Source organism: Python bivittatus, unplaced genomic scaffold (assembly GCF_059951505.1).
Source record: "Python bivittatus isolate LINGU-HERP-01145 unplaced genomic scaffold, Pbiv_v1 ctg000210_np1212, whole genome shotgun sequence".
In the NCBI taxonomy this organism is placed as follows: Eukaryota; Metazoa; Chordata; class Lepidosauria; order Squamata; family Pythonidae; genus Python; species Python bivittatus.
This window is the reverse complement of record NW_028277053.1, coordinates 19,914,092-20,201,094: the sequence shown is the minus strand read 5'-3', so window position 1 is coordinate 20,201,094 and position 287,003 is coordinate 19,914,092. Positions and strand designations below refer to the sequence as shown.

Here is a 287,003-nt window from a genome sequence, read left to right as displayed (position 1 = left end):
CACCAAATATAGGTATATCGGGCCCAAGGATGTTGAGACAATCATCAAACCACCGTATATGTCCAGAGGGCGGAGCTGGCGTCGCAGCGATACGGCGGGCGATCCTGGGCTCCCAGGATCGCAGCTGATATCTCCTCCCCTGGACGGTCCCGACGGACCTAAGCCGTCCCGAAGAGATGGCGATCGTAAAGGGCGCGTCCCGCGGATCTCAGGGACGCCGCAAGTTCCAGATTGATCCCGGGAGAAGCTCTTGAAGCCGGCGGAGGAGAGCCAGCCAAAAATGGCTGCGAAAGCCGGGACAGCTCCAAAGGAAGAAGGAAGAGAGGGGTGTCAACTGGGTGAGATGGACTTTTATTATTCAACTATTCTTAGAGAACACCTTAAGAAACTTAAAGAGATTTTTAAAAGTGAAGAAAAATGGATTAAGCGGCGAGATTGAACCTTATAAAAAAAGAAGGGGGAAAAAAAAAATTTCTTTTCAACTTTCCCTTTTTAGTGGAATTGACAAGATGTTTTTCTTTTAAAAAAATATATTTTTAACTGGATTGGCTTTTTCTTTTTAATATTCAATAATTCTTTATTTTAAGCCTTTTTTTTGACTAAGATTTCTTTATTGTTATAAGAAATTTATACTTTTTGATTTTGAAATGGGGAAAGTGGAGTTAAGAGAAAGTAAATGAAAGAAAGTTGCACTGCCATCTAGAGGCGCGACTTAGTGCTTTTTTCCTTCCATTGTGACGCATGCTCAAGGACTTTGTGCTTTCTAATAAGATAGTGGGATGTGCATGTTTATACAGGTGCCATCCGTAACTATAAACAAGAAAGTGGAGTTGAAAGCGATTTTGAAAATATCAAGATGGAAAGTTTGAGCTAGTCACAAGAGCCTTGATTAGTGGCAGTAGCTCTTTTTTCTGCTAGAAGCTCTGCTTTGCTCTTCATTCCCCCCTCCCAGTTGGATTTTTTTTTTAAAGAGACTTAGTCTCTCCCCTCCTCTCCTTTTTTTTTTCTTTTTTCTTTTCTTTTTCTCCTTTTGCTTCTTTTTTTCTCTTATTTTTGGCAAGAACAAAGATAAAGAATCCTTTAACTCAATGAAGGTTTATCAAGACAATAGACTATACGAGAAACACAATGTAGAAAAAGATCTTTAAACTATCGAGGATGACTATAAAAAACTGGAAGAAGAGCTGCAGAAATTCCCGCAAAAAAAAAAAAGAAAAAAGATATTAAAGCTAAAATGGACTTAATTAAACATAAAACGGGATCAATGGAAAAGGAAGAAATAGTACAAGAAATCAGAAGCATTAAACAGAATTATTGTGAGGCCTATAAACTGAGAATTAAAAGGGTTAGTCAACTGATAAATGAAGAGGGACAGACTTGTTCTTGGCACTGAGGGTGAGAAAAAGATTATACAAGATTATAATGGAAAATCGTATTAAGAGAATGCACAAAAAGAAGAAGTAAAACAACATTGAAAGAAACTACTTCAGATGTTTAAAGAAAAAACGAGGGGAATACAACAATGATGGAACTGACAGAAGCTTTAAAAAGCAGAATGTTTGAAAGGACATTTATTATTGCTTTCTCTTATCCAATAACATAGAAAAAGGAATAAACAGCTAGATATTTTGGGATATTGAATGAAAAGGGTGAACTCAAAATTATGCAAGCGCTGGAATAAAGTATAAATCTGAGATGTATAGTTAAAAATTGTATTTGATTGTAAACGTCTTAAGAGATTAGACTAAAATTTATACATGGTTGAATATAGTAACATATAGATTTTAAACTAGAGACATTTTTGTTGAAACATGTAGTGAAGAATCTGGTTAGAACTGTAACCTGGTTAGAACCGTAACTGATACTGTAACTGATACTGGTTAGAACTGTAACTTTTAAGAATTTGAAAAATTTAAAAGTACTTATGCAGGAGGAAGTTATTGAAAATTATGGAATGTGCAGAGATGAGTTAAATTGAGATTTGATATTAGAGTAAGAAGATAAGTAATTTTATATGACACAGGATTTGTTTTTATTAATGATTAGATGAGAAAATATAGTAATGTAATGGATTAGGAAATTTTATAATAGAAATTTGATATTAACTATTATATATATACACATATAATCGATAGATGAAAATGTATTACTAATCCTATTGAAAGTTAAAATTTTTTGTCATAAATGATTCTATAGATTAGCTATGAATGATTAATAATTGTTTATTGATAAGTATACAAGTATATTTTGAATAGATGATATGAGAATTAAAGATTATGAAAGGGGCACCAACGAGTTGGTAACTGGTTGACACATGGTATAAAATGGAAGATACTTTTTTTATGCCTTTTTATGTTTTTGTTTGTTCATGTATGTTTTGTGTTTGTTGTAAAAATAAAAAAACATTTATAAAAAAAAAAAAAAAAACCACCGTATATGGGTATATAGGGCCAAAGTGCGTGGAGAGCTTCATCAAACCACCATATATGGGTATATAGGGACAAAGGGTGGGAAGAGCATCACCAAAGCACCAAATATGGGCATGTAGGGCCAAATGGTTGGGAGAGCATCATCAAATCACCATATATGGGTATAAAGGGCCAAGGTGTGTGGCGTGCATCGTCAAAGCATCATATATGGGTATATAGGGCCAAACGGTGGGGAGAGCATCATCAAAGCACCATATATGGGTATATAGGGCCAAAGGGTGGGGAGAGCATCATGAAAGCACCATATGTGGGTACAAAGGTCCAAGGTGTGTGGAGTGAATCATCAAAGAACCATATATGGGTATACAGGGCCAAAGGGTGGGGAGAGCATCATGAAAGCACCATATATGGGTATTCAGGGCCAAGGTGTGTGGAGTGCATCATCAAAGAACCATATATGGGTATACAGGGCCAAAGGGTGGGGAGAGCATCATGAAAGCACCATATATGGGTATACAGGGCCAAAGGGTGGGGACAGCATCATCAAAGCACCATATACGGATATATAGGTCCAAGGTGTTTGGAGAGCATCATCAAAGCACCATATATGGGTATATAGGGCCAAAGTGGGTGGAGAGCTTCATCAAACCACCATATATGGGTATATAGGGACAAAGGGTGGGGAGAACATCACCAAAGCAGCATATATGGGCATGTAGGGCCAAAGGGTGGGGAGAGCATCATCAAACCATCATATATCGGTATAAAGGGCCAAGGTGTGTGGCGTGCATCGTCAAAGCACCATATATGGGTATATAGGGCCAAAGGGTGGGGAGAGCATCATCAAGGCACCATATACGGATATATAGGTCCAAGGTGTTTGGAGAGCATCATCAAAGCACCATATATGGGTATATAGGGCCAAGGTGTGTGGAGAGCATCATCAAAGCACCATATATGGGTATATAGGGACAAAGGGTGGGGAGAGCATCATCAAAGCACCATATATGGGCATGTAGGGCCAAAGGGTGGGGAGAGCATCATCAAACCACCATATATGGGTATAAAGGGCCAAGGTGTGTGGCGTGCATCATCAAAGCACCATATATGGGTATGTAGGGCCAAAGGGTGGGGAGAGCATCATCAAAGCACCATATATGGGTATATAGGGCCAAGGTGTGGAGAGCATCATCAAAGCACCATATATGGGTATATAGGGCCAAAGGGTGGGGAGAGCATCATCAAAGCACCATATATGGGTATAAAGGGCCAAGGTGTGTGGAGAGCATCATCAAAGCACCATATATGGGTATGAAGGGCCAAAGGGTGGGGAGAGCATCATCAAAGCACCATATATGGGTATTTAGGGCCAAAGGGTGGGGAGAGCATCATCAAAGCACCATATATGGGTATGTAGGGCCAAAGGGTGGGGAGAGCATCATCAAAGCACCATATATGGGTATATAGGGCCAAAGGGTGTGGAGACCATCATCAAACCACCATATATGGGTATATAGGGCCAAAGGGTGTTGACAGCATCATCAAACCACCATATATGGGTATATAGGGCCAAAAGAGGGGAGAGCATCATCAAAGCACCATATATGGGTATATAGGGCCAAAGGGTGGGGAGAGCATCATCAAAGCACCATATATGGGTATATAGGGCCAAAGGGTGTGGAGAGCATCATCAAAGCACCATATATGGGTATATAGGGCCAAAGTGGGTGGAGAGCATCATCAAACCACCATATATGGGTATATAGGGCCAAAGGGTGGGGAGAGCATCATCAAAGCACCATATATGGGCATGTAGGGCCAAAGGGTGGGGAGAGCATCATCAAAGCACCATATATGGGTATATAGGGCCAAGGTGTGTGGAGAGCATCATCAAAGCACCATATATGGGTATATAGGGCCAAGGTGTGTGGAGAGCATCATCAAAGCACCATATATGGGTATATAGGGCCAAAGGGTGGGGAGAGCATCATCAAAGCACCATATATGGGTATGTAGGGCCAAAGGGTGGGGAGAGCATCATCAAAGCACCATATATGGGTATATAGGGCCAAGGTGTGTGGAGAGCATCATCAAAGCACCATATATGGGTATATAGGGCCAAAGGGTGGGGAGAGCATCATCAAACCACCATATATGGGTGTATAGGGCAAAGGGTGTGGAGAGCATCATCAAAGCACCATATATGGGCATATACGGCCAAAGGGTGGGGAGAGCATCATCAAAGCACCATATATGGGTATATAGGGCCAAAGGGTGTGGAGAGCATCATCAAAGCACCATATATGGGTATATAGGGCCAAAGGGTGGGGAGAGCATCATCAAAGCAACATATATGGGTATATAGGGACAAAGGGTGGGGAGAGCATCGTCAAAGCACTATATATATGTGGATATAGGCCAAATGGTGTGGAGAGCATCATCAAAGAACCCTATATCGGTATTAAGGGCCAAAGGTGGGGAGAGCATCATCAAAGCACCATATATGGGTATATAGGGCCAAAGGGTGGTGAGAGCATCATCAAAGCACCATATATGGGTATATAGGGCCAAGGTGTATGTAGAGCATCATCAAAGCACCATATATGGGTATGTAGGGCCAAAGGGTGTGGAGAGCATCATCAAAGCACCATATATGGGTATGTAGGGCCAAAGGGTGTTGAGAGCATCATCAAAGCACCATATATGGGTATATAGGGCCAAAGGGTGGGGAGAGCATCATCAAAGCACCATATATGGGTATGTAGGGCCAAAGGGTGGGGAGAGCATCATCAAAGCACCATATATGGGCATGTAGGGCCAAAGGGTGGGGAGAGCATCATCAAAGCACCATATATGGGTATATAGGGCCAAGGTGTGTGGAGAGCATCATCAAAGCACCATATATGGGTATATAGGGCCAAAGGGTGGGGAGAGCATCATCAAAGCACCATATATGGGTATATAGGGCCAAGGTGTGTGGAGAGCATCATCAAAGCACCATATATGGGTATATAGGGCCAAAGGGTGGGGAGAGCATCATCAAAGCACCATATATGGGTATATAGGGCCAAAGGGTGGGGAGAGCATCATCAAAGCACCATATATGGGTATATAGGGCCAAAGGGTGGGGAGAGCATCATCAAAGCACCATATATGGGTATATAGGGCCAAAGGGTGGGGAGAGCATCATCAAAGCACCATATATGGGTATATAGGGCCAAGGTGTGTGGAGAGCATCATCAAAGCACCATATATGGGTATGTAGGGCCAAAGGGTGGGGAGAGCATCATCAAAGCACCATATATGGGTATATAGGGCCAAGGTGTGGAGAGCATCATCAAAGCACCATATATGGGTATATAGGGCCAAAGGGTGGGGAGAGCATCATCAAAGCACCATATATGGGTATATAGGGCCAAAGGGTGGGGAGAGCATCATCAAAGCACCATATATGGGTATGTAGGGCCAAAGGGTGGGGAGAGCATCATCAAAGCACCATATATGGGTATATAGGGCCAAAGGGTGGGGAGAGCATCATCAAAGCACCATATATGGGTATATAGGGCCAAAGGGTGGGGAGAGCATCATCAAAGCACCATATATGGGTATATAGGGCCAAAGTGGGTGGAGAGCATCATCAAAGCACCATATATGGGTATATAGGGCCAAAGGGTGGGGAGAGCATCATCAAAGCACCATATATGGGCATGTAGGGCCAAAGGGTGGGGAGAGCATCATCAAAGCACCATATATGGGTATATAGGGCCAAAGGGTGGGGAGAGCATCATCAAAGCACCATATATGGGTATATAGGGCCAAAGGGTGTGGAGAGCATCATCAAAGCACCATATATGGGTATATAGGGCCAAAGGGTGTGGAGAGCATCATCAAAGCACCATATATGGGTATGTAGGGCCAAAGGGTGGGGAGAGCATCATCAAAGCACCATATATGGGTATATAGGGCCAAGGTGTGTGGAGAGCATCATCAAAGCACCATATATGGGTATATAGGGCCAAAGGGTGGGGAGAGCATCATCAAAGCACCATATATGGGTATATAGGGCCAAAGGGTGGGGAGAGCATCATCAAAGCACCATATATGGGTATATAGGGCCAAGGTGTGTGGAGAGCATCATCAAAGCACCATATATGGGTATATAGGGCCAAAGGGTGGGAGAGCATCATCAAAGCACCATATATGGGTATATAGGGCCAAAGGGTGGGGAGAGCATCATCAAAGCACCATATATGGGTATATAGGGCCAAGGTGTGCGGAGAGCATCATCAAAGCACCATATATGGGTATATAGGGCCAAAGTGTGTGGAGAGCATCATCAAAGCACCATATATGGGTATATAGGGCCAAAGGGTGGGGAGAGCATCATCAAAGCACCATATATGGGTATGTAGGGCCAAAGGGTGGGGAGAGCATCATCAAAGCACCATATATGGGTATATAGGGCCAAGGTGTGTGGAGAGCATCATCAAAGCACCATATATGGGTATATAGGGCCAAAGGGTGGGGAGAGCATCATCAAAGCACCATATATGGGTATGTAGGGCCAAAGGGTGGGGAGAGCATCATCAAAGCACCATATATGGGTATATAGGGCCAAGGTGTGTGGAGAGCATCATCAAAGCACCATATATGGGTATACAGGGCCAAAGGGTGGGGAGAGCATCATCAAAGCACCATATATGGGTATATAGGGCCAAAGGGTGGGGAGAGCATCATCAAAGCACCATATATGGGTATATAGGGCCAAGGTGTGTGGAGAGCATCATCAAAGCACCATATATGGGTATATAGGGCCAAAGGGTGGGGAGAGCATCATCAAAGCACCATATATGGGTATATAGGGCCAAAGGGTGGGGAGAGCATCATCAAAGCACCATATATGGGTATATAGGGCCAAAGGTGTGGAGAGCATCATCAAAGCACCATATATGGGTATATAGGGCCAAAGTGGTTGGAGAGCATCATCAAAGCACCATATATGGGTATATAGGGCCAAAGGGTGGGGAGAGCATCATCAAAGCACCATATATGGGTATGTAGGGCCAAAGGGTGGGGAGAGCATCATCAAAGCACCATATATGGGTATATAGGGCCAAGGTGTGTGGAGAGCATCATCAAAGCACCATATATGGGTATATAGGGCCAAAGGGTGGGGAGAGCATCATCAAAGCACCATATATGGGTATATAGGGCCAAAGGGTGTGGAGAGCATCATCAAAGCACCATATATGGGTATATAGGGCCAAAGGGTGGGGAGAGCATCATCAAAGCACCATATATGGGCATGTAGGGCCAAAGGGTGGGGAGAGCATCATCAAAGCACCATATATGGGTATATAGGGCCAAGGTGTTTGGAGAGCATCATCAAAGCACCATATATGGGTATATAGGGCCAAAGGGTGGGGAGAGCATCATCAAAGCACCATATATGGGTATATAGGGCCAAGGTGTGTGGAGAGCATCATCAAAGCACCATATATGGGTATATAGGGCCAAAGGGTGGGGAGAGCATCATCAAAGCACCATATATGGGTATATAGGGCCAAAGGGTGGGGAGAGCATCATCAAAGCACCATATATGGGCATGTAGGGCCAAAGGGTGGGGAGAGCATCATCAAAGCACCATATATGGGTATGTAGGGCCAAAGGGTGGGGAGAGCATCATCAAAGCACCATATATGGGTATATAGGGCCAAAGGGTGGGGAGAGCATCATCAAAGCACCATATATGGGTATATAGGGCCAAAGGGTGGGGAGAGCATCATCAAAGCACCATATATGGGCATATAGGGCCAAAGGGTGGGGAGAGCATCATCAAAGCACCATATATGGGTATATAGGGCCAAGGTGTGTGGAGAGCATCATCAAAGCACCATATATGGGTATATAGGGCCAAAGGGTGGGGAGAGCATCATCAAAGCACCATATATGGGTATATAGGGCCAAAGGGTGTGGAGAGCATCATCAAAGCACCATATATGGGTATATAGGGCCAAAGGGTGGGGAGAGCATCATCAAAGCACCATATATGGGTATATAGGGCCAAAGGGTGGGGAGAGCATCATCAAAGCACCATATATGGGTATATAGGGCCAAGGTGTATGTAGAGCATCATCAAAGCACCATATATGGGTATATAGGGCCAAAGGGTGGGGAGAGCATCATCAAAGCACCATATATGGGTATATAGGGCCAAGGTGTGTGGAGAGCATCATCAAAGCACCATATATGGGTATGTAGGGCCAAAGGGTGGGGAGAGCATCATCAAAGCACCATATATGGGTATATAGGGCCAAAGGGTGTGGAGAGCATCATCAAAGCACCATATATGGGTATATAGGGCCAAAGGGTGGGGAGAGCATCATCAAAGCACCATATATGGGTATATAGGGCCAAAGGGTGGGGAGAGCATCATCAAAGCACCATATATGGGCATGTAGGGCCAAAGGGTGGGGAGAGCATCATCAAAGCACCATATATGGGTATTTAGGGCCAAAGGGTGTGGAGAGCATCATCAAAGCACCATATATGGGTATATAGGTCCAAAGGGTGTTGAGATCATCATCAAAGCACCATATATGGGTATATAGGGCCAAAGTGGGTGGAGAGCATCATCAAACCACCATATATGGGTATATAGGGCCAAAGGGTGGGGAGAGCATCATCAAAGCACCATATATGGGCATGTAGGGCCAAAGGGTGGGGAGAGCATCATCAAAGCACCATATATGGGTATATAGGGCCAAAGGGTGGGGAGAGCATCATCAAACCACCATATATGGGTATATAGGGCCAAAGGGTGTGGAGAGCATCATCAAACCACCATATATGGGTATATAGGGCCAAAGGGTGGGGAGAGCATCATCAAAGCACCATATATGGGCATGTAGGGCCAAAGGGTGGGGAGAGCATCATCAAAGCACCATATATGGGTATAAAGGGCCAAGGTGTGTGGAGAGCATCATCAAAGCACCATATATGGGTATATAGGGCCAAAGGGTGGGGAGAGCATCATCAAAGCACCATATATGGGTATATAGGGCCAAAGGGTGGGGAGAGCATCATCAAAGCACCATATATGGGTATATAGGTCCAAGGTGTGTGGAGAGCATCATCAAAGCACCATATATGGGTATATAGGGCCAAAGGGTGGGGAGAGCATCATCAAAGCACCATATATGGGTATATAGGGCCAAAGGGTGGGGAGAGCATCATCAAAGCACCATATATGGGTATGTAGGGCCAAAGGGTGGGGAGAGCATCATCAAAGCACCATATATGGGTATATAGGGCCAAGGTGTGTGGAGAGCATCATCAAAGCACCATATATGGGTATATAGGGCCAAAGGGTGGGGAGAGCATCATCAAAGCACCATATATGGGTATGTAGGGCCAAAGGGTGGGGAGAGCATCATCAAAGCACCATATATGGGTATATAGGGCCAAAGGGTGAGAGCATCATCAAAGCACCATATATGGGTATGTAGGGCCAAAGGGTGGGGAGAGCATCATCAAAGCACCATATACGGATATATAGGTCCAAGGTGTTTGTTGAGCATCATCAAAGCACCATATATGGGTATATAGGGCCAAAGGGTGGGGAGAGCTTCATCAGAGCACCATATATGGATATAAAGGGCCAAGGTGTGTGGAGAGCATCATCAAAGCACCATATATCGGCATGAAGGGCCAAAGGGTGGGAACAGCATCATCAAAGCACCATAGATGGGCCTTTAGGGCCAAAGGGTGGGGACAGCATCATCAAAGCACCATATATGGGCATGTAGGGCCAAAGGGTGGGGAGAGCATCATCAAAGCACCATATATGGGTATAAACAGCCAAGGTGTGTGGCCTGCATCGTCAAAGCACCATATATGGGTATATAGGGCCAAAGGGTGGGGAGAGCATCATCAAGGCACCATATATGGCTATATAGGGCCAAAGTGGGTGAAGAGCTTCATCAAACCACCATATATAGGTATATAGGGACAAAGGGTGGGGAGAGCATCATCAAAGCACCATATATGGGCATGTAGGGCCAAAGGGTGGGGAGAGCATCATCAAAGCACCATATATGGGTATAAAGGGCCAAGGTGTGTGGCGTGCATCATCAAAGCACCATATATGGGTATATAGGGCCAAAGGGTCGGGAGAGCATCATCAAAGCACCATATATGGGTATATAGGGCCAAAGTGTGTGGAGAGCATCATCAAAGCACCATATATGGGTATATAGGGCCAAAGGGTGGGGAGAGCATCATCAAAGCACCATATATGGGTATTTAGGGCCAAAGGGTGGGGAGAGCATCATCAAAGCACCATATATGGATATATAGGGCCAAGGTGTTTGGAGAGCATCATCAAAGCACCATATATGGGTATATAGGGCCAAAGGGTGTGGAGAGCTTCATCAGAGCACCATATATGGATATAAAGGGCCAAGGTGTGTGGAGAGCATCATCAAAGCACCATATATGGGTATGTAGGGCCAAAGGGTGGGGAGAGCATCATCAAAGCACCATATATGGGTATATAGGTCCAAGGTGTTTGGAGAGCATCATCAAAGCACCATATATGGGCATATAGGGCCAAAGGGTGGGGACAGCATCATCAAAGCACCATATATGGGCCTATAGGGCCAAAGGGTGGGGACAGCATCATCAAAGCACCATATATGGGCATGTAGGGCCAAAGGGTGGGGAGAGCATCATCAAAGCACCATATATGGGTATATAGGGCCAAAGGGTGTGGAGAGCATCATCAAAGCACCATATATGGGTATATCGGGCCCAAGGATGTTGAGAGAATCATCAAAGCACCATATATGGGTATATAGGGCCAAAGTGGGTGGAGAGCTTCATCAAACCACCATATATGGGTATATAGGGACAAAGGGTGGGGAGAGCATCATCAAAGCACCATATATGGGCATGTAGGGCCAAAGGGTGGGGAGAGCATTGTCAAAGCACCAAATATAGGTATATCGGGCCCAGGGATGTTGAGACAATCATCAAACCACCGTATATGGGTATATAGGGCCAAAGTGCGTGGAGAGCGTCATAAAACCACCATATATGGGTATATAGGGACAAAGAGTCGGAAGAGCATCATCAAAGCACCATATATGGGCATGTAGGGCCAAAGGGTGGGGAGAGCATCATCAAAGCACCATATATGGGTATAAAGGGCCAAGGTGTGTGGAGAGCATCATCAAAGCACCATATATGGGTATATAGGGCCAAAGGGTGGGGAGAGCATCATCAAAGCACCATATATGGGTATATAGGGCCAAAGGGTGGGGAGAGCATCATCAAAGCACCATATACGGATATATAGGTCCAAGGTGTTTGGAGAGCATCATCAAAGCACCATATATGGGTATATAGGGCCAAAGTGGGTGGAGAGCTTCATCAAACCACCATATATGGGTATATAGGGACAAAGGGTGGGGAGAGCATCATCAAAGCACCATATATGGGCATGTAGGGCCAAAGGGTGGGGAGAGCATCATCAAAGCACCATATATGGGTATAAAGGGCCAAGGTGTGTGGAGAGCATCATCAAAGCACCATATATGGGTATATAGGGCCAAAGGGTGGGGAGAGCATCATCAAAGCACCATATATGGGTATAAAGGGCCAAAGGGTGTGGAGAGCATCATCAAAGCACCATATATGGCTATATAGGGCCAAAGGGTGTGGAGAGCATCATCAAAGCACCATATATGGGCATGTAGGGCCAAAGGGTGGGGAGAGCATTATCAAAGCACCATATACGGATATATAGGTCCAAGGTGTTTGTTGAGCATCATCAAAGCACCATATATGGGTATATAGGGCCAAAGGGTGGGGAGAGCATCATCAAAGCACCATATATGGATATATAGGGCCAAGGTGTGTGGAGAGCATCATCAAAGCACCATATATCGGCATGAAGGGCCAAAGGGTGGGGACAGCATCATCAAAGCACCATAGATGGGCCTTTAGGGCCAAAGGGTGGGGAGAGCATCATCAAAGCACCATATATGGGCATGTAGGGCCAAAGGGTGGGGAGAGCATCATCAAAGCACCATATATGGGTATATAGGGCCAAGGTGTGTGGCGTGCATCATCAAAGCACCATATATGGGTATATAGGGCCAAAGGGTGGGGAGAGCATCATCAAAGCACCATATATGGGTATATAGGGCCAAAGTGGGTGGAGAGCTTCATCAAACCACCATATATGGGTATATAGGGACAAAGGGTGGGGAGAGCATCACCAAAGCACCATATATGGGCATGTAGGGCCAAAGGGTGGGGAGAGCATCATCAAAGCACCATATATGGGTATATAGGGCCAAAGGGTGGGGAGAGCATCATCAAAGCACCATATATGGGTATAAAGGGCCAAGGTGTGTGGAGAGCATCATCAAAGCACCATATATGGGTATATAGGGCCAAAGGGTGGGGAGAGCATCATCAAAGCACCATATATGGGTATATAGGGCCAAAGGGTGGGGAGAGCATCATCAAAGCACCATATATGGGTATGTAGGGCCAAGGTGTGTGAAGAGCATCATCAAAGCACCATATATGGGTATATAGGGCCAAAGGGTGGGGAGAGCATCATCAAAGCACCATATAAGGCCATGAAGGGCCAAAGGGTGGGGAGAGCATCATCAAAGCACCATATATGGGTATAAAGGGCCAAGGTGTGTGGCGTGCATCATCAAAGCACCATATATGGGTATATAGGGCCAAAGGGTGGGGAGAGCATCATCAAAGCACCATATATGGGTATATAGGGCCAAAGGGTGGGGAGAGCATCATCAAAGCACCATATATGGGTATATAGGGCCAAAGGGTGTGGAGAGCATCATCAAAGCACCATATATGGGTATATAGGGCCAAAGGGTGTGGAGAGCATCATCAAAGCACCATATATGGGTATATAGGGCCAAAGGGTGGGGAGAGCATCATCAAAGCACCATATATGGGTATATAGGGCCAAGGGGGTGGAGAGCATCATCAAAGCACCATATATGGGTATATAGGGCCAAAGGGTGGGGAGAGCATCATCAAAGCACCATATATGGGTATATAGGGCCAAAGGGTGTGGAGAGCATCATCAAAGCACCATATATGGGTATGTAGGGCCAAAGGGTGGGGAGAGCATCATCAAAGCACCATATATGGGTATATAGGGCCAAAGGGTGGGGAGAGCATCATCAAAGCACCATATATGGGTATATAGGGCCAAGGTGTGGGGAGAGCATCATCAAAGCACCATATATGGGTATTTAGGGCCAAACGGTGTGGAGAGCATCATCAAAGCACCATATATAGGTATATAGGGCCAAAGGGTGTTGAGAGCATCATCAAAGCACCATATATGGGTATATAGGGCCAAAGTGGGTGGAGAGCATCATCAAAGCACCATATATGGGTATATAGGGCCAAAGGGTGGGGAGAGCATCATCAAAGCACCATATATGGGCATGTAGGGCCAAAGGGTGGGGAGAGCATCATCAAAGCACCATATATGGGTATGTAGGGCCAAGGTGTGTGGAGAGCATCATCAAAGCACCATATATGGGTATATAGGGCCAAAGGGTGGGGAGAGCATCATCAAAGCACCATATATGGGTGTATAGGGCCAAAGGGTGGGGAGAGCATCATCAAAGCACCATATATGGGTATATAGGGCCAAGGTGTCTGGAGAGCATCATCAAAGCACCATATATGGGTATATAGGGCCAAAGGGTGGGGAGAGCATCATCAAAGCACCATATATGGGTATATAGGGCCAAAGGGTGGGGAGAGCATCATCAAAGCACCATATATGGGTATAAAGGGCCAAGGTGTGTGGAGAGCATCATCAAAGCACCATATATGGGTATATAGGGCCAAAGGGTGGGGAGAGCATCATCAAAGCACCATATATGGGTATATAGGGCCAAAGGGTGGGGAGAGCATCATCAAAGCACCATATATGGGTATGTAGGGCCAAGGTGTGTGAAGAGCATCATCAAAGCACCATATATGGGTATATAGGGCCAAAGGGTGGGGAGAGCATCATCAAAGCACCATATATGGGTATATAGGGCCAAAGGGTGGGGAGAGCATCATCAAAGCACCATATATGGGTATATAGGGCCAAAGGGTGGGGAGAGCATCATCAAAGCACCATATATGGGTATATAGGGCCAAAGGGTGTGGAGAGCATCATCAAAGCACCATATATGGGTATATAGGGCCAAAGGGTGGGGAGAGCATCATCAAAGCACCATATATGGGTATATAGGGCCAAGGTGGGGAGAGCATCATCAAAGCACCATATATGGGTATATAGGGCCAAAGGGTGGGGAGAGCATCATCAAAGCACCATATATGGGTATATAGGGCCAAAGGGTGGGGAGAGCATCATCAAAGCACCATATATGGGTATGTAGGGCCAAAGGGTGGGGAGAGCATCATCAAAGCACCATATATGGGTATGTAGGGCCAAAGGGTGGTGAGAGCATCATCAAAGCACCATATATGGGTATAAAGGGCCAAGGTGTGGAGAGCATCATCAAAGCACCATATATGGGTATGTAGGGCCAAAGGGTGGGGAGAGCATCATCAAAGCACCATATATGGGTATATAGGGCCAAAGGGTGTTGAGAGAATCATCAAAGCACCATATATGGGTATATAGGGCCAAGGTGGGTGGAGAGCATCATCAAAGCACCATATATGGGTATATAGGGCCAAAGGGTGGGGAGAGCATCATCAAAGCACCATATATGGGCATGTAGGGCCAAAGGGTGGGGAGAGCATCATCAAAGCACCATATATGGGTATATAGGGCCAAGGTGTGTGGAGAGCATCATCAAAGCACCATATATGGGTATGTAGGGCCAAAGGGTGGGGAGAGCATCATCAAAGCACCATATATGGGTGTATAGGGCCAAAGGGTGGGGAGAGCATCATCAAAGCACCATATATGGGTATAAAGGGCCAAGGTGTGTGGAGAGCATCATCAAAGCACCATATATGGGTATATAGGGCCAAAGGGTGGGGAGAGCATCATCAAAGCACCATATATGGGTATATAGGGCCAAAGGGTGGGGAGAGCATCATCAAAGCACCATATATGGGTATATAGGGCCAAGGTGTTTGGAGAGCATCATCAAAGCACCATATATGGGTATATAGGGCCAAAGGGTGGGGAGAGCATCATCAAAGCACCATATATGGGTATGTAGGGCCAAGGTGTGTGGAGAGCATCATCAAAGCACCATATATGGGTATATAGGGCCAAAGGGTGGGGAGAGCATCATCAAAGCACCATATATGTATATAAAGGGCCAAGGTGTGTGCCGTGCATCATCAAAGCACCATATATGGGGATATAGGGCCAAAGGGTGGGGAGAGCAACATCAAAGCACCATATATGGGTATGTAGGGCCAAAGGGTGGGGAGAGCATCATCAAAGCACCATATATGGGTATGTAGGGCCAAAGGGTGGGGAGAGCATCATCAAAGCACCATATATGGGTATATAGGGCCAAAGGGTGGGGAGAGCATCATCAAAGCACCATATATGGGTATGTAGGGCCAAAGGGTGGGGAGAGCATCATCAAAGCACCATATATGGGTATGTAGGGCCAAAGGGTGGGGAGAGCATCATCAAAGCACCATATATGGGTATATAGGGCCAAGGTGGGTGGAGAGCATCATCAAAGCACCATATATGGGTATGTAGGGCCAAAGGGTGGGGAGAGCATCATCAAAGCACCATATATGGGTATGTAGGGCCAAAGGGTGGGGAGAGCATCATCAAAGCACCATATATGGGTATGTAGGGCCAAAGGGTGGGGAGAGCATCATCAAAGCACCATATATGGGTATGTAGGGCCAAAGGGTGGGGAGAGCATCATCAAAGCACCATATATGGGTATGTAGGGCCAAGGTGTGGGGAGAGCATCATCAAAGCACCATATATGGGTATGTAGGGCCAAAGGGTGGGGAGAGCATCATCAAAGCACCATATATGGGTATGTAGGGCCAAGGTGGGGAGAGCATCATCAAAGCACCATATATGGGTATGTAGGGCCAAAGGGTGGGGAGAGCATCATCAAAGCACCATATATGGGTATGTAGGGCCAAGGTGTGTGGAGAGCATCATCAAAGCACCATATATGGGTATGTAGGGCCAAAGGGTGGGGAGAGCATCATCAAAGCACCATATATGGGTATGTAGGGCCAAAGGGTGGGGAGAGCATCATCAAAGCACCATATATGGGTATGTAGGGCCAAAGGGTGGGGAGAGCATCATCAAAGCACCATATATGGGTATGTAGGGCCAAAGGGTGGGGAGAGCATCATCAAAGCACCATATATGGGTATGTAGGGCCAAAGGGTGGGGAGAGCGTCATCAAAGCACCATATATGGGTATGTAGGGCCAAGGTGGGTGAAGAGCATCATCAAAGCACCATATATGGGTATGTAGGGCCAAAGGGTGGGGAGAGCATCATCAAAGCACCATATATGGGTATGTAGGGCCAAAGGGTGGGGAGAGCATCATCAAAGCACCATATATGGGTATGTAGGGCCAAAGGGTGGGTGGAGAGCATCATCAAAGCACCATATATGGGTATGTAGGGCCAAAGGGTGGGGAGAGCATCATCAAAGCACCATATATGGGTATGTAGGGCCAAAGGGTGGGGAGAGCATCATCAAAGCACCATATATGGGTATGTAGGGCCAAGGTGTGTGGAGAGCATCATCAAAGCACCATATATGGGTATGTAGGGCCAAAGGGTGGGGAGAGCATCATCAAAGCACCATATATGGGTATGTAGGGCCAAAGGGTGGGGAGAGCATCATCAAAGCACCATATATGGGTATGTAGGGCCAAGGTGTGTGGAGAGCATCATCAAAGCACCATATATGGGTATGTAGGGCCAAAGGGTGGGGAGAGCATCATCAAAGCACCATATATGGGTATGTAGGGCCAAAGGGTGGGGAGAGCATCATCAAAGCACCATATATGGGTATGTAGGGCCAAGGTGTGTGGAGAGCATCATCAAAGCACCATATATGGGTATGTAGGGCCAAAGGGTGGGGAGAGCATCATCAAAGCACCATATATGGGTATGTAGGGCCAAAGGGTGGGGAGAGCATCATCAAAGCACCATATATGGGTATGTAGGGCCAAAGGGTGGGGAGAGCATCATCAAAGCACCATATATGGGTATGTAGGGCCAAAGGGTGGGGAGAGCATCATCAAAGCACCATATATGGGTATGTAGGGCCAAAGGGTGGGGAGAGCATCATCAAAGCACCATATATGGGTATGTAGGGCCAAGGTGGGTGAAGAGCATCATCAAAGCACCATATATGGGTATGTAGGGCCAAAGGGTGGGGAGAGCATCATCAAAGCACCATATATGGGTATATAGGGCCAAGGGGTGGGGAGAGAATCATCAAAGCACCATATATGGGTATATAGGGCCAAGGTGTATGTAGAGCATCATCAATCACCATATATGGGTTCATAGGGCCAAGGGGTGGGGAGAGCATCATCAAAGCACCATATATGGGTATGTAGGGCCAAAGGGTGGGGAGAGCATCATCAAAGCACCATATATGGGTATGTAGGGCCAAAGGGTGGGGAGAGCATCATCAAAGCACCATATATGGGTATGTAGGGCCAAGGTGTGTGGAGAGCATCATCAAAGCACCATATATGGGTATGTAGGGCCAAAGGGTGGGGAGAGCATCATCAAAGCACCATATATGGGTATGTAGGGCCAAGGTGTATGTAGAGCATCATCAAAGCACCATATATGGGTATGTAGGGCCAAAGGGTGGGGAGAGCATCATCAAAGCACCATATATGGGTATGTAGGGCCAAGGTGTGGAGAGCATCATCAAAGCACCATATATGGGTATGTAGGGCCAAAGGGTGGGGAGAGGATCATCAAAGCACCATATATGGGTATGTAGGGCCAAAGGGTGGGGAGAGCATCATCAAAGCAACATATATCGGTATATGGGGCCAAAGGGTGGCGAGAGCATCTCCAAAGCACCATATATGGGTATGTAGAGCCAAAGGGTGGGGAGAGCATCATCAGAGCACCAAATATGGGTATGTAGGGCCATAGGATGGGGAGAGCATCAGCAAAGCACCATATATGGGTATGTAGGCCTAAAGGTTGGGGAGAGCATCATCAAAGCACCATATATGGTTATATAGGGCCAAGGTGTGAGGAGAGCATCATCAAAGCACCATATATGGGTATGTAGGGCCAAAGGGTGGGGAGAGCATCATCAAAGCACCATATATGGGTATGTAGGGCCAAAGGGTGTGGAGACCATCATCAAAGCACCATATATGTGTATGTATGGCCAAAGGTAGGGGAGAGCATCATCAAAGCACCATATATGGGTATGTAGGGCCAAAGGGTGGGGAGAGCATCATCAAAGCACCATATATGGGTATGTAGGGCAAAGGTGTATGTAGAGCATCATCAAAGCACCATATATGGGTATGTAGGGCCAAAGGGTGGGGAGAGCATCATCAAAGCACCATATATGGGTATGTAGGGCCAAAGGGTGGGGAGAGCATCATCAAAGCACCATATATGGGTATGTAGGGCCAAAGGGTGGGGAGAGCATCATCAAAGCACCATATATGGGTATGTAGGCCAAAGGGTGGGGAGAGCATCATCAAAGCACCATATATGGGTATGTAGGGCCAAAGTGTGGGGAGAGCATCATCAAAGCACCATATATGGGTATTTAGGGCCAAGGTGTTTGGAGAGCATCATCAAAGCACCATATATGGGTATGTAGGGCAAAGGTGTATGTAGAGCATCATCAAAGCACCATATATGGGTATGTAGGGCCAAAGGGTGGGGAGAGCATCATCAAAGCACCATATATGGGTATGTAGGGCCAAGGTGTATGTAGAGCATCATCAAAGCACCATATATGGGTATGTAGGGCCAAGGTGTATGTAGAGCATCATCAAAGCACCATATATGGGTATGTAGAGCCAAAGGGTGGGGAGAGCATCATCAGAGCACCAAATATGGGTATGTAGGGCCATAGGATGGGGAGAGCATCAGCAAAGCACCATATATGGGTATGTAGGCCAAAGGGTGGGGAGAGCATCATCAAAGCACCATATATGGGTATGTAGGGCCAAAGGGTGGGGAGAGCATCATCAAAGCACCATATATGGGTATGTAGGGCCAAGGTGTGTGGAGAGCATCATCAAAGCACCATATATGGGTATGTAGGGCCAAAGGGTGGGGAGAGCATCATCAAAGCACCATATATGGGTATGTAGGGCCAAAGGGTGGGGAGAGCATCATCAAAGCACCATATATGGGTCTGTAGGGCCAAGGTGTAGGTAGAGCATCATCAAAGCACCATATATGGGTATATAGGGCCAAAGGGTGGGGAGAGCATCATCAAAGCACCATATATGGGTATGTAGGGCCAAAGGGTGGGGAGAGCATCATCAAAGCACCATATATGGGTATGTAGGGCCAAGGTGTGTGGAGAGCATCATCAAAGCACCATATATGGGTATGTAGGGCCAAAGGGTGGGGAGAGCATCATCAAAGCACCATATATGGGTATGTAGGGCCAAAGGGTGGGGAGAGCATCATCAAAGCACCATATATGGGTATGTAGGGCCAAGGTGTATGTAGAGCATCATCAAAGCACCATATATGGGTATGTAGGGCCAAGGTGTATGTAGAGCATCATCAAAGCACCATATATGGGTATGTAGGGCTAAAGGGTGGGGAGAGCATCATCAAAGCACCATATATGGGTATATAGGGCCAAAGGGTGTGGAGAGCATCATCAAAGCACCATATATGGGTATGTAGGGCCAAAGGGTGGGGAGAGCATCATCAAAGCACCATATATGGGTATATAGGGCCAAAGTGTGGGGAGAGCATCATCAAAGCACCATATATGGGTATGTAGGGCCAAGGTGTGTGGCGTGCATCATCAAAGCACCATATATGGGTATATAGGGCCAAAGGGTGGGGAGAGCATCATCAAAGCACCATATGTGGGCATGTAGGGCCAAATGGTGGGGACAGCATCATCAAAGCACCATATATAGGTATAAAGGGCCAAGGTGGGTTGAGAGCACCATCAAACCACCATATATGTGTATATACGGCCAAAGGGTGGGGAGAGCATCATCAAAGCACCATATATGGGTATATAGGGCCAAAGGGTGGGGAGAGCATCATCAAAGCACGATATATGGGTATGTAGGGCCAAGGTGTGTGGCGAGCATCATCAAAGCACCATATATGGGTATATAGGGCCAAAGGGTGGGGAGAGCATCATCAAAGCACTATATATGGGTATGTAGGGCCAACGTGTGTGTAGAGCATCATCAAAGCACCATATATGGGTATATAGGGCCAAAGGGTGGGGAGAGCATCATCAAAGCACTATACATAGGTATAAAGGGCCAAGGTGTGTGGAGAGCATCATCAAAGCACCATGTATGTGTATATAGGGCCAAAGGGAGGGCAGAGCATCATCAAAGCACAATACATATGTATTTTGGGGCAAAGGCGGGGAGAGAATCATCAACCACCGTGGATGGGTATATCGGGCCAAAGGGTGGGGAGAGCATCACCTAAGCACCATATGTGGGTATATAGGGCCAAAGGGTGGGGAGAGCATCATCAAAGCACCATATATGCGTATATATGTCCAAGAGGTGGGGAGCGCATCATCAAAGCACCATATATGGATATATAGGGCCAAAGGGTGAGTAGAGCATCTTCAGAGCACTATATATTGGTATATTTGGCCAAGGTGTGTGGAGAGCATCCTGAAAGCACCATATATGGGTATATAGGGCCAAAGGGTGGGGAGAGCATCCTCAAAGCACCATATATGGGTATATAGGGCCAAAGGGTGGGGAGAGCATCATCAAAGCACCATATATGGGTATATAGGGCCAAAGGGTGTGGAGAGCATCATCGAAGCACCGTATATGGGTATATAGGGCCAAAGGGTGGGGAAAGAATCATCAAAGCACCATATATGGGCATATGCGGCCAAGGTGTGTGGAGAGCATCATCAAAGCACCATATATGGGTATATATGGCCAAAGGGTGGGAGAGAATCATCAACCACCGTATATGGGTATATTGGGCCAAAGGGTGGGGAGAGCATCACGAAAGTACCATATATGTGTATATAGGGCCAAGGTGTGTGGACAGCATCATCAAAGTGTTAGAACGTTGGGGCATCTAGACATTTTTATATATTAAGACATTTAGATGTTTAAACATTTATCTTTATATATTGCATAATATGAAATAAAAGCAGGCCTAGCAAAATGCCAATATTCCCTTTCCTGTATGTATGATTGACTGTACTTTAGATTATCAAAAGGTTGCATTCTTGAGGATGAGACCTTTAACACTTTTCAAAATCTCAAGGATGTGTTAATTGCTGATATGGTTTGCCTCTTCCTGACTGGAAAGGCGGCAACTCATGTAAGCAGATAAACTGTCTTGACCTGATAGTCTCTTCTTGTTCAGATGACCCCTCACAAAGAAAGATAAGCGGTCCTGACCTTGTTTCTCAGGGATGTAAATCAGGACAGCGCCTGGTGGACAATCAGAGTGATAAAGGGTAGTTTACATATGGCTGTTAACACTCAAGGTGATAGAAATTAGTTTACATACAGAAAGGAAGAACCTTATTCGGCATCAGAGAAAGGGGTCCTGGGTAAGGGGAGGAGTATGGATCAAGGCTTTGATTGGATCAGAAAGTCATGACATCTTAACATGGGTTTGAATGTAACAGAAGGTATATAAGGTACTGTGGGGAGGGGGCCTAGCGCGGTCGCCCACCTAACTGCCTGCTGTCATTGCTTCTGCACTTGGGTGAAGAATAAATCTCCTAACTTCATGCAATTTGTCAGTGTCTTTACTCCCGGCTCAGAAACGGACTTGGTAAGATAACTTTTTCTTCCAACATTTGGCGACCCAGATGGGACTGGGCTAACCTGATGGGCTGGGTCCCTGGAGGATAACACGCCCTGCCGGCACCGGGCCATTTGCCCAGAGGGTTTGTGACTTTCCTGCGGGATTGCCCTGAAGGTAGTAAAGGGAACTTTGGTTTTGTGCCAACCAATTGCATGAATTTAGGACAACGTCACAGTGGGTGAGTACCAAAAACATTTTTTTTCTTTCTATTAGCCCAGCGTTTGTGTGTAATTTGTTGTGCCTCAGTGTTCGGTTGTAAGAGCTTTGTGTGTTTCCCCAATTATTTCCCCGCTGTTGACCAGGGGTGTGTGTCTGTCTGCTCCAGCTGCACCTATCTGGAAAACCCAGGTAGAAAGCAAGGGGGGCTGACAAGATCCACGTGCCTCAACAGGCAGAGAGTGTGTGAGTGAGTGACCATAAGCCAAACCTGGGAATGTGTGTTTGATCCCTTTTATAAAACCCGACTGCAGACCAAGGCTGTGTGTCAAACTGGTTCAAGACGCCCCCGGGCCTCTGCTAGCTCTTGTTGAGTGATGACCAGAGCAACCCGATAGCAAGTGGGACCAGGGCGATCCGCGTGCCCGGGCAGGTTGTGCTTGCATAAGTAGCTGAGGCTACAGTTGTGCTTGAATGAGTGGCTGATACCATAACTGGGCGATTACCGCTTGTGTCCTAGAAATTGCAAAATTGATAAGTGATCAGGAGTTTGGAAGCGCGCAGAGGGTCGGTACTCTAATAGGGAGTCTCTGGGTGTTTAGACACACCTCAAATCCGACGGGCACCGGTGCCACGCTTAGGGACACGAGAGGGTATGGGGAATACTCAGTCGACAGTACCCCCATCTTCCCCTTTGGGAAGGTTGTTACAGGCTTGGGATAAGGGGATTTGCCCACCCAGCCAGGAATGAGGAAAAGACGTGCACGTGAACTATGTATGGAATGGACTCAATATCTGGATACAAGCGGTAATGCAATTTGGCCTCCCATGGGTACATTCCACTGTGACAAACTGAAGCTTCTTGAGCTCCAATTAAAATGGAATTGTCCAGAGCACTTGTCTTATTGGCACTGTTGGAATGAACTTGCCGATTTATCCCCTCTTGCCAGCGCTCCAGACTCCGTTTGCTCGGAACAAGGGCACGAAGGCACTTTGCCTTCCGGCAAAATGATGGCACCTCTGTTATTAAATCCAGTACCTCTACCTCCCACACCTGCTACAGATGGGCAACCGGCTATTGCTGGGCATATAGCATTTTTAAGATATCACACTCCTTTTTCACCAACGGACTTGGCGGTGTGGCGCTCTGACATTCCTTCCTTCCGAAAAGACCCATTGGCTGTCATAAGACGCTTAGAGGCAGTCATTCGAAGTCACAACCCTTCATGGGCTGATATGATGGAGCTCCTTAATATGTTATTGACCAGGGATGAGGTCTTGAAATTGTTTGAAAAATGTGTAGAAATTGGCCGTCGTCCTGTTCTACCGGTTCCCGGGGAAGTGGCACCACCACCCCGGGTCCCTTGGCCAACTCATGAGCCTACATGGGACTATAATAATGCTGCCCATTGGACTGAGTATAACAGGGCTAAGGAGAACCTCATTGAAGCCCTTCGGGAAATAGGGAAGAAGCCTTTGAAATGGTCTGAATTTAATAACACAATTTAGAGACTTGAAACCCCGGACGCTTTCTGGGTCCGTTTATCTGAGGCAGGGGTCACTCACGCCCATTTGGATCTTGAAAATGATAAAGACAATAGGCTTCTCCGCTCTGCTTTTGTTGAGCATGTCAGGTTCAGCTGGCACTGCACGCCTAGGAACTTGCCCAGCCGTGCTTTAGTCAATTTCACCACTCGAGCGCTAGCGCAGAAAGAGGAAATGCGAAACCGCAAGCTAATGAATGGTCCACCTGGCGCCACTTCACTAATCTGGAGCGGATGCGTTGTGTTAACGCCAGAGGGCCGCGGGCGCTATAGACAAAGGAGAGAGCCGTGGAATTGAGGAAGAGATCAGCGTGCGAGGGGATGCTCCCGGCTGGGCGCACGACAGAAGCCCCAACGACCATGCCATAGGCAACAACAATCAAAGAAACAAGAGAACTGGGCTGAACCTGCCATTCCAGTAGAAGGGGGGGATTACAGGGGCAATCTGCAATCTAATTTGTAATATGTAACCTAGCAACGGGGCCCGCGGGGGATTGAGACAACTATAAAGGAGTAATGTAAATGTACCAAGCCAGTCCTGGCTTTGCTTGTGACTGCTACGTTACGCATGAGTAAACCTCTTTTGTGAACCACACGTGTCACGGGAGTTTCTCTGTCGAATGGGGCAAACCTTACAGAGCAAGCGGCTGCTGACATTAAAAACCATTTCCAAACCATCGTTTCCAACTGGCAAAGTTTAGATGTTGCTGAGCTCCGTTGTATTGCCAATTTCGTTTTTGATCACCGTAAGCGAAAAGAGGAGGAGGAGAAAGATAAGCGGCGCCGTGATGAGCGCCGTGAAGACCTAAAAATGTTTGCTACTTTTCAGACGGATCATCGCAGCCGACCACAATATGTGAGGCTCAGGTCTGGGGTTCCACCAGCCCGTCCCCTCTGCTATTACTGTCAGAAGGAGGGGCATTTCTCCCGTGAATGCAGGACCCGCCAGGCGGATGCCCAGCGAATGGAGGATCGGCGGGGGAGAAGCGGGAACCCTTTTCTTCCCCAGCAACAACCCATACCATTTCCTCGTTCCCACACTCCGGCTCCACCTCCTCCTCTCCCTTCCCGACCTCGCTCATATCCTGTTATTCCTTCCACAGATTCTCTGGCGCAGTCCGGATTTTCTCCGCAATGACGGGATCTTGGGGACGCCCAAGAACCAAAGCCCTTGAGTGCACTCGCTTTACCTCTTCAGTCTGGACCTGGGGGGGAACCCTTTTTGTCTTTGACGGTGGATGGCCAACAGTATCACTGTTTGGTTGATACCGGGGCCACGGCATCCCTACTAACCCACCCTCCTTCTTCCTCCTCTGTTCTTTCTGATGTTTCTGACCATATTGTTGGGGTTGGGGGTAGGGTTATCCCCGTAAATGTTACCGATCCTCTAAAGGTTGAAGTGGGTCCCCTTACTATTGCACATGCTTTTACCATTTGTTCTGAATCTCCGGTTTCCCTTTTTGGTCGTGATTTACTCTGTAAGCTTGGAGCCACTATTAAATGCACTCCTAATGGGTTGATTTTGGATGTTCCCTTGACATATATGCATTGTCTTTTTTCCCTTTTTTCAGCAGCCTCAGACCCCCATACGGTGCCCCCGGACTTGTGCACCCTCCCGGATTCATTATGGGGCTGGGAATCCTCGGATGTTGGGTTCCTGAAAAGTGCGGCTCCTGTTGTCATTCAGACTAAATCTGGACCACCACCATGTCTGCCTCAATATAGTATTCCAACTGAAGCCATTGGACCCATTCAACTGCTTATTACCAGCTACCTTAGACAAGGGGTTTTGCGTCCTTGCACTTCCCCATGTAATACCCCCATTTTTCCTGTTCATAAACCTAAACTAGACTCTGCAGGGAACCCCGTTTATTGCTTTGTGCACGACCTTTGTGCTGTCAATTCATACGTTATTCCACGGGCACCAGTTGTCCCGAACCCCGCTACCATCATAACTATGATTCCTGCCACAGCCACGTGTTTTACTGTCATTGATTTGTGTGCTGCTTTCTTTTCCATTCCAGTGCACCCTGAGTCGCAATACCTTTTGCCTTCACCTGGAACTCCACTCAGTATACTTGGACTCGGCTACCCCAGGGATATACGGAGTCCCCTACCCTGTTTTCGCAAATTTTGAAAGCTGATTTAGCATCTATTGTTTTACCCTGCCGGTCCGTTCTTATCCAATATGTGGATGACTTACTGGTGGCATCGGACACGGTGGACTCTTGCCGTACAGATACTTATGCCCTCCTTGCGTCACTGGCAGACCATGGCCATAAGGCATCACCAACCAAACTTCAATATTTACAATCAGAAGTGAAATACTTGGGCTATGTCATTGCCCCTGGTTCTCGCAGATTGGCCAGTGAGTGTATCCAAGCTATTTTAAACATGAAACAGCCCGCAACTGAACGCCAGGTACGTGCTCTTCTTGGGGTGTTGGGGTTTTGTCGCCCCTGGATCCCTTCTTTTGGGGAACTGACCCGTCCTTTGATCCTCCTCACTGTGAAGGAAGCCCCCACATCCGTTATCTGGACTCCCGACCTGGACGCTTTATTGATCAAAATTAAGCGGACCCTTTCCTCTGCGCCAGCCCTGGGTCTTCCGGACTATTCTAAAACTTTTTTCCTTTTCGTCCATGAGAATTGTGGGGTTGCTTCTAGTGTACTTTCTCAACTTTTGGGCCCAGCACACCGTCCGGTCGCCTATTATTCAGTCCAGCTGGATCCTGTTGCCCGCGGGGCGGTTCCCTGTCTGTGCGCTGTGGCTGCAGCTGTTGAGTTGGTAAAGTGCTCACGTGACTTGGTTTTGGGTCACCCTCTCGTTTTAAAGGTACCGCATGAGGTCGCTGCAATCCTCTTGAAGTCTCAAACACAGGCTTTCACTCATCAGCGCCTTGCCCAATATGAGGCTGAACTTTTTACCTCTAACCGTATTTCTTTTGAAAGGTGCTCTACACTGAACCCTGCTACATTGTTACCTGAATCTGATGTTTCTTTACCCCTCCACGATTGCCTTCAGGTCATCCAGGACACTGAAAACCCCCAGTCTGACCTCACTGACCAGCCCCTCCCAAACCCTGACTGCGAATATTTCACCGATGGTTCCTCCTTCCTCCACGAGGGCATCCGTGTTTCTGGAGCAGCAGTGGTTTCGTTGTATGACATTATCTGGGCCTCTCTGCTTTCTCCCTCCCATAGTGCCCAGGCTGCAGAACCTATTGCCCTTACCGAGGCTTGTCGGGCTGCTTGCACCCTTCGTGTCACTGTTTATACAGATTCAAGATATGCATTTGGAGTCTGTCATGCCACAGGAGCCCTGTGGAAACAGCGGGGCTTCCTTACTTCTTCTGGCTCCCCCATTGCTCATGCTGCATTGGTGGCTTCGCTTTTGGAAGCCGTTATGCTCTCTAAAGCCCTCGCTGTGGTGCACTGCTCGGCACATCAACGAGACAACTCCCTGATCACCAAGGGAAATGCTTTCGCAGATGCTGCAGCTAAATGGGCCGCCCTGCAGCCTCTTCCCCTTTTTGTTGCAGCAACTGAGTTTCACCTTCAATCATCTGTTCCATACGATGATTTCGTTGAAAGGGGGGAGGTGGAACAGTGGCAGGCAAAATATGAAGCGACCTTTTCTGATGGGTTTTGGAGGGTGCCAGATGGCAGACCCTTAGCCCCCAGACGACTACTACGCCTCCTTTGCCAACAGGTCCACTCAAAGGGCCATTGTGGAACTCAGGCTATAGTGGACACTGTCAGAAGAGTATGGTACGCCCCAGGGGTGTACATGGACGCCGAAAAGGTAGCACGGGCATGTCTCACATGTCAAGCCAACAATGCCTCTTCCAGACAAAGGTTACACAAAGGAGGCAGACCCTGGGCTCAAAGACCCTTTGAGAATTTGCAGCTGGACATCCAGTTACCAAAAGCAAATGGTTTTGAATATGTTCTTGTTTGCAGAGATCAGCATACACACTGGGTTGAAGCCTTTCCCTGTCGGCGTGCGACTGCACTCGAAACCGCAAGACATCTCTTGAAAGATGTGGTACCTCGATATGGGATCCCCTCCATTTTGGATATGGATCGTGGCCAACATTTTGCAGTACACGTGATCACCCATATCTTGCAAGCTTTAGGCATCACACAGGACCTACATGTCCCTTATCATCCCCAATCTTCGGGGGGGGGGGGGGAACGGGCTAACAGGGAACTTAAATCACTGTTAGGTAAATTGTGTCAGGAAACGCATTTAAAGTGGCCCCAGGTATTGCCTATTGCTTTGTTCCATTTGCGAATGCGACCTCGTAAGGATGTGGGATTGTCTCCCTTTGAATTGCTTTTTGGCAGACCACCCGATGTCTCAAAGGGTTTGGATCTCCGCTCTCTCCATTTAGAGAGGGGGGACTCTACGCTGTTTTCTTATCTTATTTCTATGTGTAGGTTTCTCTGGTCTTTGTGGACACAGAGTGCCCTTCTCCAGACTTTACCGTTGGAGGAAACCCTTCATCCCTTTGAACCAGGCAATTGGGTGTGGATTCGTTCCTTTTCCAGGAAGACGCCACTGCAACCGAAGTGGGATGGTCCGTACCAGGTCCTTCTGACAACAGAAACAGCCGTCCGGATTGCGGAGCGAAACACCTGGATCCATTGGACTCATGTCAAACCAGCAGTTCGAGATCACAGCCCTTCACCTCCACCGCCAGTGCTGCCCATCCGACTTGTTTGGGATCCGGATTCGGACACTTGGGGCTTGAAGGCATGTCTCGGCTTGTAGCATTGTGGATTCTCCTACTTGGAAGCTTCAATCAAGGTTTCCTGGCTGTTTCCGTATCCCCTTTTCCTTTTACTACTACCTGGGCTCCTCCAAATTCTCAGCGCATTCTTAACTCTGAGAATACTTTCTTACAGCTATGTAAGCAACAAGTACTGTCACAATACCGATGGCTTCCTGGATCCACAGGTGACTGTATGAGTTTTAACGGAATGGGTGATTGGATGTTCATCAGTTCTAAGCTTTATTTCTCTATTCCATGGGACCAGCCTTGTTTTTACTTCCTATGGTCCACCCCACTGAATCTCACTTTTCAGACATTGATTGATGGCTTTTGGCGAACTATTCGCACCCGGAAACAGGCCACCTCATGGAACTTTCCTGAGGTGGGACGATTGCGTGGTGACTGTCTAATAGGTTTCAATTATAGTTTTTTCTATATTAATTTTATCCGTGCTCACTCTCTAGTGTTGGGAACTCCTTCCACTGTTATACTTTTGAGGAATCACCCCCACCAGATAATGGAAGCCCCCTTACGCCGTATTTATCATGTCACTATTAATGTTTCTGCCTACAATGTTTCTATTCATGAACCTGTTTGTCTCCCATGGGCTTTACCCATGTATACTTCTTGGTTTCGTGGTCGTTCCACTCGCTCAGTTTTGGACACAATAATGGGGGGAATTGGCACGGGTGCTGGGGTTATCAACTCTATAGACATGTTCCTTGGCATAGAAAGGGGGTGCGAATATAAGCATCCAATTGGATTTGGGCCCTGACTTCAAGGAAGCCGAACCCTAACCCTAACCCTAATTTAGGAAACCTGCCTGAGAATAGGGTTTTCCCATGCGTTGTGCCCATGACCCAAAATAAGTCAGAAAGTTTAGCTTCCCATGTTCCTTTGCATAGAAAGGGGATGCGAATATAAGCATCCAGTTGGATTTGGGCCCTGACTTCAAGGAAACCGAACCCTAACCCTAACCCTAATTTAGGAAACCAGCTTGAGAATAGGGATTTCCCATGCATTGTGCCCATGATCCAAAATAAGTCAGAAAATTTAGCTTCCCATGTTCCTTTGCTTAGAAAGGGGGTGCGAATATAAGCATCCAGTTGGATTTGGGCCCTGACTTCAAGGAAGCCAAACCCTAACCCTAACCCTAATTTAGGAGACCTGCCTGAGAATAGGGTTTTCCCATGTGCTACCCCTATCCCTCACCCTAACCCTAACCCTCATCCAAACCCTCACCTGAACCCAAACCCTAACCATTACCTGAGCACCCCCCCTTTTCCTTTCTGAGACAGCCAACCTCACTGAGGCTACCCCAGAGCGAGCACCAAAGGTGACCTCACTGAGCAGGACTGAGAGCGGCGCTGGTTTCCCACTCTTTCGAGGAATGTGGCCACCAATCAGCTTGCAAGCCCGGCCGAGTTTTTAAGCTTCCTCGCCTTCCTGGGGTGGAACGGGAATACTCAGCCAATCAGTGAGCCTGCGCGGCTTTCAGGTCAGCCAATCACTTTTGCTGCTCAGTGGGGCCCAGGCCATTGCCATGGAGACGGCGGCCGACCGAACAGTGCGCGGAAGGCTCTGTGTCTGTTCCTGGCAGGCTCCACCCGGGCAGCTGTGTGGGGAGGGGGCAGGCATTGGGCCGCTGTTTTCGGCGCCCCCTGCCACACATTTTAGCCGGCGCTTTCCTGACTCCGCACCTGCGGGGACAGATGGAACTCCTCCTGAGGCAGTCCGGACTATAAGTCCCATCAGCCTGTGGGGTGGGGATCACTTCTCCAAGGAACTCTCTCCCTGGCACCCGGGAAGGGGCAAGCCAAGGGAGGCAGGCGGGCGGGCACGCCCATCACAAGGAGGGCGGAAAGCTCGAGGACTCCACTTGGCCTGCAAGAACTCGTGGACGGTTTTCGCGGCTCCACCACTATTGATGGGCCGAACCAGCTTCTTCATCTTTGCATTGCCCCTACCTGTCGCTGCCTGCATGGACCAATTTTGCCCAAGGCACTTAGCCAGATGCCGTGAACTGGTTCTGCGTGTTGGGGATGCTGAATCTGTTGTTCCCCGCTTCATGGGCTGGAGTAAAGCTGCAACGGGGGAACTTTAGGCTCAGCTGGAGGCTCCATATTTACTGCTGGCCTTTCGTTTATTTACTTGTTTTATGTCTATTCTTAAGTTTCTAGTTCTTCTACCGCCAAGGCGGCTCGTAACAGTGAAAATACCAAATTTCACCAAAAATCTAAAGTTAAAAATCAGTCATGAAATTATCAGTAGAATAATCTAACAATCCAAGCCTTGCCTGGCCCCCCCAAAGTATTTTTATTGTGTCCCTAAACCCTGCAATAGGTGAAGCTTATCGCCCCAGATATCACATTTTAGAGCCTACAGAATGAAATGACACTCCTCCTCTCTCTCTCTCAGAGGATGTGGTGCAATGTAACACTGTTTTCTGATGAGGAAGGATGGTATAGCTTGTAATGAGTGCAAGATTCTTGCAACACACAGTTCATTAAGATCAGACAGAAACTTGAGTGGAATTCGTAGGTGTCATTTCAAAACTCAGGAGCAGAGCCTGAAAAAGGAAGGGCAAGGACAGCACCTGAAATTTCATATACTCCCCCAGAAGGAATAAAGGATGAGAGAAGAGGGAATTGAAACTCAATGCCCAACTGCAACAAACAAACTCTTCCTTTCATACCTACTGGCGGGTAGCATCAGTGTGACCTAAAGAGCAAATTCCTTTGCAGGTGGTCTTCAAGTGATCCGGGCAGAGTGCAGCCCCTCCAGCAGCAACTTCCTTAGCAGGAGGAGGTTTATGGCCCTACCTTGGCCCTGGCTCTGCAGCTCCAGCAATACCTGCTGCAACGGATTCGTGGGCCTCTTGTCCTCAGACCCCATACCGTCCCCCGATTGTCAGGGTTCTCCATATCACAAACCAAGAGTCCATGAGCGCCACTTCTGAGCTTGGCTTTTATTCTCCCACAAGCCCATGGTGTTGCTCCCGGCCCTGCCTGTGGTCTCGCTGCTCTTGATCCCACAGAATAGGAGGTCTGATACCTAGGTACCCCTACCTCTGTAGTGCATGTTCCCTTTTGTTGGGGGCATTCCCTTGTGGACAGTTATTTGGCCTATCCTTTCCTATAGCGCCGAGTCCTGGAGCTTTCCAGGAGCCTGATCCCCGGGTCCGATTCGTATTTTCAGCCAACTGTCTTAATTCTGGCACAACCTAAAGCAAGTCCCCAAAGATGAGCCCTCCATCTTCAGGCGCTCGCAATCCACAACTACTCTTCCAAGAGATTCATGAGGGTGTTGATTTACAATCTGAATTTCTAGGACCCTGAGCGGCATATAAGGCACCCGGGCATCCACTGAGTTAGAAAAGCTGGCAGTGGGCAGCTGACCCCTTGGCCCAGGCCCCGAGGGGGCTGTCCGTGAAGGCCATGGAAACCGGGAGCCCTCCTCTGAATCAGCTCACTGCTCTCAGGTGGGTCGCCGCTACTGGAGCACACCCGGGGTCCCTGAGGGGAGCTGAAGGGGCCTCTGCCGCTGGCTTTCAGGTGCTCGCTCAGCTGCAGCCGCCGCAGACCATGAGGCAGAGTGGCAGCCGCACACTGGGGGCCGCTTGGGGCGCGGGCTGCACTTTCCGCAGGCAGCGCAGCAGCGGGGAGCTCACCGTCCTTTGCTCTGCGGCCTGGACAAAAGGGCACGTGAGGAGCAGCCGCCCTACTGTGAAGAACCAGGCGGGAATGAGCGGCCAGCCATGCTGGCGAGGCAGTTCAGAGCAGAACCAAAGACGGCCTTCGTGAGCCACAGGGAGCAGGGGGCCAGCCATGCCGGGCGTGGGGGGCAGAGCAGCAGCGGGAACGGGGACTGCCGTGGAACTAAGGATAGCTTTGAAGGAGCGGCAGCCACATTAGCGGCTCTGAGCGGAAAGAGGCAGCGAAGTGGCGAAGCGGGCCACCCTTCCTGCTCTGGGTCCACCTGGAGAACGCAGAGGAGACTGCTGGGCCGGACTCAGCTGGGAAAGCTACAGGCAGCGAAGCGTCACCGTCACTTTGTCCTGGCTGCAGACTTCAGAGCGGCTTGCGGCTCTGCAGGCGCGACACTCCTCTTCCTTGCTTTGAGAGCACTGCGAGCACCCCGGAGGCTCCCGTTTTGGGGACCGAGACTCCTCTCGCTGCACCCTGCATTGGGAGAAGGATTTTGATGCAAGGCGATGGTTCAGACTGTGGGATGGGTTTTTCCTTTCAGCCTGTTTGTCTTCAGGCCACCTCGGTTTTCTATGCTTATTTCGGGTTTTTTTAATTGTTGTTGTTGTTGTTTATTTGTTAGTTGTAAATCACCCAGAGTTGTGCCTTTTAAAGTGTATAAACAAACAATCAAGTTGCTTTCCCCATATAGACATAGCAGTTCCTCACATTTTTTTCATCAGTCACTATGCCACTAAGAGAGGTTGGCTGGCTAGATGGCTTAGGGACTCTTTTATGCAACTGACCTACACTTTCAACCTTTACTCACAGTTTACACATCTGAAGATCTGAAGTTAGCTATAAAATTTTAAAAATTCAGTGACAATAGCAAAAAAATACACCCACCCACAGAGGCACCTCTAGCTCTACCATCAATCCTCAAAGGCCCTCTGGAAAAGCAGAAGGGATATTTCCATATCATATCTGGTGTTTATTGACAGAAGAGCAATCCCAAAAAGACTTACGGTATGGAGCAAAGTAAGACAGAATTTGAAGTACAATTGTGTATCAATGATGAACATGTAATTGCTAAAATGTATAAACTTTTGTTGAAATTTGAAACAGGAAGAACAGGTTAAAGAATGTATGATAAAGTGGGCTAAGAATTTTGCTTATAGCATACAAATGGATCAATAGGAAAATATGTGGTTAAAAGGTCAGAACTTTTACTTTTAGGATTGATGGATAAACAGAAAAGAACCATGGAAGATTATTTCAGTATATGATTACTGTGGCGAGATTATTATATGCACGAAGATGGAAAGATTTGACATTACCCACCATGGAGGAATGGTTGGTGAAACTGGCAGAACTTGCTGAGATGGACAAAGTGACTTCTTTGATTAGAGAAAGGCCATTATTGACATTCATCGATGACTGGAAACCTCTCATGGACTTTTCGTGCGAGAAAGAAAATGACTTAGTGATTTATGGTTTTGATGATTAGAAACAATAGGTTATAGAAAGAAGGGAATTATGATGAAATTGGAGGGTAGCTTGATTAGAATTGTATATATAACTGCAGAGAGGGATATCAGAAGCCATTTCTTTATATATGCTTTCTGGGCTTTTTAAATTTTCTTTTTGTTTTCTATATCCTTTTTTCTGGGTTTTTTTTCTTTCCTTCTTTTTTCTTTTTTTCTTTTTCACACTTACTTTGCTATGTATTTTTCTTTGGATTTATTTCTTATTATCTATGTAAAATATCTTAGTTGTTGTTGTTTAGTCGTTAAGTCGTGTCCGACTCTTCGTGACCCCATGAACCATATTGCGCCAGGCCTTCCTGTCCTTCACTGCCTCCCTGAGTTTGCTCAGTTTCATGCTCATTGCTTCAGTGATGCTATCTAACCATCTCATCCTCTGCCGTCCTTTTCTCCTTTTGCCTTCAATCTTTCCCAGCATCAGGGTCTTCTCCAAAGAGATCTCTCTTCGCATTAGGTGACCAAAATATCTGAGCTTGAGCTTCATTATCGATCCTTCCAATGAGCAGTCAGGGTTGATTTCCTTTAAGATTGACTGGTTTGACCTCCTAGCAGTCCAGGGGACTCTCAAGAGTCTTCTCCAGCACCACAGTTCAAAGGCATCAATTCTTCGGCGCTCGGCCTTTTTTATGGTCCAGCTCTCACAGCCATACATTACTACTGGAAAAACCATAGCTTTGACTATGCGGATCTTTGTCGGCAAGGTGACGTCTCTGCTTTTTAATATGCTATCTAGGCTTGCCATAGCTTTCCTCCCAAGGAGCAAGCGTCTTTTAATTTCATGGCTGCAGTCTCCGTCTGCGGTGATCTTGGAGCCCAAATAAATGAAGTCTGTTACTGCTTCCATTTCTACCCCTTCTATTTGCCAGGAATTGATGGGTCCAGATGCCATGATCTTAGTTTTTTTAATGTTGAGTTTCAAGCCAGCTTTCACACTCTCCTCTTTCACCCTCATCAAGAGGCCCTTTAGTTCTTCTTCACTTTCTGCCATTAGGGTGGTATCGTCCGCATATCTGAGGTTGTTGATGATTCTCCCTGCAATCTTAATTCCGGCTTGTGATTCTTCCAGCCTGGCATTTCTCATGATGTACTCTGCATATAGGTTAAATAAGCAGGGTCACAGTATACAGCCTTGTCGTACACCTTTCCCTATTTTGAACCAATCGGTTGTTCCATGACCGGTTCTAACTGTTGCTTCTTGGCCCGCATACAGATTTCTCAGGAGACAGGTAAGGTGGTCTGGTACTCCCATCTCTTTAAGAATTTGCCACAGTTTGTTGTGATCCACACAATCAAAGGCTTTTGCATAGTCAATGAAGCAGAAGTAGATATTTTTCTGGAACTCTCGTGCTTTCTCCATGATCCAGCGAATGTTGGCGATTTGATCTCTAGTTCCTCTGCCTCTTCGAAACCCAGCTTGTACATCTGGTAGTTCTCGGTTCATGTATTGCTGAAGCCTAGCTTGTAGGATTTTGAGCATAACCTTGCTAGCATGTGAAATGAGTGCAATTGTGCGATAGTTTGAGCATTCTTTGGCGTTGCCCTTCTTTGGAATTGGAACATAAACTGACCTTTTCCAATCCTGTGGCCACTGTTGCGTTTTCCAAACTTGCTGGCATATTGAGTGCAGCACTTTAACACCATCATCTTTTAGTATTTTAAATAACTCAGCTGGAATACTGTCATCTCCACTAGCTTTGTTGTTAGCAATGCTTCCTAAGGCCCACTTGACTTCACTCTCTAGGATGTCTGGCTCAAGGTCAGTGATCACACCAGCGTGGACATCAGGGACATTAAGATCTTTCTTGTATAGTTCTTCTGTGTATTCTTGCCACCTCTTCTTAATCTCTTCTGCTTCTGTTAGGTCCCTGCCTTTTTTGTCCTTTATCATGCCCATCTTTGCACTAAACGTTCCTTTCATATCTCCAATTTTCTTGAAGAGATCTCTAATCTTCCCCATTCTATTGTTTTCCTCGATTTCTTTGCATTGTTCATTTAAGAAGGCCTTCTTATCTCTCCTTGCTATTCTCTGGAAATCTGCATTCAGTTGCTTATATCTTTCCCTTTCACCCTTGCTTTTCGCATTCCTTCTTTCCACAGCTATTTGTAAAGCCTCATCAGACAGCCATTTTGCTTTCTTGCATTTCTTTTTCTTTGGGATGGTTTTAGTTGCTGCCTCCTGTACAATGTTACGGACCTCCGTCCATAGTTCTTCAGGCACTCTGTCTACCAAATCTAATCCTCTAAATCTATTCATCACCTTCACTGTGTACTCACAAGGAATATGATCTAAGTCATACCTGAGTGGTCTAGTGGTTTTCCCTACATTCTTCAATTTAAGCCTAAATTTTGCAGTAAGAAGCTCATGATCTGAGCCACAGTCAGCTCCTGGTCTTGTTTTTGCTGTCTGTATAGAGCTTCTCCATCTTTGGCTGCAAAGTATATAATCAATCTGGTTTCGGTATTGACCATCTGGTGATGTCCATGTGTAGAGTCGTCTCTTGTGTTGTTGGAAAAGAGTGTTTGCTATGACTAGCTTGTTCTCTTGACAGAACTCTATTAGCCTTTGCCCTGCTTCATTTTGTACTCCAAGGCCAAATTTGCCTGTTATTCCGATTACTCCTTGACTTCCTACTTTAGCATTCCAATCCCCTATGATGAAAAGGACATCTTTTTTTGGTGCTAGTTCTAGAAGGTGTTGTAGGTCTTCATAGAAGCGGTCAACTTCAGCTTCTTCAGCATCAGTGGTTGGGGCATAGACTTGGATGACTGTGATATTAAATGGTTTGCCTTGGATACGCACTGAGATCATTCTGTCGTTTTTGAGGTTGTACCCCATTACTGCCTTTCCCACTCTCTTATTCACTATGAGTGCAACTCCATTTCTTCTAAGGGTTTCTTGCCCACAGTAGTAGATATAATGGTCACCCGAATTAAATTCACCCATTCCCGTCCATTTCAGTTCGCTGATTCCCAAGATGTCGATGTTCAGTCTTGTCATCTCATGCTTGACCACATCCAGCTTGCCTTGGTTCATAGATCTTACATTCCAGGTACCTATACAATATTGTTCTTTGCAGCATCGGACCTTCTTTTCGCTTCCAGATACATCCACAGCTGAACGTCCTTTCGGCTTTGGCCCAGCCGCTTCACTCTTTCTGGAGCTACTTGGAATTGCCCTCCGCTCTTCCCCAGTAGCATATTGGACACCTTCCGACCTGAGGGGCTCATCTTCCGGCGTCATATCTTTTAGCCTTTTGACATTGTCCATGGGGTTTTCTTGGCAAGGATCCTGGAGTGGGTTGCCATTTCCTTCTCCAGTGGACCACATTTTGTCAGAACTCTCTGTCATGACCTGTCCGTCTTGGGTGGCCCTGCACGGTATAGCTCATGGCTTCACTGAGTTACGCAAGCCCCTTCGCCATGACAAGCCAGTGATCCATGAAGGGGAAAATATCTTAGTTACATTGTTTTTTTTAAAAGATAGAACAATCCCCCTGGAAACAGAAATGACATAGAAAGTCAAACCAGCAGTCCATCTGCAGACCACTACCCAAGCCCAATGCCTCTCACCCCATGACCTCCAAGGAAAAAACACTGACAAGAACCCATCCACACCTATAGCATGAATGAAGGGAATCTGTACAGAGAGTCTGAAGACTAAGTCCAAAGGTGCTTTGGGAAACAGCCAGGCCATGCAAGCGCCTGGGAGAGGAAACTACTCATGGGGATCTCGGTCCTCACACATCACTCACAGCACAATCTGCCACCGGGACCAGCATCCCACGTAAGTAGACAAGGCAACTTGTGGACTGTAGCACACCCCAGAAGACAGTGGCATGGTGGCACCCATGGAATGGCAACAGCCATGTGATGGGCCACAAGGGGCACGGAGCAGATCTCTGGCTCTTCTCCAGGTGCAATCTGCTGACAAGACTGCTGGGCCAGTGTGAGCCACTGGTAATAGTGGGTGATGATATCCCAAAGTGCCCAGGTGACTAGGTACTCCTGGATGGCAAGTGAGAAGGTGTTGACCTATGACAGGTCACCCAGTACCACTGTCCTGTTCTAGACTGAGCCATCATATACTGTAGTCACAAGTTCAGTGGTGGACTATGGTTGAAACAACTCTGTTCAAGAAGATGGATAGTGCTTGGCTGGAAGTCCCACACAAGCTTCAGGAGAAACAAAGGAAGATGAGTTCTTGCTGGTGGCCAGGGTGCAGCACTGGGGTGCCAACTGGAATGGAAACTGAGAATTCTGGGGCCCAGAGCCAGAAATCCACAGAGCCTAGTCCAGAGTCACAATTGTGAGAGGCAAGAGGCAGGGCTGGAAAGCCAGCAGCCAGTGGCACACAGGACCAGGAAAACAAGGCAAGGCAGCAGCTCAGTCTCTTCAGCCTAGGATTCAAATGCCAGAGTGTTACTTGAACAGCCTGAGTAGTAAGTATGGAGTCTGAGAGCAAAGCGAGGATACAGTGATACAGGTCCAACGGCGAAGAGTTGTTTCCAACAGACAGCAAGATCCTGGCACCTGCTCCTAAGTAGCTCCTGCTGTAGATGCAGTGAGACTGTTGTCCTTGCTCCTCGAGCAGTTAAGCTCACCACTCCTCTGTCTCAAAGTTGCCAGCATATTCTGCAGTATGAGCTGATCTTGGATGCAGAGCCTGAATTTCTTGCAGGAAATGGTCCACTGCAGAACCAAGGATTCAGGGTGTGGGAGGGGATGGCTGCAAGATCTGCAAATCTGATTAGTTGCAAATTTGTTAGATGTAGGAACTCTGCCTACCAGTTTTGTTGGAAGTTGATGTAACATCCCAAATAGTGCTTTAGGATACTATTGGTTTGCTCCGTCTGGCCATTTGCTGAGGGTAAGGGGTTGTCAACAGTTATACCTTGACAGCCAGGCTTTTGAACAAAGCCTGCTAGAACCAGAGAGTGAACTGGAAGCCATGATGTGAAATTAAATAGGTAATCCTGACAGGAGGACACCAAAAGTCTCTTGGGATTAGTGGCACCTGAAGGACTGTTGCTCCCTTCCCATTAGCTCCCTTCTTCCAACCTTCACTGCTTTCGGGGCAGTGACTTCATTTCCCCCAGCAATATCGTATAGTTAATCTGATAGGTTCTACAGTGCTACATCACCATCTGTCCACCTGATCCTGGAGCAGTATCATGTGATCCAAAACATAACCTGGCTAAATTGGCATGAGCTAACCAGCATCTTTCTAATCACGAAAAGTACAGGGTGGCTACAAAAGCAACAGGTCTGCTGGGCACCTCAGAGAACTGCTGCCACTGGAAAAACGCTGGCCAGTTCTGGGGCCAGTTCAGCTACTGCACACGTTTATGGAGTGTAAGGCAACAGAAGGGCTGCAGTGAGATATGGTAGGGCAACCTACAACCCCAAGACTGCACACATTGCCTGAACCCCTGTTTTGGCAGCTGCTGAAGCCCTTGCCCTGCATGGCTAGGTCTTATTCCCACCATTTCCACATAGGAAATGCATGAGAACGCTGTTTTTTAAAAGCTTAAAGTAGATTTAGCAGCTGCGCTTTAGAAAAACAATACAGTACAGAAAATCCCAACCCCACTGTGCGTATAAAGCCTTAGTTACCTCTCAGTTGGACTATTGCAACACGCTCTACATGGGACTGCCCTTGAAGACCATCCTAAAGTTACAGCTGGCCCAGAATGCAGTGCGCACACAATGTTGGGTGCCCCTCAGTTTGCCCACACCACTGTGGCACAAGCTGCACCAGTTCCTTCTTCCAAGTGCAATTCAAGGTACTAGTTATCACCTTTAAAGCCCTACATGGCATGGGGCCAGGTTATTTGCAGGACTGCCTCTCTGAGAGCATCTGCCCACCCCATCAGGTTGGATAGAATGGGCACGCTCCACATCCCTTCCCTGAAATACTGTCATCTATAGATGGCATTTTCCATGGCAGCCTACACTGTGGAACACTCTTCCCCTGGCGATCCGGCAGGGGCCCGCCCTTTTAGCCTTCTGGAAAGCCATAAAGACCTGGCTCTTCCCCCAGGCAGTGAGGTAGAGTAATGAGAGCCTGTGGGTGGTGCTGGGGCATCCCAGTAGAATGACTAAGGCATTGGGTTTTTAGTCTTTGTTTTTATGACTTTTATGGTTGTAAGCTGTCCAGAATTCTGCTCTAAGATGGGCAACCGTGCAAATATTTTAAGTGAATAATAAAACATCCCAATCCTTCTTCAGCACTGGTCTGTACTGTCCTTTGGCCCTCATTCCCCAAACTGTGGAGGAGGACAGTCCAGAGGCCAAATGTTACAAATCTTTGATGGGGAAGGTCCACATGTTAGGTTTTTTTAGATCACTGCATTTGATCCCCTTCCCTCGCTCCTCACCCCCAATCCTCTGGAGCACACAATTGGTTCAGCCTGAGATGCCTGCTGGTAACTCAGTTTGCATCTTGGGTTTGGATATGCAGGGAGAATAAGGTTCTACTTTAGAGGCTGTGGTAGATCCTGGACATGAGAGAAGAGGAAGCAGCACTGACACTAGGCTTTTAAGGAAACCTTTTCCCAGAAGAATTAGTTCAGATTCAGTGCCTCTTGCTTCAGTACTAAACAGCTATTTTCATGAAGGCAGAAGTACAAAGAAATTTGACCAATGGAGAGGCAATAATTTGTACAGACTGCAAGATGTAGTTATTAATAAAATGAGATTTTCTTCTCAGAAAGATCAGGATCACTACACCTAGCTTTAATATTTCCAAATACTCCACATAGTTTTAAAGGAATTATAAAAACATGATAGAGCATATAGGGATGTGATTGAACTTGAAAAACCTGGATCAGGACATTTGCTGGGGCTTATTTACAAATTGTTGATGAAGTATTATTCAGAAACTGAACAAATCAAAGATTGTATGGTAAAATAGATGCTGGGCTTAAACAAGACGTTTGATATGCAACAATAGGAATACCAATAGAAGAAAATTATTAAATTTCCAGTGAATATTGCACATAGAAAAAACTTGAATAAGCAGCAATTGTTAAAATAGATTCTTCATTCTCTAAAAATGACTGAAAACGCAATCACAAGGTTGTATCACTTTTGCATATTTGCAATGCCATAAAGCCCAAGAGTTTTTATAACCGAATGAAACAAATTCTAAAGGTCTCCTTCCAACCTGGTCTTTTTCTATCAGGGAGTTAACTTTTAGTGAACTCATATTCCCACAAAGGTATACCAAACTGGCTTTATGCTAACAGCAACACAGGATTCTATAATTTTCCCACTGGAAATTACATGTAATCCCTTCTGTAGAAGTATGAAAAATTCAATTGTGGAAATATACATCAATGTTGAAAACAGCCTCATATTTGAAAATCATATCTGATACAGCTTTCAGTTCAACATGGAAACCACCCTTGGATTATACTTCATGTATGAGCTGGCATCACATCTGCAGCCTGGATTTCTTATATAAGGTTCTAATGTTTATGTTTTTGTTTGATTTGCTGAACAAGGATAGTTTTTTTAAAAAAACTAGACAGAAATTATAACTTTTTATCTTTATTTATTTATTTATAAAATTTGTCATCGCCCATCTCATGAAATTACTCTTTACAGCAAAATAAAATTCATTAAAATGCAACACAAAAACAGTCCTAAAAATAAATAGGTTCCAAGAAGATGAAGAGTTGGCGAGTAATTCCAGGGAGCGTCATCAGGGGGCTAACCACCTCCAGGGACGGGCAGAGTCCATATCACCCCGCTGACAGAGCCAGGCCTTTAATCCTTTCTGGAAAGCCGGGAGGGTAGGGGCCTGCCACACCTCTGGGGGGAAAATATTCCAAAGGGCAGGGGCAATGGCAGAGAAGGCTCTCCTCCTGGGCCCCACCAGCCGGCATTCCATCACTGAAGGGCTCCGCAACATGCCCTCTCTGTCTGACCAGGTGGGGTAGGATGGGTTGAGGTAATGGGGATGAGACGGTCCCTTGGGTAACCTGGACCCGTGCCATGCAGAGCTTTAAAGGTAATAAACAACACCTTGAATTGGACCCAGAAGCAAACTGGCACCCAATGCAGCTCTTGAAACAAAGGTGTTACATGTGCCATCCTACGGGCACCTAATATCAGCCGCGCAACTCCATTTTGAACCAGCTGTAGCTTCCGGATACTCTTCAAGGGTAGCCCTGTGTGGAGCACATCGCAATAGCCTAACCGAGAGATGACCAGGGCGTGAGTGACTGACCAGGTCAGTTATTGTTCATACTATACTGACTGTCATTAATCACTGCAGATTAACTTGATTTTAATAATGATCTAAAGTTTCAAATTGATATGAGACTTAAATACGTGGGAATAAACTGTTACTTTGAAATGTTTATTTAATGTTATTTAATCTAATACTGCTTGTAGCTATTATTCACAGAGGTGCTGGTTTAAGTACATATTATTCCCTATTAGAAAAACCCAAAACACTGAAGTCACGGCTGATTTGAGTCCTATGCCAAATAATTGGCTGGGCGATCATCAGCACGCCCCGTAAGGCGCGACTGTGTTACAGATCAAGTCACCGCTCTTAACGGTGCATCTGACAGCTATCCATAGCCCAGGGGCGTCCTCTGAGGAGCGGGTGCAGCGCCCACATCATTTCAGAGGGCCGTCTCCCTCGGCCTGAGGGCCAGGAACGGACCAAGGGGAGCGCAGAGCGGGACTAACTCTTCGGCTGGGGGGCTCCCTAAGCCCCCGCCCCGCATCTGATGCCCCAAGCGCACAGCCAAGCCCCCCAGATAAGCACCCGCGGGCAGCGACGGCGGCGGCCGTTCCCCCCAGATGCAACAGAGACGACACCATGCCTGGCCGAAGAAGCCCGCGGAGGGACCCCACCGAGGAGGGGAAGGGCCCGCTCGACGGCGCCCCGGGTCTTCCTCCGCTCCCCCGGGGTGTTTCCACGCAGGGGGGCGCGGCGGGAAGGCCAGACAGCCCGGCCGAGGCAAGGACGTCTCCCGACACGCGCGACCCGGGCAGCCGGGACAGCCGCCGCGGGTCGGGCCCGGGCGCGGGAAGTCCTGGGAACCCGGGCGCGGCTCGAGGGCCGCCTGCGCCGGGGCTCCTTGAGCCACGGCGGGGTCCGCGAGGCCTCCGGAGGCCAAGCGGCCATCGGCCGAGCGGAAGCGCCGCTCACCTTGACCGCACCCGGGGCGGGGCGCGAGCAGACGCGGAGGGCGGCCTCCCCCTCGCGGCTGCCCTCCGCAAAGGCCCGGAGGGAGCCCGGCGCAGCGACCCCGCAGGCGAGGGACTTCTCCAGCCTGCGCCTAAGCTCCGCGGCCCCCGCGGCCATGGCAACCGCCGCGCTCCGCCCGCCAGAGGTCACGTGGGAGGGGCCGCCCTCTCCGCGCAGCCGCAGGGCCGCCGACTCCTCCCCCTCACGGGCCGCGGCATCCTGTCATCGCCGCCGGCGCGGGGCCTTCCGGGCGGTGGCCGAGCGCGACAGGCCGGGCCGAGAGGGGGCCTGGGCGAGGGCGGCCATGGGCCCCGGCGAGGGCGCGGCGGCGGCGGCGGCGGCGGCCCCCCCCGGGCGCGAGCAGCTGCTGCTGCTGTCGGGCGCGGCGCTGGCAGAGCGCTACCGGCGGATCTACACCGCGGCGGCGCTGAGCGAGCGCGAGCAGGCCGCGCACCTGGCCGGCAGGTACGCGGTGGGGGGTGGGCTGGGCGGGATGCCTGCGGGGAGCCCGGGGGCCTGGCAGCGGAGGGCCGGAGGAAGCGCGACCTGGCACCGCCGCCCCGCCTCGCCCCGCCTGGCGGCTCCGCGGGCCCCTTTGCGCCCGCGGCTGCCCTTGCGGAGAGGCGCCCTTGTGCCCGCGGGGACAGCGCGGCGCCGCCGGAGGGCCTTTTGGCGCCGGCGGGGACGCCTCCGGGGCGCCGCGGCGGAGGCCGCAGCGCTCCCCTGGCCGGGCTGCCTCCGTTCTCCGGGGCCGGAGCCCTCCCGGGAGGGGGGAGGCCTCCCTCTGCCCGGGGCGGCGTTCGCGGCCCCCTTCCGTGGGCAGCGGCGCCTTCGGGGCCCGGGCGCTTTGCTCGGCCCTCCCGTCGTGCGCGCACGGACACGCGCTCCGGGTCCGCCGGGATCCTGAGCGAAAAGAGGGGCGTCCGTCGAGGGGCAGCGCGTCGAGGCCTCCCCGGGCTCCCAGGCCCGCTGCGGGCCCTCCCGGTTCCCCCGCGAGAGTCACGCCTTCTGCCGCCTCGCCCGCGCGGCCCTGGGGCTGCCGGTCCCGCCCCGCCCCCGCGGCGCCCGCGTTCCCCCGGCGGGCTCGTAGCTTCCGTGGCTGCGGCGCTTACTGGCCACGTTTTGGGCGGCAGGTTGGCCAGCGCAGCGCGCGGGGCCTCCGAGGCGCGCTGGCTACTGCGGTCAGTCTCTGGGTCCTGCGGCGCGGCCGGACTCGGTCGCAGCTCCGTGGCTGACAGTCGTCAGCTTTCTTCTTCGAAGCCGACCGGGGCACAGAGGAGCGATCGGAAGGCCGTCGTGATGCTTCCCAGGAGCCCAGCATTCAAACTCTTAGTCGCCACGCCAAGCTTCCGATCTAAACTCGGGGGTCGCGCCGCGTTCTCCGTTTTCATAACGAGGCGCAGGAGGTATTGCTTTTCTGGCTAAGTGGCCTGCCCCCAAATCGCATTCTTTCAACCGTGTCGTCTTAATGGGAGTTCCAGTATGGCAAATCAATTAGGTTGTGAAACATAATGGGTGCCAAGCCATACAAAGTGAATGAATAAATAAATATCAACATAATCTAAAACTGCAAATCCACATGAAACTTATGTCCAAAGGATCAACATATTAATTGTTGGTCAGTCCAGAAGTACAGGTGCTTTCTTAACTTTCTTTAGAATCATTTTGCATTTATAAGCAATTATGTTTTATTATGTTTCAAAAGATGCGTAAAGTGTTTTTACTTTGTTGTTCAGTTGAAAAATTCTCCTAATGTGATTTATGTTGGGACCAGCAATATATTGTGGAGAATTAGCATATTTTAATTATTGTTACCACAGATGTTTAAACTGTTTTTGTGGCTGTTTGATTATGGACTCTTGTAAGCTATCATAAACCTCTGAGAGTCAGTGACGTATAAGGGCGACAAATAATAATATCATCCAGTGAAGGCTGCTTGAGGAGCGTATGTGGTTGCAAATTCTGTGAGATTTGCTGATCAAAGTAATTCAAACTCTGGCAGTTATGCAGCTTTTGTAATTATGTTAATGGAAGTCTTTTAAAAGGAGCTAAGCAGTTAGAGTATAAATATTCTTGGAGGTGAGTGTATTTTGTCTTCTGGAATCACAATGACCTCGCCCACATTGTTTCTGTAGAAAAAGGGAAGATCTCACTAAGACAGTGTTTTCACTCATAAGTGACACGGGGCTAAGTATTTTCTGCTCAGTTTTTGATTTCTTTCATTCAAAATTGATCTTCAGCCCCTCACAGCCAAGAAGACTTTATTCTCACCGTCTTGTTGAACAGATTTATTGAAAAGAAAAAGGGGGATCAGTACAGGATCTTGGAGACAGGGTACGTGCATCTTGGCACTGCCTTTATCCATGAATGTATTAAGGCAAGGTTTCTTTGATCCTCTTGAGGCCCCTTGCCACCCATTTCCCAGTTATAAAAGAAATATTCATGCAGATAGTCTGGTTCTGCGATATTTTGCCATTCTCTTCTCCTGGCTCTGAGAAGTCGATTACACTCATATCGACGGTATCAATTTCAAATGGATAGTTAAGATATATTTCTATGATAAGACCTTTCTTTACTGCAGTTCTAAGCGTAATTCATGTGAAGTAAGCCTCACTAAATTCAGTGATGTTTATTTCTAAGTAAAAATACTAGGGTTGCAGCACCTGCTCGAGGATCCATTTCTATCAGAATTAACTTTTTAAAAAGTAGGTTTTGTAAATATACATCTATATTACATAATAACATTTCACGGTCTAGTTTATGGCATGCCCATGTGGGTTTACACTTTATATCAATTTCTTCCAGAGGGACTGCTGTATTGCAGGAAAAAAAATCTTCCAGCATTCTAAAGTTGTAATGAATGAACGCAGGCATACAATGAATTTAAGAATCAATATCTGTTTAATAATTCAGACTTCAAACTATTTTGAATATTTTACTTCTTATCCACTTGAAAATGCTTCTGAAAGACTAGTTACACATATCTCAGTACAATGAATTATTATATGATTTCATGACTAAATATTGAATCTAAATGTTACTAGTCCTATATACTCCTCTGGGTTTTTATCAGTCCCCCCAGATATGTAACTTTGAAATTTATTGCTAAACAGTCTATCTGTGTGTCCTTCGGAAGGGATCTATTTAGTAAAATTTTGTAAAGTACGAGAATTTATAGAAGTGCTTTGTTTAAATATATATTAGAGCATTTTTAATGGTTTGCATCGTTGTGATTGCTACTTAGGACTAAATACTGTAATGTTAAATGTGTAGTTTGGCATCAAATGTATATACTTTTCCGCACATACAGTTAGAATCATATAAGGAAAGAAGGAAAGACAAATATTCTTTGTTTCATTTCTTGTCACCTTCTGTGTGTTGAGAACAAAGTCTGATTTTGGGATTGCTCCCTGCATAAATTAGCATGTAAAGATCTACTTTGCTTTGTACCTGCGAAAGAGACCAGAACTGGCTATTTACTCATTTTATTATATCCGTCTCCTGTCTTTCCTCCAAGAGCCTGCACAGGCTGTATCCATTGCTTTTCCCTTGTTACTGTCTCAGCATCTCCCTGATGAGAAGGATTAGGCCAAGAGTTCTGGTCACCCAGTCACCAGTTGAGCTCCGTGGCTGGCTGTGGATTTGAACAGAGGACTCTGGCCTTTACTCCCAGGAAGCGATCTTCAATATGGAAGAAGAAAGAAAAAGAACCATTGGTGGAGAAAATAAAGTTTTCCCAATAGACTTTAAATTGGAATGACAGACAGTTCTGAAGGAGATGCTGAAATGCTTATTTGTAATATAAATTGTGAAGATGGGGTGTGAACTCTCCCTTCTTCCCCATGTGACATTTTTTAAAAGTCTGGGCAACTAAAGATGGGAAATAAGCTTAAAGTATTTTAACTAGCAGAGCATGCTCTCCCTTCCCTTTGACTTTCAACAGTGTTCTGGTCCATGAGGCTTTGAAGAAGACCTCTGGCTTCTTCAGAAGTTGTCAGAAGAATGAAATTCACAGAAAAGACGGCACAGGAGTAAGACCTATTCCGGATGTGTTTCGGGGGTCTTAGCAGAAAGCATCACTGTAGCGCATCCTAAGTGTGACTTAGTCTCCCTGGCCTTCTGTGAGCTTTGCCCAACAGGGCATCTTCTGCCACCCTGGCAGGCACAGAAGCACCGCTTAGCTGCAGCTCTGCTCAGCTGTGGACTATGGACTCTCACCCAGCTAGCATCAGGCTGTTGAATATTATCTCTTGGAGGAGTTTGCAACCCTTCTGTTCAGACTTGGGGAAAAAAAGAGAACTTCAGCTGCCTACTGCTGCTGATGCACATTGGACGTCTTCTCCGAATCCTCTGAAGATGTGAAAAATCTGAAATGGCTTTTGTGTGATAGTGTGTGCAAACTGCACGTGGGCGTTGCAGCTGCTTAATATGGCCCCAATTTTTTAAAAAAATGTTAAAAGAAATACAGCTTTTGTGGAGAGCAGAGGCTTTTAATGGGCAACTGCATTACTCACAGAATTATCCAGAGCCCCCCTTTGCCCCCTTTTGTTCTTCCCAGAGGAAAGGGAATAGCTGCACCCTGCCCTGAGGTGGGTAACCCTGAGAGAAAACCATAATTCCCCTGCCATCAAGTCTTTAGAGGAAAAGGGACCAGTGATGCCCCATCTTGTCTCCTGGGTGCCTTCTCTAAGCTGGTGTGGGCAAGAAATAGCAGCAGCTGTTCTCACTAGCATCTTCATACTCCCCCGAAAGAAGTGACTATTCCTGCTGCATTACCCTAAGACAGGGTATTCAGTACGAGAACTATTAATACCTTTCCCTGCCCAAGTTGAATGTAATCCTTTTCCGTTTTTAAAATGAAAACTGAATAAATGCGTCAGGACCTCTAGCATCACTTATATTTCCAAGAATGCTGGTCGGCCTCATTGGAATTCTTTGAAAATAAAAAGCAAGTGGCTATAAAGAAGCTAAATTGGGTCTGGGTATCGTGAAAGTGGTTCCCTTCACCCAACATTATCTAGCAAAGGAAAAATCTCCTCCAGTTGGCATGCGCAATGCCTTGGTTACTCCATGCACTGCATTTCCCCCCCTTTTTTCTTTCTAATCATAGATTCACCAATTGGACTTCTTTTTTTTCCCCTCCTTGAAAAGAGCTGGGGGTATCGGCTGCCATCTAGTGGTCATGTGCATTTCCGTAGGTGAGATGCAGCCATTGGACAAGTGTTGGAAAGCTGGAGTTTGAAAAAGGGATTTAGTTGTGGGGATCAGCGTGGGAGCTATAAAGTCCCCTAAGAATATGCAATAAGGAAAGGATGAACCAGACAGAGCTTCTCTGAGAGCAGCAGCTACTGGGAGGGGAATGCTTCACCAGATAAGCTCCAGGACACTTTGCCCCTTCTTCTGACTTTGCAGACTTGGAGCTAGTTTTCTAGAGTGTGGGGATAAGTGAAAGCCAGCCTCTTTGGGAAGATGGACTGTTGGCCATGCCCAGTAAAGACATTGTTCCATCTTGGCCTGGGACTAGGCACAAATGTGATATTAACCGGGAGCTAAACCTGCCTTTCTGAGGATTGTTGGTGGAATTATAGAGCCAAACCCTGGTTTTCCCTGATTCTGCCTTTGTATAAATGGGTTCTCTTTGGGGAGACGAAAGCTGAATTCCATCTATTCAGGCCTCTCAGCGTGGGGTCAATTTAAGAGATGCTTTGCGGGCACAGTTGTGCCACACCAAGTAGGGGCTTGAAATTCATTCATAAAATACCTATACAAAGCCAATACCGTCTGTTAGGGCGTAAATAGAAAAAGGTTCAAAATGTTTTAGTGATGGTACATAATTCAGTATTGATGACACATCAATATTTTCCAAGATAAATAAATCATACAGTAATAAATATTGGAAATGCCATGAAGCAGGAGGAACATTTTACCACATGTGGTGGACGTGCAAGAAAACTCAAAAGTACTGGAAAGATATACATAGTACAGTGCAGAAAATTTTGGAAATTAAATTTGAAATAAAATCACAACTTTTTCAATTAGGTATAATCCCAGAAATATCATAATTTACTGAGATACACGCTCACAGCAGCGAGAATAAATTTTGCCCAACACTGAAAGAAAGGTACAATTTCGACGATATCTGATTGGGAACTTAAAGATTGGAGAATATGCAGCAGCGGCAAGGTTAATAGCATATATTCACAGCAGCCGTTTAACCAAATTCAGGAAAGAGTAGTGCCCATATATGCAATATATTATGCAGGATGCCAGATATAAACACTATGGTATGGATTCCAAGGGGACCTAAATGCTGATAAACACTGCAGTTGGTAGAGGCACAAAAGGGGGGAAGTTAGAAACCAAATAGCTTTTTAAAAAAATGTTTTTGTCTTTATTTTGTTTTGTCTCTTTTTTCTTTAATATTCACAAGCGATAAGTAACAATACACTGGAGACCTAAGTATTAAGCTTAAGACAGAAACCTTTATTGTATAACAAATAGTTTGATGTATTTTGCAGTTGTTTATTAATGCCACATTTAGCTTTGGTAAGTTTAAAGAACTTTATACTTATCAATATTGATATTTTAGAAATCATAATTAATACTGATATAAACATTTTCTTTATCTTTAAAGGTTCATCTAAACATTAGAGTGTAAATCATCTCTAGTCAATACTGTATAAATACCACTGTCCCCAATAATGTAATGTATTACTTATGTTTTATAATAATACAGTAAAACCATTTAAGGGGGGGGGAAAGAAATTCATTCATAACATCCTTGTGTATTATTTATTTCTTCTGTCCCTCCTCACAACCACTTCTGAAAGAAGAACTAGTCAGAAGCACTTTTAAGCCAGATGCAAAATGTCCTTCCTTGAACCAGAGTATTAGGGGAAGCAGGTCCATTCTCTTCTTTTCTCTTATGCCTGGGAATTCTTCCTTATTACGCAACTCCTTAGTTTAAGCAGTAGATGTTCATGGTCCAGAATGGCTTTGGAAAAAATATATTTCGCATACACACAATTTAACAAGATTGGCAATTAGTTAAAGGTGGCTGAAAGCTGATCTAGAGTGAATTTGCAGGGTGCTACAATTTCCCTAATTTTGCCCACTTCCTGCCTGTAGTGTTGAGTGTGTGTTTGTTTGTTTTTCTGGTCTTTGTTGCTATTCTTCATATCAGTAATATCACCCACGAGTTCTAACCATACCCACTCTCTCCTGGGTGCCTGAGTTTGTCTCAGATATTTCACATGCAGCTTGAAAGCTTCCCGTGTGGAGGTGCCCCACAGAATACAGAACTTTGAAGGTTTAGCAGAGAATCAGGCTGTGATCAGGGCAGAGCTTCCAGAAAGCTTTGACACCCCTAGCTGTGACTGTAGGATGTTTGTATGTAATGCAAACCAGTGTGGGTATTTTACATATATTCCTTGAAAAGACATCACAGAAAGACAGTGACGTGCTTCAAAAAGTTGGCAAGACCAAGATAAAACTTAAATATTGAGGTCTGTATTATGGTCAGTAATCAAATTTAAGTATAGTTTAATAATAGGAATTATGGAAGGAAGAAAAAAAATAGGATAAAAAGGAAGCATAGCAAATTACAGACAAAAAAGCAAATGATTTAAAAAAAAATGCAGAAGTAGATCCAGGATGTATAAAAATGCAGTTTTTTAACTGATAAATACAAGTTATTGCTATATAATAGCCTACTAAGATTCTAAAATGCTGACTTTATAATTGCTAAATTATAAATTATAGTTAAGAGATAATCCTAGATGGATATGCTAACATGTCAGGAAACCCATAAAAGTGGTTATGATTCTGCTTACGAGGTCTCAAGGATGGGAAGTTATGTGCTATACTTGTGGTACCATTCTCGTGTGAACATTTCTGGAAGATGTCGCTGATGTGTCTGCACAAAAGAGGGCAGATTAGTTCTTTGCACTATCCGAGCAGAAGAAGCATTAGAGGAGAACGTGCACACTTGTTTGGGCTTCCGTCAGCAAGCAGGGGACGGGTGTCCCTAGAGATGAGCGCCCTTAAAACAGCGCTCTGGGGGTGTGGACGGCAGCCTGTCGAAGCTTTCCTGCCGATGGGCAGAGACCTCTGAGAAAGAGGAGGCAGCTAGAAAAGGGCTGAGGCGGAATCTGGCCTTGATACTTTTGGGCTAGGAGAGAGGTTTTTCTGGAGGTCTCTGTGGAAGGTGCGTCACCCTGGCTCCGTGGGTTCGGTGATGCTGACACGCAGCTTTCGCTGTACGTGTGACTGTGGCTGTCTCGTCTCATGAAATGAAATGAAATGAAATGAAATGAAATGAAATGAAATGAAATGAAATGAAATGAAAGATGGCGCTTTCGTGTCCTTGGGCTTTCGCGGCGACCACCCTTGTCTGATGAGGGTGCCAGAAGGGGAGCCCTGAGATACTTAAGCCGCTCGATCTATTTTGCGCTGACGGCCATCGGTTTTCCAGAACGAGGATGTGACACAGCGTGCCCAGCGACACGGGTAACTTTGTTTTGGCACACCTGATGTTAAGGCGGTGATCTCTCTGGGAAGGGCCAGGGATGTAGAAGGAAGGAGTGCCTCCTATGACGCTGGATCAGGTTCCCTGCTTGGCTGTGGAGGAACTAGCATATCTGTGAATTGGCCCCTGCGTTTGGAGACGGAGAGCTTTAAATTACGTTTATCATGGCAGTGGACTCCGAAGGCCGTTAAATCCCATGTGTGCTCTGGTGTTGCTTTTCAGTTGAAGTAATGCGTATTTGCCTTTCTTTCCATAGGTGCAAAAAACTTTTGAGTAAGAAAAAGCTAAAACGGAAGCAGAAAAGTAAATTGAAAATGAGAACACGGAACAAGGTATGTTTTTTTCTGTTGTTTTCTGCTCGTATTTCAGGAAGGAATTAAAAAATGGGAAATATGGAGCTACTTAAATGAGTATAAGAAATTATATTAATCATGTGAAGAGATCCAAGATGTTTGCTACACTTCACATTAGAAATATTAAAATCCTAATCCAGCCGTTCCCAACTTTTTCCTTAATGTGAATCATTTGAGAGAGAGAGAGAGAGAGAGAGAGAGACGCTGAAATCTCATGAGATCCCTGAGCCTCTCAAGATTTTGCTGCTCCTCCCTCACAGAATCTTGAGATTTTTATCATTTTAAAAGCATGGGGTTTCTTGGCACCCAGACAAGGGACCCCCTGTAAGTATTCTTAGAGACTACCAGGGGGAGCTCCCATTGGTCTAACCTGCCAAGTGTTTCATCATGCCGTAGAATGTCTTGAGCCATCCGACTGCAGAGCAGGCTCATTCCGAGTGTTCTGGAACACAATTGATAGTTAAAGTGTATGAAGAAACAGGAGAGAAGGTGCTCTTTAAGTATTTGAGGCTTTTAAATAATCCATTGAAAGGAGTACTGTCACTTATTCTTAGAAAATAGTGAGGGTCCGAGCAGATAACCGCTGGAACAGGCTAGTATGACATTTACCAGGCTGCGAATGATGGTTGCTGCCTTCACATCAGGGAAAAATGCCCGCAAGTGATTTTTTTTAAAAAGTAATCATCTTTATGACATATCCGTAACTTTTTTCAGGGTGATTTTCCTTATATGCAGCACCTGGCCCCGGGAGACAGGAACCCCTTGCATTCTTGATTATTTTGCCCTTTGTAGAACAGTGGCCTGGGTGATGCACAGGTAGGAGAGAGTTGCTTGGCGCTTTCACTTCAGAGCTACTTGTGCTGGTGGTTTAATGGGGACTGGCGACATTCGGGGGGTATGGATAATAGTGTTAGCACTATTCTGCAATTGTACAATACTTCAAAGGTGTTTGTACTTACTGCTTGGTAGTTATTCTTACAGTAGCCTTGCAAAGTATGGCAGTCTTTAATTCTCAGATAGTAGAGGCTAAGAAGAGTAGTGAGGCCGAAAATCTCTCAGTGAGTTCATGGTAGAAGTGAAGCTTAATCTAAGGACTTCCTGATCTGCGCTTCATTTGCTTGGTTAGCATTTCTGTATTCCACAATATGAATGTAAAATAAGTTGAATGGACGTGCCAAGGAGCTGCAAATAATTGGCGCTCTTCACCTCAGAGTGTTCAGAATCTGCATCTACCTTTGCCTTTACTCTTACATATCATTGTGATGATTGCAGCAGGGACAGCTGAATTTAGAGCAGTACACGTGACCGTTTCGAAGAATGCACTGTGACAGTTCTGTGTTTCAGGGCAGCAGTGAAAGTGATGGGAGAGGAGAAATGCTGAGCTGCGCGAGCAGGTGGCCATCCTTTTGCTCTTAATTGAAAGCTACTCTAAGTTTTTTACACAAACCATTTTGGAGCCCTGCTTCTGCAGAGATTGCATTGCTTACCATGTGTTAGAGCTTAATATTTTTGCATCAGTTGATTTGTCAGTCATATACCTGCAGAAAAGCTAAATAAAGAAAAAAGTTGGCTTAATCATGACTTCTCTCAGGATCCCACCAAGAGCAATGCTGGATTTTAACAAATCCCTTTTGTGCTCAAAACTTTTGTACTTTAAGCACTGCTACTCTGGATTTTGAACATCATCCTGCTCATCTGTTTTTTTGCTTTTCCTTGAATTAAAAAGGAAATTTGACCCTAGTCTACCCCTTGTGTTAAAGCAGGGAGGAGAATAAGCTTTTGACAAATATCTCTGCAATGTAAAATAAAGGTTTCCTGTTGATTGCAAGAAAAATCTCTTCTGTTGTCAGAGTGAAAGCCTGGATAGTATGGTGTCCATACCAGATATCAAGCTTCACAGCAACCCTTCAGCTTTCAACGTGTACTGCAACGTGCGCCATTGTGTCTTGGAATGGCAGAAAAGAGAGACCTCTGTGGCTTTGGCGTCCAAACACACCGTGCAGAGTGGCGATTCAGACAGCGAGGAGGAGGAGGAAGTGAAAGAGCCCCCCATTAAGCTTCCAAAGGTCAGGGAACTGGGGCAGCTTCAAAGTGTCCTTGTCTTTGAAATGTTCTGAGCCTTCTTTGCTCAGAGAACTGTCTGCTTTCTGTTTTAGATCATAGAAGTTGGATTATGTGAAGTGTTTGAACTAATTAAAGAGACAAGGTTTTCTCACCCCTCTCTCTGCCTGAGAAGTTTGCAGGCTCTTCTCAATGTTCTTCAAGGGCAGCAACCAGAAGGCCTCCAGTCAGAACCTCCTGAAGTTCTAGGTAAGGTTTCCTACAATTGCTCAAGGTAAATAAAATAGAGGACGGACCAGTCAAACTATGCATAAAATTATCTCAGTTTGCTATTCCTGTTTGATGCTGGAGTTCCTAAAACATTGCCTTTGCTATTTTGAGAATTCTGTCAAATTCTTCTCAAGGATAAAGGCAGTTAACAGATACTTTATTTTAACACTGCTAATTATATGTGGTGTAGAAAATGCCCATGCTACTTCAGATATATGCCTCTAAAGATGATACCACTTTAAAAATTGATTGAATTTGCTGCATACATATCAGCTCAAAACAAAACAAACAACAGGAAATGTGACTTATAGATTTTAAACCAGCTAGGAGTTTTTTTAAAAAGTGTCTTTATAAAGAAAAACTGAGATCTATAATCATATCTAGAGGCTTGATTGACCTAATGCCTGAAGGACTCGGTGCTTTGGGTCAGTTTAGACTGCGGCAATTTTGAAGCGTTAGTATTTTACCTGACATTCCTGTCATCCTTATAAAGGGCATTGAAAGCTGCTTTTTCATTCATAGGGTTTATGCTTTCATCATAGCAATGTATTATTAGATGTGCTCTTAAAGGCTGTTTGGCTTTTGCAACCCTACATTATGTCCATTGCAGGGGAGATCTCAGGCAAGCCTGTTTTCCTTACATGTGGGATGTATGTTCCACCTCATATAAAGTTTTGCATTAGTTGCAGTTGCCACTTGATACTGCCAGAGGAGCAAGCAAGCAACAGAGGGTGGGGTAGGGGGCTCTGCTGTGAAGTGCTGGCTTATTTATTTATTTATTTATTTATATTTATTTTTTTATATATCACATTTCTATAGCCGCCCATCTCACGCAAAGCGACTCTGAGTAGCACTCAACAATTAAATAAAATAACAAATAGATAAAAACAATCATTATAAAAGATAAAAAAGTGACTATTAAAACATGACATCATCAAAAAGTTTTAAAACTTTACATTTTAAAATATACAAAACCCACGGAGAGAGAGAATATTAATCATGGTGGAGCCATCTAAGTCTTAGAGGTGAGGGGCAGAAATACCTCGTGCCTGTGGTTAGCAGTGGAGCACTGCATCTTTCTTAGGGAGTGTTTCTCCAGGTGGGGATGGAATGGCTGAAGAATAGCCCATGGTTGGAACCTCCCCAAATCTCCATGGATAGCTTAACCTTATATTTGCCAAAGGAGCCTCAGTCCTTCCTTCAGTTCACTGGTACTTGGCCAGTGTGCCAGGGGACAGCAGCGTTGCAATGTGTAAATAACTTTCCTTGCATCGGCTGCGTGTCTGCGTGCTCCGCCATCTCTACCATGAGTAAGTGACCTTTTGTTCTGTCTGCAGAGTCTCTGTTCCAGCTCCTGCTTGAAATCACCGTTCGGAGCGCCGGGATGAATGACAGCCCTGGCCAGTCGCTGACCGCCCTTTCCTGTGCTTGCCTCTTCAGTCTCGTAGCTGCCTGGGGAGAAACTGGACGGACGCTTCAGGCAGTCTCAGCTATCCTTACCAACAATGGGAGTCATGCGTGTCAGACCATCCAGGTCTTGCATTCCATCTCACTAACATGCACACATAGGTCCCTGGTGGCCTCTTGTGTGTTTTCCAAGTGTAAAAGTTCCGGTGGTGATCGTAGTGCCAAAGGTTGCATCAGAAATATTGAGAGGAAAAATCCCAGTGACATCTTTGGGTTTGCCATTTCCAGGAATTTGACTTCTTTCTAAATGGCTGACATCCTATTAGGAATAAAAAAGTCTACCTCAGTGCTTAAGAAATGTTAGCGTGCTAGTATTTCTGTGCTGAACTCTGTAAGCCTAAATCCATGGAAAAATATATCTAATCCTGTGGGCTTGAGGACAGCTCCTTTGTGACTGAGGAACATTTGAAAAGTGGTTTGGTGAAACTGGGAGAGAAAGGGGGTGAGGAACCCTTGGGCATGGTTTTGCCATTAAGGGGGCCTAAAGCAGCTGTTTGGATCTCAGGCTTAAATAAAATTAGACCTTAATATTTGCTTTCCTAATTAGTATCAGGAGCATGATGCTCTCTTTTCAGAGACCTAATTCTTGATCTTTGAAGAGCAGAAATAGGGAGAAATGCCACATTTGGCCTTGCTCTTTCCAGTGGTGTCCAAGAGGGGGATGGTGGGGGTGGGGGGTGTCCCCTGCAGATCCAGTTGAAGCCTACACTGACCTCCCATGCGCCTTCCTCTTTCAACCCCTCGGAAAGCAGAAAAGCCAGCCCTCCCATCTTTAAGCCCCTCCTGCTTAAAAACTGCAGTGGCTCTAAGAAAGGTTTCACACTGTAAAGAGGGTCCTGTTTCTTTCCCTTTGTTTATTTACTAGAATATGTTTATCTGCCCCTTAGCACATTCTGTTAAGGAGGCTTACAAAGGTTAGGCACCTCTGGAATAATATAGCGAGAGAAGAGAAGCCTGAAACAAACTAAATTAGAAGTTTAATTCCTTTTAAAATTATTTTGTTGCTTATAAAATACAGAAGGAAAAAAGGGAAACTGAAACATAACAGTAGCAAAATAAGTAGAGAAAAGAAAAGAATAGTTCAATTACATACATAACAAGATACATAGATCAAAAAATGACTCATTCTTTAAACTTTGACCACATGGAATAGTACTGGCCAGCATGAAACAAAGTGATGAGTCATCTCTCCGGGAATTTACATTAGGAGTTGCAGAACCTTTCCATCAAACAATTTCTTTAGTTGCTCTCCATAGCCTGATAAATCAAGAGTTCTTTATAGGTCATTACATTCCAAATTTTTGCTATACAAGTCAACATTTTATTAATGTATTTGAAGCTTATTTTTCTTTCAGCAGCAGGTTGATTAATATTAAGCTAGATGGGACAACCATAGAACAGGTCCCAAGCCTGTATGTTAGTGTCCTTAATTCCTGTTGATTGTCATTGATGCTAAATCTTACCAGCAAATCAGTCACGTGAACTGGGAAGAAATTTTTGGTATTCAGGTAGTCCTCGTTTAGCAACTGCCTCGGATAGCGACTGTTCACAAATACCGTGGTAATAAACGGTAGTAAAAAAATCATTTTCTGACCAATGTGTGCACTTATGCTCAAATTTCTGCACCTGACAACAGCGCACGCCAGAGAGTAACGCTGGCATTGCTGCACAAGAGAGCTTTATCTGAATGAGACGGCAGCAACCAGCAATCTTCGCAATGACTCTTTCTCACAGTCATGTGGTTTGCTTAGCGACCATTTTGCTGGAGTGGATTGCGGTTGCTAAATGAGGACTACCTGGAACATATTTAAGGATTTGAGCATGACTACATTTGCAAAAGAAAAAAAAAATCTAGAGTATCATCTAATACTAATTCTTGCCAAAGAAAAGGTTGTGACAGATAAATAACCATCTATAGCAGGTGGTTTTGACTGATGCAAGTTGCCATTTTCTTCTTGTATTAGCTGAGTAGCTTTACAGTGAGGTGTGCTGATTCTTGAATCGGAACCAAAATCTGTTGTTAGCTGTTGCTTCCTCCCTCCCTTGCTCCCTCCCAACCCCCCCCCCATGCCTGTAAATTTTAGGTTTGGTGGTTTAAAGTTTCTGATGATAAGTAATAGTTTTGGGTTGTTGTTTTTCTCCATTAGGTACCAGCTATCTTAAATTCCCTTCAGAGGAGCGTGCAGGCAGTTTTGGTAGGCAAAATACAAATCCAGGATTGGTTCAGCAGTGGGATTAAGAAAGCAGCCCTAATGCACAAATGGTCATTGAAGGACGTTTCGGTAGATGAAGACGACCCAACTCTGCTGCAGAGTGACGGCTACTTTTTGTATCTGTTATGCAAAGATGGACTGTACAAAGTTGGTTCTGGATACAGTGGAACAGTCAGGGTAACGTATCCTATGAGATAAAAACTTGCATAAAATATTTTAAAATGAACGATGATAGACGTTTATGAATAGAAAATCATATGGTGTGATAAAAGGCCACGGAAAGATTTCCAGTCAGTTTTTCTTGTAATTGTATTTTACTTTTTGGTTTAAAAAAGGCAATTTCAAGAATGTTATGATATTTTACTTCATTACAGGGCCATATATACAATTCCACATCTCGCATCAAAAACAGAAAAGAGAAGAAATCATGGCTGGGTTATGCTCAGGTAGGAAAAAGATTGAAAGCAAACCCTAAGAAATGTAATTCTGAATTGAATGAGCCTATTACTTTGGGTGAAATATTGTATCAATTCATTATAGCTCTAAAGGTGGAAATAGAAAGGAAGCGGCATTAACTGTACTTCTAGAAATGTAATTCTGACAAAATGAAGATCTCTAGTAGCAAACAAGGTTACAGTGTATTTGGGCTGCTCACAAAAATTATTTTCTAACATTGTTTCCTTTGAGAAAGAACAAGGATGATCTCTCTCTTAGTTTGCTTTTAACAGTCCCCAAGAGGTGGGTGTGGGGCAGCTGTCCTCCAGGAAGCCGTGTTGTCTTTCAGAGGCTTTCTTCCATAGAGAACCAGATGATTATCTGGTTGAAGTTTGGCCCTGCGGAGCAGTTTGTGTGGTTGCTGCTGTGCTGGCCTACCTGCTGCACAAAAACCTCCCTGCCTGACCTCCTAGTCTCTGGGTTGGCGGTGGAAGCCTCAGGGCTTGTGGTCTTGAAGGGTTTTAGTCTCCTCCCAGGGGCGTTGAGTCCGGGATGGCTCAGGAGCTCACATCCACAGGGTTGTCACCAAGCACGGAGACTGAAAGCCCAAACCACACTGCAGGTTACACACTAGCTGAGGTTTTCATCTTGGGGCAGTTGCAAAGTGATCTGGGTGTGGAGGACGTTGACAAATCGCTCTCTGATTGCTTGTTGGGTTATCGGTGCTGACCCCTCCCGTAAGAAGGTAGGTCTCCTTAGACCAGTCTTCCCAGGCAGCTAGTGAACCCTCCAGGTTCCAGAAGGAGCTTATTTCTTTTTTCCGGAGGATCTGATGGTTGGTTTGGCTGAAGCCTTGGGCATATGATGAGGGCCTTAGACCAAATTGCTCTCACTCTGTGTCAGTCCCAGAGAAGACCTTGGTTTTCTGAATAACTCAGGGAGATGAAATGCCAGAAGAGATGCCAAAGCACCGTTGGAGGAAATTGAAGCCAAACGCGAGCAAGAGCCCATGTTGGGTTAAGCACTCTTACCGCACCTGCTAATGACAGTCTGGTGGCCCTGTCGCCTGCTAACCTCTCCATCCGACATCATTATGGAGTGCTTGTTCTGTGTTGCTTTCAGCTATTTGAGATTCTTGAGGATTATTTTAAAGTTTATGCTGTTGTCTGCTAAATATGGCATGTGAGTGTGTTTGCCCTTCCCCTATTGGCAGAATGGGAAGCTCCATGAATGGCGAAAGGGCGTTCCATTTATCCCTGAGATTGCAATTCTGAAAGGTCCGTGTTGCGATCTGGTCTTTTTCAGGGCTATTTGTTGTACCGGGACATAAACAATCACAGCAGGACGGCCATAAGGATAAATCCTGAATCTTTGGAACAGGATGGAATAGTAACACTGCCAGGTATGCACAGGAGGGTACTGGATCTAATAAATCTCTTTATTCTAAAGGTTAACAAAAGACACAGCACCTTCCATTGAGTAGAAATTAATGAGTGACAGGATGTCCCTTCATCCGTGACTGATTGGATGTATCAGATCAGAGTATATCTTACATAAACACCAGTGCTTAAGAGTGATAAAGATACATTAATGGGCATATTCTAATAGCTGCCCCAATGCAGAAAGAAAGAAAATTGGCATGTTAGCTTTCTGTGGGTGAGGAGTTTTGATCAAAAGGTAAGTCTTGATTTCATCATCCTCTCCTGTGCCGGAGGCCATCGTGTTCTCTAGGAGTAGGAGCAGCTCCTGGAATACCAAACCACGCCTGAGCTACACCAGGGGAGGGAGAGCGAGTCCTTGGCCTTGGCAGAGCGGAGCAAGCCTCCACTTTATGGTCATGCTGTAGAAAGGCTCCGTTCATGGGCTCCGGAAGAGCGAAGCCACTGGGTGCCCTGCGGGGCGTTCGGCCGCGAGTTACTGCCTCTGCGTTGCCCAGCACTAATTCTTCCACAGGTCTTCGGTGCGTCTCCATCCCATGTGGGAGCACCTGCAGCCCTTTGCATGCAGATTTCCTTTCCTGATCTTTTCACGGATGTTTTCTTTAGTCTCACGGAGGCAGGGTTGAATCTCTTCAGGTTTAGCCGATAGCAAGCACTCGGTGGCAGGCTGGAAGCCGGTCATAGCTGAATAGGGCTTGAGAAATCCCGTGTATGGGTTGGTTGCTGAGGGAAGGTAGGAAGACCAATGAGCAGATGGACTCAGGCCTCCTCTGATAATAGGGGGTGTGAGAGAGCAGGGCAGGGTTACGGGAGCGCTTGGAGCGGTTTCGTCAGTAAAGCGGGCGCTTGGGCTGGGAAGGTGAGAGGGAAGGAACACAAAGCAGGGATTTCCTCTGCTTGTGCTGATGCTCAGGGTTGGGAAGGTTGTAAAAACCATGCACGTGAGGCAGCTTTCTTCAGGGCGCCTAAACCTCTGATTGGTAAAATGGGAGTCTTCTACCTAGATTTCGTGGCTAAGCTGCATCCTTACATCAAAAATGAGAGACTGCAAGGTTGCATGCCCCTCCAGAATCTCATTTGGAGGCTCCAGACCGTTTGCATATTGTTTGAATTTTGTGGGCACAGTTATCAGCTTGCAGACCTAGAAGAAGATGGGAGTGGGGCACCAAGCCTCTGGGGAGTGAGAGATTCATTCTCACTCCCAGCCACCGCTGGAAAGCAGAAGGAAATTTGTTGGCAAAATGGCCCAAATTCAGTGGTTTGAATTTCAGCTTAAAAACATGAACCTAAGAGTGGGATCGCAAGAACTCCGTGAAATAAAATGCTGCAGCTCCCATCCTTAAAAGCCCCCTCCTCCCCCACCCCCAGTGAAAAGCAGGACAGAAATCTTCAATCCTAGTCCCCTGGAGAGGTCAGTTTGTGACTGACTGGGAGGCTAAGTAGTCTCCCTGACTTGAGACTGTGGTCTGCCCCCTCTTTCTTAAGAGAAGGGGCCGCCCTCATCTGGACGCAGAAGGGTATGCTCTCTTCCCTTCCAGAAGCCAAGTGGCTCTTCTTCCAAGCTCACTCCCAGTTGTTGTCTGTATTGCCTTAAATCTCTCTTACAATCCCTGCACCTCTTCTAACGACCAGAACAGAGTTGATATTGGACACAACTCCATTCTTCAGCAGTTATTAGGGTTATATAAATATACTTTGGAATAGCACCTTGGAAGATGGTATTATTTATGTATGAATATGTTTTTATTGTATTTTTATTGTATTTTAATTAATATTTATTTTTTATTTTTACTGTAAACCACCCAGAGTCACTTCCTGGTGAGATGGGCAGTGACCAAATTTGAAATATAAATAAATTTTTAAAAAATACTTTTATGCTACTCGGTAGCAGTTCTTGTTCATACAATGTAATCATTCAGTAGTTTGCGGAAATCATTTAATAGTGCTGTACATGTATTTTATCTGCTGAAGTATCAGTTTGAAGTATAAGAATTTTTTTCTGTATATATAGTAAAACAGTTGTTGAGTTTCCCCAAGAGACAGTTGTTCTTACAGCAACAGAACAACACAGTTACTTCTGAAAGTCTTCAGTTTACTTTTTCCCAAAATTTTGAATCTAGCTATTTTTGTGGAGCATTGGAAGATGAAATATTTTATATGAAATGACATAGCAATTATTTTTTCTCCCCAGACTGTCAGATGGAAGGACAGCACATCCTTTTCACTGATGGAGAGTATATTAATCAGATAGCAGCTTCTAGAGATGTAAGTTTAGAATTTCCTCTGACTTTTAGTTTTGGGGTTAAAAGGATTGCCAGCAGATATGAAATATTCAGATGCTAGCCTCTAACTCTGCCTTTATTGTAGATATTCCTGGCATTTTGAAAAATATATTTCCAGATTATTTCATGCAGAACAGCATAATTTTAATGAGGTATTGCTAAGTCGCAGTAATTTACCTCAGGCAATCAGTCAGAGAAAAAGAGGCAGCGTTCGTTTCCTTGCCATCAAGATTTATTCAGTGTGGATTTTTTTTCATCAGCTGAAATCTTGTTAGCTTGATTGCCTGTGGAATATCAGAATTTTTAAAAAGTTATTATAGTTGGAAATTAGACTTAATTATTACAATGACGATGCTTACTAGTAATACAATAGTAATGATTTTAATCTGATTTTCAATTGTAGTGTAAGTTCCTTTAAAAGAGCTGCTGGTGCATGCGCCACCACATTAACAAACAGCAACTGATAAAATCAGCTCACCTTTGGCACACTTGGATTTAAACATTATGTTTGTGAACTTGAACACTGTTCCCTTTGTTCTCTTCTCCATTGCTTTGCCTTGTTTTGTGCCTAATAAGTGTTTCAGAAGTTTCCCTAACTGGAGCCAATTCTGGGGGATAGTTGGAGGAGGAGAATCAATCCAGGCTGATGGAAGAGGCTGTTCTGTCAGCAGTATCTCTGGTTTCAAATGCAATATGTCTGTGCTGATATTCAAACATTTTTCTCTAAAGCAGCTGAATGAACAGAATGGTTTTGGATTCTCTCTGCGTTCCTATATTCAAGGTGGCTAACAAAAACTAAAACACAGAATCCAAAAAATAAAGAAAAAGTGGTTAAGCAAATTGCACAGGGTAATAGAAAGCAAGTTAAAAAACTAGAATGCAGGAATAGATCTAGGTACAGAAAAGACCTGAAATTGCAAAGTTGCTTACAATTCTATATTACTATGTAGTAAGCTATTGACATATTAAAATTCTGATTCCATAACTGCTGAAATCTTAAATTGGTTAAGAAGTGTTGCTAGAGAGATGTGGTAAAATACAAGGATATACATAAAAATGATGTATACCCTTGTATTTTAGATTTACCTTGGAGGTCTCAACTGTGGGAAGTTGTGCTCTACAGTGATTGTGCAATTCTTGAGCCCACTGCAGTAGCTATTGCACAAACATTTGCAACCCTCTAGACGTCTTCCTTGACTTACCCACTAAAGATGGAGGGCAAGGTCACTGTTTTCTACAATTCCAAAATAGATTGGCGCAAGAGGAAAGTTAGTTCTTGTTACCAAAGAGAGTAAAAAAGGCAGTAGAGAAGAATATGCAGGTTGATTCAACTTCCACCCATGGCAGGGGCAGTGACATGGATTCCCATTATTCTGAAGCTGAAGAAGAGGGCCTAGCGGACTCTCAGCCTGATGCATCAGCAAGTGGTCATCCACCTGAAAATAAGAGTTCAGACTCAGGGCGGGTGGTTGTCGATTCAAAGAATGAGGAATCAGATCCCAAACCTGGGAAACTGCAATGGCCTAAAATGTGCTGTCCCCTATGGAGGGCTCAGCAGCGGAGACTGGCACATTCTTCTGGCCTCTCATTCGTGGTTTCTCTTAATTCTTGCTCTGCTAATGGACCGTTGGCTTATGACCCCTGAACATCTTTAGCCCCAAATTATCAGACTGCAGTGGGCTTGCTTTTCTTGACTGTGGCTAAGTCACAGCTACAAGTTGCAGGCAAGGGATATCTTTCTCTGCCTAATTCACAGCCCTGGTGTTATCTGTTAACTGATTTACAACCAAGCCAATGTGTTTCCATTGGAAATATCCTAATTATCTCCTGCTCCTTGTCAATTAATCTAGAGCAAACAGACATTCCTCCAAGAAGTGCCCTCACCCAGTGGCAGCGGACCAAGCAGCATTGGCTCCTCTTTTCCTTACTTCTGAAAACTCCTATCACTTTACAGATCTGCAGAATGGAAAACAAAATTGCAACATTTGTCACTAATATGGTTCTGATTTATCTAAGACAAAGTTTAGTGGGAAAGATGCTCCTCATACTGTTTCCCTCAGTTGCTGCAATTCTGTGTTTGTGGTTGGTATAGTGGAGAAAGACAGCTATATGGGGCAATGAGGCCCAAAGCAAGAAGGATATGCTGACCTGAAGGACTGCGCTGAACATGGTATTGTCTCCCACTGGAATGGTATGAAGAAAATTTGGCATTACTGTTTTTACAAGGAGCTTCATGTTGCCCCGTTCTCATTATGGAAGCTCCTTTGAAGCCCAAGGCCAACGGATTGCATAGAAGACAGATAACATTTGAGGCATTGACCATTCCAGCCACATAAGTAGCCATTCAGGTTACGCTGTTCCTGTACACTTCTGGTTATATTACTGCTATTGTAAAGGATAATGGAAATGGTGTCACATATACTTTGCCCATTTATGTGAGCTGTGTTCTTCCTCATGCCACCTGGCAGTTTGATTTGGTTGACCATGACCTCACAGGCAATCTCATGAAAATTCTGATGGAAAGAGGCTACAACTGAAGGGGAAACTGTATGTGATGTAAAGAAGAGTGTATGTGATGTTGTTTTGGACTTTGAGCAGGAGATTGGCACTGCTACTTTCTCCTTTACCCTCTCTTTGGAAGAAGCCGCAAATTGCCTGATGGTCAAATGATCACTATTGGAAACGAGAGGTTTAGGTCCTGAGGCTCTCTTTCAGCCATCCTTCTTAGAAACAGAGTCCTGTAGCATTCGTTCTGTCCCGAAGTGTGATATACTATCAAGGAGGATCCATATGTCAACAGAATATTGTATGATATCCTGGAATTACAGACAGAATATAGAAGAAGATCCCAGCACAATAAAGATCAAGATGATTGCCCCTCCTGAGCACAAATACTCTGTCTGGATGATTGGTGGGCCCATCCTTCCATCTCTCTCTACCTTCCAGCAGAATCACTTCAGCCCATCCATGTGTGGTATTTGCTGCATCAGTTTCTTCCCCAGTATAAATTTACCAGGGCAGATATATAAAGCTCATGGAAACCAAGACTGAAACATTCAGTAATTGGCTGTTGAAGACTTGGCGAAAGAGAGAGTTTGATTCTTCTTCTCAAGCCAATGGGTATTGTAGGAGAAAAACCCTCCCCTCTGCGTCTAACCTCTGAAAGCAGAAACTCCATGCATATGCCTTCTCCTTCAGGTTATGATGTCTAGGCAGATTCATACTGAAAGTGGGAGTCCTTAAAGCTGTAATGGTTAAATAGTAATTGGATAATAATAGACAACCAGTATGACTTTTTTCAACCAAGCCATTATACGGTTGTGGACATGGGTCCTAATTCACAACCAAGCTGTTGAAGTTTTCTCCAAGAGAAGTTTCTGGGTATTTTGTAATAAATTTTTGCAGTTCAGTGGTGTTTGTTCTTGTCCCTCCAGAGCTACTAGTAGGTTCATGGAAATGAAACACAAACAACATTAAACCTCCCTCCCCTCTCCATCAGGCAACAACTTCCAGAACGAAGCCCAGCATTGAAATACTTTTAACTGTAACTAATTTGTCTACAGCAGGAAGTTGGTAAGGAACATATGGGAAAACCATAGAAAAAGTTGTTGATAACCTCATCATGTCTCAGGATCTCTTTTCTGCTATAAGTTGGACAATGAAGAGAATAAGTAGAATTTTTCATCTTATTAACCAATAATCAATTGATTATTGGAAGAGCTTCAAGAAACTTGCTATCCTTGTTACTTTCCAGAACAGTGAGGTGTTAATAAATACTGAAAACAGCGGAAACAACATTTTTAACCAAAACAAAGAGTAAAAGGAGTACAATATTATTTTTCAGCACCCTTCAGTTTGGATGTTTTTTACCCAAATATTTAACCGGTTCTGTATATAACATTGATACAGTGCGCACGGTATTTATGAACTGCAATTATTCTGCCCCATGGGCTTTAGGCATTAAACTGCACTGACTGTGTTTAAATTAATTTGCAAATAACATGAAAATGATTCATTTGAGTAGTGTTGTTTTGTTTACTGTATTTACATGTTACTCAAAAGAATCCGTGTCTTGTCCTGCATACATTTTTTTAAGTGAGATGCCACGTGGAAAAAGCAGGAGTATTGATCTGCCTGTTATGTGTTGCAGGATGGCTTTGTAGTTCGAATATTTGCAACAAGTACGGAACCTGTATTACAGCAAGAACTTCAGCTAAAACTTGCCAGAAAATGCTTACATGCGTGTGGTATCTCACTGTTTGATCTGGAAAAAGATTTGCACATTATTAGTAAGGAAATCATTTTTCTATTTTTTGCTTGTTTGCAGAGCATCTCTGAAAATCAGACTACATGTAAGAAGGGAGCGAACCGTGACATGGGCTCAGTAGATAGAAAAGAAGGTTCATCAATTGTTCTCAAACAGAGTCTTGGGCAGAGCAGAATTGGGAACACTTGTGGGCAGGGTTGGTGGTCTTAGGCAGCCACCAGCCTGATGTCATGTGCCGAGGGTTGCCAGGAAGTAAAAATAAATAATCTGTCTCAAGCAGTGACCACTCGGAAGCTTCCAGAGTTCCAGAAGATTATAAAAATTGGAGCAGTGCATGCTTGTGCCCCTTGCACTAAACCTTATTTTCCTAAAATAGAAAATAAACCCTACAACTGCTTATTTTAAAGTACAACTGATTCAATCCATTTTGTCATGGGGCACGTGAAAAGAAAAAATGATGCAGTATAACAGTAAGCAGATCAATTAAAACAGTCCTGAAGTTTAACTTAACATTAATCCCTGTGTCTTAAATTTCATCCATTCTAGAAATGTTGTTTTTAATTACTGTAATCTTTTTAGATAGCCAGTTTGGTGTCACTGGGCCAAAAACCGGAAGACCATGAGTTCTAGCCCCATCTTAGGTACCGAACCAGCTGGGTTCTTTGGGACAATCACATTCTCTTTCTAAGTCTAGGAAGAAAGAAATGGCAAATCACTTCCAAAAAATGTTGCCAAAATACTGCATGGATGCCGGAGTCAAGATTGACTTGAAGCCCCCCCCCAAAAAAAAGTCTTTTAGATAACCAGAAAGGTTTCCATAAGGAGAGGCCTCTTGGGGTCAGCAGTCGCAAGGTACCCCGAATTGCAAAGGTTGATAACCTTTTTAGGCGTAGGGAAGATCTTGACATTTTGGGGGGCGGGGGGGAAATGGCTAACATTTTGCAAGATGATCAAATCTCATGAGATTTTCATGGTCTTATTCATAGGTTTTAAGAGATCAGATTTTCGTCGGTCTGTCTGTCTGTCTGTCTGTCTGTCTGTCTGTCTGTCTGTCTATCTATCTATCTATCTATCTATCTATCTATCTATCTATCTATCTATCTATCTATCTATCTATCTAGGCTGTAGAGGCCTGTGTTGTTAACACTCAATTTATAGCAAGTGGTTAGTTGATACATGGATTGTATGCAGCAAAGAGATAGCAAGGAGGCAGAAAGAAGTTCAGGTGCCACTTGTATCCCGAGGTCTTCCATGGTCTTAGAAAAACAGAGTCCTAGAATGCAGGGGTTGGAGGAGTCATTGGAGGTTAGCTAGTCCAGTCTCCTACCCAAGGGAGGAATGCAGTGTTAGAGGAGGTGGCCATCTACCCTCTATTCCAATAGTGAAAGGGAGGCGCTCTGAACCCTCTTGGCATTCAGGGATGTTTCCCTGTTCTGCAGCCAATACTCCGTGCCCCGTCTTCTTGGGCTTCCCTTGACCCTGGGGATTTGGGTCTGTGGAATCCCTCCTGGTAGTACACTAGGCTCGCGGAAATTGGCTGTCCCAACAACTAGTGTGGGTTGGGTGTCCTTAGTCAGGTACTTTCTGTGGCACCTGCTAAGCTTCCTACCATATTGTCTTTATTTCGTTGTAATTATATATTGTACACTTTTAATAAGAATGAAATAGAATGGGAAGCAAAAACACATCAAGAACAAAATTACACGGTCATTGATAGTACTGATTTTTCCACATTTTATCACCAATTAATTATTTTTACAACCATCTATTTTCCTGGTAGAATGTAAATGGTAGTCTTGTGAAATGGCATGCATAGTAAGGCGTGTAAATCATGATGCTCATAGATTCTTCAGACTTTCTGCTGTGGGTTAATTAGAATTTACCATAATGTTATGCTTGCAGTATTGACATCCTAAAATGCTATTGATAGAAATTTTACTTCTTTTCTCTTATTTTCAGTACGCTAAGCTTTCTAAATAATGCAATGTTCATAATTTATAATCCTATTACATACATATTTCTGCACTGGAATCTGCACTGAAATAATACAGCGTGTCAAGATTTATAACATTACAATGAAAGGGGGAAAAAAGGATTTACCATATAGGCTTTTGCATCTGGATGCTTCCTGCGTGGAATTGCATCTGAACTGGAGAATGAGATGGCTTGATTTAACTATTGATGTTTCTTGTCCCAGGTACAGGGTTTGACGAAGAGTCGGCCGTTCTTGGTGCAGGAAGAGAATTTGCACTAATGAAAACAGCTAGTGGCAAGGTACTGAAAATGCTTGTTTAGACAGCAAATTATATAGCCACAACAGACTGAGCATTATTGGAAAAGAAAGGTGTCCTTTGGAGTTTGCAGTAGTTTATTTGATATAAGATGCTTGTTTTTGGTGGCATATTAAAGGAACAAAAATAAGGGTGATGACAATATAATGGTGCCAGCACAAACATACGTTCCTTTCAGCATACCAGTTTGAATATTCCAATAGGATGTGATTTTTTTTTTTAAGATGTCTGTTCTTATAGTTTTTCTCAGATTATCTGTTTTATGAAATCTAGCTATCAAGGCTTCAGTCTGTAGAAGCTGGCCTGGGAAGGGACTTTTTCAGCAGTAAAGGTGCTTGGGGAAGGAAAGGGTTAAAAAGTCTTTCTGTCAGACGTCTGTCTATGGCTCTTTGTGGCCTGGCGCTGCATACTGCCGTCCCCTCAGATACAGTTTGTAAACGTGAACGCTTCAGAGAAAAACAAAATATTAGCAGACAATTAAGTGCATTGTATCACTCTGACTCCAATCTTCTTTATTTGCTTTCAATTTGTGAAGTTATTCCATACATGTAAAATTAGATCAAATAAAGAGAGAAGGATGAAGCAAAGTAGTGCAGAACCGTGGTTCTTATTATCTTCCCCAGGATGGGATTGCATGTTGATTCTGCCAACTTATTATTCCCAAGACTTCTTTCTCCAGCACTGTCCCACTGTGGGCTGGGACCAGCTATGGAGGTCTTGCTCATTGTCCCACCCATCGGGACAGCGTCTTTCAGCGCAGTGGCAAGAATTTTGGCCTCTGCACAGCTTAATTGTAAACCTCTGCAAAAGACATACTTAATCAGTGGAACCTCCAGGAGAACCAGAGCTGGTGTGCTGTGGTAGTTAAAGTGTTAGTCTAGGATTGGGGAGACCCAAGTTCAGATCCCCCCGAGCCACAGCAACTCCCTGGGTGACTTTGGACTCAGCCCAACCTACCTCACAAATTCGTTCTTTGGGGGGGGATGGGGGAAGGGATCCTATTAAATACTGCTTTCAGCTCCTGAAGGAAAAGTGAGATGTAGATCTAATGTACAAAATAAATAAAAATGGTGTTATGGTTATGAGAGGTTCTTTTTAATGGTTTATTGCTTATATCAAGTTGTTTTTAATAGAATATTGTTATTACTATCTAACCTGTTTTGGCTCAACTGGAAATGAAAGTGATTTAAGAATAAAATTGATGATGTAATTATACTAATTACAATAATGTAACTAAAAGTAAAGTCTTTTTTGAAAAACTGATCCGTCTCTCAGTATGTCAGTTTTGTTCTTTGGTCTTACCTCTCCTTGTCCCAACTCCTTCCCCAGATTTATTACACTGGCAAATACCAGAGTCTTGGAATCAAGCAAGGTGGTCCTTCAGCAGGGAAATGGGTGGAGTTGCCTATTACCAAATCTCCAAAGATTGTTCAGTTCTCAGTGGGGCATGATGGCTCCCATGCCTTACTTGTTGCAGAAGATGGAAGCGTATTTTTCACAGGCTCAGCTAGTAAAGGGGAAGATGGAGAATCAAGTATGTTTGAGAAACAATAATTGCAGTTGTAACGGTGGTTTGGTTTCTTTGCATTAATTACTGTCACAGATGCTACATATTTTAAATGAAAATGAAGCTAGCAGAAATGGAGTTCTAGCCCCTTATATTTTTTCATCTCAATAAAGGATGCTCCTAGACGCGTTATTTCTCCTGTGCATATTTTTTCTGTCAAAAAAACCTTTAATTTTAAAAAAATTGTACTTGGCTGAAATGGGCAAACAGTGGCGTAATCTTAGATTGTGCGAGCACTTGTTTATTTGAATATCGTACTAGTGATGAATGCACAAATGATGCATTCTGCAGTGGAGTTAATGCACAGGACTGCAGATCCCTTTTTTTTTTTGGTTTATGTAGATAGAGGGGTGGGCTTTGCATGGGTTCCTTTAGTTTAGAGCCTTTTGAATAGTCTTGCAGTTTAATTGGTTACTCCGATCAGATCTCCATTGCTTTGTGAATTGGAGCTTTGCTGTGTATCTAAAAAGGATCCATGTGGTCCATCGTCACAACCTTCATTCGTTTGATTTTGACCGTAAATTTACAGAAATACCAGTGAAGAAGGTGTAATAGATATTCAGTACTTAGTTTCTGTTTCTGTTTCATTCTTTGATAATGCCATTTAATAAATGTGTTTATTTTCCCAGTTTCATGATAAAACGTACATCCTGTAATGTTTACACTTTTCTTTTTAAGCCAAAAGCAGGCGGCAATCTAAACCATATAAGCCAAAAAAAATCATCAAAATGGAAGGAAAAATTGTAGTGTATACTGCGTGCAATAATGGAAGTAGTTCAGTCATTTCAAAAGATGGAGAACTGTACATGTTTGGGAAAGATGCTATTTACTCTGATAGTACAAGTAAGTTGAAATTTTAGCTGTTTTAAAGCAAGTAATATGGCTGACTTGGCAAAAAGTTTGCAATCTGTGACATTGGCTAGTGAAGCTAACTTTCAGAAGGCGGGAATGATGTTGTCGTACTGGATGCAGTTACATTTTACTCAATACCGTGTAAGCATTTGTACTATTGCTTTTTGCTTGCTTTAGTAACAGTTCCAAATACTTACAGATAGTTATTCTGTTAAAATAATCCAAAACTATCACAGTTACAGGTAGTCCTCACTTAACAACCATTTGTTTAGCGACTGAAGTTACAGTGGTGCTGAACAAAGGGATTTACAACCATTCCTTGCATTTACAACTGTCGCAATACCCCCATGGTCACATGATTGTGATCCGGGCACTTGGCAACCAGCTTGCACTTACAACAGTTGCAGTGTCCTGGGGTCATGTGATCACTATTTGTGACCTTTCCAGCAAGCAAAATCAGTGGGGAACCGTGTGATTTGCTTAAAGACTACGCGATTCACTTAATGGCCATGGTTATTCACTTAATGTGTGCTGCAAAGAAGGTTGTAAAATTGAGCACAACTCGCTTAACAACCTCCCCGCTTAACAACAAATTTTCTGGTCCCTATTGTGGTCGTTAAGCGAGGACTACCTGTAAAATGTTGCAAAACTTAATGTAGCTTTTAATATTAAAGCCTGTCATCTTTCTTCCTCCAATCTGAGATGTTGATAAACTTCATAGCTATATGTGGATTCTGTAAAATTAGGAAAAAAGTTTTTCACTATTCCAATATGTGTTCATTTTATAGGCTTAATAACAGACTTGAAAGGCCACTTTGCAACACAAGTAGCCATGGGCAAAGCTCACACTTGTGTGTTAATGAAGAATGGAGAGGTTTGGACCTTTGGGGTGAATAACAAAGGGCAGTGTGGACGAGATACTGGGTCCATGAGCCATGGGGGGAAAGGTCAGTGGTGCCTTCATTTCTCCTCTTTTCTGTCTTATGGCATTCATTGTTGTTAAGGACAGTGTCCATGTTGTTTTGCATTGCTTTGATTTCACTTTTTAATAGACTTCTAGTTAATGGATTTATTTCCTTTCCTGTAACATGCTCACACTTAGGAATGCCTCTGAGAATGTAATGTAGGGCCCTTCCTGAAGCTGCAGTGCCTAATTTCTGGCTTAGTGTGATGTGCAAATCACCCTGCGTGGCCCTGCTAAATCCAGGATAAGTCATATTATGACCTTGGGTTAGGCATGTATGAATTAGATAAGCTATATTTGTCCCAACTCGGGGTGAGATCTGATCAAGGTTTAATACAGCAAATTGGTAGAATAAGCCATATTTCCCAAGTTTTTACATAAAAGGAGATTGCTTTGATTGAAAATGAAATTTCAGATGCTGAGGCTTTGGGGGGCAGGGAGGAAATTATCGCCACATTTGATCTTTTCCTAGAAATGTCCAGTGAGCGTAAATGATCTGCAACATACGCTAACGTAAAATACGCTGTTTCTGCATGAGGGTCTTGATGGATGAAATCTAGTTAAGACTGTTTTCTCTTGGGGAGGTTTTGGAGTTGAGAACATGGCCACAGCCATGGATGAAGATTTAGAAGAGGAGCTGGACGAAAAAGATGAGAAGTCCATGATGTGCCTGCCAGGAATGCACAAGTGGAAGCTGGAGCAGTGCATGGTGTGCACCGTTTGCGGAGACTGCACGGGCTACGGGGCCAGCTGTGTGAGCAGCGGGCGGCCGGACAGGGTGCCGGGAGGGTAAGTGGAGGCGTCGTCCAGGCAGCTGAAGGAATGGGGGGGCTCCCCCTTTCTCACCCCCCCCCTTTTTGCTACTCGGGTTACTCGTCAGTCCCTTGAACAAATGTTTGGAACAGATATCTGCAAAATAGTTTCAGACTTTGGAGGAGCTAACTTATGAGTTAAACTTTCATTTTTATAATAGAGATGGAAGTTTACCCGGGCAAACTGTCATGTGCAGATGGATAAGGCAAGGTTGGGGGTCTTTCCCAAAGATGCACCCAGCAGCTTTATGGACCCTGCTTCAACTAACTGGGGGATGGATATTTTTAGATTAGGATGTAATTAATTCAAGCAACGATTAAAGTTCCAAGTGGCCAACTTGTAAGCTGTGCCGGGAACCTAAGTAAGAAATACATACTTGGACTCAAGTGCAGCACCAGTGTTCAATTCAGTGGTTTGCGGGTCCGTTCAGGAAGAAAGAGAGATAAGTTGGGCATCCAGGGACATGAAATAGGACTTCCAGGATGTCCTGGGGCAGGTGATTAACTCAGACCTGCTTTACAAAAACCATGCTGCAAGGGGAGGGGGTCCTCAGGCTATCCTCTGCCGTGCGCTCTGCCTTGGCGAGAGAAGGTCTAACTGACCCTGGGATGCGGCGAATGAGAGTTGGACCACTACAGAACAGATGCCATTGCCCAAGGGAGGGGGAAAGCTTGGCTGAATTACGCTGGGTATGCGTTGCCTCAGCAGGCTTTCGCGGATCCTGTTACACAATCAAGTTCATTTCAGACATCCTTGTGGTTCTTGTTTCCTGAGCTTGCTGGCCTTGGAGGGCTTCAGTGTCTTGGAAGAAGAGATGCTGGTTTTTTGTGGTGGTGATGGTTCTGGACTGGGCAGTTCATGGGAGATTGTCTGGCTGGGGAGAGGCAGTCCTCCGAATGGATGCCCGATGGAGCTTGGGTCCTTCCCAGAGGCCCCCCAAGCTGCTGCTTTCCTCTTCGCTTTGAGCTCCGGTGGTGCCCAGTGCAGCACACGGCCTCTGCGCACCTCGCAATAGAAACAAGTCGTTTTGCTTCCTGCAGGATCTGTGGCTGTGGCTCTGGGGAATCTGGCTGTGCTGTGTGTGGCTGTTGCAAAGCCTGCGCCAGAGAGCTGGACGGGCAGGAGGCCCGGCAGAGAGGGATCCTTGACGCCGTCAAAGAGATGATACCCCTGGACCTTCTGCTGGGTAAGCAAGCACAATTCCGAGCCAGGGTGCTTTCTAAAAACCTTCCAGCGGGCGACTGCGACTGAAAGCTCTGGTTGTTGAAAGAAGGTTGTCCTCAGGGAAAATGAAATCTTGCCATCCTACACCATTTTACCTCAGCAGTCAGCGTCGGGGGTCTCAAGGGTTAGCTTGGAATAAGATACTACTTTTGGGCTTTCGGGGGGGGGGTTTCTCCCCACTAAAATATAAAAATGTAATGCTCCAAAAATTCAGTCTGTCGTAAAAGTTCTCTGGAATACATTGGCTTCTCCTAGGTTACCTGTTTGATAATCTTCATTTCGCTCTTAGTAAGGCACCAGGGGAAGAAACAAAATGGGAAGCCCAAACTAATCAGTGCACTGGGGCCCCAAAACTCTGCCATCAGATTTGGCTATAAAATGGCTGAATTTCAGTGCTGCTTTCCCCCCCTCCAAACAAAGTACGGTATGGGGTAAGAGTAAAATGCCTCTAGGCGGCCGATTGCCCTACAACCTACTCTGAAATGCCCGTGCAGCTGGTAACTTTGGAGCGCTTTCTATTGGAGGAAGGTTAAGGGTGAAGAGGCGGATGGATGGATCCCCTCTACAGTGTGTTGTTCTAAATGTCTAAAATACTTTTTTTCTTCAAGTCATCATCATTTAAAATTTTTACTATAAAGAATTAATTCCTTCATTAAAATACACCCCTATTAGAATTAACATTTTGTAATGTACTGTATTTACTTTGCTCTGTGTACTTCAGTGCTCCATTTAATCTCATACAAGTTATTTTTGCTCTCCTGTTTTAGAAATTTGCTGGAAATAGAATGGCCCCAGACTAGTTTTGGAGTTGTGTTTAAAGGGATTGTAATGGTCTCCCTGTGTGGCAGGGAGAAGTACCTGCCTAAGTGAGATTTGGTCACCCATCTTTGTAGCAAATTTGACATCTTCACATTCTTATTGTTTCCATGCTTTCTCTTGGCCCCCTTGTTTATTAACAGAACAAGGCTTCCTTGCCTCCCTCCTTCTCTCCTCGGCCAGCTGCCAAATCCCTTTCCAAAGAGTAGGGTCCTTGCAGGTCAGCATGACGTGGAACTCAGGAAAGGGAAGCATCCCAGCCCCTTCAGACCTACGCCGTAGCCCACCCCTTTAATTGGAAGGGACTCTGCTTGCAATGGAGGGATCCCTGTGTGAGAGTAGCGGAGGGCTGTAGCGGTATGAACAGCGGTATGAACAGTGACCATTTTTCCTGTTTTTGATGCAGCTGTCCCTGTGCCCGGAGTTAACCTTGAAGAACATCTCCAGTTAAGACAAGAAGAAAAGAGGCAGCGTGTGAATAGAAGGCACAGACTGGAGGAAGGGAGAGGTTAGCCATCAGGGTTGTTTCCCTCCCCCTCCCCCTCCCCGCTGAGTAGACAAGTAAACCCTGTCAGCTTATCAGTGCTGAAAACCAGCTTAGGAGGACCTTTGCATTTCTCTTCTGCTTTGTGGGCTTCTCTGGAGAAGGCAGCCCAGGGAGACTTGCTTTTTTCCATCAGCACAAATATTTTAGTTCAAAAAAATCAAGTTTCTTGGCCTCATGGAGGAATTTGAAGTGTACTTTTCTTAAACATTTTTCTGTGCTTGTGAGAACAAAAAGGAAATAGTACAGGAAGTTATTTTTTGGAATATATTTTCTTCAGTGGTAGAGTTCTGTATAAAGAACATGATATGTGCATTTTAAATTAAATTCTATTGTGACTCATTCAAGAGTGTGTTAAGCACTTATAGTTCTTAGGGGGCATGGTGAATTTGAAAACAAATTGAAGAGTTACATTCGTAAAGAAGATTAGGTGATGATGTTTAGGTCACACAAGAAAGGAGAATTTAAAGAGTTTTGTTCCCATGACTCAGCCAATTTAGGCCATTGGCTTCCAAGATCTTATTCTGAGCAGCAGAATTAAGTTGTGTGGAAGAAATTCTCAATATGGTTGCTCTCAAGAAGCCTGTGCAGTACTACCCTGGTTCCAATTCTGAAAATGCTGAAGAGGGAGTCTCCTCGGAAACCCTCTTTCCGTTGAGTCCACCTCAGGAGAGTTGCAGGCCAGAGGAGACTGAGCAGAAAGAGTAGCTCTTGAACCCCCATGACTACTGCTTAATTAATGTCTTGTGCTGCTTTTGAATGGATGTTTATACTTACCTACCCATATCTACGGACAAACCAATCCTTTTTGGATTAAGCAGCATTAGGTAGAGCACAGAAAAGGAGAGTGAAACAAGAGCCAAAGAAATTTAAGGCATGAGAAAAAGAAAAAGAAAGGAAACACAGCTAAACCTACCACATACCAGTCCCATTTGCTGCTCCTCTCCGTCCTTTCCTAGCCTTTCAAACTGTCCTCCACACCCATCTCCTCCTTCGTACATGGCCCCCCACATTAGTTTTCTGTACTTCTTCCCTCGCTCCCACCCATCCGTTTATGTCTCCTAGCCATGATTGCTTTCCCCTGGATGGCATTCATTCAGTAGATGGCAGAATTTCCTCCACAGGAGGGAAACCCAAAGCTATCACCAACCTGCAGATTCTTCTTTCACACATACCCAAAGCAACCTAGAGGATGCCCTACATTTTAGTTCTTTCATTCATAATTAAACCCACACCTTCCCTTCTCTGCTGTACTTCACAAGAGCAGACCACCTGCATGCAGATCTACTACAGAATATCCTTCCCCTTTCTCTTAGTTTCCCAGGTATCCAGTGTACCTTTTTAAATTTCTTCATTAATTCATACATATTACTATTTCCTCCTAATCTTCCATGTATCCATAGATACTGACCTGTGGTTGCCCATCACAGCTTTGGTCAGTCAAAACATTCACATAATGCTTTCTAGTAATGCAGAAGGAGCTAGACTAGGTTCCTGATCTTAGGCACACTTGTGCCAGATGAGGCCATGGCAGCCAGGTTTGGCACATTTCGGCCATTATGCCATAAGTCCAGTGCCCAGCGATACCAGTATTACCCTATTCTATAAAGTATTTTGCAAGCCAGCATAGTGTTGCTTGCATCCCACCCACCCAGAGGTACAAGAAGAGTACTGACACACAGAATGCTCAGAATTGATTTATATGAATTTTACATTTTGTTTTTATTCTGTAAAGTCTAAAAAGGTGTCAACTATTATGGCAACTAAGTTGTTTGAGAAATAAAATGAGTAACCTGTTCAGATAGCAAAATGGATGATGTTCAATAATACTTTGAGTCAGTTTAAAGAACTGGAAGAGAAGAACCTGCTTTGAGGATTTTGTATTGATAGAAGAATATTCTTTAGTGCGTGTTCTACAGATCTGACATAACACGCACTTAATGTTTGAGTCCTTATATTTCTACCATGTAAGGATTGTTTCTGAAAATGGTGAAATGCGAGTTAGGTCTCTTACTTCATTACTCTAGATACACACGTCTTTTTGTTGAGGTTGTGACTCTTGCAGATTAGGAAGGGAATCATTTTGAGGAAAGGAATGACATTAAAACTTCCAATAGCAGATCTGCAAGTGCACGTTTTTTCCTGACTAGCCCTGTCTTGTTGGTACATTACCACTCATCTTTAAGGGCTCCTAGCATTTAAACAGTGCTAGTGTGTTTAACAGTGTTAGTGTGTCATTAAGCGCAGCGGCTTAATGACGCTGAAAGTTGCTTAAAGTTAAAGTTGAAAGTGTGTTTAACAGTGTTAGTGTGTCATTAAGCGCAGCGGCTTAATGACGCTGAAAGTTGCCGGCCAGAAATGGTCGACGCTTCAGCGGTTCGAGTCCAGGCTTCGCGCTAAACAGGGTGAGCTCCTGTTTCCTCCCCAGTTCCTGTCAACCCAACAGTTCGAAAACTTACGTGAGTAGATAAATGGGGACTCTCACTCCGGTGGGAGGAAAAATGCTGGCGGCGCCTTGCAAAAAAGGAGTTGGGAGCAGTTGCCGGTAAGCGCGAAAAACCGCGCGCGCCCGAAAAGGGCGCGAAGCAACGGAAACCCCGCCTCCTGCGCTTGTCAGCTGGGCTCTGCCCTAGGAAGGAGGCTCTGGCAAACCACTTCCGAAAAACAGTTGCCTTGAAAACTGCAAGGACTCGTCCAAGCAGTCACTGCAGGGTCAGCAATGACTGAGCGCAGACAAAAAAAAAAAAAGTGTGTTGATAGGTGATCAATAACCGAAGACACAAAGAATCCCTGATCTCACTATCTTAACTCTAGAATATTGGTATTTTCCTCTCTTTTTATAGTGTACAGTCTTCCCAGTGAAACTAATTAAAGTACAGCAACTCTTGATTGTTTCATAGTTTTATCATTCCTGCTCAGAATTTTGGAAATTTCCAGAATCTGAGTTTCAGGGTTAAATAGAAATTTGAGATAAGCAGCAGCAAAAAGACGGGAAAAAAGAGGAATTTGAATTGGGTAGTCTACCTGGGGTATGCTGGCTGGTAGGGTGTTGCCTCGTGAGCATCAGAACAAATGTAACATACAGGTAGTCCTTGACCTACAACATTCATTCAGCAACCATTCATAGTTATGACAGTGCTGAATGAATGGTGGTTACGACCAGTCCTCAGAGTTCTGGCCATCCCAGCACCCTCGCAGTCATGTGATTGCGATCTGGGTCCTTCGCAAGTGGTTCACACTTATGGCCAGTTGCAGCACTTGCTAATCTTAAATCCCTTTTCTCTTTTCTCGCACATGTGTAGCCTGAGCAAATATCTTAGTGTTCTCTGTTTTTAATACTGTTTCTAATCAAAATTCTTCGTATGTGTTTCTCCTAACTATTCTGATATTGCCAAGTCAGCTTTGGATATTTGCATATCAACTTCCTTTGTGCTGGTTAATGACCTCAATAAAGTTTTTCAGTTTCTGTCTTGAGAATCCCATTAAACTGAAACATGAGTCAGGCTAGCCTTTCCCTTGTAGTCAATGGGCTGCTTATTATTTCAGGGTGAAAGAAGGGTTAGGGAGAGTGATAGAGTCTGCAGAATAGATCTTCCAGTTGTGGACTTAAAGAAATTACGGGATTCATAGTAACTATTGGCCAAGCTGATGATAGCAGTTGGAAACAAGAACATTTGCTAACTGGCTTCTGAAATGCAGAGTATACAGTTCTCTTCACCATGCCAACAGGGCAATTATAAATTCAAACATAAAGCCATGCTTTAGTAAAAGAGGTTGTAACACAACAGGTATTAGTTATTAGCCAGTTATGATAAAAGAGGCAGTTCCTTTTAGTCGTCTTGCATGCTACATTTTATAAATCAGGCATTCTCTTCAACTGAGTATGAGGAAATGGTGCAGTCAGTGCAGATAGTAATGAGCTAGCTAGATCCATGGTTTGGACCTTCCTTAGTTGGGAAGAAGTGAAGAAATTGGCACACCAGACTTCTGCTTTGATGCTTGCAGTTTATTTAAGAAAATCTTGCTTTGCTTCACAATGAAATATAGGTTTAAAATGTATTTCAGAAGGATGTTGTAAGGAATTCCACATGAAAGTAGCATTAAAATATTAAATTGTTTCCCTCAGTTCCAATCAGAGGTGGAATCAGAACATTTTTAAAAGCAACGTGACTGCCCTCTGTTGGGCGACCTGGGCCATTCCAACGTTGTTGGCATGCATTCCTTATCACACCCATTCAGCCGGGCTAGTAATGAAGGAGGAAGGAGTCCATGGGACAGCAAGTTGCCTAACCCGGCGTTTACAGAGCTGCATTGCTTGGCAACAGTCATTCCAAGATGTTGTGTTTTCAGCTTCCTAAATGCAACTAACATGTTGGTTACAGATGCAAGAGTCAAATTTAGTTATGCCAAAGAATCATAAGAGTTCTTATGTTTCCTAGCTAGAAAAGTTATTAAATAACTTTAGTTAAAGCACAGAAATACATGGCTAGAGCAAGAGGTTTAGAAGAGAATTTCTCTGACAGCAAATTAGCATGACACTTTGGGGCTGGAAACAAGAATTTTTTTTTGCAATGGTTACACTTTAAAAAAAAACGTATATACTTCTGTTTAGGCCCTTGTGAAGCGTATATGAGCATAAGTTAAGTTCTACCTTGAGAAGAACTCTGTGTGGGTGGTACTCAGGAGATCTAGCTCGGTGGCCATCCATGGAATGACATGGCTGCAGATAACCCTTGAGCCAGTTCTCCATCCTTGCCTATTGTTATGTGCTCCAATATGTTGCTCTTGAGTATCTTCCTCTTTATATTGGGGTAGGCTATGAAGGATTAATTTTGACTTGTAAAATTAGATTTGTCCAATTGTGAGGTAATCTACAATGCAAAGAAATAACCGTAATTGATTTCATTTTTCTGAAAAGTTAATTGCCTCAAATTCTCACTTCATGCTATTTTACCTTTATTTGATCTTATTGGGTGTTTATATAGACAACCATTACAATCTGGACCTTCCACAGCACCAATTTTGTTGGGGCCGTAACATTACAAGTTTAAGATGTATGTATTCAGAAAGTCCACGATCTGTAATAACAAATGAATGCAATCTAGTAAATAATATTTGAGGCTAATGGTACAGTGGTACCTCTACTTACGAACTTAATCTGTTCCGTGACTCTGATCGCAAGTCGAGTTGCTCGCAAGTCGAGGTAAATTTTCCCATAAGGTTCAATGTAAATACGGTTTATCCGTTCCGCCCTCCGAATTTGGTCGCACCCCGAAGCAAATTTTCCCATAAGGTTCAATGTAATTACCGTTAATCCGTTCTGGCGTCCGCGGACCACGCATCAGGGCGGAAAAGTGCCTGCGTGCCGCGCGGGGGGGCAGCAAAACGCCCGCACGCCGGCGTCAGGGGCAGAAAAGCGCCCGCACGCCGCGCGTAGGGGCGGGGCGGCAAAACGCACGCGCACCGCGCGGCAGGACAGAAAAACGCCCGCAGACCACGTGTCAGGACGGAAAAATGATCGCGGACTACGTGTCAGGGCGGAAAAATGGCCGTACCTCGAGGCGGAGTTCACACATCAAGGTAAATTTTTGGGGCCGGAGCTGGTCGTATCTCGAAAATTTCTTAAGTAGGGGCATTCGTAAGTAGAGGTACCACTGTATACACATAGTCCTCGATTAACAACCCTAATTGGGACTGGTAACTCAGCCGCTAAGCAAAGTGGTTGCTAAGTGGGAAATCACTTGACTGTGATGTGCTTTCCAGCTGGAAAGAGACAAGACTAGTCAGTTTCACACCTTCAGCTTTTGTTTGCCTCCTAACCACTCCCAGCCCCAGGCTGCCAGTGCAATCTCATTGCTTTTGATGTGGAAAGAAGAAACAGCTTACTTTCTTCCAATCCTTTTCTTTTCAATCAGTCTGCTCTGCAAGGGGGAGAAAGGGAAAAACCACAAGTCAGGCGCAAGACAACGCATTACAACTGACTGTAATGACGATCTCATGACTGAGGAATCCTGCAAAGGTCATAAATGGGCTGTAAAGTTATTTTTTCAGCACTGTTGTAACTTTGGTTGCTGAACAAATGGTTGGTAAGCAAGGACTACCTGTACAGAATAGTAAGATAAGAAACAATAATCTATGGGGTATTTATCTTTCTGTCACTGAACTGAATATATTAAAGTTCCAAGAGTAATGGGGAAGATTTCAAGAAGTAATCCACCTTATTATTTATTTATCTATTTGCTTAATTTATTGCCACCTCAATCACCATAGCAACTCTAGGTGGCATACAGAAGTAAGAAATACTTTGAAACTGATGTAAACTTACCCAGTAATAAGCAAATTATAATCACCCGTGCCAGGGAAGCCGCAATACATAACATAAGCAAGGTCACAGATCCCTTTATCCCGCGTTCTATTGAAAAACGGAAGTCTTCAAGACTTTCCTGAAGAGCAACAAAGTTGAGGCTGTGCACACTTTGGGAGAAAGGCAGGAAAGTCTAATCCCCAGGGTCCCACAAAATGGCATTGCTTTGCTCTTGGGACCCAGAGCATTCCAGTCCTGCACTTCTGCCCAGATGGGCAGAAAAGGTTAGAGAAAGATAGTTTCAGAAGCATCCAGTGCTCGAGCCATTAAAGTCTTTAGAGGTGACAACCAGCATCCTGAATCGCATCTGGAAGCCAGCCGGAAACTGGTACAGCTTGCAAAGTAATCATCTAGGGCAGTTTGTTTAGAGCACATTGGATCACAGGCAGTCCTCACTTAACAGTGGTGATTGGGACTGAAACTTCCATAGCTAAGTGACCCAGTCGTAAAGCGTGATGTCACATGACATTGCCGCTTAGTGATGGAAATCCCAGCACTTTTGGTTGCCATCGTAAAGCTAATTCCGCAACATTGTTAAGCGGATATCACATGGTCGCCATTTGCAGCTTCTTGCCAGCTTCCCCACTGACTTTGCTTGTAAGAAGCCAGCAAAGAAGGTCATGAATGGCAATCACTGTGGCATCGTAAGTATGAGGACCGGTTATACGTATCCCTCATTCAGTGCCATTGTAAGTTCGAACAGTTGTTGAACAAGTGATCGTTAAGTGAGGACCACCTGTAGTCCAAACGAGATGACGACTGTGGCATGAGTTATTGTAAGAAGAGCGTCCCGATCCAGAAATGTGTGTAACTGGTGCACCAGTGTCTCTGTGCAAATGCTGTCTTGGCCATAGCTGCCACTTGTAATCATGCAAGAGCCACCTGTCCACGAAGATTCCCAAATTATTCACAAGGCCTGCCGGGGGTACTGCAGCCCCATCAAGACCACATCCACAGAGCCTCCTAGCCCTGGTTTAAAGATGCTCCACAAACCATTTGCAGAGACTTGTCCTCATGCCAGGGCCTGTATCTCATCAGCACACAGCTGAGGCAGCTCCAAAAGAGCTGTAGCTGCTCATTCTGAAACTACTGGGTTGGCTCTGGGTCTGTCTCAAGAACTCCCAGCCAGGTACCCTTTGGTGCCTGAAGAGGAGGAGAAAGAAGCAGATGGTGGTGGTGGTGGCAGTGGTGGTTCAAGGTGACGTGGTTAGTGGCAGTAATCTGCTTGCCCCCAGTGATCTAGCAAGTTTGCTGTGGGGCTGCCCCCTTCCATCTAGCCCCTGGACTAGAAGGCTGTTCTGCAGTGATGCTTGGGCTGCAGAGGATCGGGTGAGGGTTGGAGCATTTTTTCACCTTACTTAAATGGGTTGGTCTACCATTGACTGAGAAAGCATGAAGTCCTGAAATTGGCTAGCCAATCCAGCTTACTGGGTATAATAGGCTGTAGCCTGGGGGTGGGGCAGTGGGGAGATCCCTGCCCAGTGGCAGCTGCTCCTAGGGAAGCCCTGGTTCCTCACTCCCTCTCCTCTTGTTTTTAGGGGAGTGCAGAGCTCCCATATTGGTACCCCCAACAAACTCTAGTTTTTCAAGATCACTTATCCAGCTTCTGCCTCTCACCTGCACAAATCTGGACAATGGCTAGAGGACACCCAAGACATATAAAACCTTCTCTTTGTTGCCACCTAGTGGTTGATCCATTGACCTGTCAACCCTGTTGCAAGGAATTATTTTTAAAAGTTCAGTTGATGGTACAATGGGAAAGAAAAAAGAAAAAAAAATACAGTGCACAGAGTAACCAGAGCGTTGTGCACATCAATATGAGCAGTTTTTCATGCAGGGGAGGGTTGAGTTGGGCTGGGATTTCAGCCGACAGAACCCCCAATCATTGCTCTTCAGATGTTGCCTGTTGAAGGTGGGCAAACTGCAGCACAGCACGGGCTCATTGCACGTGGGCAGGAAGGGGCTCAGCCACATTCAGGGTCGCTGGGTTTCCTGCCACCCTTGGGGCCTGCACTGATGCAGCCAGCCTTGGTTCTACCTGTAATCAGGGCAGGTTTCCCTGCAAACCGTAAGGAAAATTCCAGTCACTTGGGACCCATTTTGCCTTAAGTGTAACCAGAACAATAAGTTGAAAGCTAACTTATTATATGTTGTAGTTACTAGTACAGCAGCTGGGAGGGAAACCCGCTGAGAATGCCTGCCAGAACAGAAAACTTCCTTGTATTCTGAGAAATGGAAAGACGTATTCCATGTTACCCAATATCCTAGACATTCCAATAAGTGAGTAAGAAACGCTGTAAATGAGAAGATATGCAAATCTTCGCATTTTTTTTTTTAATGTTAGAACATGTTAAATTTTGTGTATGTTCTGTGAGGAGCTCAATGGCAAAGAATGGAAAGAATACTTTGATGAAATTTGTCGCAGAGATGATAATGGAATATTGTTTAGGGTTATATCTGAAGCCAGATCCATTGACTTTCCCAGGATGTTTTGTTTCAATAATACTCAGGTTTTAACCCACCTATGTACCCTTTGAGAGAAAATTGTGATGTTTTGTGGAGTTATATATCTTATTTCTTCATTTTCATTTTTTACTTGTTCTGATACATCCTTTTTAAGAAAAATAGAAATAAATCAAAATATGAAATGCAAAAATAACATGGTCTGAAAAATAAATGGTGGTTTTTCACAATTATTTGTAATGATCCTCAGTCCACTTTGTAGTATACTCAGATTATTTTTGTCATTCTAATATTCATATTAAATTTTTACCCTGACAAATGTCTTTACTGTTTGGTTAAAACAACATGTTAAACAATATGGTGGTCTGCGTGATTTTGTCATGGCATTTAACTTAAATACTATTTACTTGAAGAGAAACCAGGAGCTTCTCTTATTTGTTTGCATCTAGAATTGTATACATATACATAATCAACATATAAATAACCTATTTTTAAAAATAAATTATTTATTTATTTATTATTTATATAAATAACAGTTTTAAGTTTTTAATTTCTTGGAATGGATGGTGGAAAAGTTCCTTGTTAACATATAAAAATCATATTCAGATTTCTGGTTTGTCATTGAAATCTGACCAATCTGAGATACAGTTAATTTTCAGGTTTAACAATAAATATATGTGATGGAATGGACTTATGAAGGCCAGGCTCAGGGAGATAAGCGTATTCTTAGCCCCCAGCAGGAGCGTGAGAAGTTCAAGAAAATGAGGCTGGCACCTCCCTTAGGAATTCACAGTGTTGTGGCTGGCTGGCTTGGGAACTAGGGTTCAGTCGGGGGAGATTTTCTGTCTGGAGGTTGTAGCTAATAAATGCAACAGAACTGTATTTGCACTGTCTCTTGGAGTTCTTTGGGCTGAACCTGACAATATATCTGAGTATTTCATTGCAAAATTCTACTAGTTGTGATACTATTATTTACCTCTTTTTACTCTGTGATTTGATGCTACTTAGTGTGAAGCTAATTGAGAGACAGAATGGGATATCCTTGTATCTTAAATTTGTAGATGGAAGTGGAGATAGGAGTGAGAAAGATGCCAGCAAAATAACCACCTATCCTCCGGGGACTGTCCACTTCGACTGTGATCTCCGAGCTGTACAAATTAGTTGTGGATTTCATCACTCAGGTACAGCCTTTCTGTCATCCATCCATCCATCCATCCCTCCCTCCCTCCCTCCCTCTCTCTCTCTCTCTCCCTCCCTCCCTCCCTCCCCCCCCTTTCTCTCTCTCTCTCTCTCTCTCTCTTCCCCGCCCCCCCGAGCTTTATTTTTTCTGTACTTTGTCAGAGAAGATTTTGAATCCTTGTGGGGATGGCACCCTTGCTCTGAGAGGAGTGTGCATGTGTTTGTGTCTGTATGTGTGTAAAAGGGTTCATTGCATACTGGGGTGTGCCTGTGCGTGTAGAGTCACTGGCTCTAGCAGCGTGGCTCGTCCAGACCAGGACTTGGGTAGCCGTTCCCCTGGGAGAAGTTTTTATCCTCCTCTTGAATGTGCTTGCATGTCAGGTGCCCCAGATCTGTCAAGACAGCTCTATGCACTGAGGAATTCGCAATGCCGAGCCTTGGAACCAGGGTACTAATCAATTGCCCATTTTGTTCCCTAGTTGTTCTAATGGAGAACGGTGATGTTTACACATTTGGATACGGGCAGCACGGGCAGCTGGGGCACGGAGATGTTAATTCTAGGTACGTCGGTCTTGGTCTTGCAGTATAAGTCTGAAAATTCTGACCAGGGGAAGGGGGCATGGATTTATTTTATTTGCAGAATAATTTTCTTGTGGTCCTAAAAATTAAAAGATAACCGAGCTTTTCTTCAAAGCTTCTAGAAGCAATGGAGTGAGATCAATACCATTTTTTAAATCATGTGATACTTTGGGTGAATGAATTTCACATAACATAATAGAGATATTAACAAATCGGTAATATGATCTGCCCTTCAGTATTTGGGGAGTTTAGAAACTGAAAGATGCCTGCTTCTTTTTTTAAAATAGTGAAGGGTTGATATAGTAAAGTGAATGATACTAGTCAGTGAACTGGCAAGTAGTAGCAATGGATATGTGCACAGGTCATCTTAAGAGTCATCTAGCTGGCATTGTGGTTCTGCGGTGTACGTGCCATGTTTGGGAAACATGGTGTATTAGTGCCCCTCTCCTAGTCCTGTCAGCCCTCTCAGCAGCGTTCACCACCTCAGCCATGGCATCCTACTTGACCACCTGTGAGGGCCGAGGATTGAAGGCACTGCTCTGCAACCGCTCTGCTTCTCCCTTAGTGGACAGTTTCAGTGGGGGCTTGTGGAGAAGAGAGGTCTGCCCAGCGGCCACTCACAGGTGGGGTGCCACAGGGTTTGTTCCTGTCTTCCCTGTATTTAACATCCGCATGAAGCTGCTGGGGAGGTAATCTGTTGGTTCAGGGTTTGGTATCGCCAGGGTGCTGATGACATCCAGCTTTACATTCCTGCCCTGGGCCAAGCTGTTGATGTTGTGGAAGTCTTACCCCAAAGTCTGGAGGCTGTGAGGGCCTGGATGGGATGAAACAGACTGAAGTTGGTATTTTTTTCTTTTATTTATATTGTATGTATAGGCATGCGTGTACAGGCACACACATACATACATATACATGCTGTGTTTTAACAGTTCAAATCTGCCATAGGAGTCATATTGAAATTGGTGCATATAAGTTTGATAAATCAATAAAAGTTTTGACAGTCCATAGTTACAGAATAGCAAATTAGGCAAAGAATCAGGAAGGGGAGATTCTTCATAACTGAGAAATGTAAGGAATATTTGGAGTAGCATTTCAGCTACTAAGTTGTGCAGTCCTGAGACTTGTGGTAGGAAAGTACTAGCAGAGCCTTACTACCAGTTTGATCTTGGAGTTTTACATGCCTTTAATTTCAGAGCCTGGTTCCCTTGAGCAGATTTAACCATCCGTAAAAAGGGGAAGGCTCCTTTGAACCAACCTGAGTCCAAGTGATTCCATGGATTTGTTCTTGGCCAGAGAGCAGAGGCGGCTTGCCCTTCCTTCCCTTCCTCCATTTCCCTTTTTGAAACCTCGTATTTCTAGTCATTCCCTATCCCAGCACTTACCAGGCCTGGTCCCACTTACCTTTCTGGAGGTCAGCCGAGGTCCACAGGGAGTTGCCATGGCTTACCTGAGCAGGTCAAGGAAAGCACTTAAACAATTCAAATAGTTAGTATTGACCATTAACTGTTTGAATAGATTAAATGCTTTCCTTGACCTCCTGACTATTCCCCACGGTCAGCAGGTCATCAGGTACACTAATCATGCCATTTCAGGTTCACTCACTGCTGTTGGGTTCTCTCTTGTGCAGTTGGTACCCAAGAATGGATGAGCTCACGGTTGCTTTTTTCTGACTTAGGGGATGTCCCACGCTAGTGCAAGCCCTGCCAGGACCCAGCACCCAGGTCACCGCAGGCAGCAACCACACAGCCGTTCTGCTGATGGATGGACAGGTCTTTACCTTTGGAAGTTTCTCCGTAAGCATTTTTCCTTAAAATGACTTTCCTTGTTTAATGCAGAATGTTCTCCATCACTTGAGAAACTCATTGATGTTGGGGTGGGACAATGTTAAATTTAAGGATGTTATCAATGGTTAAAACTGGAGGCGTTCAAGGCAAAATTTTTCAGTTAGAAATAAGTCCCCAGCCGACTGTTGACCAAATTCAGGTTCATTTCAAGATAGTCCTATCAGTCTTGGGCCTAACCCTTAGCAACTGGTTCATATAAATGCTAGTTACATTTGAATACCAATAATTAATACCGATAGGCTCTCGGGTTATTTCATATAGGTGGCTCATTGACATTCAGACCGCAGAAACTAAACCACAAACGGCTGATGGAGGTTTTTAATGAGACATTTGGTGACACAGCTGAGAATGTATGATTCTTCACTCGCTATTTGAGTTTCCTTTAATGCTTAATTTTCTACTGTTTTTCCATTTCTAATTTACCCCTTCAGAAAGGGCAGCTTGGTAGACCTATCCTGGATATTCCTTACTGGAACGCAAAGCCTGCCGCGGTGCCTAACGTTGGCTCTAAGTATGGACGCAAGGCTACCTGGGTTGGAGCAAGCGGGGACCAGACTTTTCTTCGGATTGACGAAGCTCTTATCAACTCTCACGTGCTTGCCACCTCGGAGATTTTTGCCAGCCAGCATATCATAGGCAAGAAGCTTTTTAGCTTCAGTTCAGGGGAACCATTAATCAACCGTTGTGGCTTCTTAGCTGATGCATTGACTTCCTCAAAGCAAGGGATGTACCCAAAAGGAGGGGATTTTTTTTCTCTCAAAAGGATTACTTGTCAATTGGGGGGCGGGGCGGGGGGAGGGTCAGGGATTCCTCGCATTCAGTGAAAATGTGTAAAGCAGCAGTAGCAGCAGCCATTGAAAGAGAGCGGGCGGGGGTGGGATGTACAAATGAATTGGGGGGGGGGACAGTGAGAGAAAGGAATCTCCTGTTCCTATCCCTTCGGGCATTATGGGGCACAGTCAGGCCACTGTGGTTGCCCTTGCTACGTTGTCTGGGGAGAGTCTCCAGCCATGGCTTGTCATGCAAATGGATTTTCCTGGAAAACGAGGGTTTCAGGAGGTGGGGAGCCTCCATCACAGAGGATTGCCCTGTATGTGTGGAGGGGAAGGAGAGAAGAGAAGAGGCATTAGCTCATTTTTATGAGGGATGCCTTGCTTTTTACAGGCACTAATTTTAATCAGGACAGCCAGTTTCATTTAGTGGTTAAGGCACCAGGCTAGAAATCAGGAGGTCCTGAGTTCTAGTGTTGCCTTGGGCACAAAGCCAGCTGGTCCCTCTCTCTCAGCCCCAGGAAGGAGGAAAGGACAATCCACTTCTGAAAAATGATGCCAAGAAAATTGCAGGGACTTGTCCAGGCAGTTGAACACACACACACACACACACACACACACACAAAGTAATCCATACTAATTAATTAGATCCATACTTATTTTTTGGGTTTGGCCTTTCCCTTTGTTGTGCTGTGGCCTGTGCCAGTGTGTGCATCCAGAATGAAAGTGAGACATAGGCACTGTTATTGGCAGTGGGGGCGTGGGAGGGAATCTCCTCTGATTTCCATGCAAATTGGCAGGCCAAGTTACCAAGAGGAGAATATAGGGATGTGTGTGTGTGTGTGTGTGTGTGTGTGTGTGTAACCTTTTTCCTTCTAATCATTTTTGGGTTGGGGGGAATCTTCTTAAATTCAGCTTAGGTGAATGCAGTGAATATGATTCTTAATATGATTTTGTCATTTAACAGACCAAATAATGGCCAAATATCTGACTTTTGCTTATGTTTTTCCTAGGCTTGATACCTGCATCCATATCAGAGCCCCCTCCATTTAAGTGTCTTTTGATAAATAAAGTTGATGGAAGTTGTAAAACATTTAATGATTCTGAACAGGAGGACCTTCAGGGGTTTGGCGTATGTCTAGATCCTGTTTATGATGTTATTTGGCGGTAAGTGTTGGTAATTGTAGAAATGAAACATAATACAGTGGTACCTCGGGTTACGAATTTAATCCGTTCCGTGACTCTGGTCGCAACCCGATTTGTTTGCAATCCGAAGCAAATTTTCCCATAAGGTTCAATGTAATTACCGTTAATCCGGTCTGGCGTCCGCGGACCACTCGTCAAGGGCGGAAAAATGGCCGCGGACCACGCGGCAGGGCAGAAAAACGGTTGAGGACCGCGCAGCAGGGTGGAAAAACAGCCGCGGACCACGTGGCATGGGCGGAAAAACGGCCGTGGACCACGCGGCAGGGCAGAAAAACGGCCGCGGACCGCGTGGCAGGGTGGAAAAACAGCCACGGACCACGTGGCACGGGCGGAAAATGGCCGCGGACCACGTGGCATGGGCGGAAAATGGCCGCGGACCACGTGTCACGGCGGAAAACGGCCGTGGATCCAGTTCGTACCCCGAGGCAGAGTTCGCAAACCAAGGTAAATTTTTGCGGCCGGAGCTGGTCGCAACCCGAAAAGTTCGTAAGCAGAGGCGTTTGTAACCCGAGGTACCACTGTACCGTACTACGGAATAGGAGAATAACTTTTCAACAGCCAGTTTAGTGAATATGGAAAGGGGCGAATGCATCCGGCCTTTCTTTTGAACAGCATTACTTAGCCAGCATTGTTAGGGAGAGAGGGTAAACATATTTGCTCCTAGTGTGTGTCCCTTGAAACGTTGCTTGCTTAAAGAAAAGTGAAGACAGATGAGCTCATAACATGTAACAAGAAAGGATAAGTGATAAAGGAGAAGGTGTGGAGAGGCACTGAGAATGAGAAAAGATAGAAAAAAATGGGGGGAAATCTTCCCTAAGGGGGAGATGAAGCCAGAATTGCAATTGTGGGTAGAAAGTTTGCTGTTTGAGATGATGTGAAAGTTAAGAGAAGGTAGTCTAGGTCAGAAGAGGTGGCATCTGTAATAAAATAACGTGGGAATCTAGAATTTTAGCTATTCTATTTGCCTTGTCCTGTTCATTTCCTAGAGTTCTGCTCCAGAATGTAGCAATATTTTCTCCCTAAAGCCAGAGTACGCACAAATTTAGGGCAGGGTCCTGCCTGCTGCCGTTTACACTGTTTGAGTAGGAGCTTGAGTTCAGTAGGGTTTATTCTCTGATACACACACTTCAAATGGCAGCCTTTGTACGGAGATGGGTTGCCCCTGGGGCTGGGGCCAGCTCAAGGTTACACTGACTGACAGTGCCACCTCCTGCCAATGTGGAGATTTGCATTTTTAGAATGTTTTGGAAGGAGGGGTGACATAGGTGCCCCCTCAGCCTTGGTGCCTGCCTGAGGTTGTACATTTTGAGTAGCTTCTGCTTCAGTAGAATTTGTGTTGTTAGAGAGATGAGATGCTTCTCTTCGTTCTTCATCCTCCCGTAATTTTCTGGAATAAAGGTCAGCGGCCTGTCCCTTGCAGTTATTAGAAGGTGAGGGGCATGACGTTTGCAACCTCTAGTCTGAAAATCAGTGCTTGGGTTGATTGGGCCACAGTAATAATGATAACAGCTTGAAATGTCTTGCACAGTTGAAACTTATTATTTTGATCAGGTTTCGACCAAATACAAGAGAATTGTGGAGTTACAACTCAGTTGTGGCTGATTCCAGACTTCCTTCTGCTCCGGACACACAGTCCCGCTGCAGCATTCTCAGCCCAGAACTGGCTCTTCCAACAGGGTCCAAAGCTCTTACCACAAGATCACACGCAGCTTTGCACATGCTCGGTATGAATGGTCCACCTCAAGTAGCTAGCAAAATAGCATACATTATTGCAAAAATAACTTCATTAACTTCAAGAATAAACCCTCATTTAGCAACAACAATTGGGATTGGCAACTTGGTCGCTAAGTGGAGAATCACGTGACCATGACTGTGCTTCTGATTTTACTTCAGCTATCCTTTTTCACCACTCCCCTGCCCTTTGGAATGCTCACCCATTAGCAAAAAGAGGACTGATGTTTGTATTTACATTTATTGGAGAGGAAGTGTTTACAAGAGAGTAAGCAGGCATGCAATGGGAAATACACATCAAAAGGAATGTGCTAGTGCCTGCTGTTTGCGTAGCACACTAATGCATTCCTTTCTATGTGTATGCCCCATTGTGTGCCTATTTACTCTCTTGTTATCCCTTCCTTTCCAATCTCTCCGCTCTGCAGCTTGGGGTGGGGAATGGGTCAGGCACAGGAGAGGTTGCCAAAAGAGATTGCTTGTTTAAGGAATCTCTCTGCTCTGTGGGGGGGGGGGGAATGGGTCATGTGCAGAACAACACATACTAACTGCAATGGCAAACACATAACTCAGAGAGAGGCACGGTGAAGGCACGTCTTGGTTGCAAAGTTATTTTTTTCAGCACCATTGTAACTTTGAATGGTCGCTGCACAAGGCAGTCAGTAAGTGAAGTCTACCTGTAGCTGATATTATTTTTCTTGATGCTATTATAGTGGAAGGCTTGGGACATTCAAGGGCTGTGCTGTCAGATATTAAGCAGTGTATCTTTTAAAAATAATCGATTATCTCTTTTAAAGATAAGTGAAATCAGCCTGCATGTTGATCTGGAGAAATTTTAATCCTACAGTTATAGCTGTACAGTTATATAGTACAAATAATTTGTAAAGCATTTTATATTCCTTTGGTGTTCTGTATAGAAAGCCAGATATATTACCTTATATGCCAGTATGCTCTCCAACTCCCGTTTAAATGATTATCATTTGTAACCTGTTAACAGTGGTCCATTTCAATGGATATGATCATCTTTGGAAATTATTTGGTTGTTACCAGTGAATTTTCCAAACTGTATTCGTCTTTTTCCTTTATTTTTAAAGGTTGTCTTGACACGTTGGCTGCCATGCAGGACTTAAAAATGGGTGTGATGAATACAGAAGAGGAGAGTCACGCTGTGATGAAAGTCTATGCCAAGGAAGACTATAGTATTGTCAACAGATTTGAAAGTAATCCCCTCCTCCTGGCTGCTGCTCCTCTCCCCTCAGCCCTTGCCCGCAGCACCTGCGGAGGGTTGCACAACAACCTGCTTTCCTGCTTTTCCAGGTCACGGAGGAGGGTGGGGTTACTCCGCCCACTCCGTGGAAGCCGTTCGCTTTTGTGCGGATACGGACCTCTTCCTGGGCGGCCTTGGCCTCTTTGGGGGCAGGGGAGAGTACACCGCTAAAATAAAGGTAAGGGAAGGAGCTTCGTTAAAATCGGAATTGGGAACATGGCACGACTTCGATCAAGCTGAAGAGGCAGTGCTTGAGATATCAGTATGGAACGAAGCTTGCTTTGGTGCAAGAATATATGCATGTGAAAATAATAAGAAACATGCAGGTACACCTTTGATTTTTCTCAGATGTTCCCCCTCTCTCCCCTCAAATGTATTCCCTACTATAAGTTACCATAAAGGTGGTCCTTACTGTACTTATAAAACAGGGCTAATGTCATCATGTAGTGTCACATACCTAAAATTGGGGGCACGTTGTTCGTTGGAAAGGTAATATGGAAATATAATTGAACCCATATAAACAACCAATTTTTTATTGGTATTTAAATCATTCTTTAATTTCTAAAATCATCAAACTGAGTTTTGGCAAGGCTGGGGTATTGATCTTCATCAGAAAGACATTGCACTGATGAAGATAAACTGAATATTTTGTCATTTACTTCATCTAACATTCTCAAAACTATGAATTCTGTATTGTTTAATAAATATTCCGGCTATACCTCCTCTCCATTCTGTTATGTACTAAAATGAATGTCTGGACTTGGGTTGGTCCTGCTGAGAACAGTTGCACAAGAATATTTGTCCTGAACTCAGATTAAAACTCTAGCAACCCCGAATTGGGCATGTTGACCTCAAACATGCCAAACAGGTTGTTTGATTTGAAATTTTGGAATGGGTACCTTTTGTTCCAAAGTTGGAACATACTCTCAGAAGGCATGCGTGTGTTTCAGGCTTAGAAGATGCAAGGGACCCTTTGGCTTACCTCCCAGCCATCTTCTGCCCGAGGCTGCCTTGGGCTGCTGAAGTGGTAGCCAGGGGCTTTAAATGCCAGCCCACCACCACTTGCTCAGTTTCTCTGAAGCTGCTTTCTTGGCACCTGCTGAACTTTGCACAAGAGTTTGCCCAAGAGAGAGGCTGGGGTGGAGGGTAAGAAGAGAACGACATCCCAGACCATCCAGAAAGTAAAACTCTTGAAGGCTTCTCTTTTTTAGCTGTTTGAATTGGGGCCAGATGGAGGTGACCATGAGACCGATGGGGACCTTCTGGCTGAAACAGATGTCCTGGCATATGATTGCGCTGCAAGGTGAGTAGGATTTTCCAGAAGTAATCACTTCTCTTAACCCAAGTTGTTATTCTCATTTTGAAAAGGAAGGGCATCTAGAATGCATCCAGTTTAGAATAAGGAGGACAATAAGCAAGGAGAACTAGCCCAACCATATCTCTCCATTAACAAATATTCTGAAACCTTGCATTGCTCTGGAGTGACTACTTTTATATGCTTATCATTTGATATAAGACTAATCACTGTTTTATGAACATCTAATTAAAATTAATTTAATTACAGTATGAGAAGTCTATTCTAGTAGTCTCCTTATATTTGAGAAACTTAAATATTGGGCTGGAAGAGACACAGTCAATGATGTTTTTGTTCCTTAAATAAAAAAACTTCTTAAGAAAATTATCAAACTGACATGTTTTAAAACTCTGAACCAAGTAAGGATTGGATGCTAAATTGAAACCTACCTTCCTTCCTTCCTTCCTTCCTTCCTTCCTTCCTTCCTTCCTTCCTTCCTTCCTTCCTTCCTTCCTTCCAAATAAATAAATAAATAAATAAATATTTTAATTACAATAGCAAAATTCTCTTATCTATATTATTCGTCTCTTTATCTGTAGACAAATCCGTAAAGCATCAACTTTTCACTCCTAGTGTCAGCAGAAAGTCCATTAAGGATTACCAGAAATAACGACTTACCTTATTTTAACTTTGATCAAATAAACCAACTTTATATACCTTCCCTTTACTTATAACAGCCTTAATCTTTAGTCCATTCAAATAATGCCATAGAATTTGATTTCTTTTCATTTCTTCTTTGTCCATCCTCACAACATTCTTCAAAGCTTTAACAAGCCTCTTTTGTAAATAAAATATAAAAGAATTATGCAGGTCACTTTCTTGGTTTATTATTTGTATTTTGATTTTTAAAACATCAACCAGGTTTCTTTTGTATGTCCAGTGAGATATCCTTTTCCATATCATTCTTGTAACCTGTCATTCGTAGAGCCATTTTCAATGTCATCTCTGTCTTGTTCCTCATCAGCCATTTCTTCCATAACATCTTTTGGATGCAGTCTATCCATAGAAGCAAGCATCGCTATTGAAATTGTTGATACTAACTTCTGATTCCATTTTTCAAAAGTGTCCTTCAGTATTTTCAAGGTTAAAATGTTTTGTACCATTTTATATATCCCAGTTAATTAGGTGTTAATCAGGCTTGTGTATTTTTCTCCTTTAATTAAAATCTTTAGTTCTCTCTAATGTCCAATTTTTTAAATTGCTTATCTTTATTTTGTCTTGCAAAAATCCAAGCAAATCTATTTCCCACAGGAAGGATTCTTTATAATTAATTCCAAAATCTTATTCCAAATGTATCTGGACCCTTAATCCATCTATAACTTTCTAGGATCAAAGTCCTATTTAGCCTTTTGCTGTTTATTTGAATTTTTTTTTTTAATGCTGAAACTTATGATTAAAATGTTCTTTCATTAAGGATTGAAAGAAAACTCACCTGGTGTTTTCAGATTTGTCAATCTGAAAGTCTCTAACAGCTTAAAAGTAGCTAAGCAATTTCTGAGTGCGATTAGAAAAGAAAGTTTGTGAATTTAGTGTCCTTCAAAAGGCGCAGACTGCGGTTACGAACAAGATGGCTATTTCTGTCATCTCCTAGTGCTCAAAACCCAGCAGGGACTGCTGATTGCAGTCTCCTCAAAGGAGCAACTCTTTGGAGTGCATGTGGCGATCTCCCATCCTCTCCTTGTCCAGAGAGGTTTCAAAGAGCCAGTCTATTCACCGGCTCTTCATTCTTCACTGCAGTCATTGGCTCCGCTTTTCATGGAGACATCTTCAGTCCGCCATTTCTTCCTCTGGAAGCTCCTAAATTGAAGCCTTCCACAAACAGAAGGCAGTATTTGTTGCTGTCCCTTCCTCTCTGTTCCTGTCAGCCCAACAAGGTAGACTAGACTAGAAACTAATGCCATGTAGGCCAAGACTACTTCTATTATAACAGGTATATAAACAGAACCTTGCAAGTTTGAATGTGCTTCCCCTCACCCCTCAGTTTATCTTTGTGTGAACAAGGGAGGGCTTGTCTGAGAGGTTTTCTCAAGTTATTTCTTTGGCCTGAGCTCAAGCCCCTCTTATCTGACCATTGCCTTTATAGGGGCTCTTCCTCCTGTCCATCAAGGCCATTCCCTCTGCCCTCTACAATTCCACAGGGGCTCCCAGCTCTCTGGAGAAGGTTTTTGGAGGGAATTTGCAACATTGCCTCCCCTCTCTTCTGCTCCTGGTGGAGCTGCCATCTAAAGATACTTCCTCCATAAACCAAGTGTGGAGACAAGCTATAAAAATAAATGATTGTTAAGTTCATTTCTAGAATAAAACTGAGTCCATTTTTGCTGTTCCCTGCTTTGGCATATTTTGTAAACCACCTAAAATTATACCCATAGGTCAAAAAATGGTGTTCCAGAAATCCTTAAAAACCTGTCTATTCCCCCAGGCCCTGGGGTAGGGTAACTGTTGGGCCCTTGTCAGGCATATTTTGTGTAATGTATGGAGTTTGTCTTTCCAGATAGACATGGTTTCTTTTTATCTACTCTTGGGTTTTTTTGTTTTTGGGGGGGGAATATAAGCTGCCCAGAGTCCTTAAATCTTTAAATCCTTGAACCTAACCAACCAATCTACAGCACAGAGCAATAGTCAAGTGAAGGTAAAATAAATAGATGCCTTGTAGCCCTTTGCTATCAGAGGTGAATTTTCCTTGGTCTTTTCTCAGGGAAAAGTATGCCATGATGTTTGATGAACCTGTTCTTCTGCAAGCCAGTTGGTGGTATGTAGCTTGGGCACGGGTTTCTGGCCCGAGCAGCGACTGTGGCTCCCACGGACAAGCCTCTATTACTACAGACGATGGGTAAATAAACAGCCTTTTCCTTCCCCTTGCCGCCTCTGACACAGAGGGAGCATCGCTGGCCTTGACACCTTTTTTCCTTTTGCAGGATTGTCTTCCAGTTTAAAAGTTCAAAGAAATCAAATAATGGTACAGACGTTAATGCAGGTCAGATCCCTCAACTGTTATACAGGTAATGCTATTTTTTTTTCTCTTTAAACAGACATACGAACCAGAGATTTAATGCAATATTCAACAAAATTAGTTGTACATCTTCATAACCCCAGTTTCTTATTTTAATTGGGGCATTATAGCTCTATAAATTGTTCCGCATAATGAACATATAAGAATTATTTAGCCAATATTGTTTTATATTTATGAATATTTAGATTCCTTTAAGCTTCCAGGGAAGGTCTACTTTTGTGGACGCTAATAGTCAACCCTAAATTAGGGCAGCTTCAACAACAGCAACAGCAACAGCAACAACAGCAGCAGCAGCAACAACAACAACAACAACAACAACAACTCCTCCTCCTCCTCCTCCTCCTCCTCCTCCTCCTCCTCCTCCTCCTCCTCCTCCTCCTCCTCCTCCTCCTCTCCCTGTCCTTTTAAGGCCATCGGGCTCTTTGAACAGATATATTTTCCTCTTACAACTTTTGAGGTACTTCTGAGGAGGAACAGCTGGCCAGGCATCCTTGTGTGCTTCGTGCTTCCAATAAATGCAGCTCTTGGAGCAGAAACAGTATCCTGCAGGAAGCGGCAAGGAGCCCAAGGGTTGTTTCCCTCCAGCCTGCTTGCACAACACCTAAAGGTTATGTCTTGCTTTTGCTTCCCTTCCAGGCTGCCAACATGTGATGGGAGTGCATCTAAAGGCAAACAGCAAACCAGTGAGCCAGTGCACATTTTAAAGCGATCATTTGCAAGAACTGTTTCCGTGGTGAGTATAAGTCTGTCTGTGTTTTAATTAGATTTAAAAAGTTGGCCGGTAAAAAGTAGTTCACTGCATATTTGAAATCTTCCACTGTACAAAGTAAAAAAAACAAGATATGCACATTGAACACTTGACTTTTTTAAAACCAGAAATGTGTATTCATTCTTAAGTTAACTTATTTATATAGATGGCATTTTATCCTTGCAGTGGCTGAAGAAACAGAGTAGGTGAACATGGAGCTTGTTATCCTTAATGTTGCATTTGCCTTTACTCATAATATCTAGAAGACAGGAGTTTTCTAGAGGTTGGCTTAGGGCACAGTTTCTACGGTGAGATTGTTCTGTGGCATTGATCCATTATGAAAATAGAAAGCAACTGCTTATTTCTCATCTTCCATTGCTGTGAGCTTCTGAGACAACTGGGCATTTCTCCCTCTTTCAAGGGTAGCCTTGTAACCCTCAGGATTAGGCAAGCCCATTTTTTTAAAGAAATGAGAGCTAAAGTTCTGGAAAGCTAAACTCTGCACTCAGTCTAATTTTCTACAGTTTTAGCAGTTCAGCAAGGAAAATCTCTGTGTCTGGAGGAGGAGGAGGAGGAGGAGGAGGTACCATCAGCACTACTGTTCCTTCATAGCCGGGTTAAATGCACTCTTGAATTTGTTATGTTTTTACTGAAGTCCAAAGTAAAAATATTTTCAGAGGGAGAAAAGGAAGAGACTTCCTGAGAGCCACGTTTTAGCATTTCCAAAGCATTGTGCAGCTCTTCTGTCCCACCCTCCCCTCCTAAACAGGTGTTTGTAGTGAGAGAAGGGGGAAAGAAGGTAAAGGAATTGCAAAGGGATGGCAGTTGTGCGTGAACACCTTTTAAGGTTTTGCTGCAGAACCATGTGATTCCCTGGAACGTTACTGTACATCCCCGCTCAGGGTCTCTTCTACCCAGTCTGAGAGCAGTGGCTGAACGCACATTCCTTGTTGAGCCCTGTTTGCTTTCTTATGATTGCCTTGGAGCAGGAGTGCTTCGAGTCGCTGCTGAGCATTCTTCACTGGAGCTGGACCACCTTAGTTTTAGGAGTAGAAGAACTTCGAGGACTGAAGGGGTTCCAGTACACGGCCACTCTTCTGGATTTAGAAAGGCTGCGATTCGTCGGCACTTGCTGCTTGAGGCTACTGCGTGTCTACACTTGTGAAATTTACCCTGTTTCAGGTGCGATGCTTCGTTTTACTATTTCAAGTGCACTTGCTCCCTAATGAAATAGGGCCCTCCTTTCAATAAAACTGATTTCGTGGTGGAGCTATTCTATTTCATCTCAGCGAGCCAAGAGGTGAACGAGGCTTCAAGCTGTGCGTACAGTCTCTTCTCTCCATTTGTAGCAGGGGCAAAGAAACCAGGAAATAGTCTGAGAAATAAATGTAGCTTCCTGTTTTGTCCTGCTTTGGAAAAAGCTAGGATGTTGAACCCAGCTTGGAAGTTGACTTAATGCATAGTCTTATTATGTATAGCTTCTTTTTTTGGGCAGAGTGGAAAGCTTTGATTAACAGAAGGTAATCGTCTCTTTTAGTCTGCCCAAACAGAAGGGTACATGGCCCAAAAGGCTCACTGTTACTTTAGTTTAGTTAGTGGGCCTTCAGGTGTATCCTTATTATCTGGACAAAATCATGCTTTTTTTTTCTGAGAGTCATCACTAAATGTCTTGACTGCATTCCTGGTATCAGTTTTATTACCACTCTTTGCAGCCACCACTAAAGCGGTTGTTGACGAAAGCAGCAGGCTGGCAGACTGCATTGGAAAGACAAGAACCCTGCTGAGAAAAATTTTGTCGGAGGGGGTCGATCACTGCATGATAAAGCTGGACAACGACCCTCAAGGCTACCTCACTCAGCCCCTGAGCCTCTTGGAAGCTGCCCTGCAGGAATGCCACAACACCTTCACAGCCTGCTTTCACTCCTTCTATCCCACCCCAGCCTTACAGTGGGCTTGCCTCTGTGATTTACTCAACTGCTTGGATCAGGTACTAAAAGTCTCTTCCCATGGCTTGGTTTTTGAGGTAGTTCTCTAAAAAGTTCTGCCCTTTTCCAGTACCACTGAATAACATTCTTCCATCAGGTTGGCCAAAAATACGCAGGCCTCTGTAGCCCAAGTCTTCTCTGTGTAGAACATGACATGGTTCTAAATCCCATTTGCCAATTGCTCCTTCATCCTTCAAAGGGCTGCGTTTCTGTTTTGCAGGGACCAAGTTCAGTAACTCTTAATGAGGCAGGAGGGGTAGAGAAGAGAGAGAATGAAGGATCCTCCTCCTCCAATTGCCCTTCTTTCCTCCTAGTGTTTCTTATTCATTGTTTCTCCCAACACTATTTGCATCTCAGCGCACCTTCAGTTTGCCTCTGCTCCCTCTTGTCTGCTCCCTCTTCTCACCACCCCCTCCTTGAAGACATTGCTTCCTCCATTCTGCCACCAAGCCTTCCCAAACTAGAGTTGACACAGCGCCCTGTGGGCAAGATATAACGGAGCAGAACCTCATCCTGGTTTCATCCGGAAGCCTATTGTTCTGCTTCAACCTGCTCTTTTTTCAGGACATTCAGGAAGCCAACTTCAAGACTTCAAGCAGCAGGCTTCTGGCCGCTGTGATGTCAGCATTGTGCCATACATCTGTGAAGCTCACCTCTATCTTCCCTATTGCTTACGATGGAGAAGCCTTGCTGTGTTCGGGAATAAAACAAGCCAGTACTGAGAATGATTCCGCGTTGGCCCATCGTTTTCCTCTTCTGGTGGCACACATGGAAAAACTAAGTCAGGTAAGTCTCTGCTCCAGAAATGCTTCTGCAGGACCAACACAAGTCACAGTAGATCCTCACAGTTACTAATAATGTTAGCTAAAGCTGTGTGGAGTGTTTTTACAAAGGGGGAAGGAGTGCAGAGAGAGGTTTAGCTTTAGCTGGTGTCCTCTCCCAAGAATAGTTAGGCCTTTGTTTTCATTAATTCAGAGCAGAACAGCAGTTGGCAAGGAGTGCTGTGTGTATATTAATGCTTTATATTTTTTTGCACAGATGCCACATGAGGTTCATATTAATTTTCCTCTGGAGGTTGACAGCTAACTTTCAGACCTGTTCATCTATGAACACAGTGGTTAGGGCAGGTGTTGGATTCTACAGAAGCTCTGATCACAAGGCCAAGCAGGGGAAATCAGAACAAACGTTCTGAAGGCACAGGATTGAGTTGGCTCTGTGCAGGGTGGGCTTCTGTGAGCTCCACCGTGAGTCCTTGATTTAATTAGGGACAGCCTGCCCTCAAATCAGAGCAGTCACTGAGATCAGGCTACAGCCAATCACATTGTGTGATCTTGGGTGTAGAGAAAGGTCCTTAATTTCACACATTAATTCATCTCATTGCTGCTCCTGCTTAGCTTCTTGCTGTTGTCCCAGCTTTCTCCTAGGCAGTGCAAAAAATCTGTCTCTGGTAAACCAGTACACTCTTGTGACTTTATTGGCAGGAGATTCCAGGATGAGATCTGAGCGATACGAAGATAAAGATCAGCTACTGCCATATCTATATGTCAGCTCCAGGATTTAAACCTGTGTGACCTCAAGGTGTACCATACCCTCAAAAGATGGTCATCCCCTCTTACTTAATATATGTAACCTGCCGTGATTATTACCACATTATTTTTGTGGGTATGAGCAGGGGGTGACAAAAAAGTCAAGATAGTAGCCATGACCATGCAGTTGAAATCCTGCCCCTTTGTTACATTCGTCATGCGTGTGATCCACCTGAATTGAGGCAGGACTTAAGTTCCATTGTTGTGGATGGCATCTTGACCTTTTTACACCCCCTGCCACCCCCCCCCCCATACCCCCAGTGAGCAAGTCATATGTGCCTGCATATTAAGGAGCTTCTGCTACTTGAGTCAGGATTTACGCGTGTCCTAGAACCTCATGGTTTGGAGTTTGACTTCTGAATACTAGTTAGTGCAAACACACATCAGTCCTGAATTGTGTTACATCATCAATCATTTTATGTGGACATCTTTGGTTTTATCTGTTCATTCTCTAGAGTGAAGAAAATATCTCTGGGATGACAAGTTTTCGTGAGGTCCTTGAGAAGATGCTGGTGATTGTAGTATTGCCAGTCAGAAATAGCCTCAGACGTGAAAATGAGCTGTTCTCCGCACACCTGGTTTCTAATACTTGTGGATTGCTTGCAAGTATTGTGAGTGAGCTCACAGCTTCTGCACTGGGGTCTGAGGTAATAAGGTTCACTAATTAACACATTTTTCTTTTTTATTACATTAAAAGGAAAAAAATCCATTGTCTGCCCTTCAACATTTCATGAAATTTATTGAGATAATGGCTACAAATGCACTTATAAGCATAATTCTAGCATATCATTTCTGTCATGGTCTGCTAAGATGACTTCAGGGAAACCATATATTTCCATATTAAATGCAGATACCATTTTCCTATGGTGATTTTACTTTTTATTTCTTTTTTTTATTCTGAAAATTGAGCACCTAATCTTTGGCTGCATTTTGCCAGTGATGTTCCAGGGCATTTGAAATTGAGGGATTATTAGTTTCTTAGTGACGTTTTTGCAGAGAAGGTTAATCAGACAGTTCACAGATCAACAGAGTGGAAAAATGCATGACTGCCCAACTTCCTTCATTGTTCTGTCAGAAGCACAGCCCTAAACAGAATCATTTGCCTCAAATCTCTTCTTAGTTTTGGCTTTCTTCTTTTCAGGCTGATGGACTCAGCTCACTGCATTCTGTCAAGTCAAGCCCAAACCGATTTACAAAAACAAGTCAGGGAAGGAGCTGGAATACTGGAAATGGGTCCCCTGATGCTATATGTTTCTCTGTGGACAAACCAGGAGTCATTGTTGTAGGGTTCTCGGTTTATGGAGGAGGTGGGATCCACGAATATGAACTAGAAGTACTAGTGGACGATGTACGTATTATGCACAGAAATAACAAATCCATGCTCTTCTGGGAAGACCTCATTCAGTACCAGGCTGATGTTGCCTTCACTGTTAAAATTGGCGTGAAATTATTTGAATTGTGGTGTCACTTTTATCCTTCCTTTTTCTCTGTTCATTAATCCAGCCCACTCTGATCTGCAGTATTTGGGGACCTGAACTGACATGAAATGGTGGACTTGGTTTAAATTGAATATGTATAACACCAGTCTCCTTTGTTGAACTTGAAGCCTGTATTTTCTCAAAAGGGAGGCAAGATTTCCTACCCTCCCCATATAAATGACCGAGTTTTGAGGCTTGAATAGTAAAGTGAGGTTAGAGTTAGGGTTAGGGTTAGGGTTAGGGTGAGGGACAGGGCTAGGGAGAGAGACAGGGCCAAGGTCAGGGAGAGAACAAGGGTTATGGTGAGGGACGGGGGCAGATCAGGATTAGCCGTCCTAGATTTACCCAAAGCACTCTTGTCTCATAGAACAAGTGGTGGTTGCAACTGGTCCTCAAAGTTATGGCTGTTGCAGCACCCCTGCAGTCATATGACTGCGATTCAGGCACTTTTAATTTTTTCAAATAATGAAATAACTTTTTTCTCTTTAAAGGAGCATTTAACCCTTTTGTATTCCACATTAGGCATTTAAAATCCATATTTAAGTTGTAAGCTTAGAAAAGTCTATGCTTATAACACCTAATGTTGTGGTCTGTTCCACATCTTGTGGAATGTTTGTTGCATGGTTCCCTCTTTTTGTTCCAGTTGCACTTTCTCTAACTCCTCTATACCTCCCCCTCTTCTGGGGGAGATGGGCAACATATAAATTTAATAATAAATAAATAAATAAAAATCTCTCACCTTTTAGACTAAGTTAAGTTGATATTTCTGTTGGTTAAAAGTTAAGATTCCCTTCCAGTTTATATCAACAAAATGCAATCTTCTTTTGTTTATCTCTCAAAAGAGTATATTCTTTTCTCTTGTGCAATATTTTAATAGGTATTTATTTCAGTAAAATTACTTCTGAATTATTTATCCTTAACTTAGTATTAAAATGTTATAGAACCTGATTTCTTGACTTCTTCCTGACAAAGTGTACAAGTATATCTCTTGGTACTTTTCTTAGTTTTGCATATCTTGCATTAATTCTGTACACTTTGTCCACTTCTGCATCCATATCATCTTCATCCCATTCCAAAAATTTTGTTAAGAATTCTACAACTTTTTCTCTAATGTCTTCACCAGGCTCCTCTGGAACTGTCCTCAATCTTACAAAATTCTCTCTCCCCTAATTCCAATAGGGCAACACTGTCTAAATCCTTTTCTATTTCTCTAGTTATTATTTCTGTCTTATTTTCCAAAATTTCTACTTTTTCTTTAATTTGTTTAACTTCTCCACTCATCTGTATTATAGATTCTTCCAATCTTTTATTCATCTTTTCTTCCATATCTGTAATCTTTCATCTTTTCTCTCTTCCAGAGTAACCAAGTCTCTTTTAACTGATGCAGTTACTGATGCTATAACATCCTTTTCTAACTCTTCAAACATCCTTTGTAAAGACTGATGTGATCCCTTTTTCTGTTATCTGTTGTCCTTGCGTAAACAATCCCCTCCTCCCTGTTTCTGTAGCCTTCACTGTCTTTCTAGTCATCACCATTTTTCCCCCCTTTTTCATTTGTGATCCAGAAAGGAGGAATAAAAAGTAAAAAAGTGGAGAGGGCTTTTTTTTAATGTGCGTAACTCTTTAGTGCCTTGGACTCCCTGCATCTATAATCACAAGATCTTTTCCAACTTCCTATTTTCTTTCTTTCTCTACTTATCTCTTTGTTTAACGCAGTCAACCAATCGTCCTCCTTAGCAAATGTAAACAATTCTCTTTCCCATGGAGGTATGTATAATTTATTTAATTAATTCCAAAGTACTTTGTTAATAAAAGCAATACTCCAACTTTAGCTGTCCCCTTCCTCCATTTTTAACTTTTGCACTCCAAATTCCTGGCAAGCTTTTTGCTTTAAATCCTTTAAAATCTTTATAGTTATTTCCTTTCTTTTCACTATAGTTCTTCCCATGGGCCAAAGATGTGCTCACCTGGGTTGCCTAGAGAGTCCATCTGCATCTTGCTGGCTTCCTCACGTGAACCAGCCCTCCGGAGCTCACAACTTTCTCCTTGTCCAGAGAAGCTCCATTAGCTTGGGCGCATGGCCCGGCTGCTAGTCTTGGCCTCAGGGTTGTCCCCGGTGTGTGTAGATGCGCTAGCCTGCCATGTTTCCACCCAGATGTTGTAGGGGTATATTTGTTGAGGAACAAAAATAGACTTGATGTGTTAGAGTCACCACCCTGGATCTTAAGGCTGGGAGTTCAGGCAGTTTATAGGATTTGGGTTGTGCTTTAAAACTTTGCTCTCTCTCATGTTCTTGGCTGGGAATCAGGGTCATCTTCCTTTCATATAAATACAATAAATCTATTTCATGCCTTTCTGTGTGTTTGGGTGTTTGGAGTGTGTGGGAAGGGAAGGAGGAAATTGTTAATCCCTAGGAGCATTCTTGAGCATGAAACTGAGCAAACTCAGGGAGGCAGTGAAGGACAGGAAGGCCTGGCGCAATATGGTTCATGGGGTCACGAAGAGTCGGGCACGACTTAACGACTGAACAACAAGGAGCATTCTTAGCACCTGCATTGCATTTACCATGTCACAGACTTGTAAGGAAGCTGTGATACTTTAAGCTAGTAAGAAGAAGGTATATGCTTGTAGGGTACATGTTCTGATTTTTATACTATTCTTTTGGATTATGATTATTAATGGTATAGCTGCATTAAAATGATTTTTTAAATTTAGAGTGATCATACAGGAGATTCGACTCATTCTCATAGATGGACATCTCTAGAATTAGTGAAAGGAACATATACCACAGATGATTCCCCAAGTGAGATTGCAGAAATTAAACTTGACAAAGTCGTTCCTCTGAAGGTAAATACAGCAAAATATGTGTCTGTAATATATTTAACTTTGAAAAACCCAAATCTCTTAAGACCACCACTTCTAATACCTAGCAAGTTAATTATCTTTACTTCTGACTACCCAAGATAGCAGTGGGAAACTTTATCCCCTTACGGCAGTACTGTTCTTTCTTTAAAGCTGTTTTTTCCAAGGGCTGCAGGGAATATGGCTGGGAACATAGTAATAAAATGGATACAGTGGGTCAAAATTAATGCCTCAAAATTAAAATCCTCTCTTTTACTTAGAGGATTATGCAAAATAGATGTGCTAAATGTCCCAGAAATTTGTGTACCTATTTTAAGTATTAAATAGTTTTAAACAAAAGGGATGGGGGCAGACAAATAATAGCGCTGAAAATTATCCCTTTGCTACCAAATTTTGGAATCATAACCCCAAGGGGCCTTGGGAATGCCAGGATGGGCCTGCTCCATGTTAAGATTTAGTAGCAGAAAACTCTGATATCATAGAAGGATTAGTATGCCTCATGGTCACTGGAATGACAACATTTTAGCAAGAATAATATTGTAATGACTAACATTTAAAATAGCCCCTTTTTATATTTTAAAAATATGAATGCTGTCCTTAAAACTCTGCTGAATAAAAATAAATGAAAAAGCTTACATTAGTTCCCTGTGGCATGATCTTTGAAGGAAAACGTGAAATACGCTGTCCGTTTGAGAAACTACGGGAGTCGCACAGCGAACGGGGATGGAGGCATGACCACTGTCCAGTGTCCGGATGGTGTGAGCTTTACCTTCAGTACTTGCAGTTTGAGCAGCAACGGCACAAATCAGACCCGGGGTCAAATTCCACAGATCCTTTATTACAGGTACAAATGACAGATGAGTTTCATTGGATGTTATCTTTAAGCGCAACAAAGATGAATGTGTTTAAATGAATGCAGTGTTGTGTTAGTGATTTCTGAAAAAAGTATTTACTTTATTTATCTGTTGGATTTTGAGGCCACCTGACTCCAAAAAGAGCATGGGTAGTGTACAGTATTTAAAATAATACATAGTAAGTGCTACCTGGCATGAAGATGTGAAGCAAAAAATCTAGCAAGAAGGGAGATACATCGGCATATTCTTTTTAATACTGCCCTTTTACACTGTCTGAACAGTGCTATAGGGAGGGTTGTGTCTAAATACACCTGAGTCTATTAAGGTACTAGTTTGCTTCTCTGATTGACTTTTTCCCATTTTCCAGAAGCGAGTATGACGGAGATTTGCAATCACAGCTCTTAAATAAGGCCAATGAAGAAGATAAAAATTGTAGCAGAGCACTTTCCGTTGTGAGTGCGGTGGTTCGAGCGGCTAAAGATCTCTTGCACAGGGCTCTTGCTGTAGATGGTAAGTTTTAAACTCTCTTAAGAACCTCAGAATGAATTCATTCAGTCTCCTGATCTGTTCCCACTGTCCAGGCAGCAAACTCATAAAAAATTCAGCCCGTAGCCGGAGGTGCTTCCCTTGGAGTGAGAGGGTAAGAGCTCCTTGCTTTGAACTGAAATCAAGGGCTCATTCTCCAGGTGGAGGTCTAGAAAGTGAGAGATGTGAGAGCTCTGCCATCACTAAGGATCAGTCAGTTATCTCTGTAATCGTCAGAGGAGCAAGAGGCATGGAGTGTACCTTCTGTCTGAAGGTGGAGAAAGGGGACTGATGGGAACAGCCGTCGGCCGGAGTTGCTCCCTGGCACACAGGCTGCGGCCATTGCTCGAGGGAAGCACGGAGCTGACTGCAGTGAAAGAGAAGCCGGGTAGCCTCTACCGACGCAGCTGAAGGTTAATTTTCAGTGGCCCAGTACTGTATCTTGACTATTTCAGTGAGCAATGAGTCCCTTCATGAACAGTCTTAATGCTCGAACTATCTTTTTATTTGCAGCTGAGGACATTCCTGAGCTGCTGAGTTCTTCCAGCCTCTTTTCCATGCTCCTTCCTCTAATGATAGCCCATATAGAACCTGTGGCAGCAGCTATTCCCAAGGTATGTTCCTCAAACAATTCGTGGGGGTTTTAAAGACTACAAAATGAATCCAGAGTGAATCTAGGTGTGACCTCATGTTTACTTAGCAGATATCTCGTGGGTTTTCAAGTTCTTATGTTCCAGAAGATCCAACTGAAGTTGCTCATCTGTCTTAAATTCAGGAATATCTGTTAAGATTTCTGGTCCTTCACAAGTCATTGCATTTATGTTATACTGTAATGGTTATATGAAGGATATTTGAAAGCTTTCAGATTACAATTCAACCAGTGCCTTTGTTTGGTGGCTACAGGCCTGGAGCCATAAAACTGGCATTGTTAGGTTTTTAGGTGGGTTTCAGATTCAAGAATCAAGGCTGAGCGTTTCCATGTTTCAGCACGGAGTCCTGGATCCAGCTCTCTTGAAAGCCTCTTTTCTATGTCCAGGACTCAGGAGAGTGTGGAACTGGACTCAAATCCAAATACTACAGTCAAGAAAAGACATTAGATCCTTAAAAATATTTTGGAGTTAGTGCCATCTGACTTACTTAAAAATACACTTTTCTCGTTTATATCAAGCCCCCCCTGAGTAGGTTGAGCTAACATGAAAATACTGAACTGGCACCTTTCAAAGAAAGGGACCAACATTTTTTCAGGTTTTTATTTATGGCTGCACTGCCTTACAATCCTAGGCGGATCGCAGCAAAGCCAGCAAAAGAATCCCGTCACTCCTACAAAGGAGCATCACGCTCTCCACCACGGCGCTGTCCCCCGGTCAGCTCCACACGCTCCGGCTCACGCCTCGGTCTGCCTTTGTCCACCTGTAGGTTGCCGTTGAGGTTTTTGGCCTGGTGCAGCAGCTGCTCCCATCTGTTGCAGTCCTGAATCAGAAGTACACCCCTCTGGCCTTCAATCCCAATCAGTCCACGGACAGCGCCACCGGCAACCAGCCTGAGCAAGGCCTTTCAGCGTGTACCACTTCTAGCCACTATGCCGTCATCGAGAGCGAACATCCGTACAAACCGGCGTGCGTCACCCACTACAAGGTGGGCTTCCCATAATCCATGTGTCTGTGGCAGAGCTCTTTCAATTGGCTGATAAGTCAGTTCAGGGAATGAGGCCTTTGAGGGGTTAAGGAAAATGTCGACTGCAAACACCCCCGTGGCCTAACTCAGCGCTCTAGGCAAGGGAAGTGTAGATTTGCATGAGGAATCATGGTCTAAATGCATGCATCAGTCAAGAAGGGCTAACACAGATGTCATTTACGCGGGCGTATCGTATAGGCAACAAGGGCTTGCATTAGCTTAGCCAGCGCAACCAGAGATTGGACTGCTATAAACAGCTTCTTGGGAAAAGGGCTGTAAGAACAATCTGCTCAGTTATACAGAAATCCAGTCCATGTCCTGAGAGTAAAATATGCAAAGGTATATCTTTATATTACTCATTCAAATGTTTTAGATTAGAGCCAGTATAGGTAGCTAAAAGTGGAAGAGCCACGGCCAGGCTGTGAACATGACTGTTGGGCTGTGGAGAACTGTGGTTTGCCCCAAACTTTCCCTCCCAGTGGTTTGACTGGATAACTTGCAAATTCAAAGTCTCTGTAAAATCTAAAATGCATCTGGGCCGGGGGCACAGGAGGAGAGCCTTCTCTGCCGTTGCCCCCACCCTTTGGAATATTCTCCCCGCAGAGGTGCGGCAGGCCCCTACCAGAAAGGATTAAAGGCCTGGCTCTGTCAGTGTGCATGGGGTGACAACAACCTTACCCAATCCTGGGGGTGGCTGGTGCCTTGATGATGCTCCCTGAGTGACCGCCAATTTTATATCTGTCCTTGGATCTATTTATTTTCTATTTATTAAGATTGTTGTATATTGTAATTTTAATTGATTTTAACTGTTTTGTAAACCACCCAGAGTTGTTTCAACAAGATGGGTGGTGACAAATTTGATTGATTGATTGATTGATTGATTGATTGATTGATTGATATTTCCTAGGATTTGATATTGGGCAAGCAACCTGAGGCTGGTTAAGTAAATTTCAGTTTCATCCCCGTCGTGTTGACAGCAGAAAGCTCCTTTGTCCCTCCCTGCTTTTTTAGGTGTCTTTTCCAGAGTGTGTCAGGTGGATCACAGTAGAGTTTGATGGCCAGTGTGGAACAGCTCAGTCAGAGGACGTTCTTCGTTTGCTCATTCCTGCCCGAGCCATCCAGTTTTCAGGGCTTGGCCCAAAGCAGGCCTCCGTCCACGAAGGCCTAAACTCGTGGATAGAACTGAAGAAGTTTGCTGGCTCATCTGGTTGGCCCACCATGGCGTTAGTGCTGCCAGGTAATCCTCATTTTGAAAATTCAGTTAGAAAATTCACTTAAACTTATCTGAGAAAGTTCATTCTGATTTCGGCCAGATGAAAAACCATCTCAACTTTACTGATGTGAAACTTTCGTGAATTAAACGGTGTGTCGGGTGGCATTGATTTGTTTTGTTCACATTTCTTCATTCAGAGATCTGAAATCTAGGTCTCATGAAGCAGCAAGCCTGTCCTTCTGCTAAGGTGGTATTGATGGCTTAATAGTCGAGAAGTTCAGAACTTCATACGGTAGTCTCCAGATGGGTTTTGCAAAAATAGATCACCAACATCGTGATACAGTTTAAGAATGAGTTCTGTTCCTGAGGTCTGTCCTTAAGTCAAATTTGTATGTGAGCCAGAATAGTATTGTTGTATAATACTGTATAAGTAGTATTGTGTAATGAACTTGAACCATTATATATTTAACTTGAATTTTGCTACGGTAGGCTCCGTTCTTAGCTATGGGCCGTCCTTAAACCGGGCGTTCTTAACCCGGGGATTATCTGTATCACTCACTCTGTTCTCACAACCAAATAGCATGGAGTGATCTGTATTACTACTTTGTTTCCATTCCAGGATAGTGCAAACTAGTTATTGAAACAGTGTGTTCTGTTTCCTGTGCCTGGAAACAAGTGGGATGTGTACAGGATTCACACCTGCAAGCTTAATTCTGAGTATTAATCACGAACTGTTTTCATTCAGTTGTAAGCGGCTTAGCTGCCCAGTTTTTTTCTGCTGTTAAACATGCTATTTCCCTCTAGGTAACGAAGCCCTCTTCTCACTGGAAACCGCATCAGACTATGTAAAAGATGAAAAGGCTACTTTCTATGGTTTCAAATGTTTTGCAATAGGCTATGAATTTAGTCCTGGAGCTGATGAAGTAAGTACTGAAATCTTGAGAAAAGGGGCAGGTGGAGGAGGGCTTCTGAAAACGAGAGCACCGAGAGAGCCTGTGGAGCGGTGCTCTGGTAACCTGGGCCCTCATCCTTTCAGAGCTCTTCAAGTAAATGCCAGCATTTTGAAAAATCCATAGAAATTGGGGGTTATTATAGGAGAGAGTTTATATGATATAAATATTTTATTTTCCCAGTCGGTTAGGGTTCCTGACCTTCTCAAGTAGTTTGTGAAGCTAGCCACTTGTAACACCAAGAATAACAAATCTAATCTGCAAGTTACAAAATGGTTGATAACTGGTTTACTGACAACCTTGAATGTCATGGCTTTTCGTGAGGGTCAGTGTGGTCGAGTGACTAAGCTGTTGGACTAGCGCTGAGAAGACCCAAGTTCTAGTCCACCCGCAGCCCCAGAACCTCAGTGGGTAACTTTGGGGCAGCCTCTCCCTCTGTGAGCTCCACCAACCTCACTGGGTGGGGGTAAAATGGGAGCAGGGAGTGTTTTGTATGCTGATTTGAGTCCCTGAATGAGAGGTGGGGTATAAATCTCACACAAATAAATATGTGCAACTCCTCAGAGACTCAAAGGAGGAAACCATGTTGTTTCTCTCCAGCTGTTCTTCTTTGAAATGATAGTAACCCACACATGGCTTTACTTGAGCATCTCATGAAAATGCTGGATACATAGGACACTTTTGGGTGAAAGCCACCTGACCCAGAAGAGTCCGAGAGCCAACAAACTATGCCATCTTCTGGGTCGGTTACATGCCTTCAGGTGAACCAAAACAAAGAGAGTTACCTGTCTCCTTTATTTGTTTCAAGGGGATCGTTCAGCTCGAGAAAGAGCTGGCCAATCTAGGAGGCGCGTGTGCGGCAGCTCTGATGAAAAAAGATCTGGCACTTCCCATTGGTACGTTATCTGTTCAGGACAGGCTTGGTGGAATTCAGCGTAAATTAAAAGCATGCGCCCGGGGATTAGTAAGGTGTTTTATCATTAAAGGGAAAGGATTGCAGCATCTTCTTCTCGTCTTCTCTAGGACTTGTGTCCTGGCAAGACCTTCATCAAATAGCAGCCCTGGCGTGACATTACAATTTAGTTTTGAGATTCACTCAAATATTGATGGAGACTTGCTATGGGACACACACAGCTGCTACTTCCGCAAGGGACATGCTGTAGTCCAGCCCGACATGGTGCAGAGCAGCTTATTAGCAATGCTGTGGGTGTGGGCTTTTAATTACTTCAAAATAATCTATAGCAATTTTTAAAAATGAAAATATGTTAGGAATTACAGTATTTATCTGAAGTTGTCTCTTTGTTTATCAAGCAGTGTTTCAACACTTTTCACATTTTCATCTAGTGGACTCAAGAAAAATAACGGTTGCTAGTTTTCAAGTAGGGTTTTTGTTTTTCTCTCTCTGGGGTTACAGAAGGAGCTCTCTTGTGGCCTCAGCAATATATCTCATGGACTTTTAGCAGCATTAGTTGGGGCTGCCAACTCAGCAGTGGTGAATAGCTTTCCTAGGGACAGGAGTAGACACCCAGCAACCCTGAAAGATAAGATTAAGGGAGGACCTAGTGGTCACAGCCCCAGCCATGGCCAGGAGAGCCTTTGCGGACCCGTTGTGCCCGTTCTCGACCAGGAGGCACTGTTCACAGTTGCTCGTGCCTTAGTCACTTCCCTGGTGAGATTCTACATGAGCTGATTCAGCTGATACATTCAGCTGGTCCAGGATGCAGGGATGTGTGCAGCCTTGGGCACTCATGGTAGTGTCACTGCTACGTTTATTTATTTGTTTAAACGGACTCCTGTAGGCTTCCAGGCGCAATTCCAGGGACTGGCTGTCACCTTTGAAGCCGAACCTGGCATGGGGCCAGGTTACTTGGAGGATTGCTTATCCCCGGGGTCTCTGCCCATCCCACCAGGTCTGCTAGGGCGGGCATGCCTCGGGTTCCCTCTGGGAAACAGGGCCGCCTGGTGGGGCTAGAAAGCATGCCTTCTCGGTCATGGCGCCTGCTGCATGAACAGCCTCTCCCCCTGAAATTCAGGGGGGCGGGCTAGACTTCCGGAGAGTAGCTTTCCTTGAGGCCAGGATGTTAGTGGAGCCCAGTGTCCCTAAAGTTGCTATGTGGGTGAGATTTTGCAGGGGCTTCAGCTTGGTTCTTTTAATTGATTTTGATCTATTGGTCTATCCTCGGTTCGCTGCCCAGAGTTCTGTTGGTGAGATGAGCAATCCTATAAAATTGGTTAAGAAATAAATCCTAATTTATCATGCCAGGTGGCTTAGGAAAAGGGCCTGTATCCTTTCAGAACACATTTTGACTGTGTGCCATTATTCCTGTTTGTGAACAGGCAGTGAATTGGAGGAAGACCTTGAGATGCTGGAGGAGGCGGCTCTTCAGGTAGCCCGGATTCACCCTCCCTGACGCTGGCACCCTCTTGGGTCATGGGCCTCGCTGTGTCTGCTTGTCTTTCCAGACACCGTCAGCACAAACAGTTGTTGATTCCTTTCAGATTCAACCCCGTATTTTTCTGTTATTCACACAGAGAAAATTTCTGGGTAACCATACCAGGGTTTGTTAGAGTGGCTTTATGAAGGGGGCAGGCTCTCCTTTGTAGAGGGCCTGAAGGAGCTGCCCCATGCTCTTCTCAGATAACTTTGGAGGCCCTTTGCAAGGCCATTCCAAGGTGTCAGTAATAGATTTAGAGTGCCTCCCCAGTAACGGTTGATTTTAAAATTATGCTTGCAGTCTAATTAGTATATTTTGTAAGTGTGCATCACTCTCAGTAATTGTAGCAGGTTGGTTTCTAATTTTAGAAGTAAAATAAGTGAATATTATAAATAATTTTATTTACTGTTAAAGTAACCCTGTTTGAAAAGGCAGGGGTTGAGGGCTACTGTACGTAGATAATACTGTTTTCCATCTATGCCAGGTATGTAAATCTCATTCAGGCATCCTGGGTAAAGGACTAGCCTTGTCTCATTCACCGACTATTTTGGAGGCGCTCGAAGGAACTCTCCCATTGCAAGTTCAAAGCAACGAACAGTCGTTTCTGGAGGACTTTATCTCCTGCGTGCCAGGGTCAAGTGGTGGGCGACTTGCGAGGTACAGCCATAGCTCGGTTTTAGTCACAACCACCTCTGTTAGGACGCCTTTATTTTCAGTTGAGGTGGATGCTCTGGCACCCAAGAGTAGCGCCTTCTTCCCAGGCTCTTGCCTTAGCTGTGTGGTTGTGTCCTAAGCTTTAAATATGCTGGAAGCTTTTAACAGATTTAGATCAGGACCAATCGTTTGGATCGGTTAACGTTTGGAAAGAAATTACTGTTTAAAACGACAGGAATGCTAACCAAACATCAAAGCAAGTGTTTTGCATGTACACGAAGACAAAAAGCTTTACTGCAAAAGATAAAAACTAATTTATTGTATGCGACTGAACTAGAAATTTTTGTTGTCAGTGGGGTTTTTTTTGTGCCAAAAGGCTTTAGTTTCCCTTTTGCAATGCGTCATTATGACCTTCCTGTGATGTTGTACCTCCACAGAGGGTCTGCTGAGGCAGGGAATTTGAAAGGCTGCTAAATGGTTTTCTCCTTAGGTGGCTTCAACCAGACTCCTATGCGGATCCCCAGAAAACATCCTTGATCCTAAATAAAGATGACATCCGCTGTGGCTGGCCAACAGTTGTTATTGTGCAGACCAAGGACCAATATGGTGAAGTGGTTCACGTGCCCAACATGAAGGTAGTGGCTTATGAACAACCAAGGGCCTTTCCAACTTAAGGCCCTTTCAGAAATGCAGCCTACAAATCTCTCCTGCGCATCTTTCCTTTTGTAAAATAGCTGCTGGTTTCAGGCTGGTCTCCATGTTTTAGTGCTATGTAATTTGGAGCATTACTAGAATCTAGAAGCAATTCATATTTCAACTGCATGATTCACAGCTGACTCTGGGATGCACTGTTTAGCGGCATCTAGACTGTTTACGCAGCTCAAGGTTTATGGCTCGCTTAAAGAAAGTGTTCGTTGCCCATGCCTCTTTAAAGTTGCATAAATGACTTACACTCCCTGTTGACTGCGATATTGCGTGGGGGTTCGGGTTTTTGGGAGAGATTTTCTGGATTCGCTCTCCTGCCTTTGGCCGAGGGCTTTTCTTTCCGACGTGTCATCTTGGTGAGGCAGAGCTGTGGAAAGACCAGCCGGGGCTTTAGCCTTGCTACGTACAGAGAGCAGCAATTATGTTTGTGAACTTTTCGGGGTGATTTGAAAAGGCAGTTTGAAGACCAGAATGTGTTTCTAAAGTCCCTTGGCTGGGATTTAGAATGACTTGCTGTGTTTGTGGCCTGTCCCCGTCTCCCTCTTCTCAACGAAACTTTCAGGTGGAAGTCAAGGCGATACCAGTTTCCCAGAAAAAAAACTCTTTGCAGCAGGAGCAGGCTAAGAAAACGCAGCGCGCCCCGGGCGGCCCTGCTGGGGCTGCTTCCTCTGGCCCTGAGCTGACCTTTGGGGGACTCCCTTCCCCCAAGTTGGATGCATCCTACGAGCCTATGATCGTGAAGGAAGCACGCTACATTTCTATAACAATGATGAAGGTAAACAGCAGCGACTTGAAATACCAATGGGGGGGATTCCAGAGGTGTGCATCCATGTGCTCTTCTTTCTCTCTTTGGATCTCTCAGTCTTAGGGCTTTTGTAAAAACCAGCCTAGATTCACAGCTGGAAATGATGCTGCTGTCTCATGGTCTACTAGTCCTCTTTGAACAGATGGAAGTGTCACTGAATTATTTGCTTTCATCCTTCCTCCACTGCTTTCCACGCGCTTTGGCTTAGGCAGTTTCTTGAGATTGACAAGGGGGACAAGAAAGCATCCCCTTCTCTCAAGCAGATTGGCCCAGATGTGCGGGCTGAAGACAGGCAGCCGTTTCCCATTCAGAAAACCCTGCCTGGGGCCAGAGTGAGATCAGGTTGCCCTGTGCGGTCAAGCGGGTCTGGGGGGTGTCTGAAGCGAAGAGACCAAGGGGCTGTTATTCCAAGTTACTGACACAGCAGAAGAAGTCTGATACACTGTTTGCTTTATAGGTATATGAAAATTATTCTTTTGAAGAGTTACGTTTCGCTTCACCAACACCTAAGAGGTAACAGTTTTGTATGAAATATAAAATCTCAAGAAAACTGACCGTTATCCATATACAGTTATCAGAATGGGTTTTATGTGCAAGTATCATCCTTTTCACAGGATGTTAGTAATTATTTTGTCAAAAAGATCTCCAGGCAACAGTTCCAGGGAAAGTGTTATATCAAAAAAAAAAAAAAAGCAAGCAAAGAAGGAGAAAAAAGAGATGAAACATAGTTTTATATTACTAGTCTTAAACGTATGGGAAACTCATACTAAGGAACTCAGTAGTTGGGTTTCTCTGTATGTGAATTATTAAGTTTGTGTGGCTGTTTGCAATGATTATAGCTCAGTGGCTCTGTACAAAAAAAGTGTGTTCAGTCAGACTATCCAGTGCTTTACCTTGACCCAGGATGTCCCTATTGGGGTATTGTATCTCTTCTTGCAGAGGATAGCAGCCCTCAGCCTTCCCCATTGTATGTAGATGTCCCCAGCCAGCAGAGCCCTTGCTGAGAATTCTAGGAGGATGCCCAGATGTGGGGAGGCAAAGGAAGATTGAAACAAAGTTGAGATACAGAAAATGTCTGGATAATGTGAAATGCTAAGGACAGAGAAGATTGTGCTTAATTGCTCTGATTTTTAATTCCTGATAACTCAGTGCAGTTGTGCCATATTTTCTAAGTATGTACAAGACCTAAATAGGTGAAGGTGAAACTGTGGTGACGTGTTGTGAATTCCATATTCATTTTTTTCTAGACCGAGTGAAAACATGTTAATACGAGTCAACAATGATGGTACTTACTGTGCTAACTGGACACCAGGAGCAGTTGGTCTGTACACCATTCATGTTACGATTGATGGCATTGAAATAGGTACATAAGACGTTCGTCCTCTCTACGGTATTCCGGTATTAGTAGATCTGCAGCTGCATGCCAAAACCTGGACAGAGAAACTGTTTTCATAAACGTGAGAAAGAACCAGGCTTTGAACAGAGCCTATCCTTAGTTTCTGTTCTTTCTGCCTCAAATAGAAAAGCAAGCGGAACAATTACTGAGAAGCAGACATAACAATTAGTTGCCCTGATAGTGGGGAAGAATATTGGCGAAGTCGCTTCATTTACTGGACTGAATTTCCTCAGCCTCCCTTAGGTTGTCTCTCTCTGCACGTTCAGAGAGCAGCTCAGACTTCTTCAAGTTTGTGGCCGAAATGCTAACACCAAAATCGTTTGCCTCAAATGACATCTTGGCTAGAGAATAGCTGGTGGTGTGCCTTTGCGTGTCCCCTAATGAGTTATCAAGTAGCCTTTGAAATCCCGTGTCAGGAGCGTGATGACAGTTACTCTTCCACATTGATTTCTGGTCATATAATGATTCCTGAAAAAAACTGAGGCACCTTGTAAAGGGGAGGAAGTTCCCTGTTTCCTGAACTGGTTTGCAGCAGGTTCTACGGTGGATACCACAGTCTCAAGAAGATCAGTGTTTTCAAAAGTTGATTTCTGAAGAAAATGGAGTGAATCTAGAGTCAGGAGTCATGTTTGTCTCATACTGAAATCACTTTTCAGTTTTGTTCTGTATTTATACAAACAGTAATTTTCGTTTAACCCAGCTAGAGGCTTTTCAGTGTAATTCTGTCTTGCCACGCACAGAAAGGCAAAGTTACTCACTGCAGTTTGCTTTTCTACCCCTCATATGTCACCATGATTTCCTTCATTTGCAGATGCTGGACTAGAAGTTAAAGTCAAAGATCCTCCAAAGGGGATGATACCACCAGGAACCCAGTTGATAAAACCAAAAGCTGAGCCTTTGCCAAACAAGGTACATGAAGGACAATGATTTGACAGTTTCTGTCCCGATTCCATCTACAAAGAGGTCAGAATGCCAAGTGGAAGGCCCTAGTCCCACCCTGTTCGTCTTGAAGGCTGCTGGTCTGCAAGAGCCCTGCCCCGAGAGCCACAGCCCATCAGGCAGGACTGTGCCAGCGCAGTGGATCCTTGGTTGATTTTCAGGGCCCCGATGTCCTTTGCTTACCGGCTGAAGGGAAGCTGCTCGAGAAGGACAGAAGAAAATGGAGTACATTCCAGGCCTGTGGAATGATGTCCAGGCATAGAGTGTTTTGCTTTATGCCGTCGTCTGATCCCTTGGGAGACAGGGAGGGACAGTTTTGCTTCTGAAGTGTTTTTACAAATGTTGAAATAGCTTTTATATCTTATTCCTGAGTTTTTAATAGGACGCTACAATTTTCCCATAATACCTTATGCGATACTCTCCACCTCTGATCTCTCCCACTGTCTTCAGGCAAATATATTTTCCTAGCTCTTCATCCGAGTAAATACACATTCATAGGTTACTTGGGAAATGCATGCTTGATCTGGCTAGGCAATGAAAGAGCACATTAAAATTTGCCCTTGAATATCCTATTACTCATTTCTCTATTGTCTCTGTGGATCACACATAGGGAGCAACGTGCTTTGACAGACCCCTTGCTGGAATCTTCTAGAGTAACTTGTAGAGGAGTTTTTAGTAGGAATCGCAATTCCACTTTGCATAAACCAGAAGGGTTCAACGCATACCAGTTTGAAGAGGAATCTAACCCCTCCGCCCAGCACAGGGCCCCCCCACATTGCAGCACCCTTTATTTAACACCTCCAGGGAACAAAGAGGCAGTCTCCTCTACTGCTGAATAGCTGTTTCCATTAGAAGATCTTCCTAAGGTCCAACCACAGTCTACTTTCTTGTTATTTAAACTCCTTGTTTCTTGTCCTGTTTTCTAGGACAACTCTGTTCAAGTCAGCTCTGCCTTCCTTGGATACAGCTATCATATCTCCCCACAGGCTTCTCTTGCCCTGGGTAAGCATGCCCAACACCTCCAGTTGTTCCTCATACGTCTTTTTCTCCCAGACCCATCATCGTCTTAGTTGCTTTCTCCTAGACATGCTCCAGTCTGTTGGTGTTCTTCCACTAATGTATGCCTGGACCTGGACACAGCAATCCAAGGTCGGGTCTGATCTTTGCATAATAGAGAGAAATTGTGGCTTCTTTTGATCTTGGTGCTGCAGTTCTTTTGATGCAGACTTGGGCTGGATTTGCTCTCTTCGAAGCTGTGTGATCCTCTTGGCTCACACTCAGTTTGTGAGCCACCAAACCACCCAGACCCTTTTTGTATTTGCTGACTTACACTACCAGCCTCTGTCCATCTTGACCAGGCCTCCTAGGATGCCAGTCATCTGCAAAAGCCCTTAACTTTTTAAGTTAAAAAGTTTCTTTTTTAATCTTTACTCCCACAATCCTCTCCTCTTGTCTTATATCTCTATTCAGTATTTCAAGAACTGAAACCAACAAGAGAGGAGACAGTGGGCGTTCCCTTTTATATCTCACAAGGCTTTGTTAGGTCTCCATTAACAATTATTTGTGCTTTCTATGATGTATAAATTGATCTTACCCATTTTATAAAGTTCTCTCCAAAGTTCATATCTTCCAAAACCTTTAACAAGAAAGCCCATTTCAAATTGTCACAGGCCTTCTCTGCATCTAAGAAAATCAATGCAGCTTGTTTTTCATTATGTTGCTCCAAATATTCCAAATCTCCAACATGTTTCTAACGTTGTCCTTTAACTGTCTTTTAGGTAAAAACCCACATTGATCCTCATAAATAAATTCTTGCAAAATTATTTTCATTCTATCAGCTAGAAATGTTGTAAACCACTTACTATTCAATAGTAATAATAATAATAATAATAGTTTCTTGTTGAGTCAAATCTTGTCCCTCTTTAGGTATTAATGCTATGTTGGCCTCTTTCCAACTCTCTGGCATCTTTCCTCCCTGTTGGATAGAATTCATCGCATTTTGTAGAGGCTGTGAAAGTTCATCCTCAAAACATTTATAATAAGAATCTGATAATCCTTCTGATCCAGGCATCTTTCCTGGTTTAATCTTTTTTATAGCTTCAGAAACTTCCCTTATTGTTATATGTCCATTCATAATCTGTTTCTCTTCCTCTGTAATCCTTGGTAAATTTTGTCTCTTCAGATATTCATCTGTTTTCCCCAGAGAGATGTCACTTCCTTTATACAAGTTGGAGTAATATTGATGAAATACTTTTTGTATAGCTGCGCTATCCGTTAATACAGTATCCCCCTCTTGTAATTTCAATATCATTTTCTTTTTTTTTTCTTTTTGTAATTTATATGCCAACCACCTCCCTGGTTTGTTTACAAACTCAAAGTTTTTTGTTTTTGTTCTTTTGATTTTTTGCTTTACATGGTTCATTTTTTTTTCCATTTCTCTTACTGTTAACATAGATAACTGTTGTTGTAAAAGCTGAGTTTGTTGAGAAATTAATTAATTTGTTGAGAAATTAATACTTATCTTCTCTGGAATTTACTTTAATTCTTGTTCTTTTCTCTTTATCCAAAATAGCTTGTGTTTTCTCTTGCCTCTTCTTTTTGAGTTCACTATTGTGTTGTATGAAATAACCTCTGAAAGAAGCTTTACTCACGGTTCTAATAATACTTCTAATTAAGTCTCTTTTCTCTTTGGCTTCCAAAAAGAGAGGAAATTTATTTGATATTCTTAGTGCATGTTTTGAACAGCTGTTAGGAGACCTTTTTTTGAATTATGTGGATTTTACCCTCCGAAGTAGTCGTGTGTTGTATTCCTAGGGCCAGGAGTTGCATCTGCCTAGGTTTCAGGGCCATAACTCTCCCTTTGCTATTTGCAGGTTCGCAGATTTGTGGCCAAGGACAGTGCCGGCTTGCGAATCCGTAGCCACCCATCCCTTCAGAGCGAACAGATTGGCTTAGTCAAAGTCAATGGATCAATTACTTTTATTGATGAGGTAACATCTAAGAACTTGATAGGCCACTGTAATGAAGGCTGATTGTCCCTGGCACACATGTCTGTCCTCCCAAAACTCCTATGGCTAATCTCACCTGAGCACTGAGATCTGGACAGATGGCTCTGGAAGCCATCAGGCGGCTTGTAACCTGTCCCCAGACCTGCTGTTCAAGTGAAAAAGATCTGAAATCTTGGAGGTGTTTAGCCATGATAGCCTAATGAATGAGCATAAATAACTTAGGCTGTGTTATTAACCAGCCACTTTGTTTTAAATTCACGTGAGAGGCTGCTAGATTACTTTTTGACAAAATTAAGGTAGGATTCTTGTTTGTTTTTAATCGAGCCTGATGTTTCAAAGCTTCTGTTAATCATTCAAACATTAAATTATTCATTTCTGCTTTGTCTCAGCTACAGTTTTGGAAAAAACATTCGCGTAGGAAATTTGAGAGAGAATAGCAGTTCATTTTATGACGCCAGCTTTTTCCTATACAATGTATACTACTTCTGAATCACTCTTTCTAAGACTAGGCTAGCTCTGGTTTCCACTGTGTGTCAATGTTTAAGTTGCCAATCATCCTTCCCCTTCACAGTGAATATTGATTTGAGCTGCTCATCAGTGTGATTCAGGCATGTGGCGCTGATACATTACTGTTTTCAGAAATAGGAAAGTACCCGCTTTTTCAGAACAGGTTCCATATCACAGTTGCTGTGTAATGATTTAGATTTAAAACATTCTTACTGCATCCAGAATCTCAACCTCTTTCTTGAACATTTTAAAAACTTGTTTGGATTAAAAAAAAAATCCCAAACTGAACTTTTAGGTGTCATGATATGCTTGTTTCTTCATACCAATTTTTAAGCTTCAATTTTTATCCACTCACTTTTTGTACAAGCCGCTTATCTTGGGCTGTTCTTCACAGATCCACAATGATGATGGAGTGTGGTTACGGCTGAATGAGGAGACGATACGGAAATACGTTCCAAATCTGAATGGTTACACTGAAGCCTGGTGCCTTTCTTTTAACCAGCACCTTGGCAAGAGTCTCTTGGTCCCCGCTGATGTAAGTAAATGGTGACCCTGAAGAAAGCATCACGCTTCATTTCTTCCTAGCAATTGTCACTTTCCATCCATTCCATATGTAAAGGAATTAAGACTTAGAAGAGTTGTGTATAGAAAAAATTAAAAGCTCCTGAAATTTATTCTGCGTTGGTTCAAAGGAGGCAGGCACTACAGAGAAATCTTGCTGCACGTTAATCTGGTGTGATTGGTGTATCATGTGTTTGACAAACCCATATCATGAATTCTGCTTAGTTGGGTGGGGCCGATGGTTTCAAAGACCCTTGACAGCATGCCCCTGCTGGAAATATTTATTGCTTTCTTAGTTGGCTGCTGGACTTAAGTTTTCTGCACAATTATTTATTTAATGAAATGTTTTAATTAATAAACAGAAATAGTAGTTCAAAGTGAGAAACACAGGGAATCCATCCAGTTACTTTAGGACTTCTCTTTTCCAGGAGTTCAAAAGGATTTAGTGCCGAGACAAATGACCTGGTGCTCTGGATGGGTGCCTCTGGGCCCCCTAATCCCCCTTTTTGAAAAGGGGCATGCAAGGAAGTATAAAGCCAGTGGGGGGCGACTGTGCTGCCAAGGGGCCTGCAGCAGCAGCAGCAGTTTTCCAAAGGGAGTTCTGTGGAAGGGTTGCCAGAGAGCATGGAAGAGAGGCTCGCTGCTGGAGGGACTGCATGCCCATTTTAATGCTGCCAGCAGTAAAAAATGGAATTAAAAAAGAGTTATCTATTCTGGACTATTCTCCAGAATGGCGGGGGGGGGGGGGGGGAACTGAGAAAGCAGAGATGGAACAAGGTTCCAGATACATCGTTTAATCAGCTTCATTTTGAGAATCAGGAGTTTTGAGTTGTTCTGGTCCCCCCCCCCCTTTTTTAATTTGTTTTATCATTTTCATAGACTTCTGAAAACAGGAACATCCTCTGAGGTTTACTTTTTTCCTTGGCCTTTCCCATTTTTTTCTCTTACAGTGGGGCAAAAAAGTATTTAGTCAGCCACCAATTGTGCAAGTTCTCCCACTTAAAAAGGTGAGAGAGGCCTGTAATTTTCATCATAGGTATACCTCAACTATGAGAGATAAAATGGGGGAAAAAATCCAGAAAATCACATTGACTGATTTTGAAAGAATTTATTTGCAAATCATGGTGGAAAATAAGTATTTGGTCAATATCAAAAGTTCATCTCAATACTTTGTTATATATCCTTTGCTGGCAATGACAGAGGTCAAACGTTTTCTGTAAGTCTTCGCAAGGTTTTCACACGCTTGCTGGTATTTTGGCCCATTCCTCCATGCAGATCTCCTCTAGAGCAGTGATGTTTTGGGGCTGTCGCTGGGCAACACAGACTTTCAACTCCCTCCAAAGGTTTTCCATGGGATTGAGATCTGGAGACTGGCTAGGCCACTCCAGGACCTTGAAATGCTTCTTACGAAGCCACTCCTTCATTGCCCAGGCAGTGTGTTTGGGATCATTGTCATGCTGAAAGACCCAGCCACGTTTCATCTTCAGTGCCCTTGCTGATGGAAGGAGGTGTTCACTCAAAATCTCACGATACATGGCCCCATTCATTCTTTCCTTTACACAGATCAGTCGTCCTGGTCCCTTTGCAGAAAAACAGCCCCAAAGCATGATGTTTCCACCCCCATGCTTCACAGTAGGTATGGTGTTCTTTGGATGCAACTCAGCATTCTCTCTGCTCCAAACACAACGAGTTGAGTTTAGACCAAAACGTTCTACTTTGGTTTCATCTGACCATATGACATTCTCCCAATCCTCTTCTGGATCATCCAAATGGTCTCTAGCAAACTTCAGACGGGCCCGGACATGTACTGACTTAAGCAGGGGGACACGTCTGGCACTGCAGGATTTGAGTCCCTGGCAGCATAGTGTGTTACTGATGGTAGCCTTTGTTACTTTGGTCCCAGCTCTCTGCAGGTCATTCACTAGGTCCCCCCGTGTGGTTCTGGGATTTTTGCTCACCGTTCTTGTGATCATTTTGACCCCACGGGGTGAGATCTTGCATGGAGCCCCAGATCGAGGGAGATTATCAGTGGTCTTGAATGTCTTCCATTTTCTAATTATTGCTCCCACAGTTGATTTCTTCACACCAAGCTGCTTGCCTATTGCACATTCAGTCTTCCCAGCCTGGTGCAGGTCTACAATTTTGTTTCTGGTGTCCTTCGACAGCTCTTTGGTCTTGGCCATAGTGGAGTTTGGAGTGTGACTGTTTGAGGTTGTGGACAGGTGTCTTTTATACTGATAACAAGGTCAAACAGGTGCCATTACTACAGGTAACGAGTGGAGGACAGAGGAGCCTCTTAAAGAAGTAGTTACAGGTCTGTGAGAACCAGACATCTTGCTTGTTTGTAGGTGACCAAATACTTATTTTCCACCATGATTTGCAAATAAATTCTTTAAAAATCAGACAATGTGATTTTCTGGATTTTTTCCCCCATTTTGTCTCTCATAGTTGAGGTATACCTATGATGAAAATTACAGGCCTCTCTCATCTTTTTAAGTGGGAGAACTTGCACAATTGGTGGCTGACTAAATACTTTTTTGCCCCATTGTATCTATTAGGTTAGCATAGTACAGATTTAGTCTGGCAAGATTTTGTCTATATGGTGTAAGCAATAAAAGAACTGAACTTGGTTGGACTGTTTCCCTGTTGTTCTTGAGCTGGGCCTGACAGCAGCTAAGTGAATCACACAGTTCCCCATTGATTTTGGTTGTTGGAAGCCAGCTGGGAAGGTCACAAATGGTAATCTCATGACGCCGGGAGGCTGTAACCATCGTAAATACATGCTGGTTGCCAAGCACCCAAATTTTGATCACATGGCCGCGGGGATGCTGCAATGGTTGTAAGTGCGAGGAATGGTCATAAGTCACTTTCTTCGGCGCTGTCGTAACTTCGAACAGCCGCTAAGTGAATGGTCATAAGTCAGGGACTACCGTAAAAGCATAAAAGCCAGCACAAAAACTCCCAGCACCCCCAAAAACAACAATCCCAAATCCACTCACAAACAATTTTATTGGACTCCAGCCTCACATGACCCCAGCGCTTGTGGGAAAAGCCAGGTTTCCAAGGCTTTTTGGAAGGCTAGGAGGAGGCAGGGTAGGGGCCTGCTGGACCTTGGTGGGAAGGGTATTAAAGGCCCCAGGCAAGGAACCCCTCCCAGAAGTGGTTTGCTATCACCTGCTTCTTCTTCAAGGCTGAGAGGGAGGGACTACTGACTCTAGGTCACCCCGTGGCTCTGGGTCTCCTGGTTTCTAGCCCAGTACAAGAGTTTAACCTTTAAAATGGTTACTGAGTCCAGACATTGTATGCCTTGTGTGGCTGAGTTATGTAAAAGACTGTGACTGTCTGTAATCCTTTGTATAAAATATTTAGTCTTATAGTATAATTAAGGTATATAGGGGTTTTGCTTGTTTGTTTTTTTGGGAAAAGGGTTCTATAATGAATGCTATAGTAACTTAGAAAAGAAAAGCGTGATTCTGTAGCTTGGCTGTTTTGAGGCTAATATAATTATAAAATCATTTCTAAGGTGCTAATAGAATATGTGACTGAAAATCTATAAAATTCTGGAAGCTTGGTCTGTACTTTGGTTCTGTTTTGCTTTAGATAATTTGCTTTTTTAAAAGAAAATGAAAAATGGCAGGCAAATATTACTACTGAAAAGGAGTGACTGTTCTGAATTGGGATCCATTGTACTGTAGGTGCCCATTGCTTAGAAAGATGCCATGCTAATATTGGCCAAATAAATGCATTCATTTTGAATATTTAGGGTTGCACAGTTGACATGGCTCTTCTCCACTTAACCCCATTTTCCCTTTTTTTTTTGCATAATTCATATATCGTAAAAATAATTATATGTTCAAATCCGCAGTGTAACCTCTTATTCATTTTTATTAATTAATCTGTTCCTTTAAAATGTAGACAATTTATTTTCTAATGAGTTCATTTTTGATGTGCGCAAACATAGCTTCCCTCTGTTTCATTGTCATCTCTGAACAAAGACGGCATCGTCAACCACCTGATTTGTACATTAGGACAGGAGGCCTTTGAAACCTATGTGACCTAAAGCTGTTTGCCCTGTTTTCACTTTGGTATCATTTGAAAGCGTTTCTGCAGCCCAGCGTTTTTCTACAGTGTGGCAAACAGTGTAAAAACTAGTTTTGTTCACTTTAAAATACAGCAGATAGCATCACCAAAAAGAACGAGCATATAACTTTCTATACATCATGATACAGTAAATGCATAAAAAATCTCGGGCAGGTTTTGTATATCTTACTTCCTTCATTTTAAATCAAAAGTTTCCTGTTACAAATAGGTGGCTGAATGCCCACATCCAGTTTTTATCCCTCGGTCCCCATGCCTTGTGCAATAAATCTTCACAAAGTGGCAGACTGACTTTCATCTGATTTGTGATAAGTCTGGTCCTCTTGTTCAGCGAGGGGAACGGGAACTCCCCTCGCATCAAAAGCATTGAGCTGTCTAAAAGACTTTTTCTGTTCTGTGAATGGCATGACACACTACATCAGCCATTAGAGTTGGCAGCTGAAACAATTCATTTTAGCAGATAGTTGCTCCTGTGGTGTATGCTGACGAAGTACTCAGCTAATACAGTTCCATTTTTGTAAAAAGAAATGAGCATTAGGTTACAAGGATGCAGGAATAGGGGAAAAAAAACAAAACCCAAAACCAGAAAATTGTATGTGTCTCTGATTTCTTCTGCTGTTGTGAAAATTGTTGAATTCTCTATTGATACTTGTCTGTCTTAAACTTTACATAGAGTATCTTTAATACTAGCCAAGGAGACAGGGATTTGGACTTATATCCATGGACACCTAACCCTTTCCCCCCTCAGGTGAGCCTTTGAACTTTCTGAACTTCTGTCTCCCACTGTAGCTGGCCTTGCAAAGGATGAGACGTCTCTCGGGGGGGGGGGGTTCAGACTCTCTGTCTTCAGGAGCCCCCTTCTACTGAGGACAGAGCAAACCACATGCTGCAAGCTTATGTCTGTTAGCCTCTTGCTCTTCTGTCCTGCCGGAGTTGAGCATGCACCCCAGAACACTGGGTTGGTTTGCCTTCAAAGATAAAGAATAGCGTTGCATTCCTGTTAGTAGCCAAGTAAGTTCCCGTCGTGTCTTTGGGATTCTGTCGGAGGTCCTTATCTGGTGCCAGATTCGCAGATAAGTCCTGGCCCGTCCCAGATGTCAGGATCACGTCCACTGCCTGTTCCACCCCAGCTCCCATTTCCCTTCCAAATTCTTCATTCCTGCGTGACTGCTTTTTGCCAGGTCACAGTGTTGTATTTTTAGTCTTATGCCAGTGTTTTTTCAGAATGATAGATGAGTGTTTGCTTTATTCATAGCAAATGTTTCACATTTTTGTGTACAGAAGTAATTCAGGAAGAACGGCCAGTTCATGTCCCGTTGTATAAGAAAACCTGCCATTAATACATGTGATCCTCTTCTAGGGCGGACCTTAGTTATGGCAGCTTATAAGAGAGCATAGCTGAAAAATGCAAGGGCATTATTAACAGGTTGTTCTGGTTTTTGTTTTTTGTTGTGTTCCAAAATTTTCAGGAGTCTAGATCTAATGCAGGGGACTTTTTCAAAGACCTCAACTCACCCTGTCCTCAGGAAGCAGTCATGCACGAGCCAGATACGCCATTCCTTCGTGGTGGGCCTGGACTGTATAAGGTAGTGAAGACTGGCCCGTCAGGTCACAACGTCCGAAGCTGTCCCAACCTTAGAGGTATCCCCATTGGAATGTTAGTTCTGGGAAACAGAGTCAAAGCAGTGGGCGAGGTAGGACTCCTGGAACTTCCCTTCTTACCTTTATAGATACTGCCTTGCAATCACAGCAGCCCTTAAGCAGAAACTGCTCTCCTTCCCAACGTTAACTTTTCCTCCCTGCATTGCCAGGGTCCTGGATTTCTGTCATCTCCCATTAATTCAACTGCTGTTTTTCTTGTGTACTTGTTTTTAGAATAGAGTTAATTCATTAAAAAAACACACACACACCTGTCCAGAGTATTTCTCTTGCAGAGTTTGCTAATGAATTATTTTTGGGGTGCCGCAAAAATTATCTTGTTTCTTGGAATTGATGTAACTATTGCATGCTTTGGTGCTCTTCTCTTGCAATGGGCTTGAGGATGTAGTGTGTCATGCTATTTTTTCAAACAGCATCCAGGACATAATAGCACTTTGTGAATATTGAATACCTAGAATCTTTTTCAGGCTTTCTCTGTTTCAAGCTTCCAAAAATGAAATGAAATGAAATGAAATCAGAACTGCCACAGAGCTTTCTAAATTTTCTGATTCTTTTTCTTCTTCTGAACATAGTTCAATTTAATGTGTTCAAAATACTAATCTCAAGCTTCCTATAAATGCATGCCATTTTTTATTCTTCTTTATTCTTTGGAACTTAACTGGAATAATACATATGTGCTGCTTTTCCATGACAAGAAAATGAGGCTCTTTTTCATATGTGGAATCGTTTTGCTGCATCTCATGATAAATAGCAAAAAGTAAGTTAAACCTGACCTTCTTCCTATGTGTGTACACACCAGGTGACTAATTCTGAAGGGACGTGGGTGCGGATGGACAAGAACAGCATGGTAGAGTTCTGTGAGAGTGACGAAGGGGAGGCCTGGTCTTTGGCTCGAGACAGAGGCGGAAACCAGTATCTCCGTCACGAAGATGGCAAGTGCCCTGACTTTTTACACAGCTATCTCTTTTGAGGGCTTTAGAGCTAAGTGCACAGCACCTGGAGGAGACATAAATCTGACTATTTTATAAAAGGAAGCGTGTGTGCGTGCGTGCGTGTGTATGGCATTATTGAAACGATTTCAGAATGCATTCATACACCTTCAGTAGGAGCAGGAGTCAAGCCGTCTTGTCTGGGAGAAAGCCAGCAAAAGATTACTTGAACGTAGCGCTGAATGGCAGCTAACAGTTTCTAAGAAGGAAAGGAGTCGCAGGCTAAGAGGGCCCCCTCTCCTGCCCACTTGCTCTGATGCGGGTGCTTTGCCCTCGGCACAGTCTGACTTTGGGCAGGGATGTGTCAAAGGGACTAGCCGAAGGTCTCAGGGCCAACTGCAGTCCCGGGGATGTCTTCTCCGGGTCGTGCACAGGAGATGCTCCACCTTCAGGCATCCTGCAGACGGGGCACCAATGTGTCTTTTGGTATCCCAGCTCTTTGAAGGATTGACTTGTGAACAGGACAGAAGTCTCCCTTTCATGCAAGCTTCCTTTGACGCTAGCATCTCCTGCTGACACGTAATCAGTTTGGTCTAAACCAGGCTTGGGTTTGGGTTTTTTTTGGCTTATTTCTTTGTTTAAACAGAGCAAGTTCTTGTTGATCAGAATGGCCAGACTCCTCCACCAAGCCCTTTCTCGCTGCAGACTTTCCACAGAGGAACAGGATGTAGTAACGAGCAAGGATTCGATTATGGACTTGGAAACAACAAAGGTAAACCCTACCCCAGTATATTTCCTTTGTACTTACTTTGACTAGTGAGTGTGTTTCCTGTTGTGCTCATGACTGCATTAATATACTATATGCATTTTTTAAAAATCGGAAGAAATGGGTGAGGTTGAGGACGATAACAATGATGAGTCTAGCTAGGTCGCACAGCTGGCTGACCATGGTTGATCTTGAAAAGCTGAGCAGCACTGGATCTGGTTAGTCCTTGGATGGGAGACTAGCCGGAAAACTCAGGACAGTAGATTAGACTGGGAATAAACCACTCCTGCGGTGTTGCACTGAAAACTACATGGATGTGTTTACTAGGCACAGTTACTAGGAACAGAGCTTGGCTGGAAGAAGAGTTTAACTTTAAAAAAAAAATTGTATTCAGGTGGACCTTTAGTTGTAAAATAATGAACTATTATTCAAATCTACCCTCAGCTATAAAAGTTCCCGGAGTGATTCTGGGCCATTCTCTTTCTCACCTCAACCTGTTGCACAGGGTTACTGTTATGGGGAAAAATTAGAGGAGGAAGCGTTATGTATGTTGCCTTCAGCTTCTTCAGGAGAGATGGGATATCAATCTAATCCATATTAAATAAATAAATAAATAACTCTAACTCTAATGCCTAAATCAAAGCAGAAGAGTACAATTGCTTCTTTCTTGGAGGAGCATCAACAGAAATCATATAAAAAGTTAAGCCTTTATTCAACAGATTATTCTTCCACTTTGCAGCCTAGATTATTTCTGAAAATCTGAACATTTTAAAGCTTCCCCTCTCGAGAAGCTTGCTATTATGAAATTGTAAGCATTCACAATCCAGGACTTCATAAATGCTGGTGAACTGGCTGATAATGCTTTGTGGGGGAAATGTACTTTTGCGTGGAAGGTGCGCCTGGGGGTGGCTCTTCCCTTTGCTCCAGGAGTCTGCAGAGCCACTGCCTTCGAGTGCAGAAATGCTCGAGCCCCAAGGCTGGAGGTGTCTGTTCTGCCGGCACAAGGGGGTCTGGCTCCTGGCAAAAGGTGGCATTTTAAGGCAGGGCCCCTGCGCTTCCCAGCTTTCTAATGAAAACTAGGCAAAGGCTTCCTCCAGTTCTCGGTAGAAGAGAAGATTAATTCCAACTTTTTGCTACACATTGATGACTCCGGGTATTAAGCTACCTGTGGATATGATGTAGACCATTTTTAGTAGCTAGATTTATAAAATCAGATTAGTACATCTGGTGCCCAAGAATGCAGTGTACAATTTCAGAACGTGGAATTAAGTGAGTAGAGGTGAAACATAAATAGGTTTCCCTTTAGATTGCATTGTTTATGTACTAGCCAACAAAGGCAAAATGGGTTCTAAGTTAAGCAATTTGTTTCAGCAAGAAATGTGTCTAATGTTCGCTGGATCATAAATTTAATTTTTCTATAGCTAGAAATTTATCTTCTGGTGCATCATGCTACATTAGCCAGGTTTCTTTAAATCCAGTGTTAATGTTTTGGAGGAATAGCCAGACACCATGAACTTAGACCAAAATATTAAAAAGCTTATTTTTAAAATGTTCTCATATTTTCTGTATAATATAACACCAAGAATTCATGGTTCTCTTTCCTGGAAATATATAAGCAGGTGTTCCTTGCCTCTTCATTAATCCATACTATCTGAATTTTTAAAAAAAATAATCCAGGATATTTTTGCACTGGAGCTCCATTGATGTTATATATCTTCTTGCCTCATTTCTTTTTCATGTCTAATTTTTTTGAGCATCTGTACATCAAAAAATGAAAGTCCTTTCAGTAAGTGTATTCTTGGCCTTCTGGCACATACGTGTACTGAAAAGTGGGTGCGGCCTCGTGCCATTTGAAGGGAACGGATCCTCGTCCCATAATTATAGCTGCCTAACAAGCTCTTGGAGGAGAATCTGGCATATTGCACTGAAGACCCCCTGCCGAAAGAGCATCTTATAATCTCCCCAGGTTCTCCTTACAGACGTACTGTGATTTTGCAGATGCTTATCATCTCTTTTAGCTCAGCAAAAAGATGGGGCTTAGAATATCCACTCCTTTTTTGGAACTTTTGAAATTTCAGCTTCTAAGAAAGTTTAAGTCTACTGAAGTGATAGGTACATGTTACTCTTCTCCGTTATATATTATTATATATAATGCCTAAGATTATGAAGCTGAAGATTAAGAACCAGTGATTTGCTTTAGATGATCAAAGATATACAGACCTAAAAGAAGTGAAGGGGTGTCCTGTCTTTTAGATAAGAAGATGGATGTCTCAGAACCTTTTCAGAGATCCTGCCAGCTGTCTTAATTTTACTCATACGTTCTCCTCCAATACCTCCTGAGCATGGAGAGTGGGTTGGGATAGGTTAGGCAGACTCGTGGCTGAGGTCTTCCCAAATTAGACACCTCTGTTTTGAGGCAAAACTAGCCTACCTGATTTCCTCATTAGTTGGAATTTTTCAGTGTTAGAACAAGTACATTTCTCTTCATGTGGGTAGATTCCTAAAGACAGCAGCATTGAACAGTCCTTTCCTATCGCTAGGTTTAGACAGTGAATTGTGTATTCATTGCTAAAGTAGAACTTTCCTTTTAACTTCTGGCTAAAATTCCACCTTGAAAATGTTTAGAATTGCAATGAAGGGATAGTTTTCATAGGGGTAAGATCATACTCATTAATCATTCATATCATGGATTAAATTCCTCCTTCCTAGAACACACAGTGATAATAGTAACTTGTGCTCCAGATTTATCCATTCAAGTGAGACTTCAAAATGCTAATTAGATTTATGAAGGGCTCTCATTTTTTCTAGCCAATGAGATTCTCCTTGTGTCTTTGAGGCCTTCTCTTGAAAGTAGCTGAGTAAATCCACATAATAATTCAGATAGCATTTCTTCAGCCTACATGAGGAGGTGTCAGTACACAAACAGGCTGTAGGGCAGTAATTTCAGCACCTTCTTGTAACTGATCCTTTAATGGGGAAATAATTTTTCATTAGGCAATCTTCTTTCATGTATTGATGAGAGATGCCTGTGAACGGGATGTGGAATCTGCAAGATTATTGTTTGACTGTCGTATGTGTATAAGACAAAAGGTGGTTTTGATGGATTGCAAAATTATTAGAAGTCTGTTTATCCACTGGATTGAAGATTTGGACTTAGCATTTTGTTTAGTACGCCTTTGAAAGTGTGTAGAGAAGATGAATGGGGCATATCAGGAATCTCCCTCATGATGGAGTAAGATTTGAATAAGTATTAAGATTTACCAAGACAGTGCATACTTCTCCCCCAGAAAAGTCTGAAACTGCAGGAAGGATTATTTATTTAAACATTTATAACTTATGTTAATAATCATTTTACTTTCTTAATTTTTAATTAACAGGAATGTGCAGTTTGGCCAGTTGGCATTACAGTAATTAAAAATTCTTCCAGTAATAGAACAATTTAGTAGAGCAGGTGAAGTCACAAATAGGTGCATAGAAAATTACCTCATCACAGCCTTCCTAAACAAGAAGATTCCACCTCCCTGGTAGAAAAGGGTTGCCAACTGGAATGAGGCAATATGTAAAATTATATTTGAAATATGCAGCCACAGGATAGGCTAGCAGTGCCCCCCAGCACAAGACTCTGAGGGTCTGCAGTGGGAAAGGTGAAGAATTCAGAGGACTTCGACTCTGATTACAGGTGTTATCCATGGAATTGTTACCATAAAGAGACTTTATAAAAAAAGTTTTGGTTAATATTAGTAAAAGAAGGGAAATCTTGATGAGGCTGTTTAGGTAAGTTCAAAATATTTCTGATTTGAAATTAAATAGTGGAGACTTTTAAGGTGCTGTCTGTGCCTTCAGAATGTGTGGACAGAATAATCAGGAGTCTGTTGAAATGCTGTTTTCTGAGGAAAAACTCACAGACGTCATTAGAAAATATGTACTGTTAATAATACTGTGTAAACTGAGTGCAGCTGTCTGGGTTCCTCAGCTGCACAAAAGGGTGGCCCTTCCTATGAAGGGCACCTGTCGGTTTAGCTCTGTCATTTGCATATCCCGGGTATCTGCGGGAAGTGCCCCTGTACAAGAGCCACTGTTAAACCATGACAGCAATACCATAGCAACAACATAACGACACTGCAGTAGGACAGGAGGTGCACATCCCTCCTTCCTCCTCCAGATGTTCTCCAGGGACAGCTTGGGACCCTCCAGGAGGGTTGGCAGTAATCTGGTGGGGTGGGGCAAGGGGGGAGTTCCCCAAAATAGGAACCACCCCTGTCTCTGCTTTAAGTATTCTACTAAAATTTACTTTTTCTTTTTCCTGTTGGCTATATATATATTTTTTTTCCAATTCTAAAATCTTTGTTCAGAAGCTCATAAGATTTGGGTTTGCTTTTAAGGTCAGGTTACATTCTTGTTCTTATTTTTAAAAGGAGTCTTAGGGAAGGATATTGGAAAAATGTTTTATGAATCATGCTTCTAATAATCTCTGTACATTTTGGCTTTGCAAAAATATTTGGTCAAATTGCTCATAATTCTACCAAATGTTTATTAATAACTGCATCATCCTGTTGTACTATGTCTTGCTAGAAGATAGTTCTTAATTACCACATTGCAGACCACGGTAGGCCTTATCAGTGCTTTGCTCTCAAATGAACGTTTTCTGCCCTTTTTGCAGGTAACAGGTTGTAGTTTTAACTGTTTTGCCCACTGCAGGTGACCAACTGAGCGCCCTATTGAATTCCATTCAGTCACGGCCTAGTCTCCCAGCTCCTTCCATCTTTGATCAAGCTGCAAATCCTCCCTCTTCCCTAATCCACAGCCCATTTGTGTTTGGACAGTCCCTTCCCTTCCAGCAACCTCAGCCACAGCTTCAGAGTAAGTCTGTCAGCCTTTCCTGCCTCATCCGTCTGTTTCAGAAGCTGCGCCGTTGCTATCCTCACCTCGGTTGCGTATCAGCTGCTAATCACCACCTCCTTTCTCTGCCACTACGTTGGCTTCCCATCACATGGAAGCAAATGCAAGGTTTACCTGTAATTATTAGGGACTGTTGCCCTGACCTTTTGATTATATTCTGTGGTATCGATAGTGTATTTACAGAAGTGTTTGTAAGAACATTTTCTGAGTTTAATTCAGTGAAAGAATTCTCCGATCTTACAGTGTCTGTAACACTTGAAATTTCCCATAAGTATTGTTACATCTTGAGCTGTGGTGTACAAGTTTGTTGTGGTTATTACCGAGCTATTGTTTTAAACTGAAGTATTGATATCAAAGCTGATGACTAATTGGTTTCTTTTTCTTAATTTCTGCATAATATGGGAATTTCACTAATTCTGTGAAGATCTTTTTTCATTATGTTGAAAATTTGGATGGTCATATTGTTTTGCTATTACAGAGCCATTAGCTTCTATCGAAGTTGTTTAGCAAGCTTATCAGGAGGAGCTGTTGCTTAAGCAGTCTGCTCCAGTAATTTTTCTTTGTAAGAGAAAGAAAGGAATTCTGCACTGCCGTTCCAGAGGGAGCCTCCATTTAGGCCTTGACTCTTGCCTGTTTTCAAAGCATTCTTGGTCTTCTCCATAAAGGGAATATGCCGTACAATTCTTGATGCCTTTTCATCCTCAATTGGGAGCACCAGAAGACCGCACCGTTCTGGCCAATCCGGAAACAAGATGGCTTTCCCCCAATCAAGGTGACAAAAGAAAAGCTTCAGAATAAGAAACGCAACAGAAATAAAGTCCTCACTTCAACTTACCAATTTTGGTAGCCTTTGAGAACAGCAAGACTATTTTTAAATGGTCCACACAGATTTGTGTGCATTCTTCCTCCCAACTTATTCCTCATGCCTATTCCTGATTTTGAGGTGGCTATAGGAAACTACAGCTAACATCCCTTTGGAGATCAAGGGCCTGTAGAAATCAGTGGAAGTGCCGTTGGCCCAGTTGTTTGGTCTGAGTAGCTAGAATCCTCCTCTTCTTGAGTCTCAAGAGACCCAAATCTACTGTTTGCCACCCATTATTTTTAGAGAGTTTGGCCAGCTCCGCTTGGTGGAAAGAAACTTCAGGAAGTATTTTCAGAGGGTTAAAAAAAGAGAGAATCCACCAGTAAGAGGAAGTAGAGGATTATATCTGGCTGTATGGATCCGTTCCACCCACCTTGGCTTCATCAGAGGGTATAAGGGACATTACAGGCATTTTTATGATTAAGTCTTTGGATTCCTCAGTAGAAAATTTAAAAACAATCCTCAGCCAAAAAATAATAGTTCCCGTGCAATTAATAAGCCAGCTAACATCTTTGGGGTTCAAGGACATTCTACTGACTGCCTTGATATAGGCTAGACTTTGTTCTTTACAGGTGTATGTCATCAGTCTGACTGAAATCTTCCTCAATGCCCAAAGCTTGATGTTTTCTTTCTCTTCTCCTCAAAATATCTATTTGGAAAGGGTAGCTGTTCCTCTTCTTAAAAATACAACACAGAGACAGGGCGGTAGATTTTAATTGTCATGTATCTGAAATCTTGTGCAGATCTGAAGTAGAAACTTTGAATAACTTCAGATCTATGCTTGATTCTTTTTTATTAGAGCTATATTTTTGTGAGTAGATAAAATTGAAATATAATGCCAACTATCAGCTCTTTGTAACAGAAAATTACTTGACAGCAAGTTGAACTTCAGTGTCGGGGGAACCACCTTAACTTTCCAGCACTATATCTTGCTAAGATACCGGATGATGATAATCCTCCATCCTGCCTGAGGCCATGATATTAAGATTTATGTTCAGATGAACAGAAAAGCAGTGGGATTTACAGCTGAGCCTGTGAAAGATCATTGACTCTGGCTAAAGAGGAGCTCTCTATGTTATTCTACTGTATATCTGAGGAAAAATGTTTTTCTTACCGGAAAAAGGTGAGCAGTTTTGAGTAGTCTTCCCTTTGGAATGACAAAAAAGAAAAGGAATTACTTATGGAAGCTTGACAAATCCTTTCAATCAATAAAAAGCTACTCAAGTGAATCCACATGGGAAAAGTGACATAGAGTTGGGATCAACCAGAAGAGAGTCTCCTTGATTCTAACTAAGTTTCACTGAATCTATCCAAATAGACAGCTCCATAAATTCTCTAAAACTGTTCAAATTCTGTGGAATATTATGAATTACCATCCTGGCAGGCTGAGGTGGGGGAAGTGGGGATTCCTGAGATCGCTGGACTTGGTAGGTGGAGTCAACACTGGTAAGGATGTGCTTGTTGCACCATACACATTTTATAAGTAATAATAGAGATTTTGAATTGGGCCTGGAAGCTAATAGGAATCCAGTGCAGTAGCATTAAAACTGGTGTTACCCTGGGGTGGCAGAATTATCTCACCAGTCATCAGGCTGCTGCATTCTGGACTAATTGAAGTCATCTTCAAACGCTGCACCAAGTGGAGAGCATTGTGCAGTAATCCAACCATGTGATGATTGTGGAGTAAATCACTGTGGCCAGTTGAGGTAGCACCACAGCTGGCATCTCCAGTGAAGCTGGACAAAGACTCCCTGGCCATTGTGCCCATCTGCCATTGTAAATTGGAACTGTGAGTCTGGAAGAACTCCCAAATCATAGACCACCTGTGACCCCATCCAGAGAAACTACCAAGACTGTTGCAACTGTTTATTGACAAAAAACAATTCAGTCTTAGAAGAATCTGAGTTTGTTTTGCACCCTCCAGATGCTAGCAGCCTCCAGACTCTGATTCATGCTGTCCACTGGTTCAGTTTTATCTGCATCTCATGGAGCTTTCATATGTAATAAAGTACTGTGGGCATTTCTGGCAAGAGGATACAACTTTAAGACAGAATAGATCCTCCAAGGAAAATATTTCAGCTTACGAGTATCTTACCCACTGTCTCTTATTTGCATTTTCTTTACCTTTGGCCCTCAAACTTCTGTTTTGTACAGAACCCTCAATAAAATATTAAGTGTTTTGTCACTGAAATAATATATATTTCACATTTTGACTAATTTTTCATTGCTGATGGAATTCTTGAGAAATATGTAACTTTAAAAATGATTATTTTAATAGGTTTATAAACTTTCAAAAAGTTCATTGATTTAAATCAAAAGTAATTTATTTGAGATGAAAAGATGCACAGCTTACTTTTGGTGAAAAGTCTGGATTTTCATTGGCGTGAGATTTCATAAAATGATTTTTTTTTTAGGCACATATATATGTCTTCCATACAAAAGCTTCTGTTATGTATGGATTTTTTTTTCAGGTATGAGAGTAGATTTTGCCAAGTAGAGTGGACATTCTTGAGGCTTTTATTCACCAATGTTTTAAGAATATCTGGTTCTTAAGCTCATATTCTCAAATCCAGGGATTTTTAAGCATGATTAAATGCAAGTTCATTTCATTATCATCCATTTACATCCATTATTAAGGTTTAGCTTTCTTCACTGCTGCAATTTTCCAAGGTTTAACGAATAATCATGGGCTCGCTTAGTGGAAGTGGACGTTCAACAGTAAAAAACTCAAAGGTCTTGAAGGTGGCTTTCTTCAGAGCAAAATCAGAAGCAGTTTGTGAGGCTGTTGAGGCAGTCACACTCTGAGAATCAAAATCAGAATCTGTTTGCTTTCGCCACCTCTGATGATTTATTTTTGAGTTTGAAGACACTTCAGTCTCTTCAGTCTCCTAACAACATCATGATATACTCTCATAGCTGTTTTTGCTAAAGGAAATACGGAGCCCTTAATTATTGTATAATTGGCATAAACTCAGCACAAAGCAAAATATTATGTTCATGAACTCCCTTTTAAAGCCATGAGTTAAGATATGTTTTTTTTACCTGATGCAGGATTACCAGTCAATAGGTTTGGGAAGCATTCAAAAGCATCCATGCAAAGCATTCCACCTCAGAGCTTTAAAGCAGCTGCATCCTCTCAGAGGTTTGGCATGGCATCACCGGCCAACTTGGCTGGTGGTTTTGGTGTAAACATTGTCTGTGTATGTAGAGAGGGCCCAGGAAAAGCCTTTGAAGTGTCTGTGCTGACCCTTTTAGAGGATATAGCTGCTTTAACACTTCAAGGAAGGGCATTGGCGTGTCCCAGGACTCTTGGCAAAGGGATGCTTCCTCATACTTGGCACATTGCCCATCAAGAATGACTCTCTTATAACTCTTGTGAACTGCTGCAGTGATGGGAGTGCCCAGTCTGAGTTTTGGATAGTTCATGTAACAGCCAAACTACTCATCACATTGCAGTTTGGCAGAGGGCCTAATGGAAGCTTGAATGAAATAAAAAAATCATAACTTCAGCTCACAAGACTTGTGGGAAAAAACCCCTCTCTGCTGCTTTGAAAAGGAAATCAAACTCTGTGTTTACTTTCTGAGTCCTTTTTCCCTGCATTCTTTTATAGCCAAAAGCCAAACTATAAGAAATAGTCTTTGCATGTGGTTTTCTAAAAACATGTAGGTTTTACAAACTCAGCTGAAAATTAATAGGATCGGAAGAAGCACAGAAAGACCTTTAATCCTTTTCTATCTAAGAAAATCTTTCCTTTCAACTGTTACCTTAATTGGGAGAAAACGCAACACCAGCACTGAAATAAATAACTTTCATATTCCTTGTTGTTTTGCCATGAGCTGAGGAGCACTTGATGTGAACAGGGTATTACGAGGTGATGAGAAAGGACAGTAGCATTTTGCCTTCTACCGCAGGAACCACGTTTGCCTGATGACAGTCTAGTCCGTCCTGTGTGTAAGGAAATCCCAGTGTATTCATTTGGGTTAATGTTTGAGAAAGGGTGCCAAGCGTTTGCAGTTTACTGTTCACTTTAACTTTAGACACAATTCCTTCTTTAGAGAATGCATGCCAGTATTCTTCCTCCTTCCAATCCCACCCACTCACATGCCCTGTGCTGTTTGGAAAATCTCACAGATTTCTGAATAGTGTAAAATAAGAATTTTTATTCACAGTAGCTTTGATTGATAAGTCCCTGTTGTATGCAGACCTGGGTCAGACTCTAACTAGGAGATCACCTAACGAGTCCAAGGCAGTTTTACATATCTTTATGGCACTTCCCACTCACACAAGTTAGTTTTGAATCCAAGGGAGCCACAAAAGCATGTGAGAAGGGATGTAGAGATCAGTGTTAAAAGAAAAGGACAGTTGTACAGAGTACAGACAAGCTGCTAGACTACTCAGCAGGAGTGCTTTCTTCCAATTTGACATTTGTGTAATAAGATTGGTCTTCCACCCCATCAGCAGAAGGCCGCGGTTTAGGCAAACTTAGAAGAACTCAGGAGTGTTCTGGAAGATCCTACAGGGTCACCTGAATCTCTTGTGGAGACCCAAAGGCTCAGTCCCCTTGCCCATCCCACTCCTCACATAGCGGAGGTGGGCTTTCTCTTCCTGGAAGCCCTCTTTCCCTTCGTCCATGTTTACAGAGAGCAGGACTAGCCTGGGAGGATTTAAAAGATAAATGTACAGAGGCGGCTGGCCCTACTCCAAAAGAGCAGATGACTGTAGTACAATTAATGCTTTGTACGTTTAATCTTTTCTTACTTTATAATGACCAAACAAGTCTCCTACGTAAAGGCAAGACAGGGAACATTCACATGGGTTACAGAGTAATGCTTGGCTGTGCAGACTTTCCCAAAGCTGAACAATAACAGGGAGGCAGGAAAAAAGGAAAATAGTGCAAAATTGTTCCTTAGGCGCTGAGTCATTGTTAAAGTTTCCTGAAATGTTTGCTGCTCCTCTAAAAATCTGGTTAGGTTTTCCATAATGCGCTGTTGAAAAGCCACACAAGATGCCTTGCTTGAGACCCCTAGAACAATTCTTGAACAGTGAATGGAAGGGCGTTGGATTTTGTCCCACCTCTGGATTGCTTGCTTTGCTGGTTTTATCTTGGCTCCTTTCCATTCAATCTGTGCTGCTTCTTCTGTGCCACTGTTTTCCCCTCCAGAAACTCCACCCCGCGGCCTTGCTTGTCGTGAACGCATTGACCAAAGTAGTGACGCAGCCGCGCCTGCCTCCGCTCTCTCATCTCTCTCATACAAGCTCAAGGGTGGGTATGCATGCTGCTGGAGAACAGCTGCGCGGGGGGGGGGCTCTGTTCTCGAACGCAAGGGGCTTTCCTGCTCAGTCCATCTCATTCCATTCAGCTCAAAAATGCTTCTGCTTGGGCTCAAAGTTGCTTGGCTGAAATTGCAGGCCGTGGCTTCCGGTGAAAAGGAGAGGATTTTCAACAAGGAGCGACAAGTGCCTCTGCAATTTTAGTGCCAAAACAGAATAGGCAGCGCGTCAGTACAAGTCAGAAGGGTGCGAAGAAACCCTTCCACGCTGGCTATATCCCACCTACCTTGAATGGAAATGTTAAGATTCTGTATGGTTCGTTGTACCCTCTTAGCCTTCCCTCTAAACAAAACAGGGCAATCTCGCTTTACTGTGTGTTTTGATTGTTGACCGGAAAGTACGGCTACTGAACACAGTGGGGGCAAGCACATAACTGCAACTGTCTTGCCCAACTTGTTTATACATAGTTTTAATTTTAAATTCTACAGTATACTTTCTGTAAATCATTTTGAACATGGAAGAGCAAATGGCTCGTGCCTAAGTCATCTTTAACAAGTTAAGAACAGCTTAATATTGGTACTAAATAGCATATTTCTTGTAAATCTTGTCAGCAATTCCTGCTTTGATATGATATGTTTATCGGTCACTACTAAATGAGAAAAAAAATGCTTCTTAAGTTCTTGAAATAACTGTTTTTCTTTTTATCTTCTTAGCATCTTGTATTTGTTATATTTAGTTAGAATATGCATACAGAAATCTTTTAACTATGTGTTGAACATTATTGAATATTTTAATCTGCTTCCTGAAAAATTGATCATGCATTGGATCCCAAGGTATTCTGTAAGCTGAAAGATCCCATGGAGCTTCCAGCTGAGCAACTTTACCCCACTTCTCAATCATTCTGCAAGTATCCTCAATTCTCTTGGGCAGATTCTATGAAACAGCAAAGTCAAGGGGAGCCAAGAGTACCCCTTGTTAGAGGCTTGAAGCCTGGTTTCAGACAGACATCTTTGCTTTGTGGCTCCTCCAGGATGCAAAGTGGTGCACCAGCTGTAAGAACACACACACACACACACCCAAGCTTCGTGGCCATAGCTGGGATCATCCTGGCTTGACAGGAGAGTGCTAGTTTGGATTCTCGTTCCCTTTCCTGTCCTGGAGTGGGTAATTAGTGTTGTTAAGGGTGAGCAGGCTAACAGCTGGTCATCAGAGATTTCCCAGGTCCAGATGGGTCTTCTGCAAATAGAAAGGGACTTCCTCTCCCCTCTTGATTTCACAATCCTATTGCTATGATCTCTTCTGTCCCCATGTAACTCTAGAACAATTACTGATTCCAAGAAGCAGCTTTGAGGGACAGAAGCTCAAAATTTGCCCAATTGCGTTTCACTTATCTTTGGGGCCTGACCACATAACTGTTGAAGTCACACTTTTCTCTCTTCCCTGTAATCCTGGAAACTTCTCTGTAGTGGTTCTGTTGGTTTTCTGGTGGTGTGAGAATCCTGAAAAATGAATTTATATGACTGGTCAATATGGTAAGGTTTGTATTATGAATCTTTCCTTTTTAACCTGATTACATTTGTTGTACAGGTGACAGGATGAATTTTACCGCAGCTGCTAGATCAGTTTCTCCGGCAGGGAAGTCGGACGGGGCCTCAAAATACCGAGGGGAAAGCAGGCCTCCCAAATCTGATGGACGTTGGAGCCACACAGTGCCAGGCCAGAAGAAGCCTAGGAACACAGAAAGCACGTCTGCCAGTGAGTCTCTGATGCTGAAATCGGATGCTGCCAAGCTGAGGTCGGATTCCCACAGCAGATCGTTGTCTCCAAATCACAACACTCTTCAAACGTTAAGATCTGAGGGGAGGACGGTGCCTTCCCTTCGGGCAGAATCCCCGGGCCCGGGAACTCGGGCCTCCTCTCCAAAGACACTGTCATCGGGGAAATCCTGCACGTCTGGCGCTGGTTCTCGGCGGTCGTCGTCTCCTCATGAGAAGCCACTTTCTCAGAAACCCTCCGCTCCAACGAAGACGAAGCTCGATCCTCCTCGGGAGCGGTCTAAATCGGATTCTTACACGCTGGACCCGGATACTCTTCGCAAAAAGAAGGTGCCTCTAACTGAGCCAATAAGAGGAAGATCCACTTCACCTAAACCCAAAATTCCACCAAAAGATGGGAAACCTGTGTCTGAAACAGAAAATAGAGCCCCTTCTCCTCACGTTGTGCAAGAAAACCTTCACAGCGAAGTTGTTGAAGTCTGCACGTCCAGCACCTTGAAAACAAGCAGCGTTACCAACAGCACCTGTGAGGACAACTCTGAATGTAGGAGCCTGGATGAAGGCTTGAACAAAGTTCACTTCAGCATAGGGAAGGCACCTCTGAGAGAGGAGCAGGACACGAGGGCTTCTCCCAAGGTGGGTCGGAAGTGTATCGCTAGGCACGCCAGGCCCAAGAAGGAGAGATCGGTCTGCCTGTTCAAGGGCGAGGGAACCCGGTCAGCGGAGCCTGCCAAACCAGCCATGTCTCCCTCCGTCGCCGAATGCGCCAGGACCGTCTTTGCATCCTTCCTATGGCACGAAGGCATTGTCCACGACGCCATGGCCTGCTCCTCATTTCTGAAGTTTAACCCTGAGCTTTCTAAAGAGCACGCCCCGATCCGGAGCAATCTAGGCCAGGCACCTGCCGAAGAAAAAGAAACCAAGCTGAAGAACCGTCACTCCCTGGAAATATCCTCCGCGCTAAACATGTTCAACATAGCTCCCCACGGGCCTGACATATCCAAAATGGGCAGCATCAATAAGAACAAAGTCTTGTCGATGCTGAAAGAGCCGCCTCTTCACGAGCGCTGTGAGGACGGGAAGCACGAAGCGGCCTCTTTCGACAGCTCCGGCCACCACCCGCTGAAGGCCAAGTCCCCTCTGCCGCTAACGCTGCAGCACCTGGTAGCCTTTTGGGAAGACATTTCTCTGGCGACCATCAAGGCGGCTTCCCAGAACATGATTTTCCCGAGCCCTGGCTCCTGCGCAGTGTTGAAGAAGAAAGAAAGCGAGAAAGAGAGCAAGAAGTCCAAAAAGGAGAAGAAGAAGAAGGAGAAGGCGGAGGCCAGACCAAGGGGAAACCTCTTTGGGGAAATGGCTCAGCTTGCAGGGGAGCGTCCGGAGAAAGACACCATCTGTGAATTGTGTGGGGAGTCCCACCCGTATCCGGTGACCTATCACATGAGACAAGCACATCCAGGTAGGAGGCGCTCCAGGTGAAAACCGTGGTGGGTTTTGTGACGACTATCCTGCGGCCGGATTTTGTTTAGTTCTGTCACACCTAGAACAGGGAAGGGGGTGCCTGGGGGCATGTCGGTAGTTCAGCATAAAGGCTTGCCTCGCCTTGAACCGCCCCTGGCCCTTCCCTCTTGGATGGGGCCCAGGCTAAGGGTCGGCCACCGTACCCGCAGGCCTGTTCTGATGCGCCTCAGGAAAGAGAGTCCCGCGCATCAGACACTCCTGGTTTTTCACGTTTGAGCACAGCCCGACCCCCCACCCCCCCGGCCAATGGATCTTGCTTTGCCCCTTCAGTGGCGGCATTCAACAAATCTGTAACTGTTGCTGAGACAGAAATCAGTCGGTTTGTGTCGGTTTAATTTCTTAAATTCCCTGTCTTAGATCAGAAACTAAAAAATATTTTTCAGTTTTTATTCACCAGACGGAACAATTGATTAATGACTTTGCTTTATTCTGAGTCCAGGATGCACCCAATTATAGTACTGGAAGTTTAGGGGGGTTGAAGCATCTCCCCTTATCCAAAGAAAATCCCCCCCCCCCATTTGACTGCTCGGAGGAATATATCAACTCTCAGAATTCTCAATGGCAGCCACGCTAGAGGGGAATTCAGGAGGCTCAAGTCTACCCATATGGAGGTTACCTAGTGTGGGAAAGCCTAGCCCAGGGGCCTCTAGAGAGAAAATTTACTGGGGTCGTATCCAGCTGCCAAGAGCCCCAGAAAATAGAGTTTTCAGAGAACTGCCCATCTTTTCTGTAGGTGGCAAACATTCTGGAAGCTGCACTTTCCTCTCACCTAGAAAGCAGCCACATTATGGGAAGTGATAAGATGCCTCTGCCCACAGCACAGACGGTTCATTGGGAAGGCAGGAGACACAGAGTCTGTGGCTCGGATTGTAGCTCAAGCTGAAGGGCCCTCCCTGTTCAGAGCGCTCTTTGCACCTTTGCGGAGGGAGCCCCTCCATCCCAGGAATTGTTCTTGGTGAACATTTCGACCCAGCCTTCTCACACTGAGGTGGTCTTGAGCACCGGAGAGGGCCATCCTGGATCAAAAACTGGTGTACCTGGGTTGCTGTAACGAGCCTTTCGGTCTTTTTCCGATAAGGTTGACTCTGTCTGTGAATGTTTGATTCAGTGGCGGCTTTGGTAGATCTTTCTCTTTAACGTGACGCTCTGTTGTTTAAGGTTGTGGCCGTTACGCAGATGGACAGGGCTACAACAGCATTGGACACTTTTGCGGAGGATGGGCTGGGAACTGTGGTGATGGCGGCATAGGAGGAAGCACATGGTATCTCGTCTGTGATCGCTGCCGAGAAAAGTACCTCCGTGAAAAGCAGGCAGCAGCGAGAGAAAAGGTATTTCTCCTCTGCTTCCCCCAAGCCGGCTGGGTTTTGCTGGGCAGCCTTCTAAGTACTGTGGCCTAAATTCGGGATTCCTCCCAGGCGTGGGAGCCCAGTCCTTGGGAAAGTGCCTGGGTTGCCGGGACCCATGTTACAAAACTCCGAAGAAGTTCCCTTGTGGGCAGACAGGGAAGGCGTCAGCACGCAGGGCCTGTAGGCGAGTTAACTCTGAGCGCGGCGCTTGGGCCCTGCCCTCCGGTCAGCCCATCTCACTAGTTTCTTGGTAGGTGAAGCAGTCGAGGAGGAAGCCGGCACAGGTGAAGACCCCCCGGGCCTTGCCCACCATGGAAGCTCATCAAGTGATCAGAGGGAATGCCCTGTTCTTGCTGGCCTTGAGCAGTGCTGCGGAGCCCTCCATTTTGTGCTACCACCCAGCCAAGCCATTCCAGTCCCAGCTTCCCAGTGTTAAGGAAGGCATTTCCGAGGACTTTCCTGTTAAAATGCCTTGCCTCTACCTTCAGACGTTAGCGAGGTAAGAGCAGTGGAGCCATGTTTTCCGTGTTTATAAGAATCACTGAATTGTAATGGGAGGGCAGCCCCTTGGCCAGGTCTCAACTCTGGGTGCTACACAGACACCGCCATTCAGTTTTGTTGATACCAGTCCAAGGTGGCCTTCCCGCATTTCCGTCAACGTCTCAGTCTAACCGGCAGCTGTGGTCTTCCCCGTTGCTCCTCTCCAAGCCCTGAGCCGGGGATCCAGTCTTGCTTCCAGGCCCTTCAGGAGCTCGGAAGTGCTGCAGAGCTGGACTGATAAGGAAATATTAAGCGTATCTAAAATGTCTCTATTTGCTCCTGACTCCTTGCTCTCTCAAGATGCAGTGGGTTTCCAAGAAGGAGCATAGTCTGGGTTCCCTGCTGGTGATCCTGTCATTCACAGCATAATGGTACACCATTTGTGCGAGTACTGTAGACTTTGAGCAGGCGACTCTGCAGTGCTGAAAACTGCCACAAATGCTCAGACCTTAAAAACAGAGAGATTTCGTGTGGGTAATGGTTCTGATAAACTACTGCTTGAGGTATTGACATGGAATTCAACAATTGTCAGATACGTTTAATGGATGGTTTGTTTATAAATAAGGACACTCACTGATATTTGTCTTGGGTTCAGAAATTACTGGGCTGAAAAGAGTTTGGTTTTACTGATGTGCATTTTTTGGGTCAGGCATCATCATGAAAACTTTGTTGGCTATCAAGACGACAACCTCTTTCAAGATGAGATGAGGTATTTGCGTTCAACTTCAGTGCCTGCACCTTATATATCTGTTACTCCTGATGCCAGCCCCAATGTGTTTGAGGAGCCAGAAAGTAACATGAAATCCATGCCACCAAGGTACTCCGCTCTGACATTAACGTGTGCTGCCGTATTTATAAATGCTGCCATATTTATCTGAAAGGAAGTCAATCCTAAACTGAACAAGACTCATACTTGCTGCCCCTGCCCCCCCCCCCACCCAAGGGTAGATAAAGAAAATAAATATAAATAATAAGAATCCTGTGCAAGGTTGACCTTTCCCACCAAGGTTGAATCCAGCCCTGACCGTCCTTCCTGACGGGCACGGCTAGGACTGACCAATTAAATGACAATGTAGCTAAATACAGATCAGGGGCTAGTAATGAACATTAATTGCCTGTAAAGCAAGGTATCCAGTTGACAGAATTCCTTGATTCCGGCTGCTCTCACCCATAGAAACCTAGTTCACGCGCCCAGCCCCTGTTCTCCCTTGCAGGGGTGGAAGCAGAAGCTGCCTGGCCTTGGGTTTAGGGGAGAAGAGAAGGGGAGCCCACCCAGAGGGAGGGGAGGGACAGGGAAGTGCTGCGGGGGCTTGCAGACCCCCGGCAAGGCTAGCCTTCAGGCTCCTCTGAGGACAAGCCCCCACCCTGACAGCTCTTTCTGTTGGCACATACACAAGGGTTGTTTTTAAGGCAGCCCCTGGTTTGTTTCTAAGAGACCGTAAGCCAGGGACATCTTGCCATGCTTCCTGAAGTCAAGAAGAATGTGTGTGAAGACTCCTCTCTACTCAAGGAGAGCCTCTGACTTACTGCGCTAATTGTCACCCTGCCAATTTTCAACCAGGAGATTTCATTGAAAGGGTAATAATGCAGTGTCCGATCGTGGAAAAGGGTTCGCGTAATACTAAATAGAGGATTTGATTGTGTCAATCTGGGTAACTTTTAAGTTCTGCTCTAAACATATTCAAATGTACATGATAGAGCACTAGGTGGGCAAGATCCAACACAGCATTTTTATCTTCTGAAGGAAGATACTGGAAATAGGCTGTGGGAACATAGATTGGTTTCTCCCACTTAATGATGAATCTTCCCTGTAAATATCTGATCTTAGTTTGTCATTATAATTGCATATTCTCCGACAACAGATAACACCCTTAAGGAACATTGGAAAGCAGCTGTGTGTGCGCGTGCGTGTGTACTGGAGTGCTAGCAAGGCTTGAAAATTGGAATAACGTTTTGCTTTCCTTCCAGTTTAGAGACCAGCCCCATTACAGATACAGATCTCGCAAAACGTACAGTTTTTCAAAGATCCTATTCGGTCGTTGCATCAGAATATGACAAACCACATTCCATTCTGCCTGCCCGGGTCAAGGCCATCCCGAGGAGGAGAGTTAACAGTGGAGATGCAGGTACGCAGCTGCACGCCTCTCCCTCGGGGTGCCGGTGTGGGAACGCAGGCGGTGCTGCTGTCTTCTTCACAGGCCCATCCCGCTGTGCCTCCCCACAGAGAACAAGCGCCTCCACAAGGCTCAGGTGGCACCCCTGGGGACAGCCCCTTTCCCCTTCGCAGCCCTGTGATTTTCTTCTGCGAGAGGAAGAACTCTTCCCCGTACTCCTCCTCCTCCTCTCTGCCTTCTTGCCTTTCCTGTGAGGGGGCAGCATTGCCGGGAGGGCTTTCACCAGCCCCTAGAAAGGAGCCTTGCTGGGAAGCGATTCCTCCTGATGCCCCCCAGCCCCAGGCAGAGGCCCCGGTGGCGCCCTCTCCTCCTTGGTTGGTCCAGCACAGTCCAGCCGCAGCCGAGCAGCCCCTCGGGAACCGGTTTAGCCCTGAACCCACTGCTGCTCTTCGGGAGCCGTCTGGATCTGGACATTGTAGGCCGTCCCCGCAGCTCCCCTTGTAGCACAGGGCCTGCCGTCTCTTCGCCCAGATAACGCTTTGGGAGGGGACTGTGCCTCCATGGTCCGAAGGTGCCCCGAACACATCCGTCCCCTCAAGAGGGTGCACGCGCTCAAGCCACAGCCCCTCAGGGATTCCCAGACTGCTGGAGTGAAGCTTTGGCCCTTTGAGTTTGGAAGGGGCATCTGATGGAGGAAGAGCTGATTGGGCAGTGCCGAAATAGAGAAGCGGGGGGGAATGTGGCTGCCCTCTTCCAGGATCCCAAAGGGGAGGAGGTCAAGACCTCAGTGGGGCCAGGCTGGCTTTTAACATGGCAGTTTAAGTCAAGGACGCCGGGCTGCAGCATCTCATCTTGGTCCGTCGGGGAAAACATGTTGTGTGGAGCCTGATTGCTCGGGGCTGTGGGGCTGAATGAGGGACCCCCGGTTCCAGTCCCTCCCAGCCGCGGATGCTCCCTGTCCTCTCTCCCCCGCCTGCCTCGCAGGGCTGTTGTCATAGGAGAAAACAGAAGAGGGAGCAGTGTGCATGCTGCCCTGAACCCCAGAGGGAAAAGCAGGCCAATGGCTAAATAGGACGCCCCTGAGAGACCCCAGAGGAGGCGGTGTGCTGCTTTTCATGGAAGTGGTCACCGGTGCTGCAGATGTCGCTGTCGCTCTGCTTGCCCTCTTGGGGGGTTCCCTAGCAGGGTGCCAGCAGGGTCGAAGGCAAAACTCCTCCATTTCGCTCGAGAGAGGAGCCAGAAGCCCTGGCGGGGCGGGGGGGCAGCCAAGACCCTCCCCCTCAGAGTGACAATCCAGTGATGGCTCAGGAAGGCCAGTTTCCAGAAAGCCGTTTAGATATGCCCAGGGCTCCGGCCTTTGGCAGACGGTTGAGCGTGGGGCCTGCTTCTTTGAACTAGGCATAATCAGCCTTTATAATGCTTAATGTCAGGAATGGATCGGTGTTAGCAGGATCTCAGTTCTTAAGCACTGAAAACCAAGATGTTGGTTTGATTATTAAGGTAACATTTGGAATTCCCAAGCACGACACTTTAAAGCAGCTGCAGATACTGTGGGCAATGTTTCTAATTTAATACTAGTTTAACGCTGACTGTCTGCAACAAAACTGATCCTCTAATGTTTCCATGTGTTTCTGCTTCCAAACAGAAGTGGGGTCCTCTCTTCTGAGACATCCATCTCCTGAACTCTCCCGGTTAATCTCCGCCCACAGCTCTCTTTCCAGAGGAGAGAGAAACTTCCAGTGGCCTGTTCTGGCATTTGTAATTCAGCATCATGACTTGGAGGGACTTGAAATAGCCATGAAACAAGCTTTAAGAAAATCAGCTTGCCGCGTGTTTGCTATGGAGGTAATTCATAGTAATTATCTTGCTAATAAATTATGTGCCAGCAGGACTTCTGCTGAAGAACGTTAGCTCTATTGGTGCTCATTGTTCACACAAAAGGCATTGGGAAATTGCCATTCAGATTTGTAATGTGGAGGGGAAGCGCTATCTCTGCCTCGAGTGACTAGTGCATCGCACCCTGCTCAGCTGCTTACACCGGCCTTTTCTCCAGCAGTTGTCAGGGAGGGTTAGCCACCTCCGTGTAACGTACAAAGTTTGTGCAGGTCTAACGCCTAACATTGTTTCTCACTTACTTATTCTTCTGTACGAGGTTGTTCCATCCATAGATGTTAGCTAGAGACCCAGGGAGGCACACTCCTGACCTGCGGACATTTTCAGACTTAGTCTGTAGCATCGGGGGTATATGCCATGTACCACCCAGGATCCCAGCAGATCCCGCCTTCAGCTGGAAGGAATCCGTAGTGCTCACCCAAGGGGCTTTCTTTCCAAAAGGTTATTATTAGGACATGAACCATTAATGGACCTGCCTGGGGAAGAAGTGGCTGAGGAGTGGGAATCAGGGGCAGGTCCCCCTCCTCTGCCATTTCTTGGCTCCAAATTTGGGTTGAAAGAGCTTCTCCGTTATAAGAAAAATCCCAGAGTCTGCAGTGCTTTATTTGTGTGCAGCCACTGGTTACAAGTGGAATGGCTACCTCCCATCCAGTCTAAAACTGAAGGCATCCATTCTGCCTTAATTTCCTCCTCCCATCCTTGAAGACAGAGGACCTCTGGGCCACTTGCAGGGTCTTCTGGACATTTTCGCAGCCCAGGCAGTGGGCTTCTTGCTGCCTTCAGTATTTTTGTTTCTCCCAGTTTTTTGTCACTTCAGTTAGCCACAAATGTATATCTGTCCGTAGAGGGGAAGAACAGGGACGTGTGCAGGGTTCAGATAAGAGGTGTTTCAGATGAGCCTGGGGACCCTAAAGGATCTGTGCCCTTTTGTAGGTGTCATGGTAGGCTCAGGGGCTGCTTGGGGAAGGAGGCACGACCGGGCACATGTTTTCCTGGGAGAGGGGGGTCTTTGAAGAGCTTCCAGCATATCCCAAACAGCTGTGCCTGCTTTGGATCTGTCTCTTAGAATGGATCTTTCCAGGTCCCCAAAGTGGTTCCCTGCTCATACGGGAATCTCCCCCAGAAGGCCACCCTGCTTGCAGGCTCAGCAGGAGCTCCGGCATGTGACCAGGCTCTCTCCGCTGACCATTCCTCAGAGGGCTGGGATTCCAACCCCGTGAAGGTCTGGGCGCTCTGCTCCGAGCCCACTCCCGTTTCTCACGTCCCTTTTAAAATACGGTGCCCAGAACAACGTGGGCCAACTGCGCTCTAATCATCCCATGGGAAAACAGAGGAGCTGTTCCCTCCTGCTGAAGCAGGGCTTCTGTCTGGGCAGTCCACAGCCATGTTGGTATTGTAGCTGCTGCTTCCACGCTGCTTGTTCACGTCCATTTGTTGGGCCACATCCTCCCAGTTCCTTCTCATGCACGCTATGCCGGGCCTGTACTTCTGCATTTGACCTTCCTTACTGTGATAGAGGAGGATGAAAAAATTACAGTGTCCATATATTTGGAATCCGATTGTCTTGCTCTAATTAATTGAACGGTGTTTACGTATTAGAAACCTAAAGTCTGGCATTTTCTCTTCTATTTTCCTTTTCATTTATTCCTAGGCTTTTAACTGGCTTCTCTGTAATGTCATACAAACCACCTCTCTTCATGATATTCTTTGGCATTTTGTGGCTTCTCTTACTCCAGCCCCAGTGGAAGCTGAGGAAGAAGAGGATGAGGAAAACAAAGCCAACAAAGAAAATATTGAACAAGTAAGTCAACGGGATTGTATATTCTTTACAAATAATTTTGCTTACAGATAGTCCTTGCTTAACGACTGTTGGTTTATCGATGGTTGAAAGTTACGATGGCCTCAGGGTGCTTTACAACCCATAAAGCATTTCCGGCCATTATAAAACATTGCACCACCACCACCACGGTCAAATGGCCATATTTTGGGCGCTTGGCAATCGGCTCGCATTTACGACCAGTTGCCAAGCACTCCGCAATCATGTGATTGCCATTTGCAATCTTCTCTGCCGGCTTCCCCATTGGAAGCCGGCAGGGAAGGTTGCAAGTGGAGGGGATGTGGCAGTGTGCAGGAACGGAGGTCAAATCCTGAAGATTTCAGCTCTGTTCCTCCAGCCCCACCAAGGATTTCCCCTCCATTCGCAGAGGGGAGGGCAGACCCTTCAGCAGGCTTTAGGAATGTTTGAGAGCGAAAGGGCTGCCTGCTGGGAGGATTTCAGCTCCGTGCTGCGCTGGAATCCTTCAGCAGGCAGCTCTTTTGCTCTGTCTGCTTAAGGGCCCGGGAGATTGCTTAACGACCGCAACTGGGAGCGCCCAGATTGTGGTCGCTGAGTGAAGCAGTCATGTGGACATCTCACTTAATGAGTGCTTCACTCAATGACTGAGGTTCCGGTCCCAGTTATGGTTGTTCGGTGAGGACTACCTGTATATGTTCTGGAAGCCAGTATGCATTTATACCTTTTTTGGAATATTTTTAATAAGATGTGGGTGAAAAAATATCCTATTTATTTTTTATAGCAGTCCATGGATTATGCAGGGCTCCATTCAGGAGCTGTTGCAGAAGCTAGTTTGTAAGCCAAGCAGAGTGTGTGCTGTGTTAATGCACAAACACAGCAGCTGTAACTTTGCCTGGGTGCAAATACAGCAGTCAACATTCTTGCCCCTCTTTGTGTCAAGTCAGATTTTGTAAGTCAGGGCTTCTGTAACTGGCGACTTCTTTGACAGATGATGGCTTAATTCCAGAGAGAGAGTCTTTTTATTTATTTTCAAAAACAGAGGCTAAATTTGCAACGGCTTAAACTAGTCATTGCACAAAATAGCTAGGAACGTGGACTGGCGCATTGTCATATTTAAAAAGATGCAGTAGTTTAGAAAGATGGCTGTACTTAAACAATAATGAAAAAAGTTGAAGTCATTTCTTAGCCTTAAGGGAAATCATGAAATGTAGACCACAATATTTTTCCCTCAACATCTGGGAGGTTTTTCAAGATGATGGATCTTTTTAAGAATGATGACTCAAATAAGTTATGATGGATTCTTAGCTTTTCTTCAGCATATTTCCCATTATGCTAGCAAACCTTTAAAGCAGGGCCTTTAAATTTACTTTTTTCTTTTAAGTTTGAATTGCTTTTGCTCTGTGTGCTGCTTTTGTAGGTTATTTAAGTTTTGGATTTGCTTGCTAGTCTATGAAATAGATCTTACTGTTTTATGAAGTTGCTCCACTATTAAACAGCTTCTTTTATGTTATAAGTCTTCTTGGGAAAAAATGACATTAAGTAAATAATTAAAGGTTACTTGTGTTTGATGCCTAGGAAAAGGACACAAGGGTGTGTGAGCATCCATTGTCAGATATTGTGATTGCTGGAGAAGCAGCTCATCCTCTTCCTCACACTTTTCACCGTCTGCTGCAGACCATCTCTGACCTGATGATGTTGCTACCAGGTGGAAGTTCATTGCAGCAGATGGCTCTGAGGTAGGCTGTCCTGGATGCAGAAATAGGGTCTGGACACATTGGAGCCACGGAACCTAGAGAAAGCTTTAGGGCTGAGCCAAAATTTCACCCGTGAAAACATGGGTGCGGTGGCAGCTGGGAAGGTCTTTTGCTTGCAGGTCTCCCTGCTCTTTGGTGTGCTGGGCACATTTGCTTTGTCTCCCAAACTGCAGATTTGGCCTTGGTGGTATGGTCATGCTGGTGGTGGTGTTATTTTCAAAGGCTTCTTCTGGAGTCCAGCCCTCCAGTTGGAGATCCCATGAGTATTCTGATGGCGCTGCATAATCATTCAATTTGACCCACTTGGAGTCCATTGCTGGAAGTTTACTGGTGGGGATGGGGGTCCGAGAGCTGTCTAGAAGACAATCTGCCCCCTTTTCTACCTTTAAAAACAACCCAGATTCCCCAAGTTGTGCCATCAGAATTGTTATCCCCGTGGCTGAATTTCAGCAGTGCCACTCCAGATCTTTGTGGGGATTTTGATAGCAACAGAACAGTTTGCTTACCAGAGACCACCTTATTTTATCCCCACTCCTTTTTTGGGGTGGGGAGGGAAAAAATAACACTACAGAAAACGGAGCATTTTGCTGCTCACAAGTCTACTTGTAATCTGTGTTGCATAGAGGGGTTAGTTTAACAGCATGTTCACATTGTGCGTAGAAACATGTGAGCTTAACATGTAGTGCCATAGAGCTCGCTCCTAGCAGAGGCCTGTTCACCCTTTCCAAATGTCCTTGGAAGCTGCCATGGTAGAGAATATAGGTAGCTCAGGTTAAATCCTTGGGTTTCTGGTGTTCTCTGAACTCACTTCTCTTCCTGCAGACATTTCAGTACCAGGTTAGGTAACCTCACTAGTGCAGGGCAGAGTGGAGTTTGCTGGCTGTTTAGAGGTGGTAGCTGGTCTAACAGCCTTGATGGGGTATTGGTAATTCTTTGATTGCTCTTGTTTATCTGTGTTGATAGGGGTGTGATGAGGAAGGATGTGTTTTAGAAAGCTTTGAAATGGAAAAGGCAGAATTATTGCCTTCTTTTTCAGATGCTGGAGCCTCAAATTCAAGCAATCTGACCATCAGTTTCTGCACCAGAGCAACGTCTTTCATCACATCAACAACATTCTCTCCAAATCCGATGACGGAGACAGTGAGGAAAGCTTTAGTATCAGCATCCAGTCTGGCTTTGAAGCTTTGAATCAGGCAAGTTGCATCCCCGGGTGTCAGGCCTAGCCCAAGGAACTCCAAGAGACCATACAAATTCAGTTCAGCTTTGTTTATTAGCTACAACCTCTAGCAAGAATCTTCCCAGACTGAAACCCCAGCTCCCAAGCCATCCAGCCACAACAGTGTGAATTCCTCAGGGAGGTGCCAGTTTCATCCTCTTGTATCTCCCACGCTCCTCTGGCGAGCTAAGAAAATGTTTATCTCCCTGAACCTGGCCTTCATAATTCCATTCCATCACACCGGGTTACTGTGAAAGCAGCTGATGAGAAGCCACAGCTATGGAGAAATACCTTGCCAAAATGGTTTCTTTGAATGGGTGGTTTCTGGTGTGTAGAATGATTGGGAAGATGTTTGCATTTGGCTCCAGCTGGATACACTTAGCAGATCATGAACTTGAGCAGAAAAAGTTTGCCCAGACTGATTTAAATGAATAAATGAAAGGTGTGGGGGGCACAGGGCACATTCAGTAATGTTGGCCTCAAGTCTACTTTTTACGTTAAATACTTTATTAAATTAATTTAAACCACAGTAGCGTGTTTAACTTTGAAACTTCTTTGTTTTGATAGGAATCGTGTATAGTAATTTGTCTGAAGGACTTAACTAACATCGTTGATATAAAAACTTCAAGCCGACCAGCCATGATTGGTAGTTTGACAGATGGGTCAACGGAAACCTTCTGGGAATCAGGCGATGAAGACAAAAATAAAACTAAAAACATTACAATTAATTGTATGAAAGGAATTAATGCTCGTTACGTGTCTGTTCATGTTGACAATTCACGAGACCTTGGGGTAAGCACTGTTTGCAAAAAGGAAGAGTAACATTGACATGTCCCACTGGACATTCATACCACTCTAGAGAGTGAATTAATTATAAAGCTATAGATCTGGAAATGCAAGGCAGGTTGAGGTTTGTTATCAGTCTACATATAAGCCAGATGGCAAGAACGTAATAGAGAAAGGTGAATGTGTGATAAAAACATTAAAAAAATATTTAGACCCTTTTTTGTTTGGGTTTTTGTTTTGTTTTGTTTTGTTTTGGGGTTTTTTTGGCTATTCTCTCTTTTTTCTTTTTTTTCTTTTTCTTTTTTTTTTCTTCTGCCTTTGAGTCAGCATTGACTCCTAGTGATTGCCTGGACTAGTCCCTGCAGTTTTCTTGGCAAGGTTTCAGAAGTGGTTTGCCGCTGCCTGCTTCCCAGGGCTGAGAGAGAGGGACTGGCCCAAGGTCGCCCAATTGGCTGTGTAACTAAGGCGGGACTAGAACTCACAATCTCCCAGTTTCTAGCCTTAACCACTACACCAAACTGGTTCTGTTCTCTGTCTGTTCGTCTCTTTTATTTTAAACTGTTGAAAAACGGTTTTGAAACTTAAAATGCTTGACTTTTATTTTTTGTTTCATATTGCCACATCTAGAACAAAGTGACTTCAATGACTTTTTTGACCGGAAAAGCAGTAGAGGATCTTTGCAGAATAAAACAGGTAGCTTTCCAGTGCCATTATAAGTCATAACCAAGCATCTTAATATTTAAAGTGCTACGTATTTAACATTTGGTTTAATGAACTGGTTGTACAGATCAGTTTTCTTAATTGAGAACTTGGACCTCTTGTCACTAGTCTTTATGCTGACATCGCAAGAAACAAAAGATACATGATCTCTCCCCTTGTATTTAGTAATCTGTGTTCCATGCATCCTTATGCTAAAAAGTTAATAGCTGCAGAAGTCATGCACTGTTCTAGTTTTAACTGTCCAGCTCCGTGTAGTTAGAGGGGAGGATAATATTGTTTTGATTTAGAGTGGATTTGCTTGTATATTTTTCCACAGTTTACTCTAAAGCAAATGCTTTAAGCCAACAGCAGTTTGTGTTAGCCTCAGCTAATTCTGCAGCCAGTGCCCACTGGGTTTGGATGTGACTTAGCTTCATATCTGGGCTGGAGAAATTGAGACAGCCATTAGAGGGCAGCAAAGAGATAGAGAATCCCTAAGTATTTGTGGCCATCTAGTGGCCATATATATTTTTGCAAGATCTTGCAGCCTTACCCAGGAGGTTAATTTTGATTTTTGAACCATTGTTTGTTGATGAAGATTCTCAGTTGTCCTGGTGGACTTATCTGGAGGTTGAGTCCTGGCAACTGCGCTTCTTTTCTTTTGGGTTGAGACGTTTCGCTGCTTGTCCAAGCAGCTGCCAGATCAAAAGAAAAGAAGTCCAGTTGCCAGGACTCAACCTCCAGATAACCATTCTGTTTGCAAGTTATAGAATTATGTTCCTGCTGTCTACACAAACCTGCTTTTGTATGCCTGTGTTTTAGGTTGACTTGGATTCAAGACATATTGGCTGGGTAACTAGTGAACTTCCTGGTGGAGACAATCACATCCTCAAAATTGAGTTAAAGGGGCCAGAAAATACCCTCCGAGTTCGGCAGGTGAAAGTGCTTGGTTGGAAAGAAGGTGAAAGCATCAAAATAGCTGGCCAGATCTCAGCAAGTGTTGCTCAACAAAGGAGCTGTGAAGCTGAGACACTGCGAGTGTTCAGGCTCATCACATCGCAGGTGAACACAACCCTCAAGCCTCCACGAGGCAGAAATGGCACGGGAATCTTCGTTTTTCACGTTTCTTTTGCCCCTTCCTTGAGTTATTAAAAGTAGCAAAGTCCACAAGTTAAAGGAACACCCCAAGGGTGGCAGGTTTGTGGTGGGATTTAGCTTAGAGGGGATCCATTTGAGCACGCACGTGTCCACCCAAGTTCCTTGGGAAGACAGACGAATGGACATTCGTGCTGCATCCTGCAGCATTTACCTACAGTTGATTCTGCTGCTTCCTGGTTTGCTTAGATTTCTAAAATGCTTTCTGCTTCAGATGTCCATTTCCCAATTCCCTCTTCAACATTTTCCTTCTTCCTCTTGTCTCTTCTCCAGCTTTAAACAATTGCACGAGGGTAGAATGTGCATGTTTTAATGCGGGAGCTGCACCAGGCAGCATTTAATAACAGGAATCTGGAAATCATGGTATTTATTTGATACTGGGTTATTCCCAGCGCTGTCCTGTTGACAACAAACATTGCTTGTTCTGTTAGAACCATTACATATGTGCCACAGGCAAGACGCTGTTAAAATATTTAGATACAATATAATAAATTTTAAAACTTATTTTCAGGCCAAGTTCTGTTCTTTGCCACCTTGCAAATGCAGTAAGCAAATATTTTAATATTACTGACATAGCTGCATAGAAAAAATAAAATAGCACATCTGTCTTATTTCAGTATTTTGTTCATCCTCTGAAACAGGTCTTCGGCAAACTCATATCTGGAGATGCTGAGCCAACACCAGAACAGGAAGAAAAGGCTTTGCTTTCTTCACCTGAAGGAGAAGAAAAAGTACACAATGTATTTATTTGTGTTCTACCATTACCAAGATTTTTATCTCCCAACGCAAGTTGGTTCAGATCTTGAATTCTCTGTGCAGGACTGCATTCTCTTTAGCTGACCACGTGGATCATGCAGAAACAGGGCTTTCAACCTGTTAGCAATGTTGAATGATGACTTAACTGCTGGGGCTCTAGCCATTCATTGGCATCGCTGAAATTGCACCCTTACATATAGATTTATGTGCTTCTTTCGTCAGGTGCCCATGAAACTCAGCCCAGGCAGTGTGTTGTCACCACGTTGCTTGGTACTTAGCCACATTAATCATTAGCTTGGAGTCCCAGCAGGATGCTGTTCATGAGGAACCTGATAAGTCTCTGTGCTGTGATGCAATACAATAGCATCTTCACATGAGGCAAAGGAGTTTTAACCCATGTATTCAGTGCTGCTTCAGCCATAGGCGCTCTTCCTGGGTCAACGCTGCAGAAAGCTATGGTTGTGGGTGCATTGGTGCTTAGATAAGAAGATTAGTTTTTCTATTTCAACTGACCAAAAGTATTAAAAATATTTCTTGAATTTCCTGTCAAAATATGAAGGAACACACAACTTTCATGGGCCTGGAAGAAAAGAAAAAGCCCAGAAATTAAACCTATTGTATAGTTATTGTTCTAAAATCAGTTAAAGCAGGGCTTGCTAGACAATTTTGGCAGCCACTCCCAATGGTGCATTCATTTCAGACCCATCATCCAGAAGGGCCAGTCTGTGTCTCCTGCAGCAGAGACTCCCTCTGCCAACTTATCTTCTTGTGTACAAAGGTTAAGTCATGAGATTTCAGGGGTGGTCATTGACGAAGTTATTGTCCCCAATACTCTGGTTTGTCTACTGATTCCTGGAGGCTGCCATTATGTGAACTTTCTCTTCATTAGGAAAGATATCACCTCCCAGTAAGGATAAACCAGGTCTGGCTAAGGGTAAGGAATCCATCGTGCTGCAGCTGGAAGACCAGTATTGTCTGGAGTTCAGATGTTTGGAAATATTTTAGGAGATTTACAGCTTACAACTTCTTTGAAAATATGTTCATAGCCTAACTTTTCAATTGATTTATGTTGGCTAGATTCTTTATATTACTGAATACCAAAACATGCATTGGAAACAAAACTGTCTTAAATTTTTGATGAGAATATGAAACATATGATCATACTAAACAATATCATATTCCTTTCAAGGCAACCTCAGATGCAGACCTGAAAGAACACATGGTTGGAATCATATTTAGCAGGAGTAAACTCACAAATTTGCAAAAACAGGTTTGTTCATTACAACATTTTATAAGCTGGTTTTCTTACATTATGTTACGTATGTGATCTCCAGGCTTAAGAACAAAAGATTCTGTATGCTAAGAATGGAGGGGAAAGGAGGGGGACCCTTTCAGTTAGGGACTCATCAGTGCTCCCAAACCTCTAAAATATAAGGACTCCATCATGCTTCAGACAAAGGAAGATACAATGCTTGATTTCCACGGTAGAGATGAAAATGTGCTAAGCCCATCTGGTCAATCATGGGTTCCCACACTGAACATCACTGAACACGCAGCTAATGTTGGGTGCACAGAATGAATTACACTTGTGTGCACAACATCCTCACACTCACTCAACAGAACCAACCCATCCTTTTATGTGTTTGTGGGACAGAAACAAGTTCAGAAGCATCTAGGGCAGGAATTGGGGAGGTTAGAGTTCCTCTGATGCGCAGGAACAAAGCCTCCCCCCGCTCCCCCCCCCCATGTGCAGAACGTTTGAATTCCTTTACCTTTACCTTTACCGCTCCATGCAGAATGAAATGCATTTGTCAGGGGAAAACCACATTAAACGTGGGAGACAGACACACCATAACGTCAGCAGTTTCAAAGTTCTAAAAGCTTTATTAAATTGTTAGTTTGACAAGCAATAATCATAACTCAATCAGAAACATACAAAATACTTACATAAATTCACATTGCAATGAGGACCAGCATGAGCAAGCTGTCAGGTAAAACAGCTTGGCCAAGTGGCCCCGACCCTTTTTCTGCAATCCCTTTTATTCTCAAAAACCGCAAACCACATTCATGACTCGCAGGATTTGCAACTGATTCATAACGTTCCCAATGCTAATTTTACCACACTTCCCTGTTCCATTTGTCCTTTTCCCATCAGCAGTTTGCTTAGTTTTGCAAGTTACCAATTTCCTGTTATTGCCCAAAAGGCCACATTTTAGCTAGCTTTGATTTTATTAAATACAATTAAAATTAGCATTAAAACATATTAAAGGTTACTAATAATTTTCCTCTCACACATTCCATCCACTCTTTGGGGGGATGACTTGAGCAGGGTATATTGTCTGTATTGCATGAAGAGCCAGCTGTACTAAGGGTTTTGTCCGAAGGGTTTCAGGCATGCCGCATGAAGTATGTGCACACATGTAAGCACTGTGCGCAGTAGACCTAAGTCTCACGTAGTTCAGTCTTACATTTCCCTGAACTGAATGAAAGGAGTATCTATTCAATTAGCAATCAATGCTAATTGAAAAGAGCTGCAATCTAGGTAATTAAACTGAAGCGATCGCGTGACTGAGCTGCAGTTTAATTTCCTCTGGTGCCCCTTTTTATGATTAGGTCTGCGCTCATATTGTACAAGCCATCCGAATGGAAGCCACGCGGGTCCGAGAAGAATGGGAGCATGCCATTTCCAGCAAAGAGAATGCCAACTCCCAGCCCAGCGATGAGGACGCGTCCTCCGATGCTTACTGCTTTGAGCTGCTGTCCATGGTGCTGGCCCTCAGCGGCTCCAACGTGGGACGTCAGTACTTGGCTCAGCAGCTGACCTTGCTCCAGGATCTCTTCTCTCTGCTGCATACGGCTTCTCCCAGAGTGCAGAGGCAGGTCAGTACCAAAAGGAGGCCCTCTTCCGGCGGCAGGATGATTGGCTCCACAGCCACAGTCAGCTAACCTCTGTGGTGCTCCTTTCAGGTCACCTCCTTGTTGAGACGGGTCCTGCCAGAAGTCACTCCCAGCCGCTTGGCTAGCGTCATAGGAGTCAAAGCACTGCCCCCAGCAGATATCAGCGATATCATTCATTCCACAGAGAAGGGAGACTGGAACAAGCTGGGCATCTTGGACATGTTTCTGGGCTGTATTGCCAAAGCGCTCACTGTTCAGCTCAAGGCCAAAGGCACCACCATAACTGGCACAGCTGGCACAGCGGCCGGGAAGGGCGTTACTACCGTTACTTTGCCAATGATTTTCAATTCCAGGTTAGTAGCAGCTATGCAGATGTTGTCTTGACTCAATTTCCAGTAGTCCATGGGACATTTCTGTAAGATTCTCACTTCGAGATGGCATTCACAGCTGTGTTCCTGAAACTTGCTTCAAAAGTGCCATCAATTCTGCCTTTTAAATCTTTCTTTTTTTCTCTCTAGTTACCTTAGACGAGGTGAAAGCCATTGGTGGATGAAGGGCTCAACTCCAACACAGATTTCAGAAATCATTATTAAGCTTGTAAAAGACATGGCAGCTGTAAGCTTTCATTATCTTAATACACCCCTTCTGCTCTGTTATACACGAATAGCAGCTTTGCTCAACTTTCTTTTTAAAACAGACCTTTTTCATCTTTGCGTGAAACATTATATTTATATTCATGGTCTGAACTACTTCCTTTGCAGGGTCACTTGTCTGAAGCTTGGTCCCGTGTGACGAAAAATGCCATTGCTGAAACAATAATTGCTTTGACCAAAATGGAAGAAGAATTCAGATCCCCCGTGCGCTGCATCGCAACAACTCGTGTAAGAAAGTTGGCTTACCTGTTATCACTGTTTTGGTTCTTTACTGAAAATTGCTTATATCTGTGCCAGCCACGTGTGTAATTGTTCATCCGCATACTACTTTTACACAGTTCTGCAAGAGGCAACTGAGCTGAGCAAACCTGGCAAAATGACATTTTAAAGTAGAAGCGTGTCTGATGCAGGAAACGTCAAAGCCTCTTTAAAGCCATGGTACACTTCTTGAGGGGAAAATCCCATAAGATGGTGCAAGGAACACGGTGCATTGTTTGTAGTGTATCCTGCCGCATAGCGCTGCGCTGACTGTTCTTCTGTCCGAAGCAGCCGGGGGGTCCGCCTCTGTTCAGCCCAGCTCGGGGGCAGCACCTGTCCCTCGGCTGCTGTCGGAAAGCAAAGCGCAAGCAGCCTGGTCAGCACTTTGACGGCAGGGCGAAGGGTCAGCCAGGAAGGCCGCGGAAACCACTTTCGCCTTGTCGTGCCAAGAAAGTGTCACAGAAGGTGTCCGGTTCAGCTTGAAGGAGGCATAACTTTTCACTGATCATTAAGCGATTTTAAGCTTCTTGTTTCTCTGGAGAACCAGTGTTCTGAGACTAGAAGTCTGTAAATCACCAAGAGCTGCTCAGATTAGAAGAGCACCTAAGCCCCAGGAAACAGATGAATAAGCAATCACTCAAATTATCGTTAAAGCCTTGATGTTGCTGAATGAGCCTGTCTTTCTCCCTGCAGCTGTGGCTGGCTCTGGCCTCACTGTGTGTCCTTGACCAGGATCACGTGGACCGACTCTCTTCTGGGAGATGGATGGGAAAAGACGGACAGCAGAAACAGATGGTGAGGAATGGGTACAAAGGAGGCTGCTGCCGCTGCTCCCTTCAGATGTATTTTTCAGAGCTGGTCTCCACATCTTCTGAGAGGCTGGACGTCTCTCGGAAGTCTGTACTCTTTGTTTCAGTGTTACGTTTCAGCGTACAGATACGTCTTGCTCTTGTTTGAAAAGAAAAGGGACGCTTAACATTAGCTTCAGCCAGTTGACTGTGGCTGACCTCCCCAAGCTGGGTAGAACTGGACCTGGTTAGTACTTAGGTGAGAGGCCAGAAAGCAGCGCCAGGCGTGAGGAGGCCAAGAAAGAAACGGAATGCCAGCCATAAACAATCCACAGATGGGAGAGGAGTGCGTTCGTAGTTTATTTCATAAGCTGATAAAGCTCTAACTTAATGAACTCTTTGTTTCTTAGTTGATTACTTATCATGTATTTGTTGTCACCAAGAAAAAAGGGCTGGAGATTCCAACCACAGCTTCCAAAATTCTGTACCTTCCCCGTAATTCTTGCATTCAAATTCCTTCTTGATCCTGTCGTGCAAGACAGGGCATAACACCAGGGCTGGAGGCCAAATTGGGAAATTAAGGGGGGGGAAATCCTTGAGGAATGCAACAGCAAACCACTTATTATGCTTAGAGAAAGGGTCACCTGGAGACAAGCTCAACACAAAGAAGACTTTACTAACTTAGACTGACCTTTTTAAAATCTTTCAGCCGATGTGTGATAACCATGATGATGGAGAAACGGCGGCAATTATCTTATGCAACATCTGCGGGAATCTCTGCACAGACTGTGATCGATTCCTCCATCTTCATCGACGAACAAAGTCACACCAGCGACAGGTAGCTTATGAGCCGTGTTTTCCAACCCTTAGAAAAAAAATCATAATTAAAATTCCTTTTTTTTTTTAAGATGGCACCCAAGTTAGTAATTAGTTACTTCCTAGTCACAAGAGAAAAGGTTAGGGTAGGTTGATAGGCAGGGATTTGCTTTTGCCAATCTGGGTTTATATATCATCACCCCAGATGTGCAGGGAAAGCCTGAACCAGTGTCAGGGTTTGGATGGTGAACAGAGGCTGAGATTGAACCCTACCAAAATAGAATTGCCTGTCATCCACAAATATTAGGGCAACTCAGTAACATTGATCCTGGTAGTTATTCTGCGGGATGGGGTTACAGTCCCCCAAAGGAGTAGGTTCATGACTTGGGAATTCTCCTGGACCTCTGGGTCCTATTCAACCAGCAGAATGTGGCCAGGTGGGCCTTGGTTTCAGTTGATGCTCCAGTGCAGCCCTGCCTTGACTATGGTACCCTCAAGATGGTGACTCATGCCCTGATCACTACTTGGTTGGATTACTGCAACACACTGCGTGAGGTTGCCTTTGAAGACAACTCCAAAGTTGCAAGTGGTCCAGAATGGGATGGCTAGACAGCTGCTGGTGGGCCAGCCCCGCCAGTGCAGAATCACACCTCTTCTTAGGTTGCTTCTTATTGTTGGCTATCACTTTTAAAGCCTTTTATGGCGCAGGGCCAGATTACATTGGGCAGTGCCTGGCTGTCCATTCCAACCATCCAGAAAGGGCCTGGCTAGGCAGCAGGCCTTCTCTGTTATGGGCCCCATATGTTATACACACTTCACCCAGATGTATGCTTGCCCCCATCCCTCCTTATGATTCCAAGATGCACTGGCTTGAATTGATTTATAACAGGCCTTCAGCTTGGGTATATGCAATATTGCTTTTATTTAGTTGATTACGGTCATATTCTCCTTTGTTTTTGCCACCCAGGGTCATAATTGAGTGGGTTAGCTTACAAACATTATAACCAAAGGCAAATAAGAGAAATATATAAACATATGAAAGTTCATATTAAGCATGTATTTTTATAATCTAGCCTCCCTGGTTACATATCTTAATATGCGTTTGGCAAAATTTAACAGGTGTTCAAAGAGGAAGAAGAAGCTATCAAAGTAGACCTTCATGAAGGCTGTGGTAGGACTAAACTCTTCTGGTTGATGGCACTAGCGGATTCTAAAACCATGAAGGCTATGGTGGAATTCAGAGAACATACAGGCAAGATTTATTTTTAACTAAAGTTTTATTTTTATCACTTGACTGGCGGCAATGTAAACTACATTGAGCATCCTGAGTTTCATACAGTGCTTATTTGTTTGTTTGCATTTATGTACAAGTATTTTTATGGCACCCAGCTCAATGAGACATCTGGTGATTTACATCTCTTAGTTCTGGAGATGCAGAAAAGAGTATACTGGGTTGCACCATAGTCTCTAGATTGGAGATCCTGGCTTACATAGAATACACAAGCATGGTTGGAGAAAAACTGGGCTTTGGTTCAGGCATATTGGTCAAAATGGGATTTTGCACATATGTCATGAACATGGGCTAAGGCTGGCAACCTAGTCTGCACCTTCTCTTTCATGTTACAGGAAAGCCCTGATTGACCAAGGCCAAAATGGTCACTGTGGGGCTCCTAGCTGCTGGCCCATCTAGTGACAACCACAGTAACACCAGATAGAGACAATATCATATCAGAAGAACAGCAGTCACCTGGAGAGAGAAGATCCAAAAAACATTCACCCTATCCCCCAACCGCATACTAACCCAAGGCCTGGGGGAAGAGCCAGGTTTTTCAGGCTGGTTTAAAGGCCTGAAAATTGGGGTAAGGTGGGATGGGAGTGCTACAAATCTCCCGGGGGGGGGGGCGCTACAAGGTGGTAAGGTGGGGGCGTTACAAATCTCCAGGGAAATGGTCTTCCATAGAGCGAGTGCAAGAACAGAGAAGGCCCCCTTCCTGGGTCTCACGAGATGGCATTGTTTAATTGGTGGGACCTGAAGGAAGCCAATTCAGTCTACACTAAGGAATATCTGTGGTCCCTCAAGTAGCCAGGCCACATACCATGTAGGGGTTTATAGGTGATAACCAGTGCCTTGGTCGTACCCAGGAGCTTACTGGTAATCAGTGCAGCTCACAGAAGAGGGGTGTTTCATGGGCGTGCCGCGGCATGCATTCTGGGGACAGACCAAGAAGGAGTGGCTGCGAGTAGGGCTTCCTGACCCAAAACGGGTACAACTGGTGCACAAGACCTTCCAGCTATAGCAGGAGCTGAGAGGCCAGGAACACCCCAGACTGTGCCCATGTCCTGAATGGGGCACTGAGTCTTGTTCACTAGACATGGACAATCCCCAGAACTAGGTGGGCCGAGAGCCCACAGCCCCTCAGTCTCCTGAGGACTGGGCTGGTGCCAGCTCCTCCCCAGCCGGCCCTGGGTCAGCATCTTGACTGCATCACGTGACCAGCCAGGGGTCGAGATGTACAACTGAGGCCGATTCAAGGTGCTGAGTGTGCCTATGAAGCTCTGCATGGCATGGGCTCTGGTTGCTCGAGCGACCGCCTGTCTCCCCTAACATCTGCCCGGCTAGTTCAGTCCTGCAGGGTTGGCACACTCCGGGTTCCTTCAGTTAAACAATGCCGTCTGTCAGGACCCCGGAAGTGCACATTCTCTGTAGCAGCCCCTGCCCTCTGGAACGAGGTTCCCCTCAAGATCTGGACAGCCCCCGCTGTGCTGCTGTTCAGAAGAGCTGTGGAGACCTGGCTCTTCACCCAGGCCTTTAGCAAGGGAGAGGGAGAGCCCTCGCTTCATCACACTGGCCATCTTTTATCTTTATCTTTTGTTTTATTGATTGGATTGTAATTTCTTTGATTGTTGTGAGTCATTGAGAGTCGGGTGACGTACAAGTTTAAATAATAATTATACTACATCGGTGTAGTAACGATGCCTGACGGGTGACTTTGCCCAGCGCCTCATGTACTGTAAGTATTAAAGCAAATGAGAAAAGTATAGTGTGTAAATTCCCTTCTTGCAGGATTTTCCTAGGGAGCCCTGTTTGATGCACAGACCTTTTCAGGATCTGTCCCTGATACCTCTGGTTCAAGAGGACCTGGCAAGTAGATCTGGGTCCGCACCAAAAACCCTGAACAGCTGCTGCCGTTCCACAGTAGGCCAAGCAAACGTTCATCCACTACATCCTTCCATTGTTCAGGGCCTGTCTTGTCTTGGGACTGCAGAGACATGGCTGCTGGTCAGACCCTTTTCTGCCAGTAGTATGGTTAATATTTGCCTGATTGATAATGCGGAAGTATCTTTCTTTTCTTTCCTTTTCTTTCTGGTTTTGATCTAGGCAAGCCCACCACAAGCAGCTGCGAAGTATGTCGTTTCTGTGGTTGCCGAAATGGAACAGAATTATCAGCCGTCGGGAGCGTCTGTTCGGATGCCGATTGCCAGGTCTGTATGCCCAAACTCCGAGCAAGCAGGACTCCATTCTGAGAAACTCAGAGACAGGTTGTTTGCGACTCACGCAGTAATCCAAGGGCATCTCTAGGTGGACAGCTCAGCGGGACAAGATCTGGGTGAAGCTACAAGTGAGCGCCCAGCAAGGGGACAGGCGGAGCAGAGCCAGAGTGGAACTGCTGTCCTCTGACGGTTCTTTGCCAAGGGAAACCCTGCCCGGGAAGGAGCAGACCGAAACAGGGCAGGAGAAGCCCTGAGCACTCCTGCTGCTCCCCTGCCAGTCCACCCACCCATTCAAATGCCAACTTGAGAAAAGAAAAAAGTTTTCTTACACACATTAAGATATACTACGCAGGGCTCCTCTGCCTTTCTTTTATTTGACAATGAAAGCTGTCCCAAAAATTATTTTAATAGGTCCAAAATTATTTAAAAGTAGATGTAAAGATGAGGGAGTCTTGTGTTCTGTAGCAGACAATAAAGTAGTAGTTCAGAACTGGATTTCCTTTCATGGAAAAAAGGTAGTTCTGGATGAGGAATGTCCACTATAAGGGGAGATTTTATTGTATTATTATGTAATTATGCAAATGATGTAAGTTTAGATTTTGCAGACCCTCCCCTCCCTCTGAATGGTCCATTAAATCAAGGTTTTGTTGTATGTAGGAGAAGACACTGCTTCTGACCAGGCTACCTTTCCCCATCTTGTTCCTGTTCAAAATACCCATTTCTCACCAAATTGGTTCCTTCGTGAAGCAGTCCAATAGCCAAAGGACAATTCTACCTTTCCTACCCGTTAAATCCTGTTTCTAAGATTTCTATACGTTTTTGGACACTCATATCTTTGATGCTGGTCTTCTCCTAGGAATACGCCAAACTCGCGTGCAGCAAAACCCACCCCTGCGGCCACCCTTGCGGAGGAGTCAGGGGCGAGGAGCGCTGCCTGCCCTGCCTGCACGGCTGCGACAAGAGCGCCACCACCGCCTTAAAGCAGGATGCCGATGACATGTGCATGATCTGCTTCACAGAGGCCCTCTCAGCAGCACCCGCTGTTCAGGTGCGTGCTTGACGCGCAGCGCTGGTAAAGGGCTACTGTCCGGCAGCCTAACCCAAACCCGGGTCCCAGCAGACCTGCGCGGAAAGGTCCGGCTCTCTTATTTTTTAGGCCTCTTCTTCTGGTGGTATTAAGGTTCGTACGCTTCTATGTATCCGGAGCTATTTGCTGTTCTAATGTGGTTTATCTGGACTCTGTCTCATTTGGTGTTCGTTTTGAAATGAATGTTTTCTTTGGCATGAAGAATAAGTATTCAGAGCATTTAAAGTAAGTGCCAGGAGAACTGAAGAACAGGCTCTCATAGTTTGGGATATCATGAGTTTGCAACATCACCTTTTTCACCAGACCTGACTTTGCCAAACACCATGTACATTTGAGCGCAGATTACCAGCAGCACGGAAGGTGGGCCAACAGAGTCAGTAGCCCTGCACACCGGCTAACAGGAATCCAGATTCCTGAGTCTGGCACTGCAGAGAACCAAAAACACCCTGGATCACATGCTGGAACAGCAGTTTGGGAGTCCGGTGGCTTCACGGAAAATTCACAGCAGGGCTGGAAGCTCCCTTCCCAGGGCCCCTTACGGGGAACCAGGAGCAGAACCCCCACCTCCCTCTAGAGCCATCTGGTGTTGGAAGGAATTGAGAGCCAGATAACAGCAGCTTTGGATCACATGTGCCAAATCGCTGCTGAGCCGGTTTACATCTGTGAGAAGAAATCCATCCAAGACCGTAAGCTACAGCTAACCTCTGTCCAGCAGGGACCACGTGAACCGATTTCCTTACCATATGTATGGAAAGGAGGAGACGGCTTCCCTCCGATCCTCCCCCCAACCCCACTCTCGAGGCATCCCGTCCTCTTGAATCACTCCGAGAGTGGCGAGAGGGCACCAGTGAAGCTGCTGCCAACTGCAGACGTGGCGCAGCAGCTCGAGCAGAAAAGCAGAGTTCCCTTGCACGAAAGGGGTCACACGCACAAAGGACCAGTGATCAGCTTCCATGCCTGGTTTAATAGGGTCAATTGCTCTCTCCCTAGTGACATGTAAATCTGGTCTTTTTCACCATGCTTCAGCATTCAACTTGAATAAATTTAATCCTGAATTAGCTGTAAAAAAGAACATGAAAATAAAGTCTGAAGTGGGATTAGCAAACTAAGGAGGGTGCCTGTGGGACTGCCACGTGTACCTCTTCAGAGAGCAGATCCTAGCCAAAATGTGGTTTTACTGGATTAAAGCAACAAATAATAGTTAGCATCCATCTTGGTTAAGTGTAATATTTGCAGTGAACTCCTGAGGAGTACACCAGAGCACACAAGCACGTAGTTTTCCTTTCTTCCTAACTGATTCACCCATAAGTATCAGCCCCCACTTTCCATATCACAACCTTGAGTCCACAGTGCTAACATTGCCCAACATGCTGGTTCAGGATGGCTATTTCTGGAGACTAAATTATTGGTATCGGAAATAATGCTAAACCTGTTTATTATGGATTGTAAATCAGGGCTGATGTAAAGTGGAAATCAAACCACTTTGATTGTTCAACAAATCGTGGCTAAGAGACAACATAGCTTATAAAAAATGACGAATGTACTTGCAGTTAGGGAATGCTGAGCTTTGGTGTGTCTATCAAGGAGTATTACTGCAAACGTATTCACAGATCTTACTTTCTGCAGCTGGACTGTAGCCATATATTCCACTTGCAATGCTGTTGCCGGGTTCTAGAAAACAGATGGCTTGGCCCCCGCATTACTTTCGGGTTCATGTCCTGCCCCATTTGCAAGGTAAGTTACAGAGTCGAGAGCTATTTTAATGCATTTGATCATTAACACTGAAGGAGACGCTGATATCACCATCAACACTGAGACTGATAATCTTAATGAACTGGAAGTGCTGGGCTGGGCAAAACAAAATTGCACGTTTTCCACTGGTTTTCATAGTGATCAATTACCTGCAATTTTTTTTAACATTGTTTTTAACTTAACTTATTTTATTTCATTTCATTTCATTTACCTATGTGCTGCCCATTCCATGTGTACATATGAAATAATGTCCCCACAAACCCCCAGTGCACATAAAAGGAAAAATATCAAGAAAGGTGAAAAGCAAAAGGTCTGGGGCAAACAGATGACTTAAAAGAGTAATTTATTTATGGAAAGCAAAGGAAAATATTTAAGAAGCCAGAGTGCGCTACTGCTGTGCTGCTCATCTAAGAACTGCAGAGGTGGAAGTTGCAGAGTGGTCAGCAGACACCACATTCCTCATTTAGAGAAACACAGAGAGGGTTACTGTAGTCCTGGAACACCAAGGTGGGAGTACCCCTTGGAGTGAAATACTTGATCAATCATTTCCAGCTACTCGGTAAATGCAGAAAGATAAATTTGTTATACAGGTATTTTTAAACGTAGTTTACTAATTTCTATTTGAATAACCTATATTACAGAAAATAAAATAACTTTGCACTACACATTCTTGCTGTGGGCTATATCAAATGTAGTCAGATTAGTGATGCATCAGAGTCATCCGATACTGAGAAAGATAAGGTGGCAATAAAAACAGATGGCAACCTGTAAAGCCATGCTAAAATGCCTCAGGATTTCAAAATGTATAGGAAAATTGGAGGCAAAGAGAGAGGGAGTGTGTGCATGCCCTGTATAGGGGCTCTTGCTAAACACTTACACCGAGAGTCACGCAATGAAATGCTTTGGGCTGTGCTGTCTTTCCCCTTCACAGGAGGGCTATTTATACGAACAGACTAATTTCCACTTGTTCTATGCCAAGCCAAGTATGATCTCTTTTTTTGCCCAATAAACAGTGATATGTGGCTTACTGCTCCTTTGCTTCTTTTTAACACAACAGAACAAAATAAACCATGTGGTATTAAAGGAATTGCTTGATCCGATCAAGGAACTTTACGAGGATGTGAAGAGGAAAGCCTTAATGCGGTTGGAGTACGAAGGGCTGCACAAGAGCGAAGCCATCACAACACCTGGAGTTCGGTTTCATAACGACCCTGCTGGCTTTGCCATGAACAGATACGCATATTACGTTTGCTACAAATGCAAGAAGGTATGACCCAGGCTCAGATGGCGGACTTGGGATGCGTGTGTCAGCGTGGTTAATAAATGGGGATCTGCCATTTCCTAAACTCTTTGCCGAGCCACATATTTTTAGATGGTGAAGTTTAAGGCACTATGATTGCTGTATATTCAAGCAAATTACGTTTGAGCACAATTACATAAAAAAATCTCAGTTCTGCTATGGGAGTCCCTGGGTTAAGAAAGCCGGGGTTACAGACAACCAGTAGTTAAGAACGGAGCCTATGGTAGCAAAATTCGAGTTAAATACACAAGGATTTGAGTTAAATATGCAATGGTTTGAGTTCATTACACGATGCTACTTATACAGTGCTATACCATAACACTGTTCCGGCCTATGTACAAATTCAACTTAAGGACAGATCTTGGGAATGGAACTCGTTCTTCAACTGGGGACTCCCTGTATTGAATTTCTGGTACCGGATTTAGTTTTTCAATCCAACTATCTCATGAAAACTGAAAGAGACCTGAACAGTCAATGTCTTGGTAGTGACACTCAAGCTAGATACTTAGCAACCAAAGAACAGGTCCCTTATTTCTGAACTTTTTATTTGCCAACCCTTGCTTTCAAGAACCCCTTACTTCTTTGCTCTATTTTTTAAAATTTCCTGCAAGCCTTCTCGTTTTCTTACAAATTCCCTTGGTGCCTTTTCAGTGCCTAAGGCCTTTGATCATTCCACCCTCTCTCTAGATGCTTTTGCCTGCCTTAGCAAATCAGCGGCTTAGCCAGCATAAGGCCCAGGTACTTCTGCCCACTCTAACAGTTCATCCCGTCACTCCCAGCTTTGCTGACATAGAATCACGCATACTTGGAGCGTACTTGGAATAAAGCCATCTTTCAAAAGGATACATCCTAATGCCTTTTCTGCTATTGGATTTACACGTTTAATATGTAATGTGTATAACTTCCCATTACTTCCAGTGTTGAAAGAATTTCAAAAAGCATGATAACTTACAGTACATCAGAGTATATGATGGTTCATTACTGGCCCAACTGCATAACAGACGCCTCCAGTTTCAAAATGGATTTTTGAAACAAAAACGTTTTATTTTGGAGCTTTTTGTGAAAGTTCCTCACTTGCATGCCCCTTGCTTTGGTTTTTCCCAAAGCAGAGAAATGCTGGACGCATAAAACGATTAATTAAGCCATATCAGGAGGCCTGTTACCGTTTCACCGACTCCCCGGAGCAGATTACTTCTGGAAGTTGGCGCGACGCTGCTCAGCATTTCTCCTCGGTTTCCTCCTCCAGGCTTACTTTGGCGGAGAAGCCCGTTGTGATGCTGAAGCTGGACAGGGAGATGACTATGACCCCCGGGAGCTCATCTGCGGTGCCTGCTCAGATGTGTCACGAGCTCAGGTACCGACGCGTTTTCTTCCGCTGTTTCAGGGACGTGTTAAACGGAGGGTCTCGGCGTTCACTCTCTCTAGCTTCAGCCGCCTGTGTTTTCCTTCTTCCCCGCAGATGTGTCCCAAGCACGGAACAGACTTTCTGGAGTACAAGTGCCGCTACTGCTGTTCGGTGGCTGTTTTTTTTTGCTTCGGGACCACCCATTTTTGCAACGCTTGTCACGACGACTTCCAGAGAATGACGAGCATTCCAAAAGAGGACCTTCCACACTGTCCTGCAGGTAGCCTTTTCAGTGCCACCAGCTGCCCCCCTGGGTAGTTGGCGAACTTTCTCCGAGCGCTACCAGTTACAGTGGCGTTCTTCTAGCTGAAGCTTAGGGGCCTCAGAGCAAACTTATTTTGATTAATTTTACCCAAGAATTTCCAGCGCAGGCCGTGCTGGATCGGGCGCTTTCAGCTGCGTTTGGGAAAGCTCATTCATTGCGGGAAGAAAGCCTGTTAAGAGCGGTTCTCGCACAAATTGGACGGGCGAGAGCGCCTTCAGTAACGAAGCCGCCCTGGGCCGTGGAGCCCTCGCGGGCCGCGCTTCTCTTCGCGGCCGTAGCGGGCGCCGCGCTCTTTATTTCTTCCACCCTAACCGGCGCGGAGACCTCGCACCGCCCCCTCCGGCCTCCCCCCTCCTCGCCCGGCGCCCAAGGCCCCCCGCGCAGCCCCCCGTCCTGCACGCCACGGCGGCGAGCGGCCTTCGCGAGGCCGGGACGCCCTGCCGGCAGTGGCCGGAGGCTGACGGCGCGCGCCCTCTCTTGCAGGTCCCAAGGGCAAGCAGCTGGAAGGCACGGAGTGCCCGCTCCACGTCGTCCACCCGCCCACCGGCGAGGAGTTCGCGCTCGGCTGCGGAGTCTGCAGGAACGCGCACACCTTCTAGCCCGCCCGCCCGCCCGCCCGCCGCGAAGGAGCCGCGGCCAGGCCAGGCCGGCCCCGCGACACCCGGGCCCGCCGGGCGCTTGCATGCGGCCCCGCGCGCCGCGGCGGCGGCAGCAGCAGCAGCAGCAGCAGCGGGAGGCGTGACCCTGGACGGCCGGCGGGGCGGGGCGGGCTGCGCGCGTCCCGTTGTACATACGCGATGTCAGTGTTTGTCCTGCCTGAGAATTACCGGATTGTAACTGCCGTTTCGTTGCGTTCGGCCTCCGGAGGTGTTCGGCCTGAAGTGCAATTCCGAGGGCGCCCCCCGCAGCAGAGGGGGGCGTCCGCCTCAATAAAGCCGCGGGGCCTTTTCCTACCCGGGAGTCGGAGCAGGTTGTTTGCGCGGGGCGGGGCGGGCTGCGCCGCGCCGCGCATGCGCTGCCGCCGCCGCCATTTTGCCCGGGCGCGAAGTAAACAAGGCGAGCGCGGCCGGGGCTCTGCGCGGCGATCGGGGGGCGCGGGCCTCGCTGAGCCAGACGCGGCCCCCGATGGGGCGCGGGAGCGGGATCCGGAGGCAGCCGCAGCCGCACCGCCCGGGCCCGGGGTAGAGTCGCGGCCCGGAGGGGCGGGGGGTTGCCATGGCGACGCGGGAGGGGGGGGGCGGCGGCGCGCGCGGCCCCTCGCCCCGCCGCGGAGACGAGCCCCCGGCGCCCGCCCTGCGCGCGGCCCGCGGGAGGATGAAGCGGGCGGCGGGGCCGGAGGGCGGGCGCGGGGCCGGGGGCAAGCGGGGGCGGGCGGGGCCGGACTGGGGCGCGCTGCTGCCGGAGGTGTTGCTGCGCGTCTTCCAGCACCTGCCGCTGCTGGACCGCGCGCGCGCCTCGCAGGTCTGCCGCGGGTGGCAGCGGGCCTTCCACCTGCCGGAGCTGTGGCGCCGCTTCGAGTTCGAGCTGAGCCAGCCGGGCGCCCGCGCCACGCACCCCGAGCTCATCAAGCAGATCCTCAGGCGGCACGCCGGGCACCTGCAGTACGTCAGCTTCAAGGTGAGGCCGCGCTCCGTCCCCCGAAGCGCGCCCGCCCGCCCGCCCGCCCGCCGGCCGCGGGAAGCGTCTCCCCGAGAGAGAGGCCGGCGCCCCCTTCCGAGGCGGAGGTCCGAGGGCCCAGGCCGAGAGAGGATGGCGGCCGCTGGATGGGGGCGGTGAGGAGGCAGGAGGGGGACGGGAGCGGCGGGTAGAGAAAAAGCGGGCGAACAGCGGATGAGACGCTGGAGCCCGATCCCGGGACTGGGGAAGAGGTGGGCCCCGGCCGGTACCGCGGACAGAGAAGGGGTCTGTTTTGGGGGGTGATACGGACCACGGTACCGAAACATCACATTCTTGGGCCATTTGACGGCAGATGGAAGATGGATTTGGATTTAGAGCGGACAAAATTGGTGCTCCTGAAGCGTTCTGAAGAATATAAATAGCAAATCATGACTGGGAATGAGAACGGTAGTTCCTGAAGAGGAATTAACACATCGGACAAAAACTGCAAAATAGCGCGCGGCAGAAGAGAGGGAACTTCAGAGCAAGGCGGCAGGAGGCAAGCTGAATATTCCACCAGTTACGCTTGAAGAGAGAAGAAAATGAGACAGTGGGACCCTGCAGCAAGGTTAACCTTGCCTGTTCAACCACTCGTTCCCATGAAGCTGAATAGTCCGTGGTGATGCAGCCATCTGGAAATAAGATAGTGTTTGCACAGTCTGTTAAGATAGATGAAAGGTTTAACGAGGCTGTGGCTTATTAGTTAAAGGTTCACCTGAGATTTAGCATGCCACCCAAACCTGGACTTGCAACATTTTGATTTTCAGGAAACTGGATTTGAAACTCTGGCAAGCCTTGGCTTTAGATTCCAGTTTCTGCCAATCCAGAATGGCAGCTGTAGTGCATTTGGATGGCACAGAAAACCTCAAGTCTCCAACTCAGATAAATGAGCCCCATTTAGCAGGGGAAAGATACCTTTGTAAAACCCTTCCACAGCATAGTATGCCATGCCAACACTACCTGTCTTTTCCTAGAAAACCTGGATCTAATCAGCCCCTTGTGTTGCAGGATGTCATTCTCTTCCTTTGGTGGTTAAGGGAGGCAGACACAGGGTGAGGGCCGCTGCTCCGGTTGACACAAGCAGCAAAAATACCCAGTAACAATGGAACATCTTATTAGTCCCACCCGTGCATTGATCAAGTGTGACTGTCCTGGGAGTCCTTACACAGAGTTTGCGTTACAGTTTTGAAGTACTGTGCTCAGCTAGCAGAAGAGGTTACAGATCTTTTTGTACATTGTGGGTTGTGGCTCATCTCAGTGAATTGGTCCATTGTTTTATTTGAACAAGTAAATGTTAGGTTTGTTGGTTTGTTTTTTAATGAATAACATCATCTAAAATCTGAAAAATACCTTATTCGCAGGGCATTTTTGACCCTAACATCAAGACGTTTTGAATCCAAAAGCTTAAATTCAAAAAGTAAAATGATGCTGTCATGCCGCTCTGTGGCTTGGCCACATCTGGAATACTGTACACAGCAGCGTCCACCTTGGAGTAGCAAAGCAAAACAGGTGCCCTCTCATGGATGACTGGAATTGCCTGCTTAGAAGGGAGCAGAACCACTTCTAAGTATTTCAATCCTTCCCTAATTGTATTGTAATAGGCTGACAGACTACCTGATTGTTAAATTAATCAGCTGATGGGTTCAGGAGTTCAACCATTTAAGTCTGAGGTGGATGGGGAACCTTTGAAGACCTGGGGTTACAACTTGATCCCTCAACCTCATGGAGAAACACTGAACCCTGTTTGGTCATGTTATGATAGCATCAAAAGAGGGAGGGCTATGTTTTTCATCCTGTGTCTTGGGGGTGAGGTGGGGGGGCAGGAAGCTTCTGGTAGGCCAAGCAGGCCCAGCCTCATCTTTAAAACTTCCCAGCAGCCCCAAGGAGGCTTGAAGTTGTGCTGGCAAAATATTTCTCTTTGCTGATTAGTTTCAGCAGGATGATCTGTGTGCCGAGTAGATTGCCCATCCCTCGTCTGTGAGGGAAGGCACATTTTTTATTTAAAACACATTTTTATAATGCAGTATGGTTATGAAAAAGACTATTTAAAGATTCTTTTAAGAGCAAATAGAAGAATTTGTTTGATAAATTGTGAAGTATCTTTGTGCTCTAGTAGTATCTTAGACATCTGTATTTGGGTGTTGCCTTGGTGTATGTTATCTCTAAAGATTACTCTGTTTAAAGCTAAATGATTACTTAACCTTTTAATTTTGTGATAATCCTAATTATATATTGTGAGTCATGACTTCAAAAAAGGAACTGATAGTGAGTAGACCAAGAGCACAACAGTTCACATTTTGTTCAGCAGGCAGTTGTTAAATTATTTTTACATTTATGCTGAATTTGAGGAGGAATATTGAATATTTGCCACAATGGGTATTTCCTCTTGGTGTGAAGGAGACATTTACATAGTGAGTTAGTATTTTGTGTTGCCCAGGACAATAGAAGATATCTGAGGCATGTCTTTACCTTATCTAGTTCCTAATTCCTTCCAATCTCTGTCATGGTAAAGCCTTAACCAACTAAAACAACTGTGGAGCTGCTCATAATTCTAGTAATAAAAAACGGGGAAGGGGGGATGAGGAAAAAAAGGCCCCAGAACATGGTACAAAAATGTCATTTCCTCCCCAAATGTTTCCAGAGGATGGATGCCTCCTTCATGCCAAACAGGAAGTCATCTTCTGGTGTTCCTTTTCCGGTTTGGGCTGTGCAGTAGGTTGTACCAAATTCAGTAATTGCATGAGTAATTCATTCCAATTGAAGCACGTTTGAGCCAGATGGCATGTGGAGAAACCACCAGCTGGGAAGCTTCTGAGGACAGCCTCAGCCAAGGCCTAGAAATCCATCATCTAACACCTTTTACTACTGGAAGATTTCTGCAAGATGGGCAGTGGTCAAAGGAGCTGGTGGAATGGAGGCAGGTTGGTGTAGTATGCCAGAGCACCTGTGGGTTTATAAGCCAGAATGCCTTAAGCCAGTGTACCAGAGTGGAACCAGGCACCTTGGACTCTAGAGAGGCTGGGTTGAAGGTGACAGAAACACTGAACAGAAATGGGAGGTGTCCTGTGGACACGCAGTCTGTGCCGTAAGCTTTCCGGGAAGGTTTTGGACAGAAAGAGGAAAGATCGCTTTGTGTTCCATGTGAAAATGTGAGTTTAACTTGTGAATGAAATCTAATGATAAGACCACAGTCAACTTGTTAGGTGATTTTCAGCTGAGAAGGCAGGGGTCGATGCCACCTAAAGACAACTTTTCTGATAGTGCTGTTGAGGGGATTGAATACGTAGGTTTAGATGGAGGCATCTGAAGGTTTTGAGAACTACTTGCAGGCTCCAGGTAGGGAACCAGTGAATAGCATCATTACCTGACAGGATCACTCCTCTGAGAGATCTGTGGAGATGAAATATTTTTCCCAGCCTAATCAGGGCTAAGGGCATGGCTTCAAGACATCCTGGGCCTCAGCCTGAATCTGACCCATCCTCCTGTCCTTATGCCTGATGTTTCATCAACTTGATCTGTAGATTACTTCCTGGAAAAAGGAATGTTGAAATGGCCATGTTGATAGCCTAGTGGTTTGTAAATCTCCTGTTTGGAGGCCAGATGGCTAGGTGGATCCAGGTGTGGGATTGAAAGTGTGAGAACAGATCTGGAATGGTTGATAGGAAGGTTGCCCTTTGGATAATTGTGGAGCCTCCAGATGTAGTGACAAAGCAAGATCTTGTTGTGCTTTGAATCAACTCCTGGGATTTCTGATACCCTGATATGCATGTGAATTTCCAGCCAAAGAAGAAGAGCTCCCAGAAGCCATATTAGAATTTTCAGCTCTAGCAAATTGCTGTTGTGAACTTTTTCCTCCTGTAGCCACACAACTTGGACTGGGCAAGCCTTGTAGCATTGCTGGTAACAATTTCTGTGGGAGATTCCAGAAGGCAAGAGCTGTTGAGTTGGTTGAAACTGCTTTCCCACCTGCTTTGATTTTGGAGTAGAGGGAAATTCTGCAGTTGATGTTTTAAATAATCACCCACTGATACGAAAGAAAAAGTTGTTACAGGGATTAATGTGTAAACTTGGTGAAAGTTAATGTCCATTGAGGTGAGGAAAGAAGGAAACAGATTTTTTTTTCTATGCAATTGCCTGCTAAGTGAAAACTGTTGGTGACTGGGTCTGATGGATTAAGGTTGATCAGGCTTAGATGTGTTCATGTGCAAAACGTAAATAACCTTTTAGAACGTCTGAAGTTTATAGATGAGGGAAAGCACAGTGGGAACAAATAAAAAGGGACTGTGGGAACTGATGACTTGCCTTCTAAACCCCCAAAGGATCTTGCAGAAGCCCACAAAAAGAAGCACTAGAGAAGTACAGTCTTACTCTACATGAAGGCATAGAAAAATAGCTGAAAAGAGTCAGGGAGACAAGGTAAAGATCTGGGATACGTGTTCTCTGCTTTCCTAGCAATAGAGAGATTTACCCATTTTGCATCAAGTGAGTGAATGCCCATTGGCCTTGCCTATTTTCCATTCCTTGAAAAATGTGCCCTTTTTTTGGAAGACATAGCTTCCTTTTATATTTAAGTTCAAACCAGGACTGCTAACAGGGATTAAAGTTATTCACTGTTCCAGTTTCAAGGGGAAAAAACCCACAAATCATAGCTCGCCAATACAAGGGCAGGTGAATAACAGAAGAAGGAAAGGCAGAGAAAAGACTGGAGGCCCAATCTTAATTAATGATTTATGATTGCATATAAGCCGAGTTACTGTTTTGCTTCCCACGGAGCTAGTTGTTGTCCTGTACAACAAGTAGCATTTTGACCTAAAAGCATTGATAGCCAGCTCCTCATTTAGTTCTTAAGAGCTTAATATGTGAGTTCTATTATTAATGCGTTATGTATTATTCACCACGCACATGGGCGCGCACACACACCACAATAATCTAGGGAGGACTTTGCATACTGAGTACAGAGGGGGATGGAAAACCAAGCAAAATATGGCATAATGGAGAAAGCCTGCTTGGAATTACTGCCTGGAACCACATGTGTGAGGGTGGTGCCTTTTGTTGGTTTGTTTTAAGCCAGGAAGATCATCTGTGGCATTCTGTTGCAGATTCTGCTCCCGGTAATAAGTACCGCCACATCCTTAGGACGGCTTCCACATTCAGTATGACCTAAAATAGAGTTTCCTCATCTAGTGTCTCATAGCAAGAACAACATCAGCAGTCATGTTTTACTTCTTTTAGTTTATTTCTGGAGCACAAATACTTTCAGTCAACAGCAGAGTATATAGTGTTTGAAGTTATTTTTTATCCATTGACTCTTTTTTTTTCCCCCAGGTGGACAGCAGCAAGGAATCAGCGGAGGCTGCTTGTGATATCTTATCCCAGCTTGTGAACTGTTCTTTAAAAACCCTCGGACTGATTTCCACTGCTCGACCAAGTTTCATGGATTTACCAAAGGTACTGACCAGACTTCTAATCTGGTCTGATTTAAAATAAAAATCTTTAAAGTCAGTAACTTGCAGAAGTCCAGTCTGCTTGGTTACCAGTGAATCCGGAACAAATGTTGAAAGTGCTATCACAATCGTACCTTCTCTTCCAGACACAGAGAAGGAGGAGAGTCTGTGGTACCAAAAAATCAGAAGAAGTCTGGTAGTCCCTTTTCCAACTTTCCAACACACTTTATTCATTTATATCAGAAGTCAGTGCAATCAGTTCCAGCAGCAGCTCTTAGTCTGCCGCTCCTGGTGAAACTTAAAGAGAAACCATCCAGGTCTTGCAAGAACAAAACTGAGAAGGTGGCAAATCTGCCTGCCTCAAAGGTTGGATTTATAATCTGCCCTTTTTTTTTTTATTTCCGACGCTTGAGGCAGTTTACAATAAAAAAGACGAGTATAGAAATAACATTAATGCAATTGAAATTGAAACCCAAAATAAAATCAGTTGTTAAAATAATTAACAACTAAAGACTTGTCAAAGGAAGTGTGTTTTTACCATCTTCCAAACACTGTGAGAGAAAGAGCCAGACACACGATCTGTAACTTGGAAGCCATGCAGGAAAAGGCTTTCCCATCTCCCTGGGAGCTGAGCTTCTGGCTGCAGAGGCACCTCCAGAAGGGCATTTCCTGCTGAACAGGGTTATTGGGTGGAATCCTAGTGGGAGGAGCAGTCCCACCTCAATGCCAACACCTTAAAAGTTGTGAACAGACGCTTGTAGCTCTTTTAGTACAGGCATCACACCAGAGAACAGCCGAGTTGCCTTTTAGCACTGCAGTAGTCAAGAGCGGTTGCATCCAAGGCCTGCAAAATTGATGCTCAGGAAGGGCCACCGTGGGTGATGCCTGAGCCGTAAGTGGTGCAAGTCCTCACCAATGCTGTCCCCCAACAACGCCATGACAGTGGGAGATCCAGGAACACTCCCATCCTGTGGACCTGCTCCCTCTGGGGAGGTTGGCCCCATTCCTTCCATCCCAGAGTCCAGCTCTCTCCTCCCCAGCAACACCTCTGTCTTGTCGGGATTTAGCTTCAGAGGATTCTCCCTCACCCAGCCCATTATTAAAATTGGAATCGGACGGTGAGAAGTGAAGTCATCCCTCTCCTCCCAAGCCCTGGATGGCCTCCTGGTGGTTTCACATGGATGTCAACCAGCAGAAGAGACCAGATAGACATTGAACTGTGGTTTCGTGGCACCACCTTCTGGGCGCACGCTGACAGGGAGGCCTGGTGCTGCTGCCAAAGAGCCCCCACTGGCCTGCACCCGTCAGCAGGATCCCACGATCAGCACTCTTGGAAGCTGCCAGGACAGCCCTCCTGCATCTGGCTTCTGGGCTGGGCGACCAGGATGGTCAAATTTATTCTGCCCTGTACTAAATTTACATCCTCCCCTTTCTTCCCTTTTCTGACTGGACTGGATTGTAGTTCAGTGAAGGAAACTCTAGTTACTAGCAGCCAAATGTGTAGGTCTGGTCTGGCTCCAGCGTTCTGAGCAGGCTCTCTGTACAGCTCTGGCTGAAAAGCTGGGAACCAGCCTGTTGGTATTCTCTCGTGTAGTGGGACGGGTGTCTGTGGATTTAATAAACTGTGGAGAGCAGAGGGTTGGAAGAGAAATTGAACCCCGGTCCCACCAGGGAGGAAGAGACATTCTTTTTTCTGTCACTGCATCCTGTTTGTCTTACTGCCCTGGGAACTCTCCATTTCTTAAAATCTTTTCTTAACCAGTTTGTCTGTCACTTTGTTTCTTGGTTCCCCTTTTTATTTTCATGAATGTTAAAATAAATTGAGAGCTTAAAACCATGCACTCACTCAGATCCGAGTTAATCTGTTGAGAAGTATTGTCTAATAAAATGCATTGTTAAATTTTGCTATCTAAAAAGTTACCAAAGCATTTCCTAAATATATTGCTTTGTGAAGTCTCCTGATAAATATTACTAAATAGAATTGGTCTTTTTTAGATCAGTATAGTACTGCTGAGAAGCATGGTGGTACTTCAGACTTGTTGAGCTGCTCTTGTTTGCTGTGGATAAGCTGCATTTTATAATGTGGTTATTAAGTTTCATTTCTCGATTTCAGTGTTTTCTCCTTTTTACAGTCACACTTTATCTCTGCCCTGACTGTGGTGTTTGTAAACTCCAAATCCCTTTCTTCACTCAAGATAGACGATACACCAGTAGATGATCCATCTCTCAAGGTACTGGTGGCTAACAACAGTGATACTCTAAAACTATTAAAGATGAGCAGTTGTCCCCATGTTTCTCCAGCAGGTAAGTTTGTTTTCAGAATAGCATGATGGATATTTTGAATTAGTGTCTACAGACAACTTGTACCTGCAATTTCCAATAACTCAGAATGGTCCGCACACCTTTTCTTCACTAAGTTAGCATCTCCTGAGCTGACCCAAACGTCTGGTTGCAATGTTGTTTTCTTGGCACCTATGTGGGAGGAGTTTGTATTGCTTTCTTTTGGAATGCGATTTCCTGGTGGTTTCTCATCCATAAACTAACCAGGAGTAGCCATGTTTAGTTTCTCAAGATCAGCTGACACCTGCATGACACTTCTGTCTGAGACCGCCTTTGGTACCTTTAGTTATATCAGAACGGTATGACTAGAATATAAACTGTGTGAGATAATATTGCAGTCCGTATTAATGGAGAAGTAAATAAATTCAGCCGTGCATTGGGATGTAAATACGCGCTGTTCGCTCCTGTTGGACTAGAGTAACTTAACTTAAATATGCTACCATGGGTACTCCTTAGTTTGCAGAAGAAGCATTTAGTTATCGGAAATACTTTACTTATCTTCATCATTTTTATTCTGATCTTCCCAATAATCAAAGTTCTCTGGGCAGATTAGAGAATTACTCAAACAATTTAAATCTTTTTTTTTTCAAAAGTAAAACGATGAGAACAGAGTTTTTGTTTGAAATGTAGGGTTGGGCTGCGTTACACAGCAGTAAAAGCATGAAATCATTTAGGCTATAACAAGCACTTACCTAAATGCCATTATTATTTATGAGCAGGCTGTTTCCCCTCCTTTCCCCAAGCCCACACCTTCCAACGAGAGGCAGCAAGTGCCGCATAATGTCCCCAGAATCTCATTATTGGAGTTAGATATTCTCCATAAAGGTGGATGGAAACCTGAACGTGATGAGCACCTCAGCCGCAGCTCTTTTGAAATCGGACGAAACAGTGACGTGTCTGCCGTGTTGCTGCTTCCTTCCCCAGTCACTGAAATGGATCACTTGGGCAGCTTATTCAAGCGTATCTGGCAGAGCTTTTGCTTCCACGACACGTGATTCCTGCCACTGGCAAAAGGCTTTCCTGAATAGTGTGCTCCAAATGACTCATAGCTTCTGGCAAAGGAGCAATTGTTATTTTATTATTTTAGAAATAGGTGGGGGTTTTTTAGTTAATGAATCTTACGTTGAAAGTATATTCAACATAAAATAAATTTTACTGTATGACTAAAATCTAGATCTATTAACGGGTTTAATTGCCATGGTAACATTCCAAGTCAGCTTTGTTATCACAAATGAAGAAATGCTTCAGACCTCAGCATGATTCTTGTTTCCAAACTAGTCAAGTTTTCAGTTTTTGTATTTAGTTTAGCACGTGTATTTCTTTTCTATGACAAGCTGGATGTGAATTTATATATACTGATATTTTATTTGCTTCTCTAGGAATCCTCTGTGTGGCTGACCAGTGCCACGGCTTACGAGAGCTGGCATTGAATTACCATTTGTTAAGTGATGAGCTCCTTCTTGCTTTGTCTTCTGAAAAACATGTCAGATTAGAACATTTGCGCATTGATGTAGTCAGTGAAAATCCAGGACAGACACACTTCCACACTCTTGAGAAGAGCAGTTGGGATGCTTTCATCAGACATTCCCCTAAAGTGAATTTAGTTATGTATTTTTTCTTGTATGAAGAAGAATTTGATCCATTCTTCCGATATGAAACTCCAGTCACGCATCTTTATTTTGGGAGATCAGTCAGCAAAGAAGTGCTTGGCCGGGTTGGAATGACATGTCCTCGGCTGGTTGAACTGGTGGTGTGTGCCAATGGATTACGGCCACTGGATGAAGAATTAATCCGCATTGCGGAGCGCTGTAAGAACCTGTCAGCCATTGGCCTCGGAGAATGTGAGGTCTCCTGTAGTGCCTTTGTGGAGTTTGTGAAGATGTGTGGCCACCGCTTGTCTCAGCTGTCTATCATGGAAGAGGTGTTGATTCCTGACCAGAAGTACAGCTTGGAACAGATTCATTGGGAGGTGTCCAAACATCTTGGGAGAGTTTGGTTTCCAGATATGATGCCCACGTGGTAGAGCCTCTGAAGCAGACAAGGGCATGTGGGGCAACCCCTGCGATTGGGCCAACCTCCTGGCAGCTTAATCATATAAGCTTCTTAATGATCCTAGGATCCGTCAAGCGTTGTAGAAAATCAATGTACTTTTTAATGCTGGTTTCTAAGATCCAGGTGTAAGAAGTGGTAAGGGAAGAACCGAAGATGTTCTAAAACACATGTTCACATAATTTTTTTATAGTTTGCTTTTTTCCAACAAGACAGATGCTGATATATGTAGAGGTTGACATGTGTTTACATATTCAGATGCTGTAGTTCCAAATCTTGCTCTGATAATGACAGTATTTTAGTCTGATTCTTGGAAATATTACTGTGACTGATGTAAGGGGTATACGGTATATCACTTTTGTTACATAATCTTGGAAGCTGCAAACATTACCCAGGTTTGTCGAAGGCTTTCACGGCCGGCATACGATGGCTGGCGTGGGTCTTCCGGGCTGTGTGGCCGTGTTCTTGAAGTTCTGTTTCATAACGTTTCGCCAGCACCTGTGACCGGCATCTTCAGAGTGCAGGAGCACAGACAGGAGCAGTTCTCTCTGTGCCATTACCCAGGTTGTATAACAATGAATTGCTTCAAGTGCAGATTTGTAATTTGAGATCCCAAACCATAACTGTGGGCTGTTTGGTGTTTCTATAACATTATAAATATAGAGCCACAGGACAAGGTAGCTGGGCATACTTGTATGTGGAAAATGTAAGTATTTGCTGCTTATTAAATCTCTCCAGAAAATCTAGTGGTATGTAAATTATTAGCAGTGTTTTCTCCAAAGTTTCTTTTTTTTTTTTTTCCTCTACAGTTTTTAAAATGAAAATGAAATAATTGTAGGGCAATAAAGTCTATAATAGACATGCTTTAAGGTATTACTAAAGCCTAGGAAGCTAAAATATTTTGCTTTTTGCAGCTCCAGATCCACAGCATGACAGGAAGCCTCTTTTTGCCATGCAAAGCCCAGTTCCAGCCCAGCTGTACAGCACAAAGGGGGCTCCTGGTGCGCCACAGCTCTGGGGCTTTTTGCTTTGTGTAGCCCCAGAGCCGCAGCACACCAAGAAGCCCCTGAGCCAGAGTGTATTCTTTCCCCAGCCTTCCTGAACTCGCGCTGCACTGCAGCACCCACCCCCACCCCAACTTGCGCGCACCCTGTGCTGGCCCTCCCAGGCCGCCTCCACCCCCCCACCCTCTGTGGCACCCTTGGGCTCCTTGCCAGTGACTCCTGCCTCTTCCCGCTTAACGACCCACTCATCTTGGGTTTACGACAGCAACTGGGACTGTGCAGATTGCCGTCACTAAGCAATGCGGTCAGGTGACATCACGCTGTGCAACCGCATCGCTTAGTAACAGAAATTCCAGTCCCAGTTGTGAGTGTTAGTTGAGGACTACCAACTTGTAGGCCAAAATAAGTTCTTCACCAAAACGAGTTCATTAAAGAAATACAAGGTATGGTGTTCCTTCCCACCACACCCTTCATTTGGAGTCTGTATATAAAACAAATTTCACAGCAGTTATAATCTTAGTGGTAAAATATAAAAAGAGAAGCAATGGGCTGAGCAAGTGAACAGGTTTAGCAGGTTTTGCCCTCCTATATTAAATACGCTGTTTGAAGAGAAACACGGCTTTGTTAAAATGGTTAGGACTCGACAGAACAGTGTTACTTGTTTCTCCAGAAATACTCTGGGGTCAGATGGATATTTTTGGCAGCTGTTTCTGTATATGTATTCAGATAGAATTAATTCTAGATTTCAAACTTTTGTTACATATTACAAAAAAGACTGGCTTTCCCAATATGATTTTTATATTTTGATCCTCTTGTAATTAGAAAATCAATCATTGTTACTCTGTGAAATGCAGATATTTGGCTGCAAGTGTATTATTCTAAGGTGACTTGCTTGCATTGGACTGGGCCCATAATGTGAAAGCAGCATGATTTTGTGAAGATATGTGCCTGACAGCCATGTAGTAGGTAACTGTGATTAGAATTTAATGTAGCACTCCATGTCTTTCTGATCTGAAAATGTACTTAGTCCTGGTTGGTTGGTTGGTTTTTTTAAAGAAGACAAAAATAAGTTTACTTGTTTCCATAATTGGGCATGATTCATCTCCTTGTCTGTCTGCATATGCATGTTTTAACAGCTCCAAGGAAGGAACACTAAAAACTGTTTGGGGGAGGCTTTAGCCGTGAGTTGCCTCACCACCAAAAGATTTTCTGGGAAGTGAATATCCTTTGCCACAAGAAGGCCGCTTTCCTATCTCTGGCCAGCTGTGTCTGAGAGGGGACTGCCTGGCAGCTTGTTTCTACAAATGGGACGTACGCATTTTGCTGTAATTGGGGAGAATGCTAGAGTTACGCTGTTAAATTGTTTTTCACTCCCTTGCCCTTTCTTTTAACTCTGGCACTTCCAGAACTTGAACTGGGCACGCTGCTCACCTGGAACCATTTTTCTTTTGCTGTGTTAAATTTCTGTGAAGGGCTTGGCAGTTTTGAATAATTTGCATTAAATCAAGGGAAATAGCATTAAAAAAAAAACAAACCTACTGAATTGATGTATCACAGTTCTGTTAGGTATTTCTTGACTGTTTTAGTCATTCTACTCCTGTTCCTTGATGGCTGGCTGTGCCACGGAGTGAATGGTGCTGTGTCGGGCCCCTTTGTGGCCGCGAGTCTTAACAAGACCAGACAGTGGCATCTCCTCGGGCTCTGCCTTGGTGTTGCTCATCCTCTGGAACAACCAACACAGCTGCTCCTCAGAGGACTTCTCCCAGCCACATGCACCCTCAGCTGCTTAACGGTGCTGCTGCCAGGCGCGGTGGGGCTCAGCTCTCCAGGGCACCCTCTCCGAGGGCTGCGCCCAGCCTGTCCTGCAGAGGCTGCAAAGAACCGAACAGCAGCTCCAACTCCTGCCGAGCCCCAACTATGACCACGGGCACCTCCCCAACAGCACAAGTAGGTGGCAGAAGAAATGCTGCAGCTCCGACTTCTTTGTGGGGCACGTCCTGCCTCTCTAGTGCAGCTGGGTTGCCTATGGAGAAAATAACCCAAGACTGCCTGAATGAGGGCTTACTAAGCCGGATTTGATGTCTTCTGAGAAAAAAACTGCAGGAGGGAAGCACGAGTTTTCAGATTCCAAACCCTAACATAGAGCTCATTCTGGGCAAGCATCTTTTGTTTCAAAAAGTGGTATGCAATTCAGCAAAGTTTCTTCCAGTTTCTTGGCAATGCCCATTGCTTACCCTTCTGAAAGTAGGAGAGGGCTAAAAGGCTTTAGCAAAAAGTGTGATTCTTGTCTAAGTTCCTGTTCTGAACAAGGGTCCAAGAGAGGAAAGGGCTCTTTTAGTATTATGGAATTGGGGTTCAGGGTTCAGGGTATGAGTGGACTTGAGAACTTCTCAGAAATGCGTAGGATGACCTCTGCTTGAAGCTACCAATCCCCAAGTCCTACTGGTTCTTTTTTGTCTCTCTCCACCTGTACAAAAAAGAGGAATGAGAAATTACCCAGCAAAAGCACTTGTAGTTGGCTCAGTTTGTAAGCCTTATTGTGTGTTTAATTATTAATTATGTTTTGATTAATTTGATTAATTATTTTGAATAATTATCAAGTTTTATAATTATCAAATTATCCATTAAGGTATTTTACCTCATAGGAAGATTCTCTGGCTAGAAATTAAGCTGGGAACAGGGAATCTAAAAATGCAAGATGAAGTCACTGAAACATTCATTTTATAATCATACATGGAAGAGTTCTCTTTCCAACTAGGCAAACAGTTTTAATACCCATTAAAATGGAATATTGTAATGCATAAAACTGCATTACAGTTTTGATTCATCTTGTCTAGCTTAAGAGAAAAAAGGGATCCTTAGCAAAAACAAGAAAGTAAGAAAAAAAGAAAGTGCCAGGCATTATTTGTGCATTTCTTTTCTAGCTAAATTAGAATCTGATGGAAAAAATACTAATTACTACTACTACTACTACTACTACTCCTGAACACATCTAGCAAAGGCTCTTGTCATCATAAAACACTGGTCTAGCAAAGATAGAACCCAAATGTATCTTGAAGCCATTTATTTTTCATGATCAAAGAATGATTTAGTCTGTCAGCTGAATGATTGCAAGAATAGTCTTTACAGATAATCATCATTTAGCGACTGTTTGCAGTGATGACAGTGATGAAAAAGTAACATTACAACCAATCCTCGCATTTACAACCTTCACAGGAATCATGGTTTCCCTTAGCAACTGCTAAGTTGCCAGTCCCAATTGTGGTTGCTAAATGAGGACTACCTGTATTTCCAGTGGCAAATACAGTTCCTGGTCCTGAGCAACAGAGCAAGGGTGCGCTCAGTTTCCATTCGATGAGAAGGAAAGGAGCCTTCAAGAACTAAAGCTGTTGTGCTCAGCAGTCTTCTTCTGGAAGAGCTATCAGAAAACAACCTTGGGGTGCCTTTTACACACAGCATGAAATACGGAATGATGCTTAATACAAACAAAGGTATAGGTGAAAAATATTTCCAAAGAACGCAGGTACTTTTGTTTTACCATCAATTTTCCACAAAAAATATAGACTTCAATTCCCTGCTCTAGTTTGAAAAAGAAGCACCACAAATCTGTTGGCTATTGCCAGGAAAAAAGTCAAAACTTGGGAAAGCTGGGCTGTGTAGCCCTTGTGCCGGGTGGCCTCTGGCAAGTAGTTAAGGCTTTTCAGCACAGGTTTCTTCATGGTCCCCTGACGCACGAGAGCTGGGATGTATTTGTGGTTGCCACACAGAGACAGGAAAACCCTGAGCAGTGATGGAATCACTAAACCATTACAGCTCCCAGGCTCTTCCTCACAAATGATCACCTAAGAAGGACTGCAGGATTTGCACGTGTGCAAAGGGTCAGGATTGCTGTGGCAAGCTTCCTAGCTTTGGAGCTCAGTGAGAGGTTAGAAAGGATGTGGATGACACAATGCAGTTGTTAATCCATGCCAAATATAGATGACTGGCTGCACGGAAGTTTACATCTGTCCATATACACATATAGGTAAACAAACACAGGCTTACCAACTGAATTATAAGCATAGAAGGCCTGTGTTAAAACCCGTTGTACCATATGTTCTTGTGTGTAGTATTCCTGAATACTACGTATATTTGTTCAGGCATGTATTTTAATTCAAACATTATAGGATCAATTTTTCAGTCTTCCCCTACAGGGAAGACTTTACTTGCTTGCTTTTGTCTGCAAAATTGTCCACTGCTAACAGGTTCAAGGCACCTTTGCTTTGAATTTTGCAGCTATCCATCCAACTTTCTATAAACTTTCAACATTTGCCATTCAAAAAATGAACGTTCATCAAGGAAAAGAGATGCACAATTATAGCAACTTCTCTAATGCTCCCCACCTGTATTAGGCTACAATTCTAATCATCCACAGCCGCTGATCCTCTTTCTTGCTTATAATCCTGCTACACTGCCATTCACCGAAGCGTGATTCCACCCGGCCATACCATAACAGAGGTCTGTTGGAAACGAGCAGCTAGTTAAAGACCTGGTTAAAGCTGCTCTGTTCTTACGCTGCATAAAAACAGAGCTTGGGTCAGGCGGTGCCCATCTTACGAGAGGACTCAGCCCACCAAAACAAAAAGGCAAGAACTACATATCAAGCTTGGTAGCATTTGAGTTAGGCAATGGGATTTCTTCATACGCGATTTTCACGTAAGGATATTTCATGGGCAAAAACCAGTATTCCAGATTATAAAACAAGTAAAACTGATGATCTAGAACAACCTCCTCAAGTATTTTCAACAGGTTAAGGAAGAATTCCTTCACTGAGTGATACGGTTTGAAGGGCAAGTAGAAATTTCTAATAGCTAATGCCAGGGATTTGTTTCCCACTGGTCCGAAGAGAGTAGTTTCATTGCCCAGGCAAGTGGGTTCTCCGCTGAAGAGAGTGATGGTTGTGTAATTGGTCTGGATCCTCTTGAAAACGGCCCCCAGCTCAGCCAGCTTCTGGTAGGTCCTCAGTACAAATTTGGAGCATTCATACGCCTCAAACCAAACACGGCCGTGGTCTTCTGGGCTGCTCTTGACTGCCCAGGTCTCATAGTAAATGCCAGTTTCATTGTCGTATTTCACCCATTTCGCCATTTGATTGAATATAGCTCCTAAAGCAGAAAAAAGGCACCATTATATTTTAGGAACTTATTTGCACAACTGCGCAGACTCCATTCTACAAAATAATCCATACCCAGGGGAAAAAAAGGATTTGCAACTTCATTATTATGCTGATTCTTTTGCTATTTTGCAGAATCGTGTTTTATTTTTGCTAATTCATCTGCCATCATCTGCAAACGCTTACATATTTGGTTATAAAGTCCAGAACCTCATAATTTATTAAATAAAAAGACACTGCTCAAACTCAAAAGACTAGAACGCTGTGCTCGTCATTTTATTCAGGGACTCCAGAAAAGAACAGAATGTAAATTGCCAATAGCACACAAGTCTTTTCATCTACCTTGCTCACATCACACAACATGGGCCAATTAACAATTGTAGAACAGGAGTTGCAGGCAGCCACTCATCTATGGTGAGTTACCCCTGATTACCTGAAATTGTAGCCACCTGGACCAGGGTCCCATTCTCCTTCCAGTGGGCGTCATCAATGCCTTCATAGAAACAGGCCGCCCCCTGGTTGCACCAGAAGGGGGCTGGGGTATCAGGCCGCAGGTGTGGGAAGGTGCAGTTCCCAAGCTGGAAAAGCTCGTACCACTCCATTGTGTAGTTCTTCCCAGTCGCAGAGCTCCTGAACCCCACAGCGTCGTGCATAATTTTCTGGGAAAGGAAGCAAACAATGGACGGTAGGAGGGGTGGGCTAGGATCCCTGTGCCCAGACTAGAGTAGCCAGGCGATAAATAGTCCATCAGGGGCTTTAAAAGCTGCAAGGCTCTGAGGATACAGCGCGGGTCCCTGTGAGCCCAATTTAACACAACCAGTGCTTTGTTCTTCAAAAAAATGCTCGTGGCTTTCCTCCGCGAGGTGTAGTTGCACCCTTTGCTGACCCCAGCGCCCTGCCCCCATCTTTCCTAACCTTTGGCTCCACTGACCTCCAAGAGATCTGAGAGCCACTTGGGCTGAGAGGATGCCCGACAGGATGGCACAACTGGTGCCAAGGTGTGGCTTTGGCTGATCAATTTGGCAGATTCGCACAACGTGAATCCAACCCTCCTTAGGATTTTCTACAACATGTGAACGCAGCCACCCCATAAGAGTAGCAGTACCCCCTCCCCCCGCCGGGTCCGGACCCCAAGCCTCCGTTTTCTGGCCAAACGCAGCCCCCGGAAAGGGCTGAACAGGGGCCTCCTCCGCGTAAGGAAGGCGAGCCTCTCGCCTGGCTCCCCCTCCCCGCACGCTGCCCCAGGAGCTGGGACCCAGGGAGGAAACAGGCGTGCAGCAAAGGAACCGGGCGGAGGAGCAGCGAGTGGGTGGTCCCCGGAACGCCCTGCTGCACCGGACGGCTGGAGCGGCCTCCAGAAGCGGCTGGCTCCGAAGGGCCGGGAGAGCAGCCCGCCCCAGCACTTCGCACAACTGGCCAGCTTAACGCAAAGCGACTCTTGGACACCTTGACTTCCTAGGAGAGGAAGGGAACCAGTGCCAGAATCCAACAACTGACACTAGTCAGGAGAACTTCTTTTTCACTCTCCCTGAAATTTGCTGTTCTAAACGTATGTCGGTAGAAGTTTTTCAGCCACAAGTCGAAAACCTCGGGGCTCCTTGGAAAGCAGTGCGCAACGCTCCCCGGAGGCGCTCGGCCCGGCCGGGGGAAAGCGCGTCCGGGAAGTGGAAGCAGCGTCACTTCGGTCGCGAGACACGGCTGCGATCGGAGGGGAAGGGGAAGGGAAGGGAAGGGGAAGGGGAAGCGGCTCTACCAAGCGGCCAAGAAGGCCTCCGTATCTGAATTCCCAGACGGGGGCCTGCAAGCGGTACACGTCCAGGACGTCCGTCTCCCGCATCTCCGGGAGGGCAGAGCCGGTCGGGCAGAAGGCGTACCGCGCCCGGCAGAAGGGGTCCGCCCGGGGCCGCCCAGCGAAGCGCCTGCGGGCAAAGAGGGGCGTCACCTGGCGGGGCAGCGGCTCTCCGGCGGCCTCGCTGCGCCCGACGCGCCGCAGCAGGAACCGGCGGAGGCGCCCCCGGAGCCGCTTCTGCCCCGATACTCGCCTGTAGGGGACCGGCCAGCGGCCCTGGCCCGAGCAGACCCCCGCCCTGCCGGCGGGCGGCAGCGGCAGCAGCAGCAGCAGCAGCAGCAGCAGCAGCAGCGCCGGCGGCCCCGTCCCCATCGCCGTCCCCGTCCCCGTCCCCGTCCCAGGCGCGCGGGAGGCCAGGCCCGCCCCCGTCGCTCGCCGTCAGCTGATCCGGCCCCGCGGCCACGTGACCGGGGAGCGGGCGCGGGCGGGGGCGCGCCTGGCCCGCCCGGGGTTCGGCGGCGTCCGGGCCTCCCGGAGAGCCGCCTGCCCGCAGGGAGGCTTTCCGGGGCGCAGCGCTCCGGCTCGCCCTTGGCGCCCCTCGGCCCGGCGCGGCCCGCCTCGTCCTTCCTGCCCGCCAGAGGCGCGCCGGGCTCCCGCTGCCCGGAAGTCCTTTCCCCCGGCTCTGCCTCCTCTGGCCGCGGAGGGGGAGAGCCCCGCGCCCCTCTTTTCAAGCCAGGCTCCCGGAGGCTGCTACGAAAGTCTGCGGCCGTTTTGTGCCGCCACAGGATTGTCAATCACCCGGCGCCACAGGCGTTTCGCTGCTTTTCATCCAAAAGTTTCCCTCTAGGAGTAAATTCTGAAATACTGTACCTAGATAATTTGGAGTAAGGAGCAGTCTACCGGCCGTAGAAAACAAGCCGGGTGATGAGCTTTATGCAGCCTGAATGTTTGCATTGCAGAAGAACCTGGACCGGGTGCTAACACTGTTTGCCTTGCCTTTCCTCCCCTCCCTAAATAGGATAGGCACCCTAGCTAAATGGATTTAATTCAGAAAATATCCGAATTTTATTGGAATTCAGACTCTGCAGTTCCGCTGGCTTCATCGCTGTTTCCCTTGGACTGTGTTCCTAAGAAAGATCTCAGAAATAAATGAGAAGATTCAAAATGAAAGTGGTTCTCACTACAGGATATTTATAAGCACACTGAGAAAAGCCACAGCTCTTACACACAAGCTGACACCTCTTAGATAATACATGACGTAAATGCAAGAAGAACAATTCGTGTCCAGGTAGGAGGTGCAAATAAGTGGTCTTATCTGCCGCACGGGAAAGCCAGCCGGTGCTCTGGCCCTCAAGGAGCAGCTGCCCCACAAGGAAGCCCCCTCAGGTTAGACAGGAATGAGCGAAGGTCGGATAATACTGTGTGGGGCTGTGGCTGACAATTAAAAGCAAACTGAACAGGCACGGCTAGGCGGGACCGTCTGGGAGCAGGCAGGCTTCACAAGGTCTCCCTCCTGTGTTGCCGCTGACCCTTGGCCAGCTCTGCTCCTTGAAGAAGTGAAAACAACGCCCTGCAATCTTCCAGGGTGTCCAGCTGATCAACTGCTTCTACAATGCCTTCGGCCACTTCTCGGGGGACCGCCACCACGGCGTTGGAGTGAAACTTCTTCACCAAATCCCCACGGCTCAGGGGCTTCCTCCAGTGCCCATAGAAGGTATCACAACGCTCTGCCCAGGTGGCTCCGTCCTGGAGGATGACTTTGGCTTCACAGTAAAGGCTGTTGAAGCTGGGGAGATTGTCCGGAGAATGCTCCAGGCGGGTCTTTCGGAGCAGTTCGCTCAACTCTGGCCTGGAGAGGCTCTGCGGCGTGAAGGATTTGGCCGAGATGGCGCCATCCAGCAGCGCTGAGCAGGCAGCCAGCTGGAAGGAGTGCCTGGCCTCGTGTTCTGAGGAAGGAAATGGCCGATCAACGTATCCAATGTTGGGAATATCAAGCACGATGGCCTTGATGCGGCCGCTGGGCAGGGACTCTCCACTCCGGGCAAGGTGCTTCCTTACCGCCAGGGCGGCTTCGGCCACCCAGTGTGTCCCCAGATGTGCTGGGAAGCTCTTGAAGGCCACGTCTTGTTGGTCCAACAGCCAAGAGTAGGACTGCAGGCTGGGCAGGGTTTGGGGCAGGTAGTCCGTGTAAAAGGCCCCGAAGCCCGACTCGAGGTCCAGAATCAGCTTGTTGGCTTGCAGGCCCAGGGATGCCAGGAGGGCCGCTTCCACACCGTGCCGGCTGGCGTTGCCCATGTGAAGTGGCTTGGTCTGCGTGGCTGCATTGGCCAGTGGGGCACCGGCATAAGAGGCAGCCACCGCCAGGGCTTCCTTGCACTTGAACTGGTCAAGGCGCAGGAGCTTCGCCGTGGCCGCAGCACTCCCCATGGTGCCGAGGATGGAGGGGGGATGGAACCTGGAAGAGTCCAGACGGCACCCGTTAGTGGCAGAAGGAGCAATGGAGCGGCAAGTGCTGGCTCTCTGCTCCGAAGGCGGAACAAGGTGAGCGCCCGGCTTCTGACACCCAGCTGATGCCTTCAGGTGGGGAGAGACCCGCTGACTTCAGACAACCCACGAAGTTGGCAAGAGCTCATTTCTTCCCATGGGAAAGTGGGAACTCCTGCTTTTTGTCAGAGGCGGACACCTGTGGGACAGCTTCCCACCAGAAGTCCAAAGGGTTTAAGGATTAGGGTTCTTGTGTTATTTCAGTACGGCTGTTATCTGCATTTGTACTATTAGTGTGTTCCACCATAAGACAATCTGGAAATTGTGTGTGTGCGTGTGTCTGCAAAAATAAGTAATAAGCGAATGAATGAATGAATGAATGAATGAATGAATGAATGAATGAATGAATGAATGAATGAATGAATGATCCTATGTTTTATATGAATAGATGAATAATCCCACAAAATCCTTTGCAAGCAATGGCTACTCTAAATAGCTTGGTTGCCTCACACCTAAAATTCTCCATTGTTTTGGCTAGCTTAAGTTTGCTATCCTTATTCACACCAGTGCAAACTAATTCACCAACGTTGTGCCAGATCAGAATCCCAAGTTTCTACACTGATGAGGAAGAAATATGAGTCTCCAAAGAGACTGAAACATTTCTGAAAAGCCCACTGCTGCTTCTGGCAGTCCTGCACTCAGTGCTGCTCGCTGACTCAGTTGGAGGCTTCGGGGCGCTCTGGAGAACGTCCCTCTGCTTCCGTGTCCCCTCCACCCTGATTAACCTTCGATGGCATCTCCAGGCTCTTCCTGGGTAGGTCGCCTGTCAAGTGTTTGCTGTTCACAAGCTCCTTCTTTTATGTAAGAATGTATGCAGGAGGAAACCCCAGCCCCACCAGCACTGGTAGGGGAAGCTACTCTATATCAACAGGCAGCAAACCCCACACTCCCTCCCTCCCTCCCTCCCTCCCTCCCTCCCTCCCTCCCGCTGGTGAGGTTCCCTAGTTGGGTAATGAAACGTCTGCAGGCAAACAACCAAGCTCAGGGAGCCCCAAGGACTCCACAGAGAATTTTTCCTTCTCAGTCAGAGCTGTTCTGTTACTCGGTATGGAAGCGGGTAGGAATCTTGCCAAATGAAACACTGTTTGGACCGAGATTTCATTACTGGATCAAACATAGCCACACAAGCCTGATTAGACTTTATTTCATGAGTCCGACCCGTTCAGGTTCTTGACCACCTGGCTTTCCTTCCCCCCTCCCCACTTTTCTTTTTGTCAGGCTGCACCACTGAAGCTGCATTTTGTGAGTGGGGAAGGGTCTCCCCCCACAAGGGAGGGCCCACAGTACTCCCCTTCCCAGCTTTCCCACTGAACCCATTGGCCTGACAACTTAATGACTTCTCTCCTATTTCAGAACAAGATTTTTTTTTTTAAATAGACCTTTTAGGAAGATCGCTGGCCTCCTTGGAAAAGCTCATCAGCCTGCCTTGCACCTCAATCCCAACGTTGAAAGCCAAAAGCAGGTCGCAGCCAGAAATCGTTTGCTTTTCAGTCACAGCTTCGGCGACAGCCAGGAGGGCTGGCAGCACTGCCCCCGAAGGATGGGTGGTTGGGTGCCACGTGTCATCAAAGTCCATGGAGTGGATCTGTCGGGGGCAGAGGGAGAAGAGCTCCGGAGTCAGGGGAGTTGTGGCTGGAGCAGAGGCCTCCGCCTTCTCGCCTGCGTTTTCACCTACTGCTGAAATAGAGATAGCTAAAGCTTCAGGGCCGAGACCTGCCAGGGCAAGGCATTCTCTCCGGGGCCACCCACGGCGGTGGTGAAGCGAAGCACAGACAGGCGTCAGGAATTTCTAGGGAACAGATGCCTAATTAAATCCAGCTGCCTGGTGCAGTTTTCCTGCCTATTTTTTCTCTCTTTCTAAGAGATATCCTGAAAGGAAAATGCTGGGTGCAGTGGTGCGAGCTACAAGTCAAGGACCACCTCACTGCCCTATAACCCAAGTCCTGACTGTGGGATCCTAACACTGCCAACGTGAGGCCTGCACAGTGGTCTCCAATGCATACCCAGGGTTGGAGCCTCAGGCCGTCTTCAGCCCAGCCCGCATTGCAGGCTCCTTGTCGGGGGGGCAAAATTAGGGACGACCCCCACACAGGTCACCTTGAGCTGGGATGGAAGATGATAAAATAACACCGACTCAGACAGGTAGGGCGTGCTTTGTCTGTGCACACAGGGCTTTGTTGCAGCAGCATGTCCATGTGCGTCCACACAGACACACACACGTCTTACACTCATTCTATGGAAGGTTTGCTAAGTGGCCCAGATCCTGCTCTTCCATAACTGCACACATCAAAAACATACCCTCTTTGAAAGGCTGAGGAGTAGCCACCGCTTCCTTCACCTGCAAAGCGACACTCCCCACAGCCATGTTTACAGCCTGAAATAAGTCTGAAGGGGTGAAGACGGAAAGGAAAGGGTGGCAGAGCAGATTCACAGCCTACGTGGGCCCCATTAAAAAAACAAGCCAGGCTGAGCTCCTCGGATCCCAGCGCGGCCCCCTTTGGAGCAGACTGATTCGGGTGGGTGGCAGGTTTCTCCCAAGCGCTAGGTGGAATCGAGTCTCCCCTTCCCCGAGTTGCTCACCGCCACACCGTTCACCAAGGCTGCGTAGAGCGGAGGAAGCTTGAGAGCCGGGCATCCCCAGGCAGAACTGGATGAATCCGAGCTGTAGATCTGAAAGAATCACCGATCCTGCTTATGAGGGACTTTGGCATGTGAAACAAAACAGCTGCTCTCCCATTATCCTTCCCTGGGCTCATGACACCAAGAGGTTGCCCCACCCGCTCATGCGCAGAGCTCCCACTCATGGGTCTCAGCCAAGGGGCAGCGAACACTGGCCAAAGGCGGCTGCTGGACAGTGGAACCCATGTCCCGGGGGGTGGGGTGGGGCGGGATGGGGCGGGGCGGGGGCTCTCCTTTGTTGGATGGGCTCAAGCGGAGACACTTTGATTGAGACCCCTGTGCTGAGCAGGGGCCTGGGGTTCATGGTGTCAAGGCTGGCACTTTCCAACCTAAGATGTTATGCTTAGGACATATGGTTGGGTTTGCACTGGACTCATTTATAGCGATGCTTCTTCAGAGAGAAGCCTTGTGCTGAAAAGCTGCAAAAGGTTAACAGGCCGACAAAGCCAGGGTGTTGGCTCTCTCGTTCGGTCTCCATCTTCTATTTTCACAAATTGCCATGGGGAGGGGAGCGGAGGGGAGCCCCCAGCCAGCATCCTGAGCTGCTAGTTCAACATGTATGTCAAAAAGCATATTTTGGAGTGGATGGTCAAGAGAGAGGGAGAGAGAAAGAAGGTTCAGCTGTTCTCCTTCAGGGTTGGGGGTCAATCCAGCTCCCCACCAGGCAGGATATAATGTCTGCCTTGTATCTATCCCTACTTTATTTCACGTGAATCGTGCCACATGTTATTGGATAGTTCTTATTAAGGGGCATCCAACCCCTAGCAGATCTGCTTTCCCCATGAGCCCATCCCCATATCTGCCCCAAAGGACTGGGGACCAGCGAGGAGAAGGAAAGTCTACAGTCAAGGTCAGCTCCTGCTTTCTGTATGGACATGGCCTCCTCATTCCCTTCCCACGGACTTCTTCCATTAGGTTTTTTGACTTCCCGGCCCAGTCCAGCGTGCTGGCATTTCCTGGTAGCCTCCTATCCACAGGCTAAGTAGATCTGACTGTGGCTCAGGCTATCTGGGATGGAGTCTCCCAGGGAGGATTCACTCCCCGCAGGGCTCCCTTGCTTGAGGAAGGGGCTGCAGCATTACACCGGTAGGCACCATCTCTCCCGCGCCTGGCCCAGCCAGGAGGAGGAATCATCAGATAGAGAATTGATTTACCCCTTCAGGTGGACCCGGGGGTCAGGGGCTTCGGGAAAAGGGCACCTTGTATAGTGATCATCATCATAATCAGTGGGAAAATGCAGGGCTGTCACCTTTCTGATAACAGGCCAGCCTAAAAGGCAAGTCTGCATCTCCCAAGAATTAGACTAGTACTTTGAGATCCTCCTACCTTGCTGTACTGGGTTAGCTTTTGGAAGACGTCGGTTCTGGTGCCCACCAGCCCGACTCCGAGAGTATCCAGAATCATCCGTTTGCTCCGTTGAATGACTCTGTCAGTCAGGTGGCTTGCATTCAACCCATGGATCACGTGAGCAAAGTTTCCAGTAATATTCTGGCAAAGAGAAGCCAAACAGTGACAGCTGCATTTGCCCCGCTAGCCCCACTTCCTCCAAATCATCCAGATCCTGATCTCCTCTGACTGGTCTTCACAGATGCAAATTGGTATCCCTCGCTTTTCCCCCCTGTTCACCTGCCACCCCTTTGGAGCAGAACCACTTTTTCATCAGAGAACTGTCGGCAGGCAAATCCTTTGCTTCTGATAGTCTCACTCCCAGAGCCTCCAACTCCATTTGGCATCACGGAGCAGTGAGACTAAAGGAAAGAAATGGGGCCTGGGGTTTCGGCAGGCAGGCAGGCAGGCAGGCAGCCCCGTCCCCTCTCTAACTGCGGGGGGGGGGGGTCCGGTGCCTGGCCCACGCCAACAGCACCCCCAGCCAGACGTCCGTAATGTTGACATTGGCCCCTACGGGTGCCGGCTGGAACAGAGGAAGCTGCTTCCCTCTTTGCCCAGCTCAGCCTGTCCTCTCTGACCTCTGATGGGCCTCTCGGGCCCCGAAGGACACTTTTGACCAACTCTGTTACATGACCCTCCTCGAAAGGTACCAGGGATTGGGATGCAACCTTCAGCGGACAAAGCCCCACGTCCATCAGCTCCCTAAGCTGCAGCCCAACCTTCCCCCTTCTCCCTCTGCTTCAACTGGAGCATCCATGGCTGCCTTCTTGGAGGAAGATGCTGAAGGACTTACCTTGGCCCACATGATGCTGCGGGTTTCTCAGCTCTGATCGGGGTGGAGAGGTGATGGGATGTCCTGCGCCTCCAGAGGCAGAGGCTAAATGAACTGAGCCCTTTCTTTTTATACGTTCGAGGAGGAGTGATGGGGCAGTTAGTCCCAACTTGCCTTTCAACATCTCCAACTTTCCGTCTTCCAAAGGGCCCAGATTGCAGCAGCCCGAGTTACCGCAAGTCACGTGCTGGGTCAAGCCGGCATGCTTCTGGATGACAAGGCAGTCTGGTGAGGGAGGGAGCCGGAAATCCCCAGATAACCCCAGGGCCAGTTGTGTATTGTGAAAGAACACAGCTGGAGCAGAGAACCCGGAATTCAGAAGCTACGTTCTGTGCATTAGGTGAGCAGAGGCGTTGTTGCTTCAAGCAGGAGGCCCAAAATCCGCCCCCAGCTCATTAACTGAATCAAGCCAAACCAATCCTTATCATGGTCATGAACCAGCACGATCCGTTCATCAGTGCCGGGGACAAAACTCAGCACATGTTCCCTGAGGTTCAGAGAGCCATCTCACCCCCCTCCCTGGGGACTCCTCTAAGGAGAATTAGACAGTTCTTGCCCCAAACCCATTCGTTCCTCTCATTTCCCACGACCCACCCTACTACTACTTCTTCTTCTTCCAAACTGTCTTGTCAACAATTTCCGCATTTCTCCTCTACAGATGCAAACATAACTGTTTCCCGTAAGCGTTTGCGAAACTCCATTCAACGTGAAAGGATGAGTTTCTTCACCTCAGTTGATCAGTGTCACTTGTCAGGTTGCATAATGTAAGAAAATTGCTGGAACTTACTCCTTCCCAGCTTCTTCTTTCATTTTCATGTCCTCCAAAATAAATGATTCGCAGGCCAGGTGGTGCTGGAAAAGTCCATTCCAAGACATGAATGTCGTCATCCCATCTATAGGAACAAAACCTGAAGCCTTTCCAGAGCCAAAACATGAAGGTTGTGCGTGATCTCTTTTTTGACATCTAAATACCGGCCGGATCTAGATTGAGCCCCATTTTATATAGAACTCTTGAAAGGCAAAGGGGCTTTCTAATCTGAGTATAAGAAAGTCTGGATTCACCCATTCTAAAGGGACATTTTGATCTTCTGAGCAGTGAGAGCTCCATCGTTCAAGGGTTTCTTAGTAGACAGACTGATGTTGTGACTAGCAGTGTTTTATGAAATATGTTTTATTTTCACATACGAATGAACCATAAAGCAAGGCCACAGCATTAATGCTCCCAAAGGATGACGTCCCCATCACAAGCCCAGAAGGTATTGCTCTTTCACAGAGTAATTGATTTCTGGCGATTGGCCACACTGGCTGGTGTGATCCAGATTTGTGCAAGATTTAACCAACTTTCCCTAGTCAGGCTAGTGGTGACCCTCTTAGAAAATCCATTTTTTCAGACAACCGGGGTGGAGATGAGGTGCAGGAAGAAATGGAAAGCAATGGTTATATTTTGGGGACTGCCCCTTTGGATCAGCCTTCCTGGATGAAAGCAGATTCCTCTGATTATTTCCTGCTCTGTGTAGCTCATCACCAGCTTTTCTCCTGTTTGCTGCTGTTTTGGTTTTCTGCACTGCACATTTTTAAAATTGTTGAACGGCTTACTCCTTCCTCTGTTCAATCTCTCTTGACTTGTTAAGTCTTCTGCAATGGGTTGGATGATGTTAAAAAAAGACTTCCTAGAGGGAACAGTCCTTCAGGGATGGACCCCATTACCACGGAGGTGGACTCGTTGACCCTGAGGCCGGCCAGCCCGCTCTCCCGACGGCTGGATGAGCAGGTGATTGCCTTCAACGGCCCCGTCCAATCTTTTGCTGCCGCAAACGCAGCAAGGCCTTTCCAGGCCAGGAAGGCTGCAAGTGAAGGGCCGTGCTGCTCTTGCACTTCCTGCTGGAGAGAAGGGCGCCTCAGCTAACCAGGGAGAACTTCGACCGCACGGCAGACAAGACAAGTACCGGGTTGATACCAGGATGCCGCAACCGTCCCGAGTGTGGAATTCGCTCCTGCCCAAACACACGGAAAAACCCCTCTTCCTGACGTAACGTGTGATGACTCTAATTCTCCGACCTGTCTGAGGGGGAAGTGGAGAAACAATCACCGGCCACTTATTTTGGGCTATCTGGTGTGGCCAGCAAAAACCCAGGCAAGCAGGGGAGGCAGCAAAAGCGTCTCTCTTTGCTGCCATCTGTGGTGATCCAGGTTACTGCAAGCCCAAGTGGGGCAGCCCGCCACTTACTAGGGTACGAAAAGTAACTCTCCTTCACTGAATAAGGAGAAAGGAAGAGTTGGACCAACTCCCGCCGATAAACAGTTGGAAAGCCTTTTCCAGAAGGGACAGGAAAAAGAGGTGGATTGTAATAACTAAGAGGGACTCAGGCCTGTTGCCAGCCCCTTTGGCTCTGCTCTGTCGCAGCGGACACCCCCAGGCGCTGCTCTCAGTCAGAGATTTACTCTGTGATGGCTTGTTCGCCCTCCTTCCCTGGTTTGCCCTCCTCACCTCCTATCCTGCTCTCCCTCCATCTTCGGCTTCCCGCCCCCTCCCCTCCCGCGGCAACATGTCCTGAGCCCCAAAGTGGGCGGTTTGCAGCAAATGCTTCCAACCTGCACACTGACCCATTTCCTGCACCAGCACGATGCAGTTCTAGTCCACACAACCACACTGTCCCCGACCCTCCGGGGGGGCGGCAGGCAGGGGGCAAATTGAGGGAAGTCTCCTGAGCTCGGCCCCGGGTTTCGCTTGAGGCTACGTGGCTCTAAACCCTCCCCCTCCGGGAAACGTCTGGGGTGTGCTGCTGCTTGGTTTTACTCTAAAGGCGACATTTATCTGGCAGGCTTTGGGAAGTCCGGGCGCGCGTCCCGCTCAGGACAGTCAGCGGAGCGCCTGTCGCTGTTTCTCCCTCCTCCCCGCCCACGCGCAGGAGTTGCTGCTGCAGCGCCCCGGCCACCGGCGAGGAAAAACCAGGAGCAGAAAACGGCCTGAACGCGCCTGAGAAGCAAACCGAATCTCTGGTTAGCGGGGGGGGGGGGAGGGCTTCCAACTCCCCTCCTCTCCCGGAAGCGCCCAATGGGCTGGCACGCGGGTCTGCCGGGGCCGGAGGCCGAGGGCCAGATACCCAGCTGGGCTCGGGGCGGCGTGGAGCTGCCCGGGACGTTGTCACACACCTTGCGCAGCTGCGAGGCAGGCCCTAAAAACACGGCCCCTCTCTCCGACACCGAGAAGGAGAAAAGCACTGCCGTTTTTAACAAATGGTACGAAAAGGAGGTTCGCTGCTACCGCATGAATTCAGCACGAAGAGGCGGCTTTGAGGGGCGGGGAAGAAAAAGGAAAAAAGAAAAGCGCGGCGAGCGGACCCGCAGCTCCCTCCGCAGGTCACCCGGACAGCCTCCCCGGCGGAGGACGGACCCCCGGCAGTGCTCCTCAGAGCAGTTTCCTCGCCCCCCGCCGCCCCCCCCCGGCTGCGGCCCAAAGCCCGAGACAGCGCCTTCCCGCCTCGGGCGGCGCCGGGCAGGGAGATGGGCCGCCCCCCGGTAGGGAAGTGCCCGGGTCGCTCAGGCCCGGACAGCTCGGGCTGGCGCGGGAGGGCGAGGCTTCTCTCGCGCTCTCTCCGACCGGGACAAGCGGTTCCCCGCCTGGTGACCGACGCGGCTGCCTTGGAGGGCGCCTTTTCCCGGGCAGCAAGGCCTGTCAAAGGAGAGAGCAGCCGCCAGGGTGGGAGGGGTGCGGGCAAGGAGCCGGGGCCGCTCGCTTGCAGGCGTTCCTCAGCCGAGGGCGGCGCCTGGCCGAGGCTGGCCAGTCAGGGAGCAAAGCCGGACAGACCCTGGTGGGCGCTCGCGGGGAGGGTGCGGGGGCTCCCTGGGCGCTCAGCGCTGCTGGCCAGGCCGGATTCCTCTCTCCCGGGAGAGGGCGACGGCCCTCCCACGCCTCTGCCGACCCGACTCGAAGGCGTCGAGCCTTCCCGGTGTGGCTACTTACTCGTTCCCGAAGGGCCGCTGGAGGGCCGCCCAGCGCCGCCTCCTCCTGAGAGCCCAGCTTGCCTGCTTGGGCCCTGAGGAGATTTCTCCCGGGAAGGGGGCACCTGATGGGAGCCCCTTCCAGCACGGGCTGTGCCAGCTGCGTCGCCCAAAGGCGGCAAGAGGTGCTGGAAGGCCCCGGAGTAGAAGCGCGTCCCCCACCCCGGTGTCGCTGGCAATACTCCCTTTTACGCTTTGGCCTTTAAAAGTATTCCCAGAACTTTCCTTCAGGGGGGTACAGGAGGGAGGTGCAAGTAGACAGCAGGTGAAAGGAAGACAGTCATTCTAGCCTGCGCCGTGCAGAGGGGTCTGCTTTGGATTAAGGTGATGGAGAATCATCTTCCCTCGCCGCTACCCCGCGGGAGATGCCAGCGTGGCTTAGGGCTGGGCTGCAAAGGCTTTGCAAGGAGTATTTGGATCAAAACGTGTGTGTGTGTGTGTGTGGGGGGGGGGGTAGCTGTGAAAGTCTTCCCAAAGCCACACCGGGATGAGGGTTTGAGCTCGGCCTGACCGATTGCCCAAGAAAGCAGCCTGGAGCCACAGCGGCATCTGCCGTTGCTGGAGTTAAATGGAATAAATGTATCGCGTATTTGCAGGTAACTGGTTCATGCGTGCTTGTTAGCCACATGACGAGTGCAACCACAAGCATGGGAGTGGATCCGACAGATAGGAAACGCAGCACTTCTTATCCTCACATCCCTCGTTTCGTGGCAGAGAATTGGCTTTATACCTTGCATCGGACCACTGTTTGCCCAAGTATGACTTATCGAATACACACAGCCCAACCAGTCACACCATGGCTTAGCACGACTCCTGCATTTCTGCCAATGGGATGGCTTTTTCAAAAGCTTTCTGTTAGTTGTGGCCTCGGCCAGGTGGAGCACCTGGCCAATGGCTCTGACCCCGGGAAGCTATGCCAGGTGGGGCTGGCTTGACTTGGGTTGCACCAGAAGATGCACGTCCTTTAGGCTACACTGGGATTCAGATTCAGCCAGCTGACACCTTAAATTGCCAGTCACAAGATACTGTAATGTTCATGGCTTTATCAGGCAACTAATGATGCAGGCTGTAAAAAAAATCTTGCAGTAATGAAGCCTTGAAAGATAGATGGAAAATGGAGCATTGTAACTCCAAACCACAAATATTGTAATATAAAGTAATGTTTAATGATGTCTATCTTAGCCGTATTTAAGAAGTGCTAAATCAGACATCCCATATTTTGCAATAGATCAGAAACTGGAGAGCGAATTTAGCTCTTCTTGTACCTTTATACCTATCTGGATCTTCTCTCCTCTGGTCAGGAGCTGGACCGTTTTGTCCTGGATCAAAAGCAGCTTTGGAGTCATTTTCAGGACAGCCCCATGGAAACTGCATTGCAGTTGTCTAACAACAAGCTGACGGTGCTGCGAGTTATTGTTGCAAAGGCAACTCCTCTTAAAATGGACCACAGCTGGTGCGTCAGCTGAAGCTGGCCAAAGGTCCTCCTGGCCGCCCCCCTCCACAGCTGCGCAAGCAACAGCCACAAATCCAGGAGGACCCTCAAGATGTGACCTTCTCTCTCAGGGTGCTGCAACCCCCTCTAGCACTAACAAAGATCAGGATCAAGCCAGACTGGTGACGAACAACTATGTAGTTACAGTACATGCAGAGAAGTAAGTCCATTTTGCAGCTGTTATCACCATGGATTACTCCCCAGTGAGGATACCCAACCACATCTGGTCACATTCACCTGGTTTTTTCCACCACCATCACTGTAGATACCTGGAATCACTTCACTTCCTAGAACTCTTTGGAAAACCCCAAGCAGACCGCCGTAATCCTTAGGGACAACCTCACCTGTGGCCTAGTCACCTCTGATCCCTGAGATCAACTAGATACCCCTTGGGACTTCTTACCCAATAGCCAGAAAACTCCCAAGTGGAGTTTTCCAACCTGGATCCATTAGGCGCCCAGGGCGGACCCTGTGTAGGTTAATCAATGTCAACCAGAGAGTGGCCTGTTCACGGCAGGGGGTTGATGACATTGTTCTCCAACTGTAGATCACGTTGCCGTCGCTCCAAGGCAGGAACGGCACCAAATTGCAGGTCCTTTTGCAATGGCCTGTCCACGCCTCTTATCTTCCCAGCGCCCACCTCTGTGGAAACACACGCTCCCACCTAGGCAGCCCCCAGAGCCTCCGTGTCTGGGATCTGTCGTGTGGGGAAAAGCAGGAGACATCTCACTTTTTCTTTTGCCCATCTTAAAAAATGGTTAGCCCCACAAAAGAAATAGAAATGAGACTTTAAAGCATGACATTTGGGGTTCTTTATTTTGTTCTGGAACATTTTGACCCAGAATATTTACCTTTAAAAGTAGACCTGAAATGAAATATTACATATATAAAAAAATGAACAGCATTCCAATGCAAATTTGCTTTTCAATCACTTTGTTTTTCAAATTTACCATTGAAGATGTTTTCTGAAAAATAATGTTTAAGTAATATAATGAGTCTGAGGGCAAAGTTAAATATTGCCTTACTAAGTATGTTACATTTGGCTGGTGTGGGTCTTCCGGGCTGTGTGGCCGTGTTCTGGAAGTTTTGTTTCCTAACGTTTCGCCAGCACCTGTGACCGGCATCTTCAGAGTGTAGGAGCAGTTCTCTCTGTGCCCAGGATGATGTGACCCTTTTGTGGGTATTTATAGAGATCTGGGGGGATTGGGGGTGTATGGTGGGGGTATGGTGGGGGGGTATTCTGACACCAAAACAAGCAGCCACTCATTAACCCAAGCCCACACCCCCCCCACACACACCCCAACCCCCCATACACCCCCAATCCCCCCCCCCAGATCTCTATAAATACCCACAAAAGGGTCACATCATCCTGGGCACAGAGAGAACTGCTCCTACACTCTGAAGATGCCGCTCACAGGTGCTGGCGAAACGTTAGGAAACAGAACTTCCAGAACACGGCCACACAGCCCGGAAGACCCACACCAGCCATCGTATGCCGGCCGTGAAAGCCTTCGACAATACATATGTTACATTTCTTTCTCTCCCAAAATATGCTAGCAATATCCATTAAAATGGTTAAATTTGGCAGAAAAATCAAACTAATTGTGCTTTCCTGAAAGTAAGCCTCCCACAGTTCCTGTTTCTGAACACTTGTGCATAGGATTGCTATAACAACTCTTACAGTACAAGCAAATTTGAACATTGGTGGGGGAATCTGTATCTCCCATTTATTTTAGCTGTTTGCCAAAATAAAAGCTAGGGCCTAAATGACCAAACTGGAGAACAAAAACTCAGCATACAATCAGACGATCAGACTTAACACAGGTTGTGTCATTTGTTACCATCAAAATGAGAAATGTATCACTTGTTACATTGACTTAACCAAGGCTTGCAATAACAATTGTTGACCCACGAGTTTACTTTTAAATGTAATCCTTCTCCAACTAAGTTCATCCTTTCCTTCTGGAATCTGCTGCTGTTGCTTCCAGGATGGCCTTTGGCTCACGGGTCTCCTTTTGGATCGAGAGCACCCTCACCCACCCACCCACCCACCCGACCCACTGGCAAGGCACGTCTGTGGCGTCTGCTCTGCAGTGGCTCTCCAGATGCTGGGACCCACCTCCCAGCACGCCCGGCCTTTAGCCAGGCTGGCTGGGCTATCAGCAGTTCCACAGAATCAGAAGAGCCACCGGTTCCTTCCTGCCCTGGAGCCGTAGGATCGGGGCCACCTTGGGCTCTGTGGCCACAGCGCTTCCGCTCTTGTGGCTCCTTCCTGCTTTTTCGCATTGGGGCTGTTTCCTTGCGTGCGTCACTCGGGCAGCCTGCCTGGGACGTCTAGATTCAGGGGTCCAAGACCCTCTGCTGCAGAACACCCACCCCAAAGAAGTCCAGAAAGCTCCTTTCTTGATGAAGTGGAGGAGCAGTCTAAAACCAGTTTGTTCCGCAGCCCTAGCAAACAACTATTTCAGCGCTGTTTGTTGTTTTTAACTAGCCATTTTAATTGTTTGAAACCGACATTAACTTTTAATGGATTTTATAACTTTCTGAGCCACTGGCCAATTTCGTTCACCAAGTCCAGATATGGTGAAAAGTGAACTCTGATCTAACCAGGCAAAACCCCCATTAACTTCTATGGCAGTTACTCACAGGGAGGAATGTATATGAGGACCAAAGCTTTAAACTCTCACTTCATTCACATGCTTCTCACAGGGTCATGGCTGAATTTCTCCTTTGTTTTAGCTGATTCAGGATATAATATAGCAACCCACCTATAGGGAAGGTTGGGGGTCTCGTGGTCTTCAACCAGAATCTTGTGACCCACCAACTCTAGCAGAGCCAAGCAGATAGAGTTTAGAATTACCTTTGGAGTACCTTGCCCCCGGAGGTGGGATTGGCCCCTTCGCTCCTGGCCTTCTGGAGAAATCTGAAGACTTGGCTCTGCCGCTTGGCCTGGGATGGGCAGCCCCTTCAGGCCTGTCGTCTGCAGCTCTGGTAACCATCAGCCTCTTGGACTTTTTCTTGTTTGGTAATGTTTTGTATAACTTTTATGTTTTATATATTTATTATTGTTTTAATGGATTTTGTGAGCTGCCCAGAGTCCCCCATTAGGGGGAGATGGGTGGAGATAAATCAAATAAATAAATAAATACGTAAATAAATAAATAAAAAATTCAGAGCCCAGGAACGAGGCCCAAACAGGCTTCCCCCACTTCCCCCCTCCCCTGCTGGCCCAGGTCCCCCGCTACCCTTGTTGAAGACCCAAGGTCATTCGGACAGCGAAGACATGCCATGATGGCTGAGTGCCCTGCTTCCCGAACTTGGAGCACATGATTAGAGGTGGCTCAGAGGGCGCCTGGTCTCCGCCTCGCCACCCCCCATGCAACCCTATACTGCTGGGTGGCACCAGGTGGAGGAGCTGACTTGGCCCAGAGCAAAAGCCTTTCTTCTGGCCACAGGACTGCGGCCTCCTTGGGATTTTCCCAGCTCGGGTCAGGAGGGCAGGTTTGCATGACTGCCCCAGATACCTGGGCTGCTATAGGGACTCCCCTGAGACCTTTGCCCCCATGGGTAGTCTCAAACGCCTCAGCCTTACCAGCGAACGCCCAAGTAAGGTTATAGAAATGAAGATGTGCGGAAATACCCTCTCCCTCCCCCTCCCTCTCTCTCGCAGAGGCAACTGAATTGTGATGATCTGGAAGATCGTTGTTCCAGCGCCTTTCTTTGCAATTGCTGAAATTTATCAGCCTCCTCGGCCGAACGCCATTAGGAACCTTTCAGAATCTCGCACCGTTCACAGTATTGTTACTGTTGTTATTGTTACCGCTACCATCTATTGCATGATTGTTTATGCTGCAATCGCGGTACCGCTCCCGGGGTGAAAGCAGGGGGGCGCGCAGAGTCTGGCCGGCGAGGCCCGACCGGGGTGCTTGTGCCAGGATCCGAAGGCTCGCGTTAACGCCGGGAAGGGCCGGAGGAGAGGCGAACGCGGCAGGCGGAGCCGCTCTAAGCATCTCCAGAGAAACATCCGTCAAGGGCCGGTCAAGGGCGCCTCGTCCAAATCAGCCGGGAATGAAAAGCGAAGCCCCAGCCGGCCTCTTTGCAGGAAGAAGGGGGAGGAAGGCAGGGAAAGGGACCTCGGGGGGGGGAGGGAGGGGGGAACGCCCAGACCACGAGGGGAGAGCCCGGTTCTATTCGCGGTCTGGACAGAGAGAGCCGCGCCGCTGCCCTGCACACCGTCGCAGCCCCGCGGGGAGAGGAACTTTTCCGCGGCGCCAGCTCGCTCCGCGCTCCCCCGCGACAGCCCCGGCGACTATCCGCGTCCTGCCCGGCGAGCGAGAGAAGCCCCGCCCCAAGCGGGTCGCAGCAGCCCAAGGGGCGCGCGAGGCCTGGCGCCTCCTCGGCCCGCGCGAAGGGGCGCGGGGGCTGCAGCGTGAACGGCGTCCGAAGAGCTCTGCTCTTCGGCCGCAGCCTTGGCATCGGCGCGGGCGCGGCGCCCCCGCGAGCAGCGGCGCGGCGCGGGGGGGTGGGCGCTCTGGCGTGGCGGCGGCTCCGCGCAATCGAGGAGGCAGCGCGCAGCGAAGCGCCCGAGCGACGTCAGTCTCAGGCCGCCTCCGGCTCCACCGCTCGCTCCTCCCGCTGGCTGGCAGCGCGGCAGCGCTACTTAAAGCCCGCCGCGCCGCCCGTCCTCTGGCTCGCCGGCAGCGCCCGGAGGCTGGAGCCCAGCGGAGCCGACCCGCCCTCCGGCGGCGCGCAGGCAGGCGGACGGGCCGAGCGGCGCGGGAGAGACGCAGCGCCGCCCAGCTCGCGGAAGGGCCGGCCGAGCTGAGCTGAGCTGAGCTGAGCCGAGGAGGGGAGGGACGGTCGCAGCCCCGCGGAGGGCAGGCGGCGGAGGGAGGCCTCGCTCGCCCGGGCCCGGCATGGCCTTGGCCGACAGCGCCCGCGGACTCCCCAACGGCGGCGGCGGCGCCCGGGGCGGCGCGCGGGCTCCGCCGGCGTCCGAGCTGGCGTCCTCGTCGTCGGGGGGCTTCCCGGAGATCGTGGAGCTGAACGTGGGCGGGCAGGTGTACGTGACGCGGCGGGGCACGGTGCTCTCGGTGCGCGGCTCGCTGCTGTGGCGCCTCTTCTCGCAGCAGGAGGCGGCCGAGCTGCCCCGCGACGCCAAGGGCCGCTTCTTCCTGGACCGCGACGGCTTCCTTTTCCGCTACATCCTGGACTACCTGCGCGACCAGGAGCTGGTGCTGCCCGAGGGCTTCCCGGAGCGCAACCGCCTGCGCCGGGAAGCCGAGTACTTCCAGCTGCCCGAGCTGGTGCGCCGCCTGGCGGCCGCGGGCGCCTCCCCAGCCCCGCCGCGGTTCGCGGGGCTGCTGCGCGACGCCTCGGTGTGCGCCGACGACCCGCCGGCCGGGCTGGGCTACCTGGAGGCGGACTTCGCCGAGGGCCCGGCCCCGGCCGCCTCGCCCACCGCCAGCCGCAGCCCGTCGGGGGCCCCGCCGATGCTGGCGGCCTCGCTCTCGCTGGATGCCGGCGGGGGCGGCCGGCGCTCGGGGTACATCACCATCGGCTACCGCGGCTCGTACACCATCGGGCGGGACGCGCAGGCCGACGCCAAGTTCCGCCGCGTGGCCCGCATCACGGTGTGCGGCAAGACGGCGCTGGCCAAGGAGGTCTTCGGCGAGACGCTGAACGAGAGCCGCGACCCGGACCGGCCGCCCGAGCGCTACACCGCCCGCTACTACCTCAAGTTCAACTTCCTGGAGCAGGCTTTCGACCGGCTGAGCGAGGCCGGCTTCCGCATGGCCGCCTGCTCCTCCACCGGCACCTGCGCCTTCGCCCCCGAGCAGGGCGGCCCCGCCGACGACAAGATCTGGACCAGCTACACCGAGTACGTCTTCTGCCGGGAGTGAGGGTCCCCGGAAAGGAAGGCCGAGGTCCTCCGCCGCACGGCGGGCGCGCCCGGAGCGGCCTTCGGGCCGGGCGTCGCGGCGGTTGCCCAAGGCGGAGAGCCGGCGACGCCGCCTCGGCAGCCCCGCCCTTGCATTGGCGAAGCGTCCCCCGCAGCCACGGTTCCCGGGGCCCCCTCTTCTCCGGCCCACGGGCGTCTGCGCTGCCCTCCCCGTCCAGTCAGGTGGCTCTTTCAGGGGCCCCGGACAGGAGCGGCGGCCTCTCTCCCGCCCTCAGCCCAGCTGCTCGCGGGGCACTGAGGCTCCCCGGGCGCCCGCGGTGTGAAGCGCCCCCCTCTGAATAGGCTTCCGCAGCCGCCGCCCCAGGCGAGTGGTCCGCCCTGCCGGGAGCCTCCCTGTTTCTCGACGGGGCCCGCTGCTGCCGGGCGATGGAGACCTGTGCGGGCCGCCTCTCCCCCACGTTGCCCGAGGTCGGCTGCTCGCTTCTCCGTCGGACCGAGTCTGAGGCCGACCGCTTGGCTCCTGCTTCCGCCCCCCCACGGTGCTCGGAAAAGCTGCCCGCCCGCCCGCTCGTTTGGCTCCCCCAGTTGCCTCTCAGCGTTTTCCGAAGCTGCCCGGGCGAGCGAGCGGCGGGGATCCGTCCCGGCGGCGGCGCCTTCGCCCCTCTCGACGGCTCGGAGGTGGACGCAGCCCGGGGTGCCTGGAGGCGGTGTGTCGCTCCTCGCGCTTTCCCGGAAACCTGGAGGCGAGACCTGGCAAGGGGGGCGGGGGGGGGGCTTGGCGCACTGAGGCCGGCAGAGCCACCCTCGGCTCGGGCTTGCCGGTCTGGGCCGAACAGGGCAGCCCCCCGCGCAGCTGCTTCGGCTCCCGCAGGAGCCCCGGAGCCGTGCCCTCCCGGCCCGGCTGCAGCAGCGACTCCCCCCTTGTGGCTGGGGAGGCGGTGGGGTGGGCCGGGGGCTGGTTGCCGAAGGAGGGACGCTTTTGGAGCAAGGTTGGGGCTGCCTCCGCAAAGGGCCCCGGAACACAGGAGCAGCCGCCGCGCCGCCTCCTCCTCCTCCCCCCCGTCTAGGAATTGGACTCCAGGTGTGGCTGGGATGTTGGGCTGGCATTTGCATCCGACGGTGCTAAGGTAATATAAGGAGCCCCAGAAAAAAGTGTTTTTCGATGCAATTAAACAGATACAAGCACAACAGCAGGACCCCTAGCCCCCCCCCCCTCGATTTTGACTTCATCTTTTTGGCATTTAAGCACTGAGCACACTCCTCCTCTGGACTCAACGGAGCTCCAAAGGCATTTCTTGCATGATTCCCCAAATAGGGTACGCTGTAATGTAATCATTTAGTTATTCAAAATTAGGCTAATACATGCAGTATTTTGATTTTTGCATTAGAGTTACAGACTCTGATGAGTTAGTCTAACCAAAGAATTTCCCCATGTTTTCATTTTTCTCCCCTTTTAATGTTGCTTGAGATAAGCGCTTTTCTTTTTTTTAACAGAGTGAGATTATTTTGATCCAGAACTTGCCTGTTTGAGGTAAAAGAGTATCCTCGTGTCTCAGTGTGCACATGCCCACAGAGGAAAGGGGAACCGACCGAGATCCGGGTCTGCCTACCAGAACTGCCGCCTCTCTGGCTTGTTTGCTGAGCCAGAACCTAGGGAGGACCTTGATGCCAGCTTCGCACGTTGCGGCAGCCAGGAGTCGGGCAGAGTCCTGCTTTTTTCCGGTTCGGGAAGCGGCAGCCGCGGCAGGCTGCCGGCCCCTGGCTTAAGAGCAAAGTCTCAGGAGGCGGCTGGAGTTTTGTGAAGGAAAACCCGTCACCTTTACCCATAGGCGGAGGCGTTTCGCTTTGATAGCTTCGCTCCGTGGGATCTGTTTGCGAAGTGGGAATTGTTTTTTAAAAAGAAGGAAGCAAGGAGAGTGAGTGAGTGAGAGAGAGAGAGAGAAAATGTTTTTTTTTTAAAGGACAAGCAATAAGCTGATGGGGAGAGTCTTCAGAGAAGAGATGTTCTTTCTTGTTCTAGGCCTTATTCTAAAATGATTCCATTGTGCATATTTTAGCTCTACTGCAAGTGAGAGGGTTTTGATTGAAATTAAATGTTTAAAATGTCATTCCCGAAAGGCAGTTGAAGGACTTTTCTAATTTGTGTGAAGTATTTCTCTCTGAAGTATGTTTTCTAAATTTTTGTAAACAATCCAGATTTCAGTAAGTGCTTAAATTAGTTCTAAGCTGTTTTCCTTTTTTTAAAAAATGAATCTTGTACTGTAGCTTATTAAGTCTGTCATCGTAGTCATGAATGGAGATGTTTTGACTTGAATTTGTGACTTAGTGTGTACATAAAGTGTATAAACATTTTACATGAATCATTTAGTTTTTTATTCATTTACTAGTGCTAAAAAATTTTTCATATGCTCTACCTGGACAGAATGCTTTCATATTAAGCTGTGTTCCTGTACCAGTTTATATGGGGAAGACTTCCGTATGAATATAAATGGAATTATGAAGATATGTTTGTCTACAGTTATTTGCTTGAAGTTGAATTACAGCTAAACTCCTTGTTGGCTAAAATGCATCCCTCATTTTGCAAAATGCATACAAGAAGACTCTTGTATTTTGATTAATGAATGTGTGTTTGCTAGCAGACTGTTCTAAAGCTCTATTATTTTTTAAATAAAAAGGATATAATAAAATAACTGGACATTTCTAATGGTTGTGTTCTGGGTAACCATCACTGCATGAGCTAAATACTTAGCAACAGCATTTGAGGTCCCGCAGACCAACTGGAGGACATAGAGGGGCTGAGGACCTACAAAAAGGCTTCAGAAGAAGCACTTTGGACCTTCTGCAGGATCAGCCCCTCTTGGTTATTCACTGAAGCAGCACGCACTTCTCAGCCTCCAGTGTTTTAATGCGTCTGTCGCCTGACTACTTCCTCTGAGGGCAGCTGCTGCCAAAGTTTAGGGTTGAGGATGTTCCCATCCTGGGATCGTGAGTGACTTCTGGAGCTGCTTCATGATTTTCAGTGGAGAAGATTTGATTCTTGCAGCACCTCTTGAACCCATTCTTTATGGCCTCTCCTTAGGCCTCTTCTTTATGAAGAATTTGCAGGATCCCCCCTAAACATTCTGCCATAAACAGTCAGTCTACTGCAATGCATTTTATATGGGTCTACGCTTGAAGACAATTTGGAAACTGCAGCTGCCTGGAACATGTTCTAGAGATCCAAGAATACCGGTCTGGAGGGAGAGGCCCTGACTGCCCATCTACTACTGGTAGGATTTCAGGGTTTTAAGGAACAACATCTAAGGCTCTCGGGGGATAGAATCTCCCTCTCCAGGGGTGGACCTGCCCAAGGAAGACCTGCAGGAAGGGCTGCTGCTGCTTAGGAGGGAGAGATGGGAGAGGGCCTTCTCTCCTGAGGCTTTGGAGAACCCGGGGACCGACCTTGTGCCATTAATGCTCCACATCTGCGGCCAGATGTGCGCCAGTGCCCTTGTGAAAAACCAAATCTTTCTTCTGTGATATAATGTTCACTGCTATTTTATCTTTTAAAGCATTTGTTATTTATCTTGCATTTTTTCTCACCACAGTCCTTTTCACTTGATCATTCCATCTTTGTTTTTCATATTTGTCATTCAGAATGTTGCATAATTTCCCCCCAGTTCTTACACTGTCATCATGCGCTGGAAGGTAACACACAGCTATCACCAACTTATTTTTTGATAGACACCCACAACAACCTAGATGATACCAATTCATACAATGTAGTCCTTTTATTCACAAAGTAAGCGTACACTTTCTCTTCTCTTTAAGTATGCTCTGCTCCAGAAGGTCAGGCCACTTTCAGCTAAGTCTTTTACAGAAACAAATCCTCCCTCCCTCTTGTTTATTTTTGGTAGAACAAGCTTTCATCCTTAGTTTTACTCATGCTGCATGCACCGTTCTTTGCTAAGGATAAAGACCATTGCAGGTCAGGTTAATCTTATTTTGGCCCCAAGGACAACCCAAAGCCAGTTTTAACCCCAGCTCATCACAGCGTTCCATACAAGCTTTCATTCCTACCTTACAAGCCAACATCCTGTATGTTGCCACATCCCCCAAAGTAGGAACTCTAGGGTCTGTACTGACATCCAGATGCTTGGGAAGTGGGTGAAAAGGACTGGCACGGGACCTCCAGCAGACTGAATGGCATTAGAAATAAAAGCGAAGAAAGGATTTGGCATGAAACTGAGCTGAAGAAGTGAAAGTGACAGAGACAGTGTAAAGTGAACAACGGAACTGCAGAGAGTTTTGTGCAGGGAACTGAAGGTTGGTTGCTGAGCGCAGCAGTGAAACCCTCAGCAAAGAGTTCAGCTCTGAGCAGAGAGTAAGACGTGAATCTGCTGGCATGTAAGGAGGGTTTGTGGAGACATCAGAAGCCTCCTCGTTGGGAAGATGGATGTTCACGTGCTTCTGGATGCAGATGTGGCTCTGTTGTTGGCTGAGGAGCCCAATGACTTGCAGAGGATGTTAGACCCATTGCATGATGTATTAAGGAACATCGATCGGAAAACGAGGGTATCTGGGACCGAAGTAGTTTTGTATGACAGGGCAAATGGCACGAACAGTTGCACCTTTTTCACTTAAGCAGTGAAAAAAGCAGAACAAGTAGATGAATGTGTACACCTCGGTAGAATGTTACTAAAGACAGGAAAATGGATGGAGAAATGTTAAAATGTGCAACATGCTAGAGGCTGGTGTGGAATCCATTGCGAGGAATGTTCATCGAAAAAAAAGTGAAAAATAGCATGTTTCTGCCCGCTTTGTTACATGAGAGTTGGCCACGTTAAAAGGAAAGGACAAAAGTAAGCTGAATGCAGTGGAGATGGGGTACCTGAGAAGTGGGTGTGTGGTACAGGAGAACAGCTGGTAGGAAGGGCTAGGAACGAATGGGCGACGGGTGAACGTGGATGGAGTTCAGAAGAGGCTGTTCCAGCGGAGAGAATGAGTGACTGAATGGGAGCTGCATAGCAGCACGACGTGTGGAGGAAGAGCAGAGGGGTCGGGGGGACCAAGGGAGCGGTAGCTGGATGGAACTGACCAGGCTCCGAAAGAGGGACGTTTCGGAGACGAGAGGCCGGGCAGGGAACGAGGATGGTCTGCACGGGCGCGGAGTGTCTTTTTGGTGCTTTGCGTAGCGCTGTTTACCCCAGTACAACTTGCACGTTGCATTTTATTCTTTTATTTTTGCATTTTAACGTTTAAAATAGTTGGGGGAGGAACTATAAATATTTTAATAGAAGTATTATTATTTTAAACTGTGGCCTCAGAAATAGTCCTCAGTCAAAGAAGTGCAGTCTGCCTTGCCTGAAATTTAAGAAAAAGAGCCCAGTTTTGTGGTACTTAACCACTTACTAATGGGACAAGTACTATTTGCCTGTGAGTTCTGTTTTCTGAAGACGGATATGCCAGGGATGGTTTCAGAAATCCTAGTGCTCGCTCATCCTGCGGTTTTTCTAATTCATTGATTGATGACGTGTGCTGGGCACACGCAATGTTTACAGCCTCCCTGCCAGAGGGCACTTGAGTCTGACTGATAGGGTAAACTTCTAAATCTTTCTTTTTGACATTTGCATCAACAGAAGGACTGTATAAAAGAAGCCATTGAATTAGCACAACCTAAATTAACTACATTTTCTTGCAGAAATGAATTTAGTAAAGCCCCATGTCTGTATTCAAATTCAGACAAATGAATAATATTATTTTTAGTGCCTTAGATATTTTAAGGAAGTGATCAGCTTAGATCTTGAATTTTTTTCTTTTTCACTGAAAATCCCCAAGAGGAAGCATAAATTTAAATAAGAGTTTTGCATCTAACAGAAGGCTGAGCTTGCATCAAGTTACTGCTGAAAACTGTGTATTTGCAATGTAATTCTACCTGATGGCAGATTTTTCTTCGGATTGAAGATGGCCCCGGAGATACCTTGGGCCAGGGTCACTTAGAGCTGTATAGGTTAAAGCTGTCATAGCACCGGCATAATACTTTCCTGACAGAAACGGTCCTGGGAGGTTTTATGGCAATTTGGTGTAACGTGTGTCTAACTGGAATTTTCCTAGGCATGGATGGGGCAACTTGGGTCTCTGTTCCCCAAGCAGGCACAGCTGATGAGCCATCCAAAGGCGGAGAAAACCAACCCAGCTGAAAGACACGTGTGCCTTAGGGCTCGCATGTATTCCAACATGCATTTCCCATGTCAAATGTTTCAGTGTTCAGAAGAATGAAAGGGAAGCCCTGGTCCCCAGTTTCACTTTAGACCTTATGCGCTACATGATGGCCAGAACCCCCCTTCACAATGGCACTGGAGAGGATTGGGCTTGAGGATCCAGAGCCCCTGGGGTTTTGTCTTACTTTAAGCCTTTGCAGCTTACCTGGATTAAGTTTGGTCTTCCCCAGTCCCTTCTCTTGGGCTCTTTTCTGTTGCTCAACTTGAGTTTGATGACAAAGAGAAGTAGAATGGGGTGGAATCAGCCCACCAGTGACTTTACACTCAAGAGCCCCAACCCAACCCGGGACCAAGGAATAGAATGGACCAAGACCCACAGCTTTGGCCAAGGATATTTCTCAGGCACTTTGATCAGTAAAAATAGGTTGCAAGCCATGGGCAGACATAGTGGCAGTGAGGGAGCTTCCTTCAAGTCCAATAAGCTACAAAGACCATACAGCGCATTCTTTGTGGTCTCATCTGGGCAAGTAGTTCAAATTAATGTGGATGGTTATACCCAGGGAGTCACTAATGGGAACTTTCCAAATTATTACAATTGTGGTTTGGGGTTTTTTTTTTTAGTAATAGGCAAGGTATATGTCCTACTATAACGATGCAGAAAGCATCTGTAGATGTTTTGCTTCGTGAAATCTTTGACTGCAGGGAATCACAGAGCTTTTCTTGACTTTTCTGGTGAACAGCATGTAGCAGAAATGCATTTCCATGGGGTGGTTGTTATGCCAATAAGAAGGTATCCTAGGCCATTGTCACATGCTTTTTCCAAGCAAACACAACCCTATAGATTAATGCTTCAGCTGAACGCAAAGTGGCAGCTTTAACTTTTATTAAATACACCATAATTAGTTGGGTTAGTTCAGAGTGCTAAGTCATAAAGATTAAGTCATAAACCACACAAGGTGCTAAGTCAAAACCAAACAACAGCCTTGGGCTGGTGTAGAGTGCAAAGGAATACAAAGCAGCTGTTTATTTCTTAAAGAGGTGCTGACTGTTACGAGAGGGTAGTCGTGAGAACAAAGAGCTGGGAGCTACCTGGAAGCTCTGAGTTTGGACAAAATTTCCCTTCCATAGAATTCATATTTCCCTTCCTGTGGCACACAGGGGTGCACTGGAACTTTCTGCTTTCTAATGGATTCTTCCCCCCGCTATACTGGGTTTTTATTATTTATATATCGACATAAGTTTATTAGATATGCACTTTATATCTAATAAACAAGAAAGAATATAATTGATGATTTGATTGATTGATCGATTGGTTGATTGGTTGATTATCTGCCATCACGTCATTGTTGACCCTTAGTGACCGCATAGATAGATTTTCTCCATGATGTTCTGTTCCTAACGTGGTCTTTCAGGTCTTCCAATGGTGCAGTCATTGCTGTTGTAAGTGAATCCATCCATCTTACAACTGGCCATCCTCTTCTCTTTTCTTCCACCTTTCCCAGCACAAGAGCCTTTTCCAGAGAGCTGGATCTTCGCATAATGCAAAGTAGATGTGTGCGAAGTAGAATAATTTGAGCCTGGCCATTTGTGCCCTGACTGAGAATTCTGGGTTGATTTGTCTGATGATCCATTTTTTTTCCTGTTTGTTTGTTTCCTTGGCTGTCCACAATATTCTCAGGTGTCTTTTCTAACACCCAAGTTCAAAAGCATCAATATTCTTCCTATCCTGCTTTTTCAAATTCCAACTTTTGCTTCCATAGAGTGTCACAGGACATACCAATGCTTGCATTATTCTATCTTTAGATCAGATTTAGAAGAGAACTGTGGAGAAACAGCTCTAGTCTTATAGTTTTCCGTTGAATTTGTTATAACTCTGAGATCTAAAAATACTAAAAGACCTAAGGAACCATTAATATAGGCATAGACCTACAAAAAGGTGTCAGTTTTATTCCCAGTTTTTTCATGTAGGAGTCTTTAAGCATAATTTCATTTTGGCCTCTTATCTTTCATCCTTTGCAGTGCAGAAGCATCGCTATGCAACACTGGCACGCAGGCATGAAACATTGCCCGTGCTTAACATCTCTGCGCTTGTGAGACAGGAAATGTGGAAACCGTGGGCCATCTTGACCTACATTGTCACCTTTGTGGAGATATCCAAGTGAGGTTGATTTTATGCATTTGCTATGGAGCTTGCTGGGCAGGAAGCCACAATACAATACTTTTTTGACTTTATCAGACCAAAATTTAGATATCTCCAGCAGCAAAGACAAATTTTGCACCATTAACTGTCATGCACATTGGCTGCTAGTTAATGCAAGTTAGTGTCCCTAGTCTTGGTAAAGAACTACGCACTCACAGGATTTTTAGGAAGCACCCAGGACACGTTGGCTTTGTTGTAGCTAGGAGTAATTTGACTGTATGAAATTTGCATATGATGGTGTATTCAAGTAAACTGAAGTACCTGCCATTGAGTGTTCGTGTCAGCATATTCCAGATTCCTGACTCTGTGATACGGAGCCTTTCGTTTGCATTACCTTGCATCTTGTTGGCCGTGGTTTATTGAAAACAACAACCCGGAGTCTTCCTCAACACCAGAGTTCAACAGCATCAATACTCTTCCTGTCCTGCTTCTTCAAAGTCCTGCTTTTGCTTCTGTAGAGGGTCACAGGGAACATCATTGCTTGCACAGTTCTAACCTTGGTAGGTACAGACGCATTACAGCACTTGAACATCTTTCCAAGCCTTCATGGCTGCTCTACCAAGGACGAGTCTGTGGTATATTTCTTGACTGCTTGTTCATTTACTGTTGATGGCTAATCGAAAGTTATCCACTACCTTCATTGTCAGTTCTAAGGCTGGTTGTTCTACCTGTTGTCATTAGTCTGATCTTCTGTATATTTAATTTAGACCCATTTTTCTTACTGTGCCTCTTGACTTTTATTGCTAGAGCTTGCAGATCCTTTGCATTTTTAGCTGTCGCAGTAGTCTCATCAGAGGTTATTGATGTTTCTTCCTCCAATTGTAAAACCATGCTCATCTTTCAGTCCAGCTTCCCTTATGATAAACAACATGATAAAACCAGTCAAAAGCAAATGCATCAGGAGAAACCAACACCGGGACGATGAGATGCACTGTTGAAGGGGTATGAAGCACTTCCAAAAGCCACAAGGATGTCCTGACCTGTCCCCCCTACCGCCATTACCCACTGATAGCACAATGAACTGAGCTTCTTCCAAAGAGCTCAGTAGGTGGTCCACTACATGGATCTTCATCTGCCTAGAGATACGGAATCAGCAGTAGTACAGTGGAAGTAACTTGGAATTCAAGGGGCAACCTCTACAATTCACTCCAGCAAATAGAGGACGCCATGGATTCTGCATACCAGAGCAGAGCTTGGCTCCTGTGACTCCAAAAGATTCCGAGGAGAGCCCCACTAGAGGGTGTTGCAAGAGTCTAGAGTTGAGATTCCTGAGACATGATCACTGGGAAGACATGATCCAAAGCCAGGAATAGACATAGCTATGGAACCCCCTGAGGAGTATTTGTAACCCCATCCCCAATATCGCAGATGGGAGGGCTCCTGACAAGGAAGTCCTTCAGCCACTCCAGGATCTCTTCCCTGCATGCTCTGACCCAAACATCAGGGGAGAGGTTATCCCAGGGAAGTGAATGCAAAGTGAGATTTTTCCCCTCTTCAAAGTTGCAAAGCAGGGTGAGAGCCCAGGAAACACCACTGCATTTTTAGACACATCCAGGAAACCTACAGGGATTCAACTGAATTTTGAAATAAATAAGCAAGTGGAAGTCAAAGGTTCATTTGGATAAAAGCTCTCTGAAATCACATGTGAGATGCTGATCCTTGAATCCATTATTTTTGAAAGGAGGCTATTTCATTTCCACCTTTTTGGGAGACAAGCATTGAAGACTCTTCCTATATGGAGAGGAATGTGTATGGCAGTTCTCAATTAACAATGGTAATTGGGACTGGAATTTACATTGCTAAGCAATGCTGTGATAAAGCACGACGTCACACCACTTAGCAATGGCAGTTTCGACAGTCCCCGGTTACTGTTGTTAAGTGAATCACTGTGGGTTGTTAAATGAGGACCTCACATGATTGTGACCTCTGTCTTCCTGCCAGCTTCTCCATTACCTTGCTTATCAGAAGCCAGCAGGGAAGGTCACAAATCGTGATCATGTGACCATGGGGGCGCTGCAATGACTGGAACCACGAGGACTGGTCATAAGTACCACTCATTCAGTGCTGTTGCAAGATCCAGTGGTCGCTGAATGAGTGGTCATTAACCAAGGACCACCGGTATGTATTTCAGGATCTTATACATCTGTTGGGTACAAAATCAGTTGTAGAAGAAGTATGATGAGTAGGTGGCAAGGGGTTTCTTACTTTAGACTGAACTCTTTGAGGACTGGCGAACAGTTTCAGCTGCAGTCCAGAAATGGGAAGGAGCCCTTTCACCTCAGTTGGGTTTTGTTTTCTTGCAAGCACTGGGAGGTATTTCTCCCATTCTCCTGGTCCAGAGAATGGCGAAACCATGGTTGAAACCAGTAATGTCTCAGCATTCAACACCTGAGTCTTATCAATGAAATCACTACCCCAAGGACCTGGTCAGGGCTGCCCCCCAAATTCTGCCGGCCAAGTAACTAAAAAAAAGTTTGTGATTCCAAATGAAAAAGCAACAGAGTGCTCACTGAGGATTTTGCCAATTCAACCGGTGCCACAAGATGCGTGAGCAACAAGCAGATGCTCCAGAACCCGGCTTTGTGGCCCACTCACGCGGGTGATTGGCTGCTCCTCGGCCTTTTCAGCCCAGAAGCAGAGCATGAAGGTGGCTGCATCGCCACAGCAACAGAGGAGAGCGAATCCACCCTTTGATTCTGCATCAGGGACAGCACTCACAAGTCTCGCCCGCTTTAATTAAAATTCAGAAACGGGCTTTTCCTCCCTAATAGTTTTGCTACCTGACACTCAGATGTAGCATTTGGCCAAGCTAGGTGTTCTTAGGAAAAGAGCAAAACAATTCTTCCTAGCCCTCCCCTCCCCTCCCCTCCCCTCCCGCCCCACCCCACCCCACCCCATGCCCAACCCGCAGAGGCACACACGCGACCCCGGCAGAGCACTGAGCGGGTGGTCCTTCTGAGGGCTTCAGACGTGGCTTTTCCTCAGAGACGTTACTCTGAGCACAGCTGCCTAAGTGGTGGTGCGTGCAGGGCCCCCCAGCGGCATTTGTAGGGAGGCTGCTGGGAACGGACGGCACCCTGCTTCCAGCTCCTGGTTTCCCCTCCTCATCTTCCTTCCAGGAGAATGCCGGTCCCCCCCACATGTTGCTTTAGCAGCGGGGAGCCGAAGGACCCGCAGCAAGGGGGTTTCGCACACAGGGCTGTGTTCGCACAACCAGCTTCAAGCCACCTGGGATAGTCCTCGTAGAATTATTCACACAATCTGCTAAACTTAGCTAAAGTTAATCTTGGTTAGTTTTTCTGTGGCTTAATCTCTTGTGCAAAAGGTTAGGGGTGAGGTTAGGAAAGCCAGCTCTTAATTTTAGGCATTTCTTTAAATAACAGATGTAATTTCCAGGGAGCGAAGCGTTTGGGGGGAGACGGTGCGCCCCTGTCCTTGCATGGCAAGGCTGCCGAGCCATCTCCAAGGCAGAGGCTCTTCTAAGCAAGGATCTGAAAGGAGGAGAGAGGCCTGAGCAAGGAGAGAACTGCTCCTGTCTGTGCTCCTGCTCTCTGAAGATGCCGGTCACAGGTGCTGGCGAAACGTTAGGAAACAAGACTTCAAGACCACGGCCACACAGCCCGGAAGACCCACACCAGCCATAGTTTAGCTGACTGCATTGTGCAGGCCTAGCCTACCTGCTTGATGTCTAGTTTAATGTGTCCGGGACAGCCAGGAATTGGATTCACCAAATAAAGCATGCTTCAGGTGGGCAGGGGAGGTATGCCCTGTGAATAAATCTGTCGCCAGGTTTATTGGTAGTGGCGGGCTAGTGCAGAAGGGGAGAAGGTTGCTGCGCTTTTCGTGGTTGCAAAAGAGGATACTGACCTTGGTCCGGCCTTCAGGACAAGGGTGACTGAGGAAGAGCCACCACCTCAACCTCTTCAAGGCACAGAGCCCTGTCTCTTGAGCTGACTTTCATGGAGTCATCCTATGGCTTTGGTTTCCTTGGGGGCTTTTTGGGTTTCAGTATATCACAGCATGAACTCAGTTTGTGAACTGTGGCTTATGGCTCAGTGTGTGGTGCAAGCCCAGACACTTGTCATATAATCAAGAAACCACAGTTAACAATCATGGCTTAGCACGGCAGCTCAACCGGGAAAGAGTTTCTGACAAGAAGTCCAGTCTGTTGGCTTCAGAGCACTCCTCACCTTTCTCCTGCAGCAGCACTTTAGGGGAGGGCAAGAAGGTGCTTCCGATGAAGCAAAGAAACTCACTCCTGTAACCAAAGTGGGACTTGATGCAAGTTGCACCAGGTTTTTACAGGCTGTTTTGGGGGGAATGGTGGCTAACCCTGGAGCAAACTTATGCTAAAGCACCTCTTCCAGCTCTGGGTCATGACACTGCAAACCTTCTAACTGTGAAAAAATGGGTAGTTTTTTTTAGGTTACCTTCTGTATTTCAAATGCCACCATCTTTAGCATAGTAATGTTCACTGTCTCTTTCTCAGACAAGTCTCCCCCTCCCCATTTGGCAGACAGACAGTCAGAGGCTGAGTGAAGCAGGGGCTCCCAGCTGCACATGGTTTGAGGGGCCGAAGGCCAAAAGATCTAGAGGAGAAACTATGCAAGATCTTTCAGTACAGATGCAAACTGGGGTGGGGGTGGGGGGAATGCAAAAGCCACTTCCACATCCCTATTTTTGTACAGGGTTCCGGTCACAGCTTGTGGTAACATCTTGGAACCATCAGCCCCATAGTGCTAGACAGAGAGTCTTCTGGACTTCTTGGTTGCCATCCGGTGGGGTTTGGCAGCCCAGATCTGGTAGCTCCTGTGACAGCAGCAGCAGACAGACTTGTTTCTGATCAGTGCTCTGGTTTCTGAGCCTAATGAAAACCAATCACACTTCTTTCTTTATGGACACGTTTAGTTTAGATTGTGCAGTTACCCAGGGACTCTGCCCAACAGAAAGTTATTTTGAGCTATAAGAGCAAGAACTAGAACGCTGGGAGACATTCAGTAAAAACTTAGTTCTAATCAAACTGGCGGTGGCTGAGTAAGGAAGATGGCTGCAGGTATGTCTGAAACAAAATTCACATGGCTAAATTTACCAGAATCCATTCTGATGAATCTTATGTCTGCTGACAGGAACAAAAGAGCACTCAGCAACTAATAGCAAAGCTCGGTGGGAAGGAAACAAGTTATTGTCCCAACACATCTTGAGGACCACAAGCTGGGGATGGCTTTGTTCATTCTACTTTCCAACACTCAAGGATATTTTCTGCACTAGGGCTCACTTGGAACAGCCATAACAAAAAGCACCCTAGGGAACCAGCCCTTAAACTGGGGCTGCAGTAACATGAGCTTTTCTCGTGGTTCCCTTTATATAGAGAAAGGAAGTCCAGTATACAGTATGCTGCATTTAGCTGCACACAGAAATATAAGAACATAACAAGTAGGGCGTGTTACAGTCCAAACTTTGTAACCTAATTCCCTAATTAAGCTGTATCTCTTGGACCTGATTCTTGTGCTTTTCCATGTGGCTTTGGGAGAACAGGTTGTGTGATACTGTAGTAGAAACTTCATCTCCAGAGACCACCTGAAAGAACAGTCTGCAGTGTGGATTTACATCATTGCGGATCATGTCACGGTCATGGAGAAGCTCTGATTGCCTTCAAGTTCATACCCCAGTGACCTCAAGCTCTTGAGAACCCCTTGCTGTAGTGGTGGGAGAAGCTGTGCATCAGGGCAGGAGAAAGAACATGCTTAGGGCTTTATTTTCTCAGGGAAAACCTGTCATGGCCTCCAGGAGATACTTTTAGGACCACCTTTCAAGAAAAGAGTAAGCTGTGTCCAAGTGGCATTTGTTCCTGCCCACCTCTCTGTCTTTCAAAAGAATAAATATTTTTACTCACAGCTCCATTGTGAGATTGTACCTTCTATATTCATAAAAGAAGGTATTTTCATTACATTTTTATTTGTATGAAAATATATATTCTGGCTTTCTAACACAAGGACATTACTAAAGGTGGTTTTAATTAGCTTACCCTGTAGGAGACAATACAAGACAATATCTTCCTCTCTTGCAAGTTCCCAGCCAGATTAAGGCAGGGCAAGGAATTTAAAATTCAGCTCACGGTACATAGGTCAAGTCTCAATGTGGAACCTCAAGGAAGAACCTTCTTAGGCCAAGAACCAAGAACCAAGGACAATAGATGTTGGAAAGCCCCATGTTGGCTTTCCTAGTTGTAGCCTTCTTATTACAATGGTGTAGGAGACAGTTGCCTTGACTTGTCGGAAATTGCTGTCCTTCTGTTTCATCTTAGCTTCTCCTTCTGCTTCCCCTCTTCTGACTGTAAGGCGGCAAGGTCAGAAAATCAAGGGCCTGTTACTACTTGTGGCAGGAGAACCACTTCTCAGTTATTTATCCCCAAAGATTGGTGCCACTCAAAAGGATTCTCTAGGACCATTAGCACTGAAACCTGGAGGCTGCTCTCTCTCCAATAGTTGAGCTTAAAATATCAATTTCAATCAACTCTTTATCTTTCTGTGTATGGTCGAAGGCTTTCACGGCCGGAATACGATGGCTGGTGTGGGTCTTCTGGGCTGTGTGGCTGTGTTCTGGAAGTTTTGTTTCCTAACGTTTCGCCAGCACCTGTGACCGGCATCTTCAGAGTGCAAGAGCACAGACAGGAGCAGTTCTCTCCGTGCCCAGGGTGATGTGACCCTTTTGTGGGTATTTATAGAGAACTGAGGGGGAGGGGAGTGGGGGGGTGTGGTGGGGGGGTATGGTGGGGGGGTATTCTGACACCAAAACAAGCAGCCACTCATTAACCCAATCCCACACCCCCCCACACACACCCCAACCCCCCCATACACCCCCAATCCCCCCCCAGATCTCTATAAATACCCACAAAAAGGGTCACCTCATCCTGGGCACAGAGAGAACTGCTCCTGTCTGTGCTCCTGCTCTCTGAAGATGCCGGTCACAGATGCTGGCGAAACGTTAGGAAACAAAACTTCCAGAACACGGCCACACAGCCCGGAAGACCCACACCAGCCATCTTTATCTTTCAATGTTAAGTTTCTCTTAAGACATGATCAGTTTTCTTCTCCAGACCTTAGGTTTCATTGAGGTCAAAAACCACTATCCTGATCTTATTTATTTGTTTATGACATTTGTATGCTGCCTGATTCCCAGTGACTCTTAAATAATGACTTGTTGGAATCTAAACAGCATCTAAACAATCTACAGGTAGTCCTCAACTTATGACCACAATTGGGACTATAACTTCCATTGCTAAGCAATGCGGTCATTAAATGAGTCACACTCGATTTTACAGTCTTTTTTACCATGGTTGTTAAGCAAATCACTGTGGTTGTTCAGTGAACCCAGCTTCCCCCATTGACTTTGCTTATTGGAAGCTGGCTGGGAAGGTCGCAAATGGCAATCATGTGATCCTGGGACACTGCAACCATCATAAATACATGCCAGTTGCCAAGTGCCCAAATTTTGATCATGTGACCGCGGGGATGCTGCAATGGTTGTGGGAGGACCAGTCATAACTCACTTTTTTCAGCACCATCGTAACTTTGAATGGTCATTAAATGAATAGTTGTAAGACGAGGACTACCTGTAATTTTATCCCCTAAAATTAGTAGTGCCCATTTTCCAGTGCTTTTGCCATTCACCTCCAGGGTCTGAAGAAGAAGACAAACACTGAATGATGTCATGCCTCAGGAGGTGCAGCTAAGCCTTGCTTAGCTTTGTACTCTTAGGTTTCTCCAAGCCTGAGCAACAGAAAGCCTGACAGGACCCCTTATCCAAAACTGGGAATAGCAGAAGAGCCCCAAATCAGGCACAAGCTGTCCACATCTGGAAGCTTCTACTCCACTCTGGGGTTTCCTTGTACTAAATTGCTGTATTGAGGATTATGGAATTGTTGTTTCTGAGTCTTCACTTTAACCAAGTTCACCTTTCTGGCAACCTGACCTTATACAGCTGACTTGGAAGGAAATGCCACGGATCACAGTGGAATTTACTTCCATGTCTTCTGTTTAAGGTGAAGGCAAGAGGCCAAGAATACTAGTCAGGGTGATTAATGTCTAAAGCCAGTTCTCATTTTAAAGTTGAGATCATTACGTGACACTGTTTGTTTAATCAAGATAAATTGATATCCTTTTTACATTAAACAGACAAATTTAGAAATGAGTATATGTTAAATAACCAAACACAGATTGATTATAGATAGCTGATAGTCATTTTGTTTAAATGCTTTAAAAGATCAAGGCTTATTAAATTGCAAATATTCTTGTCCTTAAATACACCAATATAGGAATAACAAAGCAGTTCCTTGGATTCTTGTTTCTCCCCTCCTAGTGTTTTCTCCTGGTTTTTCTTACCGCAGAATTGCATGCCCTACATGACATGAGATGTTATTCATCACAGTGTTGCCGCTATGAAGATGACTTTGCTCTAGGAGCTGGTGTTGATCCCCCATCACCTCCCAACCCCCCAAATAATACTGGGTAATTTGATGCAGTCATGACGTCATCAACATGTTCATTTCTTGTTCTGTTTCAATAATTAGCTGTGGCTGGTGGGGGTGGAAAAATGCATGGTTTCATAATGTAATGAGAGATGGAAAAATGATCCAATGCTCTGAGGGAGAAGGGAAAAACTTACCATGATGATGCTGTTGTTAAAAGCCCCCATGTGTATAACATGTAGTTCTGCTGAACTTACCTGAAATGAAGAAATAGGCTATATATAATGTTTCATACATCATTTGAAAATCAGATAGTGGACAAATTTATAATAACAAAAGATAACATCTGTTTCTGTCACAAAGATTACAATTGCCTCACATGCCACGCTAAAACCATTCCTTTTTTTTCTTTCTTAAAAAGAACTTTATTAAGTTTCAACAAAGAGTAAAATATAAGGAAACAGAAAAAAAGGGTTGAAAAAAAGGAGAAGACCAGAAAAGGAATGAAATTTAAAGTGCAAAAAAGAAAAAGTAAAAAGAAAGAAAAAGGCTAGCCTTCAGCCAACTCAGCTGTGTCAAGGGAACATTAAACTCCATCATCTGATTCATTTTGAATGCCTGGACCTTCAGGAACATAGTAAGAAGGAGCAGCTGCATGAACTACCACCCAGGCCTGGTTGCCCAGAAGCCCCTGCCAACCCAACCAAGCCATACCTACTTCAGCCTGCCTGGCCAATGGGAAGGCAATGAGTGGGGTCAGAAAGCTTTGCCCATTACCACCAGTACAATCCTAGCCTGCAGGATGGGGGGTTTCCTGGAGAAAGCAGATGGGGAATTCCAATTCCGCAAGGGTCGATTTCTGGCCCAGTTGGTGTGGTTGTGTATCAGCAGAGCCTGGCTAGGAGACTTGATGGGTTGCCTGGGTTATATGTGTTGTATGAACAGGTACTGAGGGCTGAGCTGGTGAAATAGCTTGGGCTCTGGCTGAGAGGCTCTGGCACCTGAGAGAGCAGCTCAGACCTAGAGGCTTACTTTAGAGACCCCATTGGAGTGAACCCATAACAGAAAACCAACAGAAACACCAATGCTTTACAGCAATTCTTGTAGATGTTTGAACTGTGAAACCATAGAATATGAATCTCACTCAGATATGGCCAGAGCAAGGCACTTCAGGGCGGGGGGAGGGGCTGGTGAACTAGCACATCTCCGAATGAGCAGAGACGACGACTGTCACAAAGACCAAAGAACCAGTGAGTAAACTGGCCATACAGAATCACTCCGGATAAGGAGATGGTGGGAGATTACCCACATGTGCTCCGGATAGCTGTTCCTCATGATTTTGGATTTTGGAAATAATGATATAAATAAACAGCCTTTCGTGAGAACTAAATTGCTTTATCTATCTTAAGTCATAACAGAAATTTGAGACTTTATGATTTCAGAAACTGGACACTAGAGGGGACTAAAGATTCCAGGCAAAAAAAAAGGGGGGGGGAGGCAAAAGCTTGCCCTTTGTTTTTGGTTAGTACTAGAACTTATAGAATGGTACAAAACATTATGACATTTGAAATACTCCAGGAGATTTTTGAAGAATGGGGTCAGAAACTACAGCTACAATGTCAGCAATGATGTCTGCTTCTATGGATAGATTATATCCAAAAAATGTTAATGAAGGAATCACAGATGTGAAGAGAATATTTTGAGAGGTTTACAGGATAAAGAGGTGAAACCAATTTTGTCTGATGTAGGAATATTAGAACCAGAAAATTTTAAAAAGCATGGATTATAAGACAGAGAAGACAACTAAAGTGGAAACACAAATGACAAGCCAAGTGAATGACCTGGATAAGGCCTTTCTACTGGATATGCAAAAGAAGTTGGTTAAAGCTTTAAAAATTAAAGTTGAAATACAAAAGATAAACCAAGAGAATGACCTGGATAATGACTTTTTACTGGATTTACAAAAGAGGTTTGCTAAAGCCTCAAATAAGCCTTTGGGATGGGAGAAATAGAAACTGAAGAGAGATCAAATCCTACAACATCTGCATGAATTAAAGATTAAGATTGTTAGAAGTAAAAGGAAGGAATATAAAGTTGGTTTGTTTGACCAAGGTTAAAATAAGACATGTTTGGATAAAGTTCTGGTAATCCTTCACTAACTTTTTGCTGACACCAGGACTGAAAAGTTCATTATTTATGGATTTGCATGTGGATACAGGATGGTTTATGGGAAGAAGAGATATTTGTTTGTAACCTTATAAGGAGTGAAGAGTTATTAACTTTGTTTATACTTGTGATGAAGATCAGAAGTCACTTCTTTAAATATTTCTTTTCTTAATTTCTTCTTTTTCTTTTTCTTTCCTTGTATATTTTATTCTTTCTATCTCTCTTTTTCGCTCTGAATTTAGTTTGTATTTGCTTTTACTATTGTAATCAAAATTTTCAATAAAAATTATTAAAAAAAAAAGATATGGCACAGCAGCAGATTCTTACCATTGCTATTCTTGAATATGGGTTAGGTTAAGATTTTTATTTTAATACTTCAATGCAAGAATAAACTGCAGTTGCAAGCATGGATTGTATTTATAAAGCCTTGTCACCCAAGAGAAGGTAAGGTCCCTTTCGGTATTAAAGTATACTTCAGATAACCATCCTCCGAATCCAGAATTGTGAAAAGTGAACTGCTCATCCTTGATCTAAGCAGACTGTGGACTGAAAAAGGAAACGAGGTGAGTAAGTGGTGCTTCTAGACATACTTCATAAGCTCCAGGATGGTCACTATGGCCTTTACTCTTCCTATTTTTGTAAGTTATTTTCTTATCTACCCTGAACACTCCAGAAGTGCTCTGTGTAATGGAAGTCATAGGCATTTTAAGGAAGCAAACAACTTTGGCATTCTAATTTGTTCATAACTCACAAAGTTATCATTACAATCCTGAATATTTTGCTTCTTTGGGAAGACAGCCAAATATAAGCCAATGCTGCTCAAGTGGAGAAGTGAATGACATCTGCTTAATTTGTCAGCCTCTATTTCTGTTTGTAGCAGATCATTTTTGACTCAGACAGCATAATAGCATTGCTTTGACACAAATTGTTCCATTTCGTTTTTCCCATCACTCTAACACCCACATTATAAGTTTCTTACATTCTTTATTCTTGATCATCGAATGAACAGCCTTTCAGCAAATACTTCATTTAATTGCTCTATTAATTAAAAATGGTTTTGAATGGACTCTGTTGAGGCTCTTTAACATAGCATAAGTCTAATGTCAGACTGCCGCACTGTGAGCAGTTTATTGGATTTAGAAGTGATAAATTATTATGATTACGTTTCTTTTCTAATTTTTGCTAAATATTTAAGAGCTGGTTAATTATTAAAATGATAGTTTTGTACCTATAAAAGAATACATCTCCTGTGTGGATATGCATGCATTCTTACTTTTCATTAAAATAGTGATATGCTAATTAGATCCTGATTCTAATGCGGTGCTCCATGATGGACAGAGTTCTGTGCTGGCTAAAACATCATTAGCAAACCTGGATGTGTAGTTCCAAGTTTCCATCTGGAGAGGTCTAACAAAGAGGTCTTTCCCCAACATCAGTCCCCCAAAGACAGCTCACAACTTTCTGAGGGGAGAAGCTGGTTTGTTTCAATTCAGCTGCACATTTCTAGCAAAAGTCATGGCTGAAATATGCTTGCTGGTCCTCCATCTAACGTACATCACAGACTACTAACTTCACCCAACAGCAGCAAGAGTTGTCAATCCATTCTCTACTTAATTTGCACTAAAGCAGTGTCATTTGAAAAAAAGAACTCTGTGGAATCCAATATAACAATGACTATATTGGGATTCACACGACAATATCACCTCAATGTTTTCCTGCTCTCAGATAGTTGGTGCCAGGCTTTCCTCATTCTCTGTGTCACCCAGAAAAGTTTGGCCATGGCACCCAATAGTCTGCCTTTTTCCCAGAAAAGTTATATCTTTAGTCCATCTACAATCACTTTGCTATCGATGAACTATGACCCAATCTTCACAGATCTGGCCATAAATGAAATAAAACAGTTGACCAGGCTGAGACATAGTTTGTATTATAAGAAGGAGGCTGTTAGATTTTTAAAAGCATTTATTTGAAATGTGAAGGATGTTTTATTTTTTCTTCAGAAAAATATCATCAATAACTAGAACAATCAGCGGTATTAAGGTTAAAAGAGATCTTAATTTTGGTCTTTCCCATTTTTTTCACTTAAAAGGAACTCAAATTATGCTTCACTCTTTCTTCATTGTCAGCAGGTTTTATTATGGATAGGAGTAGGTAGCAGTAGCTGAGATCCTCTAGATTTCTCTGGATCCAGAAAGCAATCAACCACCTAACACTTGCAAAGAATCCCATGTTGATTTGATGTTCCCACCAGAGTGTGAACGTTAATAGCCTGGCTCAAGGGACCGATTATTTTAGTCGTGGTCTCGTGGGTATCCCAGACAGCTAGCTGACTTAAGCTACATGGACCAGGAAGTCTTCCTGTGTGAACTTCATCAAAAAGAATGAAGCAACTGCAGAGTGGTTGCAGTGAACACCGGTTCACTGAAGTTGGTGCATGGAGCTTCCTGGTGGCATTCCCAAATCAGGATCAACGGGAAGGGCTTCCTGGTCCCCCACTGCACATCTCTTTTACATGCAACTGGAGCCTTCTGAGGCAGGTGTTGTGTATCTCGTCTTTGAGCACCTGAGTGCAACAAGGAATGCTGTTGAGTTAAACAGGGAAACCTTTCCCAGTGCAGGAGATTGGTGACTGACACTTATCAAGAGTCATTTTAAACCATTGTGCTTGAAGTAGATGTTTCTGCCACTTCTGTTGTTTAGCTGCTGCATTTCTGTTTTGCTAACTACAGCACGGTCTGCTCCTGGAGGTGGTCATTCTTCTGCAAAGGGAAGTCCACAAATTCCGGTAATTGCTTCTGCAGTAATATCTTAGGCTTAAGAGCTATCTTACTCCTCCATCACACTACTATGGGGTTTATATGTATCAAGATATATTATCTGCCTAAAACTTCACCAGATTATCTCCCTGGCAATTCTTCCTTCCCCCACCAAAGCAGCTCTCTAGTGACTGGAGACTCAAGCCTGGGACTCAGCTGCTTGGGCGGTTGGAAAAGCCCCTTCCCTGAGACTCTGAGGGAATCCATGGTCCTAATTCCCATGAGTGAAACAGAAAGCTGCTGGTTCAAGTCTAGATTTAATGGGCACAAGTGAGCCTGTTGATGTCACTAAGTCTGTCATCTAGCCTGTAGACTGATCCTATGAGAGCCAGATCTTTTGAATCTGAACCCTGAGACCCAACCTTGAGAAGCAGAGAAGGTTGATGGGAGGTCCTGTCAGCTTAGAAGATGTTGCCTGCTGTGGGTGAAATAAATATGAACGTTTCTGAAATGAAAAAGCAAATAGAAGTATTTGATCTACTACTCTACCTGAATCCATTCCCCAGAAACCTTAAGAACCTAAATCTCTGAAACTTCCAATCTGGGAGCTCTCTGTCCTGTCTTTGGTTTTGATCCTACTTGGATTCTGCGATCACAAAAGCAGATATCCTTGTTAAACAACAGACATCATGTATTTCTCCCAGGGCTGGAAAAAATAGGTTAGGAAGGAAATTTGGTCTGAGAGGATATCAGATCATCAACAATAATGCAAGCTGTATGTTGAGGGACATTTGGTGGAGGGTTGAATGAGTTCTTGGGGCTGTTATAGCAAACTATGTTTAATTTTCTTTTCTGCAGAAGGTCTAGCAGGTTGGGATGTGTGTGTGTGTAAGTAAATGGTGTTTTACCATATGACTTTTTTTGAATTGTGCTGTGAATTTTCCATCTAAGCTAAGTTTAATGATTGCACAGGTACAACCCGGCTCCTTGAAGCAAACCCAATTAAGCACATAAGATCATGTTCTCATTTTTTTTGGCCTTACATAAAGGTCAGTTATTTTAGAATAACAGATTGTGGCAAATTCTGAGCCGACTGGTAGACAGGCAATTGCTTTTAATAATACCTCTCATGCCTCGCTAGGAATTGTGCTAACCACGAAATTTATCTAGCAGATGTTTCATAGTGACTTTACTGAATAGATTGACTACAGTTTAAAATGTCCAGCTAAGAAATATGTTAGAAACAAAAACAAAACAGCAACCTGAGGTATTTTCACCGTGGCAGCAATTCTATCACTGCGAGACACCAAAAGATATCACTGGTTCCTCTGCAGTTTAACTGTGTTCAGCCTTTAAAGAACCGTGTGGGAGAAGAAGAGCAATTGCTCTGCTCTGGGCCTCAGAAGGTGCCTCCGTTCCTTCGTTCCCTGCAGCGGGATTCCACTTCTCCCAAATTCTCCTTCGCTGAGAATATCAGTTTGTAAGTCTGGTGTTATCAAGAGTTTAAACTAATTTATCACATGGTTAGCAAAACGTCTTGTTTAAAATACCTACAGTTTTGAATATCAGATGTATCTTAAAAAAAAAAAAGAGTTTATAAAATATGCTATTTCTTTTGCTTAGGCAACTGGCAGTGTTTGCTTAAGTCTCCACTTTATTCCTAGTCCTTACATTCTTACTTACAAAAAGTCCCCATGCGTGCTGTTATGTGATTAAACATTCATACAGTAACAAGGTTTTGTTTTCTGTCAAATGTATTTGTTTTCAGCATTATTCCCAGTTCTCCTATTCAAAGTAGCCTGCAAAATAGTCAAGTTGCAAAATGTTCCTTTGAAGAAAGAAGTAGCAATCAACGTGGTAATCCAGTTTTTAAGAAACCAAAAAACAAAGAAAAAACCCTTAAAGTGTATGATGAGCTGATGAAAAAAGTTTACTCAAGTTAAAATAAACAGGAGTACTAAGCACATTACTAATGTCTTGATAAACTTAGAGGCTATTGCAAAAACTGGGATATGAAACCGTTTAAAACAAAGAAATAAATATATGGATTTCTCAGGAATTAAAAACGCACCCATTGAGATTTGACCACCAAGTCATTCTCAGAGATGCCAAGCTGGATAGGTGGGCTGGAGGGGAAAAGACCAACACAGAATAAGTGGACCTCGTCCCCTGTTCTTAAAAACCAGCCTGTCCTGTTGAGAAACTCTGGCTGGCCTGGTCGCACAGGACGTGGAGGAGAGATACGACTCGCGAGAGCGCCCTTGGGACGGGCCAGCTTCAGCCCCGCTCCCGAGGGCAGAGGACTGAGCCGCGCTGGCGCAGCCTGGCATCGGCCAGAGACAGCCAAGTCCACGTTAAAGGAGGGGAGACCGGCCGTGGAGGAGGCCCAGCACAAGCTCAGCTGCGGTGCCACCCCAAAAGAGCTCCCACTGGCCAGGAGCTGAAGGAGGGGATGAAAGCCCTTGGCTGGGGGCTGCAGGTGTCCAAGAGAGTCCATCCGAGGGAGGGCTCCAGCCCTGTGCTTGTCTGCAGTCGAGATGCCCTGCCAGGAATTTCTGTGCCCTTCAGGGTTTGGAAATGCACGCAGTGGCCGCGGTGGCCAGAAGTCCCTGGGCTGCCACCTGGAGGCCGTGGGGATGGTGGGACCCTGGGCCTGGGAGCCTTAGGTACTTCTGCTAACCTGACCTACGTGTACAAGTCTCCCTCCCTTCTGAAACACATCCAGTTCCTTCCTTATGCATCCTCTTTCTTTACAATTTTATTTTTTAAAATCCTTCGGTTCAGGGCTTCTTTGTAAAATCAAGAAATCAGCATCAGTTTCACTTTTGTGGCAGTTTTGACACATGCATCTAACTTCTCTGGTAAATTATGAAATATCGCCTTCCATAGGACTGGACTTGTTTTTACAGGAGAAGCTTCGCCACCCTGAGTTCCTGAATGAAAAGGCGGGATAGACAACTAACAGACACACAAACAATTGCTTTTTGTGAATGAAGTTTACTCCTCGTTTTTCATTTTCATCCCGTGCTCTTTTCTGTATAATGGAAGGGAAGGGTGGCCTTTTAGGCCAGCAAGTTAATTGTAATGGCCACAAAAATCTCCCCCTTATTTCTCAGGGATGAAACTTTGCCCCCAGCCTTCTGTTGCTGATATAATCTGGGAGATGATTTTCAACAAATCACTGGATTTCCTGGAAAAAACTGGGAGTCTTCTGCGGCCACAGGGAAGCTCCTTCTGACTGCTGGGAGGGTAGCCTCCCCCACCTCCAGCCTCACCAACAGAAGGTCTCCCAGTTGTCGGTCTCTTGGCAAAGGGAGGAACTTTCCTATTCATGGACCAGGAGTCTGGAGTTAAACCACAAATTCCTTAGCTTAGATTTTTTACCAAAAGGCTGATTTCACAGAATGTTCAATGAGAACAAGAATTTGCTAAGTTGTCTTTAAGGGTACTTGCATGGCTGTGGCTTGGAACAAGAGAAACCATATTAGAAGGCACCAGCATTGTAGATGATTTATGCAGTGTCTAGGACATGAACAGGCAGTGGTATCTCTGTCTTTGGAAGGTGGTGGAACACAACGTAGTTAAATGTCAGCCCTGCACTCAGAAAGTTCACGTGGAGCATCTCTCTTGACTGCAAAACAGAGCAGGCAAAACAACTGTTTTTCTTTTCAGCTTTTCACTTTTTAAAATATTGCTTGAGAGGACAAGACTATGAGAATCTACTAAATATAGCACCTTTTATTTAAAACCTCAGGGGGAAAAAATATTATGGCTGCACTTAGATGCATTTACTGATACATCTCCAAATACTTCTTCCAAATTATATATGTGATTGGACAAAGGAGTTAGAGACACGTTTGACTGTGGAGAGAGCAAGAGGAAGAACATTAATAGTTATGCGGGAAGTGTCGTAAGACAGAATTGATTGTGGACTCAACGGAGCTTTATAGTGTGTCTGAAAAATCACCCCCCCCCCCCAGTAACAGTTCAGATGGTCTCCCTAAAGAAACCACAGCTCATCAAGAGACGTGGACCTGTTTTCCACGTGCGTGTGGTGCTCGTTTGCCTGGTGGGGACTGCTGGGCTTCAGGATCCAACATTGCTCACCTTTTGCCAGCTTGGCCTCTGTGGTCCCCAGCAAAGAGCCTGCAGGGCTGCAAGTGCCCCCTGCAAACGTCTCCCCGGTTCTATCCCAAAGGATGCCTCTATTTCCCGGGCCTTCGAGATGCGCTCCTGGAAACTTCACCCAAGAAAAAGCCAAGCCTGCAGGTCTGGGGCAAAGCGTTGGGAACCAGGACAACAAAATGCCAAACCCATTGCATGTTTGAAGCACATCCTTATTCTTACACTAAGAGTTTTATTACTCTTGGCTGAAACATTGCCCCACAGAGCGCCTCAAGGTATTTGTGGCCCCTGCCCGCTGGGCAGCGTCAGCCCCTGGAGGCCCATCCAAAGCACTAAAGGGGGAGAGGGGGCTTCCCACTTACAATCTCCCCCTTGTCAGCCGGAGATGTTCTTTCAGTCACCCAGAGTTTCCTTCCTTAAAGGCTTTCATTTAAGGAAGCATAACTGCAACATGCAAACGGACCCTCAGGGGCCTCTTACCTCCACCGTAAGCATTCTTTCAGTTTGAGGATATTTACGTACATTTTGGGAGCAAACCTTTCACACGTTTGGAACAGGCGGAAGAGAAACGCCTTTGCTCAACAGTGAAATGAGAAAGAAAATCCGGGGGACCTTGAGGAGGGTCGAACCGCTTCAGCTGAATTCCGGCTGTGAAGGTGAGCTTCAACACCTGGAGGGAAGTGCGAAGCCCTGGGGAAACAAACCCGCTTGGGTGCTGACCCTCCTTCAGGGGTTCCACTTGTCTAGCTCCCCTCCCTTCCTGCCCCTGCCCAGATTCTCTTGTATCCAGCTGCTAAATCTGCCGGAAGCGCGATCCCCCTGGGAATCTTCTGTCGCGGTGGGAAAGAGCCGCAGCTTCGTCCCGCCCCAACACGGCTGCGAGAAGATCCGTAACCTTGCCTTTGGGATGCGGTGTGCTGAGGTTTTGTCTGGTTACTCTTAACTATGGTTTGTTTGAAATGATGAAGCTAGCCAGTTCCAAAAATTATAGTTAAAATTAATCACAATTCATCAGAAAGACACTGCCCCATGTCACAGTTAATAAAAACAGTAGCAAAATACCCTTTGTTGAAATATTACAATACACTTTTGCCCACATATTTTCTTGTAAAGCCATCTTTTTCAGATGATTTGTTAAAGGGAACCCAGGTGAGTGTCTTTCTTGAAACGTAAATACAAACTAGGTTTGCCATGTTTTGTTCCAAGTTATTTTCACAGATTTCCTGTTTCATATGTTAATCTTGGATTATTTTTTCCTCTTACATACTGCCTACCACAACTTCAGCAAACGTTTTCAACATTGTTCTATATTTGTGATATATTTTGACAAGTACAGTATCCTTAGTTAATTCTTTCTTATTTTTCTAGAGAACAGAATTTGTATAATAGGGACAGCGGATTCCCCCATTTTACACATGGGACAAGCTAGGAGATTTAATTTGATTTCTGCAATGCTATTGGTAAATTATACTAGTGTTGCTGTCTTTTCCTCAGGATGAACAACTGAAATAACTGAGACATGTACATTTTTGGAGATGTTATAGATATTTGGCTACAGTTTGCAATCATCTGCATATTAAAAATAAATCCATGTGTCTAAAACACCCATCAACATATGTATTCAATCTATTTAGGTAATCTGCTTAATTAGCATTAAAAGAAAATAATTACAATATTTTGTACTGGCAGGCATTTCTGAGGTTTGCTGTTGCTCCATTACTCTGCAAAGATAACTACCATTTGCAAGAAAATGTGGTTGATCCCAACGGAACTGCCTTGACCAGGAGAAGTTGTTTTCCTCCAGGCTGACTTAATGATAGTGGACAGAGAGCCAGTCTTGGCAGAGGATGTGCCTGCATTCGTTGACATTCACCCAGTGTGATTTAGAAAATAAATCCTGATTCAGCTCAGACCTTACCAGAGGTTTTGCCACCCTATTTAAACATGGGATGTCTCTTCTCTGAGCTGTGGTTCCTCATCTCCTGCCCTGCCCTGCCCTGCCCCGCCCCAGCTCTTTCTAGCACAGCAGGACTCATTTCCAGAACAGGCCCAGCCAAGGAGGGTCAGAGGGATGTTCTACCTGCCCCAACTTGGCCTTGCTTCTTCTGCCCTTGTTTAACTTTCACTTCCAGCCCAGAGGCAGCACCGTCCCATTTCAGGCTGTTCCTGTTATACTGTCCACGATGGCAAGGGAGTCCCTCAGCTGGCGAGGGACCTGGCATTCCAGGAGAGGTTTTCGAAAAGGCAGAGCTCTCAGGGCACGCTGCATCGGACATCCCAGGACAGTTCCTGCAAAGACAATCCAACATATAATGGAGTTTATTTGTGCAAAACAAACAAGAAGGAAAAGTCAATATTTGGCATCACCCAAGACTTATAAAGAAAGAAAGCATGACAAAGAACCAATTTCTTGTCTATGCAGACAGCATGAGAGAGAGAGAGAGAGAGAGAGAGAGAGAGGTGCCACGCGCTCATGTTGTTTCATTTGCATGCAGCCTTCATTGCTGCCCTATAGCCTTTACACCCTCTTAACTGTAACAAGTTTCCATTGACCTTTTCTTCCTGTACTTCTCACTGAACAGAGTACCAGAAGATCATCTGAAGGGCAATAAGTGAGGCTGCTTCAAGGGATGGTGGGAAGCTGAAGCACGGAGGTGGACAGAAAAACGTTGGGTGGAGACGGGGGTCCTAAAAAGAAAGAAGCTGGCCATTTCCTTGTTTCTTGGGCATCCCTTTGGCATCTGTCTCTAAAGCCACCAGTTAGGGAGAGAAGCCAGCTGCGACAGGAACCACAGCAAACCTAATATGATGTCTGGTCATATTCCTGTGGTTTCAGGGACGGTCAGACCAAAGACTACCCCCACCAACGCTCTCAAAGGCGCTAGCATTTGAGAAGATTGCAGGGCTTTCCTGTCCTATGGAGAACATTCTGCTGGTCCATCTGGCTGCAGCCTTTGAGGGGTTGGGCCACCACGCCTGATCCTTGAGGGGTTGCAGGAGGCCATCTGATGACACAATGACATCACCAACAAGCAGCGCAAGGCAACATTTTTGGCCCTTTTTGGAGAGGGTGATGGTGGAAGGGGAGCGAGAGTCTCTCTCTGACAGCTTCAGGGAAGGAGGTCTGTTTATTCCACCTTGATAGACCGTGCAGATGGCTCCCCAGGACACCTCTGAGCTCCAGAACCTGGGCAGCTCCCAAAGCGAATGCACGGTGTGTAGTCACCTGAAGTGTGAAGGTCTGTAAGTTCAATTCCCAATAGAGAGTAGGAACCCAAAGAGTAACATCTGGCTACCTACATCTGACAACTCCCAATAAGGATGAAACTGGTCTGTGGTGTCCGCCTCCCGATGTCAGTGTAACGGAAAACACAGGATATACGCTGTGTGAAAGTAGAGAAATCATGTAAAACCCTGTATATGGGGGCAGGACAAAGTGTAACATCTGTATGTCTCTGCTTAGACAGCTGAAAGGAAGGTGGACTATATATATCATTCTGATAGAAGAGAGGGCAAAATACTTCAAGGGTTTTTCTTTTTAGATTTTTTATCTCACCTTTCTTATTTTTATAAATAACTCAAGGTGGCGAACAGACCTAACGCTCCTTCCTCCTCCTATTTTCCCCACAACAACCACCCTGTGAGGTGAGTTGGGCTGAGGGAGGGGGACCGGCCCAAAGTCCCCCAGCCGGCCTTCGTGCCTCAGGCAGGACGAGAACCCGCCGTCTCCTGCTTTCTAGCCTGGGGCCTTCGCCACGGCCGGACTGGCTCTTTAAAGGGTTTTCTTTAAAGGGCGCCACAACCAGAGCTCTGAAAAACGGCATCTTGAAAATACCCACTTATGAACAGGGGAAAAAAGGAGATTTTTTTTTTAATTTCCCCAGCAGGGGGTGAATTTCACTATGAATAGTGGCAGTAACACCATTTATTTCATGTTTCTTAACGATTTCCTCTGTAATTTTCTGGACATGATAGTACCTGTGGCAGTGTTTTCTGCCTCGCTCCTTTCACGTTCTTCTGCTCTCCTCGGCTATCCCTCCAAGGCTCTGGAGAATCAGCAAGGAAAAGTCTTCAAAACTGCCCCCTTCTCCTAGGAGGTGAGAAAAACCTCAGGTATTGGGAGAAATTTTAGTTTAGCAAAAACTGTGTGGAAAAAGGAAGCCTTTAAGAATAAAGTTAGCAAAGTTTATTGTAACCCAGTCCTTTACCAACCATTAAAATAAATAAACCCGAATGACTGAAAAGCTCAGCCTAAGGGTTTTGCAAGAACTTAGATCAATTTGCAGCAAAAATACTAAGATAAATCTAACATTCCACTTAAAAATAGTTATTTAAGGATTTAAAAACATAAGCAAATATACAACTAGATTGAATTATACTTTCCCTGCTTTTTTTTTTTTTTTTAGTATAAGGATGAGCCAAATAGCAGTACTAGGAATTTAGTATCTCTTTTAAATTTAAACTAATGTGTCAGTAAGATCTAGGAACAACTACTATTCTGTAGATGGGGGATAAACCGTAAAGGTATTGAGCTACGTATGTAAATGAAAACCTGACATTAAAGCAATGTAGAAGCTACTCACCTTATTTCCCCGTCTGAATTTTACAGCCATGCTTTTATCCAGATTGCAGACTGCAACACCTCTGTACTGACTCTGGGTGCGAACAGGAGTTAATCCATTCTGAACGATTATCTTGTGTGCTTAAGCAGTGATGTAGATTCCACAGAACTCAAGCTGGTTAGCGGTGTCTGATTAACAAGCAAGGGCGACGCATTTAGAACTTGGCTTAGTTCAGAGGAAAGATAGGCTCAACATAGCCACAGGGATAAAAAATGCAGCTTTAACGCAGGATCTGAGAAAAGCATGTTCAGGACCTGAGAGCAGCCACACGAAGAACACAGAGCGCACACCGGGCCCAGCTGAAAAGCCCAGGTCAAAAGCTGACTTGCTGTGCTTCACCTGGTTGCCCAGCAGCATGTACATGGAGCAGTTGATCAGGCTGTGCATTCTGGGTCGGCCCTGAAAATACATCTGAAGGCATTGCAAAGAAATCAGTCCTTATTTCAGCACCTATCCTTGCAGCGGTTTGGCTGGGGGGCTGCTGGTATGAGCTCTGGATATGCTAACGAGGGCCAGCAGGGCAGCACACGCTCTGTTAAGATGACACGCTCCTTGTTAAGATGGCGAGATTGATGTCCCTCTTCAGTGCTCCCTCTAACCCTCTCTTACCGCTCGGGGAACCCTGCTGTACTCATAACAAAATAGCAAACACTTTACATTCAAGAACAAGAAAACTTACTGCAGAATACCCCGAAATCAGAAGTGAGCTGGCTTCTCATCAGTGATTTCTGAACCCCAGTGAAATTGCTGTCAAGGACTCATATGTTCAAGAAACTTCAATAGAGAAATATTCTGAAATAAAACAGTGTTCATATACCGAACCTTGATTGCAGTGATTTTTTTAAAGTCCATTCTAAGAATTCTATAGGCTTTCTTCCTTAAAAAAAAGTAATAACTCTTATACAATGTGATTGTTGACCTAAGGCTGAAAGAGAAGTTAAATCTGTGCTCCTGTGACCTTATGGTTCTCACCTGGTGTTCTTGGCCATTATTCTTTTTGCAAAAAGAACTTTTTTTTTTAACCTGTTGAACTTTTAAGTACAATATTGTCTTCCTTCTAATTTTCCTTTGCAATTTATTACAGAGTCTAATTTCTATCCTATATTAACTATGAATAAACCAGTATAACTATTTCATTTATGTAGAATATATATATATATATCTTGGATAAAATTGCTGTGTAAAGACAGAAGGGGTCAATATATTGTTTCCTACAAAAGATAGTAATAAATCAGCAGCAACTCCCTAAGGGTGTGGCATCCTGGGGCTATGTCATTCCTCTTGGTGAGAGAAACATTTCTGTGGAACAGGTCTAAAATATATCATGGTTAGAGGTGAGCCCTGAAATCAAAGGGTGTTAAATTCCCACCTCTCCCTCTGATTTTAATGGAACTCTTTAATCTTTACCACCTTGATGGATGGAAGGGCTCAGTGACTCTGAGAACAACACTGATGGGACTGTGAGTTCCTGTAGGTCAAAACAGAAGGGAAGAAGCCAAGAGTGATCCACAGCAGGCAGCCAGGGTTGTGTACATGTGAAGGAAGGTGTCCCACATATGGGAAGGGACTCTAAAATCAAACTGGAGGAAGGCAATGACAAGCACACCAGTAGTGTTGCCAAGAAAACTGTGTATGGGCTAAGCTGGGCAAGGTAGGAGCCAGTGCTAATCAAACCAGACAGTGTTATTGTGTAAACACTGATCAAGTGGCTTCCACTCCCCAGAGGGGGAAAGAGACAGATGAGAAACAACATGGTGCCCTTCTCTTAGAGGGCTTCTATCTGGGTGCGGGTTTTCCTGTGCTGGATTTACCACAGCCTTGCCTTTCAGCTGGATGGCCCAGCTTCTTTTACAACAACACTTAAGCCCTCCAACATCCCTTTATGGCACTCCATTAACTGAGACCAGCTTAGCTTCAGCAAGATGGCTTTCTTGTGCCAAGCCATAGCCCACAAACTTTCCGTGCTTAGAAGTATTCTTGGTGGAGGAGCCCTCAAATGGGCAATGACCTAAGCCGTATTATGTTTCTGAGTCGTCACTGGCCTTTTCTCTCTCTCCAGAAAGTGGTAGACTATGAGGACAGAGCAGGAAGGCCCCACTATCAGAGACATCTCAGGGCTAAAGTAGAAGGACTTTCATGCTGCCTCTCGGTTTCCTTTGCTGCAGAAAATGTTTTAAAAGTAGTTATTCTCAGAAGTACAATTTATCAGGAGAACAATCTGCTCTTTATTACATTTACGTAGGCCATCTGGCTTTAAAAATACAAAGAGAAAAACATAAAGAAATAGCGAGCAAAGTCGCTAAGCCTGTGAATAAGACATAAAAGGGAAGTTAATTCTGTCTTCCTGGATTCTGTGCAGTTTCCAGTCTTGAAGCCCCAAAATGGACGGATGGGATCAACTGTAGGCTCCCTCACCTTCTCAAACATATGATTTAAACATGAGGAAAAGTAAATGAAATAGAGACACGAAGTGGAGAAAGGTTCTCACTTTCCCTCCAAATGCAGGAATCTGAAAGTCACCTTATGGGAGAGGAACTTTGGGATATACGTACACAATAGATCACCCATTTCTAACCTTGCTACACAGCCAACAGAGGGTTAAACCCGGCAGAATCTGATTAGAAGGTAAGGCCACAGCTTCCTGTGTTTCAGGTTAAAAGACCTTGATTTCCATCCCCTTTTTGAAAAGAATGATGTTTAAGACTACATTAGGAATGAAGAGCTTTCACTGATGAATTTCTTTTTATTGCTCCATGATGTTATTCCTTGAATTTCTTCTTCTTTTTTAAAATTAATTTTATTAAGCGTTTTTACAAAGATAAAAGACAAATATGAAAATATATAAAGAAGGGGAAAAAAAGAGAAAAAGGAAAAAGTGTAGAAAGCAGTACAGTAAAAGAAGGAAAAAAAGATAATTAAAGAACAAGTACCAGAAAAAATAAGTGACTTCTGACCTTCTTTTCAGCAGTTACAAACAAATTCATTATCCCTCCTCCCTCTTTAGTATTATAAAACTCCCTTCAGCTCCTTATTCAATCCTTTTTCAGTCATCAAATCCGGAAATAATCATTTCACTCCTTCCCATTTTCAGCAAAAAGTCCATAAAAGGGTTCTAGTCTTTTACAAAGGCACTTCCTGTCTTGTCCCTGACCAAACAGGTCAGTTTTGCCATCTCTGCCAATTCTGCCATCTTCACAATCCGTTCCTTCATTGTGGGTGTTTCAATATTTCTCCATCACTGTGCATATTACAATCTTGCTGCAGTTACCATATATAAAATCAACCTTCCATGAGTCTTTTCTAACTGACTACCCATATGTCCCAATAAAAAGAGCTCTGTTTTCTTCTTAATATTAATCTTTAAAATTGTTTGTATGATTATATGTAATTGTATCCATTATTTTTTTTTTGGCTTTTTCCCAAGTCCACCAAGCATGGAAAAATGTCACTTCATGTTTTTCACATTTCCAACATTGACTAGAAGTACCTTTATACATTTTAGAATATTTCTCTGGTGTCACATACCAATGGAACATCATTTTATAAAAATTATCTCTTAAATTATAACACAATGTGAAATTCAATCCATTTATTCACATTTTCCCCCACTGATCTCTCTGTACATTATGACCAACATTCTTACCTCATTTTATCATGCAATCCTTAACTTATTCCTCTTTTGTTTCAAATCTCAACAAAAGTTTATACATTTTTGCAATCACATGTTCATCATTGTCCACAATTCATTTTAAAATTCCACCCTATGTTGTTCAATTCCCATTACCTTTTTATCTATATTAAATCTTTCTCTTAATTTGCATCTGTCCAACTTTCTGGTATCCTTCCTTTTTCCAAAATGGAATTCATTATTTTTTGAAGAGGTTATAACAGTTTATCTTCAAAATATTTCTAATAGGAGGCTGACAATCCCTCTGGACCAGGAACTTTCCCTATTTTAGTCTTTTTTATAGCCTTGCAGACTTCCCTTATTGTTATAGGTCCATTCATCATCTGCTTTTGTTTATCTGTTGCCTTCAGTAAATTTTGTTTCTTTAAATATTCATCCACTTTTGCTGGGGAAATTTATTATCCTCTGTAATGTTTTGTATAATACTGATGGAATATTTGTTGCATATTTACATTATCTGTTACCATAGCACTCCCATTTTGTAATTTTAATATTATTTTTTTCTCATTTTCTTTCCTAATTTTCTTTGCTAACTATTTCCTTGGCTTATTTGCTAACTCAAAATTCTTCTGTTTTGCAAAATTCATCTTTGTTTCCATTTCTTTGTTCGTTAACATAGAAAGCTGGCGCTGTAGAAGTTTAATTTGCTGTGAAATGTTTCTCCTTCCTGGAAACTTCTTTATTTTACCGTCTTTCATTTTTATCTTGATTAAAATCTTTTGCATCTTCTCCTCCCTATGTCTTCTCAATTTACCATTCTGCTGTATAGATTGTCGTCTCATAAAGGCTTTACTTGCATCCCATACCATCCTTAAGTTAGTGTCGTTATTTAAATTAATCTCGCAGAATTATTTCAGCTTCTTTTTACAGTCCTCAGTTATTGATTTTTTTTTGGAACAAAGTTCAATTTAGCCTCCATCTCTAAGTTCTACCTTTCCTCTTATATGTTAAAGTCACTGGGTTATGATCTGAAAAAGTTTTTTGGTAATATCTCCACTTCATTAATATATGTGGCAAGTTTCTTAGAAATCCAAAATATATCTATTCTTGAGAAAATTCCGTGAATTTTTTCTGAAGCGTGACAAACTCTAGTTGGTGTGGAGACTGCGCCTGCAAAGCATCTCTTAAACTGACCCCACGCTGATGGGCCTGAACAGGTGGAATTCAGCTTTCGTCTCCCCAAAGAGCCTCCCCTGTGGAAGCCATTTATACAGAGGCAGAACCAGGGAAAACCAGAGTTTGGCTCTATAGTTCTACCAAGGAGCAATGTTTCCCCAGCCTTGACTTTTTCCAGAAATACAGAGTTCACCTCCAGAATCCTGGGTCAGCATCCTGGCCCAGCCCAGCACATGACCAATGGTGGCCCACTAAGATCCTGGAGAGCACCGCACATTGGATAAGTTTCCTTTTCCGTGCTGGGAGGGGGACCAGCCTGCCTCTCGACGTGGATGGGCTGGCAGAACAGGAAAACACCTGGGATAGCCAATCTGTGACCACCAGTATTTCTGCCACATTTATTTATCTCTTTCATTCATCTGCTTATTTACATAATTTGTGTCTTCAACATAAACTGATGTTTGCAGTGTGGCTACTGAAATGGGGATTAAAATAGAAAGTGGCAGAGCTAATCAAAAGCACTCCTCTGCTTGGAGATACAGTCAAAATGCAACGTGATCTAAAGTGAACATGCTAACATTAGCAGTTCTTAAAGCCTCGGGTGTTAGGGCCAAGGTCTTCCACCTAATCCTGGAATAAATTCCCTGGGGTCTCCAGACATCAGAGGTACATGGAAATCAATCACAGTGACTCTGACGAGGGTGGGATAGCATGAAAACAGAAGACTCACAGATAATCCGGCCTACAGATACCACCCAAGGCTTTGATCTGATGGTGGTTTCGTTGTTCCTGTGAACACGCTCACATCCATTCTTTTTATTTGCTTCGGTGGCTAGGCACTTCTTCCATGGCAGCCATCTTCTCCAGAGCAGATTCTCAAAATTGCAGTGAAGCTAAGGGGAAAAAAATATTAGGAATGCCTGGGGTGCATCGAATCTCAGAAAAACAAACAAAGAGATGACTGTCTCCAATGGTGGAAAACAGCTACAGTATTTCTTCAAGTAATCTGTAGTTGATTAAAAATAAGTATAGGGCAGAGCAGGCCCAGGAGACAGGGAAAATTGAATCTGGAGACAGGAAGGCTCAGAGAAGGGCAGACGGGATAAAGACTTCCTGTGCTTAGAAAGGAAGCCGCAAAGCATGAGCAGCAGGCGGAGAAGACACAAGTTGCTCCATCGGATAGGATGGCTAGCTGGGCTAATGCCATGTTTGGCCAGCGAGGGGTGGCTCAGCCAGCAGGAGCAGACTCGCTAAATGCCCACGCTGGGAGTCAGGCAGTGTGAACGTTCATGACATAACCACTGCTTAGGTCCTGATCAGTGCAATTTCTCTGTGTAAAAACTTTCTCTTTGTTCAACTATTAAAAAGAGAGATAGACATGTTTGGCTTGTTTTGTTTTTGTTTTTTAAAAAAACAGCCTTCAGCTAGTTTGTGATGCCATTTTCTTCACGTGACAAAGCTCAGTTTGAGTTGGACCAGCTCCTTTTCCTTGAAGGACCCTCTCTCCAAAGCTCCAGATCTGCACCCGGAAAGAAGGATGGGATGGGATGGGATGGTGGGGGGAGGATGGAGAGAGAGAGAGAGAGAATGCAAAGTTGGATTTTGGCCTATTTAAGGGAAAAGAGGAACAGGGAGAAGGGAAGGATAGTTGCTGAGGATCAACTTAAAGCTGCGTGCCTTGAGTTTTTTGGACATTATTATTCCGAACCGGCATAGATTTTATGAGTTCACTTCTGCTTTTTTAAAAAAACGTTAAAAATTCTTCAGAGAAGTCATGTGGCGATTTAATCAGTCACATCTATGGCTTTAAATACTCGAATGTCTCTGAAGAGGTTCTGTACTTTGTTGCATCCTTCCTGAAGGAATTGCAGCTTAGTTGGTGTCTTGTTTTCTGCGTAAGGTACGCTCTGCCCCGTCTGCAGAAAGGAGACTGAGTGGAAAGAGAGCCTCCACGTAGGCCAGATTAGAGCAACAGAGAAGAGTGATGTTGGGGGTGGGAAAATCTTCTCCATAATAATTTGCCTGCATTCCTCTTCCTTTTTCAAACTGGTGGATTTTGCAAGGAGGGTGCAAAAGTCCTTTAAGAGAGAGCAGCGGCTGTGTTTGTTCGGCAACACTTCCAGTCTTCACAGTGGTGATCTTTCTCATCCCTTGGCCCAGTTTTGGAGGAGGGTGCTGGGGGAGTTGTCCAATTACTGCAAGCTTTACACAAATTCGTTCTAACGTATTCTTTCATTTTGTCTTTACAGACTGTACCCACTGCTAGATCCTTTTGCTGTGGGCCGGTTCTACATAATCCACGAAAGAGAAGACGTTCTGGCCAGGAATGTAGCGCTTGGAGTCCTGTAGTTCTCAAAGGATGGTTTACGGTGATGCTCCCAGCCCAAAATGCCTGTTCACGTGGCTGGCGTTTATCTGAAAGGAGCATTTCAGCTCATGGCTCACTTTTTATAGCTGATGAGGTTTAAAATTCCACACGGGTCTCAGGACATTCTTCAAATGAAACGACACAGGGTCTATCAGTTACTTACAGCAGTTTCGTTTGGAGAAATGACATTGTGCCGCGCTTGGCTGTCACGACTTCACTAATCCATGTACAAGAAAAGCTACTTTGGGCTGTGACTTCCTAGGCATTTTAATTACATGCTGCTTAACAGTTCCTTAGAGGCATCACGATATAATGAATGATGTCCTTTCAATGTCTAAAAATAATGAGGGTTTTTTAAGTGAGTAACTTCTAAGAGTAATAAAAAGTTCCTATTTGCAATTTGCTTCAAACCTGTCTACAAATCTAGATCTCTGCTATTCATCCCAGATTCAGATTGAACTAGACTTGGAAAATGGCACTGTTCAATGCAGTGGCAAGGCAATTCAATCAGAGCTACTCTGAGATTCAGAAAAGAAAACAGTTCATCCACAGAGCACGGTGGGGAAGCGTGAAAACCCCTGAATGCGTCAAATGGGAATGCAGAAACAAGAGACCTTTCAGAGGACATTAACCCTACCCATTTCAGCTGGATATTTTCAAGGGTTCACCCACTCCCCCTTCTTAAAATCCACATGTGATGGCTTTTCTTCTGAAAGCTGGGCAGGCCCATAGGCTCTCCCAAAGTCCAGCTGCCCCACAGAGACCTTTGCAAAACCAACCGCAGCTTCCCTTCTAGGCAGCTGGGGGTGGCAGAAGGGCCCCTCCCCCTGCCCCTTCCAGGCCTGCTGCTCCCTCACCCCAAATCTCACCCCCACGTCATCACCCCCAAGCCAGCCGCTGGGGAAGCTGAGCCTGGCATCTTCAGCTTAAGAAATTAGCACCCTCGACTCCCGGATGCTTGGGGAAGCCGGAGACGCGGGGGGGGGGGGAGGACAGCGCCTGGCCTGGCCGGAGGGGGTAGTGCGCTTCCCCGCCCTCGAAGCACCTTCGCCGGCCCCGCAAGGGCAACAGGGGACCGCTCAGGCGACAGAAGCAGCACCTTCAAAAAGCGGCCCAGTTTCAGACTTGCAAATGGTCGGCAGCAGCATTTACTATCCGCCATCTTCCCACTTTCCAGCCTGAACAGGTTTGTTTTATTACTTTTGGCCTGAACCAATGAAGGAATGATTCTGAGAAAGGGACAGAGGGCTGTTTTGGAAACGATGAAGGTGATACAGAGTAAGCACGACACCGGGGTCAGAGAACAGCGGTCCGGCCGACATCCTTAAATTGTCCTGCCCTACCCCTAAATAAATGGAAGCCGTGGCCAGCTTACAGTATTGCGACCCGAGGCAGGTACATCTTTCCTCCTAAACTCATTGGACTAAACTTTAAAATAAGGGGGCTTGATCTAAGAAAATGTAGACCTTTCAAGCCAGTTCACATTCAGCATTGCAAAATTCAAGTGGATTGATACTTGCAAGGAAGCAACAGTTATCTCATTTTTCTTCTCCAAGGGGATAATCGTCTCCCTCTCTCTCTCTCTCTCTCTCTCATCTCTATCAATCATAGTCAAAAATAAAGATTTTCTTCAATGCTATTAAAAAATACATATGTTTAAACCAAGAGAATGTTTTATTGTACAATCGCTAGTTATTTTGCCCCCCTCGGTTCATTGGCCTGTAGAGTGACTGATTGATCGATCAGTTTATTTAAAATTTAAATTTTTAGGGCTGCTCATTTGTCAGTGACTCTGTCATTAAATTAGATAAATTAGCATTAAATCTGGTAAACACCGTGCCTTTGATAAAAGAATTGTCCAAAACACATGGGGGCATCTACATGATAAATTATTTCCTCAGATGCCTGCAGGATATGGTCCAAAAAGTGAAGATGACTTGTATGTATGTATGTATGTAAGTGTATAAACACACACACACCAGGCAGAGGTCCAACTGCCCTGTCACAGCTGCCATCTTCGCTTTCTGGACCGCTCCCTGAGAACACGCTCCTTCCCTTCTTTTGTTTTTTATGCCTGCCCACCTCCTTTTCATGGAGACCGATTGCATGCAAGCATTACAAAAGAACGAGCGGTTTCTTGTTCTGGAGTTGTTTTTTTCAATCATGCGTAAGTGCAACGGGGGGGGGGGGGAGAATTTCATTAGACATCTGCCCTGAAGTCTGTATTTCAAGAAGAAAATTGGCTTTATGTGACCACCTGTCTGAGAGCAGGAGGATGAATAAAAATAGCTTTGTAATAAGAAGACAGAGCTCACAGGGACACAGGAGGAGGAGGAGGAGGAGGAGGAGATGATGCCAGCTTGCATTTCAAGTCCCTCTAGGACTGCTGCCCCCAGACAGCCTGATCCCCACCCAGATAAAAAAGGGCGGGGCTTTGATCACGTGGCAGTGGCCCCCATCTCGACTTTTTTGACCCCCTCCCTGCAGGAGCTCCTGCTGGTTGAGGACTTGATTGGGGCACCCCAGGACACTGTCCCAGCAAAGGCTGGTTGGGGCCCATCCTTCACTTCAGAAACAAAACACAACCTAACACTTGATTCTCTTGTAGTTTCTGATTTTTATACTATCTCACCACGTGCTGTTTCGCTTTTGTTTTGCTTCACTGATTCCTGGGCTTTGGTTTTGCCACTTTAAGTGATGCCAAACATACTTGTATTCATGCTGGAACATGCTTATAGGTCCCTGAACTTTATTTCTCTTTCTGAGTCATTGTTTTGCTTTGTCCGTCTGGGGAAAAATAGACAGAGCTCCGTTCATGTTACCATGAAGAGTCTTAACTAGATATTTAATTTTTTTTTTTTTAAATGATATGGCATTGTAAACCATCCTGATTCCTGAGGAAACCAGGTGTTCTGTAAATAGCTGTCTAAATGAATGAATGAAGACATAAAACAAAACAGAATCCATATGCATTGACGACTTGTGTTGGGTGAAGGAACGTGCCACGCCACCACAAGGAATCCCGAGATACAGAGGCCATCTAGTGGCCAGTGATAAGTTGCTCAACACTCTTCCCCTGGACAAAAAAAATTCAGTTTTTAAAAGAAAACACGTACTGTATTTGTATGTGCTTAGAAAGAACAGACCTATTGGAAACAGGTTCTGCTCCAGATTCTCAGCAGTTCTAGCTGCTCAGGAGCCCATGACATTGAGTAAAGCCAAGACAACCTGGTCACGGTGCTTGGCTCTCTTAACCCCGACAGTTTAACAACAATTAGAACTACAACACAATTACAGCTTTAAAGCGATCTTTAATATTTTTTCATTGCGTATGACCATGCACACGGAAGCCAAATAGGTTAAAAAACACACGCGCGTGCCATTCTTAGACTCAGCAGTCAAAATCTGCCACAGATGAAATCAGCCTTCAGTTGCTGACATGCAATCTTACCCAGGCTTCTGCAAGACCAGTTCCTACTCATTTCAGTGGGACTTTCTGTCCACGAACTGATTATAAGACTGCAACCTTAATCTAAAAATTACAGACTGATTTTCATTGTGAATATCTATTGTTATTGTCTGCTGTATTTTAAAATTTAAAGTAGATCTCCTTTAACTGCTGACCGTGTACAGTTGAAAGTATCCAAAGTTATTCATACAAATATAGTGAGAAACAGGGTGTTTCAACAATAATTTGTATTACTGAAACTGTTTTATTTTGATGCAGTCACGTAAATTTGAATTATACTAGAGTCATAAAGAATATGAAGAAATATACAAAAAGAAGATATATTCCCTTAAACGGATTCCTTTATTTATGACTCTGATCTATGGCTCGAGTATATGTGTGAATAAATATTTGTGAAAATTGTTCCAGCTGAATTCTAGCCTGTATTTTAATACTGTTTTCTGCCAGTCTTCAATTTTTCTCACGTCCAGCTGTTCATGACAAAATCAAATAAACCATTTTTGAGGTGGAACACGCTGTGAGTTTGTTTATTATTCAAGATGACTTTTTAAAGTTAAATTAATTTGAAAGAGATTCATGATGCAATGTTTCAGGATAGCTCATAAACTGAATTTAGTCCATAGTGGGAGTTAGGTTTATATATTATAGATTTATTCATGTGCTCTGAAATAAGTTGGAAGCTGATTTAGATTTCTTAGCGCATCTGTTAGGTGCTCCCAGTAGCTCAATGAGTTGCCACACTTCAGCTGCCGTTGCAACGAGGACAGGTTTTAAAGCATCTGAATAATATAGCGGTACCTATCCAAATGGCTCTACCTACAAATTTTGTAACTTGATTAAAATTAACAGATGGAAAATTACTACTGCGGGTCCTTTTTTCCTCCTTGCTCTGGCCTTGCCTGCTTACTCATTTTTGCAGCCCCCCACTTTTTGAGGCATACAAACTTCCAGTCCAGCTGGAATTTCTACAACTGATATTTCCATCTTCTGTGGAGAGAGTTTCTATTTCCCCCTCCTTCTTACAGAATATCACAGGCCCCAGAACATATTCAGGCCTTCCACTGCCCCATGGAACGTGGTAAAAAAAGGAGATCTGGGGCTGGAGATTGTCAGGTTAATGGTATCCAAATGTGCTTCTAGATGGATGGCCCCCCAGGGCTGTCAGCCTGAAAGCATGTGGAGCTACCCCATCTTAAGGATTTGTTTTTCTGATATCAAAAAAGAAGGAGAAGGAGAAGGAGAAGGAGAAGGAGGAGACAAAAGTCATGTAAAAAACAGGAGGGATGGAAATGGAACACAATGTTGTCTAAACTATAAAATTCTACAAATGGCACATAAAGCCACCTCAATCTTAAGAAAATGTCTCAGAAGTTTCATAACATAGATCTTAGAAAGTATCTGGGGTTCAGAACTCCCTCAGGACATGGCAATAAATCACTCTTTAGAAACTCAACTTGTACTCTAGAGCTAGCGGTAGGAGAGTTGAGGTCCAGAGATGGTATATGTTTGTTCCCTTTATTGCAGACCCAAGAACCTTAAAAATGAAAACCAGCCAGTGCAGAGCCTATTCCTACAGACCACTCTATAGAATAGCCACAGAATTTAAGTCTAATATCCCTTTCTTCTGCTCTCATGTAATGCTTGTTTCTCAGCCTTGAGTGGGAAGGCCCCCTGCTCCTTGTTTTGACCGTGGCCCTTTCTGGGGTCATGATTTCCAGTCATGGCAGCTGCAGCCTCACACCAGCAGCATGAAATCCTCTGGCATCTCACGGGGTAGTTATAATTCTCCTGCTTCAGGCTGACAGGTCAAGGCTAAGGCCGTGGCATCTCTGGCTTCCAAGGAGGACCATGGCTAGTAAGATCTGGGAGGTCTGGGTTGAGCCATAAGTCAATCCCTTTCAGGACTGGGTTCATCAAGGACCTGCCTCCTGAAACAGACTCTGTGCATTATGGACTTCTGAATCTCTGTCTTGCTGTGCTTTCCCTAGCCCTATGTTGCTTGCTATCACACTGATGTCTCACAAATGGCAGCTCTGAATTTTCCCCAGAGATTTTATACTAACTGTGAGAGCAATCAATGAACAGGTCTCTCCCTCTCTGCTTCCTCTGCTGACCAGTCCAAATCATATTTATTTCAGATTATTTATAGATCACAGTTTTATCCTGTCTTCCCAGGGGGCCGTCACCATTTATAGCTAGACCTTATTTTCCCATCCAAGCCCAATAAAAATTTCTCCGCATCTTGAGGAAAAGAGGACTGCTTGAAAAATAGCTTGGGTTTCTTGGTTTAAAAGGCTGTTTTTGGTGGGCATGGTTATCTTTCAAGTCTGAAAGTACCTACTATTATGGGGTTGTACAGCAGACCTCTGTGTTTCCCAAGGGCTAGAAATCTCTCTCCCTCCCAGTGTGAAAACATCAGAGCTTTTATTTAGATTTAACTGTCTAGTTAAACAGTTGGTCCAAGTTTGATGCTAGACAAAGACAACCCTTGTTTAGTCAAAGATGAAGGGCCTCCAGGAAGCCATTTCTCTCTGGGAAGCAAAAGGGGACCAGCTGCTGTGATCCTGGTCACAGGACTCTGCGTGCTTCCAGTCCATTGTTTCTTTAAATAAACGGGTGTTGGGGGAGCATAATTAGTCTTGAACCTTCTTCTTCTTCTTCTTCTTCTTCTTCTTCTTCTTCTTCTTCTTCTTCTTCTTCTTCTTCTTCTTCTTCTTCTTCTTCTTCTTCTTCTTCTTCTTCTTCTTCTTCTTCTTCAGAAAAGGGAACTGTAAAAGCATCTCCCCCCCCTCGCCCCCCAGTATATTATCTGTTGTTCTGGAAAAAGACATTAATATCCCATGAGATTGCTTCCATAACTGGCTAGAGAAGAACTAGAGGAGGCTTTTTTCCCCTTGAAGAAATAATTTTGGATTCTCTGTTTACTTGCAGACATGCAGAAATGAGGGATATTTGTCCAAATGCCTCCTTTGACTTCTCAAGGTAATTAACGTTTATGTTCTTCTATTAAATCCCTGGCTTAAGGGAAGGGGGGTGGGCCTGGTCCTCCGGGAGCCACTCCTGGGCCTGGCAGCCAGCTTCCCCTGTGCCCTTGACATGCCCCTCTGGGTTCTCAGGGCCCCGGAAGGCTGGGAGAGTGCAAGATGCTGGGTGCTGCTTTTGCAGAAATCCCTGGGGTCTCCGAAGGTCAGGACCACTGCATTTTCTTGAATAATACTGGGAGTTTGGATCGGAGGATATGGCATGCCTAGGATATCACAGGCTCCTGTATTTTCAAGCAGCTCCTTCGCAGAGGTGATGAAAGGGGTGGGGGAATATTTGTTTTTACTGATTTGAATTCTCGTAGAAAAAGCCACTTAGTATTTTTGTCAAGAACAGATTCAGTAATGATAGTAACTTGTGTAAGTTACAGCATTTTTTAAAACAATAATTTGTGGCTTACATATCTGGAGATGCACATATATATATGAAGAAATTGGTTAAAAGAGCACTGTTTTCCTCTCAAATATTTTGGGATCTTATGCTAACTGTGTGATTTCAAACTCTTATGCAAATTGTCCTTTAAAAAACCCACGTGCCGTTTTCAGTTACAGTTGATGACTAACAAATGAAAATAATCGTGTATTGTTACAGTATCCACTGAGATGAAGATAGTTGGAGTTTGTGTGTGTGTGTGTGTGTGTGTGTGTGTGTGTGTGTGTGTGAAATGTATCCTTTGGAGCTGCAAGAGATGAGAGAGGTCCGGCTCCATGTTTCTCTTCCCTGCCCCCTCCGGCTCCATGGTGCCACCAGGAATCAGCAAAGTCTACCAGGAAAATACCTGTTGTGAGGAAGTCATTTGCTTTAGTTGTTGTCATGTGGGAGAGAAGGGCAGGGGTACCTGGATGCCTCTCTCCACCCCACCCTCCCCACCACTTATCCCGAGATCAACAGAGCAGAGAGTCTGACACCAACTTAACACACACCAACCCTTGAAGTGCTGCTGAAACGTTTGCAAGAAAACCACCAAGCTCAGAGCACCCCAAGGACTCCACAGTCCAACCCTGAGCTACACATGTTCGCCTCTGTTGGTATTTGGTTCCTTCGTTCTGGGTTACAGGTTGTCATTGTTTTTAATAAGCTGTGCTTCCTCCCACTTTCTTCAAAGAAGAAGAATAGCTGTGAGGAGGAGGAGGAGGAGGGAGCACAATACCAGTAAACCTTCCTTGGCTTTGAGGAAATGCTGTTTCCATCTCGTGAATCCTTCAGATGCAGGTCTTTTTACTGAAGATCATGGGAGTAGATAGAACATACCTTATCTATAATTCTCTGTCCACAAAAATCTGGCCCCGAGGATGCAATTCATGTACCTATTTTCTGTCTTTAAACAACCTCAAACACAGGGCTTTCCAGAGATGTCAGATTGCCTATCCTGCTGTCACAACAGCGCAGAAACCCAGAGAGGACCAGGAATGGCATAGCTGTGGTGAGAACCAGACCACAGAGCTCACCCCAGATACAATGCTGAGAGGCATTGCTTCAGTACTGAAGTGGGCCCAACCCAAGGCTTTTACCCCAGAAGCTCTCAGAGATATTGGCAAGGAATAAGACATGGATCCCAAGTAGGACATGGATCTCTTTGGTTGCAGAAGGAGCGGCTGGTCCTTGCTTTGGAGTCTGTGGTTGGTTGCGGGTGGTAGGAAACGATTCTACCGTGGCCTCAGAGCTGGGCCCTGGCTCCTTAGATTGGTCTTTCCTGCCTTGGTGTCCTCCCACACTCCTGCTTTTGCTCAGGAGCCATTGTTGCTATGCACACCGATGCGTGTAATTGCATTTCTCCTCCGGTCTCCAGACAGCAGAGAAAAACTGTGCAGAGGAGAGCTGCCTTTTCCCTCAGGGATGTTGAACGGGGCAGTTGACAATTAGCAGCAAGCGTGGGCAGGGCAAAGGGCAATGGTACTCTATTTTAAAAGTGCTGGAATCAGCAGAAGGGCAACACAGCCATGTCTTTTGTGTCTTGTTACTTCCTTCTCCTCCATGCAACATTCTTGTGCAAGTTTAAATACATTTCTTGTACATAAGTAAGCCTTAAAGTCAATAGGACAATGCAAACGAAGGAGGGGGAAATATACAAATAATGGCAGAAGGAACATCTTGATGGGTCATGATGGTTGTGAGATTGAGCTATTAGCACTGATTAAGGGCAGAGCTAGATATGAGAATTCACAGAGAAGGATCCAGTAATATTGAGGAATATTAGATTTTTTTTCTTCCTAGCACTTTTCCCACATGTGCAGGGTCTGCTTTTTTCGGATCAACTGAACATTGATCCATTGGTTGCGACAGGAATTGACTGACCGGCTTGACGCCTGAGCCTGACGTTGTGGGCTGAGAGAGAGGGACTGGCCCAAGGTCACCCAGCCACCTTTCATGCCTACAGCAGGACTAGAACTCACGGTCTCCCAGTCTCTAGCCTGAGGCCTTAACCACTACACCAAACTGGCTGTCATGAAGCTTAGCTCTCATGAAACCTCACAGAAACTTAGGGCTACTATGTTTGGGCTACAAAATCCAGACAACAAGCTGGCCACTGAGAGTTTAGCTTTTCTATATCTCCTTGTTGGCTTGGAGTGGCTGTCTGGAGTCTTGTAGTCAAATTCACCATTCTTGTGGCTTCCACATTCTAGAGCACCTTCATTTTTAGAGCAGAGATTCATGGCACCCACTCCATTTGACCAGGATTCTAGGTCAGTGGAGAAAAGAACATTCATACACTGACCACCTTAAGTGGACATTGAAGAGAGCTTTAGGAAACAGGAACTTAGGTGGTGGCAGACGGCAAGAGGATCTGCAGCCAACAAGACATGTGATTTGTCTGATGATAAAAAAGTGCTCAGTGTTGACAGGAATAATCCAGACCTGACAGACATTTAATAGGCCCTTTGAAATGAAAAATCTGCTTTGCGGGTTCAGATCTCACTAGAGTCCAAGCAGGGCTAGGAAGAAGAAGAGCATCTCCTCTCTGCAGGGAATGGAGGTGTGGGGGATGTAATGGAAGCATTGCAGGCAGAAAAGAAAAGCCTGTTAAACTTAGGTTTTGCTTAGTTTCCCATGAGAATTGTTGAACTGAAAATACAATCTTCTAAAGATAACTAGAAATCATAGTAATGGCAACATAATATGGGGGTTGTGAATTATTAATACATTCTGTTCAGAATCCAAGGAAGCAAGAACTGTGGTGTCCAATAATTTTAACTGTTAAAACATAAAAGAGTCAAACTTATTTTTTAAACCCCAGGAAATACATATAATAGGGCACCACACATTCGTATCCTTTCATTTGCCCCTTGCTAGTTTTATAATGATGCTTCAGGAGCCAGAAGGAAATGGAAGGCGGTCGGCACCAGCGGGCCGTGCTGGAATCACAGCCCAGCGAACGTTAGAGAGCCCCGCGGAGCAGCGTTGCCAGATTCCTTTGGCTATGTGCAAAAGGCCCTTCTCAGGAGCCACAGGGCCCACCTGTCCACGTGGGGGCATTGAGGGACGCTCATTCAGGGCAGGAACTTGCAGGCAATTTTTAAATCCACTGAAGGCCTTGAGACTCACTCCACCACATAGCTTTGCACCGAGCACCACCAGGAGACTCGGCGTGACCAGTATGCCCGCTGGGGGACTCTTCAGATGCCTTTAGCCAGTTTAACAGGGTCTCTCTTTTCTTTGAGAGTTTAAGGGAGGGTCAGCTGTATATGCCATTCTGACAGCACCACACGGTGTGGTGTCACAGTGACATTTTCCCCACTCTGATTTAAAAAAATCAAAACAAACCCTTCACACCTAGAATTCTTTTCCTTTTTAAATCCAGATTTGACATCAGAACTGAAAGAAAAAACTTTCTGGCAGATTCTCTGCATTGTATAGCTACATTGACTAAACCTCCTGAATTAAAAGCAATGGATGGTCCATCAGGTGTACAAGGCTGATTCCTCTCCTGTAACGTTGCACCTAAGTGCTGTATGACAGCCACCATCTACAGTATGCATTTCTACAGTTGTGTTTAGTTTAGAAAAAAATGTGGCCAAAGGTGTTTTACCACCCCACATTGGGGGGGGGGGTCTGTGTGTGCACGCATGTGGGTGTGAGAGAGAGAGGTGTGCTTTATTAGGTTTATGGAGCACAAGGTGCCAGGATTCCTAAAGTGCTAGCGTGCAGAACCTCTGCCTGGGGGATCTTCACGTCCTCGGCTGCTGCCCCCTCCCACCATGACCAAGACTGGGGGCCAATGGCTTGGTTCCTGAGGCTGCATTTGTTAGAGTTCAGGGGCCACCCTTCACCCCTGGGCTGGTTTTGTATTGTGCTACTGCCTGGGAGTTCTGGTTTGATCTGGAGGCTACAGCTGTTGATGCAATAATTTTCTATAGATTTTTCTCATTGTTGGCAGCCACTGGGAGTCTGAATGGATTCAGCAGCATAAAAGTTGATCAATATAAGCAGAGATGCACACAGGAATGAGTGGGATCATGATCAAGCAGAAGCCCCCGTTCTTCTCACTGGGGACGTCTGGGAGAGACAAAAGGGTGGTCCAAGCAGCCTTGAACGGCCTCCTGTCCCTCGCACCCCTCGCACTGCAATCCAGATGGGGAGGGGGAAAGAGCTACACGTTGTGACAATCTTGTCCTACTCCCCACAATTAGCCATTCTGGGTCAATGTTAAGAAAACTTACCAGCTGCCTCTCTTAGCCTGATCTTAGTTGTAGCATGTGATCGTGTCTGGATATCATATTAGGTGATTCCTCCTCCTATTTTAGATCATTGTTGCTAGGAAAGGAGGGCAGAGGGAGCATCTATCAAGAATTCTCAAGGAAGGAGCCTTAAAATATGTTCCAGACAGAGAGCCCATGCAAAGCTGCCGTCTTCAGTAACTGTCCCATGTTTATCAGAAACTATTATTGTTCACTTGATTGAACAATGAGAAATGAAACGGATGTATCTGCAGCTTCCTCCAATTTGAATTCATCAGATCTACGCACAAAACCTCTTTGAAACGGTTATTTTTCTCTTCGGATAACGCTAATGATTGTTTCAAGCCTCCTTTAGATTAAATACTCCGAAGATAATGAGGAGCACGTGATTCGTTTGCTATGTTCCCATCCCTCTTAGAAAAACGTGAGCAACCAAGTAGGGATACATGTGATTTCTAATCAGTTGAGAAGATGTCAGTGTTTGACCCTGAATACCACGTTGCTAAAGATACTATTTCTCACATTATTAACTTCCTTAAAGCAATGTTTCTTAAACTTTTTATCTCAGGACCCCTTCCCACTTTTAAAAATAATGGACGACTCCAAAAGAGCTTTTGTTTGTATGGGTTACATTTTTCAATATTTACCACATTAAAAATTAAAATTGATGCATTCACTGCTACTACTGCTTCTCATGATTGTTTGATGGGATTTTAATATTGTATTATCTTTCAAGTAGGATGGCAAATAATATTTTTTTTTATTTTGTGGACCCCTAAGAGGGTCTTGGGGGACCCCCAGGGGTCCTTTGACCCCACTTTGAGAAACATTGCCTTAAAGGACCCCAGGAAATGTCACTGTGAGAGAAGCAACCGTGTGTCTGATGCTGTTCCGTTGGGCAAGACAGCAAAGTTGTTTAAGTCATACCGTACTTCTGATTCACCGTAGGAAAGACATTCTGCTTTACTGTGAAGCCACGTTATGCAGAGGAGCAGAAGGAAGGTGGTCTGTGATCAGAGTGGACAGAGAAATAGATCTGGTATCATGTAAAAATAAGGTTGCCCCTGTGTGCAAATAGAGTCTTTTCCGCAGCAGGCAGGGAGGGTTGGCAAGGTAGCAGTTCAAGGATAGCCCCCCCCCCCCCAGCTATCCTAATGGAATGTGAGAAGGGCCTTGGAAGATGGGGGAAGAGATGATGCCTAGGGAACAGTCAGATAAGAGGGGGAGAAGCCCCCAGCTGAGTAACGGACAGAGAAAGAAACTCAGGAAGGGCCCACCCTAACTGATCAGATGCTAAATAGGGATGGTGAGAGATTTGTACTTTCAGACTTGCAAGATTCTGCTAATGTGGAAGTGGCCATGTTTCCTGTCTGGTTTACCTGGGAGGGCTGACAGCTATTTAATGTTTTAAAAACCAGGATGCAGTTAGTAATTGTATGAAAGGCATCTAGCCACTTGGCCATTGCCTTGGCATTTTATTATTATTGCCAACAACTTTCATCTAAACCAATTCTGAAGCCAACCAACCAACCAACCAACCCCCCCCCCCCCAAGTACTCTGGAAAGTAAAAGAGACTTTAATATAGCTGGAAAAACTTGGGGCAGGGAGAATGATCCATGAATTCCTGTGACGATAGTCTAAAATTTGACTCCTGCTTAAGAGGCTCCTTGATTTGCAGAATGCGCTACCGCTGCACCACCATCCCCACAATGGAATATTTATTTACAAAATACATTCTCTGCAGAGCAGCACCCAAAATTATGCCTCTGTAATGCTTTGGGGCTCTTAATGCAGAGGAAGAATGTATGAAGAATGAGTTCATCAGAGATTCTGGTTTAACCGTATTAAAGAAGGTAGAATTGTTTATCTGCAATTTTACAAAGACGTTTCCTGAACCCATCTGTGAACTGAAATATAATTACAAGCTGAAATTCAGAGTGTTGCAGTGCAGTTCCCGGGGGGAAAAAGTGCCCCAAAATATATTTTAAAATCCCACATATGGTATTCTGGAGAAATAATTTGCAGTAAGAGTATATACTAGGAAAAGCATGTACAATAATATGGAAATGAAGACAAATGTGTAAGAAAACAAATGTGCATTTCTCCTAATGGGAAATAGGACCAAACAGATCTAGGATCGTAAGAATTGGAACCAGCAAAATCAAAGCGGACAGGTCCCTTTCCTAAACTGTAGCTATCAGCTTCAAACTTTTAGGATTTTTATGCAAACCCTGTTCCTACTGGAGCACAAAGTTGATGTACTGTCTGTTAATGTCACCAAGGAAGATTTTCAGAGACAAGACCATGCCTTGTTTACAAGTTTTGCTGCACTGCAGCTGATCCTGAAGATTTTGGTAATCATCTGATATTACCAAGTCCCACCCTCCTTGATATGAAGCAAAAATCTGTATTCGGTGGCCCAGTCCTGAAGCCAGCTGTTGGGTTTGACTCCAGGGAGAAAGAAGACCGATTTGCTGGCTGAGATCACTGCGGGACCGTTGCCCGGTGTCTTTATCTCGGGGCAGGCCCAGAGTGACCATTCTTTCAAAGTCAGGCACTGTCAGGGCCTCTGAAGGATGCCCCCCGTGTTCGTAGAGGAAATGATGGATCTGTTTCAGCATCAGCCATCCCAGCGGTGAGGTCCAGCTGTGGGGCAGTCGCGCCTTCCACATACTCTCGTTCTGCAAACATGTGCTCTTTCTTTCACATGGTAAGATTTTCCGCGAAGGATTTTAATTGTGGTTAGAAAAAAATATATAACCAAGGCAATATTCCCCTAAAGAAACACGGGGAAGAGTACGTGGTTACTCCAGTTCCAAGGCCATGCATTCAGAAATGACAGTCGCACTGGATGAGACAGTCCACTGCATATAAACATTTGCAGGCAGTTAAGAAGCTCCTTGAGAGTTTGGGCAGGACTGATCCACAAATTCTGTTTCAGCCACGCTTTGATTCTCATCCATCATTTGGATAGATTTCTGGATTTAGACCTAGGGAGACTGTTCCCATAGTAGCCAGCACACAGAGCAGCTTCGGTCCTGAGTATTAGTGTCCTCTTTTCATCATTATTTTACTAATCTAACTCTTTCGTCTGATGCCTTGTTCAGCTGGGTCTTCCAGAGGTTCCACGTCTGCCTACGTGCTTGGGACTAAGTGTTCCTCAGAAGGCTTCATCAGCCATAATACCTCATAGGCCTGGATGAGGTGGCTTGGCTTGCCTGAGCAAGGAGCTTCGTTCTGCACAGGGACACAATTCACCCCACTGGTGGGAAGAAGCCACACCCTTGGCTTTGCAGCCTCATCAGACAGTGCTGCTAGCTAGAAACTGAGCAGAAGCTTCATCCGGGTTTTAGAACTGCTGAAAGAGGATACAGTGGTGAGGCAACAGGAAACAGGGAGAGAAGACAGGTATGTCATGAGCTTTGAAGTTGTGTTTTGCTTGCCCTTCCATCAGAGAGAGGCACCTCTTTGAAGTTCTAGAGACCAAATGTCTAGTCCAAGAGCTGGGCATGAACTTCCCATAAAGAAAAATAAAATTGAGTAAACCATTTCTCCAAATATCTCCAGTATAAAGACAAAGTCTTCAAGAGTTTCTCCAGCTGTGAGAGAAGTTCTAATGGACCAGAAGAGTCATTCTGAGAGTTATTCTATTTTCAACCTACACCAAATCTTTGAAACCTTTTCAGAAAATGGACAGGGAGAGAATGATAAGAGATTACTATTTGGGATTTTATTTGGAGAAGAGACTGAAGATGGAGCCTTCCAAAAAGTAGAGAAAGGAATTCAAAGTGGAATTATCAGATCAGGGTTAAATTGTCTATGTTTTGATTTTGGATTGTTAATATTGAAATTTTTTTTCTCTGATTAGGCCTGTAAGACGATGACTTATACCTGTAAAAGCAATGTATTTGGTTTAGTTTAAAACACATATGTTATTATTATTGGTCTTTTGTATGCTTAAGGGGAGAGATCTTTTAGGTTTAAATTTAGAAGCTAAAATACAAAATATTTGTTCAAGCTTAAAATATATAGTCTATTATCACTGGCACTCTGAACACTTTTGCTGATTAGATAGTTGAATATCTTTCATAATTTGGTTATTGTTTAGGGATGAGAAAGGGGATGAAGAGGGCTTTTATTTTAGGAATATTAGAGAAGGTATTAAGTACCTATTAATGCATATACTTGTTTGGAGGGAGGGGGAAGTAATCTTTTATATTTCTTTCTTTCCCTTTTCTCTTCCTGTTTGTAGGTCTTTTAGTTTTGTATTACACACACACACACACGTGCATGCACACACATACATACACACACACACTTTAATAAAAATATTATTTTAAAAAGTTTCAAATTATCTCTCTCTCTCTCTCTCTCTCTATATATATATATACATACATACGTACAGTATATATATAGTATATATATATATATAGAGAGAGAGAGAGAGAGAGAGAGAGAGAGAGAGAGAGAGTTTCTCCAGCTGCCTGGGAGGACTTTTCCTCCTGGTATCATCTCCTGGGACATAACAGAAGTCCAGGAGGTCAGGAGGCTGCAGAGGCCCAGAGAGAGGAGAGGACTATGCCAGGCAGGACATTCCCAGGGGCCTCTGAGCCACCTGATCACCAAATTAGTGCAGAATTCCTCCAGAAGTCTCTTCCCCTCTGAAAGAGTTTCTAAATTCTTTTCATCCCACTGAATGTGAATTGTAGAAAAAAATACAGGAGCATTTCTCTTCCCAGCAGAAAACTGGGCATCACTAAGCACCTTTTCCAGCCAACGCGTTTTATTAAAAGGCATAAGCTTTTGTGAGCTTCACCACGCTTTATCAGATTCAAGTGATTTTTTGCCCCCCTAGACTAAAATGGGTCTCCTACAATCTCTTCCCAGCAGGTGGACCCATTTGACTGTTTCTAGCAGTGGAGCAAAGTCTGGGTCATCTGGGGCTGCTGTGGCCTTTGGGGACGTTCCAGGAGAAACCTGCTGATGAGCAGGTGAAAAAGTGGAACTGAGCATTAAGGATTCAAAGGCCTGTTGTGAAGTACATGAGCGCATCTATTACTACTCATTCAGACTTTACAGCAGCAACCATCTAACGTAGATATAAAGGGGAAAGAAAATCTCAGGGGGACACCACCGCCGCCGCCGCCTCGCCCCCATTGGTACAACACCAGCTCTCGAAATAGGACATTTGGTGAGCAAGCAGCATCCTGCTTTACCCAAGATTTTTCTTGATATATTAAGCCAAGTAGATAATATTTCATGGATCTCTTTCTGTCTCCCTCTAGTTTTCTGGCCACATCATGTGTCAAATCTGCATCACTGCAGAGTTTCTGAAAGTGACCTGAGGGTGACGACGTTCCCCAGAGACACCCTGAATTGCATCCATATCTTGTGCTCCTCTTCTGAAGCAAGAGCGGGGAACCCACAACTCTTCAGGTGCTGCTGTGATACAACATGGCCAAGAGTGAGGAGAGCTGGGAGCCACATCTGGCCCATTGCATAATTTTCAATTCATACAGTTCTTTGAGACACAGTGGCTCTGCTTTTGCTTTGCAACTCTATGACGTGCTTTGAGACCATCCCCTTGGATGGTCTGTTCAATGTTTTGGTTTTCATGGGTTTCAGCCTTCACAGCCCTGCTTGAAACTAGCATTCCCATGAGCGTGTGCTCCCCCTTGATCCCTGGGTATGCTCACAAAGCTGAAGTGAGCTCTCCCATTATATCTCGTGTTGTTAAACAGTGGATGTCCTGTTGATCCTTGGTGAGAAAACATACCAGTTAAAATGCAAGCAAGATACCTGAGTTGATTTAAAATTTGATTTAAAAAACCCTTGAACAATAAAATAACTTACTGTGAGAACTGTTTTACTATGCCAAAAGGTCTTTGTGAATTGAAATCAAATGCTATTGCCTGCATTGTATTTTCCCAGGAGCAGAATGTTACTACACGTAGTGCCCAGTTTAAGAATGAGTTCCGTTCCCAAGGTCTGTCCTTAAGTTGAATTTGTATGTAAGCTGGAACAGTATTATTGTATAATATTGTATAAGTAGTATTGTGTAATTAACTCAAACCATTGTGTATTTAACTTGAATTTTGCTACAACAGGCTCTGTTCTTAACTGTGGGTCATCCTTAAACCAGGCGTTCTTAACCTGGGGACCACCTCTATTGTCCAAATCCTTGCCTGATCTGATTCTTTGCTTTACTGGAACATTTTGGCCATGCCAGGGGTTAGGATAAGTAATCTAGTGCCCTCTAGAACTTTTTGGCTTTCCATCCCATGTACCGTAGGCAGCCTGGCGAAGGGGAAGGAGTTGCAGTACCTCCTTTTGCCCTCAAATCTAGAAGACCATAGATTAGCCATACAGGCCCTCCATATAGTCTTCTTTCTCCTATGTCTGCCTTGTTTCTGTGTTGTTGTCCGCGACTGGTCCGTAAGTGTAAACCATGGATGGGCATTTCTGATTGCCATGAATTCTTTCGACGTCTTGAGATGCAGGATGGATCCAGAGATCGCTCCCATTTTTAGAACAATTAACAACTCGCCTACCATAAACATGAATACTGCGGACATCTTTTGAACCCTCTCATCTGATGTCATCTCAAAATACATATTTTCTCAATTGCGTGCTTCTCCTGATTTCCCCCCCCCCTCCCCAAACGTATTATTTAACCCTGAATATTTTACTGGAGCTTCTTCAAAAGATTTATGATCTGGAAACGCAGGCTGCGGCACATACCATAAAGGCTTCCTGCGCTCGATTGGCTTTTGACCAGCCTTTGAAACAAGACGCTGGGATAATGTGGTTGTGAGGCAGCGGAGGATTTCAGAGTGCCGCTCGTTTACCGTGATTTGCCACATGCTCGAAAGGAGCGTTTCATTCTGACCTCACAACGTTGTTTTTCGTCAAGACTGCCATCTCCTCACAGCGTGAGGCCACCTTCTAGCTCCCTCCCTGCCGCCAACGGAGGCTCTCCTCGTGATTGATGAGGCCGTCCTGGAGCCAGGTGGGGAAGGGGAGCGTGACTGAGGAAGGGGAAAGGAGGTCTGCCCAGAGACCGGGTGGCTGGTTCAGTGAAAAAAACAACAGCCCTACATTGCGCTCCCTTCAGACGCCTTGGGGGAAGACGAGCAGCAACCTTGATGGTTTTTGGTGCCAGTAATTGCCACTAGTCAGAGAGAAGGAGAAAGCGGATCTAGCAGTTCTGTGCCTGCAGTAAATCGCCCTTCACACCACACACCTCCGGGTGGCTCGCAGTACGAGCACGCACACAAATAAAATATGATAAGACCCACTTCAACTCCACTCATCTGCGGTGTTTATATGCAGAAGCAGGAAGGGGTCGTTTTCAGCACCACTGTCCTCTGTGATGCGCTATTCAAGTCAGGGCTCAGTCTTCTGCACTGCTGTACAGTAGACTGAAATAATGCATGGGTTTGAAACGCCTAATGCAGGATAGATGCACTAAGTGTTGGCTTTGTTAACAGTGATCGCAATATCCCACCTCTGTCCAAAGTTGTTGGGAGGAGGAAACCAGGTAGAAAATACGCCACTGAAGGAGGAATATGCACCGCCTGATCTGAAGCAGTTGCTGGCACGAACCACTCCCTCTCTGAGGACCCCTGACTACTTGGCTGGCAATTTTTATACGAGACGCTGCAGCTCTTCCCAGCACAGACTGGACTTCTTGCTCTGTTCTTGAGAACGTGTCTGGCCTGCTGAACAGGTCACAGCCCAGCTCCAGCCAGGCCAACTGAGAGAGCAACGATGGGGGAGAAAGGGAGAAAGAGGCAGCCACCACATTTGGAAGTTGCCTATAGCACGTGCTGATATTTTGAACATTACTTCCTAAATTCATTTTTCAAAAGGTGTTCCTGAAGGAACTCAGCTTTTATTTTCTTATTTTTTTTAAAAAAAAATCCAAGCTTTTTCTAGCAAACCGGAACGCTCACTGCTGTCCAGCTCTTCACCATCCTCTCCTTTCCCACATCTGTTTGTGACACAAGGGATGGACGAGGTTGGGTTACGTGGTACACCTTCTCAACAAACAGTGCCACTCCGTGAAGTGTCTCCAGGAAGGTGATGAACATCAAACGCATTGACCGAGAGCCTCGACCATACCTTGCACCTAATTTTCTTTATTCCTGCCTCCTGCATTCAGCTATTCTCCCTGCAGATTATGTAAGTCATTGGCTCCAGAAGGCAAAGAAGATGTAGATTCAATCATTCAAATTTGGATGGAATCACATGTCATGGCTGGAACTGAACTGACCCATTCAAGCTAGCCTCAGTGTGCACCAAATGCTGCTGTGCTCACGATCTTGATCAGCCAGATAAGGGCATTCGGGGCAGACCAAATGAAGGGGACTGTGTGCGATGCACGCACACCCATTCCGTTAGGTACTCTTGACTGGAATCCTCCAGTTCATTCATTGTGTTCATACACTGTGTGTGGATAGAGCCAAGCACGTTAACATCTAGAATTTGAAGCCTGCAGAAAGATGCAAGAATGCAAACAAGAATTAACTTAGTTTAGAGCCAGGCATTCATATGTAATTGTTCTGGCAAAAAAAAGAAGAAGGGCTTTCTGTCGTAATTGCATTACAATTATGGTTCCAAAATTCCTGCTTTTCTGTATTCAGATGAAAAGCCTTTTCATTATTTTGGAGGGGATGGACTTTTGCTTCTTCCTGAAAGTGTCCTCAGGCATGAGAGCAGACTGAAGGTGAGGACACAGGCTTGGGCACTGAGTAGCTAACTGTGTGCAGTGTCTTTCGATTGCACCTAAGTTTACTTAGGCTTAGGCTCGACTAATCTCTGTCCCACTGGTTTAACTACATCTGCTCTAAGCTTGGCGAAGTCAGAATCCTTTGACTGGTCCCTTGTTTTATCATTTTCCACTTAGGATTGCTCTTAAGGAAGAGTGGGATGAGGGCGGATCCAAGTCCCCCATCAGCCACAGACCTTTGCTTTGGGGCAGTTCCTATTGCTCAGCCCGTCCTACCTCACCGTTTGTGAGGATAAAAAGAAGGGAACGCCTCACACACGCGGCCCTGAGCACCAGGAGAAGGGGGGGGGGCGTAATTAGGACCAAGAAATAAACCGCATGGAATTGAGGGGTGGCATTATCTCCCTCGCCCCTTCCAAAAACAGAAGAGGAGAAAGGGAGACACTGTTGCTCAAGGCACACACAAACTTTCCTCGGCAACGATTCAGAAGTCCTTTGCCCCTTCTCAGGACAGGCACTGCCTTGCATATTGTGTGTGTGTGTGTGTGTGTGTGTGTGTGTGTGTGTGTGATCCATGGACCAACCAGTCCACCCTGTTCAGCTTTTGCAGATTGGTCAAGGTTAGCCATGGACCGCCAGAGAGGAGGATGCGGGGGGAGGGGAGCAGTTGTTTGGGCACAGCTGGAGTTGCCTGCAGAGCCTTGCGAAATCTGTTGGGGGGCTCTGAACACACACGGGCTTTTCGGAGGAGGCCTGCTTCTTGCAATGCCCACCTAAAACACAGAGGTAAACTCCACCTTCCCTCCAAAACTCCTGGTTTGAGAAACAGAGCAACATTTGGGCATGTTTTTATTCTTAAAGTGGAAAAAGCATTCTGTCCCTAACGCTCATCCTCCCTGCTGAGGTAAAGAGGGAGAAAAATGGGGGCAAGAATAACCTCTCCCCTTTCTCTCACAGCGTGCAGGTCACAGACAGGGAAAGTGTCTTGTGCAGCTGGTGGGCAGTGGGTGGCCCTGCCAGGGCGGGGACGGGGAGGGCGAGATGGCTCAGCGTGTCCGTTCCTCTCGGTGCACCCAGGCGGCTGTGTCATTGCGGGTGGTGTCCGTAAGTTGGCTCTCTATATTATCTTATCCTTTCTTATTACACGATCCTGCAAATTATAACAGCATTAATTAGCCTGCTAATAAGCTGTCCATATTCTTTTAAGCTGTGAAAACTGCTCTCGTCAAGAGTAACGTGGTGAATACCAGATCCCTTTCAGCAATTATTTCTCTCTGATAATGTAACTGTGCGTGTGTGTGACTTAAATCAATGTCCAGAAATGACACGCTGAGGGATGCCCAAGGGATAAGTAGTCAAAAGGCTGAAATGTAGGGACAATATGTTTCACTTGCTATGATGTGTAGCAGCTACAACTGCAAATACATGAATGGCCTCTCAAGCAGAAGATGTTTTATTGGCCTCAAGGAAACATTTCATAAGAAGACTGGATATGCGGCAATTTCAGGTCAATTCAGCCAACTTCAGACCCCTTCTAGCTGGTTCCCCTTCAGAGACCCAGTTGCCAACCTAATGAGGATCAGGGTGCCTCATCCTGCCTCTGATCTGCACACGTTGCGCAACTGGTTTAAAGGGCTGGGGGCTTCAGCCCCTCGGCTTCCCCCAGCCCATCTGATCCTTGAGCCCTGTTGTGGGTCTCCCCCCACCCCCCGGCATGGTCGGGTTTGCTTTTCTGAGATTCTCTTCTGCAGCAGAAAGATGAGAGGCAATTAACGCATCTGCAGTTGTGGCTGTTGCACATCGCAGCCAGACGCGCAAGATCATGCTTTTATCATTACAACAGAATTTTTTTTGGTGCTGAAATTCATTACTGTCATATTTCTTCACTTTAGGAGGTTGTCAGGAGTGAGGGTGATCTGCCAAAGCCTGTCCTCTTCCTTCTCTGCAGACAAAATGAAATGAAATTACAAAATTCCCTCCATATTAATGGTTTCCTTGCAAGGGGATGTCCCTCTTGGAGATATTTGTTCTCTGCAATGAAAGGTTGGCACCATCGAGATTTAACCTTTGGGTGGAAGCTCTTTGTAAATACAGCTAACAACTTAAGCAGACGGGTTTTCTTCTTTTTTCTTTGAAGCGTCCCAAAGCGACCCTTTTATCTTTCAAGTCTTTCGTGCTTTCCTGAAGAGAAGAATTAAGAGAAGGAAGAGACACATCCAGAATAAGAAATTAAACCAAATCTCATTGCAAGTTCATCTTTCTTTGATGCTGGGGAATGCGGATGTTGACTTTCTTACAACCTGGAGAGCTTTCTGCCCCTGGAAAACAGAGAAGAAAGAAATAAGAGTTGAAGCATAAAATATTATGCACTAGTTGATCCTTTGGGACCATGATCATATCCTTTTAGGGCGCTCTGATGAGATAGAACATTTTATGGGTCAGTTGCTCTGTGTACGTGTGTGTGTGTGTGTGTGTGTGTTCCTGGAAGAGTAATGGAAGACAGAATTGTCTTGCCAGGATGGAGTTAAGATTTATCTGCCATCTAACTGGGCCCCAAGAGAAAGGAAGGAGAAAGCTGGAAGCCATTTGACCTCTGGCTCCGGGAGCCCATTTCTTGAGTAATTCCTATAAGTGGTATTGATATGAAGTAACACACGGATAGAAAATCTGGTGCCTTTTAGAGAAGCATCATCCCCAAAGATGTAGAAGTTACAGTCCAGCACCTGAGGGCCCCAGAATATCTTCTCCAGACTGGGCTCCATGAATTACAGGAATTTGGCTACAGAGGAATGGAAGCTGGAAAGAACTCAGGGTACCAATACTTTCATGGTAAAATGTTCACCTTAAACAGCCTGTATTCTGACTGACTGGATTGAGCCTAACGTTGCAAACAATCTGAGCTCAGAGCTGAAAGACTGGGATTGAGGGGGCAGGCTTCAGCCAGCTGGCCTGCGGGGGGGGCAGATGAGACCCACTCAGACATTTATTGGGCCATTGCAAACCACAGCACCCCTGAGTCTTCATAGCTCTGTGGAAACAGAGAGGGGGAAATGCTGCCATGAATGGTAACTTCGGGTCTACCATAACCCCTGGGCTGTTATTCCAGAAAGAAGAACCATCCCATGGAGGATCCTGTCCAGGGGCACACTCACACCCAAGGAGAAACAAGGAAGAGCAGCGGAACAAAACGTTCACTCTTCTCCCCCCAGACAGAACACTTTGCAAAATAACCCAGTCCCAGTCAAGGCCCGAGACAAGAGAAGAACCACAGACCATCTGAGGCAGAAGAGCTCCAGAAGGCAGGGCTTACTGAGGTGATAAAACTCATTGCCAGCTTCTCATCTCTGAGCCGAGTGCAGCACTCAACATACCTCCCATTCTCCAGAAATGGTCGTGAAATTGCAGTATGATATATTGTCTGTTTCCATCGGAGAAGCAAGGCAAGAACGGTAGAAACTGCAAATTGGATTCCCTCTTTGCCTCATGAATCTGCTTTGATGAGAGGATGAGATTGAAGCTTCACTGAATTGAAGACCCCTTGGAAGATGCACACAGTTTTACATGTCCACATATGAATAAATAAGTGATTGTGTAACAGAATTAAATTCTCTGACTAGACAATATCACCGAAATAGATGGCTTTGCCTGCTTGCAATAAATCACTTTAATCAGTCAGTCATTCTTCATTCTCTTAATAAAAGCCTTGGACTGTAATAAAAAACTAACTGGTGCAGGAGAGCTTAGATGGGATAACCGTGGCCTACATGGTTCCTTTGCTAACCCTCTTCTTGTTGTGAAATGCATGCAAAAGCCACTCAGGTGCCTCTCATCCATCAAACTAAGCCTGTGGCTTCACTGGCATGACATTTCCCTTATTCTCTGCCTCCGCCTGTATCAGCTGGCTGATGTCTTAATAATTAAAAGGGATATACAAATGACAAACCAAGAGAGTGACCTGAATAATTTTCCTATACTGGATTTACAACAGAGGCTTGTTAAAGTTTTGAAGAATCTCATGAGAAGGGACAAAGAAAAAATGAAAAGAAATCAAGTTCTATTACATTATTTGAAGGGACTAAAAATGAAGATTGTTAAAAGTAAAAAAAAGGAATATGAAGTTGGTTTATTTGATCAAGGTTGAAATAGTTATGTTGTTATTTCTGGTCACCCTTAATGGACTTTTGCTGACACCAGGACTGAAATGACGATGCTTTATGGATTTGTTTATAGATAAGAGATGGGATATGGGAAGAAGAGATCATTTGTTGTATTTTAAGAGAAGGTTATAAGTTACTAAAATTGTTGATACTTGTTGTGATGAAAGGGGAAATCATTTCTTTAGATATTTCTCTTCTTTTTCTTTATTATATTCTTATTTTTTCTTTCTTTTCTATTTCTCTATTTTTTCCTTTTCTGCGCCTTCTATTTTTTCTTTTCTTTTTTTAGTTTGCATTAGTTTTTATCTTGGCAACTGTAATTTTTAATAAAATTGTTAAAAAATAAATAATAATAATAATTAAAAAGGGGAAGCTGGCATTGCATAGAAGCTAAAAGGGCGAGCTAGGAGGTCTCACAGGAAAATGCTGCTGTGGGAAAGAGTCCCTGATCAGGGCAGAGGGCAGTTGGAGAGATGAGGGGCTCTCCGTGCTGAGGACCCGCTATCGAGGATCTTACGAAGGCGATGCAGGGAAAGGGCTTCGGCTCCCTGGAGAAAGCCTTCCGTAGGGTTAGGAACACTACTGCACCCACCACTTCACGGGTGGCATTTGCACGACTGCTGCAGGTAAGCAGCCACGCAGGGCAACCTGGCTTTCCGAGACCGCCAAGAGAGCTGCCTGCCCACCTGCAGGATCCCTGCTGCGTCTGCGCTGCAGCCAAAGCCCCCCTCGGCACGAGAGATGGAAGGAAAGGCAGATCCGCTACTCTCGGAGGAGCTCAGGCAGTTGGCTTTACTTCCAAATGTTGAACAAAGGGTCCATGGCTCACGTGGCAGCCCTTCGCTGCATAGAACGAACCTGCTTAATTTCAAGTTGTTGTGCTAAAGGGAGAAGCTTGAAAATGAGAAGGGGCGAGGAACGTCTGTCTGGAATGTAAACTCTCGGCCTTGCTCCTTCCCTCCCTTTCCTACTGCATTTGCATCCCATAAAGTTGCTTCGTCTTCCGGCCGGGCCCGTGCTTTGGCTCCCAGAAAGAGCACAAAGCGTGTGGAAGTGCGGTAGATAGAAGTGCAGTGCCTGGAGATTTGCCGGGCTTCCTGGCCGACTAATTTTAGCACCAAGCCGTTACAGCAAGTGGGGTCAGAGAAAACATTGTATTTAAAACTAAGATGCTTCCCGGCGCCTTTCGCCACCTGTCTCCTCAGCAGCGGTGAGTAAAGCAGCCTCTGATTTGGGCACCAGGGCGTCCCGTCACCTCGAAGGGCTGCTTCCCATCCCGTAGAACACCCCTGGTCCCTCTAGCCAGCAGCCGGAGAAACACAGAGAAGGCCAAAGGTTACTATCCGCCTGGGGCCTGTTTTGTTTCTGATGACGTTTGGAAGTATAGCTGTGCGTATCTTCCACCAAAATTCAATACGGGACAAAGCATTTTAGGGAAAACAATTGCATGGATTTCCCCATAACTTGCAAGCTGCAACAGGGGATCCTAGTGCACCCAGATGTTTTGCTCGTGCAGAATGGTGCCACTGTCCCACACGGTAGGTGGGCGAGCCTTTCTCTTTGGAAGCCCCCCTCCTGCTCAGAGAGACACAGAACTGTAGAGACATAGATACGGCAGCGGTGGAGGGATGCCAAGGTGGCCAGATCCAATGGAAGACGTTTCTCCCTTGGCAGAGAAGGTGGAATTTTGATGAGAAGAAGGAAGGAAGGATCTCCCCGCACATGAAGATTTAGAGGGCCAGGGGCCCATTTTGGTTTCTCACTGCCAAAATCATGGCGGTGGCTTACATACAGTTAATATTAGTGGTCCATTTCTCGGGCAATTGTCCACACTGTTAAAAAAACAAACAAACCACCCATTCATGCAGATTGAGGTCCCAGTGTCCCACAGTCTTCTCCCATCCTGAAAATTAGTCTTAAAGTACTTTTTTCACTGAATGAACCATGTTGCAATTTTGCCACGTTACATGGATACACGCGGTCCAAAAGGCAGCACAGGGCTCCAGTAGGCAGCGCAGCAGCGTTCTGGGTATCTAACATTAAAATTCCACATTCAGCAGTTGTGAACCTCAGTCGCACGCACAGTTCCCTGTGCCGGATCATTTTCAAGATGCAGAAACTATTTTTTGTAGGAGTAGGGGGAATGAGTTTGCTACTTTTACTTTAAATTAGAGAGGATGAACAGACAAAAGAATGCCATTATTCTTTAGGAGTCCCATCTTTTATTCCCAGCACTCTGCAAAATTCAGATTTATTTAGAGCCATCTGCCGCTTGCATAAAATAGCAGCCCTCCCGGGAAAGAGATGCACTGTGCGTTGATGCTTCTCCTTCTGAAGCACCTTCCTAATTCTCTCAAGCTTCTTTCTTCGTCTTTTTCAGTCCTTTTGAGGGTTGGCACTAATGCCAGTGATGGACGAGCACTCATCCCTCTAGCCATTCAACAAGCCTTCCATTAGTGGGAAGAACAAAAGTGGCTGGGCTGAATTAAGCGTTAAGCTCCCTCTGCCTCGGACGTGGACCCAGATCAAGTGAGGAAAGCTTGCTTGAGCGAAAGCATCAGGCAACTGGTTTGTTGGTGACCAAGCACTCCTTCGGCTCAGACCCCCAAATGTTACTCACGCTGGCCAGCCCCATCTCGCCCGTGTGCACATCATCAGGTTTCCTTTCCATGTACAGAAAGGGGGCTCGGGCTTGACACCCGTGCTCCTGAGGCTGCCCTCTGCAGATGCTTGGGCTCAGCGAGCCATCTCCAGGGGCCAGAGACTCCATGGGGGGGCAAGGCTGAGGGAGAGGGCAGGACGCTGGGTGGGGCTGGCTGCATCATGCAGGTGAACAGGAGGGGGACTTTCCAGTAGAATTGGGGTTGTCTTCATCTTTCTTTTCGCTCTGCGTTAAGGCTGGTTTAGATTGGTTTTGGTGCCTTCGTTAGCTGAAAAGGGTGTTGTATAGCTGCATTTCTAGAGCGTGGCCGTCTGAGTGGGATTTTAGAGGAGCCACGGCACTACAAATCCCCCCTCCCCTTTGGTTTTAGGTAGTCAGCATAGCCCCACTTCCCCTCATGCACAACAACACACGTGTGACACTTCTGACAAGGGCTTAACTTTGCCCATCTGAAGGGTCATCTTGGCTCCTCATGAGGACGGGCAGAAGTCTGTTACTGAATAACAGGGTGGAAGCCCAAGGAGTTGTGGGTGGTGCTCCTGCCAAGGGAATCAAATGGTGGGCAGCTTCGGTCCATCATTTCTCCCCTGTCCTCCCCCAGTCTTGGCACTGTGATGGATGCAGAAGAGAATACGAAGACAATGCTCGGCTCTATCACTATGCTCCTCTGTGTATCCATACCGCACAACCTAAGCAAGAGGTCCTGTGGTGGCGCTGAAATGGTTAACAGCATTAAACACGCTTCCTCTCTCATCTCCGAGGTTGATTAGCTTCACCAGGCCTGCAGACCCGATGGTCCAGGGAGCCGAGCATTCACGGTGGCACTGGCTGTGACCCAGGAGGGGGAGGAGTCTGACCGGCAGCAGCAGGCAGGTGCCGGTAGCCGGCAAGCTTGAGGCGTGATGAGTTGCTAGCTCAAGAGCTTCATCTTGGGGCAGTATCTGCCGGGGTCCAAGATTCTCCTCCCAAGGCACTGGCAGGCTTTCTTTCTTTCTTTCTTTCTTTCTTTCTTTCTTTCTTTCTTTCTTTCTTTCTTTCTTTCTTTCTTTCTTTCTTTCTTTCTTTCTTTCTTTCTTTCTTTCTTTCTTACACAGTGAAACATGAAGCCCAACGCAGCAGCAGGATCCTATTTTTAATGTGAGATTTCTCACCAACCCGTTTGGTTCTCATAAGCTCCTGGGTTATGGAATATTTTCAAATCCCGCAAGCGATGAGCCCTGCTCTTATAAAAGCAGTATAATCATACATTTGGAGAGAGAGACTTAAATTAATAATGCCTATTTTGAGCTGAACAAAGATGGTCGGAAGGAGCTGAAGTGTCTGAAATAAGGAAAATATCAGGACCTTTCTTAGGGATGCTGTGGCTTTGCATTTTGGAGCATAATTAAAAACTACGTTGGAGCTGGAAAACATAGCCCATCGGGTGCATTGCCTGCAGCCACGCCTGGGGCAGAGGGGGACGAAGAAGGGGAAAGTCACTCCCTGCTGGCCCCCTTATTCTCTTGCTGAATTTCAGGATTACCTTGGTGTGCCACCATGGTGGCACGGAGGGGGTTAGTTTTCTAGCCATTTGGCTTGCAATGCGTTGCTCTGCACTGCCACTGACCTCAGTGCATCAGTCGGCAGAAGGGCTGCCTTGCCCCTCAGTTTAATGAGAACTGGGCCTACACCAGTTGGCCTAATCCAGAGGTCAAGGCTGTGGGCACATTAAGAAAACCGTCAACACATCTCAAAATATTTCTGGCTATGTGCTTCCCAAATTCAAATTCAAATGTAATTAAATGAGACTCATGAAAATGTGAAACTATACCGACACCTCATGAAACATACTGTGCTTCATCCTCTATAGGAAACTTTAGAAAATTAATGGGAAAATTACCTAGTGGCTCTGGAAACTAACAGTGCCCATCAGCTCCTCAGAGAGGGATTTAATCAGTCACATGCTGCTGCCCTGAATTACGAAACCTCCAGATTTTACTACGTAATGATTTCATTGCAAAACACATGTTGTGGTTGTTAGCCATCTTGGGTAATTCCTGGGTTTAGTCTTGCTTTCTAAGATTCTACTGCCTCGGAGATAAAGATATAGCAAAACGCAGGCACCGAAATACCGTTAAATGGAAGAGGAAGAACCTTCCTGTTGTACTGCAGGAAAAGGCTGAGCAAGGATCAGGGTCTGCAAAAAGCCCACCCTTGAGGTGTGCTGTTGGCATAAGCAGCAGACAGCTGTGCCCAGAGAGCTCCAGGGCTGCAGGGGGCTGCGGAGGAGGAACGGAGCCTCCCATCTCAGGAGCAAGACGGGTCCCCGGGAGGACTCTGGAGGAGTGAGAGGGACCCGGGAGACATGCTTACTGCTGGGTGGCCTCCAGCTCAGGGGTTCCAGGATGTAGCTCAGGGTTGAACTGGGGAGACCCTGGGGTTCTCTGAGCTCAGTTGTTTTCTTGCAAGCGTTTCGTTACCCGGCTAGGTCACGTCTTCGGTGCTAGTGATGCTAGCCCTGAGGATGTGACCTAGCTGGGTCACGAAACACCTGCAAGAAAACGACCAAGCTCAGAGAACCCCAGGGGCTCCTCAGGGGCTCTTGTTTGCCAGCTTCTCTAATGCTGATAAAACCTACAAAGAGCTGAGTACTTCCACCAAGTAACTAGTACCCAACAGAGCAATCATAAAATGCACCATAATAATAATTTTAAAAACCCCAGTACTGTGAACTTTGGCAAGATATTCTGTTTACGTATACAGTACCTCAACCCTTTTATTTAAAAAAACCCGGGATTGCCCATTTTTCAGAAAGTGAAATGGGTCTTCTCCTTTTCTATTGCTGTTTTTTCCCATAAGGATCTGGTAAAAGAGAAGTGCCCAGCTAGGGAGGGAGAAAATTGCTGGTGGCATCGTGCAAGAGACGCTAGAAAACAGCCTCCAGCTCAGCCCTACATTTCTCAAGGCAGGGCCACTGCGGCAGCCTGTGCGTCTGCCCGGGTAATTCTGCAGCTGGGCTCCGTCTCAGGCTGCTGTTCCTATTAAACGTGGCATTTTAGCACAGGTCATCGTCCTCCGTCTGCGTGGTCCTCTGGCTGGAGAGAAGTGCCCTGGGCTTCGGCTGAATCAGGCTGCAGTCCTTCACTGGGGTGCGGGAGAAGCTCTGAGTGGCTGATTTTGCTTGACGAGGGACTGCAGTGAGCACGTTTTATACAAAATAGGTGGGGCTTTGAATATGGTCCTCTGTGGGATTTTCTGTTTTCCTAGTTTTGGAGGGATGGAGATTGTGGCTTTAAAAAGACTATATTAAATCATTTTTAGGGTTAGAATGCTGTGGAAAGCTCAGGGAATTACAGTCTGTTAGGTAGTTCTAGCCGGGTGATGCGCCCCCAGCCTTTTGAGTATCTTCCTAATTGTCAATGACTGTGCATTTTAATGCTTGAGGCCTTTTCATATAATCAGGACGTTGAGCAATAAATGCGCACTTGTGTCTCATTTATTACTGACAGCTCTCCATTCTCCCTCAAGAATGCGTTCTGTTGCACATTTACCAAGCCGTGCTTTGCAAGGCACATCAGAACAGCTCCTTTTAGTCTGGCAGTCTGGTTCTCACATGGCGAAAGAGATGCTTCTGAGGGCCTCCTCGGCAGGAGATGGAGACCAACCCTCTGCCTCCCTTGTTCCTCTGCAACTGATATCTGAGGAACTGAGTCTTCCTCCATGAATTTATGCCATCCTTTTGAAAGCTGTCCAAATTAATGGCCATCAGTATGTGTTGTGGTTATGAATTTCACAGGTTAATTGTGTGCTCTGTGAAGAAGGACTGTTTATGTTAATTGCCCTTCCCATCAGCTTCATTAGATAGACCCTGGTCCTTGTCTTGGGAGAGAAGGAGAACAGTTTCCCCCTGTCTATTTTCTCCAGGCTGTGGATGATTTTATACATCTCACACACCATTCCACTCAGCTGCCTTTTTTCAGGCTTTTTTCAAGAGTCCCCTTCTCTTCTCATATGGAAGGTGTTTGAGCCCCTGATCATTTTGATTACTCTCCTCTGTACTTGCTATAGAAAATAGGAAGAAAGTTTGAGCCAGCATACGTCATCAGCATGCTTCAGGGCAGAAAAAAGACATGGAGTCTGACAGCTGCCTTCAGAAGTCTGAATGACTTTAGATCAGCCCCGGCACCTTTCAGCAACCTCTCTCTCTCTCTTTTCCCCTGGTCTCAGAGAAGACATGGACTAAGAAGAGGAAGTGACGTGCTTACACTTCTTTGGTAATTTCTGGAGTAGGAAGAACTAGGGAAAATAAGCTTTCAGGGGTTTGTCTGACAGCTCCAGGAGACTAGCTAGTAGATCCTTGAGCCACATTTCTCCAACTCTTCAGAAGCAACTTAAGACTTCATGGCCATCTTGTCCTCCTGGTCAGGAACCATACCTCCCCTCACTTCTGTGCTGGTGGGAGTTCTGGGCATTGGTATGTCAACCCAGGCGGGGATCACACTGAGCTTAGTCATCTACAGGACAACTAGGTAAGGCAGATGGGTTCCTTTTGACGGAGAGTTCTGAGCAACGCCTGGAGAACTTCCTTAAGAGATCATCATTTCTAGGAACCTTAAGGAGAAAGCCATGGGTTCTCACCTGATCTGTATAAAGTTGTTGTGTAGATTATCCTTCTGATTCCCCTTGGTTTGGGCCAAGGATTAATCTCCTCTTTGGGTTCTTTCTCTGAGGAAAGCATTTTCTTCTATGAATGGCTCGCAGCAAAATCGTTCAGGGCTCCCTCACAAGATGAGTTTAGCTCCCCTTGTGACTTCCCAGAATGGCTCAGAATTGACTACCAGCATCACCTTGTGAATTAATCTGCCACTTTTCTACTGCTCTGTAACAGTGGCATCACCTCCTGCTTTTTAGTCCTTGATCTTGGCTCAGTTTCTCTATTTATTGTGGAATAATAAGGTTATATTCCAACAACAATTCTTGATTCTGGAAAATATACTGTTACAGATTTTCTGCTCACATTGGCTTCATTTCATCCTAACACTTTTTAAAGCTTTGTAGAAATTGAGTTAACTTTCCTATACTATCTTGGATTTTAATATGGCTCATGCAGTGCTCAGTATAATGGAGGAAGCCTTTCCAATTTGAGGGAAGAAATCCCAGATCTAGTTTAACAATTTTCAGTTCCTTCCTTAGAAACACAGCAGCAAAATAAGAGCAAAATGTACATAGGAAATAAAACAATGGCCATTTTCCTAGACCAATTACAGGAAAGCACACAGCTGAAGGACCCATATTCTTTGTTGGAAACAGAGGTTACAGCAGTTGGCTCCTTTTGATCAGATGTAAGAACTGCATGTTTCCATCAGTGCTATGCAGATGCCAACCCATCCTCAGGAGAATTTTTCTCCTCATTTTGGAAGACAGAAGGCAGGGCAGCGTTGCTGGGGAACAGTGTTTTAAACTTCAGCGGCTGATGGGAGGACTGCTAATATTGTGTGTATGAGTGCCTAAATGGATGCGAATATGGAAATAAATAACAGTACTGTGCAAAGCGGGGGTGAGGAGCATGTCACGAAGCTGCTGAGCTACTTCTCAAGGACCACTTCTTGGAACACGAAGGAGGCCGCAGGTCTTGAGGATTTGCCATGGATGCTTTGAGACACCTTCAGGGAACACCAGAGCTGTAGAGAGCTGAAAAAAATGTCATCAGGGCAAGGTCACATTAGACTTAAGGGAGTCTTTACCTTAAAAAAATATATCCATTTTCTTGCTGTATAGCATTTTGGCCAACCTAAAGAGCTATATATATATATATTGAGGGGGTTATGTGGATCTTTACATTTTCTAACATTCATGGCTACAATAGAACAGATAGATCTGGAACACACTTTTTCTCTGGCAACCCAGTTTGCGTGGCAACATTCATCCGAACTGAATTCTCAGTTCAAAGAGGTGAAATAAAATGTACGGTATGCAGAAAGGTGTTCCCTCTGCTCTCTTCCTTACACGTGGCAGTCGGCCTTCCATAGAAGCAGGAGGTGGGAACCTGGGCTGAATTTTTCTGTTCCCCCTTGGGCAGCAAAGAAAAACTAAGCAAATTAAGCAGCCCCCCCTCCTTGGCGGCAATTGTTGTCTTCAGTTGTGGTGCAAGATGCCACCCCAAATGCAGATTATAGGGTAGAAGTTGAATAATTAGATCAGCACGATGGGTTCCAATCGCTGAATGAATTCATGCTCGTAATTAATTTGGAGCCGCTTATCATTGTGACACTGACAGACTGGGAGCCCGGTCTATAACCCCACCAAGGCAGAGCGTTTGGATTTAAGTTTGTCATTTTTCTGATCCCATGGCATTCATTATTTTTGAATTTAGCCCCACTGATTTGTGGGAATTGATTTCTACATTCTCTCCCAGAGCCAGCCCCCGCAGTGAGTAGGAAGAGCCTCGCCCTTGTAAGGGCCGTTAACTGCAGCCAATCTATTAGGCAGGTGGAAATCGGTGGGGTTAAGCTAAACCGGACCTACTAAGGGCTTCAGCCAGTTCACACATCATAGAATAAGGCTTGACTCACCCTGAGTGTTCACCCCTCCAGTGTTATTCTTACCAGCTAGCCTGCTTTCTGAAATGCAGATACCTTTTTGCATCTTCTGATAAAACAGCCTCTGGAATAACACAACATAAAACCAGGCCTAATTTAAAAAAATTGCAGCAAGCCATTGGTAAAATTAAATAATTTTGCAGCTCCCTGTACTTTTAAAATGCACGTTTATCACTGAACTCGTGCCAGGATTGTAGGCCCTTTTCTTGTTGACTGGAATGGGTTGTGATTGTGCGTTCAGCTCCTTGTTTTTAAGAATTCCCACCAATTTGAATTTGTTCCGCCTTTAGCCTTTCTGTCCATGGGAACCACATTCAGTCTTTCTTTAGACTTACTGAAATAATGTTTTCGGGCATTCTGGTTTACCTCCCTTTGGTACCACAAATCCCCAGATGACCTGTAGCTTCCTTTCAGGGTCTCAGCTGTTGGCAGCTGATGGCCAATCCTTCCTATTTGTGAAGATCAGGATTGGATCTTCATGGGGTGGGGCTGCCAGGTGGGTTTTCATGCTCATTCCCTGAGTGTAGGATGGAGTGCTCCTGATCAGATTTGCAAGAGAGGGGCCAAGCCCCTTCTTTCTTCTGCCTCACATGCTCATCCTGTAAGTGTGGACCAAAGTCTAAGAATGAGAACTGCTCTCCCAACACCATCTTCACAGCCCATCTTTCTATTCCAGATTTTTTTCTTTTCCTGGGTCATGATCTTCAATACAAAAGACAAGAATCTCCCATACACCAAGATCCTTCATCCTACCCAGAACCTCATAGTTCCCTGCAATATGTTCACGGTTATGCCTTGAAATTTCATTTGTTCCCATGTGCATCCCCAGGAAGGGACAACATCTCTGTCTCCTCAGCAGGACCATGACCATGACCTGTCCTGCACCTCCTGCCAGTCTGTTTATTTTGCCTAGTTTCATAACAGATTGATGACTCACCTTTTCTGATATCATACATGGTATCAGGGAACAATGGCACCCCATAAGTATCCAAAACCTAATCCTGTGTCAAATTCTCAGTCAACATGGATGAAGTCAAAACAGAATGAACAATAAAGGAAGAGAAGCAGAATTTCATGTTTGTAATTTAGGATGGGTACAAAGCTAAGCAAGGTTGGATCTGGTTAATATTTGGGTGGGAGACTATCAAAAAAAATCTCAAGATTATAAGCTAAACTGAGAAGTTGGAAAATAAATCCCAGATGAAGACAGCAATGGCGAACCACTTCCATACTGCTGACTACTTGCCCACAACCATTCAAGATCCAGCTTGACTTGAGGGACCTTTGGGTTACTGTTATGAAGGTGACAACGTGATCTCTGCTCCAAATCATCAAAACTTAAGATGTCACAAATTAAAAATGCCTTTAATTTGCCTGCTTGACACACATTGACAAATCTTGTGACAGCTTTATTTCAGCAGACGTTACTCTTTAAGAAAAATGTTCACTTCATATAGATTAAAGTAGGCTCTGTTGGAAAATTAATAGCATTCTGAATTAATTATAACTCAAAAGAGCAAGAATAACTCTCTGGTAAGCAAACAGATGAATTGAGGGAGGGTTTAATTAGAAGCTCTTTGCTGTTCACAGAGAAAAACACATTTCAGAAATCCAGTCCACTGGCGCTCCCTCAGGGTACCAATTATTCATTTTCCACAGATTTCTGTGTTCTGTAGGGATAGGAGGAGTGGAGCTGCTGGTGGGCAGCCTAGAAGGAGAACCTGGGCTGTGGATGACTCCCAACCTGGGAGGGTGAACTCCTGCTTGCCTTCTTCCCTGCCAGAAGGAGCAGTCTGCAGCCCCAGGGACCTTGTCCCATTTCCACCTAACCATGGCACAAACAGGCCCTGGCAAAGTCTTTTTTCTTGCCTTCATCTCATCCCCGTCTCACTGGGCAGACGGGGTTAATGTCAGGCTTCTCTTGCCAAGCTGGACTTGAAACAGATAAACAGGCACTGAAGGATACAAGAACTTCTGATAAGCAGATTTATTTATTCATTTATTCATTCATTCATTTCAGAAAAGCTGCCAAAGCTTTTATGAAAGAATTCCAGTGACTGCTATGCTAGGGGTGGATCTGTCTTGCTCAGCTGACTCCATGCACCTTGGAGTGGAAACTGAGGACCAGGTCTTTGAGGTCCTGAGCTGTTTTTCCTTCAGTTTGCAAAAAGCAAAGGAGATGTTAGTGGCCTATAGATGCTTCCTGGATGGGAAGTTACCTAAGTTCAGCAGCTCTTGCTTCAGGCAGGCGTGCTGAAGTCTTCTCCTCAGCCAAATGCTGTCTCGTTCCTCTCCATCTGTAAGGAGTGTCTGCAGGGGACAGCCTCTCTAGGCAAGTCTCCATCAATTGAGGATCCTGATTTTCCAAAATCTTCTTTCACATGCAGAACCTCCATGGGCAGAAGAGGCTGTCCATTGCAAACTCTCACCCTTTGTGCCTTTAGGGTGGCAAGAAGATGACGGGTGATCCCATAGTGTCTTCCTCTCCTGCCTCCATTTCAGCCATGGGTGTCCAATAAATTCACCTTGCATTCCTATTGGTCAAGATTAGGGCTGAGCCTGCTTCAGGCGTGAGTTGGAAGAAGTACCTTGGACCTCACCCAACACCTCTTAATTATTCTTTAAAGCAGCCCCTTGTTTTGTTCAGGCTTCCATGCAAGGTCCAAAGCACTTCTTCCAAATCATTTTTGAAAGATGCACAGCCTAGAAAATATGGTATAATCATAAGTAATAAACTGTGCAAATGCAGACCAGTTGTTCTTCCAATGAGAATGAGAATGAGAATAAGGAGCCAATTATCTTTGATGTGAAAAACATGAGTTATATGTATAGTAATATAGTAAACGAAGCCAGCATTTAGATAGCTGCACATCTGTGCAAATCACATTTTAGTGTGGCCAGTGCTGGACTGGAAATAGCCTTACAGTGATTGTCAATGAAACCCAACTATTCTTGAGGGTCTGGAGTTAACTTTCCTGTGGAAATGGTTATGTACTGATGCCTAGTCTCACTGTAACCAATCCTCCCTGATTTTTTTCTGAAAATAAAATGAAGGCCACCCAACTCTAACCAAAGAGTACGCTCAGGATTTGGAAAATAATCAAGGAATGTTGCTTTTGCAGACAATTACATGTCAACTTCCCTGATGTTGAGTGAGATCACTGCCAGCAACCTTCCCTGCAGGAGGATTGGCACAGACTGTCATTCCCCCCAAAAGCCTTGCTAGTTGGGGGGGAGGGGGGATGGCGAGCTGTGGCTTCTGCGTTGAAGGGAACCTGGCGATCTCCCCTGACTGGAACGTTTTTATTTCCCTTCTTTACCTGCAGATGCCTGTGGTTTGAGCCAACCTTCTGCCATCCAAGATAGAGTACTGGATATATTAAGACCAGCCCATCAAGCACAGTTGGCCAGGCCCCAGCTGGGGCGACCCTCAGCATCAAGCCCTTCTTGCTCCTTGGGCTGTGCATCACCTCAGATCCAGGCTCCAAAAGCTGCCCGAGAGTGCGCAGAAGAACAAGTGGTGGTCTGTCTGTCTGCAGCACCTTGAAGTGGTGGGTCTTTCCCCAGGATCACCCAGCACAGTTGCTTTATGGTGCCAGAGACAGGGTTAAGAGACTGGAAAAGGAGCCTTTGTAATGGAAATGGAGGATAACCCATGATTTCAGTCCACCCTTGATGATTTCAGTCCCATCTCTATTGTCTCAGTGGAAAACAACAGAGGTGGTGTTATAAGAAAGCTCAGATGTCTCATATTCACATATATTCATGCTCATGCACACTCACTCCACATCCTCCCACTGTACCGCCTGGTGATTTTCTGAAATATTGGTGGCAAACGTGAGGAACTGCCATGTCAGTTCAGTGACATCTTCAACCCTTTTTTTTTTCCTTCTTGTATGAGGCTGGCTGGTTTCAAACTGGAGATCCATCTCTTGGAAAGGGTGCACTGAATGTTGCTAGAACATTCTCATCCTCCTGGCAAATGTACCTCCCTGCTCTTTCACCCACCCACAAGCAGCTGTATCCACACACGGTGTAGCTGCTTTATGACATGCAGGAATGACTCACGTCATGTGTGCCTTCCTCCAAAACATTGGATTTCCGTCATGTGTTAAATAAATACATAGAGTCATTCAGGCCAGGAGTGGGAATGGTTCACCAGATGTTGGTGGAAAACAACTCCGATCATCCCTGAGACCTGGCCATCTTCTCTAGGACTGCAATGATGGCCAAGGATTCCCCACCAATCAGCCAGAATGTTATTGAATCAAAAATGAAGCTGGGGGTGATTTGGAAACAAATAAGGGAGTTTGAAAAGCCAGCAAACACACGAGAAAGAGCTTATGAGCTGAGATAGGGCAACATGCAATTGCTCTACTCTTACCATAACACACATGATGTAGCGTTCCTACATCTGTCCATATAGCATGAGCATCTGTGGGTCAGAAGCCTTCCCATGTACAATTGAACATGAAAGTTCCCATGCAGAGAAGAGCCCTGACTGTGCTGGGTTCTTACTCATGGGAAGTTCAGAGGCTGAGCTGCCCAGAAAGCCTCTTTCGGACGTTGTTTCCCCTGTTTTCCACCATCCCAACCAGAAAGCTTTGGGGGGCATAAGTCTGCAGGAGAAATAAGGACGTGTGCTCCCCTGAGCTGTCCCCACCTGTGTTCCTTGTTGAATATTGATTTCCTCAGATGCAAGATTATATCTGGAAGGGCTCAGAGTAGAGGCCTGTGGCAG

General features: G+C 45.4%; 5 protein-coding genes and 1 pseudogene across 19 annotated transcripts; 4 read left to right on the top strand and 2 right to left on the bottom strand.

Annotated features, from left to right (window-relative positions):
* The first annotated feature begins 43,568 nt into the window (after positions 1 to 43,568).
* MYCBP2 (MYC binding protein 2) lies at positions 43,569 to 173,917 on the top strand. Of its 11 annotated transcripts, none has more exons than XM_088139563.1 (85): positions 43,569 to 43,846; positions 52,165 to 52,240; positions 54,112 to 54,327; positions 54,418 to 54,571; positions 55,930 to 56,126; positions 58,207 to 58,449; positions 58,647 to 58,718; positions 60,013 to 60,109; positions 62,338 to 62,411; positions 66,579 to 66,717; positions 68,893 to 68,969; positions 70,316 to 70,520; positions 71,232 to 71,396; positions 72,194 to 72,352; positions 72,954 to 73,158; positions 74,223 to 74,368; positions 75,629 to 75,730; positions 85,655 to 85,774; positions 86,252 to 86,333; positions 88,027 to 88,144; positions 88,627 to 88,831; positions 89,979 to 90,132; positions 91,723 to 91,895; positions 92,994 to 93,119; positions 93,217 to 93,344; positions 94,378 to 94,469; positions 97,216 to 97,350; positions 97,436 to 97,519; positions 98,167 to 98,263; positions 99,268 to 99,460; positions 99,991 to 100,265; positions 100,828 to 101,049; positions 102,305 to 102,496; positions 102,991 to 103,197; positions 106,043 to 106,174; positions 106,855 to 107,033; positions 107,411 to 107,553; positions 108,082 to 108,182; positions 108,985 to 109,203; positions 110,254 to 110,479; positions 111,260 to 111,378; positions 112,214 to 112,301; positions 113,743 to 113,792; positions 114,325 to 114,497; positions 114,985 to 115,129; positions 115,762 to 115,974; positions 116,462 to 116,517; positions 117,252 to 117,367; positions 118,212 to 118,309; positions 121,213 to 121,329; positions 122,249 to 122,389; positions 127,187 to 127,261; positions 127,983 to 128,207; positions 128,972 to 129,104; positions 129,748 to 129,873; positions 134,566 to 134,727; positions 140,791 to 140,892; positions 142,488 to 144,134; positions 145,355 to 145,524; positions 145,797 to 146,041; positions 146,732 to 146,899; positions 148,051 to 148,208; positions 149,842 to 150,041; positions 151,741 to 151,890; positions 153,460 to 153,620; positions 154,675 to 154,831; positions 155,422 to 155,646; positions 156,268 to 156,333; positions 157,162 to 157,401; positions 158,136 to 158,225; positions 159,440 to 159,520; positions 160,864 to 161,130; positions 161,218 to 161,501; positions 161,667 to 161,763; positions 161,910 to 162,029; positions 162,753 to 162,854; positions 163,557 to 163,685; positions 164,783 to 164,915; positions 167,043 to 167,146; positions 168,012 to 168,203; positions 169,869 to 169,976; positions 171,052 to 171,261; positions 172,541 to 172,648; positions 172,754 to 172,919; positions 173,448 to 173,917. In XM_088139563.1, the coding sequence occupies exons 1-85, from the start codon at positions 43,686 to 43,688 to the stop codon at positions 173,561 to 173,563; spliced, it is 14,124 nt and encodes a 4,707-aa protein (XP_087995689.1). In that variant the 5' UTR covers positions 43,569 to 43,685; the 3' UTR covers positions 173,564 to 173,917. The 11 variants fall into 11 exon arrangements, with proteins under 11 accessions (XP_087995689.1, XP_087995688.1, XP_087995695.1 ...); XM_088139562.1 differs by having other exon boundaries at positions 158,136 to 158,234; XM_088139569.1 differs by lacking the exon at positions 140,791 to 140,892.
* Positions 63,640 to 66,570, top strand: LOC112541577 (actin, cytoplasmic 1 pseudogene; annotated as a pseudogene).
* A 55-nt stretch (positions 173,918 to 173,972) lies between the features above and the next one.
* Positions 173,973 to 187,203, top strand: FBXL3 (F-box and leucine rich repeat protein 3). Of its 2 annotated transcripts, none has more exons than XM_088139573.1 (4): positions 173,973 to 174,581; positions 179,946 to 180,068; positions 182,197 to 182,368; positions 183,784 to 187,015. In XM_088139573.1, the coding sequence occupies exons 1-4, from the start codon at positions 174,180 to 174,182 to the stop codon at positions 184,425 to 184,427; spliced, it is 1,341 nt and encodes a 446-aa protein (XP_087995699.1). In that variant the 5' UTR covers positions 173,973 to 174,179; the 3' UTR covers positions 184,428 to 187,015. The 2 variants fall into 2 exon arrangements, with proteins under 2 accessions (XP_087995699.1, XP_025027419.1); XM_025171651.2 differs by lacking the exon at positions 173,973 to 174,581 and adding an exon at positions 174,611 to 177,541 and having other exon boundaries at positions 183,784 to 187,203.
* A 1,303-nt stretch (positions 187,204 to 188,506) lies between these two features.
* On the bottom strand, positions 188,507 to 193,429 carry CLN5 (CLN5 lysosomal BMP synthase). Of its 2 annotated transcripts, XM_088139574.1 has the most exons (4): positions 192,652 to 193,429; positions 192,363 to 192,528; positions 191,043 to 191,268; positions 188,507 to 190,601 (listed from the first exon to the last, which is right to left on the bottom strand). In XM_088139574.1, the coding sequence occupies exons 1-4, from the start codon at positions 192,768 to 192,770 to the stop codon at positions 190,090 to 190,092; spliced, it is 1,023 nt and encodes a 340-aa protein (XP_087995700.1). In that variant the 5' UTR covers positions 192,771 to 193,429; the 3' UTR covers positions 188,507 to 190,089. The 2 variants fall into 2 exon arrangements, with proteins under 2 accessions (XP_087995700.1, XP_007435999.3); XM_007435937.3 differs by having other exon boundaries at positions 192,363 to 193,429.
* A 139-nt stretch (positions 193,430 to 193,568) lies between these two features.
* Positions 193,569 to 206,414, bottom strand: ACOD1 (aconitate decarboxylase 1). Of its 2 annotated transcripts, XM_088139570.1 has the most exons (6): positions 202,996 to 206,414; positions 199,804 to 201,904; positions 198,948 to 199,109; positions 197,523 to 197,612; positions 196,322 to 196,731; positions 193,569 to 194,853 (listed from the first exon to the last, which is right to left on the bottom strand). In XM_088139570.1, exons 2-6 carry the CDS (start codon positions 199,813 to 199,815, stop codon positions 193,896 to 193,898), a joined length of 1,632 nt encoding a protein of 543 aa, XP_087995696.1. In that variant the 5' UTR covers positions 199,816 to 201,904; positions 202,996 to 206,414; the 3' UTR covers positions 193,569 to 193,895. The 2 variants fall into 2 exon arrangements, with proteins under 2 accessions (XP_087995696.1, XP_087995698.1); XM_088139572.1 differs by lacking the exon at positions 202,996 to 206,414 and having other exon boundaries at positions 196,322 to 196,527; positions 199,804 to 202,278.
* Positions 206,415 to 209,006: 2,592 nt separating this feature from the next.
* Positions 209,007 to 213,928, top strand: KCTD12 (potassium channel tetramerization domain containing 12). 2 transcript variants are annotated; one of them, XM_088139558.1, is made up of 2 exons: positions 209,007 to 211,217; positions 212,733 to 213,928. In XM_088139558.1, exons 1-2 carry the CDS (start codon positions 210,253 to 210,255, stop codon positions 212,746 to 212,748), a joined length of 981 nt encoding a protein of 326 aa, XP_087995684.1. In that variant the 5' UTR covers positions 209,007 to 210,252; the 3' UTR covers positions 212,749 to 213,928. The 2 variants fall into 2 exon arrangements, with proteins under 2 accessions (XP_087995684.1, XP_087995683.1); XM_088139557.1 differs by having other exon boundaries at positions 209,016 to 213,928.
* Positions 213,929 to 287,003: the final 73,075 nt, after the last annotated feature.

Bases quoted from the DNA above. Each gene is read 5' to 3' on its own strand.
- MYCBP2 (XM_088139559.1), top strand. From the start codon at position 43,686: ATGGGCCCCGGCGAGGGCGCGGCGGCGGCGGCGGCGGCGGCCCCCCCC. The intron at 106,175-106,854 runs GTAAATACAGCA...TGATCTTTGAAG, and splicing joins ACAAAGTCGTTCCTCTGAAG to GAAAACGTGAAATACGCTGT. The intron at 169,977-171,051 runs GTAAGTTACAGA...TTAACACAACAG, and splicing joins TGTCCTGCCCCATTTGCAAG to AACAAAATAAACCATGTGGT.
- FBXL3 (XM_088139573.1), top strand. From the start codon at position 174,180: ATGGCGACGCGGGAGGGGGGGGGCGGCGGCGCGCGCGGCCCCTCGCCC. The intron at 174,582-179,945 runs GTGAGGCCGCGC...TTTTTCCCCCAG, and splicing joins TGCAGTACGTCAGCTTCAAG to GTGGACAGCAGCAAGGAATC. The intron at 182,369-183,783 runs GTAAGTTTGTTT...TTGCTTCTCTAG, and splicing joins TCCCCATGTTTCTCCAGCAG to GAATCCTCTGTGTGGCTGAC.
- CLN5 (XM_007435937.3), bottom strand. From the start codon at position 192,770: ATGGGGACGGGGCCGCCGGCGCTGCTGCTGCTGCTGCTGCTGCTGCTG. The intron at 191,269-192,362 runs GTAGAGCCGCTT...TTCCTTTCCCAG, and splicing joins GAGGCCTTCTTGGCCGCTTG to AAAATTATGCACGACGCTGT. The intron at 190,602-191,042 runs GTAATCAGGGGT...TTTCTGCTTTAG, and splicing joins CCAGGTGGCTACAATTTCAG to GAGCTATATTCAATCAAATG.
- ACOD1 (XM_088139570.1), bottom strand. The intron at 197,613-198,947 runs GTAGGAGGATCT...TGATTCTTTCAG, and splicing joins AGCTAACCCAGTACAGCAAG to ATCTACAGCTCGGATTCATC. The intron at 194,854-196,321 runs GTCTATTTAAAA...GGACTCTTCCAG, and splicing joins GCCAGCGATCTTCCTAAAAG to GTTCCATCCCCCCTCCATCC.
- KCTD12 (XM_088139557.1), top strand. From the start codon at position 210,253: ATGGCCTTGGCCGACAGCGCCCGCGGACTCCCCAACGGCGGCGGCGGC.